The sequence below is a fragment of the Mobula hypostoma genome, chromosome 2 (genome assembly GCF_963921235.1).
Source record: "Mobula hypostoma chromosome 2, sMobHyp1.1, whole genome shotgun sequence".
NCBI classification, from domain to species: domain Eukaryota; kingdom Metazoa; phylum Chordata; class Chondrichthyes; order Myliobatiformes; family Myliobatidae; genus Mobula; species Mobula hypostoma.
Window position 1 is genome coordinate 28,805,304 of NC_086098.1, and position 288,358 is coordinate 29,093,661.

General features: G+C 42.4%; 2 protein-coding genes across 2 annotated transcripts; one reads left to right on the top strand and one right to left on the bottom strand.

The window, feature by feature from the left end:
* The first annotated feature begins 18,848 nt into the window (after positions 1–18,848).
* LOC134338738 (ectonucleotide pyrophosphatase/phosphodiesterase family member 3-like) lies at positions 18,849–162,506 on the top strand. The gene is made up of 24 exons (XM_063034783.1): positions 18,849–18,978; positions 37,787–37,865; positions 57,608–57,733; positions 59,398–59,458; positions 59,725–59,822; positions 61,155–61,234; positions 68,681–68,800; positions 92,079–92,188; positions 93,756–93,821; positions 95,445–95,517; positions 110,207–110,315; positions 111,669–111,800; positions 116,437–116,468; positions 116,581–116,708; positions 117,523–117,589; positions 117,950–118,037; positions 125,142–125,320; positions 125,414–125,465; positions 129,519–129,673; positions 150,097–150,229; positions 151,512–151,586; positions 153,844–153,976; positions 158,951–159,107; positions 160,710–162,506. The coding sequence occupies exons 1-24, from the start codon at positions 18,877–18,879 to the stop codon at positions 160,878–160,880; spliced, it is 2,526 nt and encodes an 841-aa protein (XP_062890853.1). The 5' UTR covers positions 18,849–18,876; the 3' UTR covers positions 160,881–162,506.
* A 44,403-nt stretch (positions 162,507–206,909) lies between these two features.
* Positions 206,910–209,703, bottom strand: LOC134358457 (CCN family member 2-like). The gene is given in 6 exon segments (XM_063070699.1): positions 206,910–207,668; positions 207,788–207,999; positions 208,306–208,557; positions 208,913–209,135; positions 209,405–209,536; positions 209,538–209,703. Coding segments are annotated over 6 exon segments (1,263 nt in total). The 5' UTR covers positions 209,685–209,703; the 3' UTR covers positions 206,910–207,371.
* Positions 209,704–288,358: the final 78,655 nt, after the last annotated feature.

Genomic DNA, 288,358 nt, shown 5'->3' on the forward strand with positions numbered 1-288,358 from the left:
AATTTACTGTGAAAGTGTTGAATGCTTGTTTTTCACGTGTATGACTATGAATTGAAAGTTAGTGTTGAGTGACAAAGTGAAAATCTGTTCTATTTCCCAACTCTGTGGATCACATATGAAATAAATATTGGTGTACCAATCTAATCTTTCTGTATGTGGTTGTCTTGTACAAATTGTCCCGGAATGATATTGAGTGAGAACTTTAAAAAAAAATTTTGATTCTAATTTAAACCTTAGATGAGTGGCCAGGAGGGAAGGTTAGAAATACCCATGTGGGACAACAAGTAATCTGCTTAGGAAACCCAGAAGATGGTGCAGCAATGATGAGAAAATACACAGATTCTGGAAATCCAAGCAACACACACAAAATGCTGGAGGAGCTCAGCAGGCCAGGCAGCATCCATGGAAAAGAGTAAAGAGATGATGTTTCGGGCCAAGATTCTTCATCAGGACTGGAAAAAAGATGCTAAGTTACAGCAAGAAGGTTAGAGCCAGATTGAGCAGCATCTGTAAGAGGAAAAGAAGTGTCCACAATTTGGATCAAAACCCGACATCAGGATTGTCCCCATCACCACATCACCCCTCCACCCCATTGCCTCATCCTCACTACAGAAGCTCAGTCTTTTAAAAAAAATTCTTCTACCACAGAAGCTGCTGAGCTCATTCAGTTCCCCCAGAAGATCATTTGTTGCTTCAGATTCCATCAACTAGAGTCTCCATCACACTTTGAAGCGGCTCCCACTGCTGGATTTGTCTCCTTTAAGATAAAATATTAATCCTCAACACCAACATCATCTGGTGTTTTTAATAAGTGAATGTGGAATAACTTTAAAAGAGTATGAACATTATTCCTGTTGTTCTGGTGAATATTTGTCTATGAACCAGCATGGTCACGGGGATAATGTACAAACCCCTTCCAGGCTGTTGTGATTGAACCCGGGTCAATCATTAAAGCGTTAACTTAACCGCCGCCCGACCGTGCTGCCCTAATCTCACAGCTTCTTCCATGAAGGAGGACAAAGGCAGCAGGTGCATGGGAACACCACCACCTCCAGGTTTCACCTTAGGCTGATTTGGACCCCATTCCTCCATTGACTCTTGGTTTAAATATTAGATTTTCCGCTTCAACAACACAATGGAGATAATTTCATCAGAGAGATTGCAGCAGTTCAAGATGTTGCAGAACTACCAGATCAAGGAGAAATGCCGTCCTTGTCAGTAACACAGATCCCAAAGATCATAGAATCAGGCCCTTTGTCCGTGCCAACCACAATATCTCTCTCCGCCAATCCCATTTGCCCACATTAGGCTTGTACCCCTCTGCAACCTTCTTATTAAAATGCTTTTTAAATATTATAATTGTATCTGCCTCCACCATCTTCTCTGGCAGCTCATTCTAGGTATTCACCACCATCTGTGAAAGAACGTAGAAGGTTTCTACTTCTCTCCTTAACTCTGTACCTTCTTGTCCTAGACTCCTCTGCCTTGGGAGAAAGACATTGACTACCTATCCCATTTCCGCCTTAAATAGATTAAAACTAAAATCTATTTGTGAAATTAGGTTTCAGTTTGCCTGTAGGCAATGCAATAAATGCTAAAATCCTTCCCGATGGTAACAATGAGAACAAGGCATGTCCTGGGTGGTAAGGGTCCTCAATGACGGACACTGCCTTCCTAAGACACCGCTCCTTGAAGATTTCTTGGATACTACAGAGGCTAGTACCCATGATGGATCTGACTAATCATACAAGTTTCTGCAACTTACTTCGACCTTGTGCAGTAGCTGCTCCATACCCAACAGTGATGTGGCTCTCCAGAGTACATTCGTCGAGTTTTTAAGTGTTTTAGTGGACAAATCTATTCTCCTCAAACTCCAAATGAAACATAGCCACTGTCTTCGCAGCAGGCCAGACAGCATCTCTAGGAAGAGGTAGTCGACGTTTCAGGCCGAGACCCAGTCCTGACGAAGGGTCTCGGCCTGAAACATCGACTGTACTTCTTCCTAGAGATGCTGCCTGGCCTGCTGCGTTCACCAGCAACTTTGATGCGTGTTGCTTGAATTTCCAGCATCTGCAGAATTCCTGTTGATAGCCACTGTCTTGCCTTCTTTATAGCTGCATCAATATGTTGCATTCATGTTAGGTCCTCAGAGATCTTGACACCCAGGAACTTGAAATTGCTCATTCTCTCCACTTCTGATCCCTCTATGAGGACTGGTGTGTTCTTTTGTCTCATCCTTTCTGAAGTCCACAATCAGCCCTTTGGTCTTGCTGATGTTAAGTGCAAGATTTTTATTGTGACACCATTCAGCTAGCTGGTACATCTTACCCCTATATGCCCTACCATCACCATCTGAAATTCTGCCAACGATGGTTATATCATCAGCAAATTTATAGATGAATTTGAGCAATGCCTAGGCACACAATCATGGGTGTAGGGAGAGTAGAGCAGTGGGCTGAGCATACTTCATGTATATTAATGACTTGGGCAAGGATGTGGAGAAGCAATTTCCAAATTTGCAGATGGTACAGAATCTCTTGTGTAGAATCCTAGAAAACTGCAAGAGCAATAGAAAAGGACAGGTTGGTGAAACAGACTGACACAAAGCTGATGAAATTTAATGCAGAAGAGTGTGAAAAGTTATATTTCAGGAAGAAGAATACAGAGAGTCAACACGTATCTGAGGGCTCAACACTATTCAGAAACAGAAAGATTTCTGTACCAATTTAGTAACATTCATGTAGGAGCCATATATCTAATTTTCTGTCAGTATTGTACTTTTTGTTGTGCGTTTATTATGTGCAATTTGTCATGTGGGTTAGACTGTGGTAGAAGTGAAGAATATAGTTACATACTCATTCTTTGTCTTTAGCTCAGTTTTTGCCTGGTTAGAGTAGGGAGTAAATCAGGGAAATTATATTTTTTTGTTGAACATTTAAGAATGCTTGGCTTCCTATGTTTAAATTTGCTACTGTTGAAGTACGTTTCAATACAGTATGCACTTAGACTCTGTTATATCGACAGTTTTAATTTCTTCAGTTCTATCGTTACAAGTGTAACACGCTGGAAAAGGTTTCACTGCTAATGTAATGGCTTTTCTGTCGCAGCAGTGTTTGGGTTATGGCTAGAGATAACGGGGGCTTTGGAACGGGCGCCATCCAATGAAGGGACTGTTTATTTCTTGTGTGCCTGAGACCAAGGTGATCTGGGTCTTTTGTTTGGCGGAAGATGAAGAGAGAAGATCCCAGAAAGGAGAGGTCGTAGACACCAGGGCGGAGTGGACTTGGAGTGGGGCCAGGAGTTGACAAAGCCTGGGGAAATGGATGGAGGACCAACAGAAGGGAAACCATGAGCTCCAACTAGTGCACATTAGACTGTTTCATTAAAATGGACCCTTTTCTTTACTAACTCTTTAGTCAAATTAAGAATTATAAAGCTAAATTGACTAATTGCATATGGTCCACTGTCTGCTATTTTGTGGTACTGATTTGTAACGGAGGAACAGAACGCTTGGGACCTTGGAAATCAGCAAGAAGAACAGTGGAGTCAAGATATTGAACATCTGGTCCACAGTTACAACTATACCCAGAATGAAGCTACTGGGTACTTCCTATACTATCTGATGTTTGGGCACGAGGCGCAAGGGACGAAGAGTGGGAGAGTGTTCCTGCTCTGGGGGAGAAAGCCATGTGCCAGTGTGCCATCATGGTGAAGGCAGAGGGAAGACAAGGGCAGGATCAAGCGGTAGATCAATTGGGAGTGACACCATTCCACAAGTTTACTGTAACCTGACCGCTCTGCAGACAAACCAGTTACCGGAATTGAGTCCTGGGGAAGTGGCATCTGCTCAGCAAGATGACCCGGGCATTGGTACCGTTTGGTCAGCGGTTGAAAACGGAGACATGGCCCAAGCAGAGAAGCTGAGATGTGCTGCAGTGCCCCCATTTCCTGTCAATAGAGTCAGATGGCAGCAACACGGTGAATGTCTTAGTCATCACGGATCACGACACCAGATATGCGCAGGTTTTCCCTACCACGGACCAGAGGGCATCCACGGTGGACAACGTGTTATGGGAGAAGTATTTCATTTATTACGGCCTCCCCAGGCCGATACATAGTGATCAGGGACGGGATTTCGAGAGCAGGCTCATACAGGAGCATGCTCAGAGTCGAGAAGTCAAGGACTACTCCTTATCACCCACAGGGCAATCCCCAGCCAGAGGGGTTTCAGTGGACCTTGCTAGACATGCTCTGAACCTTGGAAACCAGCAAGAAGAACAAGTAGAGTCACATATTGGACATCAGGTCCTCTGCTACAACTGTACACGGAATGAAGCTACCGGGTACTCGCCATATTATCTGATGTTTGGGTGCGAGGCGAGGTTGTCTAATGACCTTTGCTTTGGGACTGGTGAGGAAGACCTACCACTGAAGATTTATCTGAAACATAGAAACATAGAAAATAGGTGCAGGAGTAGGACATTCGGACCTTCGAGCCTGCACCGCCATTTATTATGATCATGGCTGATCATCCAACTCAGAACCCCACCCCAGCCTTCCCTCCATATCCCCTGACCCCCGTAGCCACAAGGGCCATATCTAACTCTCTCTTAAATATAGCCAATGAACTGGCCTCAACTGTTTCCTGTGGCAGAGAATTCCACAGATTCACCACTCTCTGTGTGAAGAAGTTTTTCCTAATCTCAGTCCTAAAAGGCTTCCCCTTTATCCTCAAACTGTGACCCCTCGTTCTGGACTTCCCCAACATCGGGAACAATCTTCCTGCATCTAGCCTGTCCAATCCCTTTAGGATTTTATACGTTTCAATCAGATCCCCCCTCAATCTTCTAAATTCCAACGAGTACAAGCCCAGTTCATCCAGTCTTTCATCATATGAAAGTCCTGCCATCCCAGGAATCAATCTGGTGAACCTTCTTTGTACTCCCTCTATGGCAAGGATGTCTTTTCTCAGATTAGGGGACCAAAACTGCACACAATACTCCAGGTGTGGTCTCACCAAGGCCTTGTACAACTGCAGTAGTACCTCCCTGCTCCTGTACTCGAATCCTCTCGCTATAAATGCCAGCATACCATTCGCCTTTTTCACCACCTGCTGTACCTGCATGCCCACTTTCTATGACTGGTGTATAATGACACCCAGGTCTCGTTGCACCTCCCCTTTTCCTAATCGGCCACCATTCAGATAATAATCTGTTTTCCTATTTTTGCCACCAAAGTGGATAACTTCACATTTATCCACATTAAATTGCATCTGCCATGAATTTGCCCACTCACCCAACCTATCCAAGTCACCCTGCATCCTCTTAGCATCCTCCTCACAGCTAACACTGCCGCCCAGCTTCGCGTCATCCGCAAACTTGGAGATGCTGCATTTAATTCCCTCATCCAAGTCATTAATATATATTGTAAACAACTGGGGTCTCAGCACTGAGCCTTGCGGTACCCCACTAGTCACCGCCTGCCATTCTGAAAAGGTCCCGTTTATTCCCACTCTTTGCTTCCTGTCTGCTAACCAATTCTCCACCCACACCAATACCTTACCCCCAATACCGTGTGCTTTAAGTTTGCACACTAATCTCCTGTGTGGGACCTTGTCAAAAGCCTTTTGAAAATCCAAATATACCACATCCACTGGTTCTCCCCTATCCACTCTACTAGTTACATCCTCAAAAATTCTATGAGATTCGTCAGACATGATTTTCCTTTCACAAATCCATGTTGACTTTGTCCGATCATTTCACCGCTTTCCAAATGTGCTGTTATCACATCCTTGATAACGGACTCCAGCAGTTTCCCCACCACCGACGTTAGGCTAACCGGTCTATAATTCCCCGGTTTCTCTCTCCTTCCTTTTTTTAAAAAGTGGAGTTACATTAGCCACCCTCCAATCCTCAGGAACTAGTCCAGAATCTAACGAGTTTTGAAAAATTATCACTAATGCATCCACTATTTCTTGGGCTACTTCCTTAAGCACTCTAGGATGCAGACCATCTGGCCCTGGGGATTTATCTACCTTCAATCCCTTCAATTTACCTAACACCACTTCCCTACTAACTTCCCTATTTCGCTCAGTTCCTCCATCTCACTGGACCCTCTGTCCCCTACTATTTCTGGAAGATTATTTATGTCCTCCTTAGTGAAGACAGAACCAAAGTAATTATTCAATTGGTCTGCCATGTCCTTGCTCCCTATAATCAATTCACCTGTTTCTGTCTGCAGGGGACCTACATTTGTCTTTACCAGTCTTTTCCTTTTTACATATCTATAAAAGCTTTTACAGTCCGTTTTTATGTTCCCTGCCAGTTTTCTCTCATAATCTTTTTTCCCCTTCCTAATTAAGCCCTTTGTCCTCCTCTGCTGAACTCTGAATTTCTCCCAGTCCTCAGGTGAGCCACTTTCTCTGGCTAATTTGTATGCTTCTTCTTTGGAATTGATACTATCCCTAATTTCTCTTGTCAGCCACGGGTGCACTACCTTCCTTGATCTATTCTTTTGCCAAGTATGTGTCTGATATGAGAAGGGAGCTGAAAAGGGCTTATGAATTAGCTGAGGTTGTGGCTGCCAAGCAGAATCAAGGAAATAAGAGGAGGTATGATCAAAAGATTAGGTTCTCTGAACTCATGCCAAGAGACTGAGTCCTCGTAAGGAATTTGGGCCTACCTGGGAAGCATAAGTTGTCTGACCTCTGGGTGGCTACGCCCTATGTGGTGGAGATGCCAAATGTACCAGCTTTCTGGGTGAAACCAGAGGATGGGAATAGGCCTGTCAAGATTCTACATTGGAACCACCTTCTGCCTCTGGGACAAGAGGTGTGGGTTGACCCAGAGCCTGACCTGGAGTCTACACCTATTAAGAGAACTTTGCGGTGATGCAAGGCAACTGACGGACCAACAGCAGGAGAGATTAGACCAGCCCCCAACCCTGAGTGGGATACTGATTCAGAGGATGAGGAAATGGGCTTGTGGTATATGCTGCCTTTTGCTAACTGCTCCGTGATTGAGGAAGAGATTCCCAACCCTTCTCACACTGAGTCAGGTGAAATCAGCGGGGGAGGGGGGGGGGCCGGGGGTGGTGCTATCTGTTAGCAGCTTGGGTTTCAGCGGGACCCTGCAAGAGATGAAGCAGGGCTCAGCCAAGGGACAGAGGGGTCTGAGTTGCAGGAGGGCACGAGTGAAGGACTGGGGGAAGCCTCACCAGGTAGCCCAGAAGTATCCCAAGTAGTGTTGGAACCTGAAAAAGTAGATGAGGGGGCATGGAGGTCTCAACGAATCAGGAGACCACCGGATAGGCTGGCCTATGTTGCACCGGGGGAACAGAGTGTGGCCCCTACCATTTTGGGGAGCTATGTCACTGCCTTTTACACCTGGGTTGGACTTTGTGCTTTGCATGGAGGGTTGGCAAATTATCTCAATGTCATGAGGACATGACTAAATTTGGTGAGGGGAGAGTGTAACTCTCTGGGAAAGGCTTCACTGCTAACATAATGGTTTTTTCTGTAGCAGCAGAGTTTGGGTTATGGTTAGAGATAACGGGGGCTTTGGAATGTGCGCTGTCCAATGAAGGGAATGTTTTTTTCTTGTTGTGTGCCTGAGACAGAGGTGATCTGGGTCTTTTGTTTGGCGGAAGATGGAGAGAGAAGATGCCAGAACAGAGGTCGTAGGCACCAGGACTTGGAGTGAGGCCGGAAGTTGATGAAGCCCAGGGAAATCGATGGAGAACCAGCGGAAGGGAAACTGTGAGCTCCAACTAGTGCACATTAGACTGTTTCATAAAATGAGCCCCTTTCTTTTTGTTTTTCTTTACTAACCCTTTAGACAAATTAATGATAAAGCTAACTCGTTTAATTGCATATGGTATACTGTTTGTTATTTCATGGTACTGATTTGTAACGGGAACAGATCACACAGCATCCACACAAACAAGAGGTTGTGCACCTCAGATTTCACAATTTGATGGGGCCAGAGATTGTCTTCCCTAGACTAACGCCGCCAGCCAAACCAGAGGGTTACACAAAACTCAAACAACAGGAATTCTGCAGATGCTGGAAATTCAAGCAACACACATCAAAGTTGCTGGTGAACGCAGCAGGCCAGGCAGCATCCGTAGGAAGAGGTGCAGTCGACGTTTCAGGCCGAGACCCTTCGTCAGGACTAACTGAAGGAAGAGTGAGTAAGGGATTTGAAAGTTGGAGGGGGAGGGGGAGGGGCTATGGGCACCCGTATGGGTCCTAGCTATGCCTGCCTTTTTGTTGGGGCTATGGGCACCCGTATGGGTCCTAGCTATGCCTGCCTTTTTGTTGGGTTCCAGACCTAATCAGTTCCCCTCTACCACCACTCTGCTCCGTCTAGCGGAATTAGTCCTTACTCTTAATAATTTCTCCTTTGGCTCCTCCCACTTCCTCCAAACTAAAGGTGTAGCTCTGGGCACCCGTATGGGTCCTAGCTATGCCTGCCTTTTTGTTGGATTTGTGGAACAATCTATGTTCCGTGCCTATTCTGGTATCTGCCCCCCACTTTTCCTTTGCTACATCGACGACTGCATTGGCGCTGCTTCCTGTACGCATGCAGAACTCGTTGACTTTATTAACTTTGCCTCCAACTTTCACCCTGCCCTCAAGTTTACCTGGTCCATTTCCGACACCTCCCTCCCCCTTCTAGATCTTTCTGTCTCTGTCTCTGGAGACAGCTTATCCACTGATGTCTACTATAAGCCTACTGACTCTCACAGCTATCTGGACTATTCCTCTTCTCACCCTGTCTCTTGCAAAGACGCCATCCCCTTCTCGCAATTCCTCCGTCTCCGCCTCATCTGCTCTCAGGATGAGGTTTTTCATTCTAGGACGAGGGAGATGTCTTCCTTTTTTAAAGAAAGGGGCTTCCCTTCCTCCACTATCAACTCTGCTCTTAAACGCATCTCCCCCATTTCACGTACATCTGCTCTCACTCCATCCTCCCACCACCCCACTAGGAATAGGGTTCCCCTGGTCCTCACCTACCACCCCACCAGCCTCTGGGTCCAACATATTATTCTCCGTAACTTCCGCCACCTCCAACGGGATCCCACCACTAAGCACATCTTTCCCTCCCCCCCCCCCTGCATTCCGCAGGGATCGCTCCCTACACAACTCCCTTGTCCATTCGTCCCCCCCATCCCTCCCCACTGATCTCCCTCCTGGCACTTATCCGTGTAAGTGGAACTAGGGCTACACATGCCCTTACACTTCCTCCCTTACCACCATTCAGGGCCCCAAACAATCCTTCCAGGTGAGGCAACACTTCACCTGTGAGTCGACTGGGGTGATATACTGCGTCCGGTGCTCCCGATGTGGCCTTTTGTATATTGGCGAGACCTGACGCAGACTGGGAGACCGCTTTGCTGAACATCTACGCTCTGTCCGCCAGAGAAAGCAGGATCTCCTAGTGGCCACACATTTTAATTCCACATCTCATTCCCATTCTGACATGTCTATCCACGGCCTCCTCTACTGTAAAGATGAAGCCACACTCAGGTTGGAGGAACAACACCTTATATTCCGTCTGGGTAGCCTCCAACCTGACGGCATGAACATTGACTTCTTTAACTTCCGCTAAGGCCCCACCTCCCCCTCGTACCCCATCTGTTACTCATTTTTATGCACACATTCTTTCTCTCACTCTCCTTTTTCTCCCTCTGTCCCTCTGAATATACCTCTTGCCCATCCTCTGGGATCCCCCCCCCCAGACCTCCTTTCTTCCTGGACCTCCTGTCCCATGATCCTCTCGTATCCCTTTTGCCTATCACCTGTCCAGCTCTTGGCTCTATCCCTCCCCCTCCTGTCTTCTCCTTTCATTTTGGATCTCCCCCTCCCCCTCCAACTTTCAAATCCCTTCCTCACTCTTCCTTCAGTTAGTCCTGACGAAGGGTCTCGGCCTGAAACGTCGACTGCACCTCTTCCTACGGATGCTGCTTGGCCTGCTGCGTTCACCAGCAACTTTGATGTGTGTTGGTTACACAAAACTATTTGTCTTTGCTGGTTTCTTAATAAACAATTGAACATACTTTTTCCCGACTTAGATCTTCGTTAGTGGAATGCATCATACAGTGTGATCCCCACCCCCGTGCTCAGTCTCTGAGCAGTTTTGGTTTGTTTTTAAAGTCACCGCTGCAATTGAATTTAAAGCACAACTACAAGTCCTCCCCAGCTTATGAATGTCCAACTTATGAATGTCCAACTTATGCACAGCCTGTACATACAAATAAACACCTGGGATGGATTTCCATCTGCTGTGGGGCCGCAGGTGTCTCCTGCCATGTGGGAATGTGCTTCAGAGCGACATTTCCAACTTGGGATTGTGCTGGATACAAAGTCCACAGCAACGCAACCCTGTCGATATCTGGGAGAGGCCCTGCATTGGTCAGAATGCCAACTGGATCATCATCATCATGTTATCAAAAGGTTCTTCAGAAGTCAAGAATGAGGCAGAAAACCTGTTGGCTTTGGTGGTTTTTAAGTGTTACAATAAAAATGAAGAACGGAAAAAGAAAAAGAACACAGAAGTCATGGTTGTCTTGTATTAAATACTAGCTCAAACTAGATAACAGACATTGCAGTGGTAAGAATCACCTATCAAATTGATAGATTCAGTGGTGTGACACCAACCCTTGCATATTGGTGATTATATAGAAATACAAACAAGCATAGGCAAAGTTAAACTATGTGAAAAATAACAATTTTATACTCAACAATACCAAGGACAAGGAGAGCATGCTCTTGTTTCACACAGGTATCATAGAACTTTTTCCGTCCCCCGAGAACAGGCCTGGCCCGGCTTTATGAACATAGGGAGAAGAGAAGGCAAGGCTTGAAACTGTCCTGCCACCTAATGATTGACTGCTCTACAACTTTAGTTTACATTTGTGTTTTCCCCATTATCCCTGAATGTCTTTGAATAAGGAACTTCTATCCATCTCAGATTCAAAATCAACCATTTTAAATCGACCTTTTTTCCTGAAAAATAATCAAAATTTCCACTACATTTAATGCACAGATATGTTTTTTTTTATTCTGAAAGGAATGGCTCTAATTAAAGTTTTTTTTAAAAAATTACATTCCTTGCTACAGGGCTCATCAGCCAGGGTAACTGGTACAAGCTGACATTGAAGCCAAATGAGATGGACCTCCCTGCCAACACACAGTTGCTGACACATTTCTTGCACAATAGTCCTATATGCTCCTGCTACTAAGCTCCATCTTTCACTTCTTCTGGCAACATTTTGGAATGAAGTATCCATTAGGGATCATGTACTGTACTGTGAGCCAAATGCTTTCCCACAATCATGCAACATGAAAAAGAACTTAATAACCAATAATGAGACTGTATGAGCCAAATAAAAATGGCTGGGTGATCTATCTTCTGCAGGGGAGTCTGAGGAACCTACTTCAGTTTAGGTAAGTAATTTATCTAACTTTCCTTTGTTACAGATTGCATCCCCTCTTCTTGCTACCCATAGCCTTAATATTCCTCCCAACCTCCAGTCACAGCTTAACATCCCATCACAAGTTCCCTGTCCGTCTGCCCAACATCCACCAGTTGTCTACTCCAATACCTAGCTCTAATAAGAGACGCGAATTTCCAGCATCTGCCCACACCCCACCAGCTGCAGGACATCTACTCCAACCATTCCCTCACAGACACTTTGTGCTTACCTATCTGCCCCCTAATCCAATTAATGTTCTACTACCGATTGACAATCCACTCTCCAAATCAGTTCCTCCAAAGGACCCACAACAGCAAGAGATTACAGTGTAAATTCTACCCTGTGCATCTTTAGGCTAGCGCGTGGGACCGGTATGACTACCAGTCATCCTTTTGCTAAAACTGCATGCACCAGAAGCCAAATGTGGATTAGGTACGTCTGGCCCAAATTTCAAAGCTCATTTATGATGTGGGGCATGTGACCTGGGAGAGCAATACTAAGAAATCGAGTCCGAAGTGCATTTTCGTTATTTGATAACTATTTTCTACAGTGGCATGGACAATTAACTATACTGAAAGATGCCATATAAATGCACCTGATTGTGTTTAATGCCCGTGAATCTGTGAATTCTCAGGGTGCGACAGTACAGAGTAAAATTATAGAAGGAGGGCAGAATAAATAATAAACCATCTCTGCATGTGGAAATTAAAAAAACAAGCAGCAGATTTTGGCATCTGGATCACAAATATCTGCTGAAGGAACTCAACAGGTCAGGCAGAATCCGAGGAAGAAAATAGACAGTTGATGCCATTAAAGTGGAGAAGGTGCAAACGTAACTTACAAGAATGACAATAGGACTGCAGGGCTTGAGTTAAGAGTGCCTATAAAAGGTATTCACCCCCACTTGGAAGTTTTCCTGTTTTATTGTTTTACAACATTGAATTACAGTGGATTTAATTTGTTTTTTTTTGACAGTGATCAACAGAAAAAAAACTCTTTCATGTCAAAGTGAAAACAGATCTCTACAAAGTAATCTATATTAATTACAAATATAAAACACAAAATAATTGATTGCATAATTATTCTGTCCTTTAATATGACACTCCAAATTATGGCAATTGGTTTCAGAAGTCACATAATTAGTTAAATGGAGATCACCTGTGTGCAGTCAAGGTGTTTCAATTGATTGTAGTAAAAATACACCTGTATCCAGAAGGTCCACCTGCTGGTGAGTCAGTATCCTGGTAAAAACTACACCATGAAGACAGAGGAACACTCCAAGCAACACTGTGAAAAGGTTATTAAAAAGCACAAGTCAGGAGATGGATACAAGCAAATTTCCAAGTCACTGACTATCCCTTGGAGTACAGTTAAGTCAATCATCAGGAAATAGAAGGGAGGCAAGTGAGATTGTTGAGCCTCTCTGGTGATGATCTTTGCATCATCATTGGGGATGGAGGGTTACAGTTGTTGTTCCCTTATTCAAGAAAGGAGTAGAGATGGCCCAGGAAATTATAGACCAGTAAGTCTTATTCAGTGGTTGGTAAGTTGATGGAAAAGATCCTGAGAGACAGGATTTATGAACATTTGAAGAGGCATAATATGATTAGGAATAGTCAGCATAGCTTTGTCAAAGGCAGGTCGTGCCTTATGAGACTGACTGAATTTTTTGAGGATGTGACTAAGCATATTGATGAAGGAAGAGCAGTAGATGTAGTGTCTATGGATTTCAGCAAGGCATTTGATAAGGTACCCCATGCAAGGCTTATTGAGAAAGTAAAGAGGCATGTGATCCAAGGGGACATTGATATGTGGATCTAGAACTGGCTTGCCTACAGAAGGCAAAGAGTGGTTGTAGAGGGGTCATATTCTGCATGGAGGTCAGTGACCAGCGGTGTGCCTCAGAGATCTGTTCTGGGACCCCTACTTTTTGTGATTTTTATAAATGACCCAGACAAAATCCTGGCAATAGTCCTGAGGAATGTGCTCCAGAACTTGCCATGCGCAGCACTAGCCAAGCTGTTCCAGTACAGCTACAACACCGGCATCTGCCCGGCAATGTGGAAAATTGTCCAGAAAAAACGGGACATGTCCAACCCAGCCAATTACGCCCTATCAACCTACTCTCAATCAAAGTAATAAATGGGTCATCAATAGTGCTATCATGCAGCAACTACTCAGCAATTACATGCTTACAGATGCCCAGTTTGGGTTCCATCAAGGCCACTCAGCTCCTGACCTCATCAGATTTTTGGTCTGAACATGGACCAAAAAGCTAAATACCAGAGGTGAGGTGAGAGTGATAGCCCTCAACATCAAGGCAGCATTTGACTGAGTATGGCATCAAGGTGCTCTAGCTAAAATGGACTTAATGGGAATTAGGGGAAACACCCTCCACTAGTTGGAATCATATCCGACCCAAATGCAGCAGGGCCTGGACAATATCCAGGCTTGGGCTGACAAGTGGCAAGTAACGTTTGAGTCATGCAAGTGCCATCTCCAACAGGAGAGGCTCTAACCATAATCCCGTGACATTCAGTGGCATCACCATCACTGAATCCCCTACTATCAACATCCTAGGGCAGGGGTGGCCAACCTTTTACATTCCATGCGTTGATTTTTTTCACACACAAGTTCAGATTCGATTTTTTTTTCATGCACGAGTTCTATATTAACATATTTTTACAAGAATTGAATGGGGGTACAAGAGTTGTATGGTGCATCTGAGTGAAAAAACTGACGAATGGAATGTAAAAGGTTGGCCACCCTTGTCTCAGGGATTACTATTGACAGGAAACTGAACTGGTCTAGCCATATGAACACCGTGGCTAACAGAGCAGGTCAAAGGCTAGGAATCCTGTGGTGTGTAACTCACTTCCCGACTCCCCAAAGCCTGTCTACCATCGATGTACAAGGCTCAGGTCAGGAGAGTAATGGAATACTCGCCACTCGCCTGGATCGACACTCAAGAAGCTCGACACCATCCAGTATGAGGCAGCCCACTTGACTGGTGCCCCTTCCACCATCAATGAACAGATGCAGCAGTGTGTACTATCTACAAGATGCACTGTAACACACACCAAAGTTCCTAAGGCAGCATCTTCCAGACCCATGACCACTACCATCTAGAAGGACAAGAACGGCAGATACCTGGGAATACCACCACTTGGAAATCCCCTCCAAATCACTCATTATCCTGACTTAAAAACATATCATCGTTCCTTCGTTGTCACTGGGTCAAAATCATGGAATTCCCTCCCTAACAGCACTGTGGGTGTACCCACACCTCAGGGACTGCAGTGGTTCCAGGAGGCAGCTCATCACCACCTTTTCAAGGGCAACTAGTGATGGGCAATAAATGCTGGCTTAGCTGGCAATGCCCACATCCTGTAAATTAATAAATAAAAAAAAACTGCGGCTGGACGTGAAAAGGGCTGCTCACTCATGATCCCCGTGCAATCTGACAGAGCTTGAGCAGTTTTGTAAAGAACAGGGAAATTTTTACGTGTCCAGATGTGCAAAGCTGATAGAGACCTATCCACACAGACTCAAATCTGTAATTGCTGCCAAAGGGGCATCTACTCAATACTGACTTGAAGGGGAATGAATACTTATGCAATTATTGTGTTTTATATTTGTAATTAATTTAGATCATTTTGTAGAGATGTTTTCATTTTGACACATTAGTGTCTTTCTCTGTTGATCATTGTCAAAAAAAAAAGCCAAATTAAGTCCACAGTTATTCAATGTTGTCAAGCAATAAAAAATAAAAACTTCCGGGGCGGGGTCGTGAATACTTTTTATAGACACAAGCAACACACATCAAAGTTGCTGGTGAACGCAGCAGGCCAGGCAGTATCTCTAGGAAGAGGTACAGTAAACGTCGACTGTACCTCTTCCTAGAGATGCTGCCTGGTCTGCTGCATTCATCAGCAACTTTGATGTGTGTTGCTTGAATTTCCAGCATCTGCAGAATTCCTGTTCTTTCTTTTTAAATCTTTTTATTGAATAAGTATACAAAAAGGTAAGCCATATAGGCACTAATACACTGTTAGAATATAATAAAATTACAGAAGATATTAATACAAAAAAAATACTACAAACAATGTAATTTAAACATAACATACCAAGGTAACAAAATAGTATACTAATTTTTATATATATATCAATAGAGAAAAGGAAAAAAAAACCCCCCAAAAAAACCCCACCGTGCAACTAACTAAAACCAAAGCAATGGGCTAACTTGAAACCAAACAGAGTTAAAAAACTTAAAATCACGTCCTCAATCCCGACCTCCATTAAAAACAGTAAAAAAAAACAAGAAGGGTATATATTACATTAAATGAAAATATTGAATAAAAGATCTCCAGGTCTGTTCAAATTTAAATGAGGAGTCATAAAGATTGCTTCTAATTTTCTCCAAATTCAAGCATAATATCGTCTGAGAAAACCAAAAAAAGGTAGTTGGAGCACTAAGCTCTTTCCAATGTTGTAAAATACATCTTTTCGCCATTAAAGTAAGAAATGCAATCATTCTACGGGCTGAAGGGGAAAGATTACTGGAAATTTTAGGTAGTCCAAAGATAGCAGTAATAGGGTGAGGAGAGATATCTATATTCAATAGATATTCAATTGGAGATAATATTAAAAATGTCTCTCCAAAAAGTTTCCAGAGTAGGACAAGACCAAAACATATGAGTTAAAGAGGCTATCTGCCCCGGACATCTATCACAAAAAGGATTAATATGAGAATAAAAGCGCGCTAACTTATCTTTGGACATATGTGCTCTATGAACAACTTTAAATTGAATTAGGGAATGTTTAGCACAGATAGAGGAAATATTGACTAATTGTAAAATCTGCCCCCAGTCATCCACGGAAATGATAAACCCCAATTCCTGTTCCCAATCTACCCTAATCTTATCAAATGGAGCTTTCCTAAGTTTCATAATAATATTATAAATCATAGCTGATGCACCTTTCCTTCATGGATTAAGGTTGATTATAGTATCTAAAATGTATGTAGGAGGAAGCATTGGAAAGGAAGAAAGTATAGTACTTAGGAAATTTCTAACTTGTAGATATCTAAAAAAATGTATTCTTGATAAGTTATATTTATTAGATAATTGTTCAAAAGACATAAGGGAACCATCTAAAAAGAAATCCAAAAACCGTGAAATACCCTTAGTCTTCCAAATTTGAAAAGCACGATCCGTAAAAGAGGGAGGAAAAAATGTTACCTAAAATAGGAATCGCTAATCCAAATTGATTAAGATCAAAAAATTTTCTGAATTGAAACCAAATACGTAAGGTATATTTAACTATCGGGTTAGACACCTGTTTAAGGCGTTTCAAATCAAAAGGAAGAGAGGAACCTAAAATAGAGCCAAGTGTATAACCCTGAACAGATTGTAATTCCAATGCTACCCATTTAGGAATGGATAGTATATCCTGGTCAAGTAACCAGAATTTCATATGTCGAATATTAATTGCCCAATAATAAAATCTAAAGTTAGGTAATGCTAAGCCTCCATCTCTCTTAGCTTTCTGTAAATGTATTTTACCCAGTGTCGGGTTTTTATTTTGCCAAATAAATGAAGAAATTTTAGAAACATACATCAAAGTTGCTGGTGAACGCAGCAGGCCAAGCAGCATCTATAGGAAGAGGCGCAGTCGACGTTTCAGGCCGAGACCCTTCGGCCTCGGTTTCAGGTCTCGGCCTGAAACGTCGACTGCGCCTCTTCCTATAGATGCTGCTTGGCCTGCTGCGTTCACCAGCAACTTTGATGTATGTTGCTTGAATTTCCAGCATCTGCAGAATTCCTGTTGTTTGCGAAGAAATTTTAGAGTCGACTTTGTCAAAAAAAGATTTTGGAACAAAGATTGGTAATGCCTGAAATATATATAAAAATTTTGGCAAAAAAAAACATCTTAACTGCATTAATATGACCAACCAAAGTTAAATATAAAGGAAACTATTTAGATGAAAGTTGAATAATATGGTCTATTAATGGTAAAAAGTTAATCTTAAATAAATCTTTGTATTTACAAGTAATTTTAATCCCAAGATATGAAAAATAATTATTAATCAATTTAAATGGAAAGTTATAAGGGAAGTTGTTTATTAATCGGAAAAAGTTCACTCTTACTAAGATTTAATTTATAACCTGAAAAAAGACCAAATTGTGCTAATAGCTCTAAAACAGCCGGGATGGATTTTTGGGGATTAGAAAGAATTCCTGTTGTTTGACTTTTTATAGACACTGTGTTAGGAGAGCCTTACAGAACCTACTTGGGCCCTTCGCTCCAAGAGGAGCAGAGGTCATCGATGACCTCCCGACTCCATTATCCTATGAAGTCCACGATAGGAGTTAATCAATGATTCTGCAATCCATTGCACCCACTGTGCAAGGGATCGGCCTAGGCGGCTTCACCGGAGCCGCGTTGCCCGGCCTTCCACCTCTCAGGACGGGGACGGAGGGTCGGACTTTGAGAGGCACGAGGAGAACCTGTTACCTGTTTTCTTTTACTGATAGGAAGCGGCTCAGGGGTGTACAAAATCTCGAGGGGCATAGATGAGCTGAGTAGCTAAAGCATTTTCTCCAGGGTAGTGGAATCCACAGTTGGAAATCACAGATTTAGAGCAGAGGGGTAACTTTTTAAAACGTAGTTGTGGTTGCTATATGGAACTAGCTGCCAGAGACGGATCCAATGACAATATTGAAAAGGCATTTGGATAGTTACATGGATAGGAAAGGTCTAGACTCTAGCGATATGGGTAAATGCGTCTTGCTTAGTGAGACGATATTTGCATATATTGGGTCGAAGGGCTTGTAGTTATGCTATTTAGCGCCATGACAGAGATCCCTCCACAGATTTAGCTCGAACACTGCATTCCTCCAGTACCTCGATTTTTGCTCCGGATACGGGAAATTTACTCTATTTTAAGTAAGAGATCTTTTTTAAAAATCTCTAATTTATTGTCTGATTTATTTTATAACATCCAACGATCAAATGAAAGGAAACGATTTACGCTGGTACACATTTGCTCTCTTTCCCCAAGCAGTCAAACCCCTCCGTTGTTGGGGAATAAGACTCTGTGAATCGCAAGGAATGGTGGAGCGAACTGTCGCAAACGAATCAGTTTACTTGCAACAGTTGCAGCGAGGCGACCTTGAACTTTGTAGCCGGCATAGTGAAGCTCACCTGCGCCCAGAGCCGCGTTGCTCTGTCCCGGGCCGGCAGCGTCCTCCTCCTGACCCGCCTCACCAAGGCGGGGATTGGTTTGCTGTCCAGCAAGGAGGTGGCCGGCCGTGGGAACGCCCGCTGGCTTCCCCTTCGCTCTGAGCCACGCTCCAGTGAAAGTGAGCTGTTGGTCACAGTGAGAGTGGTCGCCGCATGGATTTGGAAGTAGCCAAACAGCAGCGCACCTCCATGCTGCACGCCGATGCGGAGCCACGGGCGAAGAGCCGCTGGCACGACCGCCGGGTGCTAATTGCAGTGAGTATAACGACAGATCAGGCAGAGGTTACCGAGGGGCTCCGAATAAAGGGAGACTCACTTCTTAATACAACTATGTTGGAAAGCTGCCCCAAGTTAATTGTGATTAACTACCCTGTTACTGCAGTTTGCTTCTGTGAGCGATTTGCTTATTGTTTTCTAATCTATTTAATTCATATTAGACGCGAGCTGATGCATAATTTGCTATGTCTTCAAAGTTTGTAGGTTTCCCTGCAAATATTGTGCAAGATGCACAGTATCCGGAGTTATCAGAAGTTTAAAATGTTGCGGAATTACGGATGTAAAATTCACAACGAGTTGCAGGACACGGCCACAATTTTATGCCTGCCTCCCAACTCTTCTGACTGTTTGGGGTAGATTTTTCGCCCTGGAAACTTGAGGGGCTGAAAATGAGGCGGAATTGGAGGTACTGGAACAAAATCAGAACTTGCTGGAAACGCTCAACAATTCAGGGAAGATCTGCGGTGAGAGAGAGTTAATGTTTATGCATCCGTGGCATGAAGCGTTACCATACCGACTGAGCGCTTTCGGTATTTTGTGGTTTTGTTTCGGAACTCAAGGATGTGATTATTATAATATATCGGAAATTTGGATGGCCTGAGCAAGCATGTGCGAAAATTGGGTACAACCCACTACGCATTTATTATCAAAGTTGCTGGTGAACGCAGCAGGCTAGGCAGCATCTCTAGGAAGAGGTGCAGTCGACGTTTTGGACCGAGACCCTTCGTCAGGACTAACTGAAAGAAGAGCTAGTAAGAGATTTGAGAGGGGGAGGGGGAGATCCAAAATGATAGGAGAAGACAGGAGGGTGAGGGATGGAGCCAAGAGCTGGACAGTTGAGTGGCAAAAGGGATATGAGAGGATCATGGGACAGGAGGCCTAGAGAGAAAGAAAAGGGGGAGTGGGGGGAAAAAAACCCAGAGGATGGGCAAGAGGTATAGTGAGAGGGACAGAGGGAGAAAAAAGAGAGAGAGAGAAAGAATGTGTGTATATAAATAAATAACGGATGGGGTTCGAGGGGGAGGTGGGGCATTAGCGGAAGTTAGAGAAGTCAATGTTCATGCCATCAGATTGGAGGCTACCCAGACGGAATATAAGGTGTTGTTCCTCCAACCTGAGTGTGGCTTCATCTTTACAGTAGAGGAGGCCGTGGATAGACATGTCAGAATGGGAATGGGATGTGGAATTAAAATGTGTGGACACCGGGAGATCCTGCTCTGTCTGGCGGACAGAGCGTAAGTGTTCAGCAAAACGATCTCCCAGTCTGCGTCGGGTCTCGCCAATATATAGAAGGCCACATCAGGAGCACCGGACGCAGTATATCACCCCAGCCGACTCACAGGTGAAGTGTCGCCTCACCTGGAAGGACTGTCTGGGGCCCTGAATGGTGGTAAGGGAGGAAATGTAAGGGCATGTGTAGCACTTGTTCCGCTTACAAGGATAAGTGCCAGGAGGGAGATCAGTGGGGAGGGATGGGGGTGAACGAAAGGACAAGGGAGTCGCGTAGGGAGCGATCCCTGCGGAAAGCAGAGAGAGGGGCGGAGGGAAAGATGTGCTCAGTGGTGGGATCCTGTTGGAGGTTGCAGAAGTTACGGAGAATAATATGTTGGACCCGGGGGTTGGTGGGGTGGTAAGTGAGGACCAGGGGAACCCTATTCCTAGTGGGGTGACGGGAGGATGGAGTGAGAGCAGATGTGCGTGAAATGGGGGAGATGCGTTTGAGAGCAGAGTTGATGGTGGAGGAAGGGAAGCCCCTTTCTTTAAAAAAGGAGGACATATCCCTCGTCCCGGAATGAAAAGCCTCATCCTGAGAGCAGATGCAGCGGAGACGGAGGAATTGCAAGAAGGGGATGGCATTTTTGCTGTTCCTCTTTTTTGCTATTTTTTGCTATTTCTCTTCTCACCCTGTCTCTTGCAAAAACTGGCCGTTTGAGCTACACCCAGCAATCCCCCAATTTAATGCGAGCCATATCACAGGACAATTTACAATGATCATTTAACCTATCAAGCAGTACAACTATGGTCTGCGGAAGGAAGCTGGAAAACCAGGTGGTCATGGGGAGAACATACAAACTCCTTATAAGCAGTGGTGGGAATTGAACCCGGGTCGCCCGTACTGTAAGACGTTGTGCTAACAGCTACACTACCGTGCCACCTCCCTTTCTGCATGGGAAATGGACACAGTGGGCCAGGTAGCATCTGTAGAGGGGAAATGGACAGCTGTTGTTTCGGGTTGAGCATGTTTACCTAGACTGAAAGAGTGGAGGGGAGATGGCCAGTATAAATAGAACGAGGTGAGGTGGTGCAAGAACTGGGCAGTGATAGGTGGATCCAGCTGATGGACGGATGAAGGAGGGAAGCGTGGAAATAGTACAGAGGAAGGAGGAGCCAGGAGGGAAACGTGAAGCTGGAGGTGAGGGACAAGAGTGGAAGTGCGCACTCTTGTGCAAGTGTAAGTGGATCGAGATAAGGGACAGCTGATGGCAGCCGAAGCCGACTGTGGGAAGAGTCAGAGGGTGGTGAAGCACTGGAATTCATTGCCACAGACAACTTTGGAGACCAAGTCGTTGAGTGTATTGAAAGTGGAGGTTGATAGGTTCTTGATTAGTTAGGGCATCAAAGGGGGAAGATGGGAGAATGGGGTTGAGAGAGATAATGAATCAGCCATGATGGAATGGCAGACTAGACTCGATGGGCCAAATGGACTAATTTTGCTCCTAAGTCTTATGGTCTATGAGTGATGGGTGAAGGGGACAAGACTGGGTGCTGGGAGGGGTGTGGCTAGAAAGGGGGATAGGAAAAAATGTGAGAACACAGGTGGGGTGTAATTTCAGGGTGACTGGAGGAAAGTATAGAGAGGAAGTTAGAGGTAGGTTTTCTACACGGAGTGGTCAATGTGATGGAAGCAGATACATCAGGAGCATTTAAGAAACCTTTAGACAGGCACATGGATGCTGAGAAAAGTGGAGGGCTGTGTAGGAGGGAAGCGTTAGATTGATCTTAGAGTAGGTTAAAGGGTTGGCACAACATTGTGGGCCGAAGGGCCTGTGCTCTGCTGTAATATTCTATGTTCTGACACAGAAGTAAGGGTTAGCTGAAGTTGGAAGACTCATTGTTCATACCGTAGGTTGAGGATCAGTCAGGTGGAGTATGAGGCGGTGTTCTTTTTCACTCTGGCCGCAGAAATTGTGCGATGAATGAAAGATTGGTGAAGAGCAGGCACTGAAAATGCTAGCTCTGATTTAAATAACCCTTATCTTGATGTGTGTTTGTGTTTGCTTCTGTAAACAAGGTTGAAGATTGTTTATAAGGACTTGCCTTTATCTTTTGTTGTTTCCTGGCTACAGATGAAATTCCAGAGGACTGCAGATTGGCTAATCCAATTCTGTTATTCTAAAGAGGGTGGGAGTTAATACCCAGTGAGTCAAGACTGGACAGATTAACCATTAATGTCTTCACTCTCACACTCCCTGCAGAAATGCAGCATTCTTATCTCTGTCTGTGTATAACAAGGGGATTTTCCAGATCCTCCCGGGCCCCCACCCATCCACAGAACTGAACATTGGTGGGGAGCAAGATATTTTCTAATTCTCTTCACAAACAGGAGAAAATCTGCAGATGCTGGAGATCAGCACGAAACGCCGACTGTACTTTTTTCCATAGATGCTGCCTGGCCTGCTGAGTTCGTCCAGCATTTTGTGTGTGTGTGTTGCTTCAAATTCTCTTGCTAGCTTTCTGTAATCTACTGGCAGGGAACTCAGCTGGTCAGGCTGAGGAGTAAGGAATAAGTGATGGTGAATAAGCAGTTGACGTTTCAGGCTGAAACCCTTCACCCATCCTGATGAAGGCCGGAAACATTGACTGTATTAGGGGTGTTGATGCTGCCTGACCTGCCAAGTACCTCTAGTGTTTTGTGTGTGTGTGTGTGTTACTCAAAATTTCCAGCATTGTTAAATGCAAACAATGCATTTCACTATATGTTTTGGTATCCATACATAGATTTGAATCTGCAGAATTGCATGTATCTGTTGGTGATTTACCTAGGTTCTTTTCTGACTGTACTTTTTAAAGTTCTAAGTAAATTTTATTATCAAAGTACATATATGTCATCATATACAACCCTGAGATTCATTTTCTTGTGGGCATATTCAACAAATCTATGAAAAGAAGGTTTTTTAAACCTCCTTTGATGTAGTTTTTAAAGAGTGGAATAGACTAGGTATTAAATGTTTTCAGGATCTGTTTGTTGGAGATAGTCTTTGATCATTTGCTCAACTACCTATTAAGTATAATCTTCGTAAAGCTCACTTTTTTAGATATTTACAAATTACAGACTTCTTGCGTTCTCAACTTTATACATTTCATAAATGTCCAGCTAAGAATTTAATTGATACAATTTTTACTTTGAAACCTTTTCATAATGGATCTATTTCTAATATTTATAGTATGTTGTTGGCATTGAGAAACATTCTGTTAGACAAAATTAAAAACCTCTGGGAACAAGACTTACAGATTTCAATTGTTGAGGTTACTTGGAATGAGATTTTTAAACTTGTTCACACCTCTTCGTTATGTGCGCTTCACTCTCTTTTGCAATTTAAAGTGGTTCATAGAGCCTATATGACTGAAGATAAGCTCTCTCATTTTTACTCAGATTTTTCTCCATGCTGTAATAGGTGTAATGTGGAAGAGGCCTCTCTAATTCATATAGAAACATAGAAACATAGAAAATAGGTGCAGGAGTAGGCCATTCGGCCCTTCGAGCCTGCACCGCCATTTATTATGATCATGGCTGATCATCCAACTCAGAACCCAGCCTTCCCTCCATACCCCCTGACCCCTGTAGCCACAAGGGCCATATCTAACTTCCTTTTAAACATAGCTAATGAACTGGCCTCAACAGTTTGCTGTGGCAGAGAATTCCACAGATTCACCACTCTCTGTGTGAAGAAGTTTTTCCTAACCTCGGTCCTAAAAGGCTTCCCCTCTATCCTCAAACTGTGACCCCTCGTTCTAGACCTCCCCAACATCGGGAACAATCTTCTGCATCTAGCCTGTCCAATCCCTTTAGGATCTTATACGTTTCAATCAGATCCCCCCTCAATCTTCTAAATTCCAACGAGTACAAGCCCAGTTCATCCAGTCTTTCTTCATATGAAAGACCTGCCATCCCAGGAATCAATCTGGTGAACCTTCTTTGTACTCCCTCTATGGCAAAGATGTCTTTCCTCAGATTAGGGGACCAAAACTGCACACAATACTCCAGGTGTGGTCTCACCAAGGCCTTGTACAACTTCAGTAGTACCTCCCTGCTCCTGTACTCGAATCCTCTCGCTATAAATGCCAGCATACCGTTCGCCTTTTTCACCGCCTGCTGTACCTGCATGCCCACTTTCAATGACTGGTGTATAATGACACCCAGGTCTCGTTGCACCTCCCCTTTTCCTAATCGGCCACCATTCAGATAATAATCTGTTTTCCTATTTTTGCCACCAAAGTGGATAACTTCACATTTATCCACATTAAATTGCATCTGCCATGAGTTTGCCCACTCACCCAACCTATCCAAGTCACCCTGCATCCTCTTAGCATCCTCCTCACTGCTAACACTGCCACCCAGCTTCGTGTCATCCGCAAACTTGGAGATGCTGCATTTAATTCCCTCATCCAAGTCATTAATATATATTGTAAACAACTGGGGTCCCAGCACTGAGCCTTGCGGTACCCCACTAGTCACCGCCTGCCATTCTGAAAAGGTCCCGTTTATTCCCACTCTTTGCTTCCTGTCTGCTAACCAATTCTCCACCCACACCAATACCTTACCCCCAATACCGTGTGCTTTAAGTTTGCACACTAATCTCCTATGTGGGACCTTGTCAAAAGCCTTTTGAAAATCCAAATATGCCACATCCACTGATTCTCCCCTATCCACTCTACTAGTTACATCCTCAAAAAATTCTATGAGATTCGTCAGACATGATTTTCCTTTCACAAATCCATGCTGACTTTGTCCGATCATTTCACCGCTTTCCAAATGTGCTGTTATCACATCCTTGATAACTGACTCCAGCAGTTTCCCCACCACCGACGTTAGGCTAACCGGCCTATAATTCCCCGGTTTCTCTCTCCCTCCTTTTTTAAAAAGTGGGGTTACATTAGCCACCCTCCAATCCTCAGGAACTAGTCCAGAATCTAACGAGTTTTGAAAAATTATCACTAATGCATCCACTATTTCTTGGGCCACTTCCTTAAGCACTCTGGGATGCAGACCATCTGGCCCTGGGGATTTATCTGCCTTCAATCCCTTCAATTTACCTAACACCACTTCCCTACTAACATGTATTTCGCTCAGTTCCTCCATCTCACTGGACCCTCTGTCCCTTACTATTTCTGGAAGATTATTTATGTCCTCCTTAGTGAAGACAGAACCAAAGTAATTATTCAATTGGTCTGCCATGTCCTTGCTCCCCATAATCAATTCACCTGTTTCTGTTTGCAGGGGACCTACATTTGTCTTTATCAGTCTTTTCCTTTTTACATATCTATAAAAGCTTTTACAGTCCGTTTTTATGTTCTCTGCCAGTTTTCTCTCATAATCTTTTTTCCCCTTCCTAATTAAGGCCTTTGTCCTCCTCTGCTGAACTCTGAATTTCTCCCAGTCCTCAGGTGAGCCACTTTCTCTGGCTAATTTGTATGCTACTTCTTTGGAATTGATACTATCCCTAATTTCTCTTGTCAGCCACGGGTGCACTACCTTCCTTGATTTATTCTTTTGCCAAACTGGGATGAACAATTGTTGTAGTTCATCCATGCAACCTTTAAATGCCTGCCATTGCATATCCACCGTCAATCCTTGAAGTGTCATTTGCCAGTCTATCTTAGCTAATTCATGTCTCATACCTTCAAAGTTACCCCTCTTTAAGTTCAGAACCTTTGTTTCTGAATTAACTACGTCACTCTCCATGTTAATGAAGAATTCCACCATATTATGGTCACTCTTACCCAAGGGGCCTCTCACGACAAGATCGCTAATTAACCCTTCCTCATTGCTCAAAACCCAGTCCAGAATAGCCTGCTCTCTAGTCGGTTCCTCGACATGTTGGTTCAAAAAACCATCCCGCATACATTCCAAGAAATCCTCTTCCTCAGCACCTTTACCAATTTGGTTCACCCAGTCTACATGTAGATTGAAGTCACCCATTATAACTGCTGTTCCTTTATTGCACACATTTCTAATTTCCTGTTTAATACCATCTCCGACCTCACTACTACTGTTAGGTGGCCTGTACACAACTCCCACCAGCGTCTTCTGCCCCTTAGTGTTACGCAGCTCTACCCATATCGATTCCACATCTTCCCGGCTTATGTCCTTCCTTTCTATTGCGTTAATCTCTTTTTTAACCAGCAACGCCACCCCACCTCCCCTTCCTTCGTGTCTATCCCTCCTGAATATTGAATATCCCTGAACGTTGAGCTCCCATCCCTGGTCACCCTGGAGCCATGTCTCTGTGATCCCAACTATATCATAATCATTAATAACAATCTGCACTTTCAATTCATCCACCTTATTACGAATGCTCCTTGCATTGACACATAAAGCCTTCAGGCACTCTTTTACAACTCTCTTAGCCCTTTTTAATGCTTGCCCTGGATTTGTCGGCCTGCCACTTTTACTTTTCCCCTTTGTACTTTTTGCTTCTACGCTCACTTTACACCCCTCTGTCTCTCTGCACTGGTTCCCATCCCTCTGTTGTGAACTAATGCTATGGTTCTGCCCGCGGCTTGATAAATTTTGGAAAGAAATATTTCAAACTTTCTCAGAACTTTTTAAAGTAAACTTTAAACCCAACCCTCTGACTGCCTTGTTTGGCATTGTTGGAGGAAATGATTTTACTCTTAAGCTGAATGATTTGCATATTTTGGCTTTTATTTCTCTTTTAGCCAGAAGGGAAAAAATGGAAAGATGCCACTCCGCCTGCTCATGCCCATTGGTTGATTGATGTTATGTCATGTTTAAATCTAGAGAAGATTAGGTGTTCTATTTCTATACCTAGACAAGATCTTTTCACATTATGGGGACCTTATCGGAACTACTTTCACAATCTTCGATTTGGTCAGCAATGATGATGGCTATTGTTTGTTTGAATTTATGACTATATGTCAGATTTTTTTTTCTTTTAACCAAACAGTTTTTTTTCTCTTTTTTGTTTTGTTTTGGGGTTTTGATTTTGCTTCAGATTAGTATAAAATAACCTTTTCAATATTATGGTTAATTTACTGTACGTAGTTATGTATCTTGCTTCTGTTTCCATAATATTATAATGTATTTTGTATTTGTCTATGCGAGTAATTAATAAGAATATTGAAAAAGAACAAATCTATCAAATATTAATTATAACAGAATCCATGGAAGATGGCCCAACTAGGTCGTTCAACCAGAGTGTAGAAGACGACAAGCTGTGCAAATACAAAAAGAAGAAACAATAATAAATAAGCAATAAATGTTGAGAACATGAGATGAACAGTCCTTGAAAGTGACTCTTGCAATGGATGGAGATCATTTTCTGTAATGTAGAAAAGGAGCCATCGATGAGTTACAGAGACTTCAGCTATTACTCAAACGCTTAAGTCCTGGTGCTCGGGGGTGGGGTGTGGAGAAAATTTACAGGCGTTTGGTGTATGGATTAATAAAGGAGAGCCGTCAAAGATTTGTTCGTTGTGTTTGACTAACCTGATGAGCCTGTTAGATGAAGTAATAGAAGGCCAGTGAAAGGAATGTAGGAGGTTTTGTCGACATGGATATTCAATCTTAAGACCGGCAAGTAAAATGTATATTTATGAGATTAAAAGGAAATATGGGGATTAAAAATAAGCTTTTATTTGTCACATGTACATCAAAGCATACAGTGAAATGCAGCCTGTAAGTCTCCCCACACTTCCAGCACCAACAGTATGCTAAAACTCCCCAGTTTTTGGAATGTGGGAGGAAACTAGAGCACCAGGTGGAAACCCACATGGTATAGACTTCTAATGGACGGTGGTAGGAATCGAACCCTGATCGAATCCTGACGAAGGGTCTCGGCCTGAAACGTCGACTGCGCCTCTTCCTATAGATGCTGCTTGGCCTGCTGCGTTCACCAGCAACTTTGATGTATGTTGGTTGAACCCTGATCAGTGGTGGCTGGTGCTGTAAAACGATTGCCCTAACCACTGCGCTACCGTGCTGCCAGGATACAAGGCAGTATGTTATGTGGAATATGAAACCCTGGTTAGGGCAGTTGTAGCCTGCAATCTAGGAAGGATGTGGTGTCCTGGAGAGAGTGCAGTGGAGATTTGCCAGGTAGATTCCAAGATTGAAGAATTTTATTGGTAACATTATACTGTTAAGAGTTGAAATTTATCCTCAAAGAATGAAAATGATTGATATGCAAGATCATGATAGGGTAATTGGAGCCAAGGACCAGCGGGCATTGCTGTAAAGTGAAGGTAAAAAATTACAGGGGGGAGAAATACTTTCCCAAGGCAGCATCTACATGTTTTGTGTGGAGAGGAGAAAAAAAGCACAGAGAACTTTGTGTTGTAATTTTGTTACAGCTGCTTCATCTCGTCAAGTGGGGAGTATGCTGTTAATGGTGCAAAGGTTCAGGTGGGGCAGGACGTTAATCACTCTGGGCATAATACCCAGCCTCATGATCTATTGCAGTTTCAGGGTATATGTGGCTGGTCCAGATAAGTTCAGTGGATTGTATCTGTGGAGACTTCAGTGACGGTAATTTTGTCAAACATCTTAGGAGATGTGGCTAGATTGATTCTTGCAATATGTGGTTTTGGGCTGAGTTTTCTGTGGTACGGTACTGGTATTGGTTTGTCATTGTCGCACATACCAAGATACAGTGAAAAGCTTGTCCTTACAGATCTAATCATGACACAGTGCATTGGGGTAGAATAAGGTAAAACAATAATGCAAAATGTAAGTATAAGAGCTACTGAAAGAGCGCAGTGCAGGCGATCAAAGTGCGGAATAATAATGAGGTGGATTGAGGCCAGGAGTGTACCTCATTGTAAAAGAGGTCTGTTTAAGAGTCTGATCACAGGAGGAAAGGCGCTGTCGTCGAGCTGGGTGGTATGTCCTTTAGCCTTTTATACCTTCTGCTCAAAGGGAAAGGAGAGGAGTAGGTGCTTTCTGCTTTATTGAGGCAGAGTCCTTAGAGGGGAGATTGGTGGCTGTGAAACTCCCTGTAGTTTCTTGTGGTCACATGCAGAGCAGATGTCATACTGAGCCATTACACATCCAGATAGGATGCTTTCTGTGGTGCATCAATAGAATCTGTAAGAGTCGACAGGGACGAGCCAAATTTCTTCAGCCTCCTGAGGAAACTGAGGTGTCAGTGTTCTTTCTTGGTGGCGATGTCAACATGGTTGGATTGGGACAGATTATTGGTGATGTTCACACCTTCATCAGCAGGGGAAAGGAAGGGGGCAGAAGACAGAATAAGAAGGTGGGGGTAGGGCAAGTGGCAGAGATTTCAAGCTTGCTTTTGCCGCTTGTATGGCTGTGTCACTGTTGAAGGTGAGGTTGTTTTATAGACTTACCACCTCCTTTTAGCTGTTAACTGTCCACTACCTTCCGTAGCTGGATGTGAAAGGCCTACAGAGCTTTAAGTGATCTGTTGGAGGTAAGACAGCTCTGTATGATGCAATTTAGTTTTTCTAACACTCTGCAATTTGGCATCTCGATTTTATTTGTCTGTGGTGTTGTTGCTGGCCTGCTTGTCGTTGCTCAGGAACCGATCTATTTAATCCTAGCCTAATCACAGGGGCAATTTACAATGACCAATAAACCAGTCTTTGGACTGTGGGAGGAAACAAGCTCCTGGAGGAAATACATGCATTTCACAGGGAGAACGTAGAGACTCCTTACAGGCAGCGTCGAACTTGAACTGCGAACGCCGGATCTCCCTGAGCTGTAGTTGCATCGTGCTAATCACAATGCGACAGTTCTGTCTACGGTTCAGGTGGCAGGACTGTTCATTGGAGGACTCAGCAGTATCGTGGTCTGCGACTGTAATAGCCACAAGAAATTTTCTCTGTCCACTTTTGAGTTACTGGATGCATTGCATACACCAGACTGTTACCACAAACGTGATTGGCGATTGCCTTCAGCATTAAGATGTGATATATTGGGCCTGCTTTTTTCTTTGTACGTCCCATACACACAGAAGTTGGTAGGACGGATGGCAGCTATAAATTACTGCTGGGGTAGGTGGCTGTTGGGAGAATAAGGAGAGTGTTTTCGAGCACTTGTTAAAGAACATGAAGCAAGTCAGGGAATAATAAGTTCCCATGCAGTACAGACTCAATGAGCCAAATGACCTTCTGTGCAAAGTCTTAGATGCAAAGCCTTTGGATTCATTACTCTCCAAACCAACTGCACTCACAAGAACATAATAGTTCCAGCACGGAGAGAGGGTCAGTGTTAGAGCAAGACTCGAGACTGCAGATGTGAAAAAAAAATTACATTAAATGAAAATATTGAATAAAAGATCTCCAGGTCTGTTCAAATTTAAGTGAGGAATCATAAAGATTGCTTCTAATTTTCTCCAAATTCAAGCATAATATCGTCTGAGAAAACCAAAAAAAGGTAGTTGGAGCATTAAGCTCTTTCCAATGTTGTAAGATACATCTTTTCGCCATTAAAGTAAGAAATGCAATCATTCTATGGGCTGAAGGAGAAAGATTACTGGAAATTTTAGGTAGTCCAAAGATAGCAGTAATAGGGTGAGGAGAGATATCTATATTCAATACCTTGGAGATAATATTAAAAATGTCTCTCCAAAAAGATTCCAGAGTAGGACAAGACCAAAACATATGAGTTAAAGAGGCTATCTGCCCCGGACATCTATCACAAAAAGGATTAATATGAGAATAAAAGCGAGCTAATTTATCTTTGGACATATGTGCTCTATGAACAACTTTAAATTGAATTAGGGAATGTTTAGCACAAATAGAGGAAGTATTGACTAATTGTAAAATCTGCCCCCAGTCATCCACAGAAATGATAGACCCCAATTCCTGTTCCCAATCTACCCTAATCTTATCAAATGGAGCTTTTTTTTCTCCTCTTTTTTTGCTCCATATTTATATACCCTTGTTTTTTTTTTACTGTTTTTAATGGAGGTCGGGATTGAGGACGTGATTTTAAGTTTTTTTAACTCTGCTTGGTTCCAAGTTAGCCCGTTGCTTTGCTTTGCTTTTAGTTAGTTGCACGGTGGTTTTTTTGGGGGGTTTTGGGGTTTTTTTTTCCTTTTCTCTATTGGTATATATATATAAAAATTAGTATACTATTATGTTACCTTAGTATGTTATGTTTAAATTACATTGTATCATTTTTTTTGTATTAATACCTCCTGTAATTTTATTATATTCTAACAGTGTATTAGTGCCTTTATGGCTTACCTTTTTGTATACTTATTCAATAAAAAGATTTTAAAAGAAAGAAAGAGACTGCAGATGTGGAATCTGGAGCAACACACAAAAAACTGGAGGAACTCAGCAAGTCAGGCAGAATGCATGGAGAGAAATGAACAGTTGATGTCTCAGGTGGCGATGCTTCATCAGAACCAGAAAGCAAGAAGGCAGATTGCTAGTATGAAACGGTGAAGAGAACAGGTGAAGGAAGAGCTGGCAGATGATGGGTGAATCCAGGTGAAGGCATTTGAGGGGGAGTGGTGAGTGGGACTTACGTAAGAAGCTTGGAGGTGATAGGTGGAAGTGACAAAGGGATGAAGAAGGTGGAATCTGATAGGTGAGATAGTGGACCATGGAAGGAGGTGAAGAAGGAAACTGGTGGGAGGTATGTAGAATTGAATGGGCACATGGAGAGTGTGGGGGAGGGGAAAGAAGGTGATGGGAGCTGGTAGGATGGGGGAGTGGAAGAAAAGTAAAGGTTGGAGGAATTGGTTACTGGAAATTCGAGAATTGATATTCATGCCATCAGATTGGGGACCACCGAGGCAGAATATGAGCTGCAGTTTCTCTGATTTGCATCTAGCCTCAGCTTTGCTGCGGAGGAGGCCAAGAGACGGACAAGTCGGTGTGGGAATGGGGTGGAATGAAAATGGTTGGCCACTGAGATATGGGAAACCAGACCATATGGGGGGGGGGGGAATGCAGGGAATTGTGGGGGAATGTGTATACTCCACACAGACAACGTTGGAAGTAAATCAGTTTATTGTCACTTTTGACATGGTATAGTGACAAACTCTGTTCTGTATGCATCGAGGCACCACAAGGGGAAAGCAATAGCAGAAGCAGAATATAGTGTAACAGAGAAAATGCTGTGGAGGTGGATAAGAAGCTGCAAGAGCCACGATAACGTAGATTGTGAGGTGAAGAGTCGTACAAGCGGTCCATCAGTAGTTTTGTAACAGTGGGATAGAAGCTGCCCTTGAGCCATGAGGTAATTCCTTTCAGGCTTTAGTACCTTCTGCATGATGGGAATATCTGGATTGGGAGGGATCTCCGATTACGCTGGCTGCTTTACTGAGTAAGTGTAGACAGAATCCATGGAGAGGAGTGGACACAGCTCAACACAACTCTCTGCAGTTTCCGCTCTCCCCAGCAGAGCAATGCTATACCAAGAGGGGTAGGATGCTTTCTACAGTGAATCAATTAAAAATTAGTGGGGGGGGGTCAAATGGGACATGCCAAATTAATTTAACTTCCTGAGGAAATTGAGGGACTAGTGTGCTTTCTTGGTCATGATATCTACATGGTTGGACCAGTACGGACTATTGCTGATGTTTATTCCTGGGAATTTGAAGCACTCAACCATCTTGAGCTCAGTATTTTTGATATAAATGGGAGCATGTGCAGATCCCCCCCACCTTTCCTGAAAACAACAGCCATTTCTTTTGATTTGCTGACACTGAGGGAAAGGTTGTTGTCATAACACCACACTACTAGGCTTATCTATCTCCTTGTACACATTGTGTCACAGTGTGCGCTGACGGGTTACTGAACCCAGGTGTGGAGGAGCAACGAGCTCCCATGTTAAGACAGAAATATGGTCTATTAGGAAGTCAAAGATCTTGTTGCAAAGTGAAGTGTTAAGTTCTAGGAGTTTGCTTGGAATTACTGTATTGAAGGCAGATCTGTATTCAATGAAAAACATTCTGATTTCTGTTTTGTTATCCGGAGAGGAATATGGGGCCAAGGAGATGGCATCCACTATAGACTTATTCTGGCCATAGACAAGTTGTAGTGGGTGAAGTTGTCTGAGAGTTTGGAGTTGATGTGTGCCCTGAGGGACGTTTGTTAGTGCTATTGGGGAGGCTTTAAACTAGATTTGCAGGGGGATGGGAACCAGAGTGCCAGAGCTGACAGTGTGGCTGGGGTGAAAATAAATGATATTGAAAGTTTAAGGAAATCTGCTAATAGTAAGGTTGTGAGTGGTGGTAAAAATCTTCTGAGGTGTATATATTTCAGTGCTAGGAGTATTGCGGGGAAGGCGGATGAGTTGAGGGCGTGGATCGACACGTGGAATTATGACGTAATAGCAATTAGTGAAACTTGCCTACAGGAGGGGCAGGACTGGCAGCTTAATATTCCAGGGTTCCGATGTTTCAGATGTGATCGAGGCAAAGGAATGAAAGGTGGGGGAGTAGCATCGCTTGTTAGGGAAAATATTACAGCAGTGCTCAGGCAGGACAGATTAGAGGGCTTGTGTACTGAGTCCTTATGGGTGGAGCTGAGAAACAGGAAAGGTATGGCCACATTAGTGGGATTGTATTACAGACCGCCCAATAGTCAACGAGAATTGGAAGAGCAAATCTGCAGAGAGATAGCAGGCAACTGCAGGAAACATAAAGTTGTGGTGGTAGGGGATTTTAATTTTCCATACATTGATTGGGACTCCCATACTGTTAGGGGTCCAGATGGTTTAGAGTTTGTAAAATGTGTTCAGGAAAGTTTTCTAAATCAATATATAGAGGGACCAACTAGAGGGGATGCAATATTGGATCTCCTGTTAGGAAACGAGTTAGGACAAGTGACGGAAGTCTGTGTAGGGGAGCACTTTGGTTCCAGTGATCATAACATCATTAGTTTCAACTTGATCATGGACAAGGATAGATCTGGTCCTAGGGTTGAGGTTCTTAACTGGAAGAAGGCCAAATTTGAAGAAATGAGAAAGGATCTAAAAAGCGTGGATTGGGACAGGTTGTTCTCTGGCAAGGATGTGATTGGTAGGTGGGAAGCCTTCAAAGGAGAAATTTTGAGAGTGCAGAATTTGTATGTTCCTGTCAGGATTAAAGGCAAAGTGAATAGGAATAAGGAACCTTGGTTCTCAAGGGATATTGCAACTCTGATAAAGAAGAAGAGGGAGTTGTATGACATGTATAGGAAGCAGGGAATAAATAAGGTGCTTGAGGAGTATAAGAAGTGCAAGAAAATACTTAAGAAAGAAATGAAGAGGGCTAAAAGAAGACATGAGGTTGCCTTGGCAGTCAAAGTGAAGGATAATCCAAAGAGCTTTTACAGGTATATTAGGAGCAAAAGGATTGTAAGGGATAAAATTGGTCCTCTTGAAGATCAGAGTGGTCGGCTATGTGCGGAACCAAAGGAAATGGGGGAGATCTTAAATAGGTTTTTTGCGTCTGTGTTTACTAAGGAAACTGGCATGAAGTGTATGGAATTAAGGGAAACAGTAGTGAGATCATGGAAACTGTACAGATCGAAAAGGAGGAGGTGCTTGCTGTCTTGAGGAAAATTAAAGTGGATAAATCCCTGGGACCTGACAGGGTGTTCCCTCGGACCTTGAAGGAGACTAGTGTTGAAATTGCAGGGGCCCTGGCAGAAATATTTAAAATGTCGCTGTCTACAGGTGAGGTGCCGGAGGGTTGGAGAGTAGCTCATGTTGTTCCGTTGTTTAAAAAAGGATCGCAAAGTAATCCGGGAAATTGTAGGCTAGTAAGTTTAATGTCGGTAGTAGGTAAGTTATTGGAGGGAGTACTAAGAGACAGAATCTACAAGCATTTGGATAGACAGGGACTTATTAGGGAGAGTCAGCATGGCTTTGTGCGTGGTAGGTCATGTTTGACCAATCTATTGGAGTTTTTCGAGGAGGTTACCAGGAAAGTGGATGAAGGGAAGGCAGTGGATATTGTCTACATGGACTTCAGTAAGGCCTTTGACAAGGTCCCGCATGGGAGGTTAGTTAGGAAAATTCAGTCGCTAGGTATACATGGAGAGGTGGTAAATTGGATTAGACATTGGCTCAATGGAAGAAGCCAAAGAGTGGTAGTAGAGAATTGCTTCTCTGAGTGGAGGCCTGTGACTAGTGGTGTGCCACAGGGATCAGTGCTGGGTCCATTGTTATTTGTCATCTATATCAATGATCTGGATGATAATGTGGTAAATTGGATCAGCAAATTTGCTGATGATACAGTTGGAGGTGTAGTAGACAGTGAGGAAGGTTTTCAGAGCCTGCAGAGGGACTTGGACCAGCTGGAAAAATGGGCTGAAAAATGGCAGATGGAGTTTAATACAGACAAGTGTGAGGTATTGCACGTTGGAAGGACAAACCAAGGTAGAACATACAGGGTTAATGGTAAGGCACTGAGGAGTGCAGTGGAACAGAGGGATCTGGGAATACAGATACAAAATTCCCTAAAAGTAGCATCACAGGTAGATAGGGTTGTAAAGAGTGTTTTTGGTACATTGGCCTTTATTAATCAAAGTATTAAGTATAAGAGCTGGAATGTTATGATGAGTTGTATAAGGCATGATGAGTTGATGAGGCCGAATCTGGAGTATTGTGTTCAGTTTTGGTCACCAAATTACAGGAAGGATATAAATAAGGTTGAAGGAGTGCAGAGAAGGTTTACAAGGATGTTGCCGGGACTTGAGAAACTCAGATACAGAGAAAGGTTGAATAGGTTAGGACTTTATTCCCTGGAGCGTAGAAGAATGAGGGGAGATTTGATAGAGGTATATAAAATTATGATGGGTATAGATAGAGTGAATGCAAGCAGGCTTTTTCCACTGAGGCAAGGGGAGAAAAAAACCAGAGGACATGGGTTAAGGTTGAGGGGGGAAAAGTTTAAAGGGAACATTGGGGGGGGCTTCTTCACACAGAGAGTGGTGGGAGTATGGAATGAGCTGCCAGTTGGGGTGGTAAATGCGGGTTCTTTTTTAACATTTAAGAATAAATTGGACAGATACATGGATGGGAGGTGTATGGAGGGATATGGTCCGTGTGCAGGTCAGTGGGACTAGGCAGAAAATGGTTTGGCACAGCCAAGAAGAGCCAAAAGGCCTGTTTCTGTGCTGTAGTTTCTATGGTTTCTATGAGCAGCTTCTTGAAGCACTTCAGAGCACCACCAGGTGATTGATATTATTGCATGTTACCTTGTGTTTCTTCAGTGCTGGGATGATAGTCTTTTTAAAGAAGGTGGGAATCACAGGTTCATATTGAGACAGTTTAAAAATATCTCCGCCATCTGATTTGCGCATATTCCAAGAACGTGCCCAGGGACACCAGCTGGTAGCCCGAAAATCAGCAGTGAACTTGTTCACTAGTGCTGGTGGGCAGTCGCACTTCTTCCAGTGCAACTGTCCCACTCCCTGATGTTCCATTTCCTTTGTGTCTACTGGACTTCCTCTTTGTGCACTGCTGTCAAATAATTCCAAACCGGAGGGTTGACAAACTGAGCCAGTTAACTCTGATGGTTCTGCTCCCTGTAGCGTAGATGTTTTATCTTCTTGAAGGCGGCCAGGATGTTTTGAGGGCGGAGTGTCAGATCTACATAAGGCACAATCACCACCTGCAGATCTGTCTCATAGAACAGTCTGCAACATTGGAAACTGCATCTTTGAAATGTTGGTGTGACGATAAGGAAGACATCGCTGACCATGAAGTGCGGACTAGGTGAAAGAGAACCAGTTAGAAATGGATGTGATTTATTGCCTTGCATTGAATAGACAACAAAAATGCTTTAAAAATCTCAGAAAGGAAAATAGGAATTAAAGAGGCACGTTATTGCTGTAAATACACAACACACAGGTGGCACATACTGTGGGCTGCAAGCATATTCTTTACAGTAAGTTCAAGGTTTAATTCCCCCCCCCCCCGCTGCTATCTGTAAGGAGTTTGTACGTTCTGCCTGTGATCATGTGGGTTTCCTCCATCCGCTTCAGTTCCCTCCCATATTCCAAAGATGTACAGGTTTGGTTTGGGTTAGTAGGTTTTGGGCATGCTCTGTTGGCACTGGAAGCATGGCGACACTTGCAGGTTGCCTCAGCACCCTCCTCAGACTGTGTTGACCATTGACACAAATGATACACTTCACTGTTTGTTTTCATGTACATGTGTCAAATAAAGCTGATCTTTCATCTTTCTTTCATAGAAGGAGTAAAGTTTTCCAGAAGTGACAGTTCTGCCAACGCAAACCGGGAACCATTAACATTGTGGTCATTATGAGAAAATGGTGTACAGAAATACTGAGAGAATTTCAAACTATCTAATCACTATTACCTAGCAAATACTAAATTCTACTTTTGAGAGTTGGTTGTCAAGCAGTGGATGAATCTTCCCTGGTTGGTGAAATTATTGACCCTCATGGGCTTTTATCCCTCTGAAGAAATAAAAATTACTCCCAGTTGTATCATGAGCTTATGATGCATTCAATAAACAATATGTACTTTATCCCAAAATACAGCTCAAAGAGATGGAAACGAATGAATAGATGTGTGCAAACTTATGGTATCTCTTTTTCCTCCTTCATAGGTGCTGCTAACATTACTGTTAATTCTACTGCTTGGGCTAGGCCTCGGTCTTGGCCTCCGATCATGTCATCTAGAATCAGGTATTTAATGTTGCCTTCTTAACCGTCAAATTTTCAAATTGTAGTTTCCATTATGTTTATTGTGATCCCTTTGATTAACTTTGAAAATTGAAAGTGACTTGAGTTGTTTTTATAACATAGTTAAATATAAGGCAGTAATTATTAATGAACATAGATATCACTTTGTTTAAGCGTGCTCAATTCGTTCATTCATTATGTGCCGTGTCATATGACATGGGCAATTATGCTCTTTCCTTGACCATGATCGTTCTTGGCAAATTTTTCTACAGAAGTGGTTTGCCATTGCCTTCTTCTGGGCAGTGTCTTCAAAGGCAGGTGACCCCAGCCATTATCGATACTCTTCAGAGATTGTCTGTCTGGCGTCAGTGGTCGCGTAACCAGGACTTGTGATATGCACCAGCTGCTCATCCGACCATCCATCACCTGCGCCCATGGGTTCACGTGATCCTGATTGGGGGTGCTAGGCAGGTGCTACACCTTGCCCAAGGGTGACCTGCAAGTTTGTTAGTACCTCCTTTGGTAGAGATGCATTTCCACCCCACTACTATGTATTAAGTTATATCTCTCTAATTTGGCTGCTTTTTGGACAGATTGGGGTGAAACCTTAAGAAAGCTGTAACAGGACTAAGGACCTTATACTAGTTGTATTTGTATTATCTCAGCAAGTGCTAGAAGGCTTAGGAACCTCAGCATCCTCTTCTCATCGGTTTCAAGGAGCTGCTGTTTTTTTTCTATTTACCTTCATCACCCTGATGTTCTGTGCAAGTCCCAATGGCGTCAGAGCCACAAAATCAGTCAAGTGGTAATTGTAGGTTGCAAATGGCGTCTCTGCTGAGGTCTTCACTGTTTACAAATTACAAGAGTAATTTAGACAAAGGGATTATATGCAGTGTTCCTAAATGTGCTGCTAACGCAAAGGTGAGAAACTGGGAGAAGGATCCCTAATATCTGAAAAAGGGAAGAGATGGGGTAAGCACGATGGCAGATGAGGTTGAGAGGGATAATAGATAGAACATGGAACATAGAAAACTACAGCACGTTACAGGCCTTTCAGCCCACAATGTTGTGCCGACTATGTAACCTACTCTAGAAACTGCCTCAAATTACCCTACCGCATAGCCCTCTATTTTTCTAAGCTCCAGGTACCTTAAACACCCTATTGTATCCGCCTCCAACACCACCGCCTGTAGTGCATTCCACACACCCACCACTCACTGTGTGAAAAACTGACATCCCCCTTGTACCTACTTCCAAGCACCTTAAAATTATGCCCCCTCATATTAACTATTTCAACCCTGGGAAAAAGCCTTCGGGTATCTACACAGTCAGTGCCTCTCATCATCTTATAATCCTCTATCAGGTCACCTCTCATCCTCCGTCACTCCAAGGAGAAAAGGCCAATTCACTCAACCTATTATCGTAAGGCATGTTCTCCAATCCAGGCAACATCCTTGTAAATCTCCTCTGCACTCTCTCTGTATCCACATCCTTCCTGTAGTGAGGTGACCGGAACTGAGCACAGTACTCCAAGTGGGGTCTGACCAAGGTCTGATATAGCTGTAACAAATCAGCCATGATGGAATGGTGGAGTAGACTTGATGGGCTTCATGGCCTAATTCTGCTCCTATGTCTTATGGTTTAACATGGGGAACTGCAAGATTGCCCATTTTGGAGGGAATATTGAATAGCAAGTTATCATGTGCATGATGAGAGAGTAATTTATGCTGGTGTTCTGTGAGATTTGTATACCATAAGAGACAAGACAAAGGAGCAAAAGTCGGCCATTCGGCCCATCGAGTCTCCCCCTTCATTTTATCATGAGCTGATCCATTTTCCCATTTAGTCCCACTCCCTTGCCTTCTCACCATAACCTTTGATGCCCTGGCTACTCAGATACCTATCAATCTCTGCCTTAAATACACCCAATGACTTGACCTCCACTGCCGCCCGTGGCAACAAATGCTATAGGTTCGCCACCCTTGTTCTTGGAACAGGAAGTTGGTGTGCAGTTAAGCAATCAATTAGTAAGCCAAATAGGATGCTGATGTTAATGGTTTATTTCTGTGTCCTGAAGCTAATGTGGCAATAAATTAGTCTTTTCCTTGGTGCCATCCTCTCATTTATCTACTGCAGCCTTCTTGATAAATAAACAGAAGTATTAAAAGTACCTGCATGACTCTGAAGCAAGCAGAACAACTGGGATGCCAATTCCATTTTAACACAGGAGTTCTCAATTTTATTTATGCCATGGCCCCCTACCATTAACCGAGGGTTCTGTGGACCCCGGGCTGGGAGACCCTGTTTTAACATGTAAACCACACAGCTTGTGTTATTTGGCTTTCATCAACCATCTTCCTTTTTCCATGTGTCAGCCCACTTTGAAATCAAAAGTAATCTGAGGAATTTCCAGGTTTCCAGCTTGCTCATGTTGGCTGGGTAATGAATATTGGGGTTGTTGTAGAGTGAGAATATTGTTAAGCTACCTTTCAGCAAAAATATATCTTTGTCATTGTATATCCTGAGTTTTCTTTTCCAGTATTTGTGCTGCTTGCATATGTCTGGCTTTGATTTTAAGAAAGTTTTTAAAACTAGTTATTAACGCTTCTCTGAATTGTCCCTGGGCTGTGGGTAACAGTAATAAGTCTGTATTCACTAACTGGTTCCGATTGAGTGGGTGGTGATGGTCACTGACTTTAAGCCGTTGAAATTCTGTGGTAAATGTGTTCCTGTAATGGCTTTCGGTGGGTAACTTCAGGCTTCCAAATGGAAATGGAAAGATAATTGTAAATGTGGAAATCTGAAATAATTAAAGAAAACAGGAATTGCTGGTAAAACTCAGCAGATCAAGCAGTATCTGTGGGAAGAGGAAACAGTTAATAGATCAGATCATTAATTCTGATGAAGGGCCTTCAGTCTGAAATGCTAATTGATTTTCTTCCCACAGATACTGCCTGATCTGCCGAGTTCTTCCATCATATTTTGAACTTATTTCAAATTTCTAAATTAGTGGAGGAAAATGCCAATAAACATCCAGGTCAGAATGCTGTTTGATCTGGAGACCATAGCGTTTTGAGAAAATTGCTGTTTGTCTTGTCGGTGGTAAAGATTGAGAATGAGATGTGTTCTGTTGAAGTTATGGAGATGCTGCACAACTTCATTTAGACCTTTCATATGACAGCTCTATTATCCATCTATTTAATTTGTTTATTCATTTATTTGTTCATTGATTCATTTAGAGATACAGCATGGTAACAGGCCCTTCTGGCCCATCAAGCTCATGCTGCCCAGTTATACCCATGTCACCATTAACCTACCAAGCTGCATGTCTTTGGACTGTGGGAGGACCAGGAGGAAACCCATGTGGTCATGGGGAAAACCTAGAAACTCCTTACAGTCAGTGGCGCGATTGAACCTGGATCACTGATGCTGTAATGATGTTACTCTAACCACGATGTAATGTGCCACCCTATCTGTGTAAGATAAAGATTACTCTTGTCCTCTTATGTCTGATGCATAGCAAAATCAACATTGTACTTCAACTGCACAAGGGATTCAGCCATGCACTCTTGTATTCCAGTCAGAATATTGGGAGTTCATTGTCTAGAGACTTGTGCACATAACTTAAACAGTCTGGTGATATTGAGGAAGTAAGAGATGCTATCTTTGGGATGAAAGGTTAAACCCAAGCCCTGATTACCTTCTCAGCTGGTCATATAAGACACCATTTGAATGCTTCAGATTCTTGATTGGTCAGGGCATGAAGGGATATGAACATAGAACATAGAATAGTACAGCACAGTACAGGCCCTTCGGCCCACAATGTTGTGCTGATCCTCAAACCCTGCCTCCCATGTAAGCCCCCACCTTAAATTCCTCCATATACCTGTCTAGTAGTCTCTTAAACTTCACTAGTGTATCTGCCTCCACCACTGACTCAGGCAGTGCATTCCACGCACCAACCACTCTCTGAGTAAAAAAACCTTCCTCTAATATCCCCCTTGAACTTCCCACCCCTTACCTTCAAGCCATGTCCTCTTGTATTGAGCAGTGGTGCACTGGGGAAGAGGCGCTGGCTATCCACTCTATCTATTCCTCTTATTATCTTGTACACCTCTATCATGTCTCCTCTCAACCTTCTTCACTCCAAAGAGTAAAGCCCTAGCTCCCTTAATCTCTGATCATAATGCATACTCTCTAAACCAGGCAACATCCTGGTAAATCTCCTCTGTACCCTTTCCAATGCTTCCACATCCTTCCTATAGTGAGGTGAAGGGGAGAAGGCAGGAGATTGGGTTTGAGAGGAAAAAGATTAGCCATGATGAAATGACAGAGCAGACTCGATGGGCCAAATGTTCTCATTCTGCTCCTCTTTCTTACGGCCTTTATTCTTGATGCCCTCTGTGATCGTCATCAGCATTGCTAATTATTTTTTGTCATATTGCTGTTCCTGGGAGAATGTTTCCAGTTTGATCTTTCTAATGCTTTAAAGGCAGTCGCATTCAACAAGACTTCCTGAGGTTTTGAAAAGCCACATAAAAAGCGCCAATTTTTTAAACAGTTGGAATGCTGAAAAGAATACTTTCTGAGACAGTTTGGAACTATTACAAAACAAATGTTTATCCTTGCATGTATGAGTCAGTCTTGGCTCTCTGGTCTATTTCATGAACTACACAGCTCTGTATTTTATATCAGTTCCATATATTTGATCATCTGTTCTTGGTTGATGGTTTGTAGAGTATTTTGCAGTGCCAGGGTGTCAATGTTCAGAAGAGATACTAAGATGAGATGGCATGTTCTTTCAAGCTGATGTGGAAGATTCAATGGAAAGTGTAGGAGGTCCATGATAAACATAGAAATTGCCTAAAATACTCAGCAGGTCAGTGGGTAAAGAAACAGTTAACCTTTCAGATTGAAGACCCTTCATTAGCACCTGGGAAGGAGACAAAAGCTCTCTGAGCCACATTGAAGGGATGTCTCTGATAGGGTAACAGCTGGGTGACAATGGGGGTAAGCCGTAAACATGGTTTGTTCATTAGTTATGTGCTCTGTCGTATGACTTGGCCGATCATGGTCTTTCCATGGCCAATTGTTCTTGGCAAATTTTTCTAAAGAAGTGGTTTACTGTTGCCTTTGTCTGGGCAGTGACTTTACAAGATACTCTTCAGAGATTGGCTGCCTGGCATCAATGTAGTCAAGTCGCTTTTATTGTCATTTCAACCATAACTGCTGGTACAGTACACAGTAAAAACGAAACAACGTTCCTCCAGGACCATGGTGCTACCTGAAACAACACAAAATTACACTGGACTATCTGAAACAATACAAAACTACACTAGACTACGTGAAACAACACAAAGCTACATTAGACTTCAGGCCTACACGGGGCTACATAAGTGCACAAAACAGTGCAAGACAGTGCAATAATTAAGAAACAAGACCATTGGCACAGTAAAGGACAAATTACAATATAATAAATGATATAAATGTAAATGTAAACAATGTTTTAGCAGGAATTGAAAAAGAAATGAGCAAAAATTGCAAAGAGAGTGGAGTTGTGTTCAGATGAGTGTGTGTGTTAGTGTCAATCTAGTTGCTGGGAATTGAGGAGTCTGATGGCTTGGGGGAAGAAACTGTTACACAGTCTGGTTATAGAAACATAGAAAATAGGTGCAGGAGTAGGCCATTCGGCCCTTCGAGCCTGCACCGCCATTTATTATGATCATGGCTGATCATCCAACTCAGAACCCAGCCTTCCCTCCATACCCCCTGACCCCTGAAGCCACAAGGGCCATATCTAACTTCCTTTTAAACATAGCTAATGAACTGGCCTCAACAGTTTGCTGTGGCAGAGAATTCCACAGATTCACCACTCTCTGTGTGAAGAAGTTTTTCCTAACCTCGGTCCTAAAAGGCTTCCCCTCTATCCTCAAACTGTGACCCCTCGTTCTAGACCTCCCCAACATCGGGAACAATCTTCCTGCATCTAGCCTGTCCAATCCCTTTAGGATCTTATACGTTTCAATCAGATCCCCCCTCAATCTTCTAAATTCCAACGAGTACAAGCCCAGTTCATCCAGTCTTTCTTCATATGAAAGACCTGCCATCCCAGGAATCAATCTGGTGAACCTTCTTTGTACTCCCTCTATGGCAAAGATGTCTTTCCTCAGATTAGGGGACCAAAACTGCACACAATACTCCAGGTGTGGTCTCACCAAGGCCTTGTACAACTGCAGTAGTACCTCCCTGCTCCTGTACTCGAATCCTCTCGCTATAAATGCCAGCATACCGTTCGCCTTTTTCACCGCCTGCTGTACCTGCATGCCCACTTTCAATGACTGGTGTATAATGACACCCAGGTCTCGTTGCACCTCCCCTTTTCCTAATCGGCCACCATTCAGATAATAATCTGTTTTCCTATTTTTGCCACCAAAGTGGATAACTTCACATTTATCCACATTAAATTGCATCTGCCATGAGTTTGCCCACTCACCCAACCTATCCAAGTCACCCTGCATCCTCTTAGCATCCTCCTCACTGCTAACACTGCCACCCAGCTTCGTGTCATCCGCAAACTTGGAGATGCTGCATTTAATTCCCTCATCCAAGTCATTAATATATATTGTAAACAACTGGGGTCCCAGCACTGAGCCTTGCGGTACCCCACTAGTCACCGCCTGCCATTCTGAAAAGGTCCCGTTTATTCCCACTCTTTGCTTCCTGTCTGCTAACCAATTCTCCACCCACACCAATACCTTACCCCCAATACCGTGTGCTTTAAGTTTGCACACTAATCTCCTATGTGGGACCTTGTCAAAAGCCTTTTGAAAATCCAAATATACCACATCCACTGGTTCTCCCCTATCCACTCTACTAGTTACATCCTCAAAAAATTCTATGAGATTCGTCAGACATGATTTTCCTTTCACAAATCCATGCTGACTTTGTCCGATCATTTCACCGCTTTCCAAATGTGCTGTTATCACATCCTTGATAACTGACTCCAGCAGTTTCCCCACCACCGACGTTAGGCTAACCGGCCTATAATTCCCCGGTTTCTCTCTCCCTCCTTTTTTAAAAAGTGGGGTTACATTAGCCACCCTCCAATCCTCAGGAACTAGTCCAGAATCTAACGAGTTTTGAAAAATTATCACTAATGCATCCACTATTTCTTGGGCCACTTCCTTAAGCACTCTGGGATGCAGACCATCTGGCCCTGGGGATTTATCTGCCTTCAATCCCTTCAATTTACCTAACACCACTTCCCTACTAACATGTATTTCGCTCAGTTCCTCCATCTCACTGGACCCTCTGTCCCTTACTATTTCTGGAAGATTATTTATGTCCTCCTTAGTGAAGACAGAACCAAAGTAATTATTCAATTGGTCTGCCATGTCCTTGCTCCCCATAATCAATTCACCTGTTTCTGTTTGCAGGGGACCTACATTTGTCTTTATCAGTCTTTTCCTTTTTACATATCTATAAAAGCTTTTACAGTCCGTTTTTATGTTCTCTGCCAGTTTTCTCTCATAATCTTTTTTCCCCTTCCTAATTAAGCCCTTTGTCCTCCTCTGCTGAACTCTGAATTTCTCCCAGTCCTCAGGTGAGCCACTTTCTCTGGCTAATTTGTATGCTACTTCTTTGAGCCCGAATGCTTCAGTACCTTTTGCCAGATGGCAGGAGGGAGCAGAGTTTGTATGAGGGGTGCGTGGGGTCCTTCACAATGCTGTTAGCTTTGCGGATGCAGCGTGTGGTGCAAATGTCTGTAAGTGGTCACATAGCAAGGACTTGTGATATGCACCAGCTGTTCATGCGACCATCTACCACTTGCTCCCGTGCCTTCACGTGACCCTGATCGGAGGGGCTAAGTAGGTACTGCGCCTCGCCTAAGGGTGACCTGCAGGCTAGCGGAGGGCAGGGCACCTTACACCTGCTTTGGTACACATCTCCACCCTGCCACCCAATGTGGCTGCTTGGCCAATAAGTGAATGGGAGCATTTAAATTGTGAAAAGACAGAACAAAAAGAAGAGCGTAGTGAATAGCTTCCAGAGAAAATGGTAAAGATAAAGATCAAAAGATAAAGATAAGGATTAGCTGTATTTGTCACGTTACACCGAAACAAACAGTGAAATATGTCGTATGCGTCAATGACCGACACAGTTCGAAGGTGTCACCGTGCGTCTGGCACCAACATAGCATGCCCACAGCTTACTATCCCTAACCTGTACACCTTTGGATGATGGGCAAAACCAGAGCACCCAGGGGAACCTTGCGTGGGCATTCTTGACAGGTAGCAGCAGGAATTGAACCCCAATCGTTGTTGCTGCCACTGTACTAAGTGCAACATTTGGGTAGGAACAAGGAAAGGAAGTGTTTGAAGAGCTATGGGCGGATTGCGGGCAACTGGGACTAGCAGGTAGGACGCTTTGGTCGGCATTAACCAGTTGAGTGAGAGGGCCTGTTACTGTGGAATATTATGTTGAAGTTGTATAACAGGTTAGTGAAGTCTATTGCGTGCAATCCTATCTACAGGCAAGATATCAATAAAATTGAAAGCGCAGAGAAAATTTACAAGGATGCTGCCAAGCCTTGAGCACCTGAGTTATAGGGAAAGGTTAAATAGGTTAAGACTTTATTACCTGGAGCATGGGATTTGTAGAAGTAGACAAGATTATGAACGGTATTGGTAGGGTAAACCCAGGCAGGCTTTTTCCACTGAGGTTGGGTGAGACTAGAACTAGAGGTCATGGGTTGAGTGTGAAAGGTGAAATGTTAAAGGGGAGCAAAACAGGGAACTTCCTCACTCAGGATGGTGAGAGAGTGGAACGAGCTGCTCACGGAAGAGGTAGATGTGGGTTTGATTTCAACATTTAAGAGGAAGTTGGATAAGTAGTATGGACTAGATGGGCTGAAGGGCTTGTTTCTGAGCTGTAGTGTTCTAGAGGATGAGAATTGACTTGATAAAGGTGTAACAATGATAAGAAGCTTAGACAGAGTTTGATAGTATGAGACTTTTTCCAGGGTAGAAATGGCTAATATGAGGGGGCATAATTCCAAGGTAATTGGAGGGAAGTATAGAGAAGATATCACCGCTAAGTTGTTTACATAAAGAATGATGCTTTGTGGAGTGCCCTGCCAGGAGTGGAGGTACAAGTAGATATGTTAGGGGCATTTAAGAAACTCTTAGATATGCATGTGGACCATAGGAAAATAGAGGTTTTATAGGAGGGAAGGGTTAAATTGATCTTAGAGTAGGTTAAATGTTAGACTCAACAGCATGGGCTGAAGAGCCTCTACTGTCCTATATTCTATGACTCCATAGCCAAAAGAATGTAGGATTTGTAAAATGCAGTACAGGAATGCATGCCCAGTAGGTCGGGTGGGCACATCCTCCAACGTTTGAGGGGAGCTAGCAGTAAAAGGTGGATAAAAATGCAAATAAACTGAGATAATATTCCAGATTGGTGATTGAAGGAAACACAACATCAAGTTCCATGAAATTGTGGAATTTGGGATTAATCCAGAAGATTACAATGTTTGCTGATGGAGGATGAGATGCTTGTGTTGGGCCTCATTTCTAGAAGTCACAGATTGATAAATCAGAGTAGGAGTGGGGAAGTACGAGAGATCTCCTGGTTTCCCCAGCAAATCTGCAAAATCATGAAAAGTATTTTGGAGATTTTTTTCCCCCCTGTCGCTGCTTATGGAAAATATTGTGCTCGCTGAAGGTTACAGGGGTTGTGTGGTCAGCATTTGATTCTGGAACAGGAACACAAAAACCATAGAGACTGTGCGTAGTTAAGAGTGTAAACGAGGTGCTTGCTTTAACTGTGCATCTCATTACAATTGGCTAATGTTCAAATGTCATTCACATAAACAGTAATATGTCAACAAGAGTAGGTGCTATGGAGGCAGTGACTCTTGTAAAGTGCTGAAAAGAATTACGAGGTGATCTTATTTTATTAATTAATACTGAACAGTGGCTGGACAGTTGAATTGCTCCCATGGAATATGACTTGGTGCTAGTCTGGACTGAATATCAAAGAACGATTCAGTTAGTCCATCCCCACACTTTATCTCCCAGGTATGTGCAGAGACTCTCTTTCTAGTACTTGTCTAATTTCCTTCCAGGCCATTTTAGACCGTTTCTACCAGTATAATCAGACAGTGGATTTAAAATCATTACTTTAGATTTTTTTTTGGGTGGGAGAGATCTACCTCATCTCACCATTAATGCTTCCACCAATCTCCTTAAGCCAGTGGTCTTGGATATCAATTGTTTATGATTCAATAAATCTACTGCTTAGCATTTTCTGCTGAAAATATACCCGCAATCTCGTGATTTGTTTCTTTTTTGCGGTGGTGAGGGGGTTCTTGTTTTTCTTTGAACAGGATCTTTGTTTTGTGGCTGTCTGGAGAAGTCAAATCTCAGAGTTGTATACTGCATACATACCTTGAATATAAATGTACTTTGAATTTTAACTGTGATTCCATCAGTTATGTAAGCACCCAGTCAACATCAGGTGTACGCCCATAAAGCTTTCACATCAACTTTAGGGGTCTTTAAATTTGGCCATTGTAATGCATCTGGGTTGATCTTTTATTCTTTGTAGGTTTAACATTGTTCCTGCGCTGTCCCCAAAACCATCTCCACAAAACTAACAAGTGCGAGCCATTACATCAACATTCATCGCAGCTTGAGCGATCTTGACTGGATATTGTTAAAGACCAAATTGGATTGTATTACAGAGTTCTGAATATGACATTAAAAATTAAGATCTAAACTAAAATTAGGAACATTGTCTTTAAAAGAGGAAAATATTCTGAAGTCTTTAAATACATCCTTGAAGAACGCCACAAAAAATCTTCAGTAAACTCCTGGGTTTCAGCTTGTGTATAAAAATACATCTGTGGTTCAATGATGAATAGTAACTGTAACGTGCCTTCTCGTATTGAGCATAAACACTGTTTAAAACCAGATTCGGTGGAAAAGGAGCTTCCTGTTTTGAGGATTTAATTGCCTTTTAGGAAACTTTGTAAAACACACTGGTGTTGGCTTTCACAAACAAGAGAGCATCTGCTGATGCTGGAAATCCAAGCAGCACACGCAAAATATGCTGGAGGAACTCAGCAGGCCAGGCAGCATCTATGGGGAAAAAAATACAGTTGATGTTTGGGCTGAGACCCCTCGGCAGGACTGGAGAAAAAAAGATTGAAAAGGTGGGGGAGGGGAGAGAGAATCGCAAGGGGATAAGTGAAACCAGAAGGAGGAGGGATGAAATAAAGAGCTGGGAAGTTGCTTGGTGAAAGGGGTACAGGGCTGAAGAAGGGGGAGTCCGTGAGGAGAGAACAGAAGGCCGTGGAAGAACGGGGGGCAAGAGCACCAAAAGGAAGCTATGGGTAGGCGAGGAGATGAGGTGTGAGAGGGAAAAGAGGATGGGGAATGGTGAAGGAGACCCATTCTTCAGAGCAGATTCAAAACCCAGGGTTCACTGTCATTGTTGCGGGTTCCAATGATGTTGGACATCTCCAGAGTGCCTCCACTATGAAACGGAACAGAACACAGAAGTACATAACCAGGGTGTACTTCAACCCATTCAAAGGCTAAAATGATAGAAACTATCTCCGATGTGAATTCTGATAATTTGTTTGATAATCTTTTCTTAATTAACAGCTGAAAATTTAGAACAGAAAACACTAGTTACTGGATCTTTTGAATCATCTTTGTAGATAAACTGAACCTCTTGACCATGCCTGCATGCTTTTATGCAATGAGTTGCTGTCACATGATTGGCAGATTAGATATTTGCGAGTGATCATCTTAGTCGCTCTTCATTTGATCGCAAGACCTTGTTGGACATTGTTAAAGTAGAATGCTGCAAGCCTGATTCATTGGTTTATTGCTGGGTGGTGGAGGAGTTACATGGCCTTGGTCGTAGCGAGGACTAGTCTTAGGCCGAGGTGTTGCCTACTTGCAGCTGCCAGGACAGCAGCGTGGAGTTAGTGCGCTCCACCAGAGCGCTGGAAGTAGTGTGACGTGGTGTACATTCTGGGGTCGGTGCTGTCCTCGAGTTTTCACTTGCAGACGACAAGGTGTACTGTGGTCAACTGCAGACTGCTGTAGCAGTCATGAACTCAGGGAGCTGGACTATAACTGTATTTTACTGTCTTATATGCATTATGTGTACCTTGTGCTGAGTATGACCATTGGTACTGTGTTTTGCACCTTGGCCACAGAGTAATGCTGTTTTGTTTGGCTGTATTCATGTGTATTCATGTATGGTTGAATGATGATTAATCTTGAACTTGAGCAAGCAGGTGTACAAGTTAACCTAATCAAGAAGCCATTGAGCATATGTATATTAAGAATGGGGTCCTAATAGTGCCTGATGGGAGACTTCAGTGTACATTTCACCTCAGTCCACTCACTTTTCTGTTTGTTCCCTGTTACATATCCTAATTTAGCGAAGCTGCTCCGGCCTTACATTATTGCTTCCTGTTATTCAATAATTCCGTTTAGTTGCACAAAAATTGCTTTTAGCAATCCGTACTGGCTTTCTCTAATCAAACAACGTGTTCAAATTGCTGATAATTGTTTCTTGAACTTTCCCACTGAGGTTAAATGACTGGTTTGTAACTACTGTGTTTATTCCTGACACACACTTTTGAAGGAGGCAGCAGCATTTGCAGTTTTCCCATCCTCTGGCATCACTATTAAATCTGTGACAAATGACCTATGACCTCTGTAGGTTGTCTCCCTTCCTGGAACAACCGATGCAGCATCTCTTCTAGATCAGGTGATCTTGGGGTCTTTAATTCTCAGTCCATCCGGAATCTTAGACACATCTTTCCTCACAGCATCTTTGATGAAGACTAAAGTTAAGTACTCTGACTCCTTGAATGGGTTTCATTTTTGGCCTTTCCTTTTACAACCTTTGGATGCCCTCAAGACATTTCTGAATTCCATTTTATGTTGACTGTCAATCTTCTATCATATTTTTTATTATCCGTATTTTCCATCTGAACTTTCTGTGATCAGCTAGATTCTCCTTTACATAAACAACTTGCCATCTGCTATATGCCCTTTTCCATTCAATGCTTTTTGATCATCCGGAGAGCACTGGATTAAATGTCCCATTGCACTTCTTCTCTACAGTGTGTTTGGATGCCAGCAGAAGCATATCCATCTTAAAGGTCTCCTGTGGTTTAATCACAGTTTTGCCTGCTAAAGTTTGATCCCAGTTTAACTGGGCAAGTTGTGTTCATCCCTCTGAAATTTGCCCATCTCTAATTGTCTATCTTGGAGTGGTCTAAATCCTTTTACAGAGCTATTCTGAATCTTATGATCACTGTTTTCTAGGTGTTCCCCTGTTCCATTTGAACTGGCTGTTTCCCTTTAATCAGGTCAATGAGGCTGAATTCTTTGTTGGGCCAAAACTCTACTGATCAAGAAACATTAAACATAGTCATAGTCATACTTTATTGATCCTGGGGGAAATTGGTTTTCGTTACAGTGGCACCATAAATAATTAAATAATAATAAAACCATAAACAGTTAAATAGTAATATGTAAATTATGCCAGGAAATAAGTCCAGGACCAGCCTATTGGGTCAAGGTGTCTGAGCCTCCAAGGGAGGAGTTGTAAAGTTTGATGGCCACAGACAGGAATGACTTCCTATGACGCTCTGTGTTGCATCTCGGTGGAATGAGTCTCTGGCTGAATGTACTCCTGTGCCCAACCAGTACATTATGTAGTGGATGGGAGACATTGTCCAAGATGGCATGCAACTTGGACAGCATCCTCTTTTCAGACACCACTGTCAGAGAGTCCAGTTCCATCCCCACCATATCACTGGCCTTACGAATGAGTTTGTTGATTCTGTTGGTGTCTGCTACCTTCAGCCTGCTGCCCCAGCACACAACAGCAAACATGATCGCACCGGCCACCACAGACTTGTAGAACATCCTCAGCATCGTCCGGCAGATGTAAGGACCTCAGTCTCCTCAGGAAATAGAGACGGCTCTGACCCTTCTTGTAGACAGCCTCAGTGTTCTTTGACCAATCCAGTTTATTGTCAATTCGTATCCCCAGGTATTTGTAATCCTCCATCATGTCCACATTGACCCCCTAGATGGAAACAGGGGTCACCGGTACCTTAGCTATCCTCAGATCTACCACCAGCTCCTTAGTCTTTTTCATATTAAGCTGCAGATAATTCTGCTCACACCATGTGACAAAGTTTCCTACCGTAGCCCTGTACTCAGTCTCATCTCCCTTGTTGATGCATCCAACTATAGCAGAGTCATCAGAACACTTCTGAAGATGACAAGATACAGCACAGGAACAGGCCATTCAGCCCACAATGTTGTGCTGAACCAGCTAAAAAGCAAATCAAAAACACATAACACTAATCCCTCCTACCTACACCGTGTCCATATCCCTCTATCTTCCTTATATCCATGTGTCTATCCAAATGTCTCTTAAAAGCCTCCAATGTATTTGACTCTATCATATACTGGGCATTACATTCCAGGCATCCATGACTCGGAGTAAAAAAAAAACTTGCCCCTCACATCCCCCTTAAACCAACCCCCTCTGATCTTCAATGGATGCCCTCTGGTTGTAGACATTTCACAGAACATAGAAATCTACAGCACATTACAAGCCCTTCAGCCCACAATGTTGTGCCGACCATGTATGTAATCTACTCTGGAAATTGCCTAGAATTACAGTTTGTACCTTACCGCATAGCCCTCTATTTTTCTAAGCTCCATGTACCTATCTAAGAGTCTCTTAAAAGAACCTATAGTGCCTGTCTCCAACACCATCGCCGGCAGTGCATTCCATGCACCCACCACTTCTTCTGGAAAAACTTACCCCTGACATCCCGTCTGTACCTGCTTCCAAGCACCTTAAAACTATGCCCCCTTGTGTTAGCCATTTCAGCCCTAGGAAAAAACCTCTGGCTATCCACATGATCAATGCCTCTCATCATCTTATACATGACCCTGGGAAGCAGATACTCTGTCCACTCTATCTATGCCTATCATAATCTTGTAAACCTCAATCCAATCTTCCTTCAGTACTCCAAAGAAAACAGCCCATGATAGCTCATGCCCTCTAAACCAGGCAGCATCCTGGTAAAACTCTTCTGCACCCTCTCCAAAGCCTCAACATCCTTCTATAGTGGGACGATCATAACTGTTTGCAATACTCCAGATGTGGCCTAACCAGAGTTTTATAAATTTGCAACATAACCTCCTGACTTGAACTCAATGCCTTGACTAATAAACACATGCATTCTATAAGCCTTCGTAACCACCTTATCCATCTGTGTAGGCACTTCCAGGAAGCTACGAACTTAGATCCCAAGATCTCTCTGTTCAGCAATACTGTTAAGGATCTTGCCCTTTACAGTGTACTGTCTCCCTGCATTTGCCCTACCAATGTGCAACATCTCACATTTATCTGAGTTAAACCCCATCTGCCATTCCTCAGCCCATATCTGCTACTTGTCTATATCATGTTGTGTTTTTTGCCAGTCTTCTACACTATCCACAACTCCACCAATCCTAGTATCATCCACAAATTTACTAACCTACCCATCTACATTTTAACATAGAACATAGAATAGTACAGCACAGTACAGGCCCTTCGGTTGTGCCGACCCTCAAACCCTGCCTCCCATATAAGCCCCCACCTTAAAGTCCTCCATATACCTGTCTAGTAGTCTCTTAAACTTCACTAGTGTATCTGCCTCCACCACTGACTCAGGCAGTGTATTCCACGCACCAACCACTCTCTGAGTAAAAAACCTTCCTCTAATATCCCCCTTGAACTTCCCACCCCCTACCTTAAAGCCATGTACCCTTGTATTGAGCGGTGGTACCCTAGGGAAGAGGCGCTGGCTATCCACTCTATCTATTCCATCTAGAACAAGGGAACAACATTCGCCTCCCTCCAATCCTCCAGTACCATTCCTGTAGACAACGAGGACATAAAGATCCTATCCAGAGGCTCAGCAATCTCTTCCCTCGCCTCGTGGAGCAGCCTGGGGAATATTCCGTCAGGCCCCAGAGACTTATCTGTCCTAATGTGTTTTAATAACTCCAACACCTCCTCTGCCTTAATATCAACATGCTCCAGAACATCAGCCTCACTCATAATGTCCTCACCGTCATCAAGTTCCCTCTCATTAGTGAATACCGAAGAGAAGTATTCATTGAGGACCTCGCTCACTTCCACAACCTCCAGGCACATTTTCCCACCTTTATCTCTAATCAGTCCTACCTTCACTCCTGTCGTCCTTTTGTTCTTCACATAATTGAAGAATGCCTTGGGGTTTTCCTTTACCTTATTCGCATGGCCCCTTCTTGCTCTTCTCAGCCCCTTTTTAAGCTCCTTTCTTGCTACCCTATATTCCTCAATAAACCCATCTGATCCTTGCTTTCTGAACCTCATGTATGTTGCCTTCTTCCACCTGACTAGATTTTCCACCTCACTTGTCACCCATGGTTCCTTCACCCTACTATTCTTTATCTTCCTCACCAGGACAAATTTATCCCTAACATCCTGCAAGCGATCTCTAAACATCGACCACATGTCCATAGTACATTTCCCTACAAAAACATCATCCCAATTCACACCCGCAAGTTCTAGCCTTATAGCCTCATAATTTGCCCTTCCCCAATTAAAAATTTTCCTGTTCTCTCTGATTCTATCCTTTTCCATGATAATGCTGAAGGCCAGGGAGTGGTGGTCACTGTCCCCCAGATGCTCACCCACTGAGAGATCTGTGGCCTGACCCGGTTCATTACCTAGTACTAGATCTAGTATGGCATTCCCCCTAGTCGGCCTGTCCACATACTGTGACAGGAATCCGTCCTGGACACACTTAACAAACACTGCCCCATCTAAACCCTTGGAACTAATCAGGTGCCAATCAATATTAGGGAAGTTAAAGTCACCCATGATAACAACCCTGTTATTTTTGCACCTTTCCAAAATTTGCCTTCCAATCTGCTCCTCGGTATCTCTGCTGCTACCAGGTGGCCTATAGAATACTCCCAATAGAGTAACTGCTCCCTTCCTGTTCCTGACTTCCACCCATACTGACTCAAAAGAGGATCCTGCTACATTACCCACCCTTTCTGTAGCTGTAATAATATCCCTGACCATTCATGCCACCCCTCCTCCCCCTTTTTCCCCCTCTCTATCCCTTTTAAAGCACTGAAATCCAGGAGCCAGCCAAGTCTCTGTAATGGCCACTACATCATAATTCCATGTATGTATCCAAGCTGTCAGTTCCTGATGCTTCTTGCATTGAAGTACATGCACTTTAGCCCTTCTGCCTTTCTACCTCTACACCCTTTATTCTGCTTCTCTTTCCTCAAAGCCTCTCTGTATGTTAGATCTGGCTTTACTCCATGCACTTCTTTCACTGCTCTATTGCTTCAGATCCCATCCCCCTTGCAAATTAGTTTAAACCCTCCCGAACCATGCTAGCAAACCTACCTGCAAGGATATTGCTCCCCCTTGAGGTCAGGTGCAACCCATCCAATCGGTTCAGGTCTCCCCTTCCCCAGAAGAGATCCCAATGATCCAAAAATCTAAAACCCTGCTTCCTGCACCAACTGTTCTGGTTCATGGTTCCGCCTCCTTCTACTACTAGAGAAAGCAGGATCTCCCAGTGGCCACACATTTTAATTCCACATCCCATTCCCATTGTGACATGTCTATCCATGGCCTCCTCTACTGTAAAGATGAAGCCACACTCAGATTGGAGGAACAACACCTTATATTCCGTCTGGGTAGCCTCCAACCTGATGGCATGAACATTGACTTCTCTAACTTCCGCTAATGCCCCACCTCCCCCTCGTACCCCATCCGTTATTTATTTTAATACACACATTCCTTCTCTCCTTTTTCTCCCTCTGTCCCTCTGACTATACCCCTTGCCCATCCTCTGGTTCCCCCCCACCTTGTCTTTCTCCCCGGACCTCCTATCCCCTTTGCCAATCACCTGTCCAGCTCTTGGCTCCATCCCTCCCCCTCCTGTCTTCTCCTATCATTTTGGATCTCCCCCTCCCCCTCCCACTTTCAAATCTCTTACTAACTCTTCCTTGTCCTGACGAAGGGTCTCAGCCTGAAACGTCGACTGCACCTCTTCCTAGAGATGTTGCTTGGCCTGCTGCGTTCACCAGCAACTTTGATGTGTGTTGCTTGAATTTCCAGCATCTGCAGAAGTCCTGTTGTTTCCTTCTACTACCCATTGTGTTTTCCCCTATTCCTTCTTCACCTTTCCTGTCTATCACCTCCCTGCTTCCCCTCCCCCACCCCTTTATCATTCCCCTTACTGGTTTTTCACCTGGAACCTACCAGCCTTTTCCTTCCCACCCTCCCCCCACCTTCTTCATAGGGCCTCTGCCCCTTTCCTCTACAGTCCTGACGAAGGGTTCCGGCCCGAAACGTCAACTCATCGTTTCCATGGATGCTGCCCGACCTGCTGAGTTTCTCCAGCGTTTTGTGAATGCTGATTATTCCTGGCTTTTGCCCTTTTCTGTTCTTTGCTGCATACCTGCTCCTCAATATATTTCCTGCGAGTTGTGGCCTGTGGCCTAGGCCCAAGTAGTGTAAATGCATCCTCCAGGTTTCTTGACTGTCAACTGTTAAGATTCTATCCTTACTCATTTCAGAACCGCCTCTTTTTTCAACACTGTGGTGTTCTTCTGGATCGGTACTGATGTTCCTATTTGTTTTTTTTCCATTCTCTATGTCAATTCTTTGCCTGTACTGATGTGTCAAAGATCAGTGTCTAAGACCAATTTTAGGTTCTTTAAACATATGGGATCTTTGGTATGGGGCTGTTTCTGCCAGCTGTTTTTTGAAAATTTTATCTGCTTCATTCCTACTCTACGCGCTTATACTTTAATTCATTTTTGAATATTAAGGAATCAAAGTTTTCTTTCAACGTTCTCATTCCACAGCTGTCTGAAGATCACCACTATCTTGGGAGTAGATAAATTACAGAGGCATGCACTTCCACCTATTAAGCAAATACAGGAGAATTCCTTATCCTGTGTGGATTTAGATTAAGATAATACTGGCCCAATTCACTGTTTCACCAGGTAATACTGTTCTATGAATTGTACTGAGCAAAACAGATATAGATACTGGAGATTGTGTTAAAACAAAAGATCCTCTGGAAAATCCCGGCAGTTATGCACAACGTTTCTCATCCTCTGCATGCCAGCTTGGTTGAACAGCGGAGCACTGTGAGTAATAGACTAAGACATCTGCACTGTTCCAAAGAGCGCTCTGTGAGGTCGTTCTTACCCTCGGCCATTAAGCTGTATAATGAGACAAGCTATAGCCGAGGAAATGATGTCCCTCTCCTGTTAGACTGTTGTTAACCTCTATTAACTGCACCCTGCCATCAAGGACGCCCAGTGGCATACTACCATCACTTCTTATGTGGATGGTGTGAATGTGCACCCATTACTGTATAATCTTACAGTAATTCTTGCACTACCATTTACCAGTGTGAACTTGGAAATCTTCTAAATCTTGTAACTTATCACTTGTAAATCTTGCACATCTTATTTTTAAGGTAACTTATCTTATATCAGTGCAATGTGACAATGTAATTTCCTTTGGGATCAATCAAGTATCTATCTGTCTATAGGGTTGTGAGGTAAATTTATGTTAAACTATGTTCTAAATTTAATGACTTTTTGTTTCAGCTAAGTCCTGGACGTGTCATCAGACTCGATGTGGAGAGAAGCGCTTAAGGGACAGTTACTGTTCGTGCTCTGATGACTGCATCCAGAAAAAGGATTGTTGCACTGACTACCATAGTGTTTGTAAAGGTAATGTTCATGACTGGAAAAAGAGTCGAAAGACAATCCTCACCTTATTGTGAAATATTGGTGCGTCCTAGCATCGAGGACGCCTTCAAAAGGGATGATTCAAGTAGGCAGCATTCATTATTAAGGACCCCCATCACACAGGGCATGCCCTTTTCTCCTTGCTACTATCAAGGACAAGGTACAGGAGGCTGAAGACACTCAACAATTCAGGAACAGCTTCTTCCCCTCTACCATCAGATTTCTGAATGGACAATGTACCCATGAACACTACCTCACTTTTTTTTAAGCTCTGTTTTTGCATTACTTTTTTTTTTGTGATTCATGGTTTGTAAATTAGCCATTTATTGCTGCAGAACAACAAAATTCACAGCATAAACTGATGAGATTAAACCTGATTCTGATTCTGGAATCAGTGGAGAAATGAGACTAATCTGAAGTAATAGACTGCTGGAGGAATTCTTGAGGTCAGGCAGGATCTGCTGAGGCAGGAGAAGATGGTTGACGTTTTGGGTCGTGATCCTGCATTAGGATTTGAAAATGGAGTCACGAATCTGTAAGAGGGATGTCTGTTGGTGTAATTGGAACAAAGATGAATAGTGTTTGCATTGAATCACCCTAAATAAAAAGAATGTTCCTGCTAATCTGAAACTAAAGTTACTTGTGTCTTGTTTGATTGATTGGAAACAATGGTTGAAATGCTTAGCTTGGAGGCCAGCAGGAACATAAGAAATAGGAGCAGGAGTAGGCCATCTGGCCCATCAAACCTGCTGGCTATTCAATTAGATCGTGGCTGATCTGGCCGTGGACTCATCTCCACCCACCTGCCTTTTCCCATAACCCTTATTTCCACTACTATACAAAACTCCATCCAACCTTGTCTTAAATATATTTACTGAGGTAGCCTCCACTGCTTCATTGGGCAGAGAATTCCACAGATTCACCATTCTCTAGGAAAAACAGTTACTCCTCATTTCCGTCCTAAATCTAATCTCCTGATTCTTGCGGCTATGAACATTGTCAGGAACATTGGAAGCACTGGAGTTAGTGACTCTGATCAATTATTTTATTACATCTGATTTGATGAAAGGTTATTCTGAGTGTTGGCGTGTGGACAAGTGGTTAAGGCATCAGTCTAGTGATCTGAAGGTCGCTAGTTCGAGTCTCATCTGAGGTAGTGTGTTGTGTCCTTGAGCAAGACACTTAACCATGCATTGCTCTGTGATGACACTGGTTCCAAGCTGTATCGGCCCTAGTGCCCTTCCCTTGGACAACGTTGGTGGCGTGGAGAGGGGAGGTCTTCCATACAACCTTGCCCAGGCCTGCACCCTGGAAACCTTCCAAGGCGCAAATCCATGGTCTCACAAGACTAACAGATGCCTATTAACCTGAAATGTTTACACATTTTCTTTCTCCATGGACACTGCCTCACCTGCTGACTATTTCCAGCATTTCCTATCTTTTACTTCAGCATCGGAAATATTTTGCTGTGGCATTGAGCAAGATTTAATATTGTAAAAGTTCAATGTTTTTATTTTGGTAATGTAACAAACCTGATTAAGCAAAATAGATTTATATTTAAAAGTAATTATTAAAAATATTTGTAGCAGAAACCATCAAATATCAACAAGTGTTTTTCTTTTAGTAACAATCTTATTTTTCATCAGGTGAGAAAAGATGGGTTCAGGAAGATTGTGAAGATGTTGCCACACCCCAGTGTCCAGCAGGGTAAGACTTTCCTGATTCATTCAGTGTAGGTCAGTTCATGGGAGTTCACCATAGACCACTTAGTTCTAAAGTTTGAGTTTGACTAGAACTGAGAGAAGAGGTTATTCTCATTAGCTACAAGCATCAGAACTGAACTAAATAAAACTATTGGGGAACAAAGCTCCACTGGTAATAAAAATTCATTTTGTGGTCCATTGTAAAATGATTGCGACACTGTCGATCTTGGTGTGCATCCTACCTGTTGATTTTTTTTTGATATACTGTAGGTTTACTCAGCCTCCTGTCATCTTGTTTTCAATGGATGGGTTTCGAGCAGACTATCTTCAGAAGTGGAAGAGTCATGTGCCTGTTTTGAACAAACTTCGTGAGTATCACCAAAAGGGAAAGGAAACAAGTGTATTCCATTCTCATCTGTCTTTAAGTTTAAATTTCAAAGGTCTTTTGATGTGATGCACACCTTTCCCCTACCAGGTTTAGTTTAAACTGTTGCTGAAAATCTCTTGGCTCATGCAAGATATCTAATTAGTACTCTGTTCATTAGTTCACAAATAATCCACATTGACCATGAGTGAGTCTTTTCCTCTCAAGCTTTTGCAACTTAAGTTGATTACAATATTGCTTTTTGATGGAGCATTGAGAATAAGGATTAAAGTTTGTTTTTTTTTGCAAAATTCATGTTACTGATTGCAATGGCTCAGATTTTCTTCAGGCCAAGAAAATAGGCAGCTGAGGCATGAAGTTATCTTCAAGCCCCAGTATGTGTATTTATTTTATAGAGGAAAGTCAACATGGAAGATAATACTGAAAATCAACAAAAAGCTGCAAAAACTAGAAATCTGAACTAAAACCTTAAAAGTGCTGGAAACAGTCAGCAGGCTAGACAGCACCTATGGAAGGAGAAATGGACTTCAGATTTCAGGCTGAAGAAGATCTGAATTGCTAACTCTGATTCACTTGTCCACAGAAGTTGTCTAGTCTGCTGCCTGTTTCCTGTTTCCAGCACTTTCTGGTTTTATGAGGAGATATTAGTAGCTTTGGGAATAGTAGTGGGTTTATAAAATGAGCTCTTTTCTCCAGATGTACGTGATGTAAAATATTCTCAAAATTTACTTAACATTTCTGGTTCATGTTTTGCACTGAATTGAATTCCCTTTGACTTCCTGTGGCCGTGAGCCTCAGACATTTGCATTTTACCTGCATGATGTGTTTCTTTCCACACCACTGGTAAAGGCTAGGTTAGTACCTCCCCTCCCTTCCCTCCGAGAAGAAGACTGTGAAGAATCAAAGCCCATTGGAGTAACTTGAATTGATAAATCTAGGCTTTAACTTTCAAACACAAACAAGAGAAAATCTCTCAATGCTGGAAATCCAAGCAACACACAGGCCAGGTAGCATCGATGGAAAAGGATACAGTAGACATTTCAGGCTGAGACCTCCACCACAAACAGTATATTCCACCACTTGGAGCCAGTTTCCCACTGACCTCACTTCTAACCACATTGCTGTGTAAGCCTCGTAACATGATTCCACTTTTCCATTAGCTGCTCTGATCAGATGCATAGAAAATTGTCCTTGGAAAAGATACCAATCTCTTTCTTAAGTCCAGGTTATTGCTGCCAATTCACTGACTTGCATTAGAGTGAAGTAATCTGACAATAAAAAATATGCTTAATCTACCTATTGTGGTTCTTGGCAGGAACTTGTGGTGTGCGAACTCCATACCTGATACCAGCATATCCAACCAAAACCTTTCCAAACCACTATTCAATTGTCACAGTGAGTAACCCAACATATAATTTGCTGTGTGTGTTTCATTGTGATTCTGGAGTAATATAAAAGAAAGTCATTTGGAGATTGTGAAAATCTTTGCACTGTATGAAGTCTTCATCGCAAGGTATTCCTGATTTGGTTTAGAGATCATATTTAATTTGGAGACAATCCCTGTGTGATGTAAACAATTTAATGACATTTCTTTCTTTAGAATTTTGGCTCATTGGTTACTCACAGTTTCTTAGAGCATTTAAAAAAATAATTTTTTGGCATGCTTCACATCGTCAAAACATCTTAAAATGAGTTCATTGTATGTGAAGACTTTGAAAACTTATGTTATCTTCTTAAAAATATAAGTCTTCCTCAGATCCATCCTTCTCTCCCTTTTTATATCTTTTCATTAGTTTTTGAAAACTTAAGCTTTATGGGTCTAATTTACTTCAGGAGCATTTGTTGCCTGTTGTTCAGTAACTAGCAGTTTCTGTTAAGTATTGTAATGATATTGCACTATCGAAGGAGGAATTTATATTTGCAAAGCAGAACATGGAATCGAAGCGAATATTGAATCTTTAAGCTCCTGCTGTGGACTACATGTTTCAGTGCTGTAATAAAGTAGGCATACTAAATGCCTGTCCAGTCCAACAGCACCATAGTCTTTTCACACACCATGTACAGAAGAGAATATCAATACAAAAGGTAACTCATTTTCAAAGGCATCGTCCGTGGATTGGAGATGTATCTGAACGGTGTATACAACAATGTTAGCTTCCGAGCCGAGCAATGGCGATTGCCAACACCTGGAAATCAGCTCAGAACATGCGCAATGACTGAGTTATTGCGATGCTTGAACGAATCTGCAATTAGGATAGCTAAAGCTTGCGCCAGAGCTGAAGCGGTAAGAATGAGAGTGGCTTATGCTAAATGCAAAGTTGAGATGCAAATGGAGAATGTTCACAAAGACATGGAGAAAGCTGGTGTAGAACCTACACTGAGTGCACTCAAGCAGGAGTGTGAAAGTGAGGCTGCCTCAGCAGAGGCAATGGTGTACGAAACAGCAACTGACTTAGATTGTGCGCCAGCTCTACAAGGAGAAGCTGACCATCTCACACAGCCAACATGCTTTTCACGTAATCCAAGTACTGATTGTCAAAGTCTACAGCAGCAAAGACTCCATACCCTTCTGCTGTTTCTGCAGTCCAGTCTGGATGTCACTAGTAAACAACAATACCTTGGAAGACATCTTTCAGATAGTCCACAAAACTGTTTCTTTCATTTCTTCTACGTCTCCTTTTTCTTTTAAATGTGTTTCTGGGGTACTGTTGGAGCCTGTGATCTACAGGTTGAAGATCGATTGAGTGAACTGGCACTTTGATGTCTCAGAGACGATTCCAGGGGGCGAATGTCTTCAAGACCTAGAAGCTTAGAGACGGGTGCAAGCCCATGATCGACTCCGTTTTTTGCCAATTATAGCATCAAGGATGATTGAAACATCGCAACGAGTACAGAAGGCAATTGCGTGTTCAGTGCTGTCTACAAGCCTTTTGCTTGCTGCTACAGAAAAAGGTGACTTCATGTGACAGTCTCTTGCTGGTTGCTCCCGATGCTGTGGAGGATGGCATCAAAGCTTTGGGTCTGCGATTTATGGATTGGACTGTAGTTCAATTGGACCAGTTCAGTTTTGTGTTTTTATGTTCTGTGTTTTCTCCCAGTCTGTCTTGTTGCTGTTTGCACGATATTTTTTGCGTGGTGGGGGGAAGAGTTGATGTTCCTGTTGCCGTTTGCGTGGTTTACTTCTTGCGCACACGGGAATGATTGATGTTCTTGTTGCTGATTCCACAATTTGCATTTTATGTGTGTGTGGAGGGGTGGGGTTGATGTTCCTGTTGCCGTTTGCGCGATTTTTTTCTTTTTTTACGTAATTTTTTTGCACATGGGGGGTATTAATGTTCTTCTTTGAACATCTTGCACGGTTTTCTTGTTTTGTAGCTATCTGAAGAAGATGAATCTCAGAGTTGTATATTGCATACATACTTTGATAATAAGTGTACCTTGAGCCTTGAGATTCATCACAGCAAAAACCTCATTCGAGATTTGCTACCGATACCAACTCCATTTGCATAGAATGAACTTCCATCCATTGCAAAACACACATCTGGCCAATCAGTCTCCACAATGCCCTCATGCAGGAGCTGCAGGTGCATTAGATTTGGCTTGGTATCTGGCTAGTTGAGACCTAGTCACAGCTAAAAGGGTTTGACAGCTAGTCTGCCAGTTATCAGTTGCGGAAGTCAAACTTTCGCAATGCCTCGGAAGGACTAAGTCTCAGACCTAGGGAAGAACTTACCTTTCCCTGTAGGTGGCTTGAATGTGAATCACTGCAACATGCAAAAAGGGTTCGGGCAGTGTGCTTTCATAATCCATTTATGGGTTTGCAGATGCTGTGGTTGAGCCTCTAGGCTGTTGTTCTTCGTGTCTTTGAACTTTGTGGTGATATGCCCCGCTAATATGATGAACTGAATACTGAGGCTTTGGGCTTACCCTGAGCTGCTGGGGGATTTGGATCTAAGGACCCAATTTGGTTTGGAATGCCTTTGTTGTTGCTCGCTTCTGTTGTTTGCATGATATACTTTGTTTTCTCTTTCTCTGTGCTTTGGGGGTTGGTTAGGTTCATTCAGGTTTCTTGCTTTGCGGCTGCCTGTAAGCAGACACATCTCAAGGTTGTATCATTTATGCATTAATTAATAATAAACTACTTTGCATCTTTGACAAATGCAATTGCTGTCCAGGGGCAAATGAAGAATCTGTCTTCAGCAGACTCGATAACTTTCCAAATGTCTTACACAAGGAACCCCGGAAGCTAATGGAACTTACAGATCTGTTGTTGGAACTGCAAACTGCAAAAAATGAGGGTTATCTACAAGGACTGAATTTCTTGGATACAGCAAGAGGAGTAAACCCTATGGTGGAGAAACTACCAAGCAACATGCAAGAACAGAGGATATGCAATGGGTTGAAGTATAAAATGAAGTATCATGCCCAATATCCACCATTTTCATTCTTTGTGGAATTTGTCTTCTGCCACGCAGAAATGCGAAATGACTCTAGTTGTCTGTTCTCAACTTCTGGTAACATGTCATTCAAGGAGAGGTCTCTAGTAAGAGCATGGAAAACCAAAACCCCTATCACAGTCAACAAAACTGAAGTATATCACTCTATCATGGATCCCAATAGATAATGCTCTGTCCAAAGAAAATCGCCCCTTAAGGAAATGCAGAGGGTTCAGAGAAAAACCGTAGAAGCTTTCTAAAGGAGCTCTCAATATGTTTCAAATGTTGTGCTTCAACAAAGAACCAAGCAAAAGACTAAAGCTAACACACACTACACTGAGCACAACAGTGACCAGCACACATCATCACTTCATTCAGGGCCGTCACCTTGGGCTATTACCCTCAGCGGAGCACAGCAGGGAGTCAGCTGAGCATCCATCAGATGTAGCTTCTCCCTCATGCACTGAAGTATATGCAAAAAGGATTCCAAATGACATCCTTTTCTGAACTATTTCGAGCCAACATCCATCCAAAAGGACATCCTGAGCAAAAAAATAAAGGCATATGTAATATTAGATGATCGACAATGTGTCATTGGCAAAGTCAGCATTCTTTGACACATTCAGTGTTCAAAGTTTTCCCATAAATTCTAAAGATATGTTCTGGAACATCAGGTGTGGCTGGAAGAAAAGATAGTGATTTGTCATGGAGTCAATGGAAGGAGTGGTCTGCTTACTCTTGCCAACTGTCAATGAGTGTGACCATTTTCCCATCAACGGGGATGAAATCCCAGCTCCCGAAGCTGTACATGATCATTCACATCTTAAGGACATGGCTGACAAGATTCCCGCATTTGACTTTTCCGCTGAAGTTCTCCCTTTGCTTAGCAGTGACACTATCTGTGCACAGAAGGCATGTGAACAGTGCACTAGTTGGCACGATGCACCTTAGGCATGATGACTAGACCTGGTTGGGTCATCGTGGGTGAAGTCTGCCTCAGTGGTGCTCATCAAGCCATTGTCAGCATATTTAAAACTAATGGCCTGGAGAACGGGTGCCCAAGACATTTCAGACCCTGTGAGAAAGGAACCTATATGAAAGAGAAGGTTGCACGTTGGCAAACCAACCACCCTGACGTACTCAAACAAATTTAGGCAAGCTGGTCTTCTGTCATTCGGAAGATGATTATAAACTGGCACCTTCCACTGAAGTGAGGTCTTCCTTCGAATCATGAACAGTAATTTCAGTAAATATGTGTCAAACAGTTGGGTAGCTCCCCTTCCTTTCCACTCTCCACGACAGCTCCTTCCATGCAACAGAGAGCAGAACCTTAGTCAACTCCTGTCTCTCTGTCACCAGTTGAGAAGGAAACCAGAAATGAAAGATTATTTTGCCGAGTTCATGGAGAAACTCTTCAGGAACAATCCTGGTGAGCTGGCGCCTCCACCAAATCCCAACAAAGAAAACTGGTAATTATCCAGCTGTGGTTTTTACCACCCCAAAAACCTGCACGAATACGAATTGTCTTTGATTCAGTGCGCAGTTCAAAGACGTATCACTGAATGATGTGCTCCTGTGGGGTCCTGAACTCAACAACAGTTTGCTCAGAGTCCTCGTGTGCTTGAGAATTGGGTCCTTTGCAGTGATGGCAGACGTTGAACAAATGTTCCACAGCTCTCTAGTGAGAGGGGATCACCAAGGCTACCTCAGATTCTTGTGGTTTCATGACCACCAACTGGACAACGAGATTCTGGAGTAACGTATGTATTTCGTTACTGCCCCTCACTGGCTGTGGCAATCCATGGCCTTAAGAGGACAGCTATCAAGGAAGAGAAGGAATTTGGTACGTAGAAAGGTATTTCTATGTTGATGTAGTCTTAAATCATTTTCTAATGTAGAAGAAGTGTTAGTGTGCTGGAAAGAACATGAGATGTTAGCACATCCAACAGTGCTATGGTCATGCAACATTTTCCATCTGGAGGTCTGGCCAAAGGTCCACAGAATCTTGATTTTGACAGGACCTCCCTCCAATGTTACACTGTCTAGGCCTTGGATAGGATCTCATTACCGCTATCCTAACCTTCTAGGTCACTGATCCTGAAAGACCCTTTACGTGTTGTGGCATGCTATCAACTATCAGCAGCCTACTTGTTCCTCTTGGATTTGGTGCTCCAGTCAGTATCTAGGGATGCTTCATGTCAGAAGTGTTGACCTTGGACACTTTGCACGAGATGCCCCACTCCCTAAAGAGAAACACAAGCACTGGCAGCAGTGGTGTTCTTCCCTTCAGGATTTTAAAAACTTGATGATTCCAAGAGCCTACACAATAATTCTGCTATCTACAGCTCAAAAGAAAGAGGTCTGATTTACTGTAATGCATCAACTAAATCTATTGGTGCTGTTGCATGCCTGCAAGTCACAGATGCTGTTAGATATAGTGAAGTTGAATTTATCCTGGGCCAGGCAAAGCTTGCTCCCAAAATCAGATCTCACCATACCAACACTTGAACTCAGTGCGACTGTTCTAGTAGTTAAGATGGCAGAGATGATCTGAAGAGCTGGACACAGAACTAGATGACATTAAGTTCTTTACTGACAGCAAGGTTGTACTCAGTTATTTATTTAATAAAACAAGGAGAATCTATGTTAGATTATTAGATTAGATTAGATTATGAGGACACTCAGTCCTCGTTTATTGTCATTTAGAAATGCATGCATTAAAAAATGATACAATGTTCCTCCAGAAAGATATCACAGAAACACAGGACAAACCAAGACTAAAACTGACAGAACTACATAATTATAACATATAGTTAGAACAGTGCAAAGCAATACCGTAATTTGATAAAGAGCAGACCAAAGGCACAGTTTAAAAAAAAGTCTCAAGTCCCGATAGCCCCATCATCTCACACAGACGGTAGGAGGGAGAAACTCTCCCTGCCATGTACCTCCAAGTGCCGCAAACTTGCCGATGCATTGGAAGCACCCGACTGCAGCCAACTCTGAGTCCGTCTGAAAACTTAGAGCCTCCGACACTGAGCACCATCTCCGCCGAGCACTTCGACCCTGCCCCGGCTGCCGAGCAACAAGCAAAGCCGAGGACTAGGGGCCTTCCCCTCCGGAGATTCTGGATCACACAGTAGCAGCGGCAACGAAGCAGGCATTTCAGAAGTTTCACCAGATGTTCCTCCGTGCTCTCATGTCTGTCTCCATCAAATCAGGATTGTGCACGGCACCCTACTTGACAGATAACAGACATCACCACCGGAGTGGCTGCTGCAAGCTGCGTTGCGCCGCCATCTTCTCCTCCCGCCATCGCTTATGTATAAAACAGAATCCAGTGTATCAGGCCTTCAACTCAGAAGGGCCATTGGAACCATGTTCCTACTGATCACAGTCTGGCTAATCATGTCACGAGGGCTGCAAGCTAATCAGCTCACCATCTCCTTCTGGTTAACTGGTTCAGTATTTCTTGCTGATCCCCATCAAGAACATCAACGCCAGTGAGAATGGTTCAAGACTGTTTCAAGACCAGTCTGAGAAGATCTTCCAAAAGACTTAGAGAAATGACCATTTGACTTTTGTTTCAGTAGTTGAGTTTGATATCCTACGGACACCAGGCAGGGAGTGTTCTGGCCTCCAGAGGTACAGTTCGTTCTGTATGAAGATCACTTCCTGTATGTATGCTGTTTCTCAAAAATACTATTCCCTGCGCAGGTTAATTTGGATTTTGTTTTGGGAGCACATCTATCTCCATCCCCTTTTTTATTTACTCTTGAAACAGCAATGTCTGCGAGTCTTAAATTTTATTAATATTGGTAAACATTTAGTCAACATACTTTGAAGGAACTATTAGGTTTGTCATTTGTCGTTATTCAGATATCATTGCACCACTAGTTTACTCTTGTTTACACAGCACAGTTTTGGAATGTTGCCTGTGTGTATTACCTTGGTTAACACTGATTGAGAGAACGCTTGGCAGTGTTAGTACATTCAGGCACGTGATGATCCTGTATTGACTTTAATACATATTTTACTTAACTTTCACAAGTAAACTGTCATTTAAAAACCCGTCTCAGATGATTTTTGAAAAGGTATTTAACTCGCTGCATTGCTTTGTATATCTGCACTGCGAGAGCAGCAGATACTCAATTTCCTTTTCAGAGCAACTATTGAATCTAAAACTTTATACTGGACAATGCATTCTGAATCTTAAATACTCATGCAAAAGAAATCCCTCATGTAGTCTCTCGCTCTCTTTGTATGTTCTTTCTAATCATCAACACTAATGCAACAATAATTTAACTTTTATTTACTCAATTAAAGTCATTTGTGGTTTGAAATGCATTTCTATGAATCCATTCTTCATTCTGAAACATTCTTGTGGCATGCTTTTCCATTTCAGGGGCTGTACCCGGAATCTCATGGTGTGATTGACAATAGTATGTATGATGTGGATATGGACGCTACTTACAACATTCGAGACGAGGAAAAGAACAATCCCCTGTGGTACAAAGGTCAACCTGTGAGTATTGAAAATGATATTTGTACATTTTAAATGCAACACTGTGATTTTAGTACATAAAAACACTTGGAAATATTCTATTAATACAAAACATTTTGAAGGGATTGAAGTACCTTTAATGATGTGAAAATGGATAACAACCTGGAAGTACTTAAAGTGGTTCATCTCTGTCAATTAAATAACAGTTAATTTTAAGCTTGTGTAGCCTTAATTCATCTAGAATGAACCTAGAATGTTCCCTGTGTAGGACAATTACAGGGTTTGAATTCAATCAAAAAAACACTTACTGCAACAACTGAAGTTAGAACCTCTCATTATGTCAACAGTGGGCTAACATTTCAAGTGCAGACTGTTAGAACAAAATGCTGTTTTTGTCTACAGATATTAGTAGACGTCGTAAAGATATTTCCTATATTATTGTGATCATATTTTTAAAATGTCCTTTTAATAATGAATCTTCAGCAGTTGATACGCTGTTAGAAAAATTGACAGAAAAGTGCCAATCAACCTTCTGTGTTCGTGCTGATGAAAAATCGGCCACTCTGGTATTGGTTTAATATTATCAGTTGTACCAAGGTACTGTGCAAAACTTCTCTTCCATACTGTTCCTGTGCATCAAATCATTGGACAGTGCATTCATTGAGGCAGAAAGGTGAAACAATAATGAGGCAGAATAAAGTGTAAAAGCTACAGATAAAGTACAGTGCAGGTGCAAGTCAAGTGCAAGATCATAATGAAAAAAGAATACAGAGAGCTAGGAAGGAAGCTGAGGAGCAGGACCTCCAGGATAGTAATCTTGGGACAGTGAGGATAGAAATACAATGATATGGCAGTCGAATGAATGACTGAAGAATTGGAACACAGACTGGGAGTCAGATTTCTGGATTATTGAGTCATCTACTGAGTCAGGTGAGACCTATACAAAAGGTCTGGGTTGCACTTGAATCTGAGGGGGACCAATATTCTTGTGGGCAGATTTACTAGAGTTGTTGGGACAGGTTTAAACAAATAGGGCAGGGTGATAGGAGCCATTATGATAGAGCTGAGGATGAGCCAGCAGATTTACAAGCAGATGATGTAATATGTAATATGAATGTAAGGAAGGACAAGCCAATGACTGGGTACAAATGCAGACACAGCAAAGAGTTAAGTTGTATCACAGAGGCAACAGTCAAAAGTGTGAAGAATGTAGGACTCAAGGTTTTGTATTTCAATACGCGCAGCATTCAGAATAAGGTGGATGAACTTATTCGAGGCACAGCTGCTCAGGTGCATGGACGTCAACGAGTTAGACCGGCAGGAAGATTTTAAAAGAAGACAGCTTTAGATTAGATTAGATTATGAGGACGCTCATCCACGTTTATTGTCATTTAGAAATGCATGCATTAAAAAATGATACAATGTTCCTCCAGAATGATATCACAAGAAAACACAGGACAAACCAAGACTAAAACTGACAAAACCACATAATTATAACATATAGTTACAACGGTGCAAAGCAATACCGTAATTTGTTAAAGAGCAGACCATGGGCACAGTAAAAAAAAAAAGTCTCAAAATCCCGATAGCCTCATCATCACATGGAGGTGGCAGAAGGGAGAAACTCTCCCTGCCATGAACCTCCAAGCACCGCAAACTTGCCGATGCAGCACTGTTGGACGCACCCGACCGCAGCGGACTCTGAGTCTGTCCAAAAACTTCGAGCCTCTGACACAGCCTCTCCGAGCACCATCCTCTGCGGAGCGCTTCGACCCCGCCCCGGTCGCCAAGCAACAAGCAAAGTCGAGGACTTGGGGCCTTCTCCGGAGATTCTGGACCACACAGTAGCAGCGGCAGCAGCGAAGCAGGCATTTCAGAAGTTTCACCAGATGTTCCTCCGTGCTCTCACGTCTGTCTCCATCAAATCAGGATTGTGCATGGCACCCTACTTGACAAATAACAGACATCACCACTGGAGTGGCCGCTGTGAGCTGCGTTGCACTGCCATCTTCTCCTCTCCTCCTCTTTATAGAGCAGATATTGGAGTAGAGGGAGTCAGAGTAGGAGGGCTTTGGCTCAACAGGGCTTTGGCGATAACGGGTCAAGGCGAGGTAAGTTACTTGTGAAGAATAGGAATAGGAAGTATGTCTGTGAGGTCGCTGTTCTGTACTGGGTGTAAGATGTGGGATGTCCAGGAGACTCGGAGACTCTCAGCCTCCTGGACGACCACATCTGCTCCAGATGCGTCGAGCTGGAGCTCCTTAGGGACTGAGTTAGGGAACTGGAGATGCAGCTCAATGACCTTCATCTGGTCAGGGAAAGTGAGGAGGTGATAGAGAGGAGCTATAGGCAAGTAGTCACACCAAGGCCTCAGGAGACAGATAAATGGGTAACAGTAAGGAGAGGGAAGGGCAGGAGTCAAATACTAGAGAGTACCCCTGTGACTGTCCCCTTAACAATAAGTTCTCCTGTTTGAGTACTGTTGGGTGGGACGACCTACCAGGGGAAGCAACAGTGGCCGCGCCTCTGGCACAGAGTGTGGCTCTGTGGCTCAGAAGGGTAAGGAAAGGAAGAAGATGGCAGCAGTGATAGGGGACTCTATAGTTAGGGGGTCAGACAGGTGATTCTGTGGACGCAGGAAAAAAATACAGATGGTAGTTTGCCTCCCAGTTGCCAAAGTCTTGTCCACGATATCCTGAAGTGGGAAGGTGAACAGCCAGAGATCATGTTACATATTGGTACCAGTGACATAGGTAGGAAAAGTGAGGAGGTCCTGAAAACAGACTACAGGGAGTTAGGAAAGAAGCTGAGAAGCATGACCTCAAAGGTAGTAATCTCAGGATTACTGCCAGTGCCACACAACAGTGAGTACAGGAATAGAGTGAGATGGAGGATAAATGCGTGACTGAGGGATTGGAGCGGGAGCAGAGATTCAGATTTCTGGATTATTGGGACCTCTTTTGGGACAGGCGTGATCTGTACAAAAAGGACGGGTTACACTTGAATCTGAGGGGGACCAATATCCTGGCAGGGAGGTTTGCTAGAGATATTGGGGAGAGTTTAAACTGGAATTGCTTGGGGGTGGGAACCAAAATGAAGAGACAGAAAAAGGGACGGTTGGCTCACAAATCAAGAGAGTTTGTAGACAGTGTGTGAGAGAGGATGGGCAGGTGATAGAGAAGGGATGCACTCAGACTGATGGTTTGAGATGTGTCTACTTTAGTGCAAGGAGTATCATGAACAAAGCAGATGAGCTTAGAGCGTGGATCAGTACTTGGAGCTATGATGCTGTGGCCATTACAGAGACTTGGATGACTCAAGGGCAGGAATGGCTAATTAGAGTGCCAGGCTTTAGATGTTTCAGAAAGGACAAGGAGGGAGGCAAAGGAGGTGGGGGTGTGGCACTGCTGATCAGAGATAGTGTCATGGCTGCAAAAAAGGAGGTACTCATGGAGGGATTATCTACTGAGTCTCTGTGGGTGGAAGTTAGAAAGAGGAAGGGGTCATTAACTCTACTGGTTGTTTTTTATAGACCACCCAGTAGTAACAGGGACATTGAGAAGCAGATGTGGAGACAGATTCTGGAAAGGTGCAAAAATAACACGGTTATCGTGGTAGGAGATTTTAATTTTCCCAATATTGATTGGCATCTCCCTAGAGCAAGGGGTTTAGATGGGGTGGAGTTTGTTAGGTGCATTCAGGAAGGTTTCCTGACACTATGTAGACAAGCCTACAAGAAGAGAGGCTGTACTTGATCTGGTTTTGGAAAATGAACCCAGTCAGGTGTCAGATCTCTCAGTGGGAGAACATTTTGGAGATAGTGATAACAATTCTATCTCCTTTACCATAGCATTGGAGAGGGATAGGAATAGACAAGTTAAGAAAGAGTTGAATTGGAGTAAGGGGAAGTATGAAGCTATCAGTCAGGAACTTGGAAGCATAAATTGGGACAGATGTTCTCAGGGAAATATACGGAAGAAATGTGGCAAATGTACAGGGGATATTTGCGTGGTGTTCTATATAGGTACATTCCAATGAGACGGAAAGGATGGTAGGGTACAGGAACCGTGGTGTACAAAGGCTGTTGAAAATCTAGTCAGAAAGTAAAGAAAAGCTTACGAAAGGTTTGAAAAAACTAGGTCATGACAGAGATCTAGCTAGCAGGAAGGAGCTTAAGAAAGAAATTAGGAGAGCCAGAGGGGGCCATGAGAAGGCCTTGGCAAGCAGGATTAAGGAAAACCCAAAGACATTCTACAAGTATGTGAAGAGCAAGAGGATAAGACGTAAGAGAATAGGACCAATCAAGTGTGGCAGTGGAGAAGTGTGTATGGAACTGGAGGAGAGAGCGGAGGTGCTTAATGAATACTTTGTTTCAGTATTCACTATGCTAAAGGACCTTGACGATTGTAGGGATGACACAGTGGACTGAAAACCATGGCCATATAGACATTAAGAAAGTGGATGTGCTGGAGCTTTTAGAAAGCATCAAGTTGGATAAGTTACTGGGATCGGATGAGATATACCCTGGTTTACTGTGGAAGGTGAGGGAGGAGATTGCTGAGCCTCTGACAATGATCTTTGCATCATCAATGAGGACGGGAGAGGTTTCGGAGGATTGGAGGGTTGCAGATGTTGTTCCTTTATTCAAGAAAGGGTGTAAAGATAGCCCAGGAAATTATAGACCAGTGAGTCTTACTTCAGTGGTTGGTAAGTTGATGGAGAACATCCTGACAGGCAGGATTTATGAACATTTGGAGAGGTATAATATGATTAGGAATACTCAGCATGGCTTTGTCAAAGGCAGGTCATGTCTTACGAGCCTGATTGAATTTTTTGAGGATGTGACTAAACACATTGATGAAGGAAGAGCAGTAGATGTAGCGTATATGGATTTCAGCAAGACATTTGATAAGGTACCCCATGCAAGGCTTATTGAGAAAGTAAGGAGACATGAGATCCAAGGGGACATTGCTTTGTGGATCCAGAACTGGCTTGCCCACAGAAGGCAAAGAGTGGTTGTAGACAGGTCAAATTCTGCATGGAGGTTAGTGACGAGTGGTATGCCTCAGGGATCTGTTCTGGGACCCCTACTCTTGGTGATTTTTATAAGTGACCTGGATGAGGAAGTGAAGGGATGCGTTAGTAAATTTGCTGATGACACAAAAGTTGGGGGTCTTGTGGATAGTGTGGAGGGCTGACAGAGTTTACAGTGGGACATCAATAGGATGCAAAACTGGTCTGAGAAATAGCAGATGGAGTTCAACCCAGATAAGTGTTTGGTGGTTCATTTTGTTAGGTCAAATATGATGGCAGAATATAGTATTAATGGTAAGACTCTTGGCATTATGGAAGATCAGAGGGATCTTAGGGTCTGTGTCCATTGGATACTCAAAGCTACTGCGCAGGTTGACTCTGTGGATAAGAAGGCATACGGTGCCGTGGCCTTCATCAATCGTGGGGCTGAGTTTATGAGCCGAGAGGTAATGTTGCAGCCATATAGGACCCTGGTCAGACCCCACTTGGAGTACTGTGCTCAGTTCTGGTCGCCTCACTACAGAAAGGATGTGGAAACCATCGAAAGGGTGTAGAGATTTACAAGAATGTTGACTGGATGGGGGGGACATGCCCTATGAGAACAGGTTGAGTGAACTCGGCCTTTTCTCGTTGGAGTGATGGAGGATGAGAGTTGACCTGATAGAGTGTATAAGATGAGAGGCATTGATCGTGTGGATAGTCAGAGGCTTTTTCTCAGGGCTGAAGTGGCTAACACGAGAGGACACAGATTTAAGGTGCTTGGAAGTAGGTACAGTGGACATGCCAGGGGTAAGTTTTTTATGCAGAGAATGGTGAGTGTGTGGAATTGGCTGCCGGCGACATTGGTGGAGGCGGATATGATAGGGTCTTTTAAGAGACTCCTGGATAGGTACATGGAGCTTTAAAAATAGAGGGCTATGGGTAACCCTAGGTAATTTCTAAAGTAAGTACATGTTTGGCACAGCATTGTGGGCCGAAGGGCCTGTATTGTGCTGTAGGTTTTCTCTGTTTCTACTTAAACCCTAATCAACTGATGATACAATTTGAGATTGGTCGGTATGATGTGGGCATCACTGAGTTCTGGTTGAAAGAAGGCCATAGTTGGGAGATTAACATCAGGATATACTTTATATCGAAAGGGCAGGCAGGAAGGCATAGGTGGTGGTGTGGCTCTGTTGGTAAGAGATGGAATTACATCTTTAGAAAGAGGTTACATAGGGTCAGAGTATGTTGAAAACTTGTGGGTGGAGTTAAGAAACTGTAAGGGTGAAAAAAACTATTATGGGAATCATATATAGGCCTCCAAATAGTAACCAAGATGTGGAGTTGAGATTGCAAAGGGAGCTGGAAAAGGCACGCATTAAGGGTAATGACGCAATTGTAAAGGGGGACTTCAATATGCAAGGGAGCTGGGAAAATCAGGTTGGTTTTGGACTGCAAGAGAGGGAATTTGTTGCATGCCTACAAGATGGCTTTATAGAGCAGCTTGTGCTCAAGCGTAGTTGGGGAAAGACTATCTTAGATTGGGTGTTGTTTAATAACCCAGACCTTATTAGGTAGCTTAATGTAAAGGAAACCTTTGGAAGCAGTGATCATAATAGGTTTGAATTTACTACTGGACTTTGAGAGGGAGAAGCATAACTCACATGTATCAGTATCGCAATGGAACAAAGGGAATTTCAGAGGCATGAGAGAGGAGCTTGCCCGGGTGGATTCGAGGAGGATACTGGGGGGAGCATGATGGCAGAACAGAGGCGCTGAACTTCCTTGGAATAGTTCACAAGGCGCAGGATACTCTACTTCCCACAGAAGAAGTAGTTCTCAATTGGCAAGGGTAGGTGGCCATGGCTGTCAAGGGAAGGTATTGGCTGCATTAAAGCCGAGGAAAGGACATTTAAGGTAGCAAAAATGAGTTGGAAGTTGGATGATTGGGAAGTTTTTAAAATCCAACAAAAGGCAACTAAAAAAGCTATAAGAAGGGAAAAGAGTAAATATGAGTGCAGACTAGCCAATAATATAAAGCACAAAAGTGTTTTCAATTATATAAAGAGTAAAAGAGAGGTGAGAGTTGATATTGGACCACTGGAAAATGATGCTGGTGAGGTAGAGATGGCAGATGAATTTAATGTGTACTGTGCTTCAGTCTTCACTTTGGAAGAGTCTAGCAGTGTGCCAGAGGGCTGTGAGTGTCAGTCAGCAGGAGTGAGTGCCATTGCTATTACAAAGGAAAAAGTGCTAGGCAAACTCAAAGCTCTTAAGATAGATAAGTCACCTGGACTAGATGGACTACTTCCTCGAGTCCTGAGGGAGGTTGCTGAAGAGATAATGGATGCATTGGTCATGACTCTCAAAAATCTCTTGATACTAGCATGGTCCCAGAGGACTGGAAGGTTGCAAATGTCACTCCACTCTTTAAGAAGAGAGGAAGGCAAAAGAAAGAAAATTTTAGGCCAACACACACAAAATGCTGGTGTGTTTCAGCCCAAAATGTCGACTGTACTTTTATCCATGGATGCTGCCTGGCTTGCTGAGGTCCTCCAGAGTCTTGTGTGTGTTGCTCAGATTTCCAGCATCTGTAGATTTTTCTCTTGCTTGCAAAATTATAGACCAGTTAGTGTAACCTCAGTGGTTGGGAAAGTGTTGCAGTCTATTATTAAGGATGAAGTTTCGGGATACTTGGAGACTGATGACAGAATAAGTCAAAGTCGGCATGTTTTCTGTAAAGGGAAATCTTGCCTGACAAATCTGTTAGAGTTCTTCGTGGAAGTAACAAGCAAAGTGGAAAAAGGAGAGGCAGTGGATGTCATTTACTTGGAATTTCAAAAGGCAATTGATAAGGTGCCTCACATGAGGTTGCTTAACAAGATAAAATCCCTGGGCGTTTGGAAAGCTACTGGCATGGACAGAGGAATGGCTGACAGGCAGGAGGCCGCAAATGGGAATAAAAGGGGCTTTTTCTGGTTGGCTGCCAGTGACTGGTGGTGTTCCTCAGCGGTCAGTATTGGAACCGCTACTTTACACATTGTTTGTCAATGATTTGGTTAATGGAATTGACTTTGTGGCAAAGTTTGTGGATGATATGAAGATCGGTGGACGGTAGGTAGTGCTGAGGAAGCAATGCGATTGCAGCAGGAATTAGACAAATTGGTAGAATGGGCAAAAAAGTGGCAGGTAGAATACAGTGTTGTTTCTGTTTGAATGGAAAGATGTTTCTCCTCCTACTCATGCTCAATGGTTATGCGACGTATGTTAGAGAAGATTCGATGTTCAATTTCTGAATCTCGTCAAGACTTTCAAACATTGTGGGGAACCTTTCTGAATTCTTTTCAAAACTTTCAAAACCCTCAATTCATTGTTTAAATTTAGATATTGGTTATTATTAATCTTTATTATACGAGAAGGTATTTTACCTTTTTTTCTCTTAATTAACAGGTTCGGTCTTGGTAGGGGTTAGACTTTTTTTTGTAATAAATTAGTATATTTCAATATAACTTTGACTAACCTACATGAATACAGGGTAATGAGATTATTATTATGAATATATACAATGTAATTGGTAATTGTTCTTTTTGACCTTTATATATACTTCCTTGTACTCTGTATTCTTGTATGTAAACCAATAAAAATATTGAAAGAAGAATACAGTGTTGGGAAATGTATAATAATATGTTTTGGTAAAGGGAACAATAGTGCGGACTATTATATGGGGCAAAAGGTTCTAACATCAGAGGTGCAGAGGGACTTGGGAGTCCTCGTGCAAGACTCCCAGGGGTTAATTTACAGGTTGAGTCTGTGGTAACGAAGGCAAATGCAGTGTTGCCATTTATTTCAAGGGCAATCGAATATAAAAGCCAGGAGATAGTGCCGAGGCTTTATAAGACACTAGTCATTCCGCACTTGGAGTATTGTCAACAGTTTTGGGCTCCGTATTTTGGGGAGGATGTGTTGTCATCGGAGAGAGTCCAGAGGAGGTTCACGAGGATGATTCTGGGAATGAAGGGGTTAACATACTCAGTTCATTGCCCAAGTGTTTCAGCAGAGGAAGCCCGTTGTCACAAGTGATTATTGTTGCATTAAAAAATAAGTCTTCACTTGTTGAAGAGAAATTACATTCTGATACAAAAAGTGACGAGTGAAGGCTACTAAACAGCTTCCTCCCACAGGCAGTCAGACTGCTAAATAGCTGCTCTACCTGACTCTGCTTTGGACACTTTTAACTTGCACTGGACACTTATAACTTGATTTTAACTGACAAGTGGCTATTGTGTTTTACTATTTATTGTTATGTTTATTATTTAGTGTTGTGTCTGTTATGTTATGATTGCACTGCTCCTGGGAAATGCTGTCTCATTCTGCCCTGCAGAGCTGATGTACGGTTAGAATGACAATAAAGTTTTTTGAATCTTGAAAGTTGAATTTGTCCTGATATTTGGAGGCACGGTTAAGGGAACAGAGAGTTTGGAGCAGGTCTGGTCATTGAGGTTGTTTAATGAAGTGGAAAGACAGCCATGATCTGTACCAAAAACTAGGAGGTCAGAAGGCAATGAGGATGGGAGTAGCAGAGCTTAACTCAATCTGGATGCAGTGCAAGAAGGAGTGTAATGATCTTTCACTGGTTGTAACGTTCAAAGTAAAGTTATTTTCTAAGTATGTATATGTCATCATACAGGGAAGGACATGACTAATTGTCATCACTTCCACCCACGCCATTAACCTAGTTCACAGCTGAATTCAGTTCAACCCCATCTGCACTTTCAGCAATCAGTATAAACCAGTACACAGTAACCTTCCCCTAGATACTTAGCACTGTTACCTACACACACACACTAGCTTCAGCTAAGATGATTACCCAACTCTCTTTCGGGGGCACCAACATAGTGTCGTGTGCCCATCTCGTTTACCCTCTGTTTGCCGGGGAGGAGGCAGCGTTGAAGCCAGTTGGCCCAAAGCATTCCATACCACATTCCACTTCCCTTTCGCTCCTGCACCACCTCTTTTGATTTGCAAGTTGCTAATCCTTTTCCTACTTCTGCGCTTCTCCAGCGCCACACCACAGAGCAATCCCCCTATTTAATCCCAGCCTAGTCACGGACAATTCACAATGACCAATTAACCTACCAACAGGTACGTCTTTGGACTGTGGGAGGAAACCGGAGCACCCAGAGGAGACTCGCGCGGTCACGGGGAGAACATATAAACTCTTTTTGGGCAGCGGTGGAATTGAATCTGGATCGCCCTTGAGCTTTCTGAGGTCACGCACACTCTCTCTGAGGGAGTTGGGTGGGGTTTCTGACAACGCAGTGTCATCTGTGGCATAGTGGAAATGTCTCCATTCTGACTAAGCACCGTGAGTTTGCTCTGCACTCTTGCACATTGTTCTCTTGGGAAGGGGGAATTAGATGAAGCTTGCTCTCCAAACTTTAAAAAAAATAAATCTAATGCAGCTATGTGCTGTGTCTCCATCAAGAACTTGCACAGACTTGGGTGAATAAAAGGGCTTGGGTCGTGTTTGCAGCTGCAGGTGGTTCTGCCCTTGTCCTCTGTCATGGTTAAAGTTGTGGTTGTAGCAGTTTGATCTTGACTACTGTTGTCAATCAGCCTCACTGAAGCTGAAATAATTGAATTGGTCCCTAATAATGCCTGGTAACTGTGGCCTCCTCCAGGGAGCCCTCTCTCAACCTCTTGGGATGTTTTTGGGTTAAGGACATATAGCAAATAACTTCTGCCACCAATCTTCAGATCTGAATATGAGCTGTAGATTAAATTTAAAACGTAGCTCTGGACAGTGAGATACTAGAACTGTAAAAACAGTAGTTAATTGAAGGACCAGACAGTGTTGATTAACATTGTCTAGAGTGTCAGCGTGAAGGTGGGGGTGGGGGGAGTGAGAGTTATGTGTGGTTCAAAGAAAGCATTGTAGATACATTGTAAATATAGAATTGCCCTTTGATCTAAGCATATAAAGTGTCAGGTAGTGTTGGGTCGAGTAGGCCTCTTCCTCCAAAAGGGTGTCAATAAGGTGCCTGCTGTGCCTTATTTTGTTGAATAAAGAGACCTCTTCATATCTATTAGCTACTTCTTCCGGTGTTTTTCTTCACGCGTCATCCTCCTCCATGGTTCTCCTTACACTGTCTATCTGCCCCTCCCTCCAATAGCTGTCCCTGCTGACACGACCTCTTTTTATTCTCCCGGTTATGGTCATTTCCAGGAGCGAGCCCTCCAGACACCCATTTCTGGCAACAACCTGTATCAGGATAAACTGAATTAAAAAGTGTACTTGAGCTTATGAGAGAAGACTTGCTTTAGCAAACCTACTGAGTCAGGTTGTTGCAACAGCAACTAGCCTGCAGCGAGTTAATAACTCCTTTTAATAAAGTTAGTTTATCAATTTCTGTCGTAGTCATAGTCATACTTTATTGATCCCAGGGGAAATTGGTTTAACCCCTCATAAGCAATACAGGATTAAGACAGGCTATAGGCTAGAGATCTTGTTAGAAAGTGGTAATGTTGGCTGTGCATGTACCCTCGTAACATCTAATATATTTCCTGTTGTAGGTATTTTATGAGAACTACAGTGTCTGAATCCTAGCCTTCCAAAGTAATTACATGTTATTTCCATGGTGAAATGCTGCACAGTATTCTTTCTTTCTTTTTAAATCTTTTTATTGAGTAAGTATACAAAAAAGGTAAGCCATATAAACATTAATACAATGTTAAAGTATAATAAAATTCCAAAAGATAACAATACCAAAAAGAAAATACTACAAACAATGTAATTTAAGCATAAGAAACCAAGATAACATAATAGTATACTAGATTTTATATATATCAATGGAAAAAAAGAAAAAAAACCCCCAAAAAAAAACCCACCGTGCAACTAACTAAAAGCAAGGCAAAGCAATGGGCTAACTTGAAACCAAACAGAGTTAAACTTAAAATCACGTCCTCAATCCCGACCTCCATTAAAACAGTGAAAAAAAACAAGAAGGGTAAATATTACATTAAATGAAAATATCGAATAAAAGGTCCCCAAATCTGTTCAAATTTAAATGAAGAATCATAAAGGTTACTTCTAATTTTCTCCAGATTCAAACATAAAATCGTCTGAGAAAACCAAAAAAAGGTAGTTGGAGCATTAAGCTCTTTCCAATGTTGTAAAATACATCTTTTCGCCATTAAAGTAAGAAATGCAATCATTCTACGGGCTGAAGGGGAAAGATTACTAGAAATTTTAGGTAGTCCAAAGATAGCAGTAATAGGGTGAGGAGAGATATCTATATTTAATACCTTAGAAATAATATTGAAAATATCTCTCCAAAAAGTTTCCAAAGTAGGGCAAGACCAAAACATATGAGTTAAAGAGGCTATCTGCCCCGAACATCTATCACAGAAAGGATTAATATGCGAGTAAAAACGCGCTAACTTATCTTTGGACATATGTGCTCTATGCACCACTTTAAATTGAATTAGGGAATGTTTAGCACAAATAGAAGAAGTATTAACTAATTGTAAAATCTGCCCCCAATCATCCACAGAAATGGTAAGCCCCAATTCCTGTTCCCAATCTACCCTAATCTTATCAAATGGAGCTTTCCTAAGTTTCATAATAATATTATAAATCATAGCCGATGCACCTTTCTGACATGGATTAAGGTTAATTATCGAATCTAAAATATATATAGGAGGAAGCATTGGAAAGGAAGAAAGTATAGTACTTAGGAAATTTCTAACTTGTAAATATCTAAAAAAATGTATTCTTGATAAGTTATATTTATTAGATAATTGTTCAAAAGACATAAGGGAACCATCTAAAAATAAATCCAAAAACCGTAAAATACCCTTAGTCTTCCAAGTTTGAAAAGCGCGATCCGTAAAAGAGGGAGGAAAAAATATGTTACCTAAAATAGGAATCGCTAACCCGAATTGATTAAGATCAAAAAATTTTCTGAATTGAAACCAAATACGCAAAGCATATTTAACGATCGGGTTAGAGACCTGCTTAAGGCGTTTCGAATCAAAAGGAAGAGATGAACCTAAAATAGAACCAAGTGTATAACCCTGAACAGATTGTAATTCCAATGCTACCCATTTAGGAATAGATAGTATATCCCGGTCAAGTAACCAAAATTTCATATGTCGAATATTAATAGCCCAATAATAAAATCTAAAGTTAGGTAATGCTAAACCTCCATCTCTCTTAGCTTTCTGTAAATGTATTTTACCCAGTCTCGGATTCTTATTCTGCCAAATAAATGAAGAAATTTTAGAGTCGACTTTATCAAAAAAAGATTTAGGAACGAAAATTGGTAATGCCTGAAACACATATAAAAATTTTGGCAAAAAAAACATCTTAACTGCATTAATACGACCAATCAAAGTTAAATATAAGGGAAACCATTTAGATGAAAGTTGAGTAATATGGTCTATTAATGGTAAAAAGTTAGTCTTAAATAAATCTTTATGTTTACAAGTAATTTTAATCCCAAGATATGAAAGGTAATTATTAATCAATTTAAATGGAAATTTATAATATAAGGGAAGATGTTTATTAATCGGAAAAAGTTCACTCTTACTAAGATTTAATTTATAACCTGAGAAAAGACCAAATTGTGCTAATAACTCTAAAACAGCAGGAATAGATCTCTCAGGATTAGAAATATATAAAAGTAAATCATCAGCATAGAGTGATAATTTATGGGACTTTAATCCCCGAGTTATCCCAGTAATATTTGAAGATTCTCGAATAGCAATTGCAAGAGGTTCTAATGCAATATCAAATAATAGGGGACTAAGAGGACAGCCTTGTCGAGTACCACGAAAGAGAGGAAAAAAAGGTGAATTTAAAGAGTTAGTACGAACCGAGGCTAGAGGGGAGTGATATAACAGTTTAATCCAGGATATAAATTTCAAGCTAAAATTAAACATTTCAAGCACCTTAAATAAATAAGGCCATTCTACTCTATCAAAAGCTTTCTCGGCATCTAAAGAAATAACACACTCAGGAACATTTTGTGAGGGAGTATAAACGATATTTAACAATGTACGAATATTATAAAAAGAGTAACGACCTTTAATAAAACCCGTTTGGTCTTCCGAAATAATAGAAGGAAGTACTTTTTCTAGTCTATTTGCTAATAACTTAGAAAAAACTTTAGAATCAACATTTAATAAAGATATTGGTCTATAAGATGCACATTGAGCAGGGTCTTTATCCTTCTTTAGTATTAAAGAAATTGATGCTCTATTAAAAGATTCCGGAAGTTCACCAAGTTTCAAAGAAGCCTCAAAAACCTTATAGAGCCAAGGAATCAATAAAGAAGCAAAACATTTATAAAATTCAACAGTAAACCCATCAGGGCCAGGAGCTTTCCCCAGATTCATAGAAAAAATAACATTCTTAATCTCATCCATTGTAATGGAAGTATCTAATAAAGAAGACATATCCTGTGAAATCTGAGGAAAGTCTAACTTATCCAAAAAATCATTCATATATTTAGAATCTCGAGGAGACTCTGATTGATATAAAGAAGAATAAAAATCACAAAAGGTTTGATTAATCCCCACATGATCCAATATCAATCGATCATTTTGGTTATAAATCTGATTGATTTGAGATTTAACATAATTAGATTTCAATTGATTAGCCAGCAGCTTGCCAATTTTATCACTGTGAACATAAAAATCACTTCTTGTTTTCTTTAATTGGTTTACAATCGAGGACGAGAGTAGTAAACTGTATTCCATTTGAAGTTCAGTTCTTTGTTTGTATAGCTCCTCAGAAGGAGCCATAACATATTTCTTATCAATTTCTTTAATCTTGTCCACAATTGCCATCTCCTCCTGCTTCTGTTTCTTCCTCAAAGCAACGGAATACGAAATAATCTGACCCCGAATATAGGCTTTAAAAGTGTCCCAAAGAGTGTTAACCGAAATATCTTCTGTATGGTTAATTGTAAAAAAAAGCTCAATCTGTTCATTCATAAAATTAACAAAGTCCGAGTCCTGAAGCAACAGCGAATTAAAACGCCATTGTCTATTGTTCGGTATATTGGCCATAATTTTAATAGAAAGCTTAAGTGGAGCATGATCCGAAATGGTTATAGAATCATAATCACATTTAATCACTGAAGGAATAAGACGAGAATCAATAAAAAAATAATCAATTCTTGAATAGGAATGATGAACATGTGAAAAAAAGGAAAAATCTTTTTCCTGAGGATGCAGAAAACGCCAAATGTCCGTCGACCCAGAATCAGAAAGGAAAAAATTAATCAAATTTGCAGATTTATTAGGTAAAGTCCGTAAAGGAGCCGAACGGTCCAAAGCTGGAGATAAACAGGTATTAAGATCTCCGCCCCAAATCAATGAAAACTCGTTCAAATTCGGAAACTGATCAAACAATGATTTATAAAATTCCGGACAATCCATATTAGGAGCATAAACATTAACCAAAACTACTTTTTTATTAAATAGTAAACCACTAACCAATAAAAATCTACCATTCGGATCAGAGATAATATCCTGTTGTATAAAAGTAACTGAGGAATCTATAAAAATAGAGACGCCTCGAATCTTAGCATTGGAGTTCGAATGAAATTGTTGTCCCTTCCAGAATTTGAAAAAACGTAGTCTGTCCCCCCTCCGTACATGGGTCTCTTGTAAAAATAAAATTTGTGCTTTAAGTCTCCGGAACACTTTAAAAACTTTTTTTCTTTTAATAGGATGATTAAGACCATTAGTATTCCAGGAGACAAAATTAATAATAGACTCCATAAATCCTAAAGTCAACCCACAACAAGGAGGATTGACAATAGGCGCGACCCACAAACCCGGAGAGGAAACAGAACATACAAAAGATACCGGGGAAAAGGACGCAACCAGTACTTCAATAATGTATATAGCCCAAAGAAAAACAAACTAAAACGTGAAGCCCCTCCCGCCACCCCCCAGCCCAAGACCCCAAGGCAAAATCTAAAGCAGACCCGCCAGAAAGAAGCAAGCGCTAAAACTACCCCCATGACTTCCGGTATACGCTCCCTAAAAAAAAGGTATAAATATGAAAAGGATCAGCTAGTTGTAAAACAGTAAAAAAATAAGTAAAAAAAAGTTAGCTCAATTAGAATACACACAGAACAGAACAAAAGCCGGAAAATATATATTAAAAAAAAACCACAATAAACCTCAAACTCATGAATAGACACAGCAACAAAAAAAAAATAGGATTATTAACATAAAGTGATTATAAAAAGCAAAACAGAATAAAATTTTAAAAAAACTACAAAATTTAAGGCCGCACAGGAAATACGTAAGATGACAAAAGGGAAGTAACCACCCAGAATCCCCTGGGAAAAGAAAGAAATGACGCAGTTAAAAAGAAAGTTTAGCAGCCATATTAAGAAATCGAAAGTAAACTTTTCTGCCCAAATAGGGCACAGAAAAGTTAAAACCAACCAATTCACAGCCTCCGATCAACGGAGAAAATTAAAAAGAAGGCAATTAAGATGTTGGAGATGAAAGTTGATCCAGATAACTCTGGGCATCCGATGGAGAATCAAAAAAACGAAGGGCTCCATCTAACATGCGAATCCTTAGACGTGCAGGGTACAGCAGCGCTGGTCTTAAATCCATCTTATAGAATTCCGACATCACGGATCTGTAACGGACCCGTTGGTCCCAGATTGGTTTACTGAAATCTTCCACGAATCGGAACTTAAGATCCGAAAAATCAATGAAACCTTTAGATCGAGCGAATCGAAACAGTCTCTCCTTGTCTTGAAAGTAATGAAAACGTAAGATAACATGCCTAGGTCTATCTGACCTAGACGAGTATGATGGGATTCTGTGAACACGATCCAGTAGCGGTGGTTGGTCAGGAAATACAGTAGGGAATGCATCTTTTAAAAGTTGGGAGAAATATTTCATGGGGTTGTTAGCTTCAACGGCTTCCCTGACGCCAATCATTCGTAAATTCTGCCGTCGCATTCTAGATTCCAAGTCAGAGTTTTTAAAAGTCAAAAAGTCAAGTTTCTTCTTCATTACATTAATTGTTTCTTCGATTTTCCCCATCTTAAGCTCACTTTGTTGCGCGGATTTTTGAAGATCAGATATAGCCGACTGATGTTCCGCAATACATGTTTGCATCTTATCAATTAAATCGGCAATTTTCTGGAAATTAGTTGAGATTTCCGTATGAATCAGGTCTTTAACAAAGCCTGCAATTTCCGTACGAATCATCTCCCTAACAGAGGTTGAAATTTCCCTCTGAATTAACTCCGATATCGCTTTCAAAGTCACCGGTGATTCAGTCGGAGGGAGATCCGTAGCTTTCGGTTTAACCGGAGGTTTACCATCCTTGCCGTCTTTCCCGTTCTTAGACATAGCAGATCTAAGTATCATCCAATTGTCAGAGAATTCAGTTTAATTCAAAGTATTGTAAAAATTGATGCCTTAATGGTTAATTAAAGTATAGCTGACCATAGAGAAAAAAACTCAGAGGTAATGGAGCGAGTCAAGAACGCGACTTCACTCCATGAGCGCTACCGGAAGTCTCGGTATTGTTGTTAATTTCACTGTCATTTCTTGAAATATACCTTTTATTTTCCTCTCCCCCTCTTGTCATTTGTTTGCTGCTGCATACATTGTTTTTTGTAGAGGGTTTAAAGTCAGATGTAGTTCTGTCGTAACATACATGTTGAGATCACTTTCTGTTTTCAGATCTTGCCTTCACATTATTTCAGCTGAGTGTGATGGCAAACATAGTGTAGGTTTCTTGGCAAATAACTTCTCTGCTTGAATTTTTGAAAGTAGCAGTCATCTGTCTGCAAGGTTTCCTGTTTTGCTTTGGTTGTGGATCATCTAGAATCCGAGAGTTCCATGAGAGGTCCCTAAGGTCTCCGCGAGAGATCCTGATGAAAAAAAAACACCGTTTTTTGAACTTGGTGCAATGCGCGATGCTAACACTCGCAGTGGTGGGCAGTGACCGAGCGGCCCCATTAGAGGTCTCTCAGCTCGGTATGGCAGTGCACCGTGTTTATTTGGTTGAATTCATTCTCATTTTTTGACACAAGATAGGGAAGGCCATTGATAATTGGCCTATATCAACACTATATTGCATGGAGTGGAGCACAGTAGGCTGATAATTGGTGAGCGCTGTATTGTACAGAGAGGAGGACGATAGGGTGTTAATTGGTGAGCACTGTATTGCACGGAGAGGAGGACAGTAGGCTGATGAGGAGCATGAAGTGCATTTTCCAAGCATTGAATGGACTCGCCCAACTTGGGCTGTGATGTCAGCCTCTCCCTCCCAAATTAACTGCCTCAACTTTCCCTTAGCGCCGACTGACTTATGGGAGCAAACAAACTCTACCAGTGTAGTAGAAGATTGGAGGGAAATTTTCATTCTAAAGAAGAAACATTTACACGCCGTGACTCAGCTGCTTTGCTGCTGTTGTAGGTTAGAAGTTAATTGTATTGTGAAGTTGTATTTTTTGCAGTTTTCTCATTTAGTTATTTATAATGCCGTTCTTATTATGCAAGAATGGACACAAAAAAAAGTCTGTCTTTACAGTGAAAGCTACTTATCAATGGGTTCACATGGACTAGTGATCCAAGTTGTCCTATTCCATTTTGTCTAGTCTGTGGCAAACAACGTACAAATGCAGCAATGGCTCCAGCACAATTGAAAAGACAAGTGACTTAACTACAAATCACAGCCATATGACATGTAAAAGTGCTGATTATTTTAAATGGCTATTGGAATCCCAAAATGAACAGTGGAGCTTGGTTGTTGGTAGGTAGGGTTAATACCTGACTTTCAAGAGCACTTGTGAGTTATGTTCCAGCTGGACTTAGTCCTTAAACTGCTGGAGAACAGTGCGGAAAGAACAGGTGCTGTTTTCTCCCTGCAACCTTATCCTTCGATCTCTGAATTATGGAGGATAGCATGTGTATAAATGTCTCTCTCCAGCAGACCTCATCATGACTCCAGTATTTCTACCATTCTTTAATATTTCTTAATTGTACACATGATTTTTTTAAATGTTCTATCACTGAGCAGCAGTGAACCTTCTGACTGGCCTGTCAGAGTTCTTTTTGAGAACTAGTTGACCTGATCAGCATTTCTGATCTGGCTGTTGTTCACGATTGCACTTAATAAAAAAAAAAGAGCTTTTGTAATAAAGTCAGTCATGTAATAGAGCTTATTACCTCAAAAATTACCTTGTTTGTGAGAACCTAATAATGCCAACATGTAAAATTATAGTGGGTAAAATGCTAGGACAAGATGCAGTATGAGAAATTGAAAAGGGTTCACTCTCAATATGATAAATCAACATGTTGATGACATGACACGTGATGCTGAAGAGGTTTTGTGTGATAAACTGAAAATCAACAGCTTCTCTATCCAGGTTGATGAGTCAACAGATTTCACCAATAAATGTCATGTTGTAGCATTTGTAAGATTTGTAAATGATGGTGAAATTGAAGAAAACTTTATTCTGTTGCAAAGAGCTGCTGAAAAAAATCAAAAGCCAAAATATATTTTGTCATTTTAAATGTTTTTGTCATTTTAATGTTTTGTCTTCATATCTGGAAACAAAAGGGCTGTCTTGAGGAACTGTGTTGGCATCTGTACTGATGGTGCCCCGTCAATGGTTGCCTCCATGAGAGCTTTCGTTTCTCTTGTAAAAAAAATTCTGACGTCACAATACACTGCTTCAACATTGTAAATAAATTTCATGTAAATAGCATTAATTGAAATCAATTTACCACCTTTATTTAAATTAAATTTACTGAGCCTACCTTTAGGAAAAATAAATCATATTTTGGCTTAAGCCAGTTATTTAACAGAAATTTATTATGTTTGCCTTTATGAGTTTTTAAAATTAATGAAAGGAATTAGTTTCAAGAAAGGTAAGCTAAGCTTAACTACCCATTTATCTTAGATTCAGAAAACATTACACATGAATTTAAGAAGCAGTTGTCTAATGTCTACTGTTTCTTGAATCTAAAATGATACTGGTATTAAAACTATATCGACCAACACACATCAAAGTTGCTGGTGAACGCAGCAGGCCAGGCAGCATCTATAGGAAGAGGTGCAGTCGACGTTTCAGGCCGAGACCCTTCGTCAGGACTATTAAAACTATATAATAGTTTTTTGCTGGGTTAATTTATAGTCCTGCGAATACCTTGTGCATCATGTTTTTTATTAGAATGTACTCGATTATAGACAGAACTGAAGCCAAATGTGAAATTTACCCCTCAAACTCTTTATTGAGAACATTAGAAAGAGAAGCAAAAGTGATAATTTGATCTCTTGTTCCTACTTCACAATTCAATAAGAACGTAGTCAATTGTTTACCCCACCTCCATTTTCCCGCATTAACTTCATTTCCCTGGCTGCCCTGAGAATCCAAAGATCTATCAGTCTATATTTGAATACACTTGGTGACAGAATTTGCATAAACCTCTTGGGTAAAAAATTTCCAGACCCTGTTAATGGAAAAACACTTTCAATTCTGAATGACTGATCTTTTAACTTAAGACTAGGGATAAGCAGTGAATAAAGAGAGTGAGGTAGTGTTCATGGGTTGGTTCATTGTCTGTTCAGACCATAAGATAGAGAAGCAGAATTGAGCCATTTAACCCATCAAGGGTGCTCCGCCATTTCATCACGTCTGATCTAATTTTCCTCTTTTCCTCTCTGCCCCACCCAGTCTCCTAACTTCTCTGCATGTCTATCCATGCCCTGACCATTCAAGAATCTGTCACCCTCTGCCTTAAGTATACATAAAGACTTGGCCTTCACGGCTGCCTGTGGCAAAGAGTTCCACAGATTCACCACTCTGTGGCGAAAGAAATTCTTCCTCATCTCCGTTCTAAGAGGACACCCCTCTATTCTGTGTCCTCTGGTCTTGGACTCTCCCACCATAGGAAACATCCTCTGCACATCTACTCTAACAAGGTTAGATAGGTTAGATAGATACCATTCGATAGGTTTCCATGAGGTCACCCTTCATTCTTCTGAATCCCAGTGAGTACAGGCCCAGAGCCATCAGGTGCTCTTCATGTGACAAGCCATTCAATTCTAGTGTAACCCCGCTGGTTTCCTTGGTTGCGTAAGTCTAGGTAAGACGCATTCCAGTCCTGCTAAACCCGTGAGATTGAGACAGCTCCTCCACTCCAAGCCCAGGTTTGTGTGGATGCTGTGTAATTTGCTACCCTGTTACAACTCAGTGCCAAGAAATAACAGATAGCAGACTGCGTACGACTAAAGGAATTATGTTTATGAATCTTACTTAACTAATGGGTTAGTAAAGAAAAGAAAGAAAAAACAAAAAAGGCCCATTATAATTAAACAGTCAAATATGCATAAATTGGAGCTCATCTTGGACTTCTCTGTCACTGTGGGCCCTCAATCTGCGTGAGAGCACACACCATTTTCCGAACGTCACTCGCAATCCACCTTGAACAAGTGGGTTTCCCACTGGGTCGTATCCTACAATTAGTGCTTCACAGTGTCTTCTCTCTTCATCTCCCACCGAACAAAAGCCCAAGACCAACCCTGGTGTCCCTCCCTCCCCAGTTCCATCATCCTAATTGGATGGCACACATTCCTCATCATCCATTATCTTCAACAATAAGCCAAACAGGCTGAAAGCAGAACAGACTGCTCTTACAGAACTGCTAAATGAAATACCTACAGCATAACAGTAAAGATTTGAACCAGGGCATTGCACTGGCATCTTTTTCATAAGCCTCCTTTGAACCCTCTCCAGTTTCAGCACTTCTTTTCTAAGATGAGGGGCCCAGACCTGCTCACAATACTCCACGTGAGGCCTCACCAGTGCTTTATAAAGGCTGAACAGTCTCCTCTTGAAATGAATGCTATCATCACGTTTGCCTTCCTCACCACAGACTTAACCTGCAAATTAACCTTTCGGGAATCCTTCCCAAGGACTCCCAAGTCTCTTTGTGCCTCAGTTTTTTGTATTTTCACTCCATTTAGAAAATAGTCAACCCTTTCATTTTTTCTAACAATTTTCATGACCTTGAGGAAGTATTCCATTTGCCATTTCTTTGCCTATTCTCCTAATCTGTCTTGTCCTACGGTAGCCTCTCTACTTCCTCAAAACTACATGCCCCTCCACCTATCTTCACATTGTCTGCAAACTTTGCAACAAACCCTTCTATTTCATCATCCAAATCATTGACATATAATGTAAAAAGAATCGGTCCCAACGAAGACCCCTGTTGAACACCACTAGTCACCAGCAGCCAACCAGAAAAGGCTCCCTTTATTCCCACTCTTTGCCTCCTGCCAGTCAGCAACTGCTTTATCCATGCTAGAATCTTTCCTGTAATAGCATGGGCTCATAGCTTGCTAAGCAACCTCGTGTGTGGCACCTTGTCAAAGTCCTTCTGAAAATCAAAGTACACAGCATCAACTGATTTTCCTTTTTCTGTCCCGGTTGTTATTCCTTCAAAGAATTCCAACAGATTTGTCTGTGGAACCACCAGTAGTCAGCGGCAGCCAACCTGAAAAGGCTCCCTTTATTCCCACTCTTTGCCTCCAGACCTCATACACAATCCTTATTCCAGGTGAGTTCTTATCAGGAATGTAACTAGAATGTACTGCAGGGGTGGTAAGGTTGTTTAATTTGTTTACTGTTATCAAGTTTGAGGTACACTGAGGGAGAAATATACCATTGGTCACCAGAACTGTACACATACAGACCGGTCCTAGTACTCAGTCTCCACTCGTTTGGTTTCACTCATTCTGTATCTTCCTCTTTCTCATCAAAGGCCAACCATCAAGCATGGCTTTTCTTCTCTGTGCATCCCAGCTACTCATTGGTTAGCCTGCTTGGTTTGTGGGGAATGTGATTATAGGTCAGCTCTTCACCTTGTGGTGGGTTGGCTAGTCTCCATTCAGTTTCTACTTCAGCAGTTCTGATAGCACACACACGAGGTAATCTGCAGATGCTGGAAATCCAAGCAACACACACAAAATGCTGGAGGAACTCAGGAGGCCAGGCAGCATCTATGGAAACGAGTACAGCTGATGTTTCAAGCTGAAACCCTTCGGCAGGACAGAGGGTCCTGATAGCACACTGCACTTGCAGACAGTCACCACGTGGATGTGGTAGCTCATGTGCAGTGCTAGGTTTTTTTTTCAAGCCCTACTGACTGAAAGCTGTCAGAATTGGAGTGAATTTGGGTGGTGTTCACAGGTGTCATTATTAATAATTTGTTCTTCTTATAGTTGTGGCTGACAGCAATGTATCAGGGTCTGAAGACAGGAACCTTCTTCTGGGTTGGTTCTGAATCCAAGATAAATGGATCATACCCAAACTTTTATAAACTATTTGACAGGTATGTAACAAAGAGGCTAGTGAATGTTCCTATCTTTAAAAAAGAACTGAATGGAACTTTGCTAAATCAGTGGAGAGGAAATGGTATTGCATCAGTGTTTTGTGATGTTCTGTCAGATGGAAGTTTATGGACCTGAAGCATTGTGTTGTGGGGAGGGGAGAGGGGTGAAGTTGGAGATGGAAGAGGAGGATGAGAAGGTGGATGGCTGAACGTCCTATCATCTAGATAGTGGCACCACACACATGCCCATGTAAACTATTTGACAGGTATGTAACAAAGAGGCTAGTGAATGTTCCTATCTTTAAAAAAGAACTGAATGGAACTTTGCTAAATCAGTGGAGAGGAAATGGTATTGCATCAGTGTTTTGTGATGTTCTGTCAGATGGAAGTTTATGGACCTGAAGCATTGTGTTGTGGGGAGGGGAGAGGGGTGAAGTTGGAGATGGAAGAGGAGGATGAGAAGGTGGATGGCTGAACGTCCTATCATCTAGATAGTGGCACCACACACATGCCCATGTAGGTTATATAAACAGTTAAAGATATGAGAAGAGTAAGAAAATTCCATCATAACAGAGGGTATATGGATCTGATCTGCAGCTATAAAAGATTTGCACCTGGAGCTAAAGTTGCAAATTATTCTGACCAGAGCACAGTAGCATGACAAGGGGAAGTATACTATTTCTTCTGTGCTGGAAAGGGGAATAGTGGCCAATGGGGATGCTTGTGTCTGCTGTGAGAGTTAACTGACTAGCTTCTGGTGATGAAAAGGCTGTCTATGGAAATATAAGTAAGGATCTTGATGACGTGGGGTAGTCTTATCACTCAGGTGGTGAAGCTGAACATTTCTCCAAATTTTTGAATCAGATTTATTATCACCAACTCGTATGACGTGAAATTTGTTGTTTTGCAGTAGCTGTAGCGCTAAGTTGCTATAAGTTTAAAAAAATATATAGTATAAAATAAAGGTGGTGTTCATGGGTTTGTGGACCATTCAGAAATTTGACAGTGGGGGGGATGAAGCTGTTGCTGATTCGTTGAGTGAGTCTTCCGGCTCCTGTACTTCCTCTCTGATGTTAGTAGTAAGAAAAGGGGCATTTCCCAGATGGTGGGGGGTCTTTAAGGATGGATGTCATCTTCTTAAGGCATTGTCCCAAAGACATTTGCGCTGGTGGTGAGCGTTGTGCCCATGATGGAGTGAGCTGTGTCTACACCCATCTGCAGCCCCCAACCCAGGCTGTGATGCAGCCACTCAGAGTCCTCTCTCCACTGTACATCTGTAGAAATTTGTAAATCTCTGGTGACATACCGAATCTCCTCAGACTCTTAACGAATTAATGTTGTGGTGTGCTGCCTTTGCGATGGCATCAATGTATTGGGCCCAGGATAGATCCTGTCAGGTGCTTGCAACCAGGAACTTGAAGTGGCATGACTTGAACTTGAAAATGGAGAATTTTATAGAAATATAAAGCATCTCACTTAAATTTGAACTGTATAAAAATTGACTTGTTCATTGATTTAAGCACTGGGGAAAAAAACAAATTTTCAAATGTAATATTTTATTTTCAAGCAAAATTCAATTTGAAGAAAGAGTTTCCACAATCCTTAAGTGGCTGGATTTACCAAAGGAAGACAGGTAATCATTTGTATTTATAAATGTATTAACTGAACCACTTCCATTCTTGTTAACTGAATCAATTATCACCAAGTGTTGAAAGGGCTCACTTCCTTTAGAATTGCTCTCGATTATGTGCATTTGCATTGTTGAACGGGGTACTAAGGTAGCGTAATTTTTAGCACGACACTATTACAGGTAGGGGTGTCGGGGGTTCTGAGTTTAATTCCAGCTATATCTGTGAGGAGGTTGTACGTTCTTCCTGTGACTGCATAGGTTTCCTCCAGATGCTCCCGTTTCCTCCCACAGTCCAAAGACTTACCAGTGAGTAGGTTAATGGTCATTATAAATTGTCCTGCGTTTAGGCTAGCATTAAATTGATGGGTTGATGTGTGGTGTACCTCATAGGGCCAGAAGGACCGGTTTCATGCTGTATCTCTAAATAAATAAATAAACACACATATTTCTGAATACCCTGGACAATTGCCGTGCACATCTCTGGTTTCCCACAAATCTGTCATATTTCTAGAGAATAATTGGAAAGTGTGTATTTCTGTGACTGTTCTGGATGAAGAATAGCCTATATATTTCTCAGTACCAATGTATTTCAGAATCCTGTTATCATCTGGGCATTCTGTTTCCCACCTCCCTTTATCCTTGAAGGATTTGGGTCAGGATGGGAAGATTCCACAGGCCACCCTCCCAAGAAGGAAACAACCTGAATTAGTGCGAATTTGTAGAATGTTGGCAGATTTTCTAGGATATGGCCGTCCCCAATTATACTCTCACTCATTAGCACTTCTGTGCATAGGGGCCCTTCTAATAGGAAAGGGGAGTAGAAACTGAGATTGAATTGTATCAACCCGACTTGCATTTTTACCTGACCAGCAGACAGAAAAAAAATAAAGACAACAATCTGGATCTACCACTGCTCCTTTTTCAGAACCACGTAAAATGATGCTCTTGCCATTTAAGATGTACAAAGACTCCAAAATACAAAATGCACCTATTATTGGTTTTAAAATTATGAATGTAGAATGATCGATGAACTGAGACAAGTTTAATGGGGGCATATGGCTGTTACAATTCAAGAGAGATGAGTAAACATTCTATCCTCATTCTTCTGTTGAGCTGGGCTAAGAATTCACAAATATTTCTTCGTTACTTGTAAATATGAATGTAAGATGCAGTTTTACATTTAAGTAAATTTGTTTATTATTTATTATTATTTATTGTAGTACCTGCACTGTTTTGTGCACTTTATGTAGTCCTGGATAGGTCTGTAGTCTAGTGTAGTTTTTTGTTTTTTCTTATGTAGTTCAGTGTAGTTTTTGTATTGTTTCATGTAGCACCATGGTCCTGGAAAACGTTTTCTTATTTTTACTATGTTCTGTACCAGCATCTATGGTTGAAATGACAGTAAAAGGTGACTTGACTTGAATATTTACGATTCAGTCAGGAATGCCTTCAAACTTAACTGTAATTCTGAAATATATATAAGATGAAACTTAAATAAAGATTATATCAAAATCTGGCAGTGAAGGTGCTTACCTAAGATTACAAACAGATCTAGATCGACTATGAAAGTTGCCAGATGAACAGTGAAGAAGTGCCTTTCAAATGGATTTGTTGTTGTTGTTTCAGGCCTGATTTTTATGCAATCTATTTGGAGGAACCTGATAGTTCAGGACATAAAGGTGGACCTGACAGCAAGAGAGTAAGTGACCCTTAGTTATCAGTTTGCCTAGCTGTGGTACTTGTATAAATTATATTTGTGCACTTCTATTGAATCAAAAATGGGATTCTGGATAGCCAAACTAAACATTAGCTTTGCAGGGAAATCCTGTATAAAGTTTGTGCTACGTTACTCAGGCTAATGTGGTCAGGCAGCATTTGCTGTGTTGTCCCTGCGATGGTGATGGTTGCACCCTACCCAGAACGGTATGTGTTACCTGTCAGGTAAAGGCAGACCTGAGCCCTGTTACAGTGACATCATGTTCGAATGCACAGGTATACACTAGTATTACTTAGCAGGGAGTTATTGTATTTCCGTTAATATTTGATTGGTTGCCATGACAATTCACCTGAAATTATCCAAACTGGTGTAAAAGATTAAACAACTCCCGGTGCATGTTATACCCAACTAAGTTTACATAATTACTTTAAAAATGTTTCAGTGACCTATGCACAGAGAGCTGGTTTCGTGACAAAAGTGGATCAACAGAATGGGCAAAGTTTGTACAACCCTTCTGACCTATTAGCAGCATTCAGAGAGATTCATCAAATTACTGCCACTGCCTTAAAATTATTACCACACAAGTCAGTCTTAGACTGACTAAGTGACTAAACAGCATCATATGGCACGCTGCCCTGCTGCATGAATTCACTTGGAGTCCAACACCAAAGTTCAGGACAATGCCCCCACCCCCACATTCGAAACTGGTGTAAGATTGGAGACACCGGAAATTTCAGTAATCTCAGCTTTGGGGATGCATGTTTTAAATTCTTTAAGCATTTTATTGACCCATAAGTGTTTATTCATGACATTTATTCACTCTTTTAAGTTATCATTTTAATAGTTTCTAAATATCTACAAATATCAAAGATTTTCCAGAACTGGCTATCACAATTAACCTTCCACCCCCGCTCCAGCTTAGCTCAATGCTCTATTTTACTGCTGTTAGATTATACAGTTGTTTTTTTTAATCTAGTATTTTCTTTTACTTTCCTATGCTTGCTGGTATTTTTTTAATCACCTGTATATGTGAATTTGTTCAGTAAATTTTCTAGTAATTGTAGTACAGCTGGTTCAGTGTTTTTCTGCATCAGATGTCATGCTACTGGAGCCTAGCTTTTGAAAGGTTAATTATTATCCCTGGAATGTTGTTAATCTCCCGTCTGAGCGTGAGATGACCGTGACATTTTTTCTTTGTCTTTTTCATTTGTTTGCTCTTTCTTCTTGTATCGCGTAATAAAACAGCTGTAAATACCAAGATTATGCCTCATTCTTGACTTCTAATGAATCTCTGATCATCAGCTCTGTTGAAATTTCTTAGGGCTTTTAAGAATAGTGCTTCTTCTGTGCCTGAGACCTCAGTACCCAACTTTCAGGTGTAGGAGCTCACTAGGTGGGCTGTCCACATCACCTTCAGGTGGTATGCATGTTGGCAGATAGTGGGGGTGTTAAAAAGAGAATCAACAAATGGTGATTTCCAGCAGTGGGCAGGTTCATTAAAACATTAGTGTGTTAAGAAGCTAAATGCACCAGTTAAACTTGGTAGTGATTCTGTTTTTTTGATATATACAAATCATTTTCAAACAGTTACGGTGGACCAAACATTGACTTTTTTGTAAGGATGCTTGAGTTAACAAATTTCACGTCACATGCCGGTGATAATAAACCTGATTCTGGTTCTGATTTTAGTTGTATTAACAAAAATGCAGTGGCTTGCACTGCTATGCACATCAATTCAAGACAAAACTAAAAATAAAACACTGTCCAATGCTGTTGGTTTATGGAAGATTTAATATTGATTATGGAAACAGAATTGAATAAATAATTCAAGCTTAATTTGTACTGTTGAGAAGTGGCATCATCTTAAGTGTAACTATTGGTAAGGCTATTGACTCAAAACTCTTGTAATAATTATTGATGTACTAGACAGCGGGGAGACCCATTGGGGCCCCTTTGAGAGAAGGGTAGTGCAGTCTGATGTGACCAGAATGAACATTAAATTTTCCTGAATGCTATTGGTATCGCTTTGCTTTGGAAATTGAAGAAAACCTCAGTTTATTAAAGAAGAGCATAGCAAAACAAATATAACTGCTCCTTGTTTAACGAAGGACACTTTTGATGGCATCATTTCTGGTTTATCTACCACCCTTGTGCCTCTCGTTGTCATTCTGCAGATGTGCAGCCCTTTCATCCCCTGTCTCTTCATCTCTTCTGCTGTGTGTTGTTTGTCTCTGATCCTGGGGACGTGCATACCTCTCCTCCTCTGTCTCTTCTTCTCTCATCCTTTTTTGTCCTGACTGTTTGATCCTAGAGTCGTGTGGCCCTGGCTTCATCCTATTCTTGTTCTCTCCCTCTCCTTGCTGCTTCCCGACGACGTTTGGCGTCATCTCTTGACGATAATGTCCCTTTTCCCTTTCCACGTGGCATAATTAGGCTGACCATTTTTTTTACCCTAATGCTGGATAGAAGATACGAAGCATTAACACCAAAGGATGCTGATTATTCTTGATGATGTGGTTGGCGCTCTCCTAAATGGACGTGATATAGTCACCGCTGCCCTTTGACTGCAGCAAAGGGTTTTATGGGTGTCTCGAAGTATGTCATTACAATAAGATTTAATTATCTCTTATTGATGGGTCTCAGTTTGATCTGTCCCAATCCTGCACATACTGATGGTGATTAGCAGAATGTGACCCCTCGAAATAGAGCTGGCCTGCCCTTTTGCTCCAGTAGGTGTCACTGCTGAGGCTGGCCGTGCGCATGCATCAGGCTGTCGTGTCTCGCTTTCCATGATGGCCGATCGGCTGTTGGGTTAAAAGGGACCCTGTTGATTTTGGCGAATGAGCAATTTTATACGAATATATAACCCTGAACTTTGCCTGCGTTCTGTAAGTTAGCGCATTTTAATTCGATTTAGTCAAAAAAAGTGCCGCTGTAATGCACAGTTTGCGCTAATTGGAGGACACAAACGGACAGACAGAGAGCATGAGAGATTTAGTATATAGATGAAAAATCATTATGACTGTGAGCATTTGTAAACTAATTGCATCTTTCATGACATAAGTGACGGCCATTTGGCATATCTAACATTTTCTGGCACTCGGAGCCATTCCATTTCCACATTAGCCTATTCCCACATATCCATGCACTCCCTGATCCTCGTCCTGCCTACTGACACTCGGAGTACGTCTTTGCGGTTTCTGTCACAGAGAGAATGTGTGAACTCTGCTTACAGCACCAGCCATCAAATCAACCTGTGCATCAGTAACACCATCAGCAGTGCCAGTTATGCTTTCAGTATGAAACAGTTGCAAACCTTTTTTTAAAATTTTAAAACCATGGTAGCTATAATAATTAAGGCTATACCCCCAAATTTTCACTCTTATTTTGTTGAGAGTTGGTTTCCGTAGCATGGTTTTGCAGTAAGACAACAGGATGAGTCTTTCAATATAAGCTTGTCCACCTCCAGGTAATCCCACATAAGAATTAAGCACACAGTTCACGTTTACTGAAAAATGAAGTGATGCAGAGTACAGTATGTCTGTTGAATTCAAAAACTATACCTTAACTTTCTAGGACTAATTCTCAAGTCAGAGTAATGTGGACCTTTCAAGATATTTTTAACATACAGTTGCAAGAAAATTTTGTGAACCCTTTGCAGTTACCTGGTTTTCTGCATTAATTACTCACAAAATGTGGTTTGACCTTCATCTAAGTCACAATAATAGACAAACACAATCTGCTTAAGCTAATATCTCACAAACAATTGTACTACTTCTCGTCAAGGCAACACTCACAACACGCTGGAGGAACTCAGCAGGTCGGGCAGCATCCGCGGAAATGATCAGTCGACGTTTTGGGCCGGAACCCTTCGTCAGGACTGTAGAGGGAGGGGGCAGAGGCCCTATAAAGAAGGTGGGGGGAGGGTGGGAAAGAGAAGGCTGGTAGGTTCCAGGTGAAAAACCAGTAAGGGGAAAGATAAAGGGGTGGGGGAAGGGAGGCAGGGAGGTGATAGGCAGGAAAGGTGAAGAAAGAATAGGGGAAAACACAATGGGTAGTAGAAGGAGGTGGAACCATGAGGGAGGTGGTAGACAGCTGGGGGAGGGGGCAGAGTGACATAGGGATAGGGGAAGGGAGGGGGAGGGAATTACCGGAAGTTGGAGAATTCTATGTTTGTACCAAGGGGCTGGAGACTACCTAGACAGTATATGAGATGTTGCTCCTCCATCCTGAGTTTAGCCTCATCATGGCAGTAGAGGAGGCCATGTATGGACATATCTGAATGGGAGTGGGAAGCAGAGTTGAAGTGGGTGGCTACTGGGAGACCCTGTCTGTTTTGGCGGACAGAGCGGAGGTGCTTGACGAAGCAGTCCCCGATGTAGAGGAGGCAGCACCCGGGAGCACCAGATGCAATAGATGACCCCAACAGTGTTGCCTCACTTGGAAGTACCGTTTGGGGCCCTGAATGGTGGCAAGAGAGGATGTGTAGGGACAGGTGTAGCACTTGCGCTTACAGGGATAAGTGCCGGGTGGGTGATCCGTGGGGAGGGACATGTGGACCAGGGAGTCGCGGAAGGCGGAGAGGGGTGGAGAGGGAAAGATGTGCTTAGTGGTGGGGTCCCGTTGAAGGTGGCAGAATTTGCGGAGGATAATATGTTGCATCCGGAGGCTAGTGGGGTGGTAGGTGAGGACAAGGGGAACTCTGTCCTTGTTGTGGTGGCGGGAGGATGGGGTGAGAGCCGAAGTGTGGGAAATGGAGGAGATGCAGGTGAGGGCATCATTGATGACAGCAGAAGGGAAACCACGATCCTTAAAGAAAGAGGACATTTGAGATGTCCTGGAATGGAAAACCTCATCCTCGGAGCAGATGCGGCGGAACTGGGAATAGGGAATGGCATTTTTGCATGTGGCAGGGTGGGAAGAGGTATAGTTGAGGTAGTTATGAGAGTCAGTGGGCTTGTAGAAGATGTCAGCGGACAGTCTAACTCCAGAGATGGAGACCGAGAGATCAAGAAAGGGGAGAGAAGTGTCCGAGATAGACCAAGTGAATTTGAGGGCTGGGTGGAAGTTAGAAGTAAAGTCACTGAAATTGACGAGCTCAGCATGGGTGCAGGAAGCAGCACCAATGTAGTCATCAATGTACCAAAGGAAAAGTTGGGGAGCAGTACCAGAATAGGTTTGGAGCACAGACTGTTCCACATAACCAACGGAGAGGCAGGCATAGCTGGGGCCCATGCGAGTTCCCATAGCTACACCCTTGGTCTGAAGAACGTGGGAAGAGCTAAAAGAGAAGTTATTGAGTGTGAGAACCAGTTTTGCCAACCGGAGGAGGGTAGTGGTGGTGGGGAACTGGTGAGGAGCTGGTGTTTACATCTTCTCGTCAATACTGAGTACACCATTTAAACAATCAATCTAGATTCAAAAAGTACGTGAACCTCTGGGGTAATGCCTTCTGCAAAAGCTATTTGGAGTCGTGTGTTCCAAGCAATGGGATGAGTTTGGAGGTGTGGGTTGTAGAGGTGTCCTGCCCTATATATTAAGAAAAAGACCACCCAAAGTCATGTTACTGACAGAGCCAGTGCACCTCAAGAAAGATCTGTTTATGTGTACCATGCCTCAATCACAACATCTTTCAGAGGACCTTGGAAGAAGAATTGCACAGATGCATGAAGCTGGAAAGGCTACAAAAGCATTTCTAAAGACCTGAGTGTTCATCAGTCCACAGTAAGAAAATTGTCTACAAAATGGAGGAAATTCAGTACTGTTGCTACTAGGGTGGCCATTTCCAAATTTCCAAAAAGGAGGACACTGCATGGGTTACCATATATATGCAGTGCGTTTCAAAAAAATGTATTTTTTTAAATAAAATTTAAGCCGTATTGACAAAACAACAGATGCAACAGATACGAGAAAATCTGCAGATGCTGGAAATTCAAGCAATGCACACAAAATGCTGGTGGAACACAGCAGGCCAGGCAGCATCTATAGGAAGAAGTGTAGATATTGCCTGGCCTGCTGTGTTCCACCAGCATTTTGTGTGAAATGCAACAAATGATCACTTTAGTTATTTTATTAAATAAAAATTCTAACATAATTTTTTTGCCCATATAAATCCAGCAAAAACCTAGCTAATTCATCATTAATCAGTGATTTTCTGCCAGAGCCATTTTTCCTATTCAATGATTCAACATTCTGCATATTACATACATGCATTCATACAGTACAAATAAAGAACTGAAAGAAATGAATGTTCATTTTTACTCCTACTAAAACAGATATTAGATTATTAGACTAGATTATAAGGACACGCAATCCTCTGTTATTGTCATTTAGTAATGCATGCATTAAGAAATGATACAATATTCCTCCGGTGTGATATCACAGAAACACAGGACAGACTAAGACTGAAAAACTGACAAAAACCACATAATTATAACATATAGTTACAACAGTTCAAGCAATACCATAACTTGATGAAGAACAGGCCATGAGCACAGTAAAAAAGTTCAAAGTCTCTCGAGAGTTCCACAACTCACGCAGACGGGAGAAGGAAGAAAAGTCTCCCTGCCATACCCGACCACAGTCCGACTCTGAGTCGTCCGAAAACTTCGAGCTCCGACCAGCCCTCCGACACCGAGCACCGTCTCTGCCGACCGCTTCGACCCCAGCCCTGGTCGCCAGCAGCAGGCAAAGCCGAGGATTTTGGGGCCTTCCCTCCGGAGATTCTCGATCGCACAGTAGCAGCAGCAGCGAACTGGGCATTTCAGAAGTTACTCGAGATGTTCCTCCGTGTTGTCACGGCTGTCTCCATCAAATCAGAATTGTGCACGGCCCCTATTTTAACAAATACGATATAATTTCACTGGAGAAGCTACGTGCGCTGCGTCGCGCCGCCATCTCCTCCCTTCTAATATACTAACCAAATTAACTTATTTCACAAATTAAAGGAAGTAGCCTACTTAGGCCTCCCAGGGTCTGCCAGGTATGGATGTCTATTTTTTGTATTTCTGTCCTTTACTTGCTGTCTCCAGGAGTTTTCTGTTGGCCAGGAGTTTTTTGTGCATGGCTGGGCACTCTTCTGAGAAGTTGTTACATATTTGGAGCTCTGCGTTGACGGAGTCCATTTGCAGACGGTTTCTCTCATTTCTCCAAGCTGAGATCATCATTGAAAAAGCTTGTTCTGTGTGAGCATTGCTGCGTGGAATAGGGAAGATATAAGCACCCACCTGCTTCAGGTTTGTAAAAGAGACCTCAGATTTACTGAACAGCTTGAGATAACATCCTTCACTATGGCTATCTACCATCTCAGGAGTATTGATAATTGCCTCCACAATCCCATACTCTTCATATAATTCATTCATATCAATATCTTGAAGGTTACAGGCCTTAACTGCATCCCAGAATTCTCCAAAAGGTATGGCACTTGTTAGGCTCAATTTTGACACTTTGTTATGAAAGCTGTTTTCAGAGAAGTCATACCTGTCACTTAAGTACCTTATAGAAAACAATGAAGTCTGCTTCACATTTCTTGGACACATCAGGGGTAAGCTGGCTAAGCTTGGTGTTCACTGCAAAGCCAAAAAAATAGTCCTTTACTCTTCTCTCAAGTTTGCTTTTCAGTTCAGCCATTAGCTTAAATACTGAAATTATGCTGAATGACGACTTCTAGTGCTTCAATAGTGTCTGAGAACAATTTAAGAGGGTGACTGAGGAAGAAGAAATAGATCTCTGACGATTCACAGGCATTTCCTTCATCTCCAAATCACTTGCACAGTACCTTGGGGCTCTCCTCCTCACCTAGACTCTGAAAATAACTTTTTAGGACTTCCCAGCACTTAAGTATTCTGCCAACAGATGGCAAAAGAGAGAGCCATCCAGTCACAACATGCCGTAACAGACTACAATTATCAACATCCACGAATTCACAGAATTCCTTTAACTGTGCTGTTCTTTTAGCTGAGATGCTGAAATGGTTACCATAGAACCATAGAAACTACAGCACAGAAACAGGCCTTTTGGCTCTTCTTGGCTGTGCTGAACCATTTTCTGCCTAGTCCCACTGACCCGCACACGGACCATATCCCTCCATACACCTCCCATCCATGTATCTGTCCAATTTATTTTTAAATGTTAAAAAAGAACCTGCATTTACCACCTCGTCTGGCAGCTCATTCCATACTCTCACCACTCTCTGTGTGAAGAAGCCCCCCTAATGTTCCCTTTAAACTTTTCCCCCTTCACTCTTAACCCATGTCCTCTGGTTTTTTTTCGCCCCTTGCCTCAGTGGAAAAAGCCTGCTTGCATTCACTCTATCTATACCCATCATAATTTTATATACCTCTATCAAATCTTCCCTCATTCTTCTATGCTCCAGGGAATAAAGTCCTAACCTATTCAACCTTTCTCGGTAACTGAGTTTCTCAAGTCCCGGCAACATCCTTGTAAACCTTCTCTGCACTCTTTCAACCTTATTTATATCCTTCCTGTAATTTGGTGACCAAAACTGAACACAATACTCCAGATTCGGCCTCACCAATGCCTTATACAACCTCATCATAACATTCCAGCTCTTATACTCAATACTTGGATTAATAAAGGCCAATGTACCAAAAACTCTCTTTACGACCCTATCTACCTGTGACGCCACTTTTAGGGAATTTTGTATCTGTATTCCCTGGTCCCTCTGTTCCACTGCACTCCTCAGTGCCTTACCATTAACCCTGTATGTTCTACCTTGGTTTGTCCTTCCAACGTGCAATACCTCACACTTGTCCGTATTAAACTCCATCTGCCATTTTTCAGCCCATTTTTCCAGCTGGTCCAAATCCCTCTGCAAGCTCTGAAAACCTTCCTCACTGCCTACTACACCTCCAGTCTTTGTATCATCAGCAAATTTGCTGATCCAATTTACCACATTATCATCCAGATCATTGATATAGATGACAAATAACAATGGACCCAGCACTGATCCCTGTGGCACACCACTAGTCACAGGCCTCCACTCGGAGAAGCAATTCTCTACTACCACTCTTTGGCTTCTTCCATTGAGCCAATGTCTAATCCAATTTACCACCTCTCCATGTATACCTAGCGACTGAATTCTCCTAACTAACCTCCCATGCAGGACCTTGTCAAAGGCCTTACTGAGGTCCATGTAGACAATATCCACTGCCTTCCCTTCATCCACTTTTCTGGTAACCTCCTCGAGAAACTCCAATAGATTGGTCAAACATGACCTACCACGCATAAAGCCATGTTGACTCTCCGTAATAAGTCCCAGTCTATCCAAATGCTTGTAGATTCTATCTCTTAGTACTCCCTCCAATAACTTACCTACTACCGACGTTAAACTTACTGGCCCATAATTTCCCGGATTACTTTTCGATCCTTTTTTAAACAACGGAACAACATGAGCCACTCTCCAATCCTCCGGCACCTCACCTGTAGACAGCGACATTTAAAATATTTCTGCCAGGGCCCCTGCAATTTCAATACTAATCTCCTTCAAGGTCCGAGGGAACACCCTGTCAGATCCCGGGGATTTATCCACTTTAATTTTCCTCAAGACAGCAAGCACCTCCTCCTTTTCGATCTGTACAGTTTCCATGATCTCACTACTTGTTTCCCTTAATTCCATAGACTTCATGCCAGTTTCCTTAGTAAATACAGACGCAAAAAACCTATTTAAGATCTCCCCCATTTTCTTTGGTTCCGCACATAGACGACCACTCTGATCTTCAAGAGGACCAATTTTATCCCTTACAATCCTTTTGCTCTTAATATACCTGTAAAAGCTCTTTGGATTATCCTTCACTTTGACTGCCAAGGCAACCTGATGTCTTCTTTTAGCCCTCCTGATTTCTTTCTTAAGTATTTTCTTGCACTTCTTATACTCCTCAAGCACCTTATTTACTCCCTGCTTCCTATACATGTCATACAACTCCCTCTTCTTCTTTATCAGAGTTGCAATATCCCTTGAGAACCAAGGTTCCTTATTCCTATTCATTTTGCCTTTAATCCTGACAGGAACATACAAACTCTGCACTCTCAAAATTTCTCCTTTGAAGGCTTCCCACCTACTGATCACACCTTTGCCAGAGAACAACCTGTCCCAATCCACGCTTTTTAGATCCTTTCTCATTTCTTCAAATTTGGCCGCCTTCCAGTTAAGAACCTCAACCCTAGGACCAGATCTATCCTTGTCCATGATCAAGTTGAAACTAATGGTGTTATGATCACTGGAACCAAAGTGCTCCCCTACACAGACTTCTGTCACTTGTCCTAACTCGTTTCTTAATAGGAGATCCAATATTGCATCTCCTCTAGTTGGTCCCTCTATATATTGATTTAGAAAACTTTCCTGAACACATTTTACAAACTCTAAACCATCTAGACCCCTAACAGTATGGGAGTCCCAATCAATGTATGGAAAATTAAAATCCCCTACCACCACAACTTTATATTTCCTGCAGTTGCCTGCTATCTCTCTGCAGATTTGCTCTTCCAATTCTCGTTGACTATTGGGCGGTCTGTAATACAATCCCACTAATGTGACCATACCTTTCCTGTTTCTCAGCTCCACCCATAAGGACTCAGTAGACAAGCCCTCTAATCTGTCCTGCCTGAGCACTGCTGTAATATTTTCCCTAACAAGCAATGCTACTCCCCCACCTTTCATCCCTCTGCCTCGATCACGTCTGAAACATCGGAACCCTGGAATATTAAGCTGCCAGTCCTGCCCCTCCTGTAGCCAAGTTTGATTAATTGCTATAACGTCATAATTCCACGTGTCAATCCACGCCCTCAACTCATCCGCCTTCCCCGCAATACTCCTAGCATTAAAATATATACACCTCAAGATTTTTACCACCACTCACAACCTCTCCATTAGCGGATTTGCTTGAACTTTTATCATTTATTTTCACCCCAGCCACACTGTCAGCTCTGGCACTCTGGTTCCCATCCCCCTGCAAATCTAGTTTAAAGCCTCCCCAATAGCACTAACAAACCTCCCTGAAAGGATATTGGTCCCCCTGTAGTTCAAGTGTAGCCCGTCTCTCTTGTACAGGTCCCACCTGCCCCAGAAGAGGTCCCAATTAACCTGAAATCTGAAACCCTGCCCCTTACACCAGTTCCTCAGCAACTTGTTCATCCTCCAGAGCATCCTATTCCTACCCTCACTGGCATGTAGCACAGGTAGCAATCCTGAGATTACCACCCTCGAGGTCCTGCTTTTCAACTTCCTACCAGGCTCTCTATACTCACTCTCCAAGACCTCCTCACTCTTCCTTGCTATGTCATTGGCACCGATGTGTACCACGACATCTGGTTGGTCACCCTCCCACTTCAGAATGTCATGCAAGTGATCAGAGACGTCCTTGACCCTGGCACCCGGGAGGCAACAAACCATCCTGGATTCTCTGTCACGACCACAGAACCTCCTATCTGCACCTCTAACTATCGAGTCCCCTGTCACTACCGCTCTCCTCTTTTTCCACCCTCCCTTCTGCACTGCAGAGCCAGACTCAGTGCCAGAGATCCGGCTACTGCAGCTTGTCCCAGGTAAGTCATCCCCCCCCCCCACAGTATCCAATGCGGTATACTTGTTGAGGGGAATGGCCACAGGGGAACTGTGCTCTGCCTGCCTTTTCCTCTTCCCTCGCCTGACAGTGACCCAATTTTCTGTCCTCTGCTCCTTTGGCGTAACTACCTCCCTGTAGCTACTATCTATAATCTCCTCATTCTCCCGAATGATCCGCAGGTCATCCAGCTCCTGCTCCAGTTCCCTAATGCGGTTTGTCAGGAGCTGCAGCTGGATGCACTTCTTGCAGGTGTCGTTGTCAGGGACACCGGAGTGCTCCCTGACTTCCCACATCCTGCAAGAGAAGCATTCCAACATCCTGCCTGGCATTCTCTCTACGCTAGACAATCTGAATAAAAAATTACCGGAACCTACCTTGGCCTCTGCCTGTTCTCGCCGAAGCCTGTTGAGCCAAAGCCGTCCCTCTCTGACTCAGTCCACTCTGACTCATTCCACTCCGATGATGGCCACTGTATATGGTGGTCTGCTTTTTAAACCTTGGCGTGCTATGTCACGCGCCTGCGCAGTGCAGACCCTTGTACACTTTGAGCACAATATTTTCAACATCAATTTCCAGTTTTCCTGTAGCAAATCTTGTTGCGTTGTACAAAATATGGGCCAGACAATTTGTAGCAATAATGTTCTTTTGAGCCATTTTCAGTTTTTGATAAACACTGTTGTGTTTTCCATAGTTTACACGTGCATTGTCAGCAGTGTATGCAGACACTTTATTCAGATCCAGACCTGAAGTCTCTAGTTTAACCAGTAGCTGATTTGTTATGTCCTCTGATGATTCATTGTTATCGCTGTAAAAATCAAGTTACATATGTTGCACTCCCTTCTCAAAATGAAAGTATCTCGGAAGTATTAGGAAACACTTTGTTGCACCTTTGTTTGAAGCATCAGTTGCTACTGAAAAGGGCAAGCCATGTTCTTTGATATACTCCACATGCTTTTGTACAGAATAGGGTGCTAGAATATTTTCACACAGAGCTTTTGCTTTAGTTTTCCCACATGTTACACCTTTCACTATCAATGAGTCACTGTATATTTCTTTGTCAACTTTTACTCCACAATCAATACTTCTGTATGACTGATGATGCTTCACAGCATGACACACTTTACACAGTTCTGCAGCCAAGATTTTCTCATCTTGAGTTGATCGAGCTGGGGAGAAAAATGATAACCATGATGACGTACCAGCAGTACGAGTGTTAACTTTATGTTTATCTGTGGTAGCGTGTCGTTCAACTGCACTTTTTCCCTTAATCTCCACATCACAATGACATAGTGTACAAAAAACATGAAAGTTATCTTTTCTGCTTTTAGCAATAAATCCAAATTCTTTGGCCCATTCATGGTTAAATACAGTCTTTCCTTTTGGCATTTCTTTAGGGACTTGAAACAAGAACAAAAAAGTCAACCACTCTCCACTGCGGCGGCTGCCTTGGGCAGACTGACCCTTTCGGACGTGCTGACGTGACTCGTACACTGCGTCATCAGCGGTGTTGACAACGGCAACTACATATAATAAAAATACGTTAACGGTTGTTATAGCTTTCAGTTCCCACTGTTTTAAGTATACCTGAGGTAATTTATATAGGTTTTTTAGTCAGACCCAAAAAAAGAAGTCAAATTAACATCTGGCTCGGGGTGGCGCCGGACGGAGGTCAGAGTGTTCGAAAGCTGGACTGTCCAGCCTAAAGCCAGACATCCGGCCTCCCTAGTTGCTACTCACCCTAGGAGAGGGCATCCTGCAAAGATCACACCAAGAGAACAATGTGCAATGTTGAAGGAGGTGAAAATGAACCCAAGGGTAACCTGCAGAAATCTCTAGAACTTGCTATGGTTTCTGTTCGTGTGTTCACTATGAGAAAAACACTGAACAAGAATGGTGTTCATGGATGGACACCACGGAGGAAACTGCTGCTCTGAAAAAAAAAACATTGCTGCATGTCTCAAGATTGCAAAAGACTACCTGGATGTTCCACATCGCTTCCGGGACAGTGTTCTGTGGATGGTTGAGACAAAAGTTGAGCTTGTTGGTAGAAATGCACACTGCTCTGTTTGGAGGAAAAAGGCCACTGCAGACTAACACCAAAATCTCATCCCAGCTGTGAAGCCTGGTGGAAGGAGCATCACGGTTTGTGGCTGCTTTGCTGCCTCAGGGCCTGGACACCTTGCAATTTTTGAGGAACAATGACTTCAAAATTGTATCAAGACATTTTACAGGAGAATGTCAGTGTAGTGGTCTGTCACCTGAAGCTTATTAGAAGTTGAATGATGCACCAGGACAATGATATGAAACACTAGAGTAATTCAACAACAGAATACTTTAAAAAGAAGAATACTTGTTTCAGAATGGCCAAGTCAGAGTCCAGACCTTAACCCAACTGAGATGCTGTGGCATGACCTGAGAGGGCTGCTCGCGCACGGTATCCCAGAAATATTAATAAACTGAAACAGTTTTGTATGGAGGAATGGTCTAAAATACCTCCTTTTAGTTGTGCAAGTCTGATCAGCAGAACATTTGACGGTGGTTATTGCTGCGAAAGGAGGTTCTACCAGTTGTTAAATACAACGGTTCACATACTTCTTCCAACCTGGACTGTGAATGATTTAACAATGTGTTTAATAAAGACATGAAATGTACAATTGTTTGTGTGTTACTAGTTTAGGCTGATTGTGTTTGTCTATTATTGTGACTTAGATGAAGATCAGGCCACGTTTTATGAGTAATTAATGCAGAAAACAAGGTAACTGCAAAGGGTTCACAAACTTTTTCTTGCAACTGTAAGAAAACTGTTGGGCTGACTGCTCTGTAACACAGGTCCATATCACTGAGGCTGTTTTTAAACTGCTGCACAACTAGATGTTTCCCAAAATAAGATATTAGCCTTGATCATTCCTGACACCTTGATAATGTGGTACCATATATTTTTGCCTGTACGGCTGAAATAAAGGTCTTCCAGGATTTGCAGCAGAGATTGGATAAGTAAAAAAAACATTATATGTATATATGAATAACAGGCAGAGTTGTGGCTTTGTTATTTATTGCATACTTTCCCCCCCTCTGCTCTTAATATCCAGGTGGCAGATGCACTGGAGAGAGTGGATGCAGTGGTGGGAATGCTGATGGATGGGCTGAAACAAAGAAACCTGCTGCAGTGTGTCAACCTTATTATGATATCTGACCACGGTAGGAGTCCAAGGCTGCACACACAGTTTTAATAATCCCTCCTTCCATGGTCCACTATCCTTTCTTATTCGATTCCTGCTTCTTTAGCCTGTTACCTCTTCCACCTATCCCCTCTTTCTTCATCTCCACTCCCCCACCCATCCACCTTCTCGCTCACCTGGTCTCACCCATCACTGGCCAGCTTGTACTCCTTCCCCTCCCCCCACCTTCTTAATTTGGCTTCCACCCACTTCCTTTCCAGTCCTGAGGAAGGGTCTCAGCTCAAGATCCCAACTGTTCATTCAGCTCCATAAATGCTGCCCGGCTTGCTCTGTTCCTCCAGCATTTTGTGCCTGTGGCTTAAGATTTCCAGCATCTGTAGAATCTCATGTTTAAAAATCCCCTGTACTGTTTCTCCTCACAACTTGCCAAGCTCCAGTTCAAAGTCCACAAGTTTTGTACCTCAGCCACTAAATCTCACTCAAGTTTCTCTTCATGGGTCTTGCCTAGAGCTAAATCTTTCTCTAGATGCTTTTCTCTGTCAGCGAGTCCTTGCTTAAGACAGATTGAAATGTTGTCTTCTTGCAATCTCCCCTCTTCCACTCATCCACACTTCCCTCCTAACCGCTAAACCACTAGCGTAACATGCAGAGACCTTGCAGGTCTCAAACCTCACATCAAAGTTGCTGGTGAACGCAGCAGGCCAGGCAGCATCTCTAGGAAGAGGTACAGTCGACTGTACCTCTTCCTAGAGATGCTGCCTGGCCTGCTGCGTTCATCAGCAACTTTGATGTGTGTTGCTTGAATTTCCAGCATCTGCAGAATTCCTCGTGTTTGAGGTCTCAAACCTGATCTGTTGGCTCCTGTCTAGTTTAAAGCAATCATTTCTTATCTAACCAGATGCTCTAATGTATTTCTCACAGTTAAATAATTGACAGCTCCATTCTTTTTTCCATTAAAATCCTTTCCTTCCTGGTAGCTTTCCATCTATAGCTAATCACTGCCCTTTCCAGTACTCTGATAGCTGTTCGAAGAATGGTTCCATCTTCAGAGAGCTCTTAGCGGAGAAAATTAGGCTTCAACTTATCCAATTACATACTTATTGTCTGGTTAAAAGTTCTTGAGAAATGATACCTTTGTAGTGTTGCACATGGTGAAAATGTGAGTTAAGACAGAAAATTCTGGAAATACTCTGTTCATCAGCCAAAATCTGGGGATGGGGGGTGCGGTGTGTTGGTTATGGAGAGAGAGTGCAATGTGAGTCAAAAGGCCATAAACCTGCAGAGTTTATATACCCAGCTACTGTGCAAATATTCTTACATTTCTGCTCATGATTTATATTCACTATGGTTTGCTATCTTAATATTGTTTTAGGAATGGAAGAAGTCAATTGTTCAAAAGTTGCATATATGGAGAAGTACTTGGACAACGTAGATGACATTTATATAAGGTCTGGCCCAGCACCTCGGATAAGGAGCAAATCTGTTCCAGAGGATTATTTCAAATGTAGGTAATCAAAGCAAGATTGTGATCTTTCAAATGTTTACAGATTAATAAGAGTGATGTTTCTGTTTTGTAAAGCTGTATCAGTTGCCAACAGCCTGAGGAGGAAAGGCGGGGAGGCAATGACCCTGCTTTTTTTTGTTATTGAAAGTGCAAGGACTCAGCCTTCCTGCAGTTTATGTATAAATACAAATACTCTTTCAGAAACAAATCCGTTGCAGGTGATAGATTGGTGTCTGAGTTCAACGAGACCGGTAAAAGTCCACTTAATTATTTGCTTGACAATGCTGGGGTGTTGCTGATTGTTGAAGGTTATAAACCAGAGTTGATAACAAATATTAGCTCTCTTTACAGTCAGTCTAATATTTTGCAGAGTGTAGAACACTGACCCATCATCTGGGTGAAGTCTTCAAAATATAGGTTGATCACCCCTTATCTGAAAATCCAAAACCTCTGAAACTGAATTTTTGAACGCTGACGTGATGCCACAAATGGAAAATTCCTCAAGGTGCTGGGAAGGTTCCCAGGTCTCTGCACATCACAGGCAGTTCTGAGAAGTGACATCACGTACGCTGAGTGGGGCCCTGTTGAAGCGAGTTTGTTTTCAACAATCATCATAGCCAGACCTTTGTAGATGTGCAATGATTACCATACGTTTTGTGCTTATTCTCTGCTCTGTGCTGTGAAGATATTGTTGAAAATGTCAAAAAGGCCTGCAATTACCCCTTTGGGTAATAGTGAAAAGAAAAAGAGGAAGCATTTATGCTTATCTGTAACACGGAAAATCAAGTTGTTGGAAAAACTTGACAGGTGTAAAGGGAAGTATGGTGTTGGAAACAGAAGGACGTACTGTTACAAGATCTGTGCTGAAAGTAATGATCAGAAGTTAATGAAAAATAGAAAAGCACTGCTAAAGTGCAAAATGAAGACCTTGGTCACGTATTAAAAGAGTGGATTCATCAGTGTCAGAGTGAACATATACCGCTTAAAGTTGTGCTGATCATGAAACAAACAAAAACCTATCACGATGATCTGAAAATTGAAGGTAATTCTGAATATTCAGCAGGTTGGTTGCAGAAATTTAAGAAAAGGCACAGCATTAAATTTTTAAGTATTTGTAGTAATAAAGTGTTTGTTGATCACGAAGCAGCAGAGAAATTTATTGATGAGTTTGCCAAGATCATCATTGATGAAAATCTAACATGCTGAACGGTTGTATCAGTACACACGTGTGATGAACACGAGGAAGACGAAGACTGCTTACCAGTAACAGATAAATTCGGAGTCGGGAATGATGGTGATGCCAAACATCCACTGACTGTCCACCTGGGTGGAAGAGGTAGCGATAGCTCACCTTTCTGATGGTTCAATTATTGTTTTGTGCACAATATTATTAAAAATATTATATAAAAAATACCTTCATGTACTATGTATGTTATACCTTATATGTACTACGTATGTTATGTAAGTGGGCACGTGGCCAAGTGGTTAAGACATTTGACTAGCAATCTGAAGGTCGTGAGTTTGAGCCCCAGCCGTGGCAATGTGTTGTGTCTTTGAGCAAGGCACTTAATCACACATTGCTCTGCGACGACACTGGTGCCAAGCTGTATGGGTCCTAATGCCCTTCCCTTGGCCAACATCAGTGGCGTGGAGAGGGGAGACTTGCAGCATGGGCAACAGCCTGTCTTCCATACAACCTAGCCCAGGCCTGCGCCCTGGAGTGTGAAAACTTTCCAGGCGCAGATCCATGGTCTCGCAAGACTAACATAGAACATAGAATAGTACAGCATATTACAGGCCCTTCGGCTCACAATGTTGGGCCGACCCTCAAACCCTGCCTCCCATATAACCCCCCACCTTAAATTCCTCCATATACCTGTCTAGTAGTCTCTTAAACTTCACTAGTGTATCTGCCTCCACCACTGACTCAGGCAGTGCATTCCATGCACCAACCACTCTCTGAGTAAAAAACCTTCCTCTAATATCCCCCTTGAATTTCCCACCCCTTACTTCAAAGCCATGTCCTCTTGTATTGAGCAGTGGTGCCCTGGGGAAGAGGCACTGGCTATCCACTCTATCAATTCCTCTTATTATCTTGTACACCTCTATCATGTCCCCTCTCATCCTCCTTCTCTCCAAAGAGTAAAGCCCTAGCTCCCTTAATCTCTGACCATAATGCATACTCTCTAAACCAGGCAGCATCCTGGTAAATTTCCTCTGTACCCTTTCCAATGCTTCCACATCCTTCCTATAGTGAGGTGACCAGAACTGGACACAATACTCCAAGTGTGGCCTAACCAGAGTTTTATAGAGCTGCATCATTACATCACAACTCTTAAACTCTATCCTCGACTTATGAAAGCTAACACCCCATAAGCTTTCTTAACTACCCTATCTACCTGTGAGGCAACTTTCAGGGATCTGTGGACATGTACCCCCAGTTCCCTTTGCTCCTCCACACTACCAAGTTTCCTGTACTCTGCCTTGGAGTTTGTCCTTCCAAAGTGTACCACCTCACACTTCTCTGGGTTGAACTCCATCTGCCACTTCTCAGCCCACTTCTGCATCCTATCAATGTCTCTCTGCAATCTTCGACAATCCTTTACACTATCTACAACACCACCAACCTTTGTGTCATCTGCAAACTTGCCAATCCACCCTTCTACCCCCACATCCAGGTCTTTAATAAAAATCACGAAAAGTAGAGGTTCCAGAACAGATCTTTGTGGGACACCACTAGTCACAATCCTCCAATCTGAATGTACTCCCTCCACCACCACCCTCTGCCTTCTGCAGGCAAACCAATTCTAAATTCACCTGGCCAAACTTCCCTGGATCCCATCCCTTCTGACTTTCTGAATAAGCTTACCGTATAGAACCTTGTCAAATGCCGTACTAAAATCCATATAGATCACATCCACTGAGCTACCCTCATCTATATGCCTGGGTCACCTCCTCAAAGAACTCTATCAGGCTTGTTAGACACGATCTGCCCTTCACAAACATGCTGACTGTCCCTGATCAGACCATGATTCTCTAAATGCCTATAGATCCTATCTCGAAGAATCTTTTCCAACAGCTTTCCCACCACAGACGTAAGGCTCACTGGTCTATAATTACCCGGACTATCCCTACTACCTTTTTTGAATAAGGGGTCAACATTTGCCTCCCTCCAATCCTCTGGTACCATTCCTGTGGACAACGAGGACATAAAGATCCTAGCCAGAGGCTCAGCAATCTCTTCCCTTACCTCATGGAGCAGCCTGGGGAATATTCCGTCAGGCCCCGGGGATTTATCCGTCCTAATGTTTTTTAACAACTCCAACACCTCCTCTCCCTTGATATCAACATGCTCCAGAACATTATATTGTCCTCACCATCATCAAGTTCCCTCTCATTGGTGAATACTGAAGGGAGGTATTCATTGAGGACCTCGCTCACTTCCACAGCCTCCAGGTACATCTTCCCACTTTTTTCTCTAATCGGTCCTACCTTCACTCCTGTCATCCTTTTGTTCTTGAAGAATGCCTTGGAGTTTTCCTTTACCCTACTCTCCAAGGCCTTCTCATGCCCCCTTCTTGCTCTTCTCAGCCCCTTCTTGAGCTCCTTTCTTGCTTCCCTATATTCCTCAATAGACCCACCTCATCCTTGCTTCCTAACCTCATGTATGCTGCCTTCTTCCACCTGACTAGATTTTCCACCTCACTTGTCACCCATGGTTCCTTCACCCTACCATTCTTTATCTTCCTCACCGGGACAAATTTATCCCTAACATCCTGCAAGAGATCTCTAAACATCGACCACATGTCCATAGTACATTTCCCTGCGAAAACATCATCCCAGTTCACACCCGCAAGTTCTAGCCTTATAGCCTCATAATTTGCCCTTCCCCAATTAAAAATTTTCCTGTCCTCTCTGATTCTATCCTTTTCCATGATAATGCTGAAGGCCAGGGAGCGGTGGTCACTGTCCCCCAGATGCTCACCCACTGAGAGATCTCTGACCTGACCCGGTTCATTACCTAGTACTAGATCTAGTATGGCATTCCCCCTAGTCAGCCTGTCCACATACTGTGACAGGAGTCCGTCACAGTATTAAGCGGATGCCTTTTAAAAAAAAAAACATTATGTAAATGGATTTTGTGTTTAGACTTGCAATATTATGATGGAATTCGATCTGTTAGTCCAAATCTCCATGCAGTTTGTCTTGGAATCTATCTGCCGTAACAGCAGCTTTGACATGTAATATATGAAGCTTTGGATAATTTACTGCTCGTCAACTGGCCCTTGCCTGGATAAAGTGTCATGTCAAACACTAGCTATCAAAATGGTCCTTATTGAATGCTGTCAAACAAAATAAATTGGAACCAGCTGCTTAATGCTCAAGGCAACTGTTCCTGGTACAGATGGCAAATGCCATTTTGTTCTAAATACAGGGTGAATAACATTTCAGCCAAGGACCCCATTGTTTTCACTTTGGAGGCTCTTTTGCACCAAGCTAAGTTTTCAAAATTGCTCTCGAACTGTAATCTATTTGGAGGGGAAGCTAAAAGAATCAGGAACAGAGAAATAGGTTTCTTCAAAAAAAAATCAATATTTTCCTTCTGTGACTAACTTTAATGTGGTTTCTATTTCAGTTGATTCAGAAGGTGTCGTTGAAAAGCTTACTGTAAGTGGATTTCTCAGTGCTCTAATATGTAAGGCGGATTTTGTAAAAAGCGTTAAGTTCTCAAGAAGCAGGATTGGGGAAGAGCTAATGTATAATATCCTCATCGTGTTAGTGCAGGTCAACAGATCAGCACTTCATACCCTACCTGAAGCATCACTTGCCGAAGCGTTTCCACTATGCCAGCAGCAGAAGAATCGAAGATGTCAACTTGTACATGGACCCCCAGTGGCAGGCTGGTCTGTAAGTTAAACTAAAAGCTATGATAGCAGCTGTTGGAAATGGGAAATAGAAGCCAAAAAATTTGTTACTGGCCAGCAGTTTCTGTTGAGAATAAATAGCCCAACATTGAACCATTGCTGATATTTTGCAACAATTCCCTCCACAAACATTAGCTGACCCACTGAGTGTTTTTAGCATTCTTAACATGTGTTACGAGTTTGTTTCAACTTAAATTTCTTAGAAATGGATAATTATATACAGAAGAATTATAACAGGTTCACAAGTATGCAGAAAGTATTGTATACACTTCTAAGCAGGCAGCTGCCACAGTAACCATTGTCTGCATGATCGAGTCATAACTCAGTCAAATCCTCTTAACAAAAATATCAATAATTGGTATGTTTTCCTTATTGGCGTATTAGTGTAATTACATCTAGGGGAACTTGCTGGTGAGATAATTTTTGTGTTTTTTTTTGAGGGAAAACTCCCTTTACCCTCCTCCTTTTATCAGTAACCCTGGAAATAACTAAATGGAATTTTTCCTTTCTAGACATCCACCATATCAGGGAAGGCTGTACGTCGAGTTCAGCTGATGTCATTTATTTCAAATGAGAAAATAATGTAGTTAAGTTTAGAGTCTATTACTTTTATCCAAATTGCCCAGGTCACTGCATCTTCATTTCATTTTGTAGTGTTTTTGTTTGAAAATTTTATCCCACTCACCTTTGGGCTTAATTTTTTTTTTGTCAACTACTGCATAAAACAATTGTGTCATTTTACAATGTGGCATTCTGCATTTAACTAACATTTCCCTCATTTTGCTGCCCTTTCTCAGGAAACCTCCATTTAAATATTGCACAGGTGGATTTCATGGCTCTGATAACCAGTACAAGAATATGCAGGTGAGGTGCATCCATTACTTGAGGACTTGTCTTATGAGATTCAGATTTATTACATGAAATTTATTAACTTAGCAGCAACAGTTCAATGTAATACATGATAACATTGAAAGGAAAATAAAGTAAATCAGTACATATTATATTGAAGAGATTAACAACAGTACAAAAACAGGTATACATAAAAAAAGTGAGGTAGTGTTCATGGGTTCAATCTCCATTTAGGAATCGTATGGCAAAGGGGAAGAAGTTGTTCCTGAACTGCTGAGTGTATCAAAAGAGATAAATGTCTATGTATTGCATTAAATGTGCCTCATTTCCTCAAGAGCTAAGAATAGTTCTGTTTTCTTTCTTTGGCAATGGCAGACCATTTTTATTGGCCATGGACCTGGATTTAAGGCCAGGACTGAAGTTCAACCCTTTTCAAATATTGAAGTGTACAATCTGATGTGTGGTAAGAACATGATTATTATTGCTCAGATTTGAAGGATTTTGAGACATGCCTTAGTATCAAAGATTTTAATGCTACAAACAGTACCAATGAAAGTGTTAAAATGGATTGTTATAGGTCATTGCAGTATGTACGCTTTAAAAATATGCTCATAATATGTCCATAATGCAGGCTGAATTTGAAGCAGTGGTTGAAATGAATATTTTTCTGATGTAAAAAGAAACTTTACCATGACATGTGATAACTGAGAAGTTATTTGTTGTTTTTGTCAAGTTGCTGGTATAGCTTTAAAAATAGTGTCAAAAATTATGTTGAATGTTGAGTGGCGGGTAGGAGGTACATCTCTACCAAAGTAGGTGTCAGGCTCTCCTTCCCTCTGCTAACCTGCAGGTCACCCTTTGGCAAGGTGTAGCACCTGCTTAGCCTCTCCCCCCCACCCCGTTCAGGGTCACGTGAGGCCATGGGAGTGGATCGTTGTATGAGCAGCTGGTGCATACCTGGTTATGCGACGCCAGGCAGACAATCTCTGAAGAGTATTGATAATGGCTGGGGTTACCCATCTTGTAAAAACACTGCCCAGAAGAAGTCAATGGCAAACCACTTTGGAAAAATTTGCCAAGAACAGTCATGGTCATTGAAACAACCTGATCACCCACATCATACAACACGGCATGTGATGATGATGATGATAGATAGATAGATTATATATTTGATAGATGTGCACTCTCATACTAAGTAGATTCCTTTGCTTGTTGTCGTGAAAGCATTCAATAAATTGCAGTTATTAATGTTGCAGTGGCATGCAAAAGTTTGGGCACCCCTGGTCAAAATTTCTATTACAGTGCATAGCTAAGCAAGTAAAAGTTGAACTGATTTCCAAAAGGCATAAAGTTCTATTCAAAAAGTTCAAAGGAACATCTAAACAAGCCTGATACATTTTGGAAACAAGTCCTGTGGACCGATGAAGTTAAAATTGAACTTCTTGGCTGCAATGAGCAAAGGTGTGTTTGGAGAAAAAAGGGTGCAGAATTTCATGAAAAGAACACCTCTCCAACTGTTAAGAATGGGGGTGGATCGATCATGCTTTGGGCTTGTGTTGCAGCCAGTGGCACGGGGAACATTTACTGGTAGAGGGAAGAATGAATTCAATTAAATACCAGCAAATTCTGGAAGCAAACATCACACTGTCTGTAAAAAAGCCGAAGATGAAAAGAGGATGGCTTCTACAGCAGGATAATGATCCTAAACACACCTCAAAATCCACAATGGACTACCTCAAGAGGGGCGAACTGAAGGTTTTGCCATGGCCCTCACAGTCCCCCGACATAAACATCATCGAGGATCTGTGGATAGACCTCAAAAGAGCAGTGCATGCAAGACGACCCAAGAATCTCACAGAACTAGAAGCCCTTTGCAAGGAAGAATGGGTGAAAATCCCCCAAACAAGAATTCAAAGACTCTTAACTGGCTACAAAAAGCGTTTACAAGCTGTGATACTTGCCAAAGGGTGTGTTACTAAGTACTGCCGTGCAGGGTGCCCAAACTTTTGCTTCGGGCCCTTTTCATTTTTTGTTATTTGGAAACTGTAAAAGATGGAAATAAAAAAGTTTTCTTGCTTAAAATATTAAAGAAATGTGTCATCTTTAACTTTATGCCTTTTGGAAATCAGTTCAGCTTTTATTCGCTTAGCTATTCACAGTAACAGAAATTTTGACCAGGGGTGCCCAAATTTTTGCATGCTACTGTATTTATGTAATTAATATTTAATATATGTTCATACTCTTACATTGATGTTGCTGCTTTCAAAGGTTAATGTTAATCTGAGAGCAAAAATTTATTTGTGGGCACAAATGCAAGTGCATAAACTTATTTTAGACTTGTGTAACACACACTAACTTATGAAAGTAAGGATAAGCAGGGGGGAGTTTCTCTGAAGGACAAAATAAACTGAAAGAACAGTGCGGAATTTCCCAGCAACCTTGAGAGGATGAAAAGGTATTTACACTCACTGATAAGCTTTGCTTGGATTGATACAGGAGAAGGGCAAAAAATAAATGTCAGGAGCAGGCATTAATCTCCAGGTGAGTGGCATCAGGCAGTAAATCCACACAATGGCCTGACCATGAACTGGCTGAACATGAATGGTGGAAACACGAGGAAATCTGTAGATGCTGGAATTTCAAGCAACACACATCAAAGTTGCTGGTGAACGTCCCCCTCATACCCCATCCGTTAATTATTTATATACACACATTCTTTCTCTCTCTCTCCTTTTTCTCCCTCTGTCCCTCTGACTATACCCCTTGCCCATCCTCTGGGTTTTTCCCCCCTCCCCCTTTTCTTTCTCCCTCGGCCTCCCATCCCATGATCCTCTCATATCCCTTTTGCCAATCACCTGTCCAGCTCTTGGCTCCATCCCTCCCCCTCCTGTCTTCTCCTATCATTTCGGATCTCCCCCTCCCCCTCCCACTTTCAAATCTCTTACTAGCTCTTCTTTCAGTTAGTCCTGACGAAGGGTCTCGGCCCAAAACGTCGACTCTACCTCTTCCTAGAGATGCTGCCTGGCCTGCTGCGTTCACCAGCAACTTTTATGTGTATGAATGGTGGAGCTGTTTGGAAGCGATAAGGCTAGGGAGCTACCAAACCTGCATCCATCAGCATTATTGTCTAGCGAGAGCAGGGGCTTAATAGACCATAGGATATAGGAGATTATTCAGCCCATCGTGTCTACTCTGCCATTCTATCATGGCTGATTTATCATATATTTACTTCCGGGGTGCCTGGGGGGAACCGGGTAGCAGCAGTACTCTCAATAGATACAATTATATATTCCAGTTTCGGCCTGATACAGCTGAAAAGCACAACTGCTTCCAAGGTCAGTACAGTCAACAAATATGTCTCAATGCGTTTAAACGAACTGTCGCTGCTTAAAACGGACGGAAACAACAATGATTGTGGACTGAAGCGTCCACTTCGGCGTCCACGGAGGAAATGTGGCTGTAGATCAGGGATACAAGTGTGTTTAAGGAAATGGGGTTTTAAACTCCCAATACCGACTATCTTGCTTATTCACAGTCTCTAGTGAATAAAATTGATGATCTCAGAGCTAGGGTGCTGAATCAGAGGGACGTTAGGACTGCATGCGTTCTTTGTTTCATGGAATCCTGGTTAACCCCTTACATACTGGATGCAGTGATTCAGATCAACGGGTTTACTATACACTGTCAGGATAGCTCTGTAGAGGCTCTCAGAAGTAGAGGTGGAGGAGTATGCCTCATGATCAACTCTTTTATGTGCACAAATATATCAGTGCTGTTCCAATTCTGCTCACCGGACCTGGAATATCGAGCAGCTAAGTGCCGTCCTTTTCACCTACCGCGGGAATTCTCTGGGGTCATTTTGGTAGCAGTTTACATTCCACCTCAGGCCAATGTCAAGCAGACTTTAGATGATCTGAGTAATGGGATCAACATGCACAAAACAGCGCACCCTAACGCCTTCACCATCGTTTTGGGAGATTTCAACCAGGCCAGTCTGAAAAAATCACTAAGCAATGACCATCAACTGATCACTTGCAATACTAGAGGAAACAACACACTGGACCATTGCTACACCACCATCAAGAATGCCTACCGTGCTATTCCACGCCCTCACCTGGCTATACATCTCCCTGAGTATAGATAGAGACTGAAGACCGATGACCAAAAAGAAGGGATGAACGAGGGAAGCACAGGACCTACAGGACCGCTTTGAGTCAGTAGACTGGACTGTATTCAGGGATTCATCTTTGAACCTGGATACGTATGCTACAGTTGTTACCGACTTCATTAAAACCTGTATGGATGAGTGTGTACCTACAAAGACTTACTGTACATTCCCAAACCAAAAGCCGTGGATGAACCAGGAGGTACGTCGTCTGCCTGATAAATAACTCAGCATTACATCTTTGATTTTATACTTAAATCCTCCCAAAATGAATGCTAAAATTGCATTTGCCTTCCTTACTGCTGCTTCAACCTGTACGTTGACCTTCAAGGAATCCTTCATGAGAACTCCCAACTTCCGTTGCACCTCTGGATTTCTGAATTTTCTGCCCTTTTAGCCTATATTCCCTCTACCAAAGTGCAAGACCACTTCTCTACGCTATTTCATCTGCCACTTCTTTGCCCATTCTCCCGATCAGTCTCAGTCAATTATAATCATCTGACCTCTTCTAAATAACTCCCAACCATTTAGTAACATAAATATCAAAGTGTGTGTTATGTCAAAGGCTAGAATTCTCAAACATAAAACCAGAAAATTCATAGAAATTTCATTTTAATCAACAGAAAATTTGATTAACTATTAAATTTATGGGAAATCTGTTTTAGAAACAGACAATGAAGCCCTTGAGCATATCAACTCACCAAGGATTCAGTCACAGAACACTACAGCACGAGAACAGACCCTTTGGCCTGTCTAGTTCATGCTTAAACCATTATCTGCCTGGTCCCCTAGGCCTCCATGTACCTGTCCAAATTTGTCTTAAATATTGAAATCGAGCTCACTTCCACCAGTTGCACTGACGGCTTATTTTACACTCTCACCATAGTTTGAGTGAAGACGTTCCTCTAATTATTTCACCTTTCACCCTTAACCTATGACCTCTAGTTCTAGTCTCACCCAACCTTAGTGGAAAAATTTACCCTATCTATATCTCTCATAAGTAGAAGAAATGAAAGGGTTGACTATTTTCTAAATGGAGAGAAAATACAAAACACTGAGGCACAGAGGGACTTGGGAGTGCTTGTGCACAATTCCCTAAAGGTTAATTTGCAGGTTGAGTTGGTGGTGAGGAAGACAAATGTGATGTTAGCATTCATTTTGAGAAGACTAGAATATAAAAGCAAGCATGTAACATTGAGACTTTATAAAGCACTGGTGAGGCCTCACTTATAGTATTGTGAGCAGTTTTGGGCTCCTTATCTAAGAAATGATGTGCTGACGTTGGGGAGGGTTCAAATGATTCTGGGATTGAAAGGCTTATCATATGAGGTGCATTTGATGGCTCTGATCTCTACTCACTGGCCTTCAGAAGAATGAGGGGTTACCTCATAGAAACCTATTGAATGTTGAAAATCCTTGATAGAGTGCATGTGGAGAGGATGTTTCCAATGGTGGGGGAGTCTAAGACCAGAGGACACAGCCTCCGAATAGAGGGATGTTCTTTTAGAAAGGAGGTGAGCAGGAATCTTTGAGCCAAAGAGTGCTGAATCTGTGGAATGTGTTGCCACGGGTGGCTGTGGAGGCCTAGTCATGGCATATATTTAAGGTAGAGGTTAATAAGTTCTTGATTGGTCAGGGCATGAAGGGATACATGCGAGAAGGCAGGAGATTGGGGATGAGAGGGAAATGGATCAGCCATGATGAAATGGCAGAGCAAACTCATTGGGCCAAATGACCTAATTCTGCTTCTATATCTTATGGTTTTATAATATTGCATATTAACCCCCTATATGCGCATAATGGATATTGTATTCACAGAAGTTTCATGGAAACAATTATTCGGCTTCTACATTAATTTTTGCCCTATCTTTATTCTGTCAATAGATTTGCAAATCCCTGATGAATTCCTACTGTATTCCATGTGCCTCAAACACATGTATACTGTATTCCATGTACATCATTGTAATCAAAAGATAAGTACCACTTGCTCTCTGCTTCCAATTCTCCCAAATATGCCCACACTCTCTAAATTTTCTCAAGCACTGAAAAAGGATGTTTGCATCCACTTTGCGCTTCCTCTCTATCTGTCGTCTGGCTGATGAAGACTTTCTGCAGGTTCATAGATAACACTAGTTGTTAATGTTAGAATATTTTAAAAAAACAACTCAAGATTACAGCTAGTACAAGATGAAGCAACATAGAAAACACTGGAGGAATTAGCAGATCAGGCAGATTCAGTATCTGCACTCTTTAATATCTCCATTGCTCGAGATCAGGGGTTTCCACCTCTTTTATGCCATGGACCTTAGGGGTCCAAGAACCCCAGATTGGGAACCACTGCTCTGGATGAAACTAGACAAAGCAGGCTTTGATTTCATTCACAGCATAGTGTAGAGAAGTAGGGCACTATGCATATCAGTGGGACTAAAGGCAAATGTTTCCAGTGACCACATCTTGTCTCTGGCCTTTAATATGGTGCCCACAGAGTAACTTCGCCACCACCATCCACTGCCTGGACCGTTTGCATCTTTGGACATCTAAAAGGAGAAAGCGGCAGATAATTGTCAGTGAAGAACTTTAGGAAAGTAAGAATGACAACTCATCTTAAATATTCAGCTACTGCCTCAGGAACGACCTCTCTGCAGGGGGAGTTCGTACAAGTTTAATGAGCTTGTTGGGCTAAGCGTCTGATAGCTCTGCTTTTTTCCTGTTGCCTTCACTTATGCACCATAGTGTTCTGTAAGAGAAATGTGTGCTGATGTGACGAGAATACATGTTGGCACATACAAAGATGCAGACGTTAGGCTTGGAATGGGTTAGGAGTGTGCAAGTGAGTGGAAACACCATGAATATACGACAAGAGTCCAAAATAATGGAGGTTTTTGATGAGAGTAAGATGTGCTGAGTTGTATACGAGGCTGGCAATGATATAGCTGGTTGATACTATTTAAGCATTTATTGTCCTGGGTGTACATTTGCAAAAAATGCTGGAGGAGCTCAGCAGGTCAGGTAGCATCTGTGGAGGGGAATAAATAGTCAACGTTTCAGGCCAAGGCTCATATTCCTCTCCATTGATGCTGCCTGACCTGTTGAGTTCTTCCAGGATGTTGTGTGTGTTACTCTGGATTTCCAGCATCTGCAGAATCTCATTTTTATGTATGGTTACGCAGAGGTTACGTTACTGTTCTAGTACTTTAGACTCTTTGGCATAACTATTACGGATCAAGTTCATGGTTGCTTAGGATTGTAATATTTTCATGTGACTGTGAAACAAATGGATTATTGCAAGAACCCATTTGTATTCAGTCAGGGAAGAAAATCTGCCTTCCTATTATTTACAAATTTATTCCTTGGAAAACAGAAGTTTTTCTTTCCCCCTTTTTCAATCATTCTTCCTAACAGATTTGTTGAACATCACTCCTGCACCCAACAATGGAACTCGTGGAAGTTTAAATCATCTTTTAAAGAAACCTCTGTATACCCCAACCCACGTAAAGGAAGCATCTTCAGTGTCTGCGTGTTTATCATCTGGTTTAATACCAACTGCCAATCCACAAGTGAAATGTTCATGCAGTTCTCTGGTAATTAAAAGCATTTTTTAATATTGCAAATGTCTTTATGTCACATGACTATATACCAACTAATTACTTAAATTTATTTTTTCATAATTTTAGCGATCATTGCCAGAAAATGCTTGTGACGAATTGCGTCTCCCCGTCAATGAAGGTAGGAAATCACAAAGAAAATGTAACTGTGCATCAGGCCTGGGAAAATTCAATGCATTTTTCCTTCACTGCACAAGTGGTATCTGGGGAAGCTGGAAGATTGCCTTTTGTAGAAACCATTTGATGTTTATTCTCTTGAGGTCTGTGCATAAAATACAGCCACCTGTTTTAGGAACAGCCTGATGTGCCTTGTCAGAATCAGGTGCGTTATCAGTCTTTCTTATAAATGTGAAATTTGTAGTCTGTGCGAACAGTACACTGCAAAAAGATAAATTATTATAAATTGCAAAATAAACAGTGCAAAGAAGGGGGAATAACGATAGATATAGGAGCAGAATTAGGCTGTTTGGTTCATCAAGTCTGCTATCTGATCATGGCTGATCCATTTCACTTTCAGACCCAATCTCCTGCCTTCTCTCCCTATCCCTTCATACCCCGACTAAATAGGAAACTATCAACCTCTGCCTTAAATATACCCAATGACTTGGTTGTGATTTTGGACAGTTCAGACATATGATGACGGAGGGGAAGAAGCTGCTCCAAAGCTATCGGGTGTGGGACCCTGGGCTCCTGTACCTCCTCCCCGATGGTGGTAATGAGAAGAGGGCGTGTCCAAGATGGTGATGATCCTTGGTGATGGATGCTCACTTCCTGAGGCACTGCCTCTTGAAAACGACCTCAACGGTAGGGAGTGCTGTGTTCGGGACGGAGCTGGCTGGGGCTGCAGCCTTCTGAAGCCTCTTGTGACCCTGTGCATAGGAGTGGCTATACCAGTCAGAATGGCGTCCACCACACACTAGAAATTTGTAAGAGTTTGATGACATACCAAATCTTAAAGCTCCTAACAGAGTACAGCCATGGGCATGCCTTCTTTGTGATTGCATAAACATGTTGGACCCAGGATAGATCCTCCACCCAGTGATAGTTTTTCTGAGACACATTGAAAGGAAAGGTTTATTATTACCATTGCCGGCAGTAACCTTTATCGCTTGATTTTTTTTGTTCTAGATAATAATCAATTAATGTACATTCGGCACTGTTGATTTTTTGGCAACTCAAATAAGTGGATTGATGATTACAATTCAAATAATAATTATCATTGTATTAACATCCTGGAAAAAAGAATTCCAATTCACAATATGAGTATGAAAAATGGGTATCACAAGAATCTTTTATAAAAGTTTTTGGAACAGTTCAAAACAATGTTCCCGCTAATTTGTAATGACCAGTGTGCGCAAAAATCTTGTGCTGTGCTATTTCTTGCCCAATGACAACATGTGCGCACTGAATAATTTCTTCAATAAATACAGTATAAATGAGCCAGTTCTAAAATCTGCAGACGAATCATCGCAAACTGCACGTTGTCAACACCGTCCACATCAGAAACCGGAAAAGGAAATGTGTTTGCGTATGACCGTCAAAGACCATCTACAAATTTGCTGACAGTACATCCATTGAGGTGGTGACGAGGGGGCGCACAGGAGTGAGATGTGCCATCTAGTGGAATGGTGCCGCAGCAACAACCTGGCACTCAACCTGGATTGTCCAACTAAAGGTGTAGCCATGGGCACCTGTATGGGTCCCAGCTATGCTTGCTTTTTTGTTGGCTTTCTGGAACAATCCATGTTCCAAGCCTATACTGGTACCTGTCCCCCATTTTCCTTCGCTACATCGACAACTGCATTGGTGCTGCTTCACGCACGCATGCTGAGCTCGTTGACTTTATTAAACTTTGCCTCCAACTTTCACCCTGCCCTCAAGTTTACCTTGTCCATTTCCGACACCTCCCTCCCCTTTCTGGATCTTTCTGTCTCTACCTCTGGAGCCAGCTTATCTATTGATGTCTACTATAAGCCTACGGACTCTCACAGCTACCTGGACTATTCCTCTTCTCACCCTGTCTCTCGCAAAAATGCCATCCCCTTCTTGCAATTCCTCCGTCTCCGCCGCATCTGCTCTCAGGATGAGGCTTTTCTTTCCAGGATGTAGGAGATGTCCTTTTCTAAAGGAAGGGGCTTCCCTTCCTCCACCATCAACTCTGCTGTCAAACACATCTCTCCCATTTCACGCACATCTGCTCTCACCCCATCCTCCCGCCACCCCACTAGGAATAGGGTTCCCCTTGTCCTCACCTACCACCCCACCAGCCTCCGGGTCCAACATATAATTCTCTCCATAACTTCCGCCACCTCCAACGGGATCCCACCACTAAGCATATCTTTCCCTCCCCCCTCTCTCTCTGCTTTCCCCAGGGATCGCTTCCTACACGACTCCCTTATCCATTTGTCCCCCTCATCCGTTGGCACCGATCTCCCTCCCGGCACTTATCCTAGTAAGCAGAACAAGTGCTACACATACCCTTACACTTCCTCCCTTACCACCATTCAGGGCCCCAGATAGTCCTTCCAGGTGAGGCGACACTTCACCTGTGAGTCGGCTGGGGTGATATACTGTGTCCGGTGCTCCCGATGTGACCTTCTATATATTGGTGAGACCTGACGCAGGCTGGGAGACCGTTTTGCTGAACACCTATGCTCTGTCCACCAGAGAAAGCAGGATCTCCCCGTGGCCACACATTTTAATTCCACGTCCCATTCCCATTCTGATATGTCTATACACGATCTCCTCTACTGTAAAGATGAAGCCACACTCAGGATGGAGGAACAACACCTATATTCTGTCTGGGTAGCCTCCAACCTGATGGCATGAACATTGACTTCTCTAACTTCTGTTAATACCCCACCTCCCCTTCGTACCCCATCTGTTATTTATTTATCATTATTTTATATATATAATTTTTTTCCTCTCTCTTTTTCTCCCTCTGTCCCTCTCACTATACTCCTTGCCCATTCTCTGGGATTCCCCCCTCCCTCTTTCTTTCTCCCTAGGCCTCCCATCCCATGATCCTTTCATATCCCTTTTGCCAATCAACTGTCCAGCTCTTGGCTCCATCCCTCCGCCTCCTGTCTTCTCCTATCATTTTGGATCTCCCCCTCCCCTTCCCACTTTCAAATCTCTTACTAGCTCTTCTTTCAGTGAGTCCTGACAAAGGGTCTCGGCCCGAAACGTCAACTCTACCTCTTCCTAGAGATGCTGCCTGGCCTGCTGCATGCACCAGCAACTTTTTAGTGTGTTGTCTGTTATTAAAGACCTCCAGCACCCAGGGCATGCCCTTTTCTCACTGTTACCATCAGATAGGAGATACAGAACCCTGAAGGCACACACTCAACGATTCAGGAACAGCTTCTTCCCGTCTGCCATCCCATTCCTAAATGGACTTTGAAGCTTTAGACACTATCTCACTTTTTTTTTAATATACAGTATTTCTGTTTCTGCACATTTTTTAATAATCTATTTTGATTTACTTGTTTATTTATTATGTTTTACTTTTTTTTTACTCTTTCTCTCTGCTTGATTATGTATTGCATTGAACAACTGCTGCTAAGTTAACAAACTTCACGTCACATGCCGGTGATAATAATTCTGATTCTGATATACTTAACATGCCAATGAAGTGGTAGAGACCACCTCAGTAAATATGTTTAAGACAAGATTGCATAGATTTTTGCATAGTAGGGGAATTAAGAGTTGTGGGGAAAAGGCAGGTAGTTGGAGATGAGATTATGGTGGATCAGCATTGTTGAATGTATTATATAAAGATATATTATTTATTAATATGTTAATAAAGATCTTATTGAATGGTGAGGCAGGCTCGGTGGGCCAAATGGCCCACTCCTGCTCCTATTTCTTAGTGTTCTTATGCCAACGGCGTAGAGAGTGGCATCCTTTTGTGTGCTGTTTTAATTCCTTTGATCCTGCGCAGTATTTCTTGCAAATTTCCTGCAGTTTCATGTATTAACTAGCGGTTAAAATAAATGTGAAGGCAACTTTGCTTATTCTAATGCAATCTTATTTATCTGGATGGTGTGGTAGGTCTTGTTTAATAAAAAATAATATTTAAGAGTGCCTGGTTTGCAATTACTTTGCAGCTTCTAGAGATTATCTGTATATTATGTGAAAGAAATGTTGCTAACCTTTACATTGTATTTTGTAGTTCAGGCTGCAAATTTGAAGCATTTGCCCTATGGACGACCAAGAGTGGTGCAGGAAAACTGTAATTGGTGTCTCCTGCATCAACACTCGTATGTAAGTGGATACCGCCATAACATTCAAATGCCGATGTGGAATGCATACACTGTCCTCAAAACTGTAAGTGACCTACACGTATTGCTTTTGATAAGTGTTTTTCTCATGTATCGCTGTTACTGGCCCCCATTCCTCTTTCAACAATTCTCCAGTGTAACACATTTGTTCTTTTTTTTGTTGAATTTATTTCAAATTGTTATGATTATTTTATTTATTGCCATAAAAATTCTGGAGTCTTTACTGTATCTAAACTATATCAGTTTAGTTCATGTCATTGTTAGAAACTGTTAAGGGAAATTGTTGTAGTTTTCTGTAGTTTATTGATAGAAAACTTGGGAGAAATGGACTTCAAAGCTATCTATTCATTTATGTCTTCCAGTCATCTTCTGAAGTTATGTGGTATGTTGAGAGAATTTTTCCCAATCCTTTCCCTCTAAATATAGGGATTACACTCCTACCCAAACGCATTGTTCTTATACACTCTGTAGCCACTTTTTTAGGTATGGGAGGTATCTAATAAAATGGCCCTGTGTGTATGTTCACGGTCTTCTGCTGCTGTAGGCAATCCACTTCAAGGCTCAATGTCTGCATTCAGAGGTGCTCTTCTACACACCATGGTTGTAATGTTCAGTTATTTAAATTATTGTCGCCTTCCTTTTAGCTTGAACGATTCTGGTCATTCTCCTCTGATCTCTCTCATTAACAAGGTGTTTTCGCCCGTAGAACTGCTGCTCATTGGAGGTTTATCTTTTACTTTGTATTTTTCACCATTTTCTGTGAACTTTAACGACAGTAACCTAACTGTGTAGAAGAGCATCGCTGAACACACACGTTGAACCTTGGGCTACAGCAGCAGAAGACCACGAACATATTCTAAGTGGTCACTTTATTGGGTATCTCCTGTGAAAATCCCAGGAGGTCAGAGGTTTGTGAGATAATCATACCATCTTTTCTGACACCAACAATCATTTCACAATCAAGGTCATTTCTCCCCTATTCTGATGCTTGATCTGAATAACAACTGAACCTCTTGACAATATCTCCGTACTTTTATGCATTGAGTTGCTGTCACATGATTGACTAGCCATTTGCATTAACGAGCAGGTACACAAGTGAACCTAATAAAATGGCCACTGATTGTGTATAATGTGTGAGGGCCTCCACCAATCAGAGTTGACCATGAATATTGCATCCTAGCTGTCTAGATCTGCAAGCCTGGACAGGACGATGTGGAGTGCAAGTTGTTGCCCATGTAGCAAGCTCCCTCTCTCCACGCAGCTGATGAACCTGAGGCAAAAACAGTTGGGACTGTTCCCCGCTTCTCCCTTGCCTATGCAGTGATGGAAATTCTGAACTTACTAGCCAAGCTGCCTGGATGATTTCCCGTCTATGCCCTGTCACTGGACTTCACCTAGCAGTGGAGTGGCAGATTGCTGTGGTCCCCATTCAATTAAACCTGCCTCCTCTGGATGTGAGCTTATGTTGGAGAATGTGTGCATAACTCCAAAGACCAGGTGCCATTCTGACTCCCCATTCCCTTGGATAGAATTTATAGCACAGTGGGGTGGGAAGGGAATGGAAAAATTGGTTATACTTGTGGATGGCCTAGCATTTTCAGCTCATGTGTAGTGTTTTTATTTAAATAAACTCAAACATTTCATAATATTGAATTCTTAAATATACCATGGAGAGCATTCTATCTGGCTGCATCACCGTCTGGTATGGTGAGCGGGGGGATGGCTACCGCGCAGGATCAAAGTAAACTGCAGAGAGTTGTAAACTTAATCAGCTCCATCATGGGCATCCAGGACATCTTCAAGGAGCGATGCCTCAAAAAGATCCATTATTAAGGGCCCCCATTACCCAGGTTATGCTTTGTTCTCATTGCTACCATCAGAAAGCCTGAAGCCAATTTCTGAATGGACGTTGAACCCATGTACACTACCTCATTACATTTTAATTTTTGCATTATTTATTTAACTTAACTATTTAATATATGTACTTACTGTGATTGTTATTTTTCTATTATTATGTTTTGCATTGTACTGCTGCGGCAGAGACAACGAATTTCACGACATGTGCCGCTGATATTAATTCTGATTCTGTTTCTGAGTTTTCAATGTTACGTACCCCGTAACTGGGTTGCCAAACCAGCAGAAATGGACCACTTAGTTGGAGTCTGGTTTAACAGAAACTAATGAAGTTTTATTAAAGAAATAAGTAACACAGTACTCTAATCGTAAGGATCTAAATGCAACAGGTTAGCAATGATAAAACACACATATACACAGAACTAGGGTAATAGGAATCAACCAAGCTCTATCGCAGTCTAGGGGTAAAATGATCAGTCTCAAGTGACGCAGAGTTCAGTTCAGCTTAGTACAGTTCGCAGTAATCGCTGTTGTGCCGTTGGAGAGAGAGAGAGAGAGCGCGAATTTTGATTCAAACAGACCTTTGATGTTCTTGGCAGTTAGCTTTCGGGCGAACCCTTTTATGTCTTCTGTGGTCACCGACTGTGACCCCTCCATTCCGGATACGACCGTTCTTCCGCGGTGAACCCGGCACCCAGGCAAGAGCGGACACACACACCAGATTCCCGCCGACCTTCCCTTTTCACCCTGTCAGTCTATGGTCGGTTCCCTCGAACCAGACCTCCAACTCCCACCAATTTGTGGGGGCACACCGCTCTTCCAGGGTCTCGTTATCTCGTGATCTCGTGGTGTGTGTTGTGCCTTAGCGAACCTGTTCTTTTCATCCCCCTGCTGGAGTATCGCCTGTCCGTCAACCTTCAAACAGTTCAGGTTCAAAGCAACCGGTTTGACAATATTCTGAAATGTGTTTCTTTCTCGTTAATCTCTCTCTTCTCTCTTATTAGCAATTTGAATGTTTCTCCATTGTCTCTCAGTAGCATCAATCTTCTGATAACTTGGTTTTTCGTCACATCAATGCTTCTGATATCAGAAACAGTGAATAAAACATGGCGAAGCCGACGACATGGCTTTGTCAGTTGCCAAAAATTTCTGGGCATTTGTATGACCAAACCAAAACAAGCCCTTTTCCACATTACTCATCTGGTTTCAATTTTTTTTTTGCTGCTTAGCATTTCGTTTCTTGGATTGCCTTCATCAGCAGGATTCAGCCTCTTCACCCAGAGAGGGTTCATTTAGGGGAATGGGGAGCACAGTAGTGAACATGGGACACTGTGGTGAATATAGGCAGAAGGCTGTACCTGGAAGTTCCAGACCAGTGGTCTGTCCTTAAATTTGAAAATAGTTTGGTGGCCCCCTGTTTACTGACATTTACTGAAATAGCTTTCTCGTTGATTTGAAACCACTTTATTTGATTAGATTAGATTCAACGTTATTGTCATTGTGCCGAGTACAGATACAAAGCCGATGAAATGCAGTTAGCATCTAACCAGAAATGCAAAGAATAGCGTTATTTACAAAATAACTGCGAATAAAAAGTAAGTGCTACAGCACACAAATATAAATGTACTGAGACAGTACAATATGGGTGCAGTACTGCTTAGCGCTGTGATGTGAGGTTCATCAGGGTCACAGCCTCAGGGAGGAAGCTCTTCCTGTGCCTGCTGGTGCGGGAGCAGAAGTTCCTGTAGCGCCTATATGATGGGAGGAGAGTAAGATATTTAGTCTAGTTTGTGCTAGGATATCCAGTCTGCATGGATGGCTGAGTGCTTTTAAGTATCAGCATTAATGTTGAGTGTTACATCTGGCATAGTTAATATATTTTAATCAGATCAAAAATGCCCTGCAGCTGATTTAAATTTGTTTTTGACATCTCTTCTAAAATACCTATGATGATGATACTTCAGGCAAGGCATTTTTAATTTGTGCTATTATTGTTTGACGCTAAGAAGCAAAACCTAAGACTGCTTACCATTTAGAAAGAAATAATTTGACCTGGATGTACCTGTTGATTAGACTAACATTACATTATATACGGCAATGAATCTGCATACAAAAGCAGGATGAGCCTCTGTTCCTTTCATTGTTTCTATATATTTTATAATGTGTTCATTTTGATCATTTTGTCTGTGGAAACATCTTAAGAAAAACTTCATAAGGAAACACTCAAGTTTTTTTTTTGTTCTTAGTTAATGGCTAATTTCAGACTAATTGCCAAAAATTTGATCTGAACTAGCAATAAGAAGTCTCCTAATAACCAGAATTAAGTGCCAAGTACTAGAGACAGTTTGTATTGAGAAATTTTGCCTCTAGGGATAATTTGGAAACAGAAAGAGATTGGTTTGACTGAAGATGTATGCAGAGGCTTTTGGAAATACAGCATCTGTTGGCAGTGTTGTCGAATAGAGGAAGATAGCTTCCAGTTTCCACAAGTGCTGAAAGTGATCTGTGGTTTATTTCTTACTGAAATTAGAGGAGGTTCTTTTGTCAAAGCAGTGCACACTTTCTCGTCTTCAGAAATTGCCAAACATTTTTCTACCCATGGAAACTTATCCTTAATGTGATAGACAATAATAGAAGTTCACAACACCAAATTTCACTTGATTGCCGAAATATTGATATAGCTTTTCTGAGAAAGGTAATGTACAAGATCTTTATTCTAAACAGACTAGCACTAATTTAAAATACACATACATTCATTTACTAAATTAGTCTGTGTACTTTTTGTTCTTGTTATCATCATTCAGGTGCCTTGCCGTTCGGCGTGGGCGATCATGTCTTTCCATCCAACACGGTCCCTGACCCTCCAAATTGTAGTTGTTGCCTCCCCTGTTTCTAACCATGATGTTATTCCATCTATCATTTTCATTCTCTGTCTGCCTCTGCTTCTTTTTCCTTCCAGCTTTCCAGTTGTAACTAAACATTCTAATGTCTCTCTTCGCATGATGTGTCCAAAGAATTTTGATTGCTGTTTTCTGATTTTTTTTAAGAAATGTACGTTTTGTTTTCGTTCTCTGTGAAACTTCTTCGTTGGCTATCCTGTCCGTATATGATATGCATAGCATTCTTCTGAGGAACCACATCTCTGCTGCACTGATTCTTTTTTCCATTGCATTTGTGATGGTCCATGACTCGCAGCCATACATCATTATAGGAAGAGCGTAGCAGCTGAGATTTCTAAGGCGGATGTCAATTGCTATTTTCTTGTTTGTTAGGATGTTTCTCATTTCTGTAAATGCTATTCTTGCTTTTATGTCTGTTTCGCATTTGCCACCAGATGTTACCCATGATCCAAGGTACTTGAAGTTGAGAACTTGTTTCGGGATTTAATTTCCCAGTATGATCCTACAGTTTGAGATATCAGGTTTCTTTGATATTACCATTACTTCAGTTTTCTTTTTGTTTAAGGTTAGGCCAAGTCTTTCGCTCCCTGTGTTGATGGTAGATACTAGTTTCTGTAAATGTTCTTGTATGCACATGAAAATGAGGAGTAGTTGTAGTCGGTGTAGCCCACTCAAACCTGCTCTGTCATTTAATAAGATCATAGCTGATTTCCCTTGCAACCTTACGACCCCTAAAGTATCTGTTTGTATCTGCCTTAAAAGTATTCAAAGTTTCTGCCTCCAGGAAGAGGGCCCAAAAGACTGAGATGCCTCTTCTCTGTCTTAAACTGTGACCTATTTATTCTAGAATTGAAGTTGAAGAGCCCAACACACTGATCCTCAGAATGAACAGTTCCTGTCTATATAGACATTAGCCAACTGGATATCAGAAACCCATAGAAGCCTTTCCTCCAAACCAGCCTAACTCAACTTTCTTGCCCTGTTGTATCTACAGCTCACGGTACATTAGTGTGATCAGTAAGTTGTAGATGTAATAATCCAAAAATAATTGTCAACACCTTTTTGAGTAGAAAATGAATTTTTAACCGACCTTTCTTGGAAAAAAAAGTTAAGCTTAGTTTACCTTTCTTGAAATTATTCTTTCTTTCCCTTTCATAAATTTTAAAAAACTCATAAAGACAAACATAACATATTTCTGAAATTTGGGTCGAACTTAAGATAAGCAGACACAGGTTTCACATTCAACTGAAATGAGATGATATCTATCCTTGCTCTTAGAAACATAGAAAACCTACAGCACAATACAGGCCCTTCAGCCCACAATGCTGTGCCAAACATGTACTTACTTTAGAAATTACCTAGGGTTTCCCATAGCCCTCTATTTTTCTAAGCTCCATGTACCTATCCAGGAGTCTCTTAAAAGACCCTATCATTTCCATCTCTGCCGCCGCACCGGCAGCCCATTCCACACACTCACCACTCTGTGTAAAAATAACTTACCCCTGACATCTCCTCTGTACCTACTTCCAAGCACCATAAAACTGTGCCCTCTCGTGTTAGCCATTTCAGCCTTGTGAAAAAGTCTCTGACTATCCACACGAACAATGCTTCTCAACATCTTATACACCTCTTCAGGTCACCTCTCATTCTCTGTCGCCCCAAGGAGAAAAGGCCGAGGTCACTCAACTTTTTCTCGTAAGGCATGCTTCCCAATCCAGGCAACATCCTTGTAAAACCCTAAACTTTATTAGGAGTTTGAAGCGATTTGGCATGTCAACAAAAACGCTCAAAAACTTCTATAGTTGCACTGTGGAGAGCATTCTGGCAGGCTGCATCACTGTCTGGTATGGAGGGGCTACTGCACAGGACTGAAAGAAGCTGCAGAAGGTTATATATCTAGTCAGCTCCATCTTGGGCACTAGCTTACAAAGTACCGAGGACATCTTTAGGAAGCAGTGTCTCAGAAAGGCAGCGTCCATTATTAAAGACATCCAGCACCCAGGGCATGCCCTTTTCTCACTGTTACCATTTAGTAGGAGGTCCAGAAGCCTGAAGGTACATACTAAGCGATTCAGGAACAGCTTCTTCCCCTCTGCCATTCGATTCCTAAATTAAGCTTTGGACACTACCTCACTTTTTTAATATACATTATTTCTGTTTTTGCACATTTTTTAATAATCTATTCAATATATGTAATTGATTTACTTGTTTATTTATTATGTATTATTATTATTTTTACTCTCTCTGCTAGATTATGTATTGCATTGAACTGCTGCTGCTAAGTTAACAAATTTCTGGTCACATGCCGGTGATAATAAACCTGATTCTGATTCTAATTCTAAATTCCTCTGCACCCTTTCTATAGTTTCCACATCCTTCCCGTAGTGAGGTTACCTGAGTACAGTACTCCAAGTGGGGTCTGACCAAGGTCCTATATAGCTGTAACATTACCTCTCGGCTCTTAAACTTGATCCCACGGTTGATGAAGGCCAATGCACTGTATGCCTTCTTAACCACAGAGTCAACGTACACAGCAGCTTTGAGTGTCCTATGGGCTGTGACCTGAAGATCCCACTGATCCTCCACTCTGCCAAGAGTCTTACCATTGGAAACACATGTCCTCAGGGAAACGTACAGAAGAAATGTGGCAACTGTTCTGGGGTTATTTGCGTGGTGTCCTGCATAGGTACATTCCAATGAGACAGGGAACGGGTGGTAGGATACAGAAACTATCGTGGACAAAGTCTGTTGTAAATCTAATCAAGAAGAAAAGAAAAGCTTACAAAAGGTTCAAAAAACTAGGTAATGATAGAGATCTGGAAGATTATTAGGCTAGCAGGAAGGAGTTTAAGAATGAAATTAGGAGAGCCAGAAGGGGCCATGAGAAGGCCTTGGCAGACTAAGGAAAACACCAAGGTATTCAACAAATACGTGAAGAGCAAGAGGATAAGACGTGAGAGAACAGGACCAATCAAGTGTGACAGTGGAGAAGTGTGCATGGAACAGGAGGAGATAGCAGAGGTACTTAATGAATACTTTGGTCCAGTATTCACTACGGAAAAGGGTCTTGGCGATTGTACGGATGACTTACAGCAGACTGAAAAACTTGAGCATGTCGATATTAAGGAAGAGGATGTGCTTGGAGCTTTTGGAAAGCAACAAGTTAGGTAAGTCATTGCGACCGAATGAGATGTACCCCAGACTACTGTAGGAAGTGAGGGAGGAGATTGCTGAGCCTCTGGCAATGATCTTTGCATCATCAATGGGGACGGGAGAGGTTCCAGAGGATTAGAGGGTTGTGGATGTTGTTCCCTTTTTCAAGAAAGGGAGTAGGAATAGCCTCGGAAACTATAAACCAGTGAGTCTTACTTCAGCGGTTGATAAGTTAATGGAGAAGATCCTGAGAGGTAGGATTTATGAACATTTGGAGAGGCATAATACAATTGGGAATAGTCAGCATGGCTTTGTCAAAGGCAGGTCGTGCCTTACGAGCCTGATTGAATTTTTTGAGGACGTGACTGAACACATTGATGAAGGTAGAGCCGTAGATATAGTGTATATAAATTTCAGTAAGGTATTTGATAAGGTACCCCATGCAAGGCTTATTGAGAAAGTAAGGAGGCATGGGATTCAAGGGGATATTGCTTTGTGGATCCAGAACTGGCTTGCCCACAGAAGGCAAAGAGTGGTTGTATTTGACCTACCAAAATGAGCCACCTCACACTTATCACGCTTGAACTTCATCTGCCACTTCTCAGCACAATTTTGCATCCTGTGCATGTACCGATGTAACCTCTGACAGCCCTCCACACTATCCACAACATCCCCAACCTTTGTGTCATCAGCAAATTTACTCACCCATCCCTCCACTTCCTCATCCAGGTCATTTATAAAGATCACGAAGAGAAGGGGTCCCAGAACAGATCCCTGAGGCACACCACTGGTTACTGACCTCCATGCAGAATATAATCCGTCTACAACCACTCTTTTCCTTCTGTGGGCAAGCCAATTCTGGAAAAACATTCCATCAGGCTTGGAAAGCACGACCTGCCTTTGACAAAGCCACGCCAATCCTCCAGAACCTCTCCGGTCACCACTGATGATGCAAAGATCATTGCCAGAGGCTCAGCAATCTTCTCCCTCACTTCCCACAGTGTCCTGGGGTACATCTCATCCGGTCCTGGTGACTTATCCAACTTGATGCTTTCCAAAAGCTCCAGCACATCCTCTTTCTTAATTATACCCGCTTGTATTAGCCATTTCTGCCCTGGGTTAAAAGTGTCTGGCTTGATGTTGAAGAACAAAAAGCTTGCTCACACATGTAAGAAGTTGAAAACTGCAGCAAAATGTTCATTGCTTTCCTATGAATATCAAGATACTCTTTCTTTCACAGAAATGTAGAACTTGTCCAGGGGCAGGTCAGTAAATCTCATCTTGAGTACATGCTCACAAAGTTCTTCCTCTTCTGTCAAAGTCAAGTTCTCAGTCTGAGCAGAAGATTCAGAGAAAGGGTCCTTCACCCTGTCATGTACTTGTGTGAAAGGGAGGAAAATAGTGTTCAATTTTGTTCTGCAGTTCTTCCAGGTAGTTTTCAACAAGACTCAAGACTTTCTGATATCCTTCCTCTCTCTCAAGTCCAAGCAGCAGTGGAAACATTTCAAGATTTCCTTTTGCAGCATGATTTTTCCAAAGATTCAGTTTCCTTTTAAATCCAAGAATCTTGTCACTTGAAGTCAAAACGTTTTCTCCAGGGCCTTGCAGAGACTTGTTCAACTGGTTCATATGATGAAAAATGTCTGTTAAGTGGGCTAGTTTCTGCAGCCATTCTTCATCTTCAAAGCACTTAGCAAAAGCTATTTTCTTGAAAGTACTCCAGCAATTCACCTTTCACCTCAAACACCCTGTTGAGAACTCTTCTTCTGCTAAGCCACTGGATTTCTGTATGTAGCAGGAGATTGGTGTGCTCCTTGTCCAGGTTTTTACACAGTTTTTTAAACATTCTTGAGTGAAGTGGTCTTGAAGCTACTAAATAACTTGCTTCCCAAGTCCTTTTACTGACTGTGACTTTATTTTCAAAAGTTTTAATCTGTTTGTTTTGAGATTGCAATAGTTGTTTAAAATAATCAGCACTTTTACGTGTCATATGGCTGTGATTTGTAGTTAAGTGTCTTTTCAATTTGGCTGGAGCCATTGCTGCGTTTGTAAGTTGTTTGCCACAGACATTCTCACATCCCTCAACAACCCTGACCAGCTGAAATCCATCACAGCAAATGTGGAGCAGATCCTGAAGGCTGGAGGATTCAAGCTCAAGCCTTGGGTCTTTTCTGGGCAAAGTGGGAGGAAAGAGTGCAGTGACAAGCTGGAGAAGTCCAAGGCAGAAACCATGATCTTGCCAAACCAAATGTGCGATGATGACAATAAGGCCCTTGGCCTGGGCTACATAGTAGAAGAGAACAAGCTCCATGTCATGATTGCAATCAATTTCTCGAACAGAAAGAGAAAAATGAGACTTGGCCTTCTACAAGAGCAAATCAGAGACCAGATGCCAAACCCCCTGACACAAAGAGAACTGCTCAGCCAAGTATCAGGGCTGTATGACCCAGCTGGCCTGTTAACTCCTGCTAAGCAGAAGGGAGCTATTCTGGTACGAAGGGCGTTCCAAGAGGCAAAGGGCGAAAGGTATCTAGTGAAAGACACATGGTACATAGCACTCTCAGATGGCCTCAGGGAGGATGCAATCAAGCTCTCAGAGGAGTACATTCAGCTTGGCAAAGTAAAGTTCACCAGGGCACTGACTCCCCCATGCTTCACTGAGGAACCCTGGACAATCACGTTCTGTAATGGAAGCGAGCACGCCTATGGAGCAGTGATGTACCTAAGGTGGAACTCAGACCAGGGCTCACAAGACAAGACAAAGGAGCAGAAGTAGGCCATTCTGCCCATCGAGTCTGCTCCGCAGCTTCCCCATGAGCTAAACTATTCACCCATCTAGTTCCAATTTCTGGCTTTTTCCCCATATCGCTTGATACCCTGACTAATTAGATACCTGTCAATCTCCTCCTTTAACACCCTCAATGATCGGGCCTCCACAGCTGTATGTGGCAACGAATTCCACAAATCCACGACCCTCTGGATAAAAAAAATTTCCCCTCATCTCTGTTTTAACTGGGTACCCTCTAATTCTAAGACTATGGCCTCTTGTCCTGGACTCACCCACCAAGGGAAACAACCTTTCCACATCTACTCTGTCCAACCCGTTCAACATTCGAAAAGTTTCTATGAGATCCCCTGTCATTCTTCTGTACTCTAATGAATACAATCCAAGAGCCGACAAATGCTCCTCATATGTTAGCCCTTGCATTCCAGGAATCATCCTAGTAAATCTTCCCTGAACTCTCTCCAACATCAGTACATCCTTTCTAAGATAGGGGGCCCAAAACTGCACACAGTATTCCAAATGAGGTCTCACTAATGCCCCATAGAGCCTCATCAACACCTCCTTACTCTTATACACTATTCCTCTTGAAATGAATGCCAACATAGCATTCGCTTTCCTTACTGCCGATCCAACTTGGTGGTTAACCTTTAGGGTATCCTGCACGAGGACCCCCAAGTCCCTTTGCACTTCCGATTTTTGAATTTTCTCCCCATCTAAATAATAATCTGCCCGATTATTTCTTCTTCCAAAATATACAACCGTACATTTGTCAACGTTGTATCTCATCTGCCATTTCTTTGCCCCCTCTCCTAAACTGACTAAGTGTCTCCGCAACCTCTCCATTTCTTCAACATTTCCTGCTCCTCCACCTATCTTGGTGTCATCCGCAAACTTAGCCACAAAACCATTTAATCCATAATCCAAATCATCGATATACATCATAAAAAGAAGTGGCCACAACACCGACCCCTGCGGAACACCACTAGTAACCGGCAACCAATCAGAATAGGATCCCTTTATTCCCACCCTTTGCTTTCTGCCTATCAGCTAATGCTCCACCCATTTCAATATCTTTCCTATAATTCCATGGGCTCTCATCTTATTAAGCAGCCTCGTATGTGGCACCTTATCGAAGGCCTTTTGAAAATCCAAATACACAACATCCACAGCCTCTCCCTTGTCAATCTTATTCGAGATTACCTCAAAAAATTCCAATAGGTTGGTAAGGCAGGATCTTCCCTTCATGAAACCATGCTGGCTTCGGCCTATCTTGTCATGCACCTTGAGGTATTTCATAACCTCGTCCTTGAGGATTGACTCCAATATCTTTCCAACTCCTGATGTCAGACTAATAGGTCTGTAATTTTCTTTTTGCTGCCTCCTTCCTTTTGTAAGTAGCGGAACTACATTTGCGACCTTCCAGTCCTCCAGAACCATGCCAGAGTTTATTGATTCCTGGAAAATCATTTCCAATGCTTCCACAATCTCCAAAGCCACCTCCTTCAGAACCCTTGGGTGCACCTCATCTGGACTGGGAGACTTATCTATTCTTAGTCTACTTAACTTCCCAAGCACTTTCTCTCTAGTAATCTTGACTATACCTAATTCTATTCCCTGATACCTCTGGCTATCAGGTATATTGCTCATGTCTTCCACTGTGAAGACTGATGCAAAATACTCATTCTGTTCCTCTGCCATCTCTTTGTTATCCATTATAATTTCTCCAGCATTATTTTCAGTCGGTCCCGTATCTACCCTTGTCACTCTTTTACTCTTCATATATTTAAAAAAACTCTTAGTATCCTTTTTTATGTTAATCGCCAACTTCCTTTCATAATTCATCTTTTCTTTCCTAATGACTTTCTTAGTTTCCTTCTGTAAATTTTTAAAATCTTTCAGTCCTCATTTTTCTCACTAATTCTTGCTTCCTTGTACGCCGTTTCTTTTGCTTTTATTTTTGCCTTAACCTCTCTCGTTAACCACATTTGTGCCATTTTTCCATTCATGATTTTCTTTTTTCTTGGAATATATTTTTCCTTCATTTTCCTTATTTCTTGTAGGAATTTCATCCAATTCTGCTCTGCCGTCCCTCCATTTAGTTTACTTTTCCAATCGACTTGGGCCAGTTCCTCTCTCATACCACTGTAATTTCCCCTGTTCCACTGAAATATCGATACACCTGATACCAGCTTCTCCTTTTCAAATTTGAAACTGAACTCAATCATATTATGATCACTACTTCCAAGAGGTTCCTTTACCTCCAGCTCCCTAATCGCCTCAGGTTCCTTACACAGCACCCAATCCAAAATAGCCGGTACCCCGGTGGGCTTCTGGACAAGCTGCTCCAAAAAGCCATCCTGTAGGCATTCTACAAACTCCCTCTCCTGAGATCCATTACCTTCCTGACTTTCCCAATCTACTTTCATATTAAAATCCCCCAGAGTTATCTTGACATTTTCCTTCTGACACGCTTTTTCTATTTCCAGCTGCAACTTTTAGTCCACATCCTGGCTGCTGTTTGGAGGCCTGTATATAACTGCTATTAGTGTCTTTTTACCCTTGCCATTTCTTAATTCTACCCATAAGGATTCTACCTCTTCTAATCCTATGTCCCTTCTTTCTATTGATTTGATATCGTTACTTACCATCAGGGCCACGCCACCCCCTTTACCTACCTTCCTATCCTTTCTGTGCACTGAGTATCCTGGGATATTCAGCTCCCAATCACATCCATCATTTAGCCATGACTTGGTGATGGCCACAATGTCATATGTTTTAACCTGCAGCTGTGCAGCAAGGTCATCCACTTTATTTCTAATGCTGCGTGCATTTAAGTACAGTACATTTAGATCAGTATCTGTTGCCGATTTTGCTATATTTCTATTTTGCAGCAAATTATCCTGTATATTCACCGGCCTGTCCTTCTTGCCATCTTTGCTGCACAGTATTTTTGACTTATTTCTATTTTCCTTTTCCTCGACCCTAACACCTTGGTTTCCTTCCCCCTGCCAACTTAGTTTAAACCCTCCCTAACAGCTATATTAAACAATCCCGCCGGGATATTAGTACCTTTTGAGTTCAGGTGTAATCCATCTTTTTTGTATAAGTTATACCTTCCCCAAAATAGATCCCCATGATTCAAGAATTTCAAGCCTTGCCCCCTGCTCCAGTTACTTAGCCGCACATTCACCTGCTTAATTCTGCTATTCTTACCATCATTAGCGTGCAGCTCAGGCAGCAATCCTGATATTATTACTCTGGAGGTCCGGCTTTTCAATTTTCTTCCTAGCTCCCAGTAATCTTTCTTCAGGACCTCCTCTCTTTTTCTGTCTATGTCATTGGTACCAACATGTACCAAGACTTCCGGCTGCTCGCCCTGTCTCCTCAGAATACTCTGGACTCGATCTGAGACATCCTGTACCTTGGCACCAGGGAGGCAACACACCATCCGGGTATCCTTGTCCGGCTCACAGAATCTCTTGTCCGTCCCCTTTACGATGGAATCCCCTATAACTACCGCATTTCTTCTTGCTCTCTTGTTTTCGGCACTGGGCAGAATGCCAGAGTCTCGTTCACTGTGGTCCTCCTCTGTCAGGTCTGCCTCTTCAACAGTATCCAAAACGACATATCGATTTCTGAGGGGGATTGTCACAGGGGTGCTATCCACTACCTCTCTATAGGTAGTATCTATCACCTCCTCACTTTCCCTAATTAGCTGAAGGTCATCAGTTTCCATCTCCAGCTCCTTAACATGGTCCTTCAGGAGCCTCATCTCAGTGCACCTGGTGCACATGTAATCCTTGGGGAGGCTGGGAGTCTCCCAGGGTCCCCACATCTGGCACTCCAAGCACAACACTAATCCTAGATGCATACCTCTGATGCTACTGTTTGTACTAAATACTAAAAAAACTGTAACTTACTCCGTTACTATGAGACTCAACAGTCTCAGGAAGCCTCTTCCCGTCTCCGCCGAAGCCCATTGAGCCAAGCCCTTTCACTCTGCACCCTCTCACTCCGCAGCCCGCTCCGACGCTGCCCACTGGATATGGTGGTTTTCTTTTTAAACTGTTTGCGCTCAACTGGCTGACATCACGCGCCTGCGCAGTCTGGCCTGTCTCCTGCTCCGAGAAATAAAATGTCTTCTCACCGGAAATCCTTAGCCTCTTACCACTGTCTTCTTGATCCGAAGAGATCAATCGTCAGGCTGGTGGAATGCACAGAGAAACGTCACTGTTGGGGACATCGTCTGGTTAAGCGACTAAAATACACTGAGAGGACATTTCAAGCTTGGCAGAGTCGTCAATACTAATCCGCAAAGGCATCGTGAGGGACGGCATCGTCAGGATCTTCCCAAGCTACAGTGTTCCTGTAACAAAAGCATTGTAAGTAACAAAAAGGCATCCAATCTCTGATGGTGGAAAAAAGACAGGATCCAAGCCACCATCCTTCACAGGGACGTCAGGTGGCTGGTTGCCTTACTACCTGCTGAGAAACAGATGGAAAGTCAAGTTAGCGATAAGTTTGCCTTTGAAGCTGGTAATCTCCCCAGTGTTTCCATGGGAAGATCGAGCGGGAGGTGTCAAGTCAAACTAGAGTTTCTAGAAAATATTGGGACCTAGAGGCAAAAGAAAATAAAATTTATAAGTAATAGCAAGAATGCACTGATAGACTGGATGGAACCTACTGCCTGAGTGCAGCTTCTGCCCAGAACACTGGGGGGACCTGGCAGCATAACAGCGGCAGTCCGGGAGCAGCGTTGGAATCCGCAGTAAGATGCTGAACTTTAAATAACTTGAGAGACTGTTTCATGGAAAAGAGTACTGCTGTCATTGCGTTTTGGGTTAGCGCTAGCCTCCCGTCACGGGGATCATCAGCATGGAACAGGTCGACTTGGATCACCAGTCTATGTAAAACCCGTTGATAAGTAGCTTTCATTGTAATGATATGGCACCAGCTGATTTCTTCAGTCCTGCCCATTACTTTTGTCTCCAGGATCCAGAAGAGGCTGGCGGACTTCTGGGGCAACAGGAGGCACTGGGGCTCTGCTGTAGTCCGACGAGCAGAGGGTGGTCAGTCACTGGTGTGTGTGCACACCCAGCTGGGGGTTCCCCTGCCTCAGGATCCTGCGGAGATTCCTGTGCAGTGACCACCCCCCCAAGATGTCATGCGCTGGCAACGCACTTCCTCCGCTGGGAACACTGCCTGCAGGAGGGCACGTGGCTCCCAGCCGAAAGCATCAGCTGTGCCACTTTGAGGGAGCTACCTGGCTTTTACCAAGAGCTGTTGATGGTATGGGGTCTAGTCTCATCCAGACAGGGTGCTCCACCGGTGGTTTAGCTGGTTCCCATCCTATCGTGGTGGGAGTCGAGGAGGCTCGGGGTAGGGATGAGATTACGGTTGCAGCACCATCTGATGGACTGGAATTGCTCTTTGGACCCAGGCCTCAGGATACCACATGGGGGACAGTCTCACCCAACATGAACAGTCTAACGGTGATGCCCACCATGCCCTTCTGCGACACTCCAAAGCATTTCTTGTATGGGTTGCTCGTGCACACCTTTCACTTCCTTGCCTTCGTCTGCTGACCAGATTCGCCTTGGTGATCTGTTTTACCAGCTGGCAGCAGAGGAGGTCCCCAGTGGAAATCTCTTTAAGCAGGGGTCTTTCCCCTGCACATTGGAGACCTGGGGTGGAAAGTGTTGCATAGAGCAGTACTGTACAACAGATATTGACACCCCGTCCACCTGTCCCTCCTGTGGCTGGGAGGAGTCAGTGTACCATGCTTATATGGAACGTATTTGGTGTGTAAATCAACTTTTATACTTTAATAAAAAAAAAGATGGACTATTTTGTGTCCGTTGTTGCACTAGTGCAATGAAATGACTCAGATGATTGTAATTCTTCATCAATAACCTTATCAGAATTGTCTGTAGACCTTGGCCTAGAATCCTCCTCTTCCGTCTCACAACTCCTCTTCAAAAATTGTCACACTGGACTGTCTTTAGAATGAAAATTTCCCTCCAATTTTCTACTACACCAGTAGTTTGTTCGCTCCCAATAGTTAGTCGGTGGCTCGTAAGGAAAGTTGGGGGAGGTAGTTTGGGAGGGAGAGGCTAACGTCATAGCCCAAATTGGGCGCCCATTCAATGCTCAGAAAATGGACTTCACGTTCCTCATCAGCCTACCATTCTCCCCTCCATGCAGTACAATGCTCACTAATTATCAATGGCCTCCACTACCTTGTGTCAAAAACTGAGAATGGACAGGGTCTTACTGTGCACTGCCATACTGGGCTGGGAGACCACTAATGAGATTGTTAGTGGGGCTGCTCAGTCACTGCTCACCACAGCGAGTGCTAGCATCGCGGATTGCACTAAGTTCAAAAAAACAATGTTTATATTTTTATCATGATCTCTCGCAGAACCCCTAACAATCTCTCATGGAACCCCGGTTGAGAAACCCTGTTCTAAACCAATCCTGAGCCAAATAAACTGAAAATTTTGCTACTTTATTTGACTGATAGCAGTGCAGCTATCAGAAAGATTTTTATTTTGCCATTTTATTACATTAAAATTAACGTCTCACCTGCGGTCATTGTCTAGTGTAAGCAGTTTCCCTACAGTGTAGTTTCAAGCCACGTAATATCAGATTGGAACTCAACACAAAACTCCGCCATGGGCGGTTCCAGGCCTAGCTGTGAAATGAAGAGAGCTGGGCATGGGGCTAGCTACCCCACCCTGTTAAAACCCCAGTACCACAGAAATGCCAACAGAAGTTCTGAAGACCTCGTCCCTGGGAGAGGATGGATCTTCAGTGGGCTACAAATGGGGACAGGGCGGAGGTCTAGGCCAGGACATAGGATTCTGGCAAGCTCCTGTCAGCAGCTATCACCCAGAAGGTGTGGGGGGCTCAAGTGTTTTATCTGACCTTAATTAAATAAAGAAAAGTATGGAGAAGCTGTTTGTTGGAAGCTCCTAGTGAACTTCAGTTGCAAATTGCACAACACATTTTCATCACCTACTGATGAAGCAGAACAGCGTTATGCTGACATTTATGATTTCACCAGACTCTGTAGGAAAGTGGCAAGTAAATTAAAATAAATTTCTGTGACTTGCATCAACTAGAGCAACCCCTGTGTAGAGCCTGCCTGGTTCCCCGCAATCACTGTGGCCAGTTGTCTTCCTAGGCCTGTGGAGCAAGACGCATCTTCTCTGTCACACATCAATATACATGTTTCCACACCTGAGAATCCTTCCAAATTGAGTGAAAGAGCATTTGAGTATAAATCTCAAGCTATAACCATAGGACCAAATATAAAAACCTGAAGCAGTTGTAAGTACCTCAGCCTTTTTTCCATGGAGCGATGGAGGATGAGAGGTGACCTGATAGAGGTGTATAAGATGATGAGAGGCATTGATCATGTGAATAGTCAGAGGCTTTTTCCCAGGGCTGAAATGGCTAGCATGAGAGGGCACAGTTTTAAGGTGCTTGGAAGTAGGTACAGAGGAGATGTCAGGGGTGAGTCTTTTACTCAGAGAGTGACGAATGTGTGGAATGGGCTGCCAGCGATGGTGGTGGAGAATACAGTAGGATCTTTTAAGAGACTCCTGGATAGGTACATGGAGCTTAGAAAAATAGAGGGCTTTGGGTAACCCTAGGTAATTTCTTAGGTAAGAACATGTTTGACACAGCTTTGCGGGCTGAAGGGCAGCTTAGCATAATCCAAGAGAGTGCTGTCAGCTCAATAAATGTATAAAACTTAAATATTCTTTATTTTTCTGCAAATGGTGAGGCTTAATTTAGAGCATTGTGTGCAGTTCTGGTCTCCTATCTAAAAGACAGATATCAATAAGTCTGAAAGGTACAGAGAAAATTTGCAACGATGTTACTGGGACTTGAGGAGCTGAGGTTTCGGGAAAGGTTGAATAGGTTAGGGCTTCATAGGGATCGTAGGTGAATGAGGGGTGATTTGATAGAGGTATACAAAAACTATGAGGGATCTAGATAAGGTAAATGCAAGCATATGTTTTCCACTGAGATTAGATGAGACTTCAACTTTTTAAGGTCATGGGTTAAGGGTGAAAGGTGAAATGTTTAAGGAGAACATGAGGGGAAACAACTTCTCTCAGAGGGTGATGAGAGTATGGAATGAGCTGCCAGTGTAAATACTCATTCAATTTCAACATTAAGAGAAATTTAGATTAGTGCATGGATGGAAGGGGTACAGTCTGGGTGTAGATTCATGGGACTAGGCAGAATTGTAGTTTGACAGACTAGATAGGCAAAGGACCCGTTTCTGTGCTGTAGTGTCGTATGACCCTATTATATATGAGGCAGACAGAGAAGGGCAGAGAGGCAAAGAGATTAAAAAATAGGCTCATACATTTGAATATTTCTGAATGCCAACAATGATTCAGTTTAAACAGCATCTTTCTCAGCTGATGATGGGGCTTTTTGGCTACCAAGGTGTCTCTAGGTGATTTTGCCGTATGTTTAGCCTTTGAGCAGGACTTCAATAGACGACAAGCTGAGGGTATTCTGTGGGGGGAGAAAAACAAATCATATTCCCAGGTGGCAGCCAGCAAAAGATTTCTCCCCTCCCCCACCCGGTATATTAACCACAAACAGAAAGCACTGAGAACTCTTGGCAGAATAGGTGGCTTCAGTGGAAGGAGGAAGAAACGATGCAGTGGGTGTTTTTGCAGAACTGGAGAAAGTGAGAACTAATTATTTTGTGATTGGATAGGACAAATGGTCATCAGTGGGGGAGTGATCAGAGTTGCTCAGGTGTTTACAGACACTTCTGATTCAAATAAATATAGAGAGCTTTGAGGAGAGAGAAATGCGATAAACCAAGGGACCTGTTAAAGTCATGAAATGCAGGCGAGAGCTTTTACTGAAACCTGAAATCATAAGGAGATTGCTGGTATATCCCAATCTTTACTTTGTTCTTTGCACAAACGGAAACTGAAAAACAAGTTATGAAGTTTTTTGTTTCAATGTCCAATTTTAGTCTGTGAGTGGATTCGCTTGGCTGGTGCCGAACATGCCGAACAGATGATGACAGGTTGAACCTGATGTTGGAATGGAGGACATCTACTTTGCATTACTTGTGAAGTATTTAGTGTGCTGGTTTGTTCGTTAGGCCAGTAGTGACAGTAATCCTTTTCTCCATTGACCACAAGATCAGGTTGTTATTTGAATGGCCATGCATCTATTTTCTATCGGCAATGTATTCTATGTTGCTTGTTTATTGTGCGTATTATGGTAACTGGTCCCATGAGTGAGGGTGTGGTGAAACCTAAGGGAATAAGTCACATATTCGTGCTGTGTTCTCAGCAGTTTGGAGGTGGGGACTGATGGAGGTCATATCTTATGCTGATCGCTTAATTACGTCGCTTCATCATTGTTTTGCTACTTGCTAATAAAGCAACAAATACAGTTCTTTGACTTTTGGAGCATTATTATTGGAGTGATTGGAGGGCACGTCAAACACGGATAACAGCCCACACTAGGTCGCCAGCAGCAGCATTGCTTTATTAGAATTGGCTGCCACAGGTAGGATTCAGCCAAATGAAAAGAAATGAGAATTATATTCTGGAAAAACTTTGAGCAATTTCATTCCTATAAAATGGACCTTTTCTACTTGTGCTTCTGATAATAAGGACGTGCTCATGCCCATAGGATGATGTATTTGTCTAGTGATTTATTGAATGCTAATTGTGCTTTATTTTTCTATTTCTACAACCATCATTACATATTTTAATACCTTTACAGGACAATCTGAGTTTGCCTCTATCTGACATTCCAAACTGTGTGCTTGCTGATGTTCGAATTCCTTTGACCATAAATCTTAGTTCATCCGCTACTGGAGAGCGCAATGAAACGTATGGCTTGCTTTACCCACCCAGTAAGTGTGGCAGTAACTTGTGTCCAGATTACATGATTCCTTTTTCTGCCTTAAGATGAGATTCCTTGCAGCTGCAGGAATGATCCTTTCATATCCAGTGATGTTTAAATATCCACCAGATTGGGGTGATTGGGGTGCCATGGTTAGCGTAATGCTGTTACACCTCGGGGCTTCAGAGTTTGGAGTTCGGTTCTGATGTCAATTGTAAGGAGTCTGTATTTCCTCCCCGTGGAATGCATGGGTTTTCTCCAAGTCTTCCCGTTTCCTCCCACAGTCCAAAGGTGTACTGGTTAGTAGGTTACTTGACCATTGTAAATTTTTCCGTGATTAGGTTAGGGTCCAATAGGACGTTGCTGTGCAGTGCAGCTTGAAGGGCCAGAAGGCCCTATTCCACATTGTATCTCAATAAACAAAATGAATTATTGTATTTACTGTGTTTAGGTGCGGATGGTTTTGTTGTTGTTCACACACCTTTACAAAACTGAAGTTTTCCATTTTCCTTCGCCCCCTCCCTCTTTCCAGTCCATCACCACCACCCCATGGTGGCCTCTGGGTTCCTACTTATCAGCATTCAGCAACTGTTCTCCACTTCCCCTTCTTCACTTTACTCTATCTGCATTTTTTTTTGACAGGATTCACCATTATTGGTCTCCTATCCTTCCCCAACCATGCTTCACAAATCTTCCATCTCCCATTCTCTTACTAGCTTACTACATTACCCCCTACCTCCCACCCTCACCCCACACAACAATCAGTCCTGATGCAGGATTTGCACTAAACCATCAACAGTTCCTATCCCTCCCCCATCACTGATGTTTGACTGAAATTCTTCTAGAATGATTGTTCCAGATTCCAGCACCTGCTGTTTCTTGCGCCTCTAGCCAAATGCTCCTGAAAATGATCTACAGTATCATAATATGTAATATATTTTACAATTTCATGCATACAAAAATCTGACAGTATTTAGTAAAAGGTGAGAAGAACACAGAAACAAAGTTCCAAAATAAAAGCCCTTCAAAATTTCTCAGCAAATATGTCCAAGGGAAGCTGTAGCTTCATTAATCCTTGTATTTACTTTGGTTTCAAGGGAGCTGTTGTAAAGGAAGCACAAATTGTACAAGTAATTGTTGCTTGGAGCATTGCTTATGTCCATATTGGAAATCTCTATACAGGTGCAATTTAGAGTAGCTCAGCCTTATTTTTTAGTACAACCAGATAAATGTGCTTTTACTTACAATTAGCCTCGAATCCGATATTTAAAATAATACGTTTCTTTATCTAGATTTGGTGTCCAATCAATATCAGTTTGAAGGTCTATTTACAAGCAACCTTGTACCCATGCACAAAGCCTTCCAAAGTAAGTACAGAAATTTCCTGATATACAGTGTATATAGAAACATAGAAACATAGAAAATAGGTGCAGGAGTAGGCCATTCGGCCCTTCGAGCCTGCACCGCCATTTATTATGATCATGGCTGATCATCCAACTCAGAACCCAGCCTTCCCTCCATACCCCCTGACCCCTGTAGCCACAAGGGCCATATCTAACTTCCTTTTAAACATAGCTAATGAACTGGCCTCAACAGTTTGCTGTGGCAGAGAATTCCACAGATTCACCACTCTCTGTGTGAAGAAGTTTTTCCTAACCTCGGTCCTAAAAGGCTTCCCCTCTATCCTCAAACTGTGACCCCTCGTTCTAGACCTCCCCAACATCGGGAACAATCTTCCTGCATCTAGCCTGTCCAATCCCTTTAGGATCTTATACGTTTCAATCAGATCCCCCCTCAATCTTCTAAATTCCAACGAGTACAAGCCCAGTTCATCCAGTCTTTCTTCATATGAAAGACCTGCCATCCCAGGAATCAATCTGGTGAACCTTCTTTGTACTCCCTCTATGGCAAAGATGTCTTTCCTCAGATTAGGGGACCAAAACTGCACACAATATGTTGTAACAATAAAGACTTGCATGTAAATTGATGGTGATTATGAGTTAGCTCTTTCCTAATGTGGTTTGTTTATCTCTAATTACTAGATCTCACCACTTGTAAGTTCAGAACTGTTGCTGATTACTTATTATTGTTTTATTAAACAATTAGCTTTTAGCTAGGTTGGCTGTTATATGATCATTTGTACATTTCATTTAATAGTTAGCAACACTTATTAGAGGTCAAAGGAATTTCAATTAATATCTGTATCTGCCGTTCATTAGAACGACAAGAAGTACTGCCATTTTACACCAGCTGCTTGCATACTGTAAAGTGTTGCTGAATAATAGACAATAGGTGCAGGAGTAGGCCATTTGACCCTTCGAGCCAACACCACCATTCACTGTGGTCATGGCAGATCATCCACAATCAGTACCCCGTTCCTGCCTTCTCCCCATATCCCTTGACTCCACTATCTTTAAGAGCTCTATCTAACTCTTTCTTAAAAGCATCCAGAGAATTGACCTCCACTGCCTTCTGAGGCAGAGCATTTCACAGATCCACAACTCTCTGGGTGAAAAAGGTTTTCCTCAACTCCGTTCTAAATGGCCTACCCCTTATTCTTAAACTGTGGCCTCTGGTTCTGGACTCCCCCAACATCAGGAACATGTTTCCTGCCTCTAGCGTGTCCAATCCCTTAATAATCTTATATGTTTCAATCAGATCCTCTCATATCCTTCTAAATTCCAGTGTATACAAGCCCAGTCGCTCCAATCTTCCAGCTAGCCTCCCTCCCCTTCCATCCACCTTTTTATTCTGGCATCTTCCCCCTTCCTTCTCGGTCCTAAAGAAGAGTCTCTGCCCGAAGCGTTAACTGTTTTATTCATTTCCACAGACCCTGCCTGATCTGCTGAGTTCCTCCAGCAATTTGTGTGTGTTGCTTCGTGTTTCCAGCATGTGTAGACTTTCTCGTGTTTAAAACGTGCACGCTATCTAGTTAGTAAGACCCTGAATTTCCTTTTGAAAACAAAAAATGCCCACTGAATAAAACAGGCAGACTTGAATGATCTATTTTGATGAGCAACTACTGGAGTCCACCAAGGCAGTTAGTTATTTTCAAACTGCTACCACACTGACATTGTTAATATCTGCTTCACCAGAACCCAGTTGCCTAGAATCCATGCAAACTTTTTGCATACCCGACCAGAGCAAAACGTGCATCACACATTCAGGCTCGAGAAATTATAAATTACAATAGTGAATGAAACGAAGTTCCAGACAGCTGTGAGTAAAGTTACGCTGGAGATGTCAGTCTCAATATCTGTGGAGCACGACATGTTTCTAACAAACGAGCTACTATGCAGCCGGACGTGAGTTAATTTTCAGATGGATATCTGGTGAAGATGCTTTCTTTGTATGGTGATGTCTTGATCAGTTGTACCAATCTCAATGGTTTCAGAGCTGGTACAGTTTATTTTTTGAGGTACATGTGAGGGGAATTACAGGTGATGATTCCATTTGTTTGGACCAAGGCAATAGAAATTTAGTCTCAATTGTTCCTCCTGATCATTATGAAATAAAAATGACACATGATGATTATCTGCATCATGAAGACCTTGAGTGTTATTTTTCTTCTCTGGATAATAAATGCAGAACGAAGAGAGAAATTCTTGTTTTGTTATTTGACAGAGATATGGGATTACTTCCAAAATGTTTTGTTGGTGAAGTATGCACAACGAAGAAATGGTATCAATGTGATCAGCGGACCAGTGTTTGATTTTGATTTCAACGGACGATTTGATACCCCCGATATTATTGCAGAGTAAGTGGTTATTAACACTTTCACCTATGCCAAGGTTTCACAGGTTTCCTGTGTCTTAACACAAAAGGCCAGCATACTCTGGGCATGATAAATTTCATATTAGACCTTGATGTGATTCACTAAACTCCAGTGATTCCCATTTTAGGCAACCCTGCCAAAACTGTATTGAAAATAATGGAATTTCAGAATCCTGCAGAATAAGCGACCAATCAGACTGGATGGCCATTCTGAAAAACAAATTGCATAATTCCATTTTTTTTCTCTTTTCCATTATAGTTTCCTATTTTTGTATGGAATCCTAATTTTAATCCTTGATTACTTGTTCTGCACGGTGGTAAAATAGTGAGGGAGGCAACTTTTCTAAACTTTAAACAGGGAATGAACCAGTCCCCCTAAAAACGAATAAAAACTCTTTTCCACATCTCTATTCTGCATTTTTACTTATCTTTGGAATGACCTTTGATCTTGACCCTCTTGCTAGAAGGAACAGCCTCACTTTAACCCTTCAAAGTCTGCACAGAATCTGAGGGAAACGCGGTACACAAGATGGTCCTTAGACTTGAGTCCACATTATCCCAAATCAGAGCAGTTAGGATTTCTCCTCTTTCTATGTTCATAACAGAGGTTAGGGTTTCGCAGATGGTTGCCCAGGTACTGTTGTTGCGTGAATTAAGTACTTGTAGCCATGGAGCAGCCTCTTTATTTGACAAACTGAGATACAGTTGGCATCAGATGGAGACCTCTTTAAGGGGGGCAGGTCTGCTTAGCCCAACACTACAAAACATTTTTTGTGCTAAAGATCAAAGAAAAAATTTAGGACAATTCAAACAAATCCACATTTACAATGCTTCCTTTGAATTACAAATCCCTTTCACACCTCCCTTCTTCACACCCATACTACAGGCACCCAAATAGACACAAATAACAAATTTAAATCATTGTTCAGAGTTGCATTTTAGATTTATTCTTAAATGCATATTCAGATCTGAAGGTTATTCACTGAAGTCAATATTTCCTTTATGTCCTAAACCCAAAAACACTCTAACAGATACTTCTTAAAATCTACTGCAAACGGTGTTTATTCATCATATCCAATGATGACAAGAAACCTCTGCCAGAGAGTTCCTAAAGTGGAAAATCTGTTGCACTGGGGCAGTTCTACTCTCTCAGGTCCATTGTTATGCAAAGACATCACACTTGGGGTCTTCCTTGGTTGCAGAGGGTGATCATGACTGCTTCGGTGCCTCGTTTTCCCCTCGCTCTCCACACAGTATTCCTATCCGCCCTCCTGACCGTTGGATCTCACTATAGATTTCATCCGCTCAGTCCGCCAGAGGAGACTTTGCATGCTAGAACAGGCATGTCCCTATTTTACTGGGATATGGTTTAGCTTGCCTACTGAAGCGGTGTACCAGGGTGTCGCTGTTCTCACGTGCTAACAGCTACTTGAAGTCACAGGTGAGAGCTGAGTGTCTGGTGGGGACCAAAGTTGAGAAAGCTGCCCCAAAATGGACATGACAAGCCCCTTCACCAGAGGTGCTACCCCTCCCTGGGCACACCATACACCCCTTTACTAAGAGTGTTGCAGACAGAAACCCATTCAGCGGTGAATTCCAAACCTTTCGTCCCAACTCCATCTCTACTCTTCAATGATATTTGATTCCAGTCCCTTTGTGTAACTCAGCCTAGTCAGACTCACTTGACAACTAATCTTTCTACCCTGGTAGCATCCTCAAATCATTGTTGCATTCTCTCCAGCCCTATTTGCTTTCATTCTCACCAACATTTTTTTTTGATACTTTCAAAATACCTGATACTTTTTTTTTATATAAAGTAATACTTATTTTGGTAAATGCCAACTCAGCTTTGACTGTTACAAAAGAAAGCTACCTCCAACCCCTAGTCACTCACCATGGTGGTATAATTTTTGAGTCTTGTAGACACACTTGCCAATCTCCACTACATGCTCTCTGGGCCTAGTGTGCTTGTTTTGTAAAGATCCCTCACCCCCACTTCTACTGAAACTCAGTTAGCCAATAACATCTCCAAAATATGCATTTTACCAGCAAAATTGGTAGCGTTTACTACATCTAATTAGGATATTCCTTGATATACTTAGATCTTGATTAGAAACGTAGAAAATAGGTGCAGGAGTAAGCCATTCGGCCCTTCAACCCTGCACCGCCATTCAGTTTGATCATTGCTGATCATCCAACTCAGAACCCTGTACCTGCCTTCTCCCCATACCCCCGATCCTTTTAGCCACAAGGGCCATATCTAACTCCCTCTTAAATATAGCCAATGAACTGGCATCAACTGTTTCCCGTGGCAGAGAATTCCATAGATTCACCACTCTCTGTGTGAGGAAGTTTTTCCTCATCTCAGTCCTAAAAGGCTTCCCCTTTATCCTTAAACTGTGACCCCTTGTTCTGGACTTCCCCAACATCGGGAGCAATCTTCCTGCATCTAGCCTGTTCAATCCCTTTAGAATTTTATACGTTTCAATAAGATCCCCCCTCAATCTTCTAAATTCCAGAGAGTATAAGCCTCGCCGATCCAGTCTTTCATCATATGAAAGTCCTGGCATCCCAGGAATCAATCTGGTGAGCCTTCTTTGTACTCCCTCTATGGCAAGAATGTCTTTCCTCAGATTAGGGGACCAAAACTGCACACAATACTCCAGGTGTGGTCTCACCAAGGCCTTGTACAACTGCAGTAGTACCTCCCTGCTCCTGTACCCGAATCTTCTTTCTATGAATGCCAGTATACCATTCGCCTTTTTCACCGCCTGCTGTACCTGCATGCCCACTTTCAATGACTGGTGTACAGTAACACCCAGGTCTCGTTGCACCTCCCCTTTTCCTAATCGGCCACCATTCAGATAATAATCTGTTTTCCTGTTCTTGCCACCAAAGTGGATAACCTCACAATTATCCACATTAAATTGCATCTGCCATGAACTTGCCCACTCACCTAACCTATCCAGTCACCCTGCATCCTCTTAGCATCCTCCTCACAGCTAACACTGCCGCCCAGCTTTGTGTCATCCGCAAACTTGGAGGTGCTGCATTTAATTCCCTCATCTAAGTCATTAATATATATTGTAAACAACTGGGGTCCCAGCACTGAGCCTTGCGGTACCCCACTAGTCACTGCCTGCCATTCTGAAAAGGTCCCGTTTATTCCCACTCTTTGCTTCCTGTCTAACAACTAATTCTCTATCCACATCAATACCATACCCCCAATACCGTGTGCTTTAAGTTTGCACACTAATCTCCTGTGTGGGACCTTGTCAAAAGCCTTTTGAAAAACCAAATATACCACATCCACTGGTTCTCCCCTATCCACTCTACTAGTTACATCCTCAAAAAATTCTATGAGATTTGTCAGACATGATTTTCCTTTCACAAATCCATGCTAACTTTGTCCGATGATTTCACCACTTTCCAAATGCGCTGTTACCACATCTTTGATAACTGACTAGCATTTTCCCCGCCACCAATGTCAGGCTAACCGGTCTATGATTCCCCGGTTTCTCTCTCCCTCCTTTTTTAAAAAGCAGGGTTACATTAGCCACCTTCCAATCCTAATTTACTGAAAATGAGCTGATCAAGTTACCTTTCCCATCACATATTAAGTATTTCCGCTTATGCAAATCTAGGAGAAACCAGATTTTAAATTATTGAATATTTTATAAAAGATCCTTTTACTTGATTCACTGGGTAGATTAGTAGGTTCCTTAAAAATCTGTACCCATTTCATTGTTCTCAGAGCCAACCTGACTACCCAAAAGTTAGTAAAACTTCTAATGATTATTAGTTTGGCTTGGTCAGTGGGTAGTTATTTGGGTGAAACCAATACCCAGAATGCCATTTGTGAAAATGGTTCAAGTGGGAAACTGATTATGTAATTTCTGTTTATCTCTGATTGCACCATTTCTAGGAAGTAATGCTGAAAAATAAAGTGAAACTCTATGGGAAAGGTCAGTTTTGAGACCTATTTTTCATTATGTATGTAAATAATTTGGTTATAGATGTAGATGGGATGATGAGCAAGTTTGTTGATGATACTAAATTAGGGGCCCTTGTGGACAGTGAAGCAGGTTACAATGAATTGCAAAGAGATCTTGATCAGTTAGGGAGACATGTTGAAGAATGGCAAATGAGTTCAACTTAGCTAAGTGTGAGGTGATGCACTTTGGACAGTTAAACCAGTGAATGGTAGGGCACTGACAGATGTTGTGGAACAGAGGTGCTGGGAGTTCACTGAATGCAGCTACACAATTAGACAGGGTGGTGAAGGCAGCTTTTAATGTGCTGGCCTTCATCAGTCAGTACATTGAGCTTAGGAGTAGAGGCATTATGTTGCTGATAAGGCTGCATGCAGAGTTTTGGTCACCCAGTTATAGGTAAGATACTATCAAGCTAGAAAGAATGCATAAAAGATTTATGAGGATGTTGCCTGGACTAGAGGGCCTGAGCTGTAGGGAGAGGTTGGCCACATGGGATCTTTTATTTCCTGGAGTGCATGTGAAGGGGATGGATAAGGTGGCTGATCATAGTCTTTTCCCCAGAGTTAGTGAGCTCAGAAGTAGAGGGCACAGATACAAGATATAAGAGGAGAGATTTCAAAGAGACACAGGAGGCAACTTTGAACAGAGAGTAGTGAGCTGCCAGAGGAAGTAGAGGAGGTGGGTACAATTGCCACATTTAAAAGAAGTATTTGGATAGGTCCATGGAAAAGAAAGGCTTGGAAGGTTATCGGCTGAAAGTGCATAACTGAGACTGGCAGGAAAGATACTCTGGTTGACAAGGACTGGATGGCTGAGGGAACTCTTTCCTGTGCTCTATTACTCTGATTATGCCTGTGTAAGAGGAAATGGAATAAATTGTTATGTACCCAGCATACAATAAAAAATGGCTAATGGAATATTTCTGTAACAAGTTATTCTTTGTTATACAACTTGATTTGAAGGAATACCAAGGATGTGTGCAGCCTGATCCCAACTCACTACTTCATAGTCCTTACCAACTGCAAGAACAGAACGCAAAGCCCTCTGCAGTGCAAGGACTCACTGGAGGCACTGGCTTTCATTCTGCCTCATAGACCTGACAACAGTGAAAGTTGTGCAGTAAGTAGAACTTAAAAACGAATCACAGATAGAAACAAGTGACAGTTACCTGTAGCTTGAGAACAAATTAGTGTTTTTAAATTAATGTACTGTAAATTCTGTGACAGTTTAGTTTTATCTTTTCAGTTTGTCCATGTTGTCAATTAAATACAACACACAGTATAACACAACTGATAATGACTTTTCTGAACAACTGTAATAATCACAATTAGTTCAAATAATTCAACGATTCACCATGTAGTTTCAAACAAGACTCAGTTAATTCTTTAGTTTACTTTAACAACTTCCAGACCACACTATTTATATTCTGATAAGATCCATTCTTGCTGAATCTAGCCAGGGTTCAATCTTGGCAAGTTCATCTGAGTCCCCAACTCAGGGGTATTATCTTCAAAATGGTTGAACTCTAGAGAAACTGCTGCTGGTATACTTTTCCAAACTTTACTTACATATCTACCAAACATCACTTGTTCTTTGTCATTTATGCAGCTGTAAGACACTCCTTCCCTCTGCTAGCCTGCGGGTCACCATTGGACAAGGTGTTACACCTGCTTAACCCCTGATCAGGGTCATGTGAACCCATGGGAGCCGGTGGTGGATGGTCGCATGAGTAGCTGGTACATATCACAAGTCCTGGTTACCCTGGTTATGGAAGTGTAAATACAATGGAACAATTCACCACATTTGTTACATATTTAATGTATTTTTAAATTTCAGATGATTTTTTAAAAAGTGGAGTTATGTTATTGCCTGGCAAGTTTTTTTTAAAAAAACAATTGATGCCTGGCAGACACTCTCTGAAGAGTATTGCTAATGGCTAGGACCCCCCCGGCTTGTAAAGACACTACCCAGAAGGCAATGGCAAACCACTTCTGTAGAAAAATTTGCCAAGAACAATTGCTCATGTCATATGACACAGCATATAATTGTGATGATGATTCCAAACCTTATTCATATAAATACACCTCTTTAACTCCAAATTCCTGTTAGTTCCATTGTGCAATTACTTCACCCATTTGCTTCCTTAATTATCAGAATGGTTTTGTTACATATCAAATCGTATTTTCAACAAAACATCAGTCTCCAAAAAAAATGACCATGTGCCTATCCTGTCCTTTAGATAGCTCACAGTGAGATATTTATAATGGGATAGTTTGGAGGGGTGTAAAGTTGGGCCAGCACTGTAGTATAGTGGCATCAACACTGGACTTTAAGACAGATGGTCTTGAGTTCGAATCCTGCTGGATCCCAACCTGGGCAGCAGCAGTATCTGCATGGAAGAAAGGCTTGGTAATCTACTTCCGTATCTTGCCTCGAAAACCCTGTGAACAACTACACTGTCCGTAGGGTCGCCATGAGTCAAGAATGACTCGACGGCACTCAACAGCAACAGCAAAGTTTGTCTTGGCTATGTTCTTATTATGACTCTTTGTTCTGTGATTCCCAACACCTTTTCCAAATCCTGATGGGATACTCTGACTGTCACACACAGAGTCTATAAAGAGATCATTTTTAAATTTCAGGAGATTTTATTTTCCTACTTTGCTTTGGAATGAAGGTGTGCATGGTGACTGGATTGTTGAATTCTGTGCTCTTTGGCAGGATGGCAAAAATGAATCCCAGTGGGTTGAAGAGCGAATCTGGGCTCACAGAGCCCGAGTGCGGGATGTGGAGCTGATCACTGGACTTGATTTTTATCAGGAAAGAACGCAGCCGGTCACAGAGATATTACAGTTGAAAACATATCTACCAGAAATTGAAGATCAAATGTGATTTTTAAGTGCCTTGTTCATAGTATTAGTGTTTTTCTAACATTTTGTTCATGCAGAAATGGAATTGGATATGCAATGCACGTAAGGAAGCCTTTTTTAAATAGGGACTGGTGGCACCTGAGGACGCTAGAGTGCAGAAAAGACAATGGAAGTGTAAATGCAATGGAACAATTCTCCGCATTTGTTACATATTTGATGCATTTTTAAATTTCAGATGGTTTTTGGAAAGTGAAGTTATGTTATTGCCTGGCAAGTTTATTTTAAAAAGAACACAATTTGTACAGGAAGAATGAGATTAAAATTCCAGTGGAAAAATTGGATTGAGATTTACCACGTGCTGGCATTTGACGTAAAGATTTCAACCTGTATATCTAATACTATTTGGAAGATCTAAACAAGCTGACATAAAATTTAATGCATTGTTTTATGTAACCAGATCTATAAAAGGGAATAATTTGTACATTTGCACTTTTAGAAACAATATTACCAAACATTTTGTTATAACTGCAACTTTCACAACCACAAGATTTGATATTAACATTTCTAAGGAGCAAATTGGTGGAGCAGACTCAATGGGCCGAATGGCCAACTTCTGCTCCTTTGTCTTATGGTCTTATGTTACATTTTAACTTCCAGGTTAGTTGATACTCAGTTGTCTACTTTAGTGTTGTCCTGATTATTTTCAGTCATCTTTTTATGCGGCGCTTTCTTTCTGAAGAATTGTGAACAGGACTGGTGTTTGAACCGCAGTGGGGTGGGGGATAATTGAGGGAGGGGAATGCAGTGGACATTCACCTGGAGAGTTATCATTGGAGGGGATAGTGTACTCAGAATTTTGAAAAATGAGAGATGATCTCACGGAGACATACAAAATTCTCACAGTACAACTGTACTGGTCCTTTCATTTGAAGAATTTGCTAGTATTGTATTGAGCAAAGACCAATAAGATGAATTGTTTTGAGCTACACAAGCTTTTTGTTATAAAACTGTGTTGGAGATCTCAGTATCTCTTTGTCAAACGTAGTAAACATGACTGTGAATTTCATAAGATCAGCTTCCGTTAATGTAGGATTAACAATTGAGTTTTTTCTACACTTCCAGCCTGAAGAAAATCATGGTTATTTTACTTTCTTCATTCATAGATTTTTAAATCAAGTTTGAGAAAGGATGTAATTGTTTTTCTTATGCTAATCAATATAGAAATTTTATAATGTCTGTGATTTAAATGTGACAGGATTAACCTTAATACTTGAGCATCTAATTTTTATAATATTGTATTATCTAGTTGTACAACTATAATTCTGGTAAACAAATATTCAGTCTTTATTCGTCTATTCTAATTGGTTGGGCCATCGCAGATCCTGCGTTGTGTTTACTTTTATTGCCTGCTTATTCTGCTGTACACTTGATAGATGCATTTCAGTCATTTAATTTTGGTATACATTTCATTGTTTGAAGAAATTCTGCGCTAAGATCAAGTTGAAGACTAAATGATTCATTGCTGTGAAAGCAATGAAGTAGAATTTTCATTTCTGTTAAATAATGTAAACCCAACCTAAATTACATGGCTGAGGTTCCAGGAATGAGATAAAGATCTCCCTTGAACTGGCATATTTGAGCTGTGTCTTTCCTTTATGTTAATTGGAATTGCTTTATTACTGTCACAGTACCAAGATAACAGTGAGAAGCTGGTCTTGCATACTGTTCTTGCAGATAAACTCAGTACTCAATGCTTTGACATAGTACAAGATAAAGCAATAGCAGAATGCAGAATTAAGTCTAACAGCTATAAAGAAAGTGCAGTGATCTTAATGAGGTAGATTGTGAGGTCAAAATCCATCTTGTCATACTAGGGAACAACTTAATAGTCCTATTACAGCAGAGTAGAGGCTGTCCTTGAGCCAGATGGTACAAATTTTAGTGCTTTTTTATCTTTTGTCCGAGGGAGAATGGAGAAAATTTGGGGTGAGTGGGTCTTTGCTCTCTGCTTTACTGAGGGAGTGAGAAGCATAGACAGAACCCATACAGATGAAGCTGGTTTCTATGATGTGCTCCGCTTTGTCCACAACTATGGTTTCTTGAAGTCACATCCACACCAAGACATCATGCATCCAGATAGGATGCTTTCTGTGGTGCACAGATTGAAAATTGGTGAGGGTCTTCAGCCTCCTGAGGAAGTAGAGATATTGGTGAGCTTTCTTGGCCATGGTATCAACTTGGCTGGACCAGAACAGGCTATTCACACCAAGGAATAATCTTTTTACATGAAGCTCTTGACTCTCTCAACCTCAGCATTGTTGATATAAAAAGAGCATGTGCATCAACCCATTCCTGAAGTCAATGTCCAGCTCTTTTGTTTTGCTGACCATTGCCTGTCCCTTTGGAACAACGTTCACCCATTTTCTAGGACCGACTGACCCATGTTCAAATGCAGTTCACCTGGAACCCTTCTCCACCATGCCAGAGGCTGTTCACCTGCTGTGGATATGAGTACGGCCCGGCACGAGAGTTCACCAGATGCTGCCAGAATCACGTAGACACCATGACCTGGAGGGAAAGGTTGTTGTCATGACACCATGTCACTAAGCTCTTTACCTCCTTCCTGTCCACTCATTCATCATTATCTGAGATGCCGCCATCATCCACAAAATTGCTGATGGAATGAGAGCAGAATCTGGCCATGAGTATGAGTGCACAGGGAGTAGAGTAGTGAGCTGAGGATGAAAGCTTGTTGAGCACCTGTGTTAAGAATAATAATGGCAGAGGTGTTTCTAACTATCGTTATTGATTTTGGCTCCATTTTAAATAAATTCTGCAATGTAGTCAGAGCTGTACAGCACAGACATGGGAACTTTGGCATCACAGTCAGCATGGACAAGATGGGCCAAACTACCCTAATTCCATTTGCCTGCATTAGGCTTGTATCCTCCTGCTCCTTCTCTTTCCAATCATCTCTCCAAATGCCTTAAGGTGTTGCAAATGATTGTGTCTAGCAGCATATCTGGAAGTTTGCTTTATTTAACCATTATCTTTGGATAAAGGAGATCTGAGGGGCAACTTTCAGTTTTCCCCTGTCCTACATTAAACCTAAAAGCCCTCTATGTTTAGACTCCCCTACCCTGGGAAAAAGACGGACTATATCGCCTATCTATGCCTCTTAATTTTATAAACCTAAAATTGGGCAGCACGGTAGCATACTGCTTTACACTACAGCACCTGTGACCCGGGTTCAATTCCTGCTGCTGCCCGCAAGGAGTCCGTAAGTTCTCTCCGTGGCTGTGTGGGTTTCCTCCGAGTGCTCTGCTCTCCTCCCACAGTTCAAAGACCTGCTGCTGGGTAGGTTAATTGGTCATTGTAAATTGTCCCATGATCAGGCTGGGATTAAGTCGGGTGACTGATGACTAGGTGGTGAGGCTCGATGGGTTGGAGGGCCTATTCCACGCTGAAATCTATGAGTATACTATCTGTAACTAAAGCCCAATGCTCTAGGCAACATTCTGTTGAATCTCCTCTGCCCTCTCTCTTAATGATACTTTCTGCAGAGCAACAACCGGAATTGTACACATTATTCCAAGTACGACGGAACTAATGTTTTGTACATCTACAAAATGCCCAATGCATAAGGCTTTTGAATGTGTATTAGTGCCAGAAGGTCACAGCAGATTTGCTAAGAATGGTGCCTGGAATGGAATGTTTTAGTGATGTGGCAATGCTGCAGGAGCAAGCTTGGAGAGAAAGTGGTCTACACCCTCTACTGCTTACTTGAAGCATACACAATTTTGTCTTAACACCACTGCCATGAAAATATTTTCTAACCGTCTACCATCTCTGCTTCTCAAATTTAGTATACTTCTATCAAATCAGCCTACCCCATGGAAAACATACCCAGCCTGTCTAATTTCCCCCCACGTCATCCCCAGGCAACAACTGGCCAATTCTCCAGTACAGTCACATTCTATAGTGTGGCAATCAGAACTGCACACATAATAGCTAACCTCATGTTTAGATTGCAATTTAAAATTTCATTATTTGAGCTAATGTCGCTGGTAAAATAGCATGATATTGGGTAACACACATCAAAGTTGCTGGTGAACGCAGCAGGCCAAGCAGCATCTGTAGGAAGAGGTGCAGTCGACGTTTCAGGCCGAGACCCTTCGCCAGGACTAACTGAAGGAAGAGTGAGTAAGGGATTTGAAAGTTGGAGGGGGAGGGGGAGATCCAAAATGATAGGAGAAGACAGGAGGGGGAGGGATAGAGCCAAGAGCTGGACAGGTGATAGGGAAAAGGAGATACGAGAGGATCATGGGACAGGAGGTCCGGGAAGAAAGACAAGGAGGTGGGGGGGACCCAGAGGATAGGCAAGAGGTATATTCAGAGGGACAGAGGGAGAAAAGGAGAGTGAGAGAAAGAATGTGTGCATAAAAATAAGTAACAGATGGGGTACCAGGGGGAGGTGGGGCCTAGCGGAAGTTAGAGAAGTCGATGCTCATGCCATCAGGTTGGAGGTTACCCAGACGGAATATAAGGTGTTGTTCCTCCAACCTGAGTGTGGCTTCATCTTTACAGTAGAGGAGGCCGTGGATAGACATGTCAGAATGGGAATGGGATGTAGAATTAAAATGTGTGGCCACTGGGAGATCCTGCTTTCTCTGGCGTACAGAGCGTAGATGTTCAGCAAAGCGGTTTCCCAGTCTGCGTCGGGTCTCGCCAATATATAAAAGGCCACATCGGGAGCACCAGACGCAGTATATCACCCCAGTCGACTCACAGGTGAAGTGTTGCCTCACCTGGAAGGACTGTTTGGGGCCCTGAATGGATAGACATGTCAGAATGGGAATGGGATATGGAATTAAAATGTGTAGCCACTGGGAGATCCTGCTTTCTCTGGCGGACAGAGCATAGATGTTCAGCAAAGCGGTCTCCCAGTCTGCGTCTGTGTTGTTCTGGAACAAGTGCTACACATGCCCTTACACTTCCTCTCTTACCACCATTCAGGGCCCCAAACAGTCCTTCCAGGTGAGGCAACACTTCACCTGTGAGTTGACTGGGGTGATATACTGCGTCCGGTGCTCCCGATGTGGCCTTTTATATATTGGCGAGACCCGACGCAGACTGGGAGACCGCTTTGCTGAACATCTACGCTCTGTCCGCCAGAGAAAGCAGGATCTCCCAGTGGCCACACATTTTAATTCCACATCCCATTCCCATTCTGACATGTCTATCCACGGCCTCCTCTACTGTAAAGATGAAGCCACACTCAGGTTGGAGGAACAACACCTTATATTTCATCAAAGTTGCTGGTGAACGCAGCAGGCCAAGCAGCATCTATAGGAAGAGGTGCAGTCGACATTTCAGGCCGAGACCCTTCCTTCAGTTAGTCCTGACGAAGGGTCTCGGCCTGAAACGTCGACTGCACCTCTTCCTATAGATGCTGCTTGGCCTGCTGCGTTCACCAGCAACTTTGATGTATGTTGCTTGAATTTCCAGCATCTGCAGAATTCCTGTTGTTTACCTTATATTTCATCTGGGTTGCCTCCAACCTGATGGCATGAACATCGACTTCTCTAACTTCCGCTAGGCCCCACCTCCCCCTGGTACCCCATCTGTTACTTATTTTTATGCACACATTCTTTCTCTCACTCTCCTTTTTCTCCCTCTGTCCCTCTGAATATACCTCTTGCCTATCCTCTGGGTCCCCCCCACCTCCTTGTCTTTCTTCCCGGACCTCCTGTGCCATGATCCTCTCGTATCTCCTTTTCCCTATCACCTGTCCAGCTCTTGGCTCTATCCCTCCCCCTCCTGTCTTCTCCTATCATTTTGGATCTCCCCCTCCCCCTCCAACTTTCAAATCCCTTACTCACTCTTCCTTCAGTTAGTCCTGGCGAAGGGTCTCGGCCTGAAACGTCGACTGCACCTCTTCCTACAGATGCTGCTTGGCCTGCTGCGTTCACCAGCAACTTTGATGTGTGTTGCTTGAATTTCCAGCATCTGCAGAATTCCTGTTGTTTATGATATTGGGTACATAACTATGTTGAATGTTATGGAGAAACTAATTTTTAAATTATATCCTAACTCGGGGTCAAAGACAATTCAAAAATCTTATTTTCAGTATTCTGAACATGGAAATTACTGATTATTAAATAGAAAATTGTCTGTGGAAGCTTTTTTAAATGGGTCTGCTGAATGGGAGTAAGACTAGGAAGCTGTAATATTAAAACAGAAATGCAGTAGAGGGGTTATTAGTTTAAAAAAAACCCTAAGAAGAATCAGTTTGGGTTGAGATGAAACTATTGTCTGAAAGGTGTTCAACCACTGGTCGTAATTCTGTCAATTGGAAGGGTAAGTAGCAAGGGTATGCAATAATTGGGTGGCAGAGTAGAGGCTCGTCTCTATCAAAGGAGGTGTAAGGTGTTCCTTCCCTCTACTGGGCAGCAAGTCACCCAGGGGCAGGTGAGGTGTTTGAGGTGTAGCACCTGCTTAGCCCCTCTCCCCCAACTGCACCCCCCCTCCCCTGGATCAGGGTCCAATAAAGCCATGGGAGCAGCTGGTGCATATCACAAGTCCTGGTTATTCAACCACTGACAATCTCTGAAAAGTATTGATGATGGTTGGGGTCACCTGTCTTGTAAGGACACTGCCCAGAGGAAGGCAATGGCAAACCACTTCTGTAGAAAGGTTTGCCAAGAACAATCATGGTCATAGAAAGATCATGATAGCCTAAGTCATATAGCATGGCAAATAATGAATGAACTAATGCAATAATCACAGCAAACTTGAATTTACAGACTGGGTAAATTGCATATATTATGTGTAAGAGGGCTGTTTTTTTTTTAAATACAAAGTTAACGTATTGAGAAACCAAACTAGGGAATATGCTAGTTTTAGATCAGTTTTGTGTAATGAGAGGAATTGGTAACTAAGAGTCTTTGGGGAGCTGAACAATCATAATAAAGTTGCACATACTGAGTTGGACAATCCACATCAGGGGTGCGTAAAAATAGCTAATTTTTAATCAGGACGGCGATTGAGATTTTAAAGGCAGAGTTTTGAGCCAGTTTCTCTGAGTTGAGGAGCGACCAATCAGCAAGGGAGATTCACTAGAAAGGGGCAATAATAATTCAACTTTGTGCTGCTTCCTGCACCCACGCTGAGTTCGTCAATTTCATCGACTTTACTTCAAACTTCCACCCAGCCCGCAAATTCACTTGGTCTATCTCGGACACTTCTCTCCCCTTTCTTGATATCTCGGTCTCCATCTCTGGAGACAGACTGTCCACTGACATCTTCTACAAGCCCACTGACTCTCATAACTACCTCGAATATACCTTTTCCCACCCCGCCACATGCAAAAATGCCTTTCCCTATTCTCAGTTCCTCCGTCTCCGCCGCATCTGCTCCGAGCATGAGGCTTTCCGTTCCAGGACATCTCAAATGTCCTCTTTCTTTAAGGATCGTGGTTTCCCTTCTACCATTATCAATGATGCCCTCACCCGCATCTCCTCCATTTCTCGCACTTTGGCCCTCACCCCATCCTCCCGCCACCACAACAGGGTCAGAGTTCCCCTTGTCCTTACCTACCACCCCACCAGCCTCCAGATCCAGCACATCATCCTCCTCAACTTCCGCCACCTTCAATAGGACCCCACCACTAAACACATCTTTCCCTCTCTGCTTTCCGCAGGGATTGGTCCCTCCGCGACTTCCTTATCCACACGTCCATCCCCACGGATCTCCCACCCGGCACTTATCCCTGTAAGCGCAAGTGCTACACCTGTCCCTACACCTCCTCTCTTACCACCATTCAGGGCCCCAGACAGTCCTTCTAGGTGAGGCAACACTTGTGAGTCTGTTGGGGTCATCTATTGCATCCGGTGCTCCTGGTGCAGCCTCCTCTGCATCGGTGAAACCCGACACAGATTGGGGGACTGCTTCGTCGAGCACCTCCACTCCGTCCGCCAAAACAGACAGGATCTCCTGGTAACCACCCACTTCAACTCTGCTTCCCATTCCCATTCAGATATGTCCATACCTGGCCTCCTCTACTGCCATGATGAGGCTAAACTCAGGTTGGAGGAGTAACACCTCATATACCATCTAGGTAGTCTCCAGGCCCTTGGTATGAACATAAAATTCTCCAACTTCCAGTAATTCCCTCCCCCTCCCTTCCTCTATCCCTATTTCACTCTGCCCCTCCCCCAGCTGCCTATCATCTCCCTCATGCTTTCGCCTCCTCCTTCTACTACCCATTGTTTTCCTGCCTATGACGTCCCTGCTTCCCCTCCCCCACCCCTTTGTCTTTCAAATTACTGGTTTTTCAACTGAACCTACAAGCATTCTTCAAATCCTTCCCCCTCCTTCTTTGTTCAGTCCTGACGAAGGGTTCCGGCCCGAAACGTCGACTCATCGTTTCAACTGATGCTGCCCGACCTGCTGAGTTCCTCCAGCGTGCTGTGAGTGTTGCTTTGATCCCAGCATCTGCAGATTATTTTGTGTTCAAGTGGAGCAGCCATTGTTTTGGAGTGTGCCAGTCTTTAGAGTGGCTTTGGCTCATCAGGTTTGGGTGAAGTAGATTGTCTTGTAAGTTACTCTCTGTCCCTCCTTATTTGTTCATTCCTCTTCTGTAGGGTATAGTAGATGAGTAAGAATGGCTCCGGGGCAGTGTTTTGTACTCTTGTGTGGAACGTGGGAAGGCTGGAAGACCTCCAGTCACCCAGATAAAGACATCTGTACCAGGTGCTCCAAGTTGCGGCTCCTGAGAGAACGTGTTAAGGAACTGGAGCTGCAGCTTGATGACCTTTGAGTCGTATGGGAGAACAAGGAGATAGTCATCTCTAGTTTGCAGAAGACCAGGTAAGTGGGTGACTGTCAGGGGAGGGAGGGGGAATGCACAGCCAGTGCAGAGTACACCTATGGACATTCCCCTTAATAATAAGTATGCCACAGTGACTGGGTCTTTTTCACTGAGTCTGGTGCTGTGGCTGTGAAGAGCAGAGAGGTGAAGAGAACTGCAGTGTAGATAGGAGACTCTATAGTCAGAGAACAGAGATGAGATTCTGTGTGTGCGATGGAGACATCCAGATGGTATGTTGCCTCCTTGGTGCCAGGATCAGGGCTGTCTCAGATCAGATCCAAGGCATTCTCAAGGGTGAGGGAGACCATGCTGGAGTCTTGGTACATTACAAGGTGAGGAGGTCCCAAAGAGAGATTTTAGGGAGCTGGGTAGAAAGCTGAAAAACAGGACCTTCAGGGAAGTAATCTCTGGATTGCTGCCTATGCCATGTGCCAGTGAGGATAAGAATAGGTCGATTTGGCAGGTAAATGTGTGGCTGAGGAACTGGTGCTGTGAGTAGGGCTTCAGGTTTATGAATCATTGGCATTTCTTCTGGGGAAGGTATGACCTGTACAAAAGGGACAGTTTACACATGAACCCAAGGCAACACTGAGTCATTGCTGAAAGAAGATGATAGCTTAAGTCCAACAATACACACTGTATCGAAAGGACAGGCAGAAAGGCAGAGGGTTGGCATGGCTCTGTTAGTAAAAACTGAAAATGAATCATTAGAAAGAGGTGACACAGGGTTGGAAGATGTTGAATTGCTGTCGATAGAGCTAAAGAACAGCAAGGGTAAAAGACCCTTTTTTTTGCAGAACAGGCCGCAGAAGGACTTAGATTACAGGAATGGACACAGAAGTCATATATGGTACAGTCTCGGGAAGTGTATGGTCATGCTCTTTGGTTATAAAAAAAAAGGAAAGGGTTGACTATTTTCTAAATGAAGATGAAGTACAAAAATCTGAGGTGCAAAAGGATTTGGAAGTCCTTGTGCAGGATTCCCTAAAGGTTAATTTGCTCGTTGAGTCTGTGGTGAAGAAGGCAAATGCAATGTTAGCATTCATTTCAAGAAGACTAGAATATAAAAGCAAGGATGTAATGTTGAGACTCGATGGAACAAATGACCCAATTCTGCTTCCATCTCATATGGTGTTATACAACCAAATTCAGTCTCAAATCTAAATAAAGCAAACCACAAAGCCAAAAGATGTTTTTTTTAGTGGATTGGGAAACCATGTATTTAAACAAGCATTGGCTAATGTTTAAAATAATTAATAGGTGATTTCCAAACCACATTTAAAAGGCAAACAAAAACACGGCAGGAGCAGTGGATCTGCCATCACTCGGGTCAATACTGGCTTTAAAAGACTCGAGAACTTGAGAAATCACCAATAGAGGATCAAAACAAGTAGAAATGGATTAGTTTGCCGAGAAACAAAAGGAAACATTAACTAAGGTTAATATTTTTCTGTATGTGTGATTCAATCAGCCTATAGGAAAGATCATGTACTCCATTGGGAAGGTGAATGGTTCAAAGGCCCCGTACAGGCTTTAATACAGATACAAAATGTTAAATTATTGATATGATTGAATTCAATCAATTTAAGTTATATTCAATGTGCTAAAGGATCCTTGTGACATTTCCCTATTTGGAATCCTAAAACCTTTAATGTGAGCATTCAAAAATGCTTGCAGTTTGCAGGTTCGATGTTGTTGTTTAAAGTTAGTTACTTCCAAGCACCTTAAAACTGTACCCTCTCAAGTCAGCCATTTCAGCTCTGGGAAAAGGCCTCTGACAATCCACATGATCAATGCCTCATCATCTTATACACCTCTATCAGGTAACCTCTCATCCTCTGTCGCTCCAAGGAGAAAAGGCTGAGTTCACTCAACCTATTCTCATAAGGCATGCTCCCCAATTCAGGCAACATCCTTGTAAATCTCCTCTGCACCCTTTCTATAGTTTCCACATCCTTCCTGTAGTGGAGTGACCAGAACTGAGCACAGTACTCCAAGTGGGGTCCGACCGGGGTCCTATATAACTGCAACATTACCTCTCAGCTCTTGAACTCAATCCCATGGTTGATGAAAGCCAATGCACCATGTGCCTTCTTAACCACAGAGTCAACCTGTGCAGCAGCTTTGAATGCCCTATGGACTTGGACCCCAAGGTCCCTCTGATCCTCCACACTGCCAAGAGCCTTACCATTAATACTATATTCTGCCATCATATTTGACCTACCCAAATGAACCACCTCACACTTACCCGGGTTGAACTCCATCTGCTACTTTCTGAGCCCAATTTTGCATCCTATCAATGTCCCGCTGACAGCCCTCCACATTATCAACAACACCCCAACCTTTGTGTCATCAGCAAATTTACTAACCCATCCCTCCACTTCCTCATCCAGGTCATTTATAAAAATCACGAAGAGAAGGGGTCCCAGAACAGATCCCTGAGACACACCACTGGTCACTGACTATTATGCAGAATATGACCGGTCTACAACTACTGTTATGTACCCTGTAACTGGGTTGCCAAACCAGCAGAAATGGACCACTTAGTTGGAGTCTGGATTACTGGAACTAAGAAAGTTTTATTAAAGAAATAAGCAACACAGTACTCCAATCAAAAGGATATAAATGCAACAGTTTAGCAATGATAAAACACACATGTACACAGAACTAGGATAATAGGATCAATCAAGCTCTGTCGCAGCCTAGGGGTAGATGACCAGTTTCAAGTGACGCAAAGTTCAGTTCAGTTCGCAGTAATCGCTGTTGTGCCGTTGGGGTGGGGAGAAGAGAGAGAATGAATGAATATGCAAATCGGATTCCAAACAGACCTTCGATATTCCTTGCAGTTAACTTTCGGGCGAGCCCTTTGTAATGTCTTCTGAGGTCACCGACTGTGACCCCTCTGTTCCAGATACGATCGTTCTTCTGCGGTGAACCCGGCACCCAGGCAAGGGCGGACACACACACCAGGTTCCCGCCCGACTGTATCTTTCCACCCTGTGCGTCTACGGTTGGTTCCGCGACCAGACCTCCAAAAAAACTCGCACCAACTTGTGGGGGCACACTACTTCCAGGGTCTCGTTACCTTGTGGTGTCGTGTGTCTGTTGCCTTAGCGAACCTGTCCCTTTTTATCCCCCTGCTGGGGTATCGCCTGTCCATCAAACTTCAAACAGTTCAGGGTTCAAAGCCACCGGTCTCTGACAATACTCGGAACCGTGTCTCCTTTCGGTAATCTCTCTCGTCTCTCTCTTATTAGCACCTTGCATGTTCCCCCATTGTCCTCTTATCGGCATCAATCTTCTGATAACTGGTTCTTTTGTCACACTACTCTTTGCCTTCTGTGGGCAAGCCAGTCCTAGATCCACATAGCAATATCTCCTTTGATCCCATGCCTCCTTACTTTCTCAATAAGACTTGCATGGAGTACCTTATCAAATGCCTTGCTGAAATCCATATACACTACATCTACTGCTCTACCTTCATCAATGTGTTTAGTCACATCCTCAAAAAATTCAATCAGGCTTGTAAGGCATGACCTGCCTTTGACAAAGCCATACTGACTATTCCTAATCATATTACGCCTCTCCAAATGTTCATAACTCCTGCCTCTCAGGATCTTTTCCATCAACTTACCAACCACTGAAGTAAGACTCACTGGTCTATAATTTCCTGGGCTATCTCTACTCCTTTTCTTGAATAATGGAACAACATCTGCAACCCTCTAATCCTCCGGAACCTCTCCCATCCCCATCATTGCCAGAGGCTCAGCAATCTCCTCCCTCGTTTCCCACAGTAGCCTGGGGTACATCCCGTCCGGTCCTGGTAACTTATCCAACTTGTTGCTTTCCAAAAGCTCCAGCACGTCCTCTTTCTTAATGTCCATATGCTCAAGCTTTTCATGATGTTGGAGCAGAGAACCAGAAGCCATGATCCCAAAACAATATCCAAGAAATATTTTAAAAGATTTAAATAATCATTTAAAAGGAATGAAAAAATAAAATGGTGAAATTTAGGAAGAGGATAGGAGGCAGGTACAGGGTTCTGGGTTGGATGATCAGCCATGATCATACTGAATGGCGGTGCAGGCTCGAAGGACCGAATGGCCTACTCCTGCACCTATTTTCTATGTTTCTCTGTTTCTATTTGAAACAGCAGAGATAGCCAGAGATTCTTTACTGTAGATGAGCAGGGTGCATAGAAGGAAGGAGTTAAAATGACAGTTAAGGAATTTTAAATTGAGCAAAGATAGAGACATTTTGCAAACTTGTCAGTAAGAGATATTGCTATGAGGTTAATGAGAAATTCCAAGAGGAAATAAAAAAGTGAAATGGGAAAATATTAAATTATTTCACAGGGAGCTAGACAAATTAACATTTTATTTGATGATGGGGGTGATGGGAGAAATAGTGGAAGAGATGCACTTAAAGAGCAGCAAGAGTGGAAACATTTAATTAAATTGAATCAGAAGATAAATTTCTCATTTGGATAAATTACATTCATGCATTTTCAAAGACGTCTAGTGCAGGGGTCCCCAAACTTTTTTGCACTGCGGATCGGTTAATTATTGACAATATTCTTGCAGACCGGCCGACCGGGCGTGGGGGGGGGGGGAGGTGGTGGGCGTTGGGGTCGGGTTGCCAACGGACAAGAGTAGCCCTGTTTAACCTGAGAAAGACTACCATGACCATGAAACCTTGCACGGGCACCCGTGCGCATGCGTGTACGTGCTGATTTTTTTCTCTACAAATCGTTTTTGGCGATTCTGTTCGGGGGGAGGTGTTAATCACAACCGGAATATAGGTGATAATTGGCTAATACACTCAATTTTGTTTCTAAAAGGGTTTATCTAACGAATTTAATATTAAACACAGCGCATATTTTCCTCGCGTGAAAATAGTGATAAGTCAATTATAAGTCAGTAGCATCAGAATATTTTAAGTAACGTTTGGATATTAAACACACAGCACATATTTTTCCCCGTATGAGCATATAAAATCATTGCAACACACCAATATCACTGAATCAGTGGGAGCCCTGGGCTTGTTTTCCTGCAACAACACAGTCCTATCGAGGGGTGATGGGAGACGGTGATACTCGAACGGAGTTCCTAATGTCCAGTCTATTCCACAATTTAGTTTTCGTTGTATTCATTGCAGAGATATGTTGGAAATGGAAGCAACGTTTTCAGTGCTTTTGTGGCTATCTCAGGATATTTAGCCTTGAATTTGAACCAGAATGCTGGCAAAGATATTATGTCAAACATACTTTTTAGCCCACTGTCATTTGCAAGCTCGAGGAGTTGATCTCCTTCCCGCGCTGACATGGATGATGCATGCGTAATGACCTTGCGTGTGTTCAAGTTCAACAGGGCATGACAGGGAATGAGGAAAGGTGCCGCTGACTCATATCGCCAAATCATATCGTTTCCTCACAGCCCGATGGTTGGGGACCGCTGATTTAGAAAATTTTCCTGAACACATTTTACAAACTCTAACCCATCTAGACCTTTAACAGTATGGGAGTCCCAATCAATGTGTGGAAAATTAAAATCCCCTACTATCACAACTTTATGTTTCCTGCGGTTGTCTACCAATCTCTCTGCAGATTTGCTCCTCCAATTCTCGCTGACTATTGGGTGGTCTATAATACAACCCCCTTAATGTGGTCATACTTTTCCTGTTTCTCAGCTCCACCCATATGGCCTCGGTAAACAAGCCCTCTAATCTGTCCTGCCTGAGCACTGCTGTAACATTTTCCCTGACTAGCAATGCCACCGCCCCCCCACCCCACCCTTCATTCCTCTGCCTCTATCACGTCTGAAACATCGGAACCCTGGAGCATTAAGCTGCCAGTCCTGCCCCTCCTGTAGCCAAGTTTCACTAATGGCTATAATGTCATAATTCCATGTGTCAGTCCATACCCTCAGCTCGTCTGCCTTCCCCACAATACTCCTTACATTGAAATAGACACACCTCAGAAGATTAGTACCACCACACACAATCATTCTATCTGTGACTTTGCATGAACTTAAAACATAATTTATTTTCACCCCCCACTATCTGCTCTGGCACTCTGGTTCCCTCTTTCCTCAGATTAGGGACCAAAACTGCACACAGTACTCCAGGTGTGGTCTCACCAAGGCCTTGTACAACTCCAGTAGTACCTCCCTGCTCCTGTACTTGAATCCTCTTGCTATGAATGACAGCATACCATTCGCCTTTTTCACTGCCTGCTGTACCTGCATGCCCACTTTCAATGACTGGTGTATAATGACACCCAGGTCTCGTTGCACCTCCCCTTTTCCTAATCGGCCACCATTCAGATAATATAATCTGTTTTCCTGTTTTTGCCACCAAAGTGGATAACCTCACACTTATCCACATTAAATTTCATCTGCCATGAATTTGCCCACTCACCTAACCTATCCAAGTCACCCTGCATCCTCTTAGCATCCTCCTCACAGCTAACACTGCCGCCCAGCTTCGTGTCATCTGCAAACTTGGAGATGCTGCATTTAATTCCCTCATCTAAGTCATTAATATATATTGTAAACAACTGGGGTCCCAGCACTGAGCCTTGTGGTACCCCACTAATCACTGCCTGCCATTCTGAAAAGGTCCCGTTTATTCCCACTCTTTGCTTCCTGTCTGCCAACCAATTCTCTATCCACATCAATACCTTACCCCCAATACTGTGTGCTTTAAGTTTGCACACTAATCTCCTGTGTGGGATCTTGTCAAAAGCCTTTCTAAAATCCAAATATACCACATCCACTGGTTCTCCCCTATACACTCTACTAGTTACACCCTCAAAAAATTCTATGAGATTCGTCAGACATGATTTTCCTTTCACAAATCCATGCTGACTTTGTCCGATGATGTTACCGCTTTCCAAATATGCTGTTATCACATCTTTGATAACTGACTCTAGCATTTTCCCCACCACCGATGTTAGGCTAACCAGTCTATAATTCCCCGGTTTCTCTCTCCCTCCTTTTTTAAAAAGTGGGGTTACATTAGCCACCCTCCAATCCTCAGGAACTAGTCCAGAATCTAAAGAGTTTTGAAAAATTATCACTAATGCATCCACTATTTCTTCGGCTACTTCCTTAAGCACTCTGGGGTGCAGACCATCTGGCCCTGGGGATTTATCTGCCTTTAATCCCTTCAATTTTCCTAACACCACTTCCCTACTAACATGTATTTCCCTCAGTTCCTCCATCTCACTGGACCTTCTGTCCCCTACTATTTCCGGAAGATTATTTATGTTCTCCTTAGTGAAGACAGAACCAAAGTAGTTATTCAATTCATCTGCCATGTCCTTGCTCCCCATAATCAATTCACCTGTTTCTGTCTGTAGGGGACCTACATTTATCTTAACCAATCTTTTTCTTTTCACATATCTATAAAAGCTTTTACAGTCAGTTTTTATGTTCCCTGCCAGTTTTTTCTCATAATCTTTTTTCCCCTTCCTAATTAGGCCCTTTGTCCTCCTCTGCTGAACTCTGAATTTCTCCCAGTCCTCAGGTGAGCCACTTTTTCTGGCTAATTTGTATGTTTCTTCTTTGGAATTGATACTATCCCTAATTTCCCTTGTTAGCCACGGGTGCACTACCTTCCTTGATTTATTCTTTTGTCAAACTGGGATGAACAATTGTTGTAGTTCATCCATGCGATCTTTAAATGCTTGCCATTGCATATACACAGTCAACCCTTTAGGTGTCATTTGCCAGTCTATCTTAGCTAATTCACGTCTCATACCTTCAAAGTTACCCTTCTTTAAGTTCAGAACATTTGTTTCTGAATTAACTATGTCACTCTCCAACTTAATGAAGAATTCCACCATATTATGGTCACTCTTACCCAAGGGGCCTCTCAGGACAAGATTGCTAATTAACCATTGCTCATTGCTCAATACCCAGTCTAGAATAGCCTGCTCTCTAGTTGGTTCCTTGACATGTTGGTTCAAAAAACCATCCCGCATACATTCCAAGAAATCGTTTTCCTCAGCACCCTTACCAATTTGGTTCACCCAATCTATATGTAGATTGAAATCACCCATTATAACTGCTGTTCCTTTATTACACACATTTCTAATTTCCTGTTTAATACCATCCCCAACCTCACTACTACTGTTAGGTGGCCTGTACACAACTCCCACCAGCGTTTTCTGCCCCTTAGTGTTATGCAGCTCTACCCATATCGATTCCACATCCTCCCGGCTAATGTCCTTCCTTTCTATTGCGTTAATCTCCTCTCTAACCAGCAATGCTACCCCACATCCTTTTCTTTCATGTCTATCCCTCCTGAATATTGAATATCCCTGAATGTTGAGCTCCCATCCTTGGTCACCCTGGAGCCATGTCTCTGTGATCCCAACTATATCATATTTATTAATAACAATCTGCACTTTTAATTCATCCACCTTGGCCAAAGGCCCCATGTTCCTCTCCTGTATAACTCAAAGCCCAGATGAAAGTCATCTATATTTATGGGAAGAAGCTGTTCCTGAAACGTTGAGTGTGTTTCCAGGCTCCTGTACCTCCTCCTTGATGGTAGCAATGAGAAGAGGGTATGTCTTGGGTGATGGGAGTCCTTAATGATGGATACCACCTTTTTGAGGCATTGCCTTTTGAAGGTGTCCTCGATGCTGGGGAGACTAGTGCCCATGATGGAGTTGGCTGAGTCTGCAAACTTCTGCAGTTTTTTTATGATCCTGTGCAGTGGCCCCTCCATACCAGATGGTGACGCACCCGTTAGAATGCTCTCCATCTGTAGAAATTTCCAAGTATGTTTGGTGACATACCAATTCTCCACAAACTCCTAATGAAATATAGTCACTGTTGTGCCTTCTTTATATTTGTCAATATGCTGGACTCAGGTTAAAACTTCGGAGATACTGACAGCCAGGAACTTGAAACTGCTCACACTTTTCACTGCTGATCCCTCAACGAACATAACACTCAACTTTCTATTTAATTAGGGTAATTGTTTTTTACTTCTTATTTTTCAAATTTGTTTCTCAGCACAGAATAGGCCCGACTGATCTTTCAAGCCAAACAGCCCAGCAATCCCCTGACTTATTCCTAGCCTAATGACTGATTAGTGTTGGCGCGTGGCCAAGTGGTTAAGGCGTTCGTCTAGTGATTTGAAGGTCGCTAGTTCGAGCCTTGGCTGAGGCAGCGTGTGTGTCCTTGAGTAAAGCACTTAACCACACATTGCTCTGCGATGACACCGGTGCCAAGCTGTATGGGTCTTAGTGCCCTTCCCTTGGACAACATCGGTGGTGTGGCAGGGGGAGACTTGCAGCATGGGCAACTGCTGGTCTTCCATAGAACCTTGCCCAGGCCTGCACCCTGGAAACCTTCCAAGGCGCAAATCCATGGTCTCATGAGACTAACGGATGCCTATAAATGACCGATTAACCTACCAACTGGTATGTCTTTGGACTGTGGGAGGAAACCAAAGCACCCGGAGGAAACTCATGCTGTTCATGGGGAGAACATAAAATCTCCTTACAGTCCGCAGAGGTAATTGAATCCGGATCACCTGTACTGTAAAGAGTTGTGCTAAACTTACCCTACCATGCTGCCACATTGAGTTTTCTCATATAGAGAGTGACAGCATTGTTGCATTTCTCCAACCCAAGAAGATGGTGATGAACAACATCCAAGAGCCATAGTTCTTGTTATTAAAGGTTCTGCTCAACATCTTTCTAGATTTAGAGCCAGTAGCAATGAAGGATTGGTATTATACTTTTATGTACTTCAGGATTGTGTGTAACCTGAAGTGAAATATACCGAGATTGGTGTTCCCATGTGACTACAGCCCTCGACCTAAAGTAGTGCTATTTAATCATCTTAGAAGTTTAATAAACTTAATTTATAGATGGCACACATTGGCTTTGGTGTCATCTTCCATAACTTTGTTGACAATTCAGAACAGATTGTATGAGAAATAACTGGCCAAATTGAATTAATTATGAATTTTGTTGACTGGATATATCAGTTGTTTCTGTCTCCACAGCTGCTGTCTAACAAATTGTGCATCTCCTGATACTTTTGTTTTTTATCTCTATGGAGTGTGTGGTGTGATGTCCACTTGAATGATGGTTATGATTCTCAAGACACAAGGAAGCAGGATCAGACTATTTAACTCTGGCCCACCATTCTCTTCCAGCTTTCTCAGCACATCCACAATCCTTTCAGCACCGATAAATACATCTGCTTCTGAAATATATTTGTTGATTTGGTCTATCTTACCTTCAATAAATTCTGCAAGTTCACCAGCTCCAGGTGAACAAATGTCTTCTGATTTCTGCTTTAAATGGCTTACGCTGTATCTCAAGGCTTTTATCCTCATTTCCGGATTCTCCAGTCAGGAACATCCTCCCTATATCTAACCAAGTTAGTCGTGTTTGAATTTTGTAGTTTTTCTAAACAAAAGTGAATAATCCTAATGAACCCAATCTCCTTTCTTACTCCGAATCTCCCATTCTAGATATCAGCCTGCTAAACCTTTCTTATGCTCCCTCCATCCTCAGATAAAGACCAAAAATGCAAACAGAACTCTAAGCAGGGCCTCACCAAAACTCTTTACCACTGCTCTTGTACTCAGATCCTGTTGCATAAAGCCATATATGCTTTAGCCTTTCTAACTGCATCTAAACACTTGCTTTCATCACTGGTATCAAAAGACAAGCAGGTCGTGTTGCTTTCACTTCCCCCAAATCATCGTTTATATATAATTATCTGCAGCAACAGACACAAAATGCTGGAGGAACTCAGCAGATCAGGCAGTACCTATGGAAAAGAGTAAACAGTTGACATTTAAGAAAGGGTGTGATGACACTGGAGGGGGTTCAAAGGAGGTTCATGAAAATGATTCCACGATTGAATGGCTCATCATATGAAGAGCATTTGATGGATCTGGGCCTTTACTCACTGAAATTCAGAAGAATGGGGGGTGACCTCATTGAAACTTATCAAATGGTGAAAGCCTCGATAGAGTGGAAGTGGAGAGAGTGTTTCCTATGGTGGGGAACATTTACTAAGACCGGTAAACACAGCCTCAGAATAGAGGAGCGTCCTTTTAGAACATAGATGAGGAGGAATTTCTTTAGCCAGAGAGTGATGAATCTGTGAAATTCAATGCCACAGGTGGTATTGGAGACCAAGTCACTGGGTATATTTAAGACAAAGGTTGATAGATTCTTGATTAGTTGGGGCATGAAGGGATACAGGGAGAAAGCAAGGGATTGGAGCTGGAGGGAAAACGGATCAGCCATGATGAATTGACATAGCAGATTTAATGGGCCAAATGGTCTTCTGCTCAGGAGGAAAACTTTGCAAGGTGACTGAGCTGAGAACAGCTCAGCTGTTATCAGGTGATATGTCTCGTTTTATTCTTGTTCAACATTTTCATAATGAATGCCTTTGCTAGACCACATCAGGGATGTATTTAAGAGTATTCAAGAAGTTTCTTTATCATCTTTAATGATGCCAGTGCCATTCCCCAACCCAGATTTATTTTCAATATATACAACTAAAGTTAAACGGGTACAACTGTGAGTCTCAAATTCTCTCTGATTGATAATCCTGGCCATCTGGTTTATCAATCCAGTAATTTAACAATTGTGCCAACTTTCCCAAGGACAGTGATAATATTTAGTGCCTTTTGCAATTAATCTAAACGTTTAGTTGTACACTGTGTAGGCAAGAGCAGTTTCCGTTCTAAAGCCAGTCTATGACAAAACCATTATTTCCATTCTACCCATATAAATAATTCCCAGAACCTCACTAAGACTGGAGATACATCTGGAATCCCCAAGCAGGAAGATCAGTGACGTGTGGAAGATCAATTTCAAGGAAAACTTCTATACCATTACTGTATCTAACACTGCCTTTAAAACAGAACACAGGCATTGATAATCACGCACAACTTCACTGATGAATTTGAAATAAATTGGAGCCACACTCCATCTAGTGGTAAACTAACGAAAATATTTGAAACTTGGCTTAATGTGATATGCATAATGAAGGTTTGCTCCAAAAATTATTGATGCATTTTAGATTCTTTTCTCCCTTGTTAAATTTCCATACACCTTTTAGAGAAAATGGGATGTTATATTGAAGCTGTATAAGATGTTGACGAGGCCAAATTTGGAGTATTGTGTGCAGTTTGGGTCATCTACAGGGAAGAGTTGAAAGAGTGCAGAGAAAATTTATAAGGAAGGAAACAAATGGACAACAGAAGACTGCAGACATCCCACCCTGCAAAAACTCATTTCAGGGAGGTAGCATCCCTGCCCCCCTCCCCCCGTTGACCTCCAAGGGCGTATGTAATACTTTGTTTAGTGACTTTGTCTAATCTGTAGAACAAGATGGGTATATGCAGAAAATGTGACATTAAAATATGTACTTATTATATTATCATGCTTATTCTATCACAACTTTAAGCAAGTCTGCAGGGAGTTTGGCCTCATCACGTAGGACATCAATAGAGTAGCTCCTTAGCAGCCAGCCAGCTAGTTTAAATAACATTAGCTATGCTAATGAACGAATGACACCTATTAAACTCACCTCAACATGTCTTTTACATTTTAACCCACCATGGGCAATAGAAAAGTCACTGTTGCAAACAGTGCAGCGAGCAACACTGACTGTAAAGCCCGCCCACAGAGAAAACTGATAGGTCTACTTAGCAGGGGTCCCCAACCTTTCTCGCACCGCAGTCTGGTTTAATATTGACAATATTCTTGCGGACCGGCGGACTGGGAGCGGGGTTTTTAATCATGACCGGAATATAGGTAATAAGTCAACTATAGGTCAGTTATAAGTGGCTAATACACTCAATTTTGTTTCTAAAAGGGTTTATCTAACGAATTTAGTGATAAGTCAATTATAAGTCAATAGCATCATAACATTTTAAGTCATGTTTGGATATTAAACACAACGCATATTTTCCTCATATGAACATATAAAATCATTGCAACACACCGATATCGCTGAATCAGTGGGAGCCCTGGGCTTGTTTTCCTGCAACAAGGCGGTCCTATGGAGGGGTGATGGGAGACAGCGATACTCGAAGGGGGTTCCTTGTGTCCAGTCTATTCCGCAATTTAGTTTTCATAGCATGCATTGCTGGAAACTCCATTTCACAGAGATATGATATCAGAAATGGAAGCAACGTTTTCAGTGCTTTTGTGGCTATCTCAAGATATTCAGCCTTGACTTTGATCCAGAATGCCGGCAGAGATGTTATGTCAAACATACTTTTCAGCCTGCCATCACTTGCAAGTTCGAGGAGTAGATCTTCCCTTGCTGACATGGATGACGCGTGGGTAATGACCTTGCGCGCGTTGAAGTTCAACAGTGGGCGTGACAGGGAATGAGGGAAGGTGCAGCTGACTCATATCATTTCATATCGCCAAATCATATCGTTTCCTCGCAGCCCGGTGGTTGGGGACCACTCTTGGCACCAAGAGAGACCAATCAGGATGCTTGCTCTCCCTTTCCTTCTCCCTCTCAAAAAAATCGATTTCCGGGATATGCTATATAATTTTCGGGCGTCAGGGAGCCACTATCAATATGCGGGAGTCTCCCAGAACTTCCGGGAGAGGTGGGATGTCTGAGACTGATTAAAGCAAGAAGTATTCTGGGATCATATGGGGAGTGTCTGACAACTCTGGGCCTATATTCACTGGAATTGAGAAGAATGGGGAGGGGGATTTCATTGAAATCTATCCAATGTTAGAAGGGCTCAATAGGGAGGTTGTTTCTTATGGTGGGGGAGTCTAAGACCATAGCCTTAGAATAGAGAGGTGTCTTCTTAGAACAGAGATAAGGAGGAATTTCTTTAGCCAGAGACTGTGAATCAGTGCCCCAGTCAGTTGTGGTGGCCAAGCCACTGGAACACAGGTAGAAGGCAGGAGATTGGAGCTGAGAGGGAAATGGGTCATGCATGGGGAAATGTGGAGGTCTTGATGGGCCTAATAGACTCATTCTGCTCCTATATCCTAAGGTCTCAATGTCTGAAAAAGCAAATGAAAATAGAAAACATAGAAATATAGAAAACTACAGCACAATTTAGGCCCATTGGCCCACAGTGCTGTGCCGAACATGTACTTACTTTAGAAATTATCTAGGGTTACATATAGCCCTCTATTTTTCTAACCTCCATGTACCTATTCTGGAGTCTCTTAAAAGACCCTATCGTATCCACCTCCACCACTGTCGCTGGCAACATATCCCACGCACTCACCACTCTCTGCATAAAAAAAAACTTGCCCCTGACATCTCCTCTGAACCTGCTTCCAAGCACCTTAAAACTGTGCCCTCTCATGTTAGCTATTTCAGTCCTGGGAAAAAGCCTCTGACTATCTACATGATCAATGCCTCTCAACATCTTATACACCTCTATCAGGTCACCTCTCATCCTCCGTCGCTCCAAGGAGAAAAGGCTGAGTTCACTCAACCTATTCTCATAAGGCATGCTCCCCAATCCAGGCAACATCCTTGTAAATCTTCGCTGCACCTTTTCTATAGTTTCCACATCCTTCCTGTAGTGAAGTGACCAGAACTGAGCACAGTACTCCAAGTAGGGTCTGACCAGGGTCCTATATAGCTGTAACATTACCTCTCGGCTCTTGAACTCATTCCCACGGTTGATGAAGGCCAATGCACTGTATGCCTTCTTAACCACAGAGTCAACTGTGCAGCAGCTTTGAATGTCTGTGGACTTGGACCCCAAGATCCCTCTGATCCTCCACACTGCCAAGAGCCTTACCATTAATACTATATTCTGCCATCATATTTGACCTACCAAAATGAACCACCTCACACTTATCCGGGTTGAACTCCATCTGCTATGTTCTCAGCCCAGTTTTGCATCCTATCAATGTCCCGCTGTAACCTCTGACAGCTCTCCAAACTATCCACAACACCCCTAACCTTTGTATCATCAACAAATTTACTAACCCTTCCCTCCACTTCCTCATCCAGGTCATTTATAAAAATCATGAAGAGAAGGGGTCCCAGAACAGATCCCTAAGACACACGACTGGTCACTGACCTCCATGCAGAATATGACCCGTTGACAACCACTCTTTGCCTTCTGTGGGCAAGCCAGTTCTTGATCCACATATCAATGTGCCCTTGGATCCCATGCCTCCTTACTTTCTCAATAAGCCTTGCATGGAGTACCTTATCAAATGCCTTGCTGAAATCCATATACACTACATCTACTGCTCTACCTTCATCAATGTGTTTAGTTACATCCTCAAAAAATTCAATCAGGCTCGTAAGGCATGACCTGCCTTTGACAAAGCCATTCTGACTATTCCTAATCATATTATGTCACTCCAAATGTTCATAAATCCTGCCTCTGAGGACCGTTTCCAGAAACTCACCAATCACTGAAGAAGGACTCACTGGTCTATCATTTCCTGGGCTAACTCTACTCCCTTTCTGGAATAATGGAACAACATCTGCACCCTCCAATCCTCTGGAACCTCGCCCATCCCCACTGACGATGCAAAAATCATCGCCAGAGGCTCAGCAATCTCCTCCCTCGCTTCCCACAGTAGCCTGGAGTACATCCCGTCCGGTCCCGGTGACTTATCCAACTTGTTGCTTTCCAAAAGCTCCAGCACATCCTCTTTCTGAATGTCCATATGCTCAAGCTTTTCATGATGATGGAGCAGAGAACCAGAAGCCATGATCCCAAAACAATATCCAAGAAATATTTTAAAAGATTAAAATAATCATTTAAAAGGAATGAAAAAATAAAATGGAGAAATTTAGGAAGAGGATAGGAGGCAGGTACAAGGTTCTGAGTTGGATGATCAGCCATGATCATACTGAATGGCGGTGCAGGCTCGAAGGGCCGAATGGCCTACTCCTGCACCTATTTTCTATGTTTCTCTGTTTCTATTTGAAACAGCAGAGATAGCCAGAGATTCTTTACTGTAGAAGGCAGGAGTTAAAATGACAGTTGAGGAATTTTAAATTGAGCAAAGATAGAGACATTTTACAAGCATGTCAGTAAGAGATATTGCTATGAGGTTAATGAGAAATTCCAAAAGGAAATAAAAAAGTGACATGGCAAAATATTAAATTATTTCAGAGGGAGCTAGACAAATTAACATTTTATTTGATGATGGGGGTGATGGGAGAAATAGTGAAAGAAATGAATTTTAAGAGCAGCAAGAGTGGAAACATTTAATTAAATTGAATCAGAAGATAAATTTCTCATTTGGATAAATTACATTCATGCATTTTGAAAGACGATTAGTGTATTTGATAATTGTTTAGGAAAAGATGTAATGACAGAAGACTGGGAAACAAGTAATACAATACCAATGTTTGAAGAGGATGGAATCTATCAGTTTTACTTTGGTGGTGGGAGGAAAATGGAATCCCTATGAAGGAAGAGAGCAGAACAACATTTAGAAATTTCAGTGCATAATAATTGATGAAATGGTTTATTATCAATCACATATGTATGCTGAGGTACAGTGAAAACCTGTTTTGTTTGCCATCCATGTTGATCACTTTGTCAGTGCATTGGACAAGAGAGTGTAACTATTTTAAAAGCTTCTTGAAACAGCTGTCAAAGGTGTGATGGGCAGAGTGGCCTTTCATACTATAATATTGAATCTTATGTAGCTGCATTCTAGTTCAATTCCCATCTGTTATTAATACAAAGCTGGTTATGGAAGTCTCAAGTAACATTGTTATTCTTGTTTTTATGACTAATCTTGGTGGTTTGAACATCTAATAGCAGGGTGGTATCAGCTACTAATCTATGCTTGTGGTAGAGTATACAAATGTGGAAACACATATTGGGAGAAAATGTTTCAAATATTTTGGTTCAGTCTCAAGTTGTTACCCTCCAAAAGGACCACGTCCTTATTGAAGTTTGAGGATAGCTGCCTCAGTGACCCGGAGAGCTATGTTGGTGGGAGTCAGAGCTTCATGCTTTGGCTCCTGGTAGAGTCACCAATGCCCAACAGGTCTAAGGGTAGAGGGCAGACTAAGAGTGGTCCTCTGGTCCTCCAGGTTCAGGGTTCAGCTCAAGGCGAATAACCCTGACTAGCCAAACAAAACTGTTATGGGAACAGCAATGCCGGATCCTTCTGCATCTGTGTGCAATGGTATCCTGAGTATCCACCCAGCTCCAGAGTGGCTGACAGTAGTGAAAACTGATAGGAAGCTACTGGCATGTTGAAGGAAGCCCAGAACACCACCAACCCAAATGTCCAAGGACAGACAAGACGCAGGGCTTTCATTGCTGCCCGAAATGCCAGCATGCGTAACGGGAGGTAAGTAAGTCAAGTTATTACACATAACTGCCATTACAAGGAAGATATGGCAGCATCTCTAGAAACATTGAAAACATAAAATCCATACACACTATATCTACTGCTCTACCCTCATCAATGTGTTTAGTCACATCCTCAGAAAATTCAATCAGGGTTGTGAGGCACGACCTGCCTTTGACAAAGCCATGCTGATTATTCCTAATCATTTTATGCCTCTCCAAATGTTCATAAGACCTGCCTCTCAGGATCTTTTCCATCATCTTACCAACCACTGAAGTAAGACTCACTGGTCTATAATTTCCTGGGCAATCTCTACTCCCTTTCTTGAATAATGGAATAACATCGGCAACCCTCCAATCCTCTGGAACCTCTCCTGCCCCCATTGATGATGCAAAGATCATTGCCAGAGGCTCATCAATCTCCTCCCTCGTTTCCCACAGTAGCCTGGGGTACATCCCATCCGGTCCCGGTGACTTATTGAACTTGTTGCTTTCCAAAAGCTCCAGCACATCCTCTTTCTTAATGTCCATATGCTCAAGCTTTTCATGACGATGGAGCAGAGAAACAGAAGCCATGATCCCAAAACAATATCCAAGAAATATTTTAAAAGATTTAAACAATCATTTAAGAAAAATGAAAAACTAAAATGGAGAAATTTAAGAGGAGCAGAGATAGCCAGAGAATCTTTACTGTAGATGAGCAGGGTGCGTAGAAGGCAGGAGTTAAAATGACAGTTAAGGAATTTTAAATTGAGCAAAGATAGAGACATTTTACAAACATGTCAGTAAGAGATATTGCAATGAGGTTCGTAGGAAATTCCAAGAGGAAATAAAAAAGTGAAATGGCAAAATATTAAATTATTTCACAGGGAGCTAGACAAATTAATATTTTATTTGATGATGGGATGATGGGAGAAATAGTGAAAGAGATGCATTTTAAGAGCAGCAAGAGTGGAAACATTTAATTAAATTGAATCAGAAGATAAATTTCTCATTTGGATAAATTACATTCATGCATTTTCAAAGACGGTTAGTGTATTTGATAATTGTTTAGGAAAAGATGTAATGACAGAAGACTGGGAGACAGGTAATACAATACCAGTGTTTGAAGAGGATGGAATCTATCAGTTTTACTTTGCTGGTGGGAGGAAAGTGGAATCCTTATGAAGGAAGAGAGCAGAACAACATTTAGAAAATTCAGTGCATAATAATTGATAAAATGGTTTATTATCAATCACATATGTATGCTGAGTTACAGTGAAAACATGCTTTGTTTGCCAACCATGTTGATTACTTTGTCAGTGCATTGGACAAGAGAGTGTATCGGTTTGAAAAGCTTCTTGAAACAGCTGTCAAAGGTGTGATGGGCAGAGTGGCCTTTCATACTATAATATTGAATTTTATGTAGCTGTATTCTAGTTCAAGTCCCATCTGTTATTAATACAAAGCTGGTTATGGAAGTCTCAAGTAACATTGTTATTCTTGTTTTTATGACTAATCTTGGTGGTTTGAACATCTAATAGCAGGGTGGTATCAGCTACTAATCTATGCTTGTGGTGGAGTGTACAAATATGGGAAACTCAGATTGGGAGAAAATGTTGCAAACATTTTGGTTCAGCCTCAAGTTGTTACTCTCCAAGAGGACCCCATCCTTATTGAAGTTTAAGGATAGCTGCCTCAGTGACCCGGAGAGCTTCATGCTTTGGCTCCTGGTAGAGTCACCAATGCCCAACAGGTCTAAGGGTAGAGGGCAGACTAAGAGTGGTCCTCTGGTCCTCCAGGTTCAGGGTTCAGCTCAAGGCGAATAACCCTGACTAGCCAAACAAAACTGTTATGGGAACAGCAATGCCGGATCCTTCTGCATCTGTGTGCAATGGTATCCTGAGTATCCACCCAGCTCCAGAGTGGCTGACAGTAGTGAAAACTGATAGGAAGCTACTGGCATGTTGAAGGAAGCCCGGAACACCACCAAACCAAATGTCCAAAGACAGACGAGATGCAGGGCCTTCATTGCTGCCCGAAATGCCAGCATGCGTAATGGGAGGTAAATAAGTCAAGTTATTACACATAACTGCCATTACAAGGAAGACATGGCGGCATCTCTAGAAACATAGGAAACATGAAATCCATATATGCTACATCTACTGCTCTACCCTCATCAATGTGTTTAGTCACATCCTCAGAAAATTCAGTCAAGATTGTAAGGCACGACCTGCCTTTGACACAGCCACGCTGACTATTCCTAATCATATTATGCCTCTCCAAATGTTCATATATCCTGCCTCTCAAGATCTTTCCCATCAACTTGCCAGTCAAAGAAGTAAGACTCATCGGTCTATAATTTCCTGGGCTATCTCTACTCCCTTTCTTAATTAAGGGAACAACATCCACCACCCTCCACCAGAGGAACCTCTCCTGTCCTCATTGATGATGCAAAGATCATCGCCAGAGGCTCAGCAATCTTCTCCTTCACCTCCCACAGTAGCCTGGGGTACATCTCCACCAGTCCCGGTGACTTATCCAACTTGATGCTTTCCCAAAAGCTCCAGCACTTCCTCTTTCTTAATGTCTATATGCTCAAGCGTTTCAGTCACTTAAGTCATCCCTATAATCGCCAAGATCCTTTTCCATAGTGAATACTAAAGCAAAGTATTCATTTAGTATCTCTGCTATATCCTCCAGTTCTATACACACTTTTCCACTGTCACACTTGATTGGTTCTATTCTCTCATGTCTTATCCTCTTGCTGTTCACGCACTTGTGGAATTCCTTGGGGTTTTCCTTAATCCTGTCCGCCAAGGCCTTCTCATGGCCTCTTCTGGCTCTCCTAATTTCCTACTTCCTACTAGCCTTATAATCTTCAAAATCTCTATCATTACCTAGGTTTTTGAAACTTTCATCAGCTTTTCTTTTCTTCTTAACTAGATATACAACTGCCTTTGTACACCACGGTTCCTGTACCCTACCACCCTTTCCCTGTCCCATTGGAACGTACCTGTGCAGAACTCCATGCAAATATCCCCTGAACATTTGCCACATCTCTGCCGTACATTTCCCTGAGAACATATGTTCCCAATTTATGCTTCCAAGCTCCTGCCATTAGCCTCATATTTCCCCTTACTCCAAATAAATGCTTTCCTAACTTGTCTGTTCCTATCCCTTTCCAATGCTATGGTAAAGGAGATAGAATTGTGATCACTATCTCCAAAATGCTCTCCCACTGAGAGATCTGACACTTGACCAGGTTCATTTCCCAATACCAGATCAAGTACAGCCTCTCCTCTTCTAGGTTTATCTACATACTGTGTCAAGAAACGTTCCTGAACACACCTAACAAACTCCACCCCATCTAAACCCCTCACTCTATGGAGATGCCAATCAATATTTGGGAAATTAAAATCTCCCAGCATGACAACCCTGCTATTATTACTCCTTTCCAGAATCTGTCTCCCTATCTGCTCCTTGATGTCCCTGTTACTATTGGGTGGTCTATAAAAAACACCCAGTATTTACCCCTTCCTGTTTCTAACTTTCACCCACGGAGACTCAGTAGACATGACTTCCTCCTTTTCTGCAGCCATGACACTTTCTCTGATCAGCAGTGCCAAGCCCCCACCTCTTTTGCCTCCCTGTCCTTTCTGAAACATCTAAAGCCTGGCACTCTAAGTAGCCATTCCTGCCCCTGAGCCATCCAATTGTCTGTAATGGCCACAACATCATAGCTCCAAGTACTGATCCACGCTCTAAGTTCATCTGCTTTATTCATAATACTCCTTGTATTAAAATAGACGCATCTCAAACCATCAGTCTGAGTGTGTCCCTTCTCTATCACCTGCCTATCCTCCCTCTCACACTATTGTGTGGGGATCCAGGAGTGCCCCTATTAACTGTTTGAAGTGAGACAGAGAGAGACATTTATCATTGATGGTTTGTTTGCAAAGGAGAGAGAGACAGAGTTATTTACCACCGATCTGTTGCCTTTGGAAAGGAGAGAGAGATGAAGATTAACGGTTGGACTGTCACTTTAAGGCATTGGAAGTAACTTTGGATTTTTACCGAGTTTGGAGCTGGAGACAGCACCGAGCAGCTCGAAAGTTGCTATGGTGACCAAAGGCAGATTGTTGATGTTACTTTCAAGGACAGGTTGCCTGCTTGTACTCCTTTACAGACAAAGGAGGGAGGGACTCTTTGAATGACAGGTGATGCTCAGCCTGGTGAAATAAATGGGAAGTCAGATGATACAGACCTCAGGACACATGATCTGGACACTGAATGAGCATTGTTGTGCCCGCAGTGAAAGTGGGTTTTGGAGGATCGATCAGGCGGATTGATCCAAGTTACTATTCCAGTTTGAGGAGAAGGGGTTGACTGGTGGGGAGTTGTCTATGTGTCCACTCTCGCCTGGGTGATAGCTCCACCACAGAAGACCGGTCCCCCTGGTTAAAGTCACAGTCGGTGACTTGTAAAGGATTTCGGAGGACGACGAGAAGATCGACGGTATTGGCTCACCTGAAGACTTGACTCGACTCGACTCATATTTCTCTCTCTCTCTCTCTCTCTCTCTCTCTCCATCACTACTCAACTCCATACCATGAACTGAACTGAACTTTACTCATCATCGTAAGACTGTATCTTTTTACCCCTAGACTTAAAGAAGCTTGGTTTTCATACATATATATTCTACACTTACTTTTATATATAATCATTGCTAACCTGTGTGATTTATCTACATTTATATTACTGTGTTGCATAGTTACTAATAAATATTAGTAGTTTATAGCAATACGAGACTCCAAAGTGGTTTCTATTTCTGCTGGTTCTTTATTTCCGTCACGGGGTACGTGACACTATCTACAGGTTTTCTCTATTTGTGAGCCAACTGCCTCTTCCTCCGTCTCTTCAGTTCAGTTCCCACCCCCCAGCAATTCTAGTTTAAACTCTCCCCAATAGCTCTAGCAAACCACCCCGCCAGGATATTGGTCCCCCTCAGATTCAAGTGCAACCCGTCCTTTTTGTACAGGTCACACCTGCCCCAAAAGAGGCCCCAATGATCCAGAAATCTGAATCCCTGCCCCCTGCTCCAATCCCTCAGCCACACATTTATCCTCCAACTCATTCTATTCCTATACTCACTGTCACGTGGCACAGGCAGTAATACAGTACTGAGAGTACTACCTTTGAGGTCCTGCTTCTCAACTTCCTTTGTAACTCCCTGCAGTCTGTTTTCAGGACCTCCTCCCTTTTCCTACCCATGTCGTTGGTACCAGTATTAACCACGACCTCTGGCTGTTCTCCTTCTCAGTTCAGTACGAGTGGTGATTTTTAAGTTCGTGGCCTTGAGAAAACCTAGCATATTTATTTTTACCCGTGATGGACTGGGCTGTATCCATTACTTTTTGTAGGTTTTTCCATCAAGGGCATGGGTATTTCCATACCAGGCCATGATGCAAACAGTCAGTATACTTTCCACAGTGCAACTATAGAAGTTTGTCAAAGTTTAGATGACATGCTAAATCTTTGCAAATTTCTAAGAAAGTAGACCAATGCATGACTGCGCAAGCACGTAGACCTCAGCCAGTTAGAACAGCGAGAAGAGTTTAAAAGGAGATGGTTAATTCTTCGCAAACACGAGGAATTCTGCAGATGCTGGAAACCCAAGTAACACACACCAAAGTTGCTGGTGAACGCAGCAGGCCAGGCAGCATCTCTAGGAAGAGGTACAGTCGACGTTTCGGGCCGAGACCCTTTGTCAGGACTAACTGAAGGCAGAGCTAGTAAGAGATTTGAAAGTGGGAGGGGGAGATCCAAAATGATAGGAGAAAACAGGAGGGGGAGGGATGGAGCCAAGAGCTGGACAGGTGATTGGCAAAAGGGATATGGGAGAATCATGGGACAGGAAGCCCAAGGAGAAGGAAAAGGGGGAGGGGGGGAACCCAAAGGATGGGCAAGGGGTATAGTCAGAGGGACAGAGGGAGAAAAAGGAGAGAGAGAAAGCATGTGTGTATATAAGTAAATAATGGATGGGGTACGAGGGGGAGGTGGGGCATTAGCAGAAGTTAGAGAAGTCAATGTTCATGCCATCAGGTTGGAGGCTACCCAGACGGAATATAAGGTGTTATTCCTCCAACCTGAGTGTGGCTTCATCTTTACAGTAGAGGAGGCCATGGATAGACATGTCAGAATGGGAATGGGATGTGGAATTAAAATGTGTGGCCACTGGGAGATCCTGCTTTCTCTGGCGGACAGAGCGTAGATGTTCAGCAAAGCGGTCTCCCAGTCTGCGTCGGGTCTCGCCAATATATAAAAGGCCACATCGGGAGCACCGGACGCAGTATATCACCCCAGTCGACTCACAGGTGAAGTGTCGCCTCACCTGGAAGGACTGTTTGGGGCCCTGAATGGTGGTAAGGGAGGAAGTGTAAGGGCATGTGTAGCACTTGTTCCGCTTACACGGATAAGTGCCAGGAGGGAGATCAGTGGGGAGGGATGGGGGGGACTAAAACCCTGCTTCCTGCACCAACTGTTCTGGTTCATGGTTCCGCCTCCTTCTACTACTAGAGAAAGCAGGATCTCCCAGTGGCCACACATTTTAATTCCACATCCCATTCCCATTGTGACATGTCTATCCACGGCCTCCTCTACTATAAAGACGAAGCCACAATCAGGTTGGAGGAACAGCACCTTATATTCTGTCTGGGTAACCTCCAACCTGATGGCATGAACATTGACTTCTCTAACTTCTGCTAATGCCCACATCCCCCTTGTACCCCATCCGTTATTTATTTATATACACACATTCTTTCTCTCTCTCTCCTTTTTCTCCCTCTGTCCCTCTGACTATACCCCTTGCCCATCCTCTGGGATTTTTCCCCCCTCCCCTCGTTCCTTCTCCCTGGGCCTCCTGTCTCATGATCCTCTCATATCCCTTTTGCCAATCACCTGTCCAGCTCTTGGCTCCATCCCTCCCCCTCCTCCTATCATTTTGGATCTCCCCCTCCCCCTCCCACTTTCAAATCTCTTACTAACTCTTCCTTCAGTTAGTCCTGACGAAGGATCTCGGCCCGAAACGTCGACTGTACTTCTTCCTAGAGATGCTGCCTGGCCTGCTGCGTTCACCAGCAACTTTGATGTGTATTGCTTGGTTATTTCTTCATCTGTTTGATCGAGGCATGACTGCACAAGCGCGTGGATGTCAGCCAGTTACAACAGCAAGAAGAGTTTAAAGGAGACAGCTTTACAGAGCGGGCGCCTGAGTAAAGGTAGACAGAGTGGGAGCGCTTTGGTTCAACTGGGATTCGGCAATAACAGGTGGAGGTGAGGTAGGTTGCCTGTGTAGAATACAAACAGGAAGAGTGTGTCTGAGGCCGGTGTTCTGTGCTCGGTGTCAGGTGTGGGAAGTCCTGGAGTCTCCCAGCCTTCTGGATGGCCACATCTGCACCCGGTGTGTTGAGCTGCAGCTCCTTAGGGACCGCATTAGGGAACTGGAGATGCAGCTCGATGACCTTCATCTGGTCAGGGAGAATGAGGAGATAATAGATAGGAGTTACCGGCAAGTAGTCATACTGAGGCCTGGGGAGACAGATAAGTGGGTAAAAGTCAGGAGAGGGAAGGGCAAGAGTCAGATACTAGAGAGTACCACCGTGCTGACCCCCTTAACAATAAGTACTCCTGTTTGAGTACTGTTGGGGGAGATCCCCTACCTGGGGGAAGCGACAGTGGCCGCGCCTCTGGCACAGAGTCTGGCCCTGTGACTCAGATGGATAAGGAAAGGAAGAGAATGGCAGCAGTGATAGGGGACTCTATAGTTGGGGGGTCAGACAGGCAATTCTGTGGATGCAGGTAAAAAACGCAGGTGGTAGTTTGCCTCCCAGGTGCCAGGGTCTGGGATGTTTCTGATCGCGTCCACGATATACAAGCGGTGATTGGTAAGTTCGTGGCCTAAGGTAGAAGGAGTTGATTTTAGAAAACCTAGCGCATTTATTTTTCAACATTGTCCCCTCCTACATTTACACACTTAGTCCAGCGGTCGTGGAGCATATGGATCTTGAACCTCCAGAAAGTGTCCACAGCAGGGGTGATTGATATGTTTGTGGCCTAAGGTAGAAGGAGATGAGTTATACAGCTCTCGTTACATGCACATGCAGTTCAACTCTTTGAGTGATTATGCAGAAAGTTTGAAGTTAATAACTCATCTCCTTCTACCTGTAGGCCACAAACTTATCAATCACCCCTAATGAGTTATTAACTTCAAACTTTCTGCATAACCACTCAAAGAGTTGAACTGCATGTGCAAGTAACGAGAGCTGTATAACTCATCTCCTTCTACGTTAGGCCACGAACTTATCAACCACCCCTGCTGTGGACACTTTCTGGAGGTCCAAGATCCGTATGCTCCACAGCTGCTGGACTAAGTGTGTAAATGTAGGAGGGGACTATGTTGAAAAATAAATGTGCTAGGTTTTCTAAAATTGACTCCTTCTATCTTAGGCCACAAACTTATCAATCACCCCTTGTATATCGTGGACGCGATCAGAAACATCCCAGACCCTGCCAGGTAGACCGTCTCCCCCAACAGTACTAAAACAGGACTACTTATTGTTAAAGGGGGTCAGCCACAGGGGTACTCTCTAGTATCTGACTCTTGCCCTTCCCTCTCCTGACTTTTACCCACTTATCTGTCTCCTGAGGCCTCAGTATGACTACTTGCCCATAGCTCCTATCTATTATCTCCTCACTCTCCCTGACCAGATGAAGGTCATCGAGCTGCTTCTCCAGTTCCCTAATGCGGTCCCTAAGGAGCTGCAGCTCAACACACTGGGTGCAGATGTGGCCGTCCGGGAGGCTGGGAGACTTCAGGATCTCCCACATCTGACACCGAGCACAGAACACCGGCTTCACACACATTCTTCCTGTTTGTATTCTACACAGGAAAACTACCTCACCTCCAACCGTTATCACCGAATCCCTGTTGAACCAAAGCCCTCCCACTCTGTCTACCTCTACTCAGGTGCCCGCTCTATAAAGCGGTCTCCTTTAATCTCTTCTTGTTGTTGTAACAGGCTGACGTCCATGCACTTGTGCAGTCATGCCGCGATCAAACCGATGAAGGAATAACTATCTCCCTTTAAACTCTTCTCGCTGCTCTAACTGGCTGATGTCCACGTGCTTGCACAGTCGTGCCTCGGTCTACCTTCTCAGAAGTTTGAAAAAATTTAGCATGTCATCTAAAATTTGGCAAACTTCTATAGTTGCACTGTGGAAGGTATACTGACTGTTTGCATCATGCCCTGGTATGGAAAAACCTACAAAAAGTAGTGGATACAGCCCGGTCCATCACAGGTGAAACTTCCCCACCATTAACCACATCGACAAGGAGCGGTTGCAGGAGAGCAGCATCCATTGTCAGAGACCCCCACCACCCAGACCATGCTCTCTTCTTGCTGCTGCCATCAGGAAGGAGGGACAGGAGCCTCAGGACTCGCACCACCAGATTCAGGAACAATTATTATCCCTCAGCCATCAGGCTCTTGAACCAGAGGGGATAGCTTCACTCAACTTTACTCGCCCCATTACTAAACTGATTCAACAACATATGGCTCACTTTTAAAGACTGTACAACACATTCTTGATATTTATTGTTTATTTATTTAATATTATTACCTTGTGTGTTTCTTTTTCTTTTTTTGTATATGCACAGTTTGTTGTCTTTTGCACATTGGTTATTTGTCTGTCTTTGTTGTGTGGGCTTTTTTCATTGATAGATAGTTCCTTTGTAAATGCCATTAAGAAAATGAATCGCAAGGTCATATATGGGGACATATATGTACTTTGATAATAAATATACATTTGAACTTTGATTACCAGGGCAAGTAATCCACTGACATATAGGGAACAAGCTTACATCTTGTCTGTATTGACCACCTTGGTCAATACCATTAACTGCCTTTGGTCTATCAGCGCAATCCTGACTTTAGAAATACTCGATGTGGCCCAGCTGGCTTTTGTAATTCTGTAGAGGATGCAAGCAACAAGTATTGTCTGACAGATAGATGGAAAGTTGGGCATTGGAAAGGAGGGAGCAACTCGGGAAATTTAGAGTTAGACAGTAGGTGGAGCTGCAGTCTCATATGTTCTCAGGTCCTGATGGACTTCAGCCAATGTTCTTTTAAAAAAGGCACTAGTCAACATGATTGATGTTTGTTTCAATTTTCTACATTCTCCAGATTGAGAAAAGATTCCATTAGATTGGAAAAAAAACTAGCTGATTTATTCAAAAAGGGAGACAAAAATAGTAATTTGTGAGCCTAATTCTGCTCCTATGTCTTATGGTGTAATTCCAGGCTGTTATCCCAATCACTGATTGGGGAAAGCCATTTAGAGTCATAGAATCATAGAAAAGAAAAGCACAGAAACAGGCCTTTTGTCCAATTTAGTCTCTGCTGAGCCATTTAAACTGTCTACTCCCATTGACCTACACCGGGACCATAGACCTCCATACCCCTACCATCCATGTACCTATCTAAACTTCTCTTTTCGTTGAAATCGAACTTGCATGCACCACTTGTGCTGGCAGCTCTTTCCACACTCTCACACAACACTCAGAGTGAAGAAGTTTCCCTTCATGTTCCCCTTAAATTTTCACCTTTTATCCTTAACCCATGACCTCTAGTTGTAGTCCCACCCAAATTCAGTGGACAAAGCCTGCTTGCATTTACCCTATCTATACCCCTCATAATTTTGTATACATCTATCAGATCTCCTCTCAATCTTTTATGTTCCAAGAAATAAAGTTCTAACTTACTTAAACTTTCCTTATAACTCAGGTCCTGCAGACCCAGCAACATCTTTGTAAATATTCTCTGTGCTCTTTCAACCTTATTTGAAATTTCAACCCAATGTCTATCTTTCCTGTTAGTAGGTAACCAAAACTGCACACAATACTCCAAATTAAGCCTCACCAACATCTTGTACATCTTCAATATAACATCTCATCATCTGTACTCAATACTTTGATTTATGAAAGCCAATGTGCCAAAAGCTTTATTTGTGACCCTATTTGTCTGTGACACCACTTTCAAGAAATTATGGACCTGTATTCCCAAATCACTTTGTTCTACAACACTCCTCAATGCCTGATTTTTCACTGTGTAAGACCCTCCCTGAATGGTCCTACTGAATGCGTTACACTCGTCTGCATTAAAGTTCGCCTGCCATAAATAAGTCAATTGCAGTAAGTATATATATATGTATATTAAAAATAATGCAAAACCAGAAATAATAAAAGTGAGATAGTGTTCATGGGTTCAATGTCCATTTAGGAATCGGATGGCAGAGGGGAAGAAACTGTTGCATGTTCCTTTAGGTTTCTGTACCTTCCTCCTTACGGTAACAATGAGGAAAGGGCATGACCTGAGTGATGGTGGTCTTTATTGAAGGACACCATGTTTCTGAGGCACTGGACCTTGAAAATGTATGGATGCTATTTAGGCTAGTACCCAAGATGGAGCTGACTGTAGCTTCTTTCAGTCCTGTGCAGTACCCACCCTCCCCATACCAGATAGTGATGCAGCCTGTCACAATGCTCTCCATCCCCTTGCCTCTCTTGCTGTCCACTGCACCCCTAATCTTGGTGTCATCGGCAAATTTGCTGATCCAGTTAACCACATTATCATAGATGACAAATATCAACAGACCCAGCACTGATCCCTATAGCACACCTCTAGTCACAGGCAGTGAGGCAAACCTTCACTACCACTCTCTGGCTTCTCCCACAAAGCCAATGTCTAATTTAAGAGAACACAGCTGGGAAACAAGCTCTTCAACCTAACAAACCCTTGGTGGCCATCAAGCATCAATTTTACATTAATCCCACACTAATCCCAATTTTATTCCCCAACATTTTCACGAAATTCACCCCGCCCTTCTCTCCACACATTCCCCCCCACCCACAACCCTGTGCCAGATTCCACACTCACTACCTGTTGGAGGCAATTTACAGCAGCCAATTCATCTTCCAACCAGCACGTGTATGGTGTTGAGGGTGGAAACCACATAGTCCTGTTTCACAAATGGCTAGAATGCAAGTTTAGCATTCCTAATTGCTTGTTTAACAGAAATGTTCTTGTATAATACTCTGAGAATCGAACATAAAAGTAGTAAGATTATATTTCAGATATATAGGCCATTGGTGAGTCCACACCTAGACTGCTGTATACAATTTCACTCACACAAAACAGCAAGCTAGCTGGGTGCTATGCTTGACTTTCCTTTTAAACCATTGTACAGTGGAAGGGACTGAGGTGATAAACCAAGACCGAAAACCAAGGGAAATGGGAACTTGTAAAGTTAAGGGAATTTATTTTAAGGAGAATAAGGCACACAGTGAAATTGTCTGAGATGTTACTTAGCAGTATGATAAATTTTCCAGTAAACTGCTGAGTCTTCAGGAAGCACATGAAACCAGGCCCTAGGTAAATCAGATGCCAAGTTATCAAGATTTCTGAACAAAGGGATAGCAGATGGTTGGAGTTTTACGGAAAGGTTATGGCTATATAGGAAAAGGAGAATTATCAGAGATGACCAGAAAAGAGGTGATCAATATAAAAGTTTGTGTGAAGAGAGCTCTAACTTCCTTAAGCTTCTGTTCTTTTTTCTGAATGGCAGGCAACAAATAAGGATTTTTAAGGACTAGCTTTATTTCTCAGATGTAGATCAAACCATACAGTGAAATGTGTCCTTTGCTTCATTGACCAATACTGTCTGAAGATGTGTTGAGGGCAGCCTGCAACTGTTACCAAACTTCCAGCACTGACGTACATGTCCACAGCCTACTAACCTGTACAGTTTTAGAATGTGGTAGGAAACTAGAGCACCCAGAGGAATCCCACATCATCGAGGGAGAATGGACAGCGGCGGGAATTGACCCCTGATCTCTGACACTGTAAAGCACTATGCTAATGGCTACGCAACTGCACTACCCTGTCTAAGTACACGTAACTACTGCACAGAGTCTTGTCATCTTCAGAAGTTTTCGGATGACTCTGCCATAGTTGGATGCATCAGCAAGGGAGATGAGGCTGAGTACAGGGCTACGGTAGGAAACTTTGTCACATGGTGTGAGCAGAATTATCTGCAGCTTAATGTGAAAAAGACTAAGGAGCTGGTGGTAGACCTGAGGAGAGCTAAGGTACCGGCGACCCCTGTTTCCATCCAGGGGGTCAGTGTGGATATGGTGGAGGATTACAAATACCTGGGGATACGAATTCACAATAAACTGGACTGGTTAAAGAACACTGAGGCTGCCTACAAGAAGGGTCAGAGCCGTCTCTATTTCCTGGGGAGACTGAGGTCCTTTAACATCTGCCGGACGATGCTGAGGATGTTCTACGAGTCTGTGGTGGCCAGTGAGATCATGTTTGCTGTTGTGTGCTGGGGCAGCAGACACCAACAGAATCAATAAACTCATTTGTAAGGCCTGTGAAGTTGGTTTGGAACTGGACTCTCAGATGGTGGTGTCTGAAAAGAGGATGCTGTCCAAGTTGCATGCCATCTTGGACAATGTCTCCCATCCACTACATAATGTACTGGGTGGGCACAGGAGTACATTCAGCCAGAGACTCATTCCACCGAGATGCAACACAGAGCGTCATGGGAGGTCATTCCCGCCTGTGGCCATCAAACTTTACAACTCCTCCCTTGGAGGGTCAGACAGCCTGAGCCAATAGGCTGGTCCTGGACTTATTTCCTGGCATAATTTACATATTACTATTTAATTATTTATGGTGCAACTGTAACGAAAACCAATTTCCCCCGGGATCAATAAAGTATGACTATGACTATTACTATGACGTATGCATTGAGAAACTCTGTGCGTGTCTAAATACAGGTATGTTTTAGAACCATACATGAGGATTCCTTGCAATTCTATAAATCAACACTTAAATTCTGTCTGCTTTGGCATACAAGTCCTATTGGGAAAGTAAAACAATTGCACCTCTTGTTTATGCTTGAAAATATTGCACATTTCATGAATGTGCTCAATAAACGTTGAAGTTCAGATTTCAAAGTAAGATATCTGGAATACAAAATTCCTTACCAGCAGTAAGCAGCGCAAACTCCCCACTGACTTAAAGATGGCAGGTACAAACTTGCTTGTCTTTTGGGGATATGGACATGCTAACATTCTGACAAAAAAAGTGCCCCCACAGACCTCACCCATCTCTCCCCCCCAACACATCAGTGAAATCATACACAGTAACATCACAACATCACCCAAACAATTGGTAATATTTCAGGTCTGGAATACTGAATAAAACCCTACAACAAATCAACTGGAAATCAGTGTTAACAACCAGTCCTACTGTGTGTCATTTGGGAATATCAAGGAAAGCTGTAGATCTTAATTAAGCAACACACATCAAAGTTGCTGGTGAACGCAGCAGGCCAGGCAGCATCTATAGGAAGAGGCGCAGTCGACGTTTCAGGCCGAGACCCTTCGTCAGGTCTCGGCCTGAAACGTCGACTGCGCCTCTTCCTATAGATGCTGCCTGGCCTGCTGCGTTCACCAGCAACTTTGATGTGTGTTGCTTGAATTTCCAGCATCTGCAGAATTCCTGTTGTTTGCGTTTAAAGATCTTAATTAAACTCTTTTTATTAGAGTAATGATTTGAACAGACAGATTAGCACTCTTGAAATACTGAAGAACACCTGAAAGATTTCACTGTATCATTTGATACAAATGATAATACAAATTGCTCTGGATTAACTGATGGACCCTAGAGAGAGTGGTAAACATTGACCAGTCCACTGGAGGTTATCATTTCATCCAGTCCATCTTCGTCATGTGTTACATCAGGAAGTCTAATAGCATAAGACCATAAAACATAGGAGCAGAATTAAGCCATTCAGCCCATCAAATCTGCTGTGACATTCCATCATGGCTGATACCAGATCTCACTCAACCCCATACACCTGCCTTTTCACCCTGTCCTTTGATGACCTGACCAATCAGAAAACTATCAACTTACACTTTAAATACACCCATGGACTTGGCCTCAACCACAGACTGTGGCAGAGCATTCCACAGATTGACTACTCTTTGACTAAAGAAATTCATCCTTAACTCCATTCTAAAAAATCACCCCTCAATTCTGAGGCTGTGTCCTCTAGTTCTGGATACCCCACCATAGGAAACATTCACCCTAGTCCTTTCAGCATTTGGTAGGTTTCAATGAGATCCCTCCGCATTCTTCTAAACTCCAGTGAGTACAGGCCCAAAGCTGCCAAACGCTCCTTATATGTTAACCCCTTCATTCCCAGAATCATCCTCGTGAACCTCCTCTGGACTCTCTGCAATGACAACACACCCTTTCTAAGATATGGGGCCCAAAGCTGTTGGCAATACTCCAGGTATTGACTAGTGTCTTATAAAGCTTCAGCTTTATCTACTAGCTTTTACATTCTATCACCCTTGAAATAAATGGCAACATTGCATTTGCTTTCTTTACTACAGACTTCACCTGTAAATTAATCTTCTGGGAGTCTTGCATGAGAACTCCGAAGTCCCTTTGCACCTCTGATCTTTGAACCTTCTCCCCATTTAGAAATAGTCTGCACTATTGTTCCTTTTACCAGAATGCATTATCATACATTTCCCAACACTGTATTCCAACTGAATGAAATGAGGTGGCTGATATTTCAGCCAAGCAATCATTTAAAATTAAAGATATACTGTAAATGTAGTGGCTCCTTTGCATAAAGGGGAGATGATCAAAGTCTCTTTGATCACTGTGGCAACAAAGTTGGGATATCCCAACTTTTATGTTTTTATATAGATATATATATATATGTGTGTGTGTGTGTGTAGTTAGGGTGCCTAAGACTTTTGCACAGTACTGTAGCAATTTTATCTATTGCCCGGTACTGCTGCCATATATTAAAAAACACAAATTTCATGACATGTGTGAGTGATAATAAACCAGATTCTGATATGGGTCTCCATTGTGGACTGAAAGTGAGAAGGGGGAATCGTGGTTAGGGAAAGGGAAACGGAGAGTGGAGGGAGTGGGAAGCACCAGAAAGACATTCTGTAATGATCAATAAATCAAAGGCATGGGATCAAATGACCTTGCCTGGTGTCTCAGGGCGGGGTGTGTCTGCACCCATGCCACCTTCTACGCCGGCACTCCTTCTCTGCCACCTGACCCACAAGCCTTCTGTGTTGCTTCACCCTCTCAATTCCCGACATCCTTTGCTCCCACCAGATTTACAAACTCGCTTTCCGACCCTATATTGACAAATATGGGACGTGTGCCTAAGACTTTTGCACAGTACTGTATAAAATTCAAAAGATGGTATGAACTCAAATGGGAGATGGGTATAGAAGGAGGGGAGATGATATGCTCAAATATTTATGTATTGGACATACGAGGATGAATAATTCCTTGTTCAGAATTATTATGCATGATACAGGATATTTGTAAGGAGTGCACTTGTCAAGAAACGGTGCAGTATATGTTGTTTGGAGGAGGTGCTCGACAGTGGTCCCCAATTTACATTGGGTTTCACCAATGTAGAGGAGGCCGCATTGGGAGCACCAGACACAATAGCCAACTCCAACAGATTCATAGGTGGAGTGTTGTTTCACATGGAAGGACATTTTGGAGTCCTGAATGGTGGTAAGGGAGGAGGTGAATGGGCAGATGTAGCATTTTGGTTGCTTGTAGGAGTATGGCCAGGACGGAGCTTAGTGAGGGCGGACGAATGGACAAGAGAATCACAAAAGGAGCAATCCCTGTGAAAGTGGAGAGTGGGGAGAATATGTGGGGGTGGGGGAAGTAAAGATGTGTTTGGTGTAAGGATCCCATTAAAATGGCGGAAGCTGTACAGAATGAGGTGTTGAATGCAGAGCCTCATGGGTTGGTAGGTGAGTATAAGGGGAACTCTACCTTTGTTAAGGCGGTGGTAAGATGGGGTGAGAACAGATGTCTGAGAAAGGGAAGAGATGGAGGTGAGGGCAGCATCAATGGTGGAGGAAGGGAAGCCCAGTTCTTTTAAAGAAAGAGGACATCGCTGATGTCCTGGAAAAGAAAGTCTCATCCTGGAGCAGATGTGGGGAAGATGAAAGAATTGAGAAAGGGCAATAGCATATTTATAGGAGACAGGGTGAGAAGATGTATAGTCAAGATAGCAATGGAAATTGGTGGATTTATTAAAGATGTTGGTAGACAGTTTGTCTCCAGAGATGGAGACAGAGATCAAGAAAGGGGAGGGAGGTGTAATGTTTCCCAACTCATCTGGCACTACATTGACAACTGCATTGGTGCTGCTTCATGCACCCATGCTGAGCTCGTCAATTTTATCAACTTTGCCTTCAACTTCCATGCTGCCCTTAAATTCACTTGGTCCATTTCTGACACCTGCCTCCCCCTTCCCTCTTCTCACCTTCCACCGGTGCTTTTCCTTCTTCCTTTCTCCCATTAATTGTCTATTTATTTATTTGCATTTGCACAGTCTTTGATTGTGTGAGGTTTTTCATTGATTCTTTTGAGCTTTGTTCTACTGTGAATATCTGTAAGGAAGCAAACTTCAGGGTAGTATATGGTGACATATATGCACTTCGATAATAAATTAGAACATTTGAAAATCAGGTCAAAGCATCTTGACATGTAAATTTGTATAAAATGCTAGAATTAAATCTATTTATTTATATCCTGTTTGTAAAATAGATGTGTTAATGCATTCAATAAAGTTGTGGGAAGCGACATTTAAAATGAATGAATTAAACCTTCACATGATGTTGTGCTCTATAATTCCTTCGTTAATTTAGAACTTATATTGTTACTTGATCTTCTGCAGTTCATTTTTGGGCTTTTATTTATACCTGCATTACCTTTTCACAATTGGAACAGATTTTAAATGCCACATAAAGGCGGTATATTTGGAATATTCTTACTGTGACTACATACCTGGAACAATATAGTTCAGGAATCCATCATGGTGTACTGTAGTTCCTTCACATTTATTGTACCCTCACTCGACACATGAACAATTTTTTTCCATTACACTTGCAGATTAGTAACTATGCTAAGGATACATTTATTATAAATATCTTGAATCAATTTATATTTCTACCTCTGTGCAGGTGTGGAATAGACACTGCAAAAGCTTCTTCAAAATATGTAAATGCAGGTCGGCAAGTGAAATCAGAGGAAAACACAAACCGAATTACTTTGGCATAATTACACATTCCTTCCTATTTCAAATTTGCTGTTCTTACTTTCTGAACTATTTATCCCTCTCTCCATGGCCGATTCCATTTCTGCTGAATTTCAGGACTGAGTTCATGGTGGACAAGAACCAAAGCTGCTTCAGTTGCTGTGCAGCACAGTTCCTTTGTTCTGGTTTGGATTGTAACCTCAACTGCTGATGATGTAGCATTTCATGTTCTCCCTGTGACCACGTGTGTACACAGAATGTTCTCGTTTCTTTCCAAATCCCAAAAAGCTGAGCTGGTTGGTACAGGTTAATTAGCTATTATATCAGGTGGGTGAATGAATTGTTAGGGTGGGGAGGTTAATGGATCTGGAGGAGGATAAATAACCTGAAAATAGTCAAGGGACTGCACTGATGAGAACGCTCTTAGGGCCGGCATAAGCAATATAGCCTCCTATTGTCAGACAATGGGAGCAATAAAAATGACTGACATGTGACATGTAAAGTCTGTGACATATGCATTGTAAATTCTCGAAGGAATCCAACATTATTATCATTTCATTACCACTTTTAACATTCCTTAGGACACTTTATTGGAGAGTCATTGAAGAAAACTCAGCAAGGGTAGACCAAAGAATTGCCAAAGATACAGGGCCCTTAAAGGTTGAAATTGCGATTTAGGGGAGATTTCAAGAACTTTGAGCTTTGGCTCTCGTATTTCCAGTGGGGAATTGGAGAAGTGCAGATATCTGCCGCCCTTGCACCTGTATTTGTTAGTTGTTGTCTTATCTAGTGATTAAGGCCTTGTGCTTTCTGTTTAATCTTGTCAAGTTTATTTTGACTGGCACCGGTTTTCAGCGTACTGTACTTATTTAAAGTGGACTCCCCCTCGGTGCAGGGTCCTTGTGCATGTGTGTTTTGAGATTGATTTGTCTTGTGATGTCACTCACAGTCAAACCATTGATGTTCATTTGGAATTCCTTTGAATAAATTTGTTTCAGTCTTAACATGGGAGTGTCGCTCCTCCGCCCCTGGGTGTAGTCATGCGACAGCCCACACTGTGACAATTCTGGGGATCAGTATGACTGAAGGAGATTACAGAGATATAAGAAGGGACCAGTGAGAGATTTGAAATGAATTCAAAATAAAGAGCCGTTGCTCAAACCAGAATCAATTTGGATCATGATGCAGTGGCAACAGGGAATGTAATTTAGAGCAACACACACAAAATGCTGGAGAAACTCAGCATGTCATGCAGCATATATTGAGGGGAATAGACACTCAATGTTTCTGGCTGAAACACTTCACCAGGACTTATATGAGATGCGTATCTTAGAGCAAGTTTAAAAATTAGGCAATGAAGTTTTCACTGGTCTCGTGCTTATAGTAGCTGAGAACAGGTTGCTAAAATATTGATATCCATACTCTAGCAAGCAGAGACATATGAGCAGAATTAGCTGATGTTATGTTGGTGGAAATGGATGACGTTTGTGGTTCAAAACTCGACTTGCCATCAGATGAGACCCTAGGTTTGCAAGCAGTCTAAATAACTCGATGACATTACAGAGGATTGGCATTAGCATCCAAGATGTAGTTATTGTCATATGATTAAGCATATTCTACTTGTGAAGACTTGACAATAAGTTTATATCAAAAATATATTTTATTCTGAACTAGAAAAGTGCAGACATTGAAATTTTGATTACACTTCTCAAACATTACAACAACTGTTCAAAAACAAAAATAATCAAACAGTCATTTTGTCAGATCTATAACTAATAGTCAAAGATAATTCAAAATAAATTTTTTTGACTTTAAATCTGTTGATCATGAAAGGTTTCTTCCACCTTTACTGTCTCTCAATATCCATTTTGCAAGGCTAACAAACACAATGCACATTTAAATTAACTTAAGACAACTGTACACATATGTACATTATTTACAATATTACAGCTAACAGTGTACAAGCAACGCATTTTCAAAATATAGGCTGAGTGCTGTGACATGTTGTCAACATGTCAGTGTTTTCCTTCGTTTAATGCAGTGACCTCTGCAGCTCAGAGGGTTAATCTTTCCAGTTACGCGGTCTCTGATCAATAGCATAGTTTAAGCCATATCGCCAATCATTTTCCTGTAATACAAGGACTGGAAGATATCATTGTCCATGGGGCAGTTATAGTGACAGGCACAGGTCTTGATGAACATCATCTTTTTCTTCATGAGTTCTCCGTTGGGACATTTGAACTCAACGGGCAGGGTGGCGGTTCTGTGAGGAGTGCAGCATCGGCCATCAGTACAGACGCCACAGAATTTGGTTCTGTAGGATTTCACGCTGGTACAGCCAGAGAATTCAAACTTGGTGGGTCTGTAAACCTTTGGTGTGCGGATACACCGCTTACCTTTCTGTAGGGGTGAACAACAAAAGATGGAATTCAATTGAAGAATAAACAGAGCAAATATAAAGATGACTGAAAGTAAATTCCAGTTTTAAATTTGCTGATCTATGGAGGTTTTCTTTTTACCTTTATAGTCTCTTTCATATTCATTTCGCAAGGCCTGACATTGCAAAGCCTGGATTGTTTCTCCAGTCTGCACTCCCTGTTGTCGTTGGTTACCCGGGTTGAGATGCCCATCCCACAGGTTTTGGAACAGGCACTCCACTCCGTAGTCTGTACAAGGCAGTTAGCACGAAACATGGAGGGGTCAGGGCCATAGGTTGCCTCTTCCCTATAGGCTGGAATAAAGAATAAATCAATCAACTCTTCATCAAAATCAAACAGGTGAACCATCGACTAAAGAATAACATTAATTGATATTTGTTTCCTTCAAACTAAGTAAGTTACATGTTAAAAAACAACTTATTAAAATAATATTAAATAACAGTAATTTAAGAGTCTTTGATTCCAGCTCATTTAATTCTATTGTGGAACTTTGTTCAGTATACGATTTTAATTTGCCTTGGTTACAAAGTACAGTCCTAATGTTGATAGTCTAAGGTTCCTTACTGGATTGATGCTCAGTTGACCGACAAATATTTTACCTGCCAGTGCGGATCCAAAAATGGCGTCACGAGGCGGTTGTTCGCAGACCCATTCCTCACAGCACTTGCCGGGTACTTTGACCTTCCTGGGTACGGGGCAGTCCGGGCTGGCTAGACGGATGCTCGGACTGCAGACGGGGACGCAGCCGAGGGAACCGTCCATGCAGGTGCATCGGAACTTGCAGCCATTCTGGAAAGTCTCGCCGCTCTTGTATACAGCGCCGTCAAACATGCAAGGAGCCCCTTCTTTAGCTACAAGAGACCAGATTTAAAAAAAAAATCCCCTGTGAGCTAGTTCAACCAGTAAAACATTTCAACTGACAAAACATTTTAGCGAGGTGAAAGAGGTGTGATTTTCCTTCAATTTCTGATTCAAAATGTGGAGAATAGATTGCTCAGACTACACCACCAATGAGTGTGTGCACACGAAAGCTCACTTCAATTATGTTTAAAATATCCCGAATATAAGATGTTTTCTGCCGAGTGTACGGCATTTTCTCTTTTTTTCCAGAAACTCTGGGGTTTGTTTGAGTGCCCTCGCTTGCTTGGACGAGCAGGAGTGAGCACGGTGTGTGTAGAAGTCCAGAGAGGAGCAGACGCTTCTTACCAATACAAACTCCAGAGCTGGCGGAGGGGTTGAGCCTGAGCTCCCTGGAGCAGAAGAGGTCCTTGTGACGGTCGCAGGGCTCGCGTTGGGAGCATACCTCGCCCACTTGCTTGGCGCAAACCTTGCAGCAGCCGCAGCCATCGGTAACCAGCGAGACCCCGAGAGGGCAAACTGGGGGATTCTCGGGGCATTTACAGGGAGCCTGGCATTCATTGGCGGAGGCCTGTAAATCAAGGATCACCGAAGTTAGAATCAACCCTTGTATTCTGCAGATAATTAACCTGGGTTGCAATTAATACCAAAATTACCACTAAAATTGTTTGCAGATACTTGAATCTCGAAATCAAAATACTGAAGATCTGCAGGAAAGACAGGAAGCGATGGAAATACTCAGCAGCTTCTCCACAGTTATTCTGCTGGGTATTTGCAGATTCCCGTTTTATTTTTTGCTCGAGCTGTTATATATAAAAAATATATATGCAGTTAACTCACCAAACAAGCCAGTGCCATTAGCAGGAATGGTACAAAGTTAACGTTCTTCAGTCCAGCAAACATGTTGCACTGGAGTTTCCTTCCTCTTGCAAAGCAGCTGCGATCGAGTCGATCTGCTGAGTCTTGAGTCTTGAGTCTTTTTCTCTCTCTCTCTCTCTCTTGAAAAGTTTGTATCTGTTGAGTGGCTGAAGCGAGGGCTTTTTATCCTGTCCCAGTCGGGCTGACGCAAGTGGGCGGCCGCCCTCGCCAGCAGACTTGCCTTTGGATCAACACCAAACATTCCAGGGCAGCTTCGCAGTTCCTGCCTCACACCGGATTGTATCTGACCTCTTGACACGCCGCATACCTCCAGCCCGACGCGCTTCAAAATAAGAGCAGCGCTGCCAGCCGGCGACCCGAGTGACGCGAGCTTCCCCCCCCCCCCCGGGCTCTCGGGAATATTGAAATTTTAATTTAAAGCCAAACAATACTAGAAAAAAACAGAAAAAGCCAAACAAATTTCAATATATTTTTCACACTCACATCACATGAAAAGCTCCAGATCCTCTTCACTGGAATGAGTGGAACATACGGCATAAACCTTGTCCGATGTGAAGTTCTTTAGCATTTCTGGACATGCAGTGAAGTCTTTGCAACATTTGCTTGAAAGCAAGTTTGCCCTGATTCTCACAATAGCATCAAGAAGGTTCAGCTGCATTCTGTTTCTTGCCTTCATTTTAACGGAGAATACACGAGAAAATATCCTCTCAACTACAGCATTGCTGACAGGGGTTATTAGGCAAGTAAGGGCAAAGGTCTTTAAATGCCTGATGGTGAAGTACACCAATCCAAAACTGTTCAGTGTCTGTAGGGAGTCCACCTTTCCTAAATGGAGCTTCTGCTTATGTGTGGGGCACGTGGCCAAGGGGTTAAGGCGTTCAACTAGTGACCTGAGGGTCGCTAGTTCGAGCCTCAGCTGTGGCAGCGTGTTTGTGTCCTTGAGCAAGGCACTTAACCACACATTGCTCTAGTGTCTGTGTGAGGAGTGGTGCCCCACACAGACTTCCAATCTGTGCCTTGTAATGTATGAAAATACCCGACACAGGCCTCTCATGGTCTGAGTCGACATTCCCTCCCTCCTTTCCAATCGACAAAAGGCATGTTTCTGTGTTGTTCTTCAATAGTGCTGACGTTGTTTCCTGCAAGAGGTGTAACTCGGAAAACACGGGCCTTGAAACTTGATTTAAAATTATCACAGGGCTCAAGTTTGATAAACTTTCAAATGTCTCTCTCGCCGATGGAAATCTACATGTAACTTGACTCAGAACTTCTAGCATAGACATACGTCTTTCTTTGACATTCTTTATTTCTAGATGGGCTTCAGCACTGTTGTTCTGCTGCAGGAACTTATTACATGCTGTTAAGAATTTGATACCAAAATCAACTTCATGAATATATTTTTTCTGTCTTTTGGCATCATACAGTCTGTTCTGAAGACTCTTCTGGCCTAAGAATATTTGTTGGTACAATTCATGAGGATCAGCTTCGGTTTGCTGAAAACGGCTGTTCAGTCTTTCAAATTCTTGCACAACAGGTGTTACAAACTCAAAGAACTAGTTTTTGTGGTCTGACATTTCCTTTAGGAGTCTTGCTTTGAATTTTGTATCAAACTTTGATTGGGCTAGTTCAGCAGAAGTGAAATAAGCCTTTAGCTCTTCCCAGTTCATCAAAATATTAAACATAACCTTTCCACGCACAAGCCACTGAGTAGATGAAGGATTTTCAAAGGGGAGGGGGGCAGTTCGGGATAGCTCAAATTCTGTAGCTGTGTTCATCACTCTAAACAATTCTTTGTATGCTTCTCATCTTAATTCACTATGGCGAAACCAGTTGGGTATGTCTGACAGCAAAAATCCAATATTTGATGGTAGCTTGGATACTGCATATTGAATGCACAGTGCCAGCGAATGACAGGTACATTTAAGTTGCACACAGAAAGGAGACACATATTTTAGTCTAGGCCACACAGAGTTGTTGCACCCAACCATGTTTGATGCACCATCCGATGCAAAACCAATGCAATTTGCAAGACTCTGGCCACGTCTTTTGATTTCCTCATCAATCAAATTGAATATGTTTTCTCCTGTAGCCTCTTGCACTGGAATTAAACCTAGAAATCCAGTTACAATTTCCTTTGTCCCATCACCTAAAAATCGAACTAAAATACACAAGTGTTTTTGTGTTGAAATGTCAGTAGACTCATCTATAATGATGGCATATTTCTTGTTCTGAAAGTCATCAATGAGATCAGTTTTTAGTGCAGGCGAAATGATGTTTCTGATTAAGCATGCACATTTAGTTTTATGTAACTTTCTGTGCTCCAGTGTACTCTCCTGCCCATGTGCTATCATGATTTCACTCAGGTGGTCAACTGTACGTATCGCACAATGGCAGGTCATGCTTACAGCAATTTGCAGCATTACCGCCTTAACTTTATCATTATCTTGCCTAGGAGTCTTTGTTACAATAAGTTGTGTCTGGTACTTACGGTAAGAAGCTTTCCATTTCTTTGACGATAGGGCCATGGGTGTTGGTAATAAATGGTTTATAAAAACAGCTGAAGGTGTCACAGTTTCACCACAAAAAGTTATTACGTATAGAAAGTACACTTCACCGTCGATTTGTATGATTATAAATCACATCCAAACACTTTGGTGGTCTGAGACAAACTGGACCCGGATGTGACCGTGTCGCTGACTTGCTGGTTGGCGCCCTCTTGCCCAGACTCTTGGTGGCAGAAATATTGCCAAATGTAACTGACCAAAAAAACATCTTTCTTAAAGGAAAATGTTTTAGAAAAAGGATGGTATCAGGGTTACAAGATGAGCTTTTTTGGTGCAAAATTCCAGAAGTCTGGCTTTTTTCCAATTTGGTTGGCGTCTGGCAAATCATTTGGCTTTTTGGCTTTTTCCTGGCTCTTTTACATGCTGAAATATCTGCACGAAAATTACATATCATCCTTTTTCTAAAACATTTTCCTTTAAGAAAAATGTTTTTTGGTTAGTTACATTTGGCAATATTTCTGCCACCAAGAGTCTGGGCAAGAGGGCGCCAACCGGCGAGTCAGTGACACGGTCACGTCCGGGTCCAGTTTGTCTCGGACCTCCGAAGTGTTTGGATGTGATTTATAATGGAACAGCCTGTATTGAAAAAAGCCTGCTGTACTGTAAACTCCATGTGCTCCAAAACAATGCAAGTCATAGTGTGTGCTGCACGCTGGACAAAGCCGAGACTAGGACACGCATATCAGTTCAATCGTCTATCTGCGCTTCTTTTTCACGCCAAGGAATGCATTTACCTCAAATTACATTAAAACTTTGAATATAATGTATTGGAATTGCGAACACCGCAGAAAAGTGCCAAGGGCTTGTTATGTCTACTGAAGTTTCCAAGATCGCGCAAGAACGTGTTGGAATGTTGTGCCTTTTGATTATTTTTATTTCCCACTGCCCGATCAGATATTAGACGTGTTTCAGACGGCCAGGGTTGCAGGAAAGCGGCTAGACGATATGTGTGCACACAGGATGCGCACCTTTCTCCACGCCGGGTCATCATGCCAGACACGGATTGCGAGATGCATTTCTGGCAGCTGCATTCGGAAAGCCGGTGTGTGTGTGTGTGTGTGTGTGTGTGTGTGTGTCTGTCTGTCTGTGGGGTGGTGGGTGAGGGGCGTCGCAGCCAGCTGCAAGAACGCGTCGAAGGAATGTAACACGAGGCTGTCTTGAGAGCAGGCAGCCTGTCCACCTTTGTCAATCTCTGGTGCAGCTCTGGTCTCTGCAAGGGGTTTTAATCACAAATCCATCCGTGTAAATAGCCCAAGCTTACCCTTCATTTTGATCTAGACAAAGAGGCACATGGGAACCACCAGAATGAACAAAGTACAGAGGGATACGGAATTACTGCCAGCGATTAGTACAGACAGGTATGAGGGTTGGCAGAGATGTGAAGGGCCAAATGGCCTGTTTCTATGCTGTACAACTCTTATCACTTTAAAGCAGGGGTTTCCAACCCTTCTTATGCCATGGACCCCTACCATTAACCGAGGGGTCAGTGGACCCCAGGTCGGGAAGCCCTCCTCTGAACGATATTCCAAAATCTCACTGGAACCATGTTTCACATAACATCTGATTCAACGTGTCTCAAACAAGGTGCACAGTTTAACAGCAACTTAAACAAAATGGGCAGAGCTAGAGAAAGAGTTTGATTCAAGAGATGTTTTTACTTAAATAAGGGCCTTACAGAGAAATAGAGGTTGGGAAAGGAACCTCAGCTCCAGGCTTGGATTCCTTGAGCTGCACTAGGCGGAAGAGCTAGGGCTTGGTCAGTGAAATGCAGAGGGCTGGAGGGCTGCAAGAGAGGAGAGTGAAGCTATCTGGGGCATTAAACAAAATTAGAAATGTACGTTTGGAGGCTTGGAGTCAATGTGGGCAATGGGTAAAGCGTAGGAGAGTGAGCAGGATTTAGATGCTCGGACTTCCAGCATCTGCAGATTTTCTCTTGAAGGATTCGGTGTGACAGAATACCTGTAGACGAACTGAATCTCAACGGAGGCAGGTCCAGGAAGCATGAGGAATGCCCATTCTGCTTCTAACCAAATCCCTCTTGAGGGTTAGGGTCTGAGTGGCTAATTACTGAGGCAGGGGACATTTACAAATGTAGTAACTGTAGGTCGTCTCTGAGAGGAGTTAGGGTTCAAAGTGATGAATTTTGCAAATAGGGCAATTATATTTCAAAGGATTCAGAGTATACAACCCTGATGCTCCTTCCCCTCAACCAGCCATGAAACAAAGAAAACAATGGGAAGTGTTCAAAAAGCCATCACCATTTGCAAGAGAAACCCAATAAACCGTGCAGACAGTAACAAGAACATCAACCCCCCCCTTTCCCTTGAAAGAAGGAGCAAGTGAAAGCTCGAGATCACAGATTCTCTCTTGTTTGTTTATTGAAGAGTCCAGTTCAGCTCAGCACTCATTATCTGCAGGCCGCCCCCATTCAAAGTCACCCAAAAATAACAACAGTGAAAGGAGAAATCATGAATCAGAAAACACAACATAATGTGAACTAGAGGGTCCAATCCACAAACCGTGTCGTTTAAATCCTCATCTGGCATCATCCTCCGACAGCATCGAGGAGAGAGATCATTTGAACTTGTGATCGTTACATTCTCACTGTTTATACACCATATTCATCCTTTACCCTTTTTCAACAATAATGATGCATGACCACATATAAAGGACTTATGAGCACAACAGCACAAAGGATTGATGATCGCATTCCAAAAAAAATACAGGATCTCTACATTTTATTTTACTGGTCTTCAACAAAATGTAAACTCTTGTTTTAACAGTACTGTGATCTTCCATTGCTGTAGCCCTTAAGGATTTATTTTAATGTTACGGGGAATGATTATCTGCAGATAGTAACATACACGTATATGTTGAAAATACAAACTATTTGGCACTTGGTTTTATGTTAATGAATGATCACTAATGTAAACTATATAGCCTAAGATACTGAATTGAAGAAAGTTGAAGAGGAAGTTGTGCATCTCTACAACCAGGACTAAAGTGTTTCGGCCCAAAACGTTGACTGTACTCTTTTCCATAGATGCTGCCTGGCCTGCTGAGTTGCTCCAGCATTTTGTGTGTGCCACTTGCTTCACAATAGATTGGTTGAGGTGTTGGATGAATGGACAAGGTACCAAATGTTAATTTCCATCAATTATCCGATGTGCCTTCAGAATATGATACTAGGATTGTGCAAAATTTAGCAAAAGCTATTTTTGGTATCTGACAAATTTAGTACTCTAAAAGGTTAACATACAGTGTATTAGTTCAATGATACCTGACAGTGGAAAAACAAGGCAATGTTATAGCCAGTCATTCCCTGTGTAAAGAAGGGCAGGGAATTCTTCCAGTATGCAGTATTCACCATTCAACTATGAAAAACAAATTATTTTGGCAATTATCTCATTTCCTGTTTGCAGGATCTTGTTGAGTTCAGAGTGATTGCCTTGTTTGCCTCTGGTGACTTCATTTGCTCTGAAACGTTTAAAGTTTTTTGAGAGCATGAAGGCCGTGTGAAATACATGGCAAATACTGAGATAAGAAAACATGCTGATTTATCTTTTACAAGGAAATAGTTTATTTTTCAAACCGGTACATCTCATTTTAAACAATCTTGTAATAATGACTTCTTACTAAAAGTGTACTTAATGTTGAGGGCATACAATCTTAAAATAATAAACAGATATTGTATATTTATAGATGGATTTTCTGGAATCCTGGTCTAATACAATTAAGGTGAAACTCATACAGATTAGTTACATAACAAACTTTATTGAAAATGATTATTCTTCTTATGCACATGCATTATGATGTACAGTCAGTGGCCACTTTATTAGGTAAACCTGTACTCCTGCTCACTAATGCAAGTATCTAATCAGCCAATGATGCAGCAGCAATTCAATGCGTAAAGCATGCAGACGTGGTCAAGAGGTTCAATTATTGTTCAGACCAAACACCAGAATGGGGAAGAAATGTGATCTAAGTGACTTTGACCACGAAATGGTTGTTGGTGCCAGACAGGGTGGTTTGAGTATCTCAGAAACTGCTAATGTCCTTGGATTTCCATGCATAACAGTCTCTAGAGTTTGCACAGGACGGTGTGAAAAGCAACAAAAACAAAACATCCACTGAACTGCAGTTCTATGGGCGAAGGCACCTTGTTAATGAGATAGGTCAGAGTGATGGGCAGACTGGTTCAAGCTGACAGTAACTCAGGTACACACATGTCACAACAGTGGTGTGCAGAAGAGCATCTCTGAACATACAACACATCGAACCTTGAGGTGGACGGGCTGCAGCAGCAGAACACTGGGTTCTACTCCTGTACCTAATAATGTGGCCTCTGAGTATATATTGGCAGAAGGGTGGAATGTGTTGCCTTGAAGTGATTAATGTACTGCCATAAACTGGAAGTGTTGGTTGTCACTGATTTCGTTTGATGTTTCCTTACAGTACAGGCCTGCAGTTTTTTAGAGGTGGTGCCAATCTCCTGTAGTACAGTTTTTGCCTCAGACCAAAAACACACCTGCACAAATCTTTAAAAACAACGCACAGCTGACTATGTTTGGGTGTCTGACAACCAGAAGGCAGAACTGTCGAACAGCCAGAAAAACCCCTGGATGTTACTAGACTGGATGTACTCTGCTTTGAGTTGAAAGCAAATTTGCAACAAGTCTGGTTATGTACAGTACGTGAGCTCCAAACTCAAAACAGAGCTTCACAGATTAGCAATTCTAGCCAGCTGGTACAAAATGGTATTTAATATATTAATGAGAGTGAACTATTGAAACAATCGTCAATCATGTATGCAGTATATCAAAGATATAGTCTTATTGCAGACAGACCGCAGACATTTAGGACAATTATACTCCAGGAAGTGCAAATTCTAAGTGAAAATGAGATTCCAAATAAAATTAATTTTGCCTCAGGTGCAATCCATATTTCATGTTGAGGAGAAGCCTAGCTTGAACATAGTCTAACTTACTTTTGAAATAGCTATCAGAACCAGCTAAGTAACATTATTAAGTTACTTGTAATGGTAATACAACTAAGAATATGTAGGCGTTATTTCAAAATCTGAGAAAACTTAAACATTTCTGGGCATTTTTGGTGATAATTGACAGGTATTATTTGTGGCAAATAATTGCTGGGCAGATATCACTTCCACCACAGAATGGCATAACCCCAGGAATAACCTGGCCTTAAATGTGCCGCTGTTTAGAAAATCTGGTCATTTATTCCTGTAGCCCTTCTCATCACATTAGGAGATCATTGATAAAGTATGATGGAAGTCCTTCTGGGCTGACACTGCTCAGAAGAAGGCAATGGCAAACCACTTCTGAAGAAAAATTTGCCAAGAGCATTCATGGTCATGGAAAGACCACATCATACAACACAGCACATAATGATGATGATGAACTCCATATATTTGCCCTTGAATCTATATATCTTATGGTCTTATGGAATCAAAATCTCTTTGTACCTTTATTTAATGAAGCTCTAACAAGTCCATATGTAAATTCGGTAATTTAGTTTGTGCCTATTACCATTTGTAAAGACTTGACCACCCCTGACCACTGTAAACTTTAGGCCATGATCTGTTGCCCTAAACTGAGCTTCTGCATAGAAATAATTTCCTCAAACAGTCCCCTTAATGTCTTGATTAATGCTATACTTCCAGTGAGTAAATCATGATCTGTGCACGGTCTCCTTGTTATCTAAGCATGGAATCTGGTAGCATTCTTGAATCCACACAGTGTTTCTTCTATGGATGTTGTATCCTTCACAATGCACAAAATCCAGGATAAAAGCACACTGGCTGTGATCTAACCATGGCTTTCTACAGTTGGAACATATCTAGATATAAGGAATAAGATATAAACATGTCCTGCCAATTCTTCACAATGTGTATCATCTATAATTGGACTTAATTCTTAGTTTCTTCATTATTACTGTGTAAAGTTCCTTAAATTCCCTATCCAGAGATACTGAGAGCTTTTTCACAACAGGTAAAAAGTGATGCAAAAATATACACAATATTACTTCATCACAGTCGAAAAACAGTTAGAGACACAAACATAGTGATAAAAAGGAACTTATGTCCACGTCAATGATCCGTAACTCAGACCTAATTGAGCGAATCCAATGATTGAAATAACCTTCTCCGATTTCACATTGCCTAAAGGCCATTCAATAGGACATAAATGAACATAGAAACCCACGCCTTCAACTAACATAAAATGAAGTCTCAGGATTTGTCTGTGGAGTAGTTCTCAGGCTATTTGATATTTACCTACAAATGTCTGAAATGTTCAGTACTTTGTACTGACGTTTACTTCTGGGTATTGCCAGCAGAGGGCAATCATCTCCGAGCCCAAATAAACATTCTGATGATACAATATATGTTTTTTATGTGGATATGTTTTATTTCTTGGGAATAATACATGGAAGATTGTGAGGAGTTGTGCTGCTTAGAGTTAAGGTTCTTCGCTTATGGCTGTACTTCAGTACGAAGGGAAGTCGGCAGAGCGGCATTTTGGGCTGAGGCAGCCATTGCTCCCAGGCAGACCATTCCCTCAGCTAGTACACTCACTAACTGAGTTACTGAATAATACAAATAAATTTGTCTCTAGCTGAAGGAAACGAAATACAGGTTGGCATCAATCTGAGGATAAGACTGTGGTTTTTATGAATTACAGTTGGCATAAGACAGAGGGCTCCATTATCTCCTGGTTACATTACTGAGCTGGAATTCCAGGGTCAGCCCTGATAACCTGGACACGATTTCAAATCCCACCTCAACAGCCGAGGAAATTGAAATTCAATTAGTTAAATCTGTCGTGGTGAACATGCAGCCAACCAATGGTCACAAAACCCTATCAGTTACAACCCCTTAGGCAGGGAATCTGATGTTAGACTTGGGTCTGACCTAATTGTGATTCTAAACCCACAACCACACGATGGACTTGCACCTGCCTTCAGAAATGTCTGCTCATTCCAGGACACACAACAGAACGTTGGGCATACTGATAACATCACATCCTAAGAAGTAAGTTTTGAGCATTATACTTTTGCAGATGTCAAATTGGTATGCATCTCCAGAATACTGACATACAGTAGCACTGGATACTTCTGGAGTTTCGTTGAATAAAAGCTGAAACAGGAGAATCTAAGCAACACACACAAATTGCCAGAGGAACTCAGCAGGGCAGGCAGCATCTTACAGTCGCAAACACGAGGAAATCTGCAGATGCTGGAATTTCAAGCAACACACATATAAGTTGCTGGTGAATGCAGCAGCTCTTACTAGCTCTTCTTTCAGTTAGTTCTGACGAAGGGACTCGGCCGGAAACGTCGACTGTACCTCTTCCTAGAGATGCTGCCTGGCCTGCTGCGTTCACCAGCAACTTTTATGTGTGTTGCAGCGTCTTACAGTGCTGGTCAGAGGAAATAGATGAATTTCAATGCGTCTACTCTAAGTTGGTAGACTTGTCCCTGTTCGAAGACTAGGTAGCAACATATTTGCCCTGATCGTTCTCAGCTCTAGTGCTCCACAAAACTGTGTACTTTGCCCGCTCCTCTTCTCCCTGTACACTCATAACTGCATGGCCAGAATCTGCCCTAACCCCTTCTACAAGTTTTCAGTTGATACAACTGTAATGGGCTGTATTTGAAATAATGATGAGTTGGAGAACAGGGAGTTAGTGACAGGGTGTCATGACTGCAACCTTTCCATCATTTTCAGCAAAACAAAAGAGCTGGTCACTGACTTCATGAAGGAAGCTGTGTATGCGCATGCTACACTCACAACACGCCGGAGGAACTCAGCAGGTCGGGCCAGCATCCGTGGAAAAGATCGGTCGATGTTTCGGGCTGGAACCCTTTGTCGGGACTGTAGGGGGAAGGGGCAGAGGCCCTATAAAGAAGGTGGGGGGAGGGTGGGAAGGAGAAGGCTGGTAGGTTCCAGGTGAAAAACCAGTAAGGGGAAAGATAAAGGGGTGGGGGAAGGGAGGCAGGGAGGTGATAGGCAGAAAAGGTGAAGAAAGAATAGGGGAAAACACAATGGGTAGTAGAAAGAGGCGGAACCAAGAGGGAGGTGATAGGCAGCTGGGGGAGGGGGCAGAGTGACATAGGGATAGGGGAAGGGAGGGGGAGGGAATTACTGGAAGTTAGAGAATTCCTTGTTCATACCAAGGGGCTGGAGACTACCTAGACGGTATATGAGGTGTTGCTGCTCCAGCCTGAGTTTAGCCTCCTCATGGCAGTAGAGGAGGCCATGTATGGACATATCTGAATGGGAATGGGAAGCAGAGTTGAAGTGGGTGGTTACTGGGAGATCCTGTCTGTTTTGGCGGACGGAGCGGAGGTGCTTGATGAAGCGGTCCCCCAATCTGCGTCGGGTTTCACCGATGTAGAGGAGGCCGCACCGGGAGCACCGGATGCAATAGATGACCCCAACAGACGCACAAGTGAAGTGTTGCCTCACCTGGAAGGATCGTTTGGGGCCCTGAATGGTGGCAAGAGAGGAGGTGTAGGGACAGGTATAGCACTTGCGTTTACAGGTAGGACTTATCCCTGTAAGCGCAAGTGCTACACCTGTCCCTACACCTCCTTTCTTGCCACCATTCAGGGCCCCAAACGATCCTTCCAAGTGAGGCAACACTTCACTTGTGAGTCTGTTGGGGTCATCTATTGCATCCGGTGCTCCCGGTGCGGCCTCCTCTACATCGGTGAAACCCGACGCAGATTGGGGGCCTGCTTCATCAAGCACCTCCGCTCCGTCTGCCAAAACAGGCAGGATCTCCCAGTAGCCACCCACTTCAACTCTGCTTCCCACTCCCATTCAGATATGCCCATACATGGCCTCCTCTACTGCCATGATGAGGCTAAACTCAGGTTGGAGGAGTAACACCTCATATACTGTCTAGGTAGTCTCCAGCCCCTTGGTATGAACATAGAATTCTCCAACTTCCGGTAATTCCCTCCCCGTCTCCCTTCCCCTATCCCTATGTCACTCTGCCCCCTCCCCCAGCTGCCTATCACCTCCCTCTTGGTTCCGCCTCCTTCTACTACCCATTGTGTTTTCCCCTATTCTTTCTTCACCTTTTCTGCCCATCACCTCCCTGCCTCCCTTCCCCCAGCCCTTTATCTTTCCCCTTACTGGTTTTTCACCTGGAACCTACCAACCTTCTCCTTCCCACCCTCCCCCCACCTTCTTTATAGGGCCTCTGCCCCTTCCCCTTACAGTCTTGATGAAAGGTTCCGGCCTGAAACGTCAACTGATCTTTTCCACGGATGCTGCCCGACCTGCTGAGTTCCTCCGGCGTGTTGTGAGTGTTGCTTTGACCCCAGCATCTGCAGATTATTTTGTGTTTACGAAGCTGCACATGCTCCTGTTTACATCAATTGTCCTGAGGTTGAGAAGATTGAGAGCTTTAAATTCTTTAGTGTGAGTATCACCAATACTATAGATTGTCCTGGTCCAGCCACATAGATGCCAATTGACAAGAAAACTTGTATAGGAGGCTAAAGACATTTGACACCTCACCATTGACCTTTACCAATTTTTATCAATGCACTATAGAAAGCATCCTATCATGTTCTTCCTCAAAGGTGGAAATGCTGCCTACCAATTAACAAACTTGACTGAACATGGGCATCAAAGGGATGTCTGAGATGCCCCTGACTTATTGATTTTCTACTGCTATAGTTTCTATTTTACTGCTGCGATACTGGACCTAAAGCTGTGGCCATATTATCTAAACAAGTTGTCATCAGTCTCAGTTAACACAGCGCAGGAAAAAATAAAGACTGAGCAAATATGAACTCTTCGAGCATTCAGCTTTCTTTAGAAAATGTTACGACCCATAAATTCAACCAAGGTTGCGCGTCTTTCACGCATTTAACTGGTCACTGATAAAGGCAGGAAATGGAATGGCTCCAGCCAGATTTGCCCTTCACAATATCAAATTAGGAGTAAGAAGTAAAATCTAAGGCCTAGATCTTGTGTATGAGAGAGGACAGAGGACCAGTCTGAGGTCAACACCTGGTGTTTTCCAAATTCATTGACATCAGTAAAATCAAACATTACCTGCTATTTACATGGTGAGTTTTTGAACTAAAGGTAGGGTAGAGAATGGCAGATAGACTCCCTGCTCCAAGTTTCAAATAGCAGACCTCCGTACTCCTCGACCTGGCCTCTTATAAGCCTTCAGGTCTTCCATGTGACACTTTAGTCCTCAGTCCTCATTGACATCAATCCTCCCTACTGTTCAGTTGGAAAGCCAGCAGCTTGTTAAAAGCAGATATCTCTGAAGATTTCAGTTGCTGAGCAGTTGAAAACAAAATGAGGCAATAGACCTTTTTAAGGAGTGAGATGCATTTAGGTTGAACATCAGTTGAGTTTTGTACGAGCAATCCCAGACCCTAAAATACTGTTTTACTTTCAGCAGCTGGTGGTCAAATCTGCTTTTACTTCCGTTGTGTGTTTAAGTTGAACACTTGATGGTGACTGGGAGTCAAAGATGTCTGCAGCGCTTGTTGAAGCAAAATAGATATCCAAAGATTGCAGCTCTACATCAGCCACTCCTGCCTGCAATGATTAATTCGTTATCATTAGCAGTGACATAATAGTTGGCTTTTTATCAGCATTGATCTAATTAAGGATCAATTAGTGGTTGACCATGGGTGTTGTGTCCAAGCTGTCTGTGTCGAAGTCAAAGTCGATACGCAAGCCAAGTATGGTATGGCCAGCGAGCTGTTGGCCATGCAACAGTCTCCACCTCTCTAAGAAGTTGATGAATCCAAAGGAACAGCAGGTTGGCAACAGGAGGATCTGTCAGTCAGTGTTGAACTCCATGTAGGACTACCTTAGGGACACCAGCTCCGGATTTTTCCCTCGGGGTTTACTCCCAAAGCCTTCCCCATGAGTGGGTATAACCGCAAGGCAGCAGAGGTTTGAGTTTAGAGTTTTCCTTCTCCTAGCTGAGCTGATGAGCCCCCTCTGCCTGGAATTACAAATAGAACTCATATCTTATTCCAAATAAGCTGTCATTAACACTTAAATATTTTGCACCATGATCTTACCTTTCAAATGGGCTTACTTTTGACATAACATTATCTCACTGTGATATTTGGACTAGCTTAGTCAGGGCTTTAAGGCAAATGAAGGATAATTCTATCTTTGAAAGATTAACTCTGCAACTGCTGCATTTTAGCTAGGTAAGTTACATAAACTTGTAACTTCTAATTGCCTATTTTTCTTTGAGGCCACCAAAGTAATCACATGGTGAGAATTATCTTTTGCTGCAGTTCTGGCTAAAATACCTTATTGTAGTTAAACATTTCTTTGTTAAAATCCTTAGTGAACTTGTATAGCACATTATTCCCACTGCCAAGTCTTCAGTTAAATAAATGCTCCTCAGACACTATTGTCCTACTAACAGTGGTATTGCTGTGTTGTGCAGACAGAGCTTTCGACTCCTTCTCTTGAGAATTGTTACTTAAGAACAAGCATCCAGGCTCCAACCCATACACCCGGTAAAAGGAATGTATTTTTCTCCAATCACATTAAAGTAATATTGTTCACAGAAATTAGCTCTGGCTTCAGCTTTTAAGTATGGAATTTATTGCTCCGTTCATTCAGTTCGCAGATAAATAATGCAGAGCACCATGTGATAGATCAATTTTAGGTCAAAGATGGATCACGGTTCATTACATGGAAGAAAGATTAAAAGCTGCCTTGTAGCTTCTTCAGACTTGCTCTGTCTGACTTCCTTAATTATTTATTGCAATTGATTTATGGAGATGCTTTTGCCCTTTCTTTCCGTATGTTTCCAACATTCTGTTATCTTTTCACTCATAGAACTATTGATGTTTATGAATCCATTGCGAGTGTTTCAGTTAGCTGTTGAAAGTGTTGAAGCCAATTCCATTAGTTCACATTATCTTCAGCATGACACCATTCCCCAGCCCCTAGAGCTTTGCACCTTTTCCTGCTTCAAATAGTTGCTCATTTTAACATAAAATGCAATTTTCTGTCTTAAGCATGAATTTGTTCATTTCCTGCTTCTTTAATTCACTCTGTAAATAAATTTCTTTAAACCTCTTATCTCCTTCACCATGATAAATTTAAACTAATAGCTCCTCACCACAAAGTCCCTGATTAGAGAAATCTGTCTTCATGTACTTAAAAAACAACTCCAGGTGATTACAGAATCTTCTTCTCAGCTCAGTGATCATATGTCTGAGGAGAAATCATAGACGCTTAGAGAGATACAGCATGGAAACAGATTTTTGGCCATCTAGTTCATGCTGAATACTCATTCCAAAGGATTCAAAGAACATTTATTACCAAAGTATGTATGCAGAATTCAACTCTGATTTGTCTTCCCCACAGGCAGCCATAAAACAAAGAACTGTGGAACCCTTCCAAAAAAAAAATCAACCCCCATGTGCAAAATAAAATCACGCAAACAACAAAAGAATGAGCAAAAGCACAGAATATGAAATACAAGATCGAAAGGCATATTTCAGTTCAGCTCAGTTTTCATTATCTGCAGGCAGCCCCAATTCAAAATAGGCCAAACTAACAACAAAAAAAGGAGCAACCCAAAAAGCCAGCAACATATCATGTGTGAATTAAAGTCCAATCCAGAAACCACGTTGATCATTGATTAAACTGTGCACCATCCTCCAACAGCATTGAGAGAGAGAGAGAGAGAGAGAGAGAGAGGGGGGGGTGGGAGAGAGTGGGGGGGGGAGAGAGAGAGGGAGAGAGAGAGAGGGAGAGAGAGATAGAGAGAGAAAGAGAGGGGGGGAGAGAGGGGGGAGAGAGAGAGGGGGAAAGAGAGAAAGAGATAGAGAGAGAGGAAGGGGGGGGGGAGAGAGTGCTACCTGTGATTGGGCTTCAACCATCCAGGGCCGTCTGTATGGAGGTTGCACATTTTCTCTGTAAACCATGTGGGTTTACGCTGGGTCCCTTGTATCTTCCAAAAAAGTCCAAGTTAAAAGGTAATCGGCCATTTTTGCTGCTTAGGTGACTGATAGAATCTGGGAGGATTTGATGGCAATGCAGGGGAAGACAAGAGTTACAGGTAAAGTTAATCCGGTGACAGGATTACTCTGTGAGTTAGAACAGGCGCCAATGGTTCTAATGGCCTCCTTATACATTGTAAGGAAACATTGGAACTAGTAGATTCCTGGTGTGATAATTTTCTTAATGTAAACAATTATGGACGAGGAGAGTTATAATTAGAAATGAGTGTAAAGTGCAATGGCAAGAAGTAACTGTATTTCAATATAACTTTACCAGTAAGAAATTTGGGTCATAAACACAAGAGGTTCTGCAGATGCTGAAAATCCAGATTAACACACACAAAATGCTGGAGGAACTCAGCAGGTCAGGCAGCATCTATGAAGAGGAATAAAGAGTAGATGTTTTGGGCCAAGATCCTTCATTAGGATTGGAAAGGAGTTGAGTTGGGGGGAGGGGGGGGAAGCAGAATGAGGAGGTGGGGGGGGAAGAGAAGGAGGTGGGTGAAGCCAGGTGAGGGGAGAGTTAGCTGGGTGGGGGAGGGGGTGAAGTTAGAATCTGGGAGGTGATAGGTAGAAAAGGTAACGGACTGGAGAAGAAGGAATCTGATAGGAGCGGAGAGTGAACCATGCAAGAAAGGGAAGGAGGGGCACTAGAGGGAGGTGATAGGCAAGCGAGGAGAGAAATTTAGGTTATTCTCACTCTGGTTATAATATTACAGAAGTTCTAAATTGTGAAGAATCCACACCTGAATAATAGCCCTAGTTTGGCTTTTGTGCATTTTAATGAAGAAAGAAAGAATACTTTGGCCAGACACACTGTCATGAGTTGATATGATGCCATGGGTTGAATTAGTCTCAGATTAGAATCAAATTCCTCAGCTTCATCAGAGCTCACAGTAATACCACTCCCTGGCATGAAACATCCATTTCAAAAAAAGCAATGAAACTCATTAGTAGGGCAGAACACTTAAACATCGTAATTTGAGTAGAAAACCTTCTTAAGTAAATATGTTCACATTAATATAAGTCATTGCACTGTGATTCATACAGAAGTATAAAACTGGAATTGTCCTACTAAAAAATTCACATCAATTTTATTTTAATTAATGTAGTTAGTAAGATGATTCTGGATATCAGGAAGGAAAATTTAAAGAAATCGAGTTTTTTTCTTTCTAAATAGGAAAGGCTTTGAAGTGATTAAGTGTCCTTTGAAAGATATGAGTTGAATGAAAAATATTGCTCCAGGAAAATCTCTGTTCACTGTGGAGGAAATTTCAAGTATCAGGAACCACAAACTATAAATAATAATGTAGGGGTAAGATGGAATTTTTTCTTATCATAGAGGGAAGTGGAGCTGTAGGATATGTGCCAAGGATATTAACACTATGTAGATGCTCCCACACTACTTTGGAAGAACGGAGGGATACACAAAACGATAAAGACGTTTGCTTTTTTTTTAATGGAAAAGGAATATTCTTTCAGAATAGGGTAGTAGGATTCAGAAGTATTGGAGAATCTTTACTGCACATAGGATTTGAAACATCAATTTCACAATAGTAATTAATGAACAATCCATCTCCAAATAAACAGAAATTAACAAGTGTGCAGCCCTTACAAAGCTACAATCTAATTATAGGGAACAAAGCTTCAGTCTCTTGAAGCTCACTTGGGCCAAAGCTTAATATCTACAGCATACATACATAAATGGTATATTTGCAGAGTAGTAAGTTGAGTTGTAAGAAGTTTGGTAAAGTCACCACTGCCCTTAGCTATTAGGGTTGGCCAAGCTGACAGTGAGGAGTTTCAGGAGAATTTCTGTAGTCAGGAAATATCTATGTCAATGATATTTTCCCATCCTATTTTTGCAGACTTCAGCCAGCTTCCCCCTTTAGCACGACTGGATCACTTACAGATTTGTGAAGCATGAAAGCTATAGTAAGAGCTAATCTTCATTTGTATTATTGATTTGTATAAGCATAAATGAGGAAAATGGGATGGAGATACCACCACCAGATATTATCTGTCTCAAAATCAAATTAGCTGAGGAAAGTGTGCAAGTATGCTTTATCAAACAGCCACTGGTTCCAGACTGTCACTGTTACATTACGTGCCTCCGCAGGTGATTTAATTTATACCCTTGATTATTATTTAGTAATCACTGAATAACCTTTGATAGTGGGTGCTGGAGGCAAACAGGATGATACTTAATTGTGATGATCAAAATAGCTGAATAGCCCCTGGCAGCCACCTATGTCCATTTTTGCTTCTTAGACCATAAAACCATAAGAGATAAAAGCAGAATTAGGCCAATCAGCCCATCAAGTCTGCTCTGTCACTCCATCATAGCTGATTTATTATCCCTCTCAATCCCATTCTACTGCCTTCTCCCCATAACCTTTGACACCCTTATTAATCAAGAACCTATCAAACTCCACTGCCTAATGACTTGGTGAATCTCTGCTGAGCAGAAGGATACTCATCACAAAAGCCCATCTTTTGGCTTATCTGTCATCAGATCCATGCAGATATGCCTCTATATTACTAATAGCAAAAAATACCATTTTTATTTTTTTATAAATTCCATAATAAAATACGAGATTTTGAAGTTGCCCCAAGCAAAGGAATTAAAAACACAACAACACATCTGTTTTCAATATACAATGTTGATCACAAGACTTCAAAATCAGGAAAACCATTCTAAATAGCCTCAGTCCGTTAAGCAGAAATTCCATTCCACTGAGAAGGGATTATTCACGATGTTCTCATGAAGTTCCGCAGACAGAAGGCGGAACAAAATCCATAACCCTGACATCACTGACTGCAGGTTAAAGTTCCTCAGCACCTGCTGCAGAACCACATGGAAGTGACTCATTGTCAAGATTGCTTTCTTCACTGGTAAAGTAAGTGGCTGAACTAAACGTGCTTGGTAAAATGAACAAAGGTTTTCAGTCCACTTTTTGATAAGACGTGAATTCCTCCAGAAAGAAATGTATTTTAATTCAATGAATAGTCAACTTTAACCAATTTAACAAAAAGGGAACAACAACGAAAGCAGAGACATAAACTAAAGCTAACCATTACAATAAATATATAACTTTACAGCAAATTTGTCAACTTCCAGGAATTTTGAGAATGTACTGTAAGTTCAAAATATTCAGCATCACAGCCCTTTTATATGAGAATAACAGCGTAAAGCATTTTTAGTACGTACAAACACAAGAAAGTCTGCAAACACTGGAAATCCAAAGCAGCACACACAAAATGCTGGAGGAATTCAGCAGGTCAGGCACCATCGATGGAAAAGAGTAAATAGTCCACGCTTCAGGCTGACACCCTTCTTTGGGACTGAGAGGAAAGGGGGAGATGCCTGAAATAAAAGGTGGGGGAGGGGAAGGAGGTGAGGCCAGCTGGATGGGAAAGATCGAGGGCTGGAGAAGAAAGAATCTGACAGGAGGGGAGAGTGAACAATAGGAGAAAGGGAAGGAGCCAGGGGGAAGTAATAGGCAGGTGAGAAGAGGTAAAAGGTCAGAAAGGGGAATAGAGGAGTTGTGGGGGGGGGGGTGGATTTTTGTTCACCAGAAGGAGAAACTGATATTCTTGCCACCGGGTTGAAATATAAGGTGTTTCTCCTCACCCTGAGGGTGGCCTCATCTTGGCGCAAGATGAGGCTGTGAATCGACTTGTCAGACAGGGAATGGGAATGAGAATTAAGATATTTGGCCACCAGGAAGTTCCACTTGTGGCAGATGCTGTGGAGGTGCTCAATGAAGCATAATGCATATTCGCAGATGTTTTAATAATATTCTCAGAACAATGTGCAATATGATTTACTGATTCGTTTCCCTTGCCCACTGTCCATTGAGATGACTTTATATTAGTTTATATTCAAATCAGATCACAGACAGCTTAAACATAAAACATAAATATATTGCTCTCTTTCGTTTCTGGTGTATTGCATGTCATCAATTATAATAATTAGACTTTTGACAGCTGTGCCACAGCTACCTAGGCCTGAGCTCTAGAGTTCTCTCTTTACACTCCTCTAATTCTTTTAAAAACTTAAATTTATTGAGATAGAGTGTGGAATCTGGCCTTTTGAGCCCTGCCGTTCAGCATTCCCCCCGATTTAATCCTAGCCTAGTCCTGAAACAGCTTACAATTTACAATGACCAATTAACCTACCAACTGGTATCTCTTTGCATTCTGGGAGCAAACCTGAGCTCCCGGAGGAGATCCACGAGGTCACGTACAAACTCCTTACAGGCAGCAGTGGGAATTGAACCTGGGTTGCTCGTATTGTAAAGCATAATGCTAGCCACTACACTACCGTGCCACCCCAGTGGAGCTATTTTTATTCACATCACTGAAGATGCTTAATGTGGTTACGTTTCAAGCTATGTGGCACTTGAGAATGGCCCTGAACATCTCTTGGAACATTTAGTGAATGACAGAAGTACTGGTTATTTTGGTATAATATTCAATTCATTTATTTATGCACATGATCATATTGATAACATTTCATCGGATAATTCTATCAAACAATAAAATCTTGCAGTAACAGGTTAGAACTTAATAGTCAATCGGTCTACATCATTTCTACTTCAGAGCAACAAAAACTAATCCCACTGTTGTACTCACTCCTTTGCATTTTTAACTTTTCAATAGTTTAACCAAATTGACTTTAACCCGAGAAAAATGTTTTCTATCTCAGTTGCTTTCTGTGGCAAGGCATTCCAGGGTCTGCCACAGAAATCTGAATCCTAACAAATTCCTCCTAAATCTGTATGATGATTTGATGTTTGTCTATCAGCAAGCAGAACAAGTCATTTTTCTTCTCATGTTTACAAAGAGATTTCATGGTTATAGAAATTCTTACTACTACCATCGGGCAGGAGATACAGACACTTTGGCCCTACACCATCAGGTCTAGGAACAGATATTACCCTCTAACCGTCAGGCTCCTGAACCAGCGTGGATAACTTCACTCACCTCAGCTCTGAACTGATTCCGCAACCTACAGACTCGCTTTTAAGGACACTACAACTCATGTTATCAGTATTATTTATTTACTTTTTTGTCATTTGCTTGATTTTCATTTTTTTGTACATTTGTTGTTTGTTAGTCTTTGTTATTTATAGTTCTTTTTATTAATTCTATCACATTTCTTTGTTTTCCTGTAATTGCCTGCAGGAATGTGGATCTCAAGATACTACATAGTAACAAATACATACTTAGATAATAAATTCATTTTGAACTTTGGTTTGATATATATATATTTTATTTTATTGAGATATAGCATGGAGTAGGCTCTTCCAGCCCTTCAGCCCTAGCCTAATCACAGGACAATTTACAATGACCAATTAACCTACCACCCGGTAGGTCTTTGGAAACTGGAACACCCGGAGGAAACCCAGGTGGTCACAGGGAAAAGTACAAACACCACACAGGCAGTGGTGGGAATTGAACCAAGAGCACTGGCACTGTAAAGTGTTGTGCTAATGTACGGGGTCTCTTCTTTGTTTGTTAAATTTAAAATGGCTTCTTTGTTATGTTAATCTTTTAAATTGCTGTGTATGTGGATTAAAATGGCTTCTATGTTATGTTAAATGCTGAGAAAGTCTCTAACTAGCAATTTGCTTCAGTTAATACAGATGGCAGGGTGCTATTAGCCAATGCGTGTTCATGTTATTGTTTCTGGGGGTGATAATGCTGTCTCATATGACTGGGAACGAGGGCTTTTGGCGGGGAGTGGGACGAGAGACGGGGAGGACGACGGACGTGAGGGAAGGCTCCCGTCGATCACTCCGGATGGTCCCGAGCCGTGAGTCAACCGGGTCCGGGTGGTCCCGAGCCGTGAGTTGACGGGGTCTGGGTGGTCCCGAGCCACGAGTCGACAGGGTCCGGGTGGTCCCGAAGAACTTCCTAAGCTCCAGCTTGTGCACGAAGAACTTGAACTTTGGTAAGTCTGGCACCTTTTTCCATTACTTCTTTTCCTGTATCAAACTTATATGAATTTCATAGACTTAGTAATATCTATAAAGTGTACTTGGTAAAACGTATTGTGTGGTGCTGGCGGATGATTGATGTTTGGGACTGATTTGGGTGACATTGGTACAGCAGCTGACCTAACTGGAAGCGTCTATGCGGGCGCTGGGCTGGATTTCCCCTAGATATATACGAGCCAATATAGCAGAGCTTTACACTAACCACTACGCTACTGTAAATGAGTGGCTGCTGATAAACTTGACCTGGTGGACTAAAGGCCCAGTTTCTGTGCTGTGCTCTATGATTACGTCTGATCTACTTCCCTTCAGCTCAGTTCTGCCTTACCTGTTGCAGAAATGGATGCTGAACATTGATGATCTCTGCATTGCTCTTGTCCAAGTACATTTGCTCTGACATAACAGACCAATCCCACTGGATGCTCTTTCTTTTAGGCCAAGTTGCTACACGCATCTTTTCTACGTGTGCGCAAGGCGTGACACAAAGGGACTGATACCTGTAGTTATGAACCAACTAAGAATATTTTTGGCAATGTTATGTTGAGCACAAACACTCTGCATTGCACTGGGGTTGCAGCATGTGTTCTTGCAATAGCTGGCAACTTATATTCCTCTAACTCCTTTGTTTGTCATAACTATGTACAATAAATGATAACTATGACATTAACGCTCTTTAGTAGCCAGCGCTAACATTGCACTCGGTTCTTACTGATATTTTGTGAAAAAGTGCCATTAAATCTCAACCCACATTTTCTATTCTCCATTTATAAAACCCTACATTTTAATGACTTTATTATGACCTTATTTATCAGCCCTCATTCTTTAGGGGGAATAACACATTTCAAAACTTACATTCTCAATTTTTTTTTATTGAAGTCTAGTTCCATACCTAGTTTATTTCATCCCACAGCAAGGTTATCTACATTGAAATATTCTTGTCTGCTCTTTTACCAAATTTTATTTTGAAGCACTAGATCAGGGGTTCCCAACCTTTCTAATGCCATGGGCCAATACCATTAAGCAAGGGGTCCGTAGACCCAGGTTGGGAACCCCTACACTAGATGCTGAAATATGGAGCAACAATTAACCTGCTGGAGGAACTCAATAGACCGAGCAGAATTCATGAGGGAAAAGGAATTATTGACCTGAATCATCCTCAATTCCTTATCCCCCACAAATTCTGCTTGACCAGTTGAGTTTGTCCAGCAAATTGCTTGTTGCTTCTTGAAGCAAAAAAACTGTCCACTTCGTTATACACCAAACCTACCTTTGTATTTCAAGCTTATTTTCTGATTGTATTTCTTAGTCCAAATCACCTGTTAGCACTCAAAACAAATTTGGACCCATATATTGACATGCTATTAATCAAATGCTATTTGCTGAAGCATATTAGTTTCTTTTAATTGTTTGTTTTGTGTTCATTCCTCAACCAGATCTACAAAAATATAACCTTTTCTTTTAAATCTATTTAACAATTTAAAATTAAAAACCTGAAGAGAGACTTTCTTAGATAATTCTTCAACTAAATCATACACAGTGTTTCATCTTAACTTACATTTAATTTCACATTTTAAAAGATTTATTCATGTTAGTTTAGAGATTCAGATAACAAATAATTTACTTCAAACTGCAAACTGTTCAGCTTCAATAATACTTCTGAAAGTTTGGGATATTTTGATTTTACTTTATGTTGTTGTTTACCATTGTGGATTTGAAGGAACACACTGAAATTTGGGTAATCAGGTTGCTTTTTGTCATTTTGCCAGACCTTCAGTGATTTACAGTTATGAAAAGGTTCTTTTTAAACTTCTGGTAAGTTGTTCAGAGTAAGAAACTGTCCTGGAATGTGGTAAACACATTCCAGGATCTTAGATAAAACCAATGTTACCTCTATTCACATCAATGAAAGCATCTGGATTTCCCTTTTTCTATTACAGGTTTAAATTGACATTAACAATTAAATTCATTGGGCACTATAATTTCACAACTAAGTATTGTTGATATTACCGGAGGGAATCCAGCAGAACACGTGACAGAATCCTAACAAGTGTTACTACTTGCATGCTGAAGCTGTGTGTATTTGTGAGGGTCGGTTTATTAACTTTAATAGAAAACAGTAGCAGAAAAAAATATCCTTTTAAAGATGTAAATCACAGATTTTATTGTGGTGAGTTACTCCACCAATTCAAATTTAATTGAAATCATTAATTATTTTGAGAGTAAAATACTTGTCTTCATATCTTATTTTGCAAGACAAAAATATTGCAGTGTATCAACTATGGTCAATCTTCATCTAAAATTTGGAACCCGAACCTCCAGCAAAACACCCTCTTGTATTTATTGGCTTCTCTCCCTCTCAGTTTGTTTAGAAAAAAGAAAATATAAATATACACAGAATCTCTACATGCCTAATTTTAAACTTAAACACATCCTGGAGAATAAGTAAGGTGCTGTTAAAATAAGAATCTCAATATTTTGCTTTATACTATAAATAACACATTAAGCGGTCAATGGTGAATCACAGATGTGCATACGGCTTTTCTGGTTTTAAGCCACTGAATATTGAAAAAATTATCAGCCAAAAACAGCAAAGAAGCTTCAGATTTTAAAATTTATTCTGCTGGATTCAGTTATCAATGGGTAGGTCAGCATTTATCGTTCATCCTTAATATCCCTTAAAATGGTGGCGGTGAGCAGCCAAATTGGATTTGTGCTGAAAGTACCCCATGTTGGATACGGAGTCCCAAGATTTAAGCCCAATGTCTATGGAGAACGGGCAATGTATTTCCATGGCAACACAATGTGAGATTTGGAGGGGAACAAGCTGTTCCGTGCTTCTTGGTAGATGCTATAGGTTTGCAGCAATGCTATTGATTAACCTAATCTAGGAGCTACAGCACATTCTACCGATCGTACACATGTACATCATGGGAAAAGCCCTCCGAACCATTGAGCATGTCTACATGAAACGTTGCAGTAGAAAAGCAGCATCGATTACCAAAGATCCTTACCGCCCAGACCATGCTCTTTTCTCTCCGTTGCCGTTGGGTAGAAGGTACCGGCGCCTCAGAACTCTCATCAACAGGTTCAGGAACTCTTACTATCCCTCAACCATCAGGCTCTTGAACAAAGGAGGATAACTCCATTCATCTATTGAGACGTTCTCACATCCAATTATACCACTTTAAGAATTCTTCATCCTTTTATTTTGTGCTCTTGTTATTTATTGTTATTTATTTATATTTACATTTCCACAGTTTGTTGTCTTCTATGCTCTACTTATTCTTTCATTGATCCTGTTTACAGTTACTGTTCTATAGATTTGCTGAGTATGCCTGCAGGTAAAGAATCTCAGGGTTGTATGTGGTGACATGTATGTACTCTGGTAATAAATTCTACTTGTAACTTTGAACTCTGCTACTCACGGTATGCCTATGGAGAAGGCAATGAATGTTTCACAGATGGTGGGTAGATTGCCAATGAAGTGGGCTGTTTTCTGTTGCATGGTCCTGAGTACTGTCCAGTTGGAGGATGTAAAATTATTTTCCTCAAAGTCAGGTTTACTGTCATATTAAGTTTATTGTACAATGAAAATTTCATTTATATTTCATGGATGGTAAAAAGGTTTGCAGTTCCAAAAAGTATCAAGTTCAAAGTTCAGAGTAAATTTATTATCAAAGTAACCATGTATGTTCCTGAAATTCACTTTCTTGCAGGCATTTACAGTAAATCCAAAGAGACACAGTAAAATCTCAACAAGGCAGATAAACAATCAATATGCAAAAGAAAACAAACTGAAAGTGCAAGAGAAAAAAAGAAGTAATAATAATAATTATAATAATAAAAATAAATAAGCAATAACTAATGAAAACATGAGATGAAGAGTCTTTGAAAGTGAGTCCCTAGATTGTGGGAACAGTTCAGTGACGGGGTAAGTGAAGTTGAGTGAAATTGTCCCCTCTGGTTCAAGAGCCTGATGGTTGAGAGGTAACAACTCTTCCTGAAGCTGGTGGTGTGAGTCCGGAGCTCCTGTACCTCCTCCCAAACAGCAGTGAGAAGAGAGCATGGCCTGGAGGGAGGGAGTCCTTGGTGATGGATGCTGCTTTCCCCCAGCAATGCTCCATGTAGACACGCTCAATGGTGGGGAGGGCTTTACCTGTGGTGAGCTGGACTGTACCCTCTACTTTTTGTCAGCTTTTCTGTTCAAGAACATCTGTGGATTTCATTGTCACAGACAGCTGTGGAGGCCAAGTCTTTATGTATTTTAAGGTGGAGGTTGATAGATACTTGATTGGTCAGGTCATGAAGGGATACGGGGAGAAGGCAGGAGACTAGGGCTGAGACAAAAAATAGATTTGCCATGATGAAATGGCAGAGTATACTCAGAGGGACAAATGGCCTAATTCTGCTCCTATATCTTATGGCTCAATAGCCTTTGATTCGGTCAACAACAGTGGTGCCATCTACAAATGTAAATATGGCATCGGAGGAGGAGAATCATGTACCACAGGTTAATAACCACCCTCTGGCATGCTTTTGTAGCCACTGAAGTTTTGCGTACGATCCAATTGGATTTCTGGTCAAAGTTGACCGCCAGGACTTTGATGATAGTGGAATCAGTAACGTTGTTGGAGATGGTCCTTGTAACATACATGTTATTTGCCACTTCTCAACCCAATACCAGAATATTGTTTAGGTCTAGCTACATACAGATATGGGTTATGACTGAGTTATAGAGTGTGGTTAAACAGGCTGGGAGAGAGGAAAATGAGGAGTGATCTTACAGTGGTGTATAAAATTATGAGGGGCACTGATAGGGTGAACGCATAGTGTCCTTTCCACAGAGATTGGGAATCGAGAATCTAGAATTTAGACACTCTAGCTATATATATAGTGGAGAGCAAGTTTGTGAATATGGCAGAAGCAAAGGATGTTGAGAACGGTGAGGGTGGAGCACTGTGGGAGTGGTGTGGGACAGGTGGCAGAGAAGGAGTGCTGGGGCAAGAGATGGCACACCCAGACACACCCAGCCCTGAGGCACCAGGCAAGGTCACTTGATTCAAAACAATTGGTTTATTGATCATTACAGAATGTCTCTCTGGTGTTTCCAGCTCCGTCCCCCTCCCTGTCCCTTTTCCCAACCACGGTGCCCCTCTCCCTTCCCCCTTCCCATTCTCAGTCCGTAATACAGACCCCTATTAGAATCAGGTTTATCATCACTCACATATGTCATGAAATTTGATTTTTTTTTTGTGGCAGCAGTACAGTGCAATTTAATAAAAATCTGAGGGCAGGTTTTTCACCCAGACGTAGTCCATATGTGGAAGGTGCTGCCAGAGGAAGTAGTTGAGACATATTGACAACATTTGAAAGCTACTTGGACAGGTACGTGGATCGGAGAGGTTCAAAGGGATATGGGCCAAACGTAGCATATGGGACTACCTCAGGTAGGCATTTTGGTTATCATTGACCAGATGGGCTGAAGGGCCTGATATTTATTTATCTATTGAGATACAGCCCTTCCAGTCCTTCGAGCCATGCCACCCAGAAATCCCCCGATTTAATCCTGGCCTAATCACGGGACAATTTACAATGACCAATTAACCTAGCAGCCGGTACGTCTTTGGACTGTGGGAGGAAACCGGAATACCCGGAGGACACACCGCGTGGTCAACGGGAGAACGTACAAACTCCTTACGGGCCATGGCGGGATTTGAACCCAGAGTTGCCTGTACTGTAAAGCGGTGTGCTAACCACTGTGCTATCTTGCTGCCCCAAAGTTTCCGTGCTGTGCAGCTCTCCAACTCCCAGTATGTTCTTCTGCACTGTTCATTGGAGCAGGGTTTCTATCTGGCTTGACTTCATGTTGGTAGGGATGCAGTGCGTCAAAGACATTATAGATTTAGGCAATATACTGTATGTCTGCTTCTGCTACTAGTCCATAGCACCTTGTAGATACACTGTATCACATTTATGTGAGGACTGGAGTTCAAAGCCACCAATTTGCCTAGCGGGCATTGGGGGCCAGTCAGCAGAAGATATTGGTGGTCTGTGTGTGTGGTGGGTCTATTTTATATGCATTTTACTGATTTGTATTTTTTTGATATTCTATATGGATTTGTTGACTTGTACATGTGAGGACTGGGTATCAAGCTGTGACATCGTGGGAGTCTTGGGTATGGACGTGGAGGCTCTTATTACATGATTGTGATCTATTGTGTGCTTACTGTGTTGGTACAATAATGTGTCTTTGCACTGTCTCATTTGGTTGTATTCGTGAGTATTCATGTATGGTTATGTGACAATTAAACTTGAATTGAATTGAATTTATGAAATATAATGCTAATTGGATGTGTTACAGTTATAATGTGTTTAACAGAGAAGTATGAACTATGATTTGTTCCTCAACAAAAGGATAAGATAGATGAAATGCCGGTCATTTAAACTAGAGATGATTCTTTTGCAGTCTAGCTCATTTCCGTGAGGGAGAATGGTTGGTGGCCAAAATGAAAGTAAAATAAAGCAGAAAAAGAGAGAGAAAACAGAAGGCAGATTGTTACCAACAGGGAGAATGAAGCTGATTACAGTAAACACAGAAGGGATGTATCAGAGGGAGTTAAAGACAGGCACAGAGAGAAAATAAATATATTGGAAGCAATGGGAATGTAAAAATTTTGCAGGCACGTGAATGGAAAATGGCTGTGAGAGAAGAGGTGGGCTGATCTGAGACCAAAAATTAACTTTACTCATTGGGACAGGAGACATGGCCGAGACTCTAATTCACAAGAGAAGAAGGTGCTGCTGTAGCCTCAGCAAACGAAGATGAAGTTGACATTCCGGATTGATTAAAATCATTGAAGAGTAGGTGTAGAATGGCTAGCTGCTCTAGAAATGGACAGACTCCCCAAGTGCAAAAGGCCACAGCTTTGCTTGTCGGGGAGAATAAAGGAAGAAATTGCAAAAGCTCTAGACATAATCTTTCAAACATCTCTAGATTCAAGGGTGATGGCTGAAGACTGAAAAATTGCAAACGTTGCAGTCCTGTTCAACAAATGTGTAACGATGAACCTGGTCATTACACAGCAGTCAGTTTAAGCTTGGTTGCGGGAACATTCAAGCAGACTTTTCAGAAAAAGCCAGCAGAAACTTGTTCTAGGCACATAATCTCTAACTGACTTAATAGATTGCTTTGAAGAAGTAACTGAAAAGATGTTGTTGATGTAGTATATGCCGACTTCCAAAAGGCATTTGAAAAGGTGCCACGTTGTAGGTTTGACATCAAGATTAAAGGCTATGGAATTTAAAAGTTTGTAGCAGCATGGATAGAAAATTGACTCAGTAACAGGAAACAGCAGTGGTGAAGGACTATTTGAGAGAGTCTTAGAACACTACAGCACATAAACAGGCCCTTTGGCCCATCTAATCTGTACTGAACAGTTCATCTGTATGGAGGAAGGGTACAGTTAAGCTCCCTAGGGATCTCTATGAGTGTGGCTGCTTTTCTGAATTTATGTTATTACTCGGACTTGGCTGATGACACACTTGGAGGCACAGTGATGATTCATGATGCTAAAAGGAAAATAAAACCAGAGAGATCTGGAGCAGACGTACATTATTTGTTGAAGGTGCCAGGGCAGATAGAAAACGTGTTTAATAAAAAAGCAGTTATGTTCCTAGGCTTTATAGCTGGCCTAGAGATGAAGAGCAGGGAAATCACGGGAAACCTTCATAAGTCGTTGGTTTAGCCACAAGTAGATTATTGACTTGGTCTGGGTGTCGCACTTTAGGAATGATGCAAAGGGTTTAGAGAAGGTGGAGGTGAGGTACTTTATTTATGATTGTACATTGGAGAGGGTGGGTTTGTTCTCCTTCAATAAGAGAAAGCTGCGAGAGGTTCTGACTGGGATATTTAAAATAATTACAGGTGCAGTGAGAGTGGATAAATTGGTTTCATCGTGAAGATGAGAGGACAGTGCGGTAAGGAAACTTGAGAATCTGAGAATACTAGATGGCACTTATTAATAGCCAACATGGAGTCATACAGTAACTGAAGACAGATTAAGACAGACTATTGATGTGTCCAATCTCATGGACTCAGCTCAGCCTTAATATAACAAACAAAGGAGAAATTTTGAGAATCATTCATTACCAACAATTTGATGGCCACAAAGAGGCACATACCAGAGGGGTTCAAGTGGCATTCCTTTGTTTTTGTAATATAAACATTTATCTAAAATGAGTTAAAGTCATTGCAAAAAAAATACCAACAGATGTATCACATTGAAGCATATCAAGTTAGTAGGAGCTCTTGTCACCAGAAACCATATCTAGAACTATGTAAAACATTTACGTTGAAAGTATGTGTGTGATAATTGGTCCGCTGTGGGTTTGTTCTTGATGACCACATCCCAAACACCATCAATCTACAAGATATGGCACTCAGCGACCTGGGTGATATTATCATTTTTGTGACCGCATAGTTACTTCTATCATAGTTACATGTGCAATGCATATCTGCCCTGTGCTGTGTATGACTATTCGCTCTGCGTCTGTGCTGTGTTTGTAAAGTGTTTGTGACTGTATAGTTACAATTATATGTGCGATACATATCTGCCTTGCACCGTGTACGGCTGCTTTCACTGTGTTTTGCACCTTGGCCCCAAGGGAACACTGTTGTGTTCATGGGTCTTCATGTATGGCCGAATGGCAATTAAACTTGAACTTGAAGTTGATGTGCCTGCTTGTGAAGAAGACCCATTCAAAGTGCAGGAGCTGCCCAGACATAATTTATTTGTTTAGGTATTTATTGATTAGGCACTTCTGGCCCTTTGAGCCACGCCACCCAGCAATCCCCCAATTTAATCCTAGCCTATTCACGAGACAACTTACAATGACCAATTAACCTACTAACCGGTACATCTTTGAACTGTGGGAGGAAACCAGAGCACCGAGAGGAAATTTAATTATTGTAAATGTAAATAGAATTTATGATTACTGCCATGATACCTTACAGAAGGCAAGTTATGTCACGTGGTTGGCTCACATAATAAGAAAAGCAACCAAATGAGAATCAATTGTTTGACTCCCGCATACTTTAAATACTGCCTTAACAGTGGGTACAGAATATGGAAACAGAAGAACTGGTGGAGGCCTCTTAACCTATCAGTGAGATCATGTCTGATTAATGACCTTCCTTTCCAGTCCTGATGTAGGTCTTGGCCCAGAATATCGACTCTTTATTCCCCTCCATAAATTCTGCTTGACCTGCTGAGTTCCCCCAGCATTTTGTGTGTGTTCTCTTTCCACACTTGCTGAATTTTCTAGCATTTTTCAGTTATTATTCAGATTTCCAGAAACTGTATTTATTTTTCTCTTTCCTCAGACTGACTGAATTTGAGTAACAACGCCCCCAGTCTACTCTCCTTTCAAGAGTTCTTCTCACTTTTCTTCTATCTCAGTCCCATTGCCAAGACTCAAAGCCCATAATCTCCTTCCAGACATCACTGCTAATTGTGAGTCAGAGACAATGGCAGTTCAGAGATCTACTTCTATGACATCTATTCTTCTTGCTGACTATCCCAAGTATCTTTTACAATAATGAACCTCTGTATTTTATAAACAGTCAAACACAAATATACCAGGTGATAGGACAGGAACTGTCTAAATTCTTTCCTGTTATAAGCACTCAGTTGAAGTGTTTGAAGGTACAGAGTTAGCTACTAATTTACCAGATGCTGAGGGCAGGCATCTTCAACAACTGCCAATCAAGCAGCTCAGGGTTGCTGGCAATTTGTGCAACAGCAACTTCACTGTTTGCATTTGAGTGTGGTATTCTGGAGCAAACAACCTTTGAAGTCACAATGGGGATCCACACAATATGGCTGGGAAACAGTTCATTCAGATGTAGGCTTGCGTGTATGCACCATCAAATATGCTTCAGTGAAGGCCAGAGACCTCCTCCACTGTCTTAATGGACATAAAACAGATCTCCATAGTACGTAAGATGGTGGTGCATTTGATCATAGCAGCTTCTAAAGGGTCAACCAAAGGGGGTTATTGTCCTTTTTAAACATAATTTTTCTGATCACAAGACCCTACTGAACATGAAGAACTTAAAGTACTGCAGGTCCACCCCATGAGTGAGTTGCTGGATGACTGAGGAAGTGAAGGAGATGGACTTGGTGTGGATCGTGCTGCTGCCTGAATCAGAGAAGTGTTGGAGGAGTTGGTGTGTGAGGCCAGTGTGCAGTCTAACCGCAAGTCACTGTTCTTGTGATCATAAGACCCTGTTGGACATCGTCAATGTGGATTCACTGATTTATTGGCGGTGGTGGGGGCAGGGGAGCTACATGGCCTCAGCTGTAGTGCGGACTAGGCCTCAAGCCGAAGGGTTGCCTCTTTACAGCCGCCCAGGAAAGAGCTGTTGGCGTCCTTGTGCTCCACTGTAGATGGTGTGGCACAGCGCCCAAGCTGGAGTTAGTGCTGCCACCTAGTGTTCACTCAGCAAAAGACAAGTGTATTGTGTTCATCTGCAGACTCCTGCAACACTCATGGACTCAAGGGCTCGAACTACATTTTTTTGTGTGTGTGACTGTATGTTATGATATGTTACATGTGCTTGCTATCTTAAATATGCTATATGTGCCTTGTGCTGTTGGTACTGTGTTGTGAAGAAGTCATTGCCGTGACACAGTGCTGTAAAGAAAACAACCTCTCCCTCAATGTCACAAAAACAAAGGAGCTGGTTGCGGACTACAGGAGGAATGGAGACAGGCTAACCCTATTGATATCAATGGATCTGGGGATGAGAGGGTGAACAGCTTTAAGTTCCTCGGCACACGCATCACCGAGGATCTCACATGGTCTGTGCATACTGGCTGTGTGGTGAAAAAAACCACGACAGCACCTCTTTCACCACCGACGGTTGAGGAAGTTTGGTATGGGCCCCCAAATCCTAAGAACTTTCTACAGGGGCACAATTGAGAGCATCCTGACTGGCTGCATCACTGCCTGGTATGAAAACTGTACCTCCCTTAATCGCAGATCTCTGCTGTGACAAGAATACACATAGATGTTAGCTGTCCTGTGTGATCAGCAGTTGGTCTGCCACCTGTCTTTGGGAGAGAGAGAGATAAGGAAGACAATGGAGCAGCATTTGGGAGATGTGTAATGAAGGGACGGGAGAGAGAGCTGTCTAGAGTGGCTCCCCCTTTGAACCCTGAACTGTTTGAAGTGATGGACAGGCGATACCCCAGCAGGGGGATAAAAAGGGACAGGTTCGCTAAGGCAAGACACACGACACCACGAGGTAACGAGACCCTGGAAGCGGTGCCCCCCTGCAAGTCGGCGGGAGTCGTTTGGAAGGCTGGTTGCGGAACCAAGCCTTAGACGCACAGGGTGGAAAGGTACGATCAGCGGGAACCCGGTGTGTGTCCGCCCTTGCCTGGGTGCCGGGTTCACTGCAGAGGATCGACCGCATCTGGAGGAGGGGTCACAGTCGGTGACCTCAGGTGACATCACAAAGGACTCGCCCGAAAGCTGCTTGTGAGCAATATTGCAGGTCTGTGAGTGGAAGCCGTTTTGAATGATCATTCGTTCTTGTTCTCTCTCTCCTTCCCCCCCACATTGCCCATTGCCATGGCAACGATTACTGCGAACTGAACTAAATTGAACTGGACTTTGTATCACTTTGAAATTGGTCATTTACCCCTAGACAAATGATAGATCTTGATTGATCCTGTTATCTTAATTCTGTGCACATGTGTGTTTATCATTGCTGAACTGTTGCATTTATTATCCTTTCGATTACTGTGTTGCTTGTTTCTTTAATAAAACTTTCTTAGTTCTAGTAATCCAGACTCCAACTGAGTGATCCATTTCTGCTGGTTTGGCAACCAGTTACGGGGTACGTAGCACTGCAGAGAGTGGTGCAGACAGCCCAGCACATCTGTATTTGTGAACTTCCCACTACTCAGGATGCTTTCAGTGACAGGTGTGTGAAAAGGGCCTGAAAGATCACTGGGGACCCGGGTCACCCCAACCACAAACTGTTTCAGCTGCTACCAACTGGGAAACAGTACTGCAGCATAAAAGCCAGGACCAGTAGGCTCCGGGACAGCTTCTTCCACCAGGCCATCAGACTGATTAATTCATGCTGATGCAACTGTATTTCTATGTTATATTGACTATCCTGCTGTACATAATATTTATTATAAATTGCACGTTGCACGTTTAGACTGAGACATAACGTAAAGATTTTTACTCGTCATATATATGAAGGATGTCAGTAATAAAGTCAGTTCAATTGCACCTTGGCCCTGGAGTAACACTGTTTCATTTGACCGAAGTCATGGGTATTCATGTATGGTTGCATGACAATTAAACTTGCACTTATTCTTCACACATTCATCACAGTTACATCTGGTCAGTAGGTAGTTCTGTCAAGTTGTAATTTGCAAGGTAAACAGAAAGAAATCATTTCTCCAGTGAATGTTGGGGAACCACGCACTGAAAGTGCGTTGGAGGCAGAAGACGACACCACACTTCAAAAACTGCTAGGATGGGCTCTTGGAGATCTGTAACTACCAAAGCTATGGAGCAAGTAGAAGTGTTATTAATCCACTATCCCTTTTGGCGGACATGGAATTGATAGACAGAATGTTTTCTTTCTATCTTTTTCTTGTGCGTTAAATTTTCTAAACACTCATGAAAGGATTGGTGCTAATTCTTAATCTGTGGTTCCATGGCAGAAGGAGATTAAAATTAAATTGGGGACAAAATAATGGAGCTAAAATCAGCCTGCTGCATGATAGTTCTGCTGTGGTTCTTTCTCAGTGGAGTGCTGTATCAGAGAATGAATTATGTTAGAGTTTTGTCCTAATATAAGCTATTAGATCCAAAGATTATATCTCCATCATGCCATTAGGTCAGTTAAATGTGACTTGCTTTAACGAGGGTGTACTTTGGTATGGGTCACATAAATCTAAGCGATGTTTTCTGGTGTTTGTTTCTATAGTTCCCAAATAATACAAGCTCGGTATAAGATCTCCACTCAACTGGCACATTTTACACCCTGGGCTCTGCTCACTCTTTGAGTAAACAGAAAAACATAGACTTGGCTTTTATTACCCCTATGGGTGTCACAAAGGTATTACTTATAAAAAATTGTTAAAAACCTATTTGATGATAGAAGAGTGTATAGCAATATGTTGAAGGCTGTTGAGCAGATTATATATTGAGATTTGGAAGAAGGCCCTCATTTATGCAGTGTACAATATAGATTGTGCATGACTGATGTCAGAGAACTTGGGATAGATAATAATTATACTGCAGGAATGTAGATTGAAAGCAATAATACCTTCGCGTAAATACTGTATATTCCTCTCAAATAACAAGCAAAGTTTTCAATGATAAGCTTCATGGTATGATTATGGAGGTAATCATACATCCACATTTTAGCTACGTCATTATTTCCAAGTAAGTATTCATTCTAGGTGTCACAGTTTACTCTCTGACTGCATTTTCACACAGTTAAGTTTTATTTCAAAGGGTAACAGTTGAAAAAAATATTTGATAGTAACTATTTCAGTGAAATTCGTGTATTTTCTGAAACTTTCAGATTTTTGATCAGCCTGCCATTTAGAACACTGTAGATATGAAAGTATTGCCATGACAGCCTATAACTACATCATTTATACATTATTTGCTGATTTGTTGGGAATGGTGTTTGTTACTGAAATGGTAATGGAGAGGCCATCTTTAGAGATTCTGAGACATAAGTTCAAATCCCATGAGACAGCAGGAAAATTGTAATTGATTCATTAGTTAATTGAAGTAGAAACCTGGTACTGGCAGGTATATATTTCTCCTCCAATCTATTTTTCTGATCATGCTTTCGCAGAGTAACACAGTTCAGAAAAAGGCTCTTCAGCCCATCGGCTGCATTCTAACCATCAACCACCCAGTCATCCTATATTAACCCCATTTTCTAATTCCCCCCCCCAACATATTCTCATCAATCCTTCCAGATTCTACCACTGATCTACACACATGGTGAAAATTACAGTGGTCAAATAATCAACCTCTCTTTCTCGATAACTGTTAGATTAAGTACAATATGAATTACTTTCTTGCTCTAAGGAACATTGGGGAAATGTTCCGACTAGGATGTGGCCATTTTCAGAAATAAATAATGCATCCTCATATTATCTATCAATAGATTCTGCTAACATATTATAATCATACAACATTAAATATTTCCAATGCATAAAATAATCTGGGGAAAATCTTAGGCTAAGAAACACTATTGAAAAATGTATTAGCAGATGTGAGATAAATCTCATTGGTGCTGAGAGGGAAGTGCACTCTTCACTTAACTGAGTTTGTTTGTGTTTATTGGACCCATAGCATTAGCTTGGACTATGACTGTGGAGCGTTTTCACAGAGAGGCAGAAGTAGCGTTTACAGTCCTCAATGACACTGTGCTATAGGTCAGTAGCTGTTGATGAAGAGCTGTGCACAATGCCAAACTTCCTGAATGAAGCAATAGATCTGAGAATGGCTTGAATCCAGTTTGGATAAATTTGTTTTACTCTAGATACTATTACTCACGACTGTAACTGAAATGCTTTCAGATCATACGAGATAACGGGGTGACCCGTTGGGGCAGCGTTTGAGAGAAGGGTGGTGCAGTCTGATGTGACCAGAATGAACAGTAAATTTTCCTGAATGCTACTGGTATCAATTTGCTTTGGAAATTGAAGAAGAAAACCTTAGTCATTAAAGAAGAATGATGCGTAGCAAGGCAAATATAGCTCCTCCTCATTTAATGAAGGACACTTTTGATGGCATCATATCTGGTTGACCTGCCACCCTTGTGCCTCTCGTTGTCATTCTGGAGATGTACAGTCCTTTCATCCGCCGTCTCTTCATCTCTTCTATTGTTTATTCTTTGTCTCTGATCCTGGAGGTGTGCATTTCTCTGCTCCTTTGTCTCTTCCTCTCTCCTCCTTCTATGCCAGCTGTTGTCATTTTGGAGACGTGCATGCCTCTCCTCCTCTGTCTCTTCTTCTCTCATCTTTTTTGTCTTAACTCTTTGATCCTGGAATCGTGCGGCCCTGGCCTCATCCAATTCTTGTTCTCTTCCTCTCCTTGCTGCTTCCTGATGACGTTTGGTGTCATCTCTTGACCATAATGTCCCCCTTCTCTTTCCATGTGGCATAATTAGGCTGACCATATTTTTCTTACCCTAATGCTGGATAGAAGATATGAAGCAGTAACACCAAAGCCTCCAGGATGCTGATTATTCTTGATGATGTGGTTGGCACTCTCCTAAATAGACGTGATATAGTCACCGCTGTCCTTTGACTACAGCAAAGGGTTTGATGGGTGTCTCAAAGTATGTCATTACAATAAGATTTAATTATCTCTTATTGATGGGTCTCAGTTTGATCTGTCCCAATCCTGCACATGCTGATGGTGATTAGCAGAATGTGACCCCTCGAAATAGAGCTGGCCTGCCCTTTTGCTCCAGTTGGTGATGCTGCTGTGAGCATCGTGAGTCGCTTCTGGGGCTGGCTGTGTGCATGTGTTGTGGTGTCTCATCGCGGTTTCCATCATGGCTGACATCGGCTTTCGTGTGAAAGCGGGGCTGTTGATTTTGGCGAGTGAGCAATTTTATACGAATATATAACCCTGAACTTTGCCTGCATTCTGTAAGGTAGCGCATTTTAAGTCGATTTAGCCAAAAATAGTGCCACTGTAATGCACCGTTTGCGCTAATTGGAGGTCACAGACAGACAAACAGAGCATGAGAATTTTAGTAGTATATAGATGACATAAGAGAGAATCAGGCCATTCAGCCCATTGAGTCTGTGCCACCATTCAATCACAGCTAATTTATTTTCCACCTGCTCCCCATAACCTTTGAAGCCCCTACTAAGTAAGTGCATATCAACCTCTGTTTTAAATATATCTATTGACTATTCCTCCTCAGCCATCTCTGGCAATGAATTTCACTGGATCACAACCCTCCAGCTAAAAAAATTCCTCTACCTCCGTTCTAAAGTCATATTCCTATATTCTGAGGCTGTACCCTCTTGTACTAGACTCACCCACTATTGGAAATATGCTCTGCACTTACAGTTAATCTAGACCTTTCAATTTTTGGTAGATTTCAATGAGATCCCTCTTCGTTCTTCTAAACTCCAGCGAGTACAAGCCCAGAGCCATCAAATGCTCCTCATACATTAACCCTTTCATTCCTGGAATCATCCTCGTAAATCTCCTCAGGACCCTCTCCAATGTTAGTTCATCCTTTCTTAAATATTGGGCCCAGTACTGCTCAAAATACCCCAAATATGGTATGACCAATGCCTTTTAAAGCCTCAGCATTATATCCTTGCTTTTATATTCTAGTCCTCTTGAATGGATTTTTAATGGGTATTTTAATACTAAGTTAACCGACCGTGGTTGACGTGACAGGAGAATTCCCAAGAAAGCAATACGTACTCCTGTTACTTGTAGGATTAAACTCAACAGCATCTTTTCAGCTCTGTAAACAGGAGTTAAATACAAAAAATGAGAAAATCTGCAGATGCTGGAAATCCAAGGCCAAAATACCAGAAGAAAACAGACATTTTATTCCCTTACATTTATTTGAAGTAAATATTAAATCTCATATCTTTGCACTTCTACAAGCACTTTTCAAATGGGAGTTCACATTTAAACATTAGATTCTCTGTACAATAAACACACTTGCTTATGACAATATAAAATGTTACTATATACTTTTAACAGGTGAAGGAGAAGACGACTGATTGCGAGAATATTTTTCCAATCGGATTTTTTTCTCAGGAATTCCTGTTGGACAGGCTCTGAGGAAAAATACTTCAAACTTCAAAATACAGACCCAGGCCTGTACCAGAAAACCAGGTATCGTTTGCGGAGGGCTATTTCAAGGGAGAAGAGACAATTTCAAATGAGGTTGGAGGTGATATTGGATGTATGACAACTCTGGCAGGGTGTGCAAGACATTACTTCCTACAAAGTGAAACCCAGTAGCATGCATGGCAGTGATGCTTCACTACCAGATGAACTCAACACATTCTATGCATGCTTTGAAAGGGAGAACACAACTACAGCTGTGAAGATCCCTGCTGCACCTGATGACCCTGTGATCTCTGTCTCAAAGGCCAATGTTAGACTGTCTTTAAAGAGAATGAACCCTTGCAAGGCAGAATGTCCTGATGGAGTACCTGGTAAGGCTTTGAAAACCTGTGCCAACCAACTAGCGGGAGTATTCAAGGACATTTTCAACCTCTCATGGCTATGGGCGGAAGTTCCCACTTGCTTCAAAAAGGCAACAATTATACCAGTGCCTAAGGAGAATAATGTGGGCTGCCTTAATGACTGTTGCCTGGAAGATCATAATCTGTGCAGATTGGTGATTACGTATCCTCCTTGCTGACGATCAACACTGGCGCACCTCAGAGGTGTGTGCTTAGCCCACTGCTCTACTCTCTATATACCCATGACTGTGTGGCTAGGCATAGCTCAAATACCATCTATAAATTTGCTGACAATACAACCATTGCTGGTAGATTCTCAGATGGTGACGAGAATGCGTACAGGAGTGAGATATGCCAACTAGTGGAGCAACAACCTGGCACTCAATATCAGTCAGACAAAAGAGCTGATTGTGGACTTCAGGAAGGGTAAGATGAAGGATCACATACCGATCCTCATAGAGGGATCAGAAGTGGAGAGAGTGAGCAGTTTCAAGCTCCTGGGTGTCAAGATCTCTGAGTATCTAACCCAGTCCCAAAATATCGATGTAGATGTAAAAAAGGCAAGACAGCGACTATACTTCATTAGGAACTTGAAGTGATTTGGCATGTCAACAAATACACTCAAAAACTTCTATAGTTGTACCATGGAGAGCATTCTGACAGGCTGCATCACAGGCTGGTATGGAGAGGCTACTGCACAGGACCGAAAGAAGCTGCAGAAGTTTGTAAATCTAGTCAGTTCCATCTTGGGTACTAGCCTACAAAGTACCCAGGACATCTTCAGGGAGCGGTGTCTCAGAAAGGCAGTGTCCATTATTAAGGAGCTTCAGCACCCAGGGCATGCCCTTTTCTCACTGTTACCATCAGGTAGGAGATACAGAAGCCTGAAGGCACACATTGAATCTTTGGACTCTACCTCATTTTTTTAATATACAGTATTTCTATTATTGCACATTTTAAAAATCTATTCAATATATGTAATTGATTTAGTTATTTATTTATTATTATTATTATTATATTTATTACTATTATTAATTTTTCTTTGCTCGATTATGTATTGTATTGAACTGCTGCTGCTAAGTTAACAAATTTCACGTCACGTGCTGGTGATAATAAACCTGATTCTGACTTATGCAGCGTTATTTCTTAAATATATTATGATACCAAAAGTCAAAGTCGAGCCTATTGTCATATGCACAAATACATGTATGTACAAGTGCAAGGAAAACTTTCTTAAGACAGCATCTCAGGCACATAGCGTTCACGAGAAAAACACTTAAATCCAACATAAACTGTACTGTATATAATTTTTTGAATAAAAATTAGAGCAAAAAGAAGTTCAACCTTGACCATTTTGTACCAAAGTGTTGCTTAACTGTAGTGATTAAGGTGCTGATGAAGTGTCTTGGCTCAAAGCATTGACTTCTTGTTCTTCTCCATAGATGCTGCCTCACCTGCTGAGCTCCTCCAGCATTTTGTGTTTGTTGCTCTGGATTTCCAGCATTTGCAGAACCTCATGTATTTATGATTGAGGTTTTCCCAATTGGTTCAAGAACCAATATTAATGGCAAGGTTGAAGGGAAGTTCTTGAATGTGGTAGTGTGAGACTTCAGCTTCCTTTCTCTGATTGCATATATTAGAACATAGAACATAGAAATCTACAGCACATTACAGGCCCTTCAGCCCACAATGTTGTGCCGACCATATAGCCTACTCTAGAAACTGCCTAGAATTTCCCTACCGCTTGGCCCTCTAATTTTCTAAGCACATGTACCTCTCTAAGAGTCTCTTAAAAGTCCCTATTGCATCCACCTCTACCACCTTCGCTGGCAGTGCGTTCCACGCATCTACTACTCTCTGTGTGAAAAACTTACCCCTGATATCCCCTTGGTACCTATTTCCAAGCACCTTCAAACTATGCCCTCTCGTGTTAGCCATTTCAGCTCTGGGAAAAAGTCTCTGACTATCCACATGATCAATGCCTCTCATCATCAAATACACCTCTATCAGTTCACCTTCGTCATCCTCCGTCACTACAAGGAGAAAACACCAAATTCACTCAATCTGTTCTCATAAGGCACGCTCGCCAATCCGGACAACAACCTTATAAATCTCCTCTACACCCTTTCTATAGTTTCCACATCCTTCCTCTCGTGAGGTGACCAGAACTAAACACAGTACTCTGAGTGGGGTCTAACTAAGGCCTTATATAGCTTTAACATTTCCTATCCCATGGTCGATGAAAGCCATCACTCCATACACTTTCTTAATAAGACTGTCAACCTGCACAGCAGCTTTAAGTGTCCTTTGGACACGGACCCCGAGATCTTGCTAATCCTTCGCACTGCCAAGTCTCTTGTCATTAATATTATATTCTGTCTTCAAATTTGACCTACCGAAATGAACCACTTCACACCTTTCTAGGTTGAACTCCATCTGCCACTTCTCAGCCCAGTTCTGCATCCTATTGTTGACCCGCTGTAGCCTCTGACACCCCTCCAGTCTATCCACAACACCCCAACTTTTGTGTCATCAATAACATTCTAACCTACCCTTCTACTTCACCTGGGTTATTTATGAAAATCACAAAGAGGAGGGGTCCCTGATCAGATCTCTGCAGAACATTACTGGTCACCATCCTCTATGCAGAATACGAATCATCTACCTTTGCCTTCTGTTGGCAAGCCAATTCTGGATCCACAAAGCAAGGTCTCCTTGGATCTCATGCCTCCTTACTTTCTGAATGAGCCTGGCATGGGGAACCTTATCAAATGCCTTACTGAAATCCATATACACTACATCCACTGCTTTACCTTCATCAATGAGTTTTATTACATCCTCAAAGAATTGTCACAACAAGTTCTGAGGAAGAATCTGCTGCCTGTATGAACAGATGTTCATAACAGAAGTCGAGGGATAGAGTTTAAGAGTCGCGATGTAATGATACAGCTCTATAAAGCTCTGGTTAGGCCACACTTGGAGTACTGTGTCCAGTTCTGGTCACCTCACTATAGGAAGGATGTGGAAGCATTGGAAAGGGTACAGAAGAGATTTACCAGGATGCTGCCTGGTTTAGAGAGTATGCATTATGATCAGAGATTAAGGGAGCTAGGGCTTTACTCTTTGGAGAGAAGGAGGATGAGAGGAGACATGATAGGGGTGTACAAGATAATAAGAGGAATAGATAGAGTGGATAGCCAGCGCCTCTTCCCCAGGGCACCACTGCTCAATACAAAAGGACATGGCTTTAAGGTAAGGGGTGGGAAGTTCAAGGGGGATATTAGAGGAAGGTTTATTACTCAGAGAGTGGTTGGTGCGTGGAATGCACTGCCTGAGTCAGTGGTGGAGGCAGATACACTAGTGAAGTTTAAGAGACTACTAGACAGGTATATGGAGGAATTTGAGGTGGGGGGTTATATGGAAGGCAGGGTTTGAGGGTCGGCACAACATTGTGGGCCGAAGGGCCTGTACTGTGCTGTACTATTCTATGTCCTATGTTCTATGAAATCCATATACACTACATCCACTGCTTTACCTTCATCAATGAGTTTTATTACATCCTCAAAGAATTGTCACAACAAGTTCTGAGGAAGAATCTGCTGCCTGTACGAACAGATGTGCTGCCCTCTCTCCCTCTTTGGCCACTGGTTGATCACACAAACACTTCACTAAAATTAGCAGGAAGTTGCTGTGGATTCAGGTGACTATAGCCTGGTTAGAAAGGGGGACCCATCCCAAAAGGTTGATACCCATTGCTGCTCATAAACACAAGACATCCTGCATATGCTGGAAATCCAGCGTCCACCTGGAGGTCCTGATGAAAGTCTCGGCCCAAAACTTTGGCTCTTTATTTGTTTGCATAATGTTGCCTGACCTGCTGAGTTCCTCCAGCATTTTGTATGTGTGTTATCCTTTGCTGCTGTTGTATTTGCCTGTTATTAGCCAGCGTCTTAATAGCTGCTTCTAGTCTGCCATTTTTTCTCTGAGAGAAATAGCTTTCTCTAGTCTGCCATTTTCCGTTACCCACTTCACCGACACCTCTCCGCCTTGTTCCAGTTAACATTGAAGAGATTGGGGATAGTTGACACAGATGCTTGTAGGCTATCGCACTATGTTCAATTTTATCTATAACTCCTCAGCAAACAAAACAGCCAATGCCCACATCCAGCATGACATATTCAAGCACTAGTGGATGTGCCAAGCAATGCCAATGCAAAAAAAGTGCCTGGACATGACCATCTCCAACAAGAATGAATATAACCGCCTACTCTTAATATTTAACGGTACTGCAGCTTCCTTGTCCCCACCTTCAATTATCTGGGGTCACCAGTTGACTAGAAATTCAATTTTAGGAACCTATTAAATATTGAGAGTAGGTGGTTCTAGGAGTTCAGCATGGGTTCCCAGATCCTCAGCACTTTCCACAGGGGCACCATTGAGAGCCTCCTGACTGGCTGTGTCATTGCCTGGTACGGGAACTGTACTGTCCTCAATCGCAGGGCACTGCAGAGAGTGGTGTGGACAGCCCAGTGCATCCGTGGATGTGAACTTTCCTCTATTCAGGACATTTACAGCAGCAGGTGCCTAAAAAGCGCCTGGAGGGACCCGGGGAGTCCAACCCCAAACTGTTTCAGCTGCTACCGAACCCCAGCATTAAGGCCAGGACCACAGGTTCTTTCACCAGGCCATCAGATTGATCAATACACATTGACCTGTTTACATATCTGACTGTACATTGTATCTGACTGTACATACATGTATACAAAACAACTATATATACAATCCTAGTGTTTGGGCAATATCCTCCCACGTTACCCTTCCTTATTGCTTGTATATTGCGATGGAGATGCAACATAAAGATTTTTACTCCCTTGGATGTAAGAGATAAATAAGTAATTAAGTAAATGAATAAATAAACAAATTCTTTCTTGTTGAAGATGGTCACAGCCAGGCACTTTTATGAACCAGTCAGAGGTAAAATATCCTAAGGTGAGTGACTTACTTCCTAACATCCCAAGGCCTTTGCAACACCAATGTTGTGCAATCAGGAGGGTGATGGCCATATGTTAGCCTGGATGAGTGCAGTTCCAACACCTCTCAAGGAACTTGACGCTGCCTAGGCCAAAGAGACACTAAACATGCCATTACTGCAGTTGCCTATATTGAGTACCATTTACAAAACAGCACAGCAGATACTCATCCAGGCTACTCTAACAGCATCTCTTAAATCCATGGTCTCTCCCAGCAAGAAAGGGCAGCAGCTGCATGGGAACACTATCACCTGCAGATTCCCCTCCAAGTCACGCAAACCTAGATTGGATCGTGCTTTATACCAATTCCAATCTCAATCGAGCTGGGGTTTTTCTCTTTGGGAAGTGACTTGATGGAAGTGTTTAATATTATAAAAGTGGACAGTCAGCATCTTTTTCCCAGGGTGGCAATGAGTGATATGAGAGGGCATAATTTCCTGCTGAGAAGCAAGACCTCCCGGGTAGCAATTTCTGGATTGCTGCCTGTGTCACACGGTAGTAAGGGCAGAAACAGGATGATTTGGCAGGTAAACGCATGGCTGAGAAGCTGGTACAGGAGGCAGGGCTTCAGGCTCTTAGGTAATTGGGATCTCTTCTGGGGGAAGGTATGACCTGTTCAAAAGTGATTGATTGCACTGGACCCGAGAGGGACCAATATTTTCGTGGGCAGGTTTGTTAGAGCTGTTGGGGAGGGTTTAAACTAACTTGGCAGAGGGATGGGAACTGGAGTGAAGGGACTCACGATAGGATGGATGGTAAAAAAGCAAAGGTAGCATGTAGTCAGATTGTCAGAAGGCAGGCAGGTGATCGGACTTAGTTGCAGCCAGCAGGCTGAGTATCAAATCATTAGGGATGCAAAATCAGAAAGGATAGCAAGTACGGTACTTAAGATGTTGTATCTAAATGTGCGTAATATAAGAAATAAGGTGGAAGATCTTGCTGCAATATTACAGATTGTCAAGTATGATGTTGTGGCCATCACTGAATCGTGGCTGAAGGATGGTCGTAGTTGGGAGCTGAATGTCCAAGGTTACACATTGTATTGCAGGGATAGGAAGGTAGGCAGAGGGGTTGGTGTGGCTCTACTGGTAAAGAATGGCATCAAATCAGTAGAAAGATGTGACATAGGATTGGAAGATGTTGAATCCTTGTGAGTTGAGTTATGAAACTGCAAGAGTAAAAGGACATTGATCGCCGTTATATACAGGCCTCCCAAAAGTGGCTGGGAGGTGGACCACAGATTACAACAGGAAATAGAAAAGGCGAGTCAAAAGGACAATATTATGGTAGTCATGGGAGATTTTAACATGCAGGTCGATAGGGAAAATTAGGTTGGTAATGCATCTCAATAGAGTGATTTTGTTGAATGCTTAAGAGATGGCTTTTTAGAGCAGTTTGTCGTTGAGCCTACTAGGGGATCAGCTATACTGGACTGGGTGTTATGTAATGAACCGGAGGCAGTTAGGGAGCTGAAGGTAAAAGAACCCTTAGGAACCAGTGATTGCAAAATGATTGTGTTCAACTTTAAATTTGATAGGGAGGAAGTAAAGTCTGATGTAGCAGTATTTCAGTGGAGTAAGGGAAATTACAGTGGTATGAGAGAGGAGTTGGCCAAAGCAAATTGGAAGGAGCTGCTGGCAGGGATGTAAGCAGAGCAGCAATGGTGTGTGTTTCTGGGAAAAATGAGGAAGGTGCAGGGCATGTGTATTCCAAAAATGAAGAAACTGGTAAAAGAATGTAACCATGGCTGAGAAGGGAAGTTAAAACTATTGTAAAAACAAAAGAAAGGGCATACAACAAAGCAAAAATTAGTGGGAAGACAGAGGATTGGGAAGTTTTTAAAAAGTACAGGGAGCAACTAAAAAAATCATTAGAAGGGAAAAGATGAAATATGAAAGCAAGCTAACAAATAATATCAAAGTGGATAGTAAAAGATTTTTCAAGTATGTTAAAAATAAAAGAGGAATAAGAGTGGATATAGGACCACTAGAAAATGAAGCAGGACAATTGACAATAGACAATAGACAATAGACAATAGGTGCAGGAGTAGGCCATTCGGCCCTTCGAGCCAGCACCACCATTCACTGTGATCATGGCTGATCATCCACAATCAGGATCCAGTTCCCGTCTTATCCCCATAACCTTTGATTCTGCTATCTTTAAGAGCTCTATCCACCTCTTTCTCGAAAACATCCAGAGACTTGGCCTCCACTGCCTCTGGGGCAGAGCATTCCACATATCTACCACTCTCTGGGTGAAAAAGTTTTTCCTCAACTTCGTCCTAAATGGCCTACCCCTTATTCTTAAACTGTGGCCTGGTGCCAGAGGACTGGAAAATTGCAAATGTCACTCCACTCTCTAAGAAAGGAGAAAGGCAGCAGAAAGGAAATTATAGGCCAGTTAGCCTGACCTCAGTGGTTGGGAAGATGTTGGAGTCAATTCTTAAGGATGAGGTGATGGAGTTCTTGGTGACACAGGACAAGATTGTACAAATTCAGCATAGTTTCCTTCAGGGAAAATCCTGCCTGAAAAACCTATTGGAATTCTTTGAGGAGGTTACAAGATAAAGGGGATGTAGTGGATGTTGTATATCTGGACTTTCAGAAGGCCTTTGACAAGGTATCACACATGAGGCTGCTTACCAAGTTAAGGGCCCATGGTATTACAGGAAAGCTACTAACGTAGTTAGAGCACTAGTGGATTGGTAGGAGGCAGCGAGTGGGAATAAAACGACCCTCTGCTGGTTGGCTGCCAGTGACTAGTGGTGTTCTGTAAGGGTCAGTGTTAGGACCACTTCTTTTTATGCAGTACATCAATGATTTAGATAGTGGAATAGATGGCTTTGTTGCCAAGTTTGCAGATGATACGAAGATTGGTGAGGGGCAGGTAGTATTGAGGAACCAGGTAGGATGCAAAAGGACTTAGACAGATTCGGAGAATGGGCAAGGGAGTGGAAAATGAAATACAATGTTGGAAAATGCATGGTCATGCACTTTGGTAGTGGAAATAAATGTGCGGACTGTTTTCTAAACGGGGAGAAAATCCAAAAATCTGGGATATAAAGGGACTTAAGAATCCTTGTGCAGAACACCCTGAAGGTTAGCTTGCAGGTTGAGTCGATATTGATGAAGGCAAATGCCATATTAGCATTAATTTCAACAGGTCTAGAATGCAAGAGCAACAATATGATGCTGAGGCTTTGTAAGGCACTGGTGAGCCCTCACCTTGAGTATTGTGAACAGTTTTGGGCCCCTCATCTCAGAAAAGAAGTGCTGGTATTGGAGAGGGTCCAGAGGAGGTTCATAAGGATGATTCCAGGAATGAAAGGGTTATTATACGAGGAATGTTGGATGACTCCGGATCTGTAATCGCTGGAATTCAGAAGGATGAGGGGGATCTCATTGAAACCTTTCAAATATTGAAAGGCCTAGACAGAGTAGATGTGGAAAGGATGTTTCCCATGGTGGGAGAGTCTAGAACAAGAAGGCACAGCCTCAGGATAGAGGGACGCCCTTTCAAAACAGAGATACGGGGAAATTTCTTTAGCCAGAGGGTGGTGAGTTTGTGGAATTTGTTGCTGCATGCAGTTGTGGAGGCCAGGTCGTTGTGTGTTTTTACGGCAGAGATTCATAGGTTCTTGATTGGACATGGCACCAAAGGGTATGGGGAGAAGTCTGGGAACTGGGGTTGACGAGGAGATTAAAAAAAAGGGGATCAGCCATGATTGAATGGCAGTGCAGAGCTGATGGGCCAGATGGCCTAATTCTGTTCCTATGTCTTATGGTCCTGTAATTGTAAGGTGATTGGAAGAAAGTATAGGAGGTATGCCGGGGGTGGGGGGTGGGGTGGTAGAGGCAGATACATTCGGGACATTTAAGGTATTCTTAGATAGGCATATGGGTGCAAAAAATGGGAGGAAAGTTTTAGATTGATGTTAGAATAGGTTAAAAAGTTGGCACAATATTGTGGGCTGAAGGACCTTGTATTTACTGTCCTGTTCTACATTCTATGCTTATCATTGCTGGGTCTAAATTGTGAAAATCCATCCCCACTTCTCACCAGATGACTGTAGTAGTTCAAAACAGCAGCTCATCACCATTTTCTCGAGGGCTGAGGGTGGACGGCATTGTCAGTGATAACAAGTTTTTAAGGATGTATTAAAAATAGCTCCACAATTTGTTGGAATGGTGAATGCACTATTCTTTATTTCAGTACATGTCATGTGTTGACATGACTTCCTATATCTCTGTCCAACATGCAGATAAATTTAAATTTCTCCCCAGGCCCCTGAATATCAGTAATGATGACAATGTAATTATTAGATTATCATACAAACCCAACCAGTTCAGGAACGTACTCTAAATAAGGAAATCTGCCTGCTTTCTTTGTCTAGTCTGTTTGAGGTTCCAGACTTATTGCGATATGGTTAACTTTTATATGGTCCCAGAAATTGTTCAGCAAGTCATTTAGTTGTGTCAGAATGTCACCGCACCCTTTCCAATAGTTCCGCAGGAGCATCATTACCACAAGGAGAGGAGTAGTTTAACAATATGACTCATTGGTACACTCTCATGGGAAATTAGGGATGAACAGTTAATCCTCATATAGTCAGTGAAGCCCAAATCCTTTAAGAGAATAAAAATAAATATGAAAAAACCTTAATTTTGTATTACACCCAAGAGCAATATTTAACAGAAAAAGCAAGCAAAACAGGAATGCATGCAGCTGCGTTACTTTGTTAAAGTCTATCTGTGACTTGCTGTCTTTTACTCAATTAAAAACGTATTTAAAAAAGAACTTGATAATTATTGAGGAACATTTATTGTAACTAAGATTTGGTGGTATTTAATTCTGTCCCTCATAATATTATCAATGCAGAGCACATTGCCGATATTTTAGCCACACACACAAGATGCAGGAGGAACTCAGCAGGCCAGGCAGCATCTATGGAGAAGAGTACAGGTGATGGAAAAGTCGTCTGTACTTTTTCCCATAGATGCTGCCTGGCCTGCTGAGTTCCTCCAGCATTTTGTGTGTGTTGCTCAGATTTCCAGTATCTGCAGATTTTCTCTTGTTTTTTGTCGATATTTTACCACATTATTTTGGTGCATGCAGTCATCACTAGAGTGCTCTGGGAGCATCAGTTTTCAATGTTTTCCAAGCTAAACAGTGAGAGCAGCCCTTATATTGGAATAAGGAATATGTAAACTGCTAATAGGTGGAAAAAATAGAAGTCAATAAACTAACACAAAAAAAACTTCATGCAAAAAAAACTATAGATTATGCAAAATACACAAAACATACCATACATTTTCAGCATTTGGAACAGAATAAAATAAATAAACACTTGGATTGCAGCTATTTGCTTCAGCTTTTTGGATTGTTTAAGAGATAATTTTAAAAGACAACACTTTATTCTGTGTTCAAAATACTAATGGTCTAGAAATAATATGTAGTATGTGGAAATGTGTTAAGGTGGCAACGCGTACAGCTCCTATACGCATGACATGCAAGGATACATGGTCAAAATAGCAGAAAGCAATGTCAAGAATCATGTGAGAAGTGCCAAATCTCTGGGAATTTAGGAACAACTTCTTCCCCTCCACCATCAGAGTTTTGAATGGACTATGAACCAACCCATGAACCTCACCGTTTTTGAACCACACCTTTTGCACTGTTAATTTAATTTAATTTTTAATATATATTCCTTATTGCAATTTATAATTTTTTATTGTATTGCATTGTACTGCTGCCACAAAACAACGAATTGCACAACATATGTCAGTGATATTAAGCCTGATTCTGATTGTGCTGTGCCGGGAGATCCTACATCATATTGGCTTTCAATGGGAACCTCCTGTTTAAATAATAGGCCTAAATTGAAATACCTGACCCAGGCATGGTGAGGAAGTCCTGTGGCAGGCAAGACAGACTCCAGGCAGAAACAATAAAGCATGTGTTGTCTGTTCAGAAATGCCCTTCTGCACATCCCTGTTATAACGAGTAGTTGAGCTGCTGTCGTCTTCCTGTCAGTGTGAACCAGTCTGGGCTTTCTGCTCTGACCTCTCTCATTAACAAGGTGTTTTTGCCCTCAGAACTGCTGCTCAGTGGATGTCTTTTGGGGCTTTTTTTTTGCACAGTTCTTTGCAAACTTTAGAGACTGCTGTGTGAGTGAAAATGCCAGGAGATCGGAAATGTCTGAGATCCTCAAACCACTCCATCTGGTACCAACAATCAATCGATGATCAAAGTCATTTAGGTCACAAACAAAAAATAGCAAAGCATGCCCCTTTTCCATCACACACACACACACACACACACACACACACACACATACACACACACACACACACACACACACACACACACACACACACACACCACCTCCTGGCCTTCAGCCCTGGGTACCAGTCACACAGATAACCAAGTTTTCTTCCAGACATATCAGGATTCCAATGGGCAAAGTCAAGGGCAGACTTGCTTAATGAACAATCTGCAGCCAAGTCTATAAAATAGATTTATTTATTAGAAGCTCAAAATGATTACCTTTCTGGCTAATTACTGGAAGCAAGCTCCAGTGTAATGTAAAAGGACCTCGTGCTCTGTGTACAATTGTTCCAAAACTTCATTGTTGTTCCAAAACTTCGTAGGAAGCCAAGATCTCAGCCTGTGGTCACCTCTGCTGTAACAAGCATAGAAGTGAGCCCAGAGGAGGAGTGACAGGTCAGGTGTCCCTGTATTTGCCCTTGAGAATGTCTCAGGTATCCACGTTTCCAATGCACGTAAGTGGAAGTTCAAGACATCCTGGACGTGGAATGTGAATTGGCCAGCATTGCCCTATCGGACTGCCAGCTGCTGGTGAGCACAATCCTACTGACCACATTAAAGACATCCAACTTCTTTGCCCATATTCTGGTTCAAATTTTCAGCAAACTAATTTTGTCCATGTATGGAATTTTTAAAGATTTTTCTTCAACAGCAATCTGAAAAACTGCTGTTTGTAAGTGATTCAGTTTTTCTTCTAATTTGGCAGACTAAACCACACAAATGAGATCATGGTTTATACTGCTGGCAGTAATAGCAATTTCACTGCCTACAAGACAGTTCACAGCGAAGAAGATCAAAAATAACATTTCAGATGTTTCAACTTACACTAAGTAGGAATACATGGTTCTGCTGACAGAAATATGCACTACATATTTCAGCTTCGTTGAGATGGGAAGTCATCCATGCTATCTCTTTCACTTAATTAACCTATTCATTGTTAAAATTACTGTGATGTCTGTGATTCATGATGTAAATGTAGATGGAAAAATATTAAAGGCATGTGTGTGCAATGAAAAAAAAGAGTAATTGGCTTCCAAGTCTTAATGCACTTGTAAAGGAGGAAACAAAAAGCACTTGCAGAAAAAAGGGCTGAAAAATACAACAGCAATCATTGTGCTGATTGTTCCAACATTAGGAAATTTATGCTCTGTCTCCATATTCCATGACCACATTTTTACCAGACAGGATTTATTTCTGCTAGATTATCCAAAGTTGTACTAAACTGCCACATAAAGTTAGAAGAATTTAGAAAGGGATGACCTGTCCTATGAACCTGCCCAATTGCCATGGCTTGTGATTTTTATAAGAACACATGATGACAAGAGGCATTGATAGAGTGGACAGCTAGCACCTTTTTTTTGATTAATATGAGAGGGCATTACACTGGAGATTTCTCAAACTTCCAATAATGCCCACCATCCCCTCCCCTTCACCATTTCCCATCCCCTTTTCCCTCTCTCACCTTACCTTCTTGCTCGCCCATCACCTACTCTGGTGCTCCTCCCCCTTTTCTTTCTTCCATGGCATTCTGTCTCTTTCACCAATCCCAGCTCCTTACTTCATCCTTCCCCCTCCAGGTTTCACCTATCACTTTGTGTGTTTCTCTCTCCCCTCCCCCCACCTTTTAAATCTACTCCTTAGCTTTTTCTCTCCAGTCCTGCCGAAGGGTTTTGGGCCAAGATGTCGACTGTACTCTTTCCCTAGATGCTGCCTGGCCTGCTGAGTTCCTCCACCATTTTGTGTGTGTTGCTCGGATTTCCAGCATCTGTAGGTTTTCTCTTGTTTATCTTGAAGAAGAGTCTTGGCCCAAAACAATGACTACTTGTCCAATTCAATAGATGCTGCCTGACCTGCAGAGTTGCTTTGGATTTCCAGCATCTGCAGACTTCCTCATGATTATTATTTTCAGGCGATTAGAGGGAAGTATAGCGGGGTATGTAGAAAGTAGCTTCTGGGGTAGTAGTGGAGGCAGATATATTAGAGACATTTAAGTGACACTTTATAGGCAGACAGATGAAAGTAATAGGAGGGAAGCAGTATACTGAGGTGGCACCTCATCACCTTGTGACACTTGAATCACTCACCTTCCTAGTGATCTCAATTGCATCTGATCTACTAACCCCTAAGGTTTAACATCCTTGGCTTTATTTTCAATTCTCTGTGGTCAGATTCTTTCTTCAAGCATTCAGTCCACCTAGAAAACTGCATTCTCCAGCTTTATCCTTATCTAGTAACACACACAAAATGCTGGAGGAACTCAGCAGGTCGGGCAGCATCTGTGGGGAGGAATCCTTCTCTATTGCCTTTGCACATCACATTTGTAGTACCTTCAACTGACCAGCTCCTAGGTTGTGGAATTATGTACTTGAACTTCTGGCACTCCATCACTCTTCCTGCATTGGAATCTCTAAAAATATCTCTTAGTAACCAAGTTCTTAGTCATTCTGCCAATGTCACATTTTGTCCGATTTTGTTTATATTAAAATTTTTGTTTATATAAAAAGCCAACTATTGTCAGTAGCTTCACTAACTGCCCCACTTTGTTTGTTGCCTTGTTTTGTTTGCTCAGGTATGAAGGAAGGTGCCAACAAACCCATTTTTAAAAAAAATTTTAGCAATGAAAGGAGGTATATACAGAAAGGTCCCAGAGAAGGGGCAGTAACATCAAGAAGGATCACAGCCACCCTGCTCATGGACCATTTCTGCCACTCCCATCAGAGAGGAGGCTACATAGCATCCACGCCAGGGCTACCAGACTCAAAAACAGTTACTTTCCCCTAGCAGTAAGTCAGATCAGCACCTCCACCAGCTAACCCACCCCTCCATACCCCTAATCTCTACTGCTTCATAATTTCCTCTCAGCCAGCTTATGTATAGACAAGTGCCTAGTGTTACTTTATGGACACACAGTCAAGCTATGTATATGTTATATATTTATATTTATTGTTTCTTTTTATTATTTACTTTATCTAATTGTGTCTTTTATCTGCATTGGATCCCGAGTAACAATGATTTCATTCTCCTTTACACTTGTGTACGGGAAATGACATTAAGCAATCGTGAGTCATGATGTGGCATCCGGATCTAACAGTTGAAATATCCTCCCTACTTTTCCTAGTCTGCTGTAATATAATTAGTGGGAAAATGGAGGAGACCCCATTTACAGGGTGTAACCAGTATGACCACCATGTTTCTGTGCATCGTTCTACAGATTTATGGGAGTTGAATCAAAGATTTCCTTGGAAATTCCCAGTGCAAGATACTGACTAAATATTCCACTTGCATTTTTTAAAAGAATTTATTTCATTACTACAAGTTACGAGTCTACCAGTCTACAACTCTTTATCCAATAGCATTCACCACAAAGCCGATGCTATGGATTCCAAGAGCCGTGAGGTACTGGTTAGACCATGGTTGGAATATTGTGCTCTATTCTGGTCGCCTCATTGGAGGAAGGATGTGAAAGCTTTAGAGTGGGTGCAGAGGAGATTTACCAGGATGCCACCTGGAACAGGGAGCACGTCTTACGGGGATAGGTTGAGTGAGGTAGGGCTTTTCTCTTTGGAGAGAAGAAGGATGAGGGGTGACTTGATAAACGTGTACAGGTTGATAAAAGGCTCAGTTTGAGTGAATAGCCAGAGACCTTTTCCTAGGGTGGAAATGGCTAATACCAAAAGGGTATAAGGTGATTGTAGGAAAGTATGGGGGGATGTCAAGGGTATTTTTTTCACACAGAGAGTGGTGGGTATGTTGAAAGCCCTGCTGGAGATTGATGGTAGAGTCAAATACATTAGGGGAGTTTAAAAAACTTAGAGAGCTATATGGCTGATAGAAAAATGGAGGGCTGTGTAGGAGGGAAGGGTTAGATTGATCTTAGGCTAGGATAAAAGGTTGATACAACATAGTGGGCCAAAGGGCCTGACTGGGTTTTAATGCTCTACATGTTCTGCATCAATTAAAGAATATGGCTTGCCATCACCTCCTCAAGGATCAGTTAGGGTTGGGTGCTATACACCACACTCCTAGCCACATTTTGAATTTAAACTGAGCCTGCTGACTTTTCTGAGAAAGCAGGCTGTCCTTCCTGCACTCTCAGTCCTTTTACAAGCAGATTTCCCTCACTCCACGGCCTTCATCAAGGTCTGGCGTTAGACGAGAATAATATCCTCAATGTCAACAGCCAGCACTTCCCAACTTGTCTAAGTGAATGTCTTGATACTAGAACTGCCTGGCACGTAATTTGATGCAATAACTAAAAAATGATAGTGCAATACATAATCAATGTCCAGTAAGTTTTTTCCCCCTTGCCCATCCTCTGGGTTATTTCCCCCCCTCCCCCTTTCTTTCTCCCTGGGACTCCTGTCCAATGATCCTCTCATATCCCCTTTGCCAATCACCTGTCCAGTTCTTGGCCCCATCCCTCCCCCTCCTGTCTTCTCCTATCATTTTGGATCTCCCCCTCCCCCTCCCACTTTCAAATCTCTTACTAGCTCTTCCTTCAGTTAGTCCTGACTAAGGGTCTCTGCCCGAAACGTCAACTGTACCTCTCCCTAGAGATGCTGCCTGGCCTGCTTCATTCACCAGCAACTTTGATGTGTGTTGTATGTAGAGTACATTTTGTATTAGTAAGTCATAGTGTCATATAGCATAGAAAAAGGCCCTTTGGCTGACAATGTTCAAATCAACCAGCAAGTGCACAATCTCATTTATCAGCACCTGGCCATTGTTCTTTTTTAAGTGTTTTATAATGTTGGCATTGAATATTCTTATGTTATTTTTACTGCATTTTCGAAGAGCTTGCAATGGAATCTCGAGTATATTTGCAGCCGATCTCAAAGCTCCCAGCAATTCTCTGGAATGTCATCTATATATCATCATTATTTATTTATTGAGATATAGTAGGCCCTTCTGGGCCTGTGAGGTCGGATTTAGCTGTGGCCTAATCACGGGACAATTTACAATGACCAAATAACCGACCACCAGACTGTGGGAGGAAAGCGGAAGACCCAGCGGTAACCCACGTGGTCACAGGGAGAAGGTACAAACAGCGGCAGGCATTGAACCCGGTTGCTTGCCACTACACTATCATGTAACCCGGTGATTTAATGCAAGGCTTCGCAACACATTCTTGTAGAGGTAGTTAAATAAAACCACTCCTTCCTGTACAATGTCTTTCCAGGCCGCAAGTGAAAGCTGTGAGTCTTGTTTCCTGGTATTTTAGTTGGAAAATTCATACTGCACATTCAAAAGTGATATCTTTCATAAAGAAAGCGATTTCTTCAAGACATCTGTATCCAATTGTTTTTATTCTACAAAGCTCAAGAAAAAATGACACAAGCGGGCAAGCTTTGCTTTAGGTTTTTAAGGTACACCCAATTAGAAATCTAATTTAAGTAGTCAAGGCTACTGATGGTAATGGCTGTAATTGTTATGATATCTGAATCTGAAACATCCGAACATCATAAACAGAATCAGGTGTAAGCCAGCCAGCCTCTTGTGTCTATTCTGCAATTCAGTATGGTGCTGGCTGAGATTTTTACATCAGCACCACTACACAAACTCCTTACACACATACACTCCCAACACAAACACACTTCAGTACTAACGACAAACTCCTTAAGGGAAGCAAAGACAGCATTAAAGCAAAAGAGAGGGCATACAGTATAATATAGCAAAAAATCAGAGGATTTCAGATATATAAAGAGTAAAAAAGAGGTGAGAGTGAATATGAATGGCTGGAAAATGATGCTGGAGGGGAAGTAATGGGGGACAAAGAAATGGCAATGAAATGAATATGTAGTTTGTGTCAGGCATTGCTGTGGAAGACAGCAGCAGTATGCCAGAAATTCAAGCGTGTCAGTCAGAAGTGAGTGTAGTTGCTATTACTAAGGAGAAGGTTCTTGGGAGGTTGAAAGGTCTGAAGGTAGATAAGTCACTTGGACTAGATCAACTGCACCCCAGGATTCTGAAGGAAGTGGCTGAAGAGTTTGTGGAGGCATTAGCAGTGATCTTTTAAGAATCATTAGATTCTGGAATGTTTACAGAGTACTAGCAATTTGCAAATTTCAATCCACTCTTTCAGCAGGGAGGAAGGCAAAAGACAGGAAACTATAAACCAGTTAGCCTGGCTTCAGTGGTTGGCAAGTTGTTAGAGTCCATTAATAAGGACGAGGTTTTGGAGTACTTGGAGGTAGATGATAAAATAGGCCAAAGTCAGCATGGTTTCCCTTAGGGGAAATCTTGCCTGACAAATCAGTTGGAATTCTTTCAGGAAGTAACAGGTGGGATAGATAGAGCAAAGTCAGTGGATGTGGTTTTCTTGGATTTTTAGAAGGCTGTTGACAAGGTGGTGCGCATGAGGTTACTTAACAAGGTAAGAGCCCATGGTATTACAGTAGAGACAAGACCAGAGGACCCAGGAGCAGAATTAGGCCATTCAGCCCATTGAGTCTGTTCTGCTATTCCATCATGGCTGATTTATTTTCCCTCTCAGCCCCAATCTCCTGCCTTCTCCTCATAACTTTAAACACCCTGAATAATCAAGAACTTATTAACTTCTGCCTTCAATATGTGGCAAAGAATTCTACAAATTGACCACCTACTGGCTAAATACATGTTTCCTCATTTCTGTTCTAAATGAACATCTCTCAGTTCTGAGTCTGTGCCCTCTGATCCTAGTGTAAGGGGTTTCTTCTTTTATGTTACTGTGTATGGTAATTAAAATGGCTTCTATGTTATGTTAAATGCTGAGGAAGTCTCTAGCTAGCACTTTGCTTGGGTTGTAACAGATAGCAGAGTACTGTGAACCAATGGGTGTCCATGTTATTCTTTCTGGTAATATGCTGTCTCATATGGCTGGGAACCAGGGGCTTTTGGCGGGGAGTTGGAGGAGAGACCGTGAGGATGACAGATATGGGGGAAAACTCAGATCGATCACTCCACGTGGTCCCGAGCTGCGAGTCGAAGGGGTCTGTGGTCCCGAAGAGGTCCCCAAGCTCCAACGTGCGCACGAAGAAATTGAACTTTGATAAGTCTGGCGCTTTTTCCATTCCTTTTTTGTATTGAACTTCTATTAATCTCATAGACTTAGTAATATCTATAAAGTGTAATTGGTAAAACGTCCATTGTGCGCTGGCTGATGATTGATGTTTGAAGCTGAATCAGGTGGCAGTTGTACAGCAACCGACATAACCGTGAGACAAGGTGGGCAGCGGACGGGGGTTCCCCTGGATAAATACGAGCCAATATAGCTGAGCGTTACACTAGATTCCCCCACTACAGGAAACATCCTCTCCACATCCGCTCTGTCGAGGCATTTCAATATTTGATAGGTTTCAATGAGATCCCTCCTCATTCTTTTAAACTCCAGCGAGTACATCAAATGCTCTTCATATGTTAACCATAAGACCGTAAGAGATAGCAGCAGATCTCTGCCTTCAGCATGACACCAAAATCTGTAGGTTGGGGGTAGTGGCTGCTACTGCCACAGTCCTCCTGTCTTAACAGTTCTCTCAACAGCTGCAACTTTGGACATTCGGCACACCAATGACCTGCTCCCCTGCAGTAATAGCAGTAACCTCGACACCGACACCGGATCTTCTCCTCGGCAGAGATTGTTGTGTGGCCCATTTGCACAGGCTCGACAGGATCCCGAGCAGGAGATGGGCCGGTAACTGTCCCAGATCAGGGGATAGAATTATGACGCACTGAGGCCGGGTTCGGGCTAGCCCCCTTCGACCTCTTGATGTAATACTACTTATGGTCTGTCAGATAATTGTTGAGGTTAATGGATTGGTCAATCAGATCCATTAAGTCCTCCACAGGCCCTCCCAAGGTGAAGGCATCCTTCAGTTCACCTTGGAGTCAGTGGCAGTATAGAGCGGCCAAGGCCTCTCCGTTCCAGCCACTAGGGCCAAGGTTTGAAACACGATAGCATAGTTGGCCTTGACCATCTGCCTTGATTAATCTTTATTAGACAGTCCAAAGCTTGGCAGGCTTTGGTGGGGTGATGGAACACCTTCCTCATGTTGGCCATGAATTCCTCCGAATAGGAGCAAACCAACCTTCATTCCCAATGCGTGGATCTTCCAGTCAGAAGAGAGATAATGAAGGCCACCTTTCCACACTCTGAAGGGAACCAGGATGGCTGGAGTTTGAACACTAATGAGTGTTGAATGAGGAAGCTGTGGCAGGAGCCTGGGTCACTGTCAAATCTCTCCGGGGCTGGAAGATGGACTGACTCCGCAGAGAGACCAACTGGCTCTCTCAAGTGACTCTGGCTTCCTCCTTGTGAAAGTGAACAAGCAGCTACCCAGAGGTCGTGAATTTCCTGGCTCTGTCTGGAAATCCTCTTGCTGTGGCTGGTCATAGCCGACAAAAGACTCTGATACCCCATTGGGTCCGTACCGGCTCAGTTGTACTGTGACGAGAGTCCTTGATGAGGATGGTTACTCCAGTCCCAAATGCTGGAGCATCTGAAGTAAGGATCGAAGACACAGTACCAACTGGATTGAGAACGAAGCACAAAACAAACGCTCAATGATATCATTAGTAGGGCTTACGATTGAACATCTGGGCTCTGTTCAGGTTCTCCTTAAATATCTAATTCTTGGCGCCCACAACATAATTGCCAATTAGCAGTCTGGTCCTGAGTGGTTAAAGGGGGCAGACCAGCTATCCATACTCCGGAGAGTTAGAGCATCTAAAACTCAGAAGATGGCATGGTTGGGCACGTGTTGTAACAGCGTGACCATGTACTTCCCTACATTATATTCCATCTGTCATCTATTTGCCTCTTCCCTCAATCTGTGTAAGTCCTTCTGCAGACACACTGCCTCCTCAACACTCCTTGCCCCTCCACCTATCGTCGTATCATTCACAAACTTGGCCACAAAGCCTTCAATTCCTTCAACCAAATCATTGACATACAACATGAGGAGAAGCGGTCCCAACTGGCCCCTGTGGCATGCCACTTGTCACCGTAATGCTGAGGCTTTATAAAACATTAGTCGAACCACACTTAGAGTATTGTGAGCACTTTTGGCATCCTTATCTAAGAAAGAATGTTGTAGCATTGGAGAAGGTCCAGAGGAGGATCATGAGAATAACCCCAGGAATGAATGGTTTAATGTATAAGGACTGTTTAATGGCTATGGGCCTGTACTCATTGGAGTTTAGAAAAATGAGAGAGGATCTCATTGAAAACTATTGAATATTGAAAGACCAAGATAGACTGGATGTGGAGAGGATGCTTCCTGCAGTGGGTGAGACTAGGACCAGAGGGCACAGCCTCAGAAAAGAAAGATGTCTCTTTAGAACAGAGATGAGGACGAATTTCTTTAGTAAGAGGGTGGTGAATCTTTGGAATTCATCGCCACACACGGCCGTAGGGGTCAAATCACTGAGTATATTTAAAGTAGAGTTTGATGGGTTCTTGATTAGTAAGGGCATCAAAGGTTACAGGAAGAAAGCAGGAGAATGGGATTGAGAGGGATAATAAATCGGCCAAGATGGAATGGCAGAGCAGACTCAATGAGCCAAAGGAACTAATTCTGCTCCTGTGTCTTCGGGTCTTAAATTCCGCAATAACCAAAAATTGATTGACGGCTGCCTTGCATTAATTCAGCGATTAAGTCTCCACAGCCATCTGGGCTCCATGAATAAATGCGAACCTTGTTCATTGTAACATTAGCATAATCATCCGTAACGTCAAGACCGATAATTCCACTGCCTAGATTGCTGCAGAATGTCCAGAGAATATTTCTTGCCTCATAGTGGCTTATTACTGCTCAGAAACGAGAATGTTGCCACTTCACCTACATGAATCAGAGCACTGTGAGCTATTATAAGCCTTCCTGTTGCTCTTAAATATACCCAGTGATCATGGGGGTGAGCTAAAGATACAAGCTACAAAATTTAGGGCAGAGAAGAGAATTAATATACTCAGAGGGGTTTGCTCTTCATTTGCTGTTAGTACTGAGGTTATTTGTCTAAAGCAAGTTTACCTGGGCCCTGTATGTGACTCCTGATCTAACATTTTACTCAAAACTTTCTCTCTAATAGTTTAATAGTATAGAAATTCAGCCCTGGTCAGTTGTACAATACAACTGATTGTTCTCTAAGGACATTGCACAGACTGTGAATGGTTTAGGAAAAATAGCAAGAGGGATGCTATTCCCATTAGGAGATAGTTCACTGACTAGATGGGTGGGGAGCTGTGGGGGTAGTAGGGAACAGATTTAAATTTCTGAGCAAAAGGAAAATCTATTTTTAGTGAAAAGAGTCGTTATGATCTATTGCTCATTGCGTGGTGTCTTCAATGGGAATAATTTGTACATTGTGGGGAGAGAGTGATGAAATGGGACTGGTGGGATTGACCCACTAAAAGCTGGCAGAGAATACAGGACTGAAGAGCCTCCTTTGGGTCCAGATGGCGATGAAGTGTGACCTGTGTTCAGAGCTGCACAGCAGAAAGGAAAGAAAGACAGCTTTTCAGGCTAGGTTGGAATAGTTCTGCAGTTTCAATGAAATGTACAAGCTGAACGTTCAAGACTCCCGTAATGAAGCACGCAGCTTTCTGGCTTGGAATGATAAGTGGCACATAATGTTTCAGCCATGTATACCTGAAACAATGAACATTTCTGGTATCATAAAGCCAAACTACCTTCCCTTAACATTTAGCAGAATTACCATCACCAAATCTCAACCACTAACATTGGATTCTTCGCGTTGACCAAAAGCCTACCTGGGGCAGACTGCGGCTATAAGAGCAGGTCTCAGAGACTGGGCATTCTGCAATAAATATCTACAATCACAAAGAATATTTTAAATATATGAATGGAATACTGCCCTGTAATATCAACATTTAAAAATTATGTGTACCTTGATGAAAGATTATTAATTGGAAAATTAGCCTTGTTTCCATCACCGCTAAAGACGCATGACTTGTTAAGAATTTCCAGCATTTCCCGCTTTATCTCCGATTGGCGACACTACAGTACTTCAGTTTTGGGCACGTCTTCTAGTGCTATCTGACTTATTCCTTCCCTTCTTGACCTTCATAAAAATAAATACTTTCTCTTTCACATCTTGTGACTTTCATGCAATCTTGAAACCAAGTAGACCATAAACATTTGTAACATTCATTCCGTTCCACTGAGACATAAGTGTCAGTGTTCCATGCAAGGGAACAGAATTATCAAATACACTTGTGTATGTTTGGAATTTAAATTCAATATCTACGCAATAAAAGTCTAATTTTAATTCATCCTCCAAGTGGATCATGGTCAATTTAATGCCCTATATCTGGCACAGGGTTATGTCTAGGAGATGTACTTAACTTCAGCAGACACTTCTGTATACTTATGTACACAATGGCCCCTTTTGCAGGAGTCAGGACCCCTAGACTGAAAGAGAGCATCATGCTGATGAAGGGTCTCGGCCTGAAATGTCAACTGAGCTGCTGGTGCCCTCCAGCATTTTGGGTATGCTTTGCTCTGGATTTCCAGCTTGGGCAGAATCTCCTGTGTTTATGGAGTGCATCAGGCTATGAAACAGAGCAATGGCCACGCACACTTCATCAAACATCTGGCAGAAACAACTTTAAAAACAAGAACATTAAAAATGTTTTGAAAGACTGACACACACTTTCTAGTAATTTCCCAGGCTGCAATTTAATTACTTTTTGCCTTTTGTAATTCAGTTCTTCATTGCAAGCTACAGCCAGAATTCTGATTCTCCAGGAATCTATTCACCTCTATTTAACTGGAGTCTGGTAGGTAAAGTGGATAAGGGTCCCTAGTTTCATAACTGTGCATGAATCCTAATGAATGTCTGCTCAGGAATTAAAACATTCCTGGAGCATCATTTGGAAGTATTGGATCTAAACTGGGATTCAGGGAAAGTTTTCTTAGGAAATGTCCCATCACTGAGGATGATGTGCTTATAGTCCATTTTTGAGGGGTTGCAGGGTGGCTGATCAAGTCAAATCAAGTCGTCACTTTTTATTGTCATTTTGACCATAACTGCTTATACAATACACAGTAAAAACGAGATAATGTTTTTCAGGACCATGGTGCTACATGAAACAGCACAAATACCACACTAGACTACAAACCTACCCAGGACTTCATAAAGTGCAGAAAACAGTGCAGGCATTACAATAAATAATAAACAAGACAATAAGCACAGTAGAGGGCAGTAGGTTGGTGTCAATCCAGGCTCTGGGTGTTAAAGAGTCTGATGGCTTGGGGGGAGAAACTGTTACATAGTCTGGTTGTGAGAGCTCGAATGCTTTGGTGCCTTTTGCCAGATGGCAGGAGGGGAAGAATTTGTAAGAGGGGTGCGTGAGGTCCTTCTTAATGCTGTTTGTTTTATGGATGCAGTGTGTGGTGTAAATGTCTGTAATGGCAGGAAGAGAGACCCCGATGATCTTCTCGGCTGACCTCACTATCCGCTGCAGGATCTTGCGATCCGAGATGGTGCAATTTCCGAACCAGGCAGTGATGCAACTGCTCAGGATGCTCTCAATAGAATGAATGTAGGAACAACAGATTCTCCTGAATCAGGCTGGTGGTTGTCTGGGTTATTTATGCAGCCACATAGAGCTCCCGTGTGCTTCCAGGGCTCTCAATACCATCTGAACTGTTGTTCTGCCACTTTTAGTGAGACAGAAATTCCCAGGAGTCAGCGGGTTTGTTGCATTTCTTCCAAGGAGGCTTTAAGTACATCTTTATCCACCTGTTAATCTCTTCCCATGACAGAGCCCAGAATGGAGAAGCTGTTTCAGGGGTCTCATGTCAGGCATGTGAACAGCATACCCTGACGTGGCTGAGGACGTTGGCCCGAGACAGAGCACTGACATTAGTTAACTTGCATTCCAGTGAACTAGACGGTATTCTAGAGGTAGCGTTGTGCCTTCAGCTGTCTGCTGCTGGTAGCCAAAGTCTCAAAAGCACACAGGAAGACAGGGAATGAATGAATGTTGCCCAGTAGACCAGGAGTTTTGTTCCAGGGTTGAGTTTTTGATTTTTTTGTAACTAAGAGCTTTGCTGGCATATTTAAAGCACTGGAAAACATCATCATTGATCCCTGCCTTTGCCAAGAGTTGACTCTTGAGATATGAGAAGAGTATTGTGCTTTCCAGTGGGTAGAAGTCTTCTAGATGTCTCTGGTTGTAAGGCTAATCCCCCTGTAAGCCTCAGTGAGCGAGCCAGCAAGGGTTTGGAGCTGGGTCCCAGTGCATGTGCAAGTGCAAGCGTTGCCCACTTACTTCAGCTCGACCATCGAGATATGGCTGACAATGCTTATAGTGGCTGTAGAACAATTTCCAGTGAGTTCTGAAAATAGGCTTCACATCTGTGGGTAATTTGACAGAGGTGTGGTGCAACATAGTGGCAAGAAGGACTGACAAGAACATTGGGGCAATGGCACAAGCTTGTTTATCTCTGGTCCACACTGCAATAAGTTCTATGGTGGTCCTGTTGGCTTACGTTCTGTTGTAGGGCAAGCGTAAATAGAAACTAATTTATCTGAGCAGCTGCCTCTTGGACACGAGATATTCTGCCAATGCTGTAAGTCCAGAGCAACACACATAAAATGCTGGGGGATCTCAACAGATCAAGCCACATTTATGAGACACCCTTCTTCAGGGCTGGAATGGAAGGGGGAAGACAACAGAATAAAAAGGTGTGGGGAAGGGAAGGAGGATAGCTAGAATGTGATAGGTGAAGCTAGGTGGGTGAGAAATGTAAAGGGCTGGAGAGGAAGGAATCTGATAGGAGAGGGGAGTGGACCATAGGAGAATGGAAGGGAGGAGGGGACCCAAGAGGAGGTGTTAGGCAGGTGAGAATAAGCAAGAGGCCAGAGTGGGAAATAGAAGAAGAGGGGAGGGAAGGGAATTTTTTTTTTTACCCGTAAAGAGAAATCAATACTCCGGAGGCTACCCAGACAGAACATAAATTGTTGCTTCTCCACCACGAGGGTGGCCTCATCATGATACAAGACGAGGACGTGCCAAATGGGAACAGGAACCACAATTAAAATGTTTGGCCACTGGGAAGTTCTGCTTTTGGCGGAAGGAGCAGAGGTACCCGGCGAACCTCCTAATGGATGGAGTGAGTCAAAGACACTCCTGAGGTTGAAGGATGTTGAGTAGCTCCAATGCTGAGTAGCTGTTGCTATTCTCTGCATTTCTCTTAGAGATGGCACATACTGAACAACCCATGACAACTCTGCCTCAAACTAGTTGGAATCCACGCAGTGATGAGGGGAGCAGACCTTCAGCCTCTAGGAGAAAGAGGTTGAGGAAGTTACTGCTAATGAGCTTCCCTGGAGAGACCTTCTATAATTACTCTGATTAGAATTTGTTCCTTTCTTCTCTGAGGTCTCCTGATATATCCTCCTCTTCCCAGCTGAGATTGTTGATTTGTAATGGAAGCCCTCCACCATTAATTTTTGGGATTTCAATGTGCACACCATATGCTCCCAAGGTGTTGTTATATTTTTCAGTCAGGATATGGCCTTTTGGATTTCTTATCAGTCAAGTGTGGGGGTGAGGCTGACCTAAACAGATTGCAGAGGATTGGAGTCAAGGCCACTCAAGTTAAGGATAGATTCCTGACAAGGAGGATTTCCAAGTGTGCATTCTGGCTTGTGCTGACTGCATGTCCTCAATAAATTCACCCTGTTTTTGGTTCTCTTGGATGTGTGATCCTGAGAGTGTTAAAGAATGCACACGTGTCCTGGCAGTGAGCAAGTTGCTAAGCCCTATTGTGCTCTCTCCACTATTTGCTCTTTAAATTATGGATGCTTCATTGGTCCCCTGCCTTCAGATGCCTGTCGGGCTATTTTTCCCTCTTGAGGAATTGTGCAGTTTAAGAATTAAGAGAGTTAAGGTATTTAATAAGTTTGTGTCATTTTGAAATTTTAGTACAGAAATGCCATGATAAAGCTGAGAAGGAAAATTCCGAGCACCAATTGCTATTTCAGACGTTCTTCCCGTAAGTGCTGTGAGAAAACATAGTAGTATGTCCAACGTCTAATCATAACCATCACCCTAAAAATTCACAAGATTTTCTTCAGACCACGTGCAGTACGATACAAAGAACAAAACTGGTGAAAACAGTTTGTACAATTCATAGTACGACAGCTGAATAAACAGCAAAGTAGACTGTTTTTCTGTAGTGCCTAGGAACTAAGTCTGTAGCATTGATGAAAAAGGTAACAGAACATGCCAAAAATATCACTTAAAAGGTTTTTCTCAAATGCAACGAAGGGGTAAATTTAACATAGGTATGTAAGAACTTGCTAAGTTCAGAAAGACCTTATATTTTTTGCATTGGTAACAAGTAAAATCCAAATTGAAGTGCATTATGATTAAACTGTTTGATAAATCTGTTATAAGTTATGAACACTTTTATGCCATCAAAATCAGAATATCAAAGACATACTAACTTTGTTATTTCAGTTGTTACCAAAGGGTAGGGCTCGTCTCCTTGTAAGTTTTCAGGTTTTACCAATTTCTAAAGAAAATGTTAAAATAATAAGCTTTTGTGAAGGGTGTCGGCCTAAGTATTAGCAGGATTTTCTCATTGATATGCCGCTTTTAACAAATTTCAAGTCTTTCCTACTTTACTACCAGTTCTTATGGACTAGCTCAGTGATAACAACATTCATACCTACCCATTAGTGGCCAAAGCATCCCCATTTCGATCTTCCAGCTATTCTTCATAACTCAAAGTATGGAGTACAGGAGATGAGATGTTATGTTGAAGTTGAATAAGATGTCGGTGAGACCTAATTTGAAGTATTGTGTGTAGTTTTAGTCACCTACCTACAGGAAAGATGCAAATAAGTTTGAAAGAGTACCGAGGATGTTGCCAAGTCTGAAGGTCCTGGGTTATAAGGAAGGACTGAATAGGTGAGGACTTTATTCCTTGGAACTTAGAAGGTTGAGAGAAGATTTGTTAGAGGTATACAAAATTATGAGGGGTATAGATAGGGTAAATGCAAGCAGGCTTTTCCCACTGAGGTTTTGTGGGACTACACGCTTGGAGTATTACCAACAGTTTTGGGCCCCATATCTCAGAAAGGATGTGCTATCATTGGAGAGGGTCTAGAGGAGGTTCATGAGGATAAATCTGGGAACGAAGGGGTTAACATATGAGGAGTGTTTGACAACTTTAGGCGTGTACTCATTGAAATTTAGAAGAATGTGTGGGGATCTCATTAAACCTACCGAATGTAGAAAGGACTAGATAGGGTGAATGTGGAGAGGATGTTTCCTGTGGTGGGGGTATCCAGAACTAGAGGGCACAGCCTCAAAACTGAGGGGCGATCATTTAAAACACAGGTAAGGAGGAATTGTTTTTAGCCAGAGAGTAGTAAATCCACAGATTTACTACTGTAAGTGCTCTGCTATAGACTACAGCAGAGGCCAAGTACTTGTGTATATTTAAGGTGGAAGTTGATAGTTTCCTGATCAGTCAGGGCATCAAAGGATATGGCAAGAAGACAGGTGTGTGGGGTTGAGTGGTATCCAGAATCAGCTCTGATGAAATGGTGGAGCAGACTCAATGGGCTGAATGGCCTAATTCTGCTCCTCTGACTTATGGTCTTATGGTCTTACAGCCAGAGGTCATGGGTTAAGGGTGAAAGGTGAGAAGTTTAAGTGGAACATAAGGGGAAACACTCACTCAGAGGATCATGAGAGTGTGGAACAAGCTGCCAGCGCCAGTGATGCATATGAGCTTGATTTCGACGTTTAGGAGACGTTTCCATAGGTACATGGACAGTAGGGATATGGAGGTCAACGGTCCCAGTGCAGGTCGATGGAAGTAGGCATCAGCATGGACTTCTCTGTGATTCTGTGACTCTCTCCATGGATGTCATTTCTTGAACTATCCTGCTAACTAATATGCCCAATTTGCAAACTAAAAGAGTTCCTCATATGTCACAGTCATATTTTATTGATCCTGAGGGAAATTGGGTAAATATGTGGTTTTCTATAATACCACAGTGATCAGAAAGGAAACAAAAAGGGCAGCAATTACAGCATAAATATAATTTCTTTAGCAGTTACATTATATTCAGAACCATCCCCCAATCTTCAATACAAATTTGGCACTAATGTGGCATAGGTACAATGAAAAACTTGTATTAGCATCACAGACACATAGCATCATATAAGCAACGCGCACAAGAGAAACACACATTAGACATAAATTATACGCATTTCTTTACAGGTAAGCACTGAACAAATGAAAGCAAAGCCCATTTTAGTGCAAAATGGTCGCAGTGTTGCTGAACTGTAGTGACTAGGGTTTTGCTGGTTGGTTCAAGAACCGAACGGATGAAGGGTAGTAGCTATTCTTGAACCAGGTAGTGTGGGACTTTAGGCTTCAGTACTCTTTCCTGATGGCAGCTGTAACTGGATGGCATGGCCTGGATGGTGGGGACTGTTGATGATAGATGTAACCTCCTATGGGTACGTCCAGTGGTGGGGAGGAATGTGCCCGGGATGTATTGGGCGGAATCTACTGCTCTCTGCATCTTTATACGTTCTTGCACGTCCAAGTTGGCATAACAGACCATGATGCAAACAGTCAGAATACTTTCAACAAAACATCTGAAGAAGATGGTCAGATGTTTAGTGACAAGCCAAACCTCTTTAAGCTCCTAAGAAAGTAACAATGCTGGCCCATTGCCTTTGTGATTGCTGGAGTCATCTGATAGGTTACACACAGCTGCTCGCTCTCTCTACCTCTGTTTGCCCTCCTTCCTCTCCCTGAAGTCAACAATCAGCTCTTCAGTTTTGCTGACACCAAGCAGGGGTTTGCTTTTAGTGTCGCCACTGAGCCAGGTGTCTGATCTCTCTCCAATAAGCTGGCTCATCAGCGCCTGTGATTCGTCCAACAACAGGAGTGCCGTGAGTGAATTTGCAAATGGCATTGGAGCTGTGCTTTGCCACACAGTCATGCGCGTACGGAGAGCAGAGCAGAGGCTAAGCACGCAAACTGGACGTGCACCTCTGTCAGTGAGAAGGTTGAGTATCCAGCTGCAGAGAGAGGTACAGAGGGTCAGAACAACGGCTATGATTTGATCCACTATTTCTAAGTATCCCTTTGAAAAATAACATAAATGTAACAATTTCTTTGGCCATTGTATTGAGTGGCGGAGTGGAGATACGCCTCACCAAAGGAGGTGTAAGGTGAGCCTTCCCTTCAATAGCCTGCAGGTCACACTTGGGCGAGGTGAAGTACACGTTCAGCACGACCTCCCCCCCTCTATCTGGATCACGTAGAGCCAAGGGAGCAGGTGGTTATCCAACCACTGATGTCAGGCAGGCAATCTCTAAAGAGTATTGATAATGGCTGGGGTCACCCACCTTGTAAAGACACCGCCCAGAGGCTTTTCCCCAGGGCTGAAATGGCTAACACAAGAGGGCACAGTTTTAAGGTGCTTGGAAGTAGGTACAAAGGAGATGTCAGGAATAAGTTTTTTACGCAGAGTGGTGAGTGCGTTGAATGGGCTGCCGGCGATGGTGGTGGAGGTGGATACGATAGGGTTTTTTAAGAGACTCCTGGATAGGTACTTACCTGGATGGAGCTTAGAAAAATAGAGGGCTATGAGTAACCCTAGATAGTTTCCAAAGTAAGTACATGTTCGGCACAGTATTGTGGGCTGAAGGGCCTGTATTGTGCTGTAGGTTTTCTATGTTTCTATGTTTCTAAGAAGGCAAAGGCAAACCACTTCTGTAGAAAATTTTGCCAAAATAATCATGGTCATGGAAAGACCATGACCGCCCACGTCATATGTCATGGGACATAATGAGCAAACAAACTGTGTCATTTTGGGTTATTTTGTCTGAAATGAATTTAAGCTTCCAGTATCTGTCCTATCTCTGATCTTCCACCCAGCTCTATAACGCCTGTGCATCACCTTGTTTCCAAAAGTCACAGGTTCCAGTGACAGAACTCAAATAAATCATTGACTGCTGCATGTGGGCCTAAAGAAACAGACGTGTTTCACTCACTGTGATTCCCCTCATGATCAGACCCACCCCACGATTGAGCCTCTGAAAAATGTCAGCGCACCCATACCCCTCCCCCCTGGCCTACAACCTCTTTCTCCATTGCTTCCATTTATTCCTGTGTGTGGTGTGCTGCCAAAAGAGAGACTGAAACCTGGAGCAACAGACATAAAATGCCAGGGATGCTCAGCAGGTCAGGCAGCGTCTGTGGAGGGAGATGACCAATCAGTACTTTAGACCAAGACCCTTCAAATACCTTGGCCCAGGCGTCGGCTGTTTATTTCACTCCGTAGATGCTGCCTGTCCTGCTGTTTCACCAGCATTTTGTGTGCATTGCAACCTGATGCCATGGCCTTTCTGCCCAACTGTCTTCTGACTGCTTCCTGTCTGAGTAGCTGAATCCAAATACTTACATGGAAATTTTCCATTCAATTTGGCAGGATCTCTCAACTAAGAAAGGAAAAGAAAGATTAGCTTTATTTGTCACATGAACACTGAAACCTACAATGCAATGCGTCATTTGCATCAACGACCTACACTGTCCGAGGATGTGCTGGGGCAGCCCGCAAGTGTCGCCGTGATTCTGGCACCAGCAACTTATTAACCCTCACCCGTACATCTTGGGAATGCGGGAGGAAGCTGGAGTACCCAGAGGAAACCCATGAGGTCAAGGGCAGAACGTACAAACCCCGTACAGACAGCAGAGGTATAGATCCCAGATCTCTGACACTGTAAAATGTTATGCTAGATGTTACACTACCATGTCCAAATGAATTGTCCATTCATTTGGATTCATTGGCAGCATCATCGACCAGTTACATTGCCCCTCTCCCCTTTCTCCTGCAGGTATGAGCACAAACTACAATGCAATAGTAATGAGTTGGTGAACCTATCCTCTAATGTCCTCGGTCAAATGTTCAGGTATTGGTGACCATTTAACTTCCGGTCTTTTTTTATAAATTCTCCTTAGATTCATTGACCCTCCAGACCTGTAAGGTAGGTTGTTCTCTCCTATAACAGCAGCTGGAGAGTGTTATGGCCATCAGCCAGAACCACAGCTCTGAGCCATCAGGTGAACTCTTCCGTTCTCTTCTGTTTGAGAAGGCAAGCTGGAGACATCAAGAGCCTAGTACATTAGACTTATGCACAGCATAAACGAGGCTGGGCAGGTATACGACACCTGGTGTGAACTGATATTCTTAGTGGATTGTGCCAAGAATATCGGTCCCCAAATATTTATACTCATACTCTAGTGATAGAAAAAAGAAGTAACCTTTTGATCTCACTGTTTACCACTTCCATGTAAACATTCAGGGACTTCCATCGGCGCAGAGTGGAAGTGGTTACCATACAGGAATATAATCTCCAGCACAGTAAATATCACTGCCTGCCGATTTCTGGAAGGGACTGACGGATCCGAAATGCTACATGTTTACACATCACTTAACAGTCTTCAGCGAGTCAAAACAAATAACATATTACAGATTAGTAGTAAAATAAGCAGAAGTGTATTGGTGATGAATTCTGAAGCACAATAATATTCAGGTCTTTGTGTTTAATATGCCCAGAAATACATTTCTGGTTGGTGGTAATAAAGATACAAATAGTTACATCTCGACCTCCCACATTTATTCTACAAACTCAGAAGCAGAAGACAATGTGTTGATGTGACTATTTCACTTAGTACTAGTTATAAGGAAAGATTGAATTGATTAGGACTTTATATCTTAGAATGTAGAAGATTGAAGGGAGATTTGATAGAGGTATACAAAATCATGAGGGGTATAGATAGGGTAAATGCAAGCAGGCTTTTTCCACTCAGGTTGGGTGGGACTACCACAAGAGGTTATGGGTTAAGGGCGAAAGGTGAAAAGTTTAAGAGGAACATGAAGAGAATCATCTTCACTCAGAGGGTTGTGAGGATGTGGAATGAGCTGTCATTGCAAGTGATGCATGCGAGCTTGGATTTCAGCGTTCAAGAGGAGTTGGGATAGGTACATGGATGATAGGGGTATGGTCCTGGCGCAGGTTGACGGAGGAAAGCACTTTTAATAGTTTGACACCGACTAGATGGGCCAAACGGCCTGTTTCCTTGCTGTATTTTTCTATGACTCTATAACTCTATTAATCAAGAGATGTAATTCTACATATAACAACATCATTTATACATTGCTTTGAATGACCTGAGATCCTATAACAAGATTATAAGAAATCATAATGAAGACAGAAATAATGAATGATTAAAATTATAGAAACAAATAAAATGTTGGAGGTCAGGCATGCAGAAGAATAAATGACATTTTGGGCCAAGACCTTTTTTCAGGACTGGATAGGAAAAGGGGAAGAAGCCAGAATAACTTCCCAGGCCCGAACTCCCTGATCAAATGGGAGGCCATTTCCAAAGTGTTTTCCCTCACCACAGCTGCTACGTGATCTGCTGGGCTTTTCCCGAATTCAGATATCGAGTGTGTGGAACCTTTAGTTTTTGTTTTAAGATTTATTTTAACTTTGATCGTAACACAGAATGTCCAATATATGTTGCATGAAGTAGGCTCTAAATATTAACAACAGCTGTGGTTGTCACTGCCCTTTCTGTTTTTTTCCTGTGGAGGCATTAAAACAAAACAGAATGATCTGGAAGAATAATATGCAAAAGCAAATTAATAATAATTAAAATGCTAAAATTTGCATTAAAATAGAGAACTTTAGAAATGCATTTGATAGACAGGCTATGCATTTTCAGCACCTTATAAATGTACTCAACTGCTTTTACCATTTCCTGCCATGTTCCCAGCATTACTGTACCTCCATTCTCAGCCTCAAAGCTAGGAATGCCTCAGCTTCCTGGCTTGACCTACAGAACACACCCACTCCTGGCCTCCGCTCGGAATGTCTCTGCTCCCAGTCTCAGCCACAGAAAAGCTCTGAGCGCTGGATTCCACCCAAAGACAACATATGTTCACAGCCTTCAGCCTTAGGAACACCTAAGCACGTGGTCTCAGTCTAGGAATGCTTTTATTCTCAGCCCCAATCCACAAGGCAACGTGAATGATTATCCCCCGATGCTTCAGGTGGTCAAGAACCTCTGGGACGCCCAGGGTGGGGTCTGAATTGTAATGCCATTTGATCTCAGCTTTAGTCTTGATGTAGGAATTGAAATGTGTGCCTAGAACTGCCCCACTGAGGATAGCTACAGCTCTTAGTGACAACTGAGATGCCTGTTAACACACATCAAAGAGCTTACATGCCGCTGAGCTGGTGAGTACTTTAATTAGTGATCTTTCTGAACAGTAAACAGCTGAAGGGTAAACAAGGTTTTCCGATGATCTTGAAGCAACGTAAAGCCTTCACTGTTCGACTGGTGCTGGAGGGTTGAAGAGGCCCTTTGGAATACATTTTCAGACTTTCTGGAAGTCTGAAAGTCTTCAGGAGCACCAATATTCCTGCAGCCTTTGTTCTGGAGATTCTCTGAGGATTTCACCGAATGGCAGAGTGTGTTGTATGCTGTGCTAATGGAGATTTTTTCAAGTTTAGTAGGAGAAGCGGATGGCATCTTGCTTGATGTCGTGCTTGGTTCGTGGCAGGGGGTATGTGAGGCCAGGCAGAGTAACGGTACTTTGTGCAGGAGGGCAGAAGCAGCAAGTGTACTACCACCCCTCCATCATGCCACCTCTAACCACTCACCTATCCCTGAGACATCCTGAAACACTCCGTTGTTAGTCAGCCGGTCGGTGCACTTAACTGGAAAAAAAGTACTAGGAAGCAATTTATACTGTTGTATAGGTCTTGCATCCAATCTGTTCTGCAGGAAATTCCCCCAACATCCACTGTGCAATTCCATGTTTCTCAGTCCCCACTGTCAAAGTTGTTGGGTCCTTGGAGCTGCATACGTCTTGCTTCCAATCTGTATTGTAAGAATTTCTTCTTTTGTTTTAGACATCCTTGTCAGATTTATTCATTTATTGAGTTATAGCATGGAACATTCCCTTCTGGTCGTTCAAGCTGTGCCACCCAGCAATCCCCCAAGTTAATCTGAGCTTAATTGTGGGACAATTTACAATGACCAATTAACCTACCAACCAGTACATCTTTGCAGAGTGGGAGGAAACCAGAGCATCCGGAGGAAACCCACACAGTCACGTGGAGAACATACAAATCCTTATGGGCAGCAGTGGGAATTGAACCTGGGTCACCTGTACTGTAAAGCATTGTGCTAACCACTACACTACCGTGCTGCATCATGGCACTCATAATTTACAAAAGGACTGTATTAATAGCACAGGATAACTTGTCACCTATATTTCCCTTTCATTAAAATAACATGCTACTGCATCTCAGGCTAAAGTAGCTCGCCAGGCTCAAGTAGCAGACAATAGGAAACTAGGGGCCCTTAGCTTCAACTCTGAGAAGCACTTTCTTTCTGGATAAGTTTCTATTTTATCATATCTTCCTGTCCACCTTGTCATGTTATGCTCTCTTCTTGGCCATATTATTTCCATCAAACATGGTAGATATCTGTGACCCAGAGGAATCGACTCATGAAAAATATCTCTATTTGCCTTCTCATGATTGCACAGGGGGCATTTTAAGTCAGGTCAAGTCAAGCCACTTTTTATTGTCATTTCAACCATAACTGCTGGTACAGTACACGGTAAAAATGAGACAACGTTTTTCAGGACCATGGTGCTACATATAACTATACAAAAACTACACTGAACTACGTAAAACAACACAAAAACTACACTAGACTACAGACCTACCCAGGACTGCATAAAGTGCACAAAACAGTGCAGGCATTACAATAAATAATAAACAAGACAATAGGCACAGTAAAGGGCAGTAGGTTGGTGTCAGTCCAGGCTCTGGGTATTGAGGAGTCTGATGGCTTGGGGGAAGAAACTATTACATAGTCTGGTCATGACAGCCTGAATGCTTCGGTGCCTTTTGCCATATGGCAGGAGGGAAAAGAGTTTGTATGAGGGGTGCATGGGGTCCTTCATAATGCTGTTTGCTTTATGGATGCAGTGTGTGATGTAAATGTCTGTAATGGTGGGAAGAGAGACCCTGATGATCTTCTCAGCTGACCTCACCATCCCCTGCAGGGTCTTGCGATCCGAGATGGTGCAATTTCCGAACCAGGCAGTGATGCAGCTGCTCAGGATGCTCTCAATACAACCTCTGTAGAATGTGGTGAGGATGGGGGTGGGAGATGGACTTTTCTCAGCCTTCGCAGAAAGTAGAGATGTTGATGGGCTTTCTTTGCTATGGAGCTGGTGCTGAGGGACCAGGTGAGATTCTCCGCCAGGTGAACACCACGAAATTTGGTGCTCTTAACGATCTCTACGGAGAAGTCGTCAATGTAGCTGAAGAAATTTATTAAAACACATGGGGTCTCGCAGTAGTGTAGTGGTTCGCACAACGCTTCACTGTTCCAGCAACCTGAGTTCAATTCCCACCACTGCCTGTAAGGAGCTTGTACCTTCAACCTCGTGACTGCGTGGGTTTCGTCCCGCAGTCCAAAGACATAGGTTAATTTGTCATTGTAAATTGTCCCATGATTAGGCTAGGATTAAATTGGGGGATTGCTGGGCAGCACAGTTTGAAGGGCTGGAAGGGCCTACTTCATGTCTCTCTATAAATGTTTCTCTATAAATAAAAAACTCAGGCGTCCAGCCATAAATCTCAATGCCAGCCACCTAGAAAAATGACATTTCAAATCAGAAGGGGGCAGAACATTGCTGAAGGTCTATTTATCCCTATGCCTGCTTGTTGAAGCTCTTAGGCAACATTTTAATTGGTGCAACACACACAAAATGGTGGAGGAACTCAGCAGGTCAGGCAGCATCTGTGGAAATGAACAGTTGACGTTTCGGGCCAAAGCCCTTCTTCAATACTGGAAGGAAGAGGGAAGACGCCAGAGCAAAAAGGTCAATATTTGACCTTTAATTGTTGACTGGACCATTCATCTGATAAAGGGGAAAAATTATCTCAATGAAGAAATTGGATTATGATAGCTGTATGACCCTGATTATAAATTTATAGATTAATCTGTAGAATGAATGTAATATCATGGCTGAAATGCTGTAGTGTGCAATGTTGTTTGAAGCTCTATAATAATTAGTGAAGTAATTATGGTGTAGCGGTTAGTGTAATGCTTTATACCACCAGCGATCAGGGTTCTATTCCAGCTGCTGTCTGTAACAAATGTGTATGCTGTCCCTGTGACTGTGTGGGTTTCCTCTGGGAGCTTTGGTTTCCTCCTATATCCCAAAGACATACAGGTTAGGGTTACGTAGTTGCCGGCTTGCTACGTTGCTGCCAGAAGCATGGTCTGCCCCCAGCACATCCCTGGATTGTGTTGGTCGTTGACTCCAACGACAAATTTCATTACATCTTTCAATGATCCGATGTACATGTGACAGATTAATTCCCGGTTTGCTTCTAGATTATATTTCTTAATCAAGAAACGTTTGGAAACTTTTGTTCAAAGTAGAAACTGAGACCTTGACAGTTGTAAGCGGTTCTTTTTTTCTCTGCTGATTGCTAGCCAGAAATTAGGCTTGGATTTCTATGTTGCCTTTCATATACTCAGAATGTCCTAAAGAATTTATCATCACTGAAATGTATTCACTGTCAAATTGACCCAGACTAGTGATAGTTACGGAATGAAATCAAACGCACAGAGGTAAATTTGGCTGTGGATCTTTGTAAATCACAGAATGGATCAGATTGTCACAGATAAATCTTATTGTGGACCCTTTGATCAACACAAGCCCAAGCTGTGTGGCACTTCCCTGACTACCAGTGTCCCCAAGGTTTGTTCGGGGAAAGGCTCGGAAATGGGGTGGGTGAAGTAGTGTGTTACACGCACAGTACAGTAACAGGTGGAGGTGCAAGAATTCAGACCCAGAGCTTGTTTGAAAATATACCCTGTACTGGGACTACAGCGACTACTGAAGAATCCATGAGTGCTTCAAATTTGTGGTTTTTCCACCTCCTCAATGCAAAGTTTGCAGACAATCTAGCAATCTTTAGGTTCTCAGTTCCATGATGAATGGCTCTAATACCATTTTTTGGGGGAGGGGGCAGCCTAGTTTAGTTGAAAGTATATTTCTTTCAGACGTGGTTAGTATGCAGTGCATAGGTCAGCAAAGGTAGTTCAGCCGGTAGAATGGTGGTGTGTTCAGATGCAACTGCATCTCAGAAGCCAACCAAAGGTGTTTTTGTTTTCTTTACACACGTTTTTTTTACGATTGCAAGACAATGGTGGACATTAAGAACTTCAGGTACTGCAGGTTTACCCCATCAGCAAGCTGCTCGTTGGTGGAGCCAGACTTAGTGCAGACCGTGTTGCTGCCTGTGACAGGGAGGTATAGGAATCAGTGCACAAAGGCAGTGTGCTGTCCAACAGCGAGTGATTGACTTGGATGTTTCTCTTGTGACCTGTTGGACACCGGTAATGTAAAATGCTGCAAGTCTATTTCTCTTATTCCCTTAGAGCTGTGTGGCCTTTGTGTAACGGGGACTAGCCCTCAAACTGGGGGCCTGCCTACTGCAGCAGTCCAGGAGAGGAGACGCCAGGGACAGGGTAGCGTGGTATCCTTGCTGGGTTGGACATGTTACTCAGGGACTTGGGTTATATATATATATACACACAGTATAGTGTGACTGTGTGTATACTGTACTTGGGTTTTATATATATACAGTATAGTGTGACGGTGTGTATGCTTGGGTTATATATATATATATTAGTGTGACTGTGTGTATACTTGCTATCTTATATATGCCATATATACCTTGTGCTGTGTATGACTGTTGGTGCTGTGTTTTGTACATTGGCCCTGGGGAAAGTTGCTTCATTTGGCTGTATTCATGGGTATTCACGTATGGTTGAATGATAATTAAACTTGAACTTCTGCTTTATACCCATAAGGCCTGATAAGTTTTGATTTCATCTTCCTTAATAAAAGCACATTTTTATACTTGAACCTATCTGAATTATTGCATGGGCATGATCTGAAATAGGAGGAGCCCATTGACTTTCACAACTGAAAACGTAGACTCATGAGCGAGGAGTCTTTCTATCTTTCTAAGGCCTTTCTATCTGGCTGCATTAACTACACAGCACTGCAGATTCTGGAAATCTGGAAGACATTGGGAAGATGTTGGGAACCCTTATCTGTACCCAATGGAGAAAGAAGAGGGATTGTGAGCAACACACACAACGTGCTGGAGGAACTCAGCAGGCCAGGCAGCATCTATGGAAAAGAGTATAGTCGACCTTTCAGGCCGAAACCCTTCATCAGGACCCTTCACCAGTCCTGCTAAGTATTTTGGCCCAAAATGTAGATTGTACACTTTTCTGTAGATGCTGCCTGGCCTGCTGAGTTCCTCCAGCATGTTGTGTGTGTTGCTCGGATTTCCAGCATCTGCAGATTTTCTCTTGTTTGTAAAGAGAATGAGTTGTCAGTCAACGTATTTCATTGCACTAGTTGCCAACACTCAACTGTTTCTGAGCACTCACTCCTTATTCTCTGACCTCTCAACCTGTAATTCAAATCCTTGTCATTATCTGCTTCTGATGTTGACTCCTTATGTTTTTTTAATGACCTTTAGAATATTGTACTTCCAGGATCTCATCACAAATCCTTATCACTTATTGGATTTATTTCCCGAAGTCCCAGGCATCAATGTTTCTTTTCACTAAAGCTGTACTATATATCATTTATTGTTCCTTCTTTGTGATAATTTGCTCTGCTCACAATTCAATTAAAAGCCTTGGATATGTTCATTTCTTTAAAGTTATTGTGTAATAGTAGGTAATAGTATCAAAAGAAATTTAATATACTGTAGAAAGACAATTTTCAAACAAATTAAAACACTACACTAGTTAATTTAAACATTAATTTATACCAGACCACAGTTCTAAATTAATAGATTGGTGAATAAATGTGAATAAATGGAACATGGCCTGAATCAGAAAGTTTTTACTGCACTAATGTCATGAAATTGCTAAGTGGGGGAGGTTATTAGAATATTTGTGAAGGATGACTGCAACATGGTTTCAGTAGATAATTAGATGTCACCACAGACTGTTTAATAAGATTTGGGCCCTTTTTCTAATATTTTGTTTCTCTATTAACCATATAGTCAAAGTAAGAGTTACAAAGCTTAACCGTTTAATCACATATTCTGTACTGTTTGTTATTTCAGAGTACTGATTTGTAACAGGGGACACATCATGCAGCATCCACCCAAACGAGATTTCTTAAGTTTGGCCGGGCCAGGGGGTTATAACCCCCTATATTATGCCACGAGGCGAAGCGAGTGTTACAATTGTGGGGGCTACGTTCGGGATTGATTCTGTTGGATGCTGTGTGATTGCCCTGAGCAATGAACCAGTGGGTTAGATATTTGTACTTTGTTTAAAATAATTTGTGCTTTGTTTAAAATAACATATGTGGAGAAGTTAAAATTAGATCAGATACAAATAATTTGGATGCTACCCTTTGAGAGTAGTGTTGCACAAAGGAAGTATTAGTGGTTACAGAGATGACACAGCACTCAAACACTTTGTCACAACTTTTGGATATAATTTCTGAAGTATCAATTATGTTAAGCTCTTTTTAGCCCTTT

Bases quoted from the DNA above. Each gene is read 5' to 3' on its own strand.
- LOC134338738 (XM_063034783.1), top strand. From the start codon at position 18,877: ATGGATTTGGAAGTAGCCAAACAGCAGCGCACCTCCATGCTGCACGCC. The intron at 61,235-68,680 runs GTGAGTAACCCA...TTTCCATTTCAG, and splicing joins ACCACTATTCAATTGTCACA to GGGCTGTACCCGGAATCTCA. The intron at 116,709-117,522 runs GTAAGTTAAACT...GCCCTTTCTCAG, and splicing joins CCCCAGTGGCAGGCTGGTCT to GAAACCTCCATTTAAATATT.